The sequence below is a fragment of the Amphibalanus amphitrite genome, unplaced genomic scaffold (assembly GCF_019059575.1).
Source record: "Amphibalanus amphitrite isolate SeventyFive unplaced genomic scaffold, NRLGWU_Aamphi_draft 000155F_arrow, whole genome shotgun sequence".
Classification (NCBI taxonomy): Eukaryota; Metazoa; Arthropoda; class Thecostraca; order Balanomorpha; family Balanidae; genus Amphibalanus; species Amphibalanus amphitrite.
The window spans coordinates 158-267,041 of record NW_024881650.1 but is presented as its reverse complement, the minus strand read 5'-3'; the positions used below and the strand labels follow the sequence as shown (position 1 = coordinate 267,041).

General features: G+C 50.5%; 12 protein-coding genes and 1 long non-coding RNA gene across 37 annotated transcripts; 6 read left to right on the top strand and 7 right to left on the bottom strand.

Annotated features, from left to right (window-relative positions):
- Positions 1-11,887: 11,887 nt before the first annotated feature.
- On the top strand, positions 11,888-13,994 carry LOC122383127 (soluble scavenger receptor cysteine-rich domain-containing protein SSC5D-like). Its single transcript, XM_043369274.1, has 3 exons — positions 11,888-11,988; positions 12,759-13,097; positions 13,476-13,994. The coding sequence occupies exons 1-3, from the start codon at positions 11,943-11,945 to the stop codon at positions 13,832-13,834; spliced, it is 744 nt and encodes a 247-aa protein (XP_043225209.1). The 5' UTR covers positions 11,888-11,942; the 3' UTR covers positions 13,835-13,994.
- A 14,262-nt stretch (positions 13,995-28,256) lies between these two features.
- On the bottom strand, positions 28,257-58,148 carry LOC122383121 (pachytene checkpoint protein 2 homolog). Its single transcript, XM_043369270.1, has 2 exons — positions 57,919-58,148; positions 28,257-30,699 (listed from the first exon to the last, which is right to left on the bottom strand). The coding sequence occupies exon 2, from the start codon at positions 30,696-30,698 to the stop codon at positions 29,295-29,297; it is 1,404 nt and encodes a 467-aa protein (XP_043225205.1). The 5' UTR covers position 30,699; positions 57,919-58,148; the 3' UTR covers positions 28,257-29,294.
- Positions 48,842-51,952, top strand: LOC122383122. Its single transcript, XR_006256783.1, has 3 exons — positions 48,842-48,982; positions 50,194-50,459; positions 50,892-51,952. It is a non-coding gene; the product is annotated as an uncharacterized LOC122383122 (long non-coding RNA).
- A 2,117-nt stretch (positions 58,149-60,265) lies between the features above and the next one.
- Positions 60,266-66,144, bottom strand: LOC122383120 (40S ribosomal protein S26-like). Its single transcript, XM_043369269.1, has 3 exons — positions 65,990-66,144; positions 63,400-63,577; positions 60,266-60,471 (listed from the first exon to the last, which is right to left on the bottom strand). The coding sequence occupies exons 1-3, from the start codon at positions 65,990-65,992 to the stop codon at positions 60,311-60,313; spliced, it is 342 nt and encodes a 113-aa protein (XP_043225204.1). The 5' UTR covers positions 65,993-66,144; the 3' UTR covers positions 60,266-60,310.
- A 9,191-nt stretch (positions 66,145-75,335) lies between these two features.
- LOC122383128 (transcription factor AP-1-like) lies at positions 75,336-77,124 on the top strand. The gene has a single exon (XM_043369275.1). It carries the CDS (start codon positions 75,532-75,534, stop codon positions 76,342-76,344), a length of 813 nt encoding a protein of 270 aa, XP_043225210.1. The 5' UTR covers positions 75,336-75,531; the 3' UTR covers positions 76,345-77,124.
- Positions 77,125-102,269: 25,145 nt separating this feature from the next.
- LOC122383129 lies at positions 102,270-108,727 on the bottom strand. Of its 5 annotated transcripts, none has more exons than XM_043369280.1 (5): positions 108,707-108,727; positions 106,205-106,463; positions 104,262-105,257; positions 103,770-103,995; positions 102,270-103,173 (listed from the first exon to the last, which is right to left on the bottom strand). In XM_043369280.1, the coding sequence occupies exons 3-5, from the start codon at positions 105,018-105,020 to the stop codon at positions 102,902-102,904; spliced, it is 1,257 nt and encodes a 418-aa protein (XP_043225215.1). In that variant the 5' UTR covers positions 105,021-105,257; positions 106,205-106,463; positions 108,707-108,727; the 3' UTR covers positions 102,270-102,901. The 5 variants fall into 5 exon arrangements, with proteins under 5 accessions (XP_043225215.1, XP_043225214.1, XP_043225212.1 ...); XM_043369279.1 differs by lacking the exon at positions 108,707-108,727 and adding an exon at positions 108,530-108,600; XM_043369277.1 differs by lacking the exon at positions 108,707-108,727 and adding an exon at positions 108,005-108,084.
- Positions 108,728-109,930: 1,203 nt separating this feature from the next.
- Positions 109,931-113,443, top strand: LOC122383100. The gene is made up of 2 exons (XM_043369218.1): positions 109,931-111,194; positions 111,709-113,443. Exons 1-2 carry the CDS (start codon positions 109,974-109,976, stop codon positions 112,870-112,872), a joined length of 2,385 nt encoding a protein of 794 aa, XP_043225153.1. The 5' UTR covers positions 109,931-109,973; the 3' UTR covers positions 112,873-113,443.
- Positions 113,444-132,388: 18,945 nt separating this feature from the next.
- LOC122383105 (peptidylprolyl isomerase domain and WD repeat-containing protein 1-like) lies at positions 132,389-209,266 on the bottom strand. 5 transcript variants are annotated; one of them, XM_043369238.1, is made up of 14 exons: positions 209,222-209,266; positions 203,833-204,110; positions 203,481-203,583; positions 203,057-203,253; positions 202,322-202,409; positions 201,761-201,866; positions 200,930-201,148; positions 177,825-177,943; positions 166,319-166,511; positions 164,961-165,100; positions 163,940-164,037; positions 163,465-163,653; positions 136,632-136,783; positions 132,389-133,487 (listed from the first exon to the last, which is right to left on the bottom strand). In XM_043369238.1, exons 1-14 carry the CDS (start codon positions 209,230-209,232, stop codon positions 133,344-133,346), a joined length of 2,037 nt encoding a protein of 678 aa, XP_043225173.1. In that variant the 5' UTR covers positions 209,233-209,266; the 3' UTR covers positions 132,389-133,343. The 5 variants fall into 5 exon arrangements, with proteins under 5 accessions (XP_043225173.1, XP_043225177.1, XP_043225178.1 ...); XM_043369242.1 differs by having other exon boundaries at positions 208,980-209,230; XM_043369243.1 differs by lacking the exon at positions 209,222-209,266 and adding an exon at positions 209,153-209,211.
- A 4,381-nt stretch (positions 209,267-213,647) lies between these two features.
- LOC122383103 (eukaryotic translation initiation factor 4B-like) lies at positions 213,648-230,401 on the top strand. Of its 7 annotated transcripts, none has more exons than XM_043369222.1 (14): positions 213,648-213,727; positions 217,609-217,752; positions 223,466-223,635; positions 224,407-224,517; positions 224,876-225,149; positions 225,572-225,595; positions 226,430-226,516; positions 226,889-227,020; positions 227,535-227,627; positions 227,924-227,980; positions 228,293-228,305; positions 228,713-229,211; positions 229,611-229,669; positions 229,919-230,401. In XM_043369222.1, the coding sequence occupies exons 1-14, from the start codon at positions 213,718-213,720 to the stop codon at positions 230,019-230,021; spliced, it is 1,776 nt and encodes a 591-aa protein (XP_043225157.1). In that variant the 5' UTR covers positions 213,648-213,717; the 3' UTR covers positions 230,022-230,401. The 7 variants fall into 7 exon arrangements, with proteins under 7 accessions (XP_043225157.1, XP_043225156.1, XP_043225160.1 ...); XM_043369221.1 differs by having other exon boundaries at positions 229,608-229,669; XM_043369225.1 differs by lacking the exon at positions 227,535-227,627.
- A 143-nt stretch (positions 230,402-230,544) lies between these two features.
- Positions 230,545-233,047, bottom strand: LOC122383104 (uracil phosphoribosyltransferase homolog). 8 transcript variants are annotated; one of them, XM_043369234.1, is made up of 3 exons: positions 232,897-233,047; positions 232,029-232,154; positions 230,545-231,730 (listed from the first exon to the last, which is right to left on the bottom strand). In XM_043369234.1, the coding sequence occupies exon 3, from the start codon at positions 231,524-231,526 to the stop codon at positions 230,819-230,821; it is 708 nt and encodes a 235-aa protein (XP_043225169.1). In that variant the 5' UTR covers positions 231,527-231,730; positions 232,029-232,154; positions 232,897-233,047; the 3' UTR covers positions 230,545-230,818. The 8 variants fall into 8 exon arrangements, with proteins under 8 accessions (XP_043225169.1, XP_043225167.1, XP_043225166.1 ...); XM_043369232.1 differs by having other exon boundaries at positions 232,039-232,154; positions 232,897-233,044; XM_043369231.1 differs by lacking the exon at positions 232,897-233,047 and adding an exon at positions 232,743-232,784 and having other exon boundaries at positions 232,039-232,154.
- Positions 233,048-235,641: 2,594 nt separating this feature from the next.
- LOC122383102 (sulfite oxidase-like) lies at positions 235,642-245,397 on the bottom strand. Its single transcript, XM_043369220.1, has 10 exons — positions 245,382-245,397; positions 243,779-243,951; positions 241,582-241,916; positions 241,047-241,157; positions 240,426-240,585; positions 239,920-240,083; positions 238,549-238,706; positions 237,935-238,127; positions 237,291-237,491; positions 235,642-236,981 (listed from the first exon to the last, which is right to left on the bottom strand). Exons 1-10 carry the CDS (start codon positions 245,382-245,384, stop codon positions 236,677-236,679), a joined length of 1,803 nt encoding a protein of 600 aa, XP_043225155.1. The 5' UTR covers positions 245,385-245,397; the 3' UTR covers positions 235,642-236,676.
- Positions 245,398-245,792: 395 nt separating this feature from the next.
- On the top strand, positions 245,793-256,017 carry LOC122383119 (acetyl-coenzyme A synthetase, cytoplasmic-like). Of its 4 annotated transcripts, none has more exons than XM_043369266.1 (11): positions 245,793-245,836; positions 247,653-247,976; positions 248,820-249,015; positions 249,626-249,752; positions 250,073-250,215; positions 250,643-250,758; positions 251,352-251,544; positions 251,931-252,064; positions 252,972-253,443; positions 254,443-254,596; positions 254,996-256,017. In XM_043369266.1, exons 2-11 carry the CDS (start codon positions 247,654-247,656, stop codon positions 255,196-255,198), a joined length of 2,061 nt encoding a protein of 686 aa, XP_043225201.1. In that variant the 5' UTR covers positions 245,793-245,836; position 247,653; the 3' UTR covers positions 255,199-256,017. The 4 variants fall into 4 exon arrangements, with proteins under 4 accessions (XP_043225201.1, XP_043225202.1, XP_043225200.1 ...); XM_043369267.1 differs by having other exon boundaries at positions 245,826-245,955; XM_043369265.1 differs by having other exon boundaries at positions 245,829-245,867.
- A 126-nt stretch (positions 256,018-256,143) lies between these two features.
- LOC122383123 (sodium- and chloride-dependent glycine transporter 2-like) lies at positions 256,144-266,248 on the bottom strand (the record flags this gene model as incomplete). Its single annotated transcript, XM_043369272.1, has 8 exons — positions 256,144-257,187; positions 257,774-257,935; positions 258,397-258,594; positions 258,850-258,978; positions 259,276-259,617; positions 259,962-260,096; positions 261,185-261,329; positions 266,107-266,248. Coding segments are annotated over 8 exons (1,403 nt in total), but the record flags the coding sequence as incomplete, so codon positions are not given.
- Positions 266,249-266,884: the final 636 nt, after the last annotated feature.

The window sequence follows — 266,884 nt, the reverse complement described above, 5'->3', positions numbered from 1 at the left end:
ACTCTGCTCATGTACCTATCCCCGGTTATTTAAAAGAAGTTTTTGTGGGGGAAATATCACGGCTTTAGGTACTCGGTGGCCCTATTCACGACTTTCAAAGAATGCTCCGATAACTAAACACCGCACAGACCTACTGCATTAGTGAATCTGACAGAATGTCTGTGGAATTACATCCCCCCTCACCACACCCCTAAAAACTCATCCAGTGTCCAAAACCACTTTTATCGACTCGCCAAAAAAAAAAAAACACACACACACACACATACACACACAAAGCATGGGGCATGTCAGCTCTCAGTTCATTTATTATTGTCTTTACCATGGTTCAATTGCATTGCGCGATTTAAAGCACGTGAGTGCCTATATAGTATATATGTAGAAAATAATATCTACAGCAAAACATCCAAAATTACAAAGGCTACAATGCTTAAAAAGTAGGTTCATCAAGGAAGCCCATTTTTACTTGCGTTGTGTTCCCAACCATGCGATTCCAACGCGGGCTATTCGCAACGTCTGTCAAGGCACGTTAACAACTGACAAGCCGCCACCGCTGCCACTTATTCATAGATGGTTGATATCGCAGCTTGGGCGTCAGCAGCGCGGCCCACAACGCGTCGGCGCCAGCGCACGCAGCTGTTGGCACTCGGCAGCCGGTGTTGCGACTTAACGGCCGGCCGGCCCCATGAAGGAGAAGCTCTTGGTGAAGCTTTGTGATCGCCTCATAGCCGCCTTGGATGTCATCTTTCTTGGCAGATCCATCCGTTCAGATGGTACGGTGCAGTCTGGATAAAGGACGAAGTCCAACGCCGCTAACCCCGCGACCGCCACCCCACAATGTGGCCGCAGACCGAACGGGCGTGAGGGCCGTAAGGGCCACCCCGCCATCCGGTAGGTGGCTGAGCAGCCGGGCGCAGCGGCGCCTGGGCGGCGGCCGCGCTGAGATGAAGTCCCAAACCGCCATGTCGCCATCACCGCCATCACCATTGCTGCAGCTGTTCCCAACCGCCTCAATCGCCGCCGTTTTGCCAGCAGTCGCGCCGCGGAATGGCAGAAGCTCCAGAGTAGCCTCCAGCGCCCCTCTCCGCACGTGTGCAGGTGCACTGCGGCCGCCGGGTCCGACGTCCAGGCAGAACATGATATGTCCATGCTGCTCCGACGGTGGGCTGGTCTTGTTTGGGCGTTCCTCCACTGTGACGTCGGTCACGCCTGCCCCGGCCAGGGCGCAGAGGCCGACGTGTCACCATCCGGTTGCAGTCCTCAGTCGGGTCGCAACGTGTACCTCTTCCGCAGCGTGGAGCGCGCTCCCGCTGGGCAGCGATACAGCCAAAAGTAGCATAGCATGCGGGCGGCCAGCGCTGCGCCGGACAGCGGACCCATGCCGGGGGTATGCCGGTCTCGGCCATTAGCGGGGTCGTCGGGGCCGAGGCTGTACATACAGCTGGTGACCGCGTGAGCCGCCAATCGAAGCTCACGGCTTATAAGCTCGACGCGGGCATCACACGCCGTCCCGATGGGAGCTCCACGACGCCGCCGCGAACTCCAGCGCGGCTCGCAGCGCGAAGACCGGTACGGACGGCCGGGGCAAACGGCGTGCGGGAGTCGCAGGCGACGTTCTGCGGACAGAAAGGGTTGGGCATAAGCTGGTCGGCAGGACACTCTTGAGCCGAGCCTTTGATGTAATTACAGATGATCCAGAAGCATGCACAAAAATTCATGACACACTATTCTCATTTATGTATTTGCTACATATGATATGATATACCAGCTCATGATCAGTGACGCATTCTGGGCAATATGTTCTAAAGTGAAGTAACTGAAGTTACAGCTTAAAAGCTTTAAAAAACAGCTTAAAAAAACACACACACATTCGATAGCTTATGAGAATAACATGCCTTGTGTGCTTAATGCAGGAAAATATTTTTTTCACTTTTTTAGAAACAGCAAAAGAGTTGTCAACAAGCCATGTCAACTATCTAAGCAATTTTTATGGAAACTGCTCTAGCTAGCTTAAAGTTCCGCAATGTTTCCGGAGCACCGTACCCAAACTCAGTTCATGTTACAAGAAAAAACAGTAATAATGCCTCCTAATTTTGAATGAAATATAGGTATGAGTAATTTGATTTGGAAAGCAACAAATTTCCGCACATCATTTTAGCAAAATTACTATTTTCTTCAGCCATCAGGTTACACAAAACTATAGTAAACTTTATGATCTAGTTTACAAAAAACCAAAGCCCCGATTTTAACAAATGTAGATAAAATTTAAACAATTTTAAAAAATGTATCGTGGAGAAAATGAAAAGTGTAGATTTGTAAAGCCGGGATATTTCAATTTCACGGATTAGGCACTGAAAGAAATATCTTCACCTTTCTTTGAGCCACCAGCCTTCACCCAAGTTTTACACGAATGTAGTGAAGCAGACAATGTGGCAACTCAAAATTGTGATGGTTTGAGATAATTATGACGGTAAAAGAAAAAGCAACACAAGGTTCCTTACCGTCGTTTTTTCACATGGGTTCAGATGAGGCTTCAACTGTTGCCGACCTGAGGAGCTATAGGGACTTGAGCTTTCCAAAACTCAATTTCTAAGGGCACTGAGCAGTGTTTGGCTTTCACACGAATGCGATAGTAAGTTATATGAAGTTGACAAAGCAAGCAAAGCAAAGCATGATGCCCCGCGCGTCCGCCCGCGACCACGCCCCGCGTCCGACTCCCGACCGCCGCGTGACCCGAGGCGCCCGGCGGTCACGTGACCTACCGGCCGGGACTGCAAACGGCCTTCACCACCATTCTTGTATGACGTCATATCCTACTGAGGTGCTGATTGGTCGGAATTAGATACCTGAAGGTAATTATCTGCCGTAGTTATTTTTGTTTCATTGTTTTGCGTGTTTTCTTATATGAAATGTAATTAAAAAATTTGTCATATTTTAATCACCATTAAAACATAACTGAATAGGTATAAAAGAGAACTCGATATATACTTTCCTTGTTTTTAAGAATTCCGGAATTAGATACCCGAGGGAGCAAAGAGGGAGCAAGTTGCCACGCTGATTTAATACCTCATAGTCGAAAGGTGGGCTACTAGAACCAAAAATTGCTGTGTTTGTAAATAAATAAGTGATTTGAGGGCAAAAAATGCCCAGATTTAAACTTCTAAAATTATTTTGAACATAAAATATTTCAGTTTGAGGGATGTTAAGGCCTCTAAGGGTAGGTACTTTTTAGGTATTAAATAAGTTCCTCTGCAAAAGTTCCGTCGTGAAAACGGCCAACAAGAATTTTTTCGTCGTAATCTTGTCTTTGTGTTTATCATAACTTTATCATAATTTCATCTTCAATGACCTCAGCGATGACCTAATCGAAAAATGACCTCTACGATTCTGAAGCATCCTATAGCTATCCGTTGCTTTTCTCGTCTTTTAGCCGTCTTAAATTATGATCGGGTATGGCCGATACGCCCCCCTTTCCCCCATGGCTGATTGCACGAGTTAGAGAGCTATCGAACCCACTTTCAGCGCACTATGGCTTTTATAGCTTTTCATGTCCTCGAGTGTCGAAATAGGCGAAACTTTTCCTTCGATGAACATGATGACGTGTTTGAGTTTTATTCACGATCGATGGCAACACAAGTCAAATTCCTAATGATGAAGTGATGACGTGTGCTTTGGTCTGAACTGCAATATGACTGAAGCAATTTCTCCATGATTTTCGACGCTCTTTAGAAAGCCGCCTAGGCCGCCGCACTTGTCGCTACGTGACCCTGGAGTCAGGTTAGAAGGGGATATTCAAACACCCCTCAGGGGCGTAAAACTGGAAAGCCTGGGGCCCTGCTCTGCGGGGCGCGGTCGAGCTAGGCTAGAGCCAGTTTGGGATATTTACAAGCCCACGTAAAGCCCTCAAGAATCTGCATAGAGCACACGCCTTCCAAGACTTCGGGGTTTAGATATCGACAATCGACATGGTCTTTTCAGGCCTGCATGGTGGCTATCAGAGGTCGGTGGGCCCCTCAAAAGCCGGCGCAGGAGCCTCAGGTGTCAGTTTGGAGGCATCATGGACCGGTGTGGGGTCCTCATAAATACCTAGGCGTCAAACCCCTAGACGTCGGGGTGGGGCCGGGCGGTGAGGCAGGCACAGGCCTGAGGAGAAGATTTTCAGATGTCGGCTTGGCAGGGCCCTGCATGGCTTTCTCAGAGGCTGACATATCGTACTGCGGGACCATCCATCATAAGCGGCAGAACGGGGAGGGCACCGGGGCACCATGCCCCCCTTTGATTTTGGCATTTTAACATTAGCCCTATGGGCGTTGCATGGAAAGAATGGGACCAAAAGTCGGCAGTGCCCCCCCCCCTTAATTGAAGGTGTTCCGCCGCTTCTGACCTCCATGAGCCTCAAAAACCTCTATAGGCCCCCTCACGCTTGGGGTAGGCTTCCTGAAGCATAAAATCTCTGAGTCTTGAGATGGGCCCATTAGACATGAACTGGGCCATCAATATACATGTGGTGAGTTGACCTATATCAAACAAGATATCGGCTCAATCAGGATTGGGGTAGGCCCTCTCAGACCCAGACCAGGCACGGAGTACGGAGCCTCCCACACATAGGATGATCCTTTCATTCCTGGGATGTCTTCTCAGGCCTGAACTGGGCCCTCTCAGACCTGAAATGGGCCCTTCTCAGGCCTGAAGTAGACTCTCAGGCCTCAAATAGGTCCTCTAGGGCCTGAAATGGGCCCTCTCAGGCCTGACATTAGCCCTCTCAGACCTGAAATGGGCCCTCTCAGACCTCAAATGGGCCCCTCTCAGGCCTCAGCTAGGTCCTCTAGGGCCTGAAATGGGCCATCTCAGGCCTGGCATTAGCCCTCTCAGACCTGAAATTGGCCCTCTCAGACCTGAAATGGCCCCCTCAGCCTGGAAATGGTCCCTATCATGTCGACAAAGGGCCCCTTCATACCGTAACTGGGCCCTCTCAGGTCTGAAATGGTGCCTCTTATGCCTGAAATGGGCCCCTCTCAGCCCTCAAACGGGCCCTCTCTGGCCTCAAACGGGCCCTCTCTAGCCTCAAACAGGCCCTCTGGGGCATGAAATATGGGCCCTCTCAAGCTTGAAATGGGCCCCCTCAGGCCTCAACTAGGTCCTCTAGGGCCTAAAATGGGCCCTCTCAGGCCTGACATTAGCCCTCTCAGACCTGAAATGGGCCCCTCTCAGGCCTCAAATAGGTCCTCTAGGGCCTGAAATGGTCCCCTCAGCCCGGAAATGTCGAAAAGGGACCCCTCACACCATAACTGGGCCCTCTCAGGTCTGAAATGGTGCCTGAAATGGGCCCCTCTCAGCCCTCAAACGGGCCCTCTCTGGCCTCAAACGGGCCCTCTCTAGCCCCAAACAGGCCCTCTAGGGCATGAAATGGGCCCTCTCAAGCTTAAAATGGACCCCCTCAGGCCTAAAGTGGGCCCTATCAGGCCTCAAACATGCCCTCTAGGGCCTGAAATGGACCCCTTCAGGCCTGAAATGGGCCCTCACAGGCATCAAATGGGCCCTCTCAGGCCTGAAATGGGGCCCTCTCAGGCCTCAAACAGGCCCTCTAAGGCCTGAAATGGGCCCTCACAGACCTGAAATGGGCCCTCTCAGGCCTGAAATGGCCCTCTCATGCCATGGAACGGGCCCTCCTAGGCCTTGGATTAGTTCAAACGGGCCTTGGATGTACCCTCTTAAATCATAAAATGGGACTATAAATCCTACAGGGGGGGGGGGCTATCAGGCCTGAAAACTGTTTTTCAGTCCTATGACGGACCTTAACATTATGATAAAAAAATGTCAGGCTGCATAACGTTACAGTTCGAATCGACGGTGGGCCCCTAGGATAAGAGACGGGGGTGAGATCTCACCCCTTTCACCCCCCCTGGCTGCGCCACTGCGGCGACAGGCCTGTGGTGTCCTTGCTAGGCCTGTGGTGTCCCTGGGCCTTGGCAGGTTTGTGGTGCCCCTGTTAGAACGCAGGTGCCCTTGACAGGTTTGTGGTGCCTCTGACAATCCTAAATTGCACACGACAGGCTTGTGGTGCCTTTGACAGGCCCATGGTGCCCTTGCGAGGCCGGTGGTTCCCCTGCGAAGCCGATAGTGCCCCTGGCAGGTCTGTGGTCCCCCTGGAAGACCTGTAGTGCTTTTGCTAGGCCGATGGTGCTCCTGACAGGCCTGTGGTGCCACTGACAGGCCCGTGGTGCCCCTGCTAGGCCTGTGGCATCCCTGGCGGGCCTGTGGTGCCCCTGTCGGCTGTCAGGCCTGTGGTGCTTCTGGCAGGCATGTGGTGACCCCAGGCCCTAAGTCATGACCCATGTGACCAGTGACCTCCACCCTGGGATTCACCACTGATTAGTACTGCGATGGCTTCTTGGGAATTATACATGTAGGATAAATGGAATTTATCAAACGACAATTAAGAAGAGACAAACACAAAGGTACTTGAGGATCAGCTTAAAGATAACCACACATACGGGCAGGGGTGTAATTTTCCTAAAATGATTGTGGGTGCCCAGCTGTAGGGGCGCCCGGCGCCAGGCCGTTTTGGGGCGCGATAGATATTCTTTATGTGGGAGCCTCTGACTAAGCAAATACACGCTTAAAAGTGGAAACTGACCGGAAGGACGTAAAAAAAGATGTAGAGAGGCGCCATCCAATAGGAGGGGCACCAAATGTGGAGGCACCAGACGGTTACGATTTACGAGGGCGCCGTGAGACGATGAAAAGGGCGCCATTCTCTTAGGAGGGCGCCGAGTGATTGAAAACGCTATGTGGTCCAGGGGCGCTAAGAGGCCAGAAGGGCGCCGTACAGTCAGTAGTGCTACGTTGGTGGGGACGTGGGGGCGCCAGATGGTTACGAGGGCGCCTTGAGATCATGAAAAGGGTGCCATTCTCGTAAAAGGGTGCCGAGTGATTGAAAACGCTATATCGACACCTTTTTTTAACCCCACATCTGCTCTCCCGTGAATTTCCGGGAGGCACGAAAGATCTCCTTTTAAAAGTGTCCAATCGTCTGATCCTGATCAAATATGTGTGTTCGTAGGCCTGTTCTGGTATTGCTTTATCTGCCAAGACAGACAAACTTGAGAAAAATCGAGTGATTGTACCTTTTTTGAAGGTCTCTAACCAACTTGTCTGAAATTCACCGGAGATGTGGGGTTTAAAAAAAGGTGTCGATATGTGGTTCAGGGGCGCTGAGAGGCCAGAAGGGCGCCGAACAGTCGAGGGATGCACGGTGAACAGAGACCTAAGAACGCGAGATGGTCAGGAGGGCGCCGTTAGACCATGAGAATGGCGCGGTGCTGTCAAAAGTGCGCCATTCTCCCAGAAGGGCGCCGAGCGATTGAAAACGCTATATTATCCATGAACGCGAAACGGTCAGGAGGACGCCGTTAGAGCATGCGAAGGGCACCGTGCTCTCGAAAGGACGCTTGCAGCCTTGTAAAAGACTTGTGGGTGCATTTTCATCATTGTGGGGGCATAATTCAGGATTGTGGGTGCATATGCCCCCACAAAGAGATATAAAATTACACCCCTGCATACGGGGGTGAACTGCCATTTTCGTTTAGTAAAAAAAAATAAAAATAAATAAAAATAAAATCATCGTGCCAGGGCTGTGACGAAAAATAAGTGGCCTAAATCCGATGAGAAAACAGGATTTGGGGGTACCCTAGGTTTGGCTCCCTGAGCCATGGTGCCCCCCCCCCCCCTTGTCTCAAATCGTTCCGCCGCCTATGCTCAGAGAAATGGGTGTGGGGCCATTACAGGCGGGTGTGCAGCTCCTAGAGCTGGCCCCCTATACGCCGGTTAAGACCCCCAGAGGCCGGCAAGTGGCCCTCAGAGGCTGGCTTGGGGCCCTTATGGAGATAATGTTGGTACTAGTGGGCCCATGAGGTGTTCTTACGAGCCCTGTGGGGCCCTTCTGAGTCCAAATATAGCCAACGTGGAACCTCAGCGTCCAATTGGCGCCGCAGGGCCCCTCAGGCCCGAATAACCCGATGGGCCCCTGAACCTGATGGGGGGGGGGGGGCACGCCACTGAGGAAAATCGTTAACCCATAAATATCGAAATGCGACCACCTGTCATTTTTTCAACGATTATTGTGATCGTCTGATTAACGCCAGAGCCTCGTAGCTATACCGTTGCCTCCCGCGCAATATCCCCCCCTGTGGACCGCAGGGGCTGCTGCACCGGTGCTAATCGCGATCATCGGTTTCTGTCACCTTATTACAGAGGTGCCGGGACTGCTGCCGAGCTGCCGGCAAATGTACGACTTTTTTCGGAAAGATGTTTATTGTAATGAGGTAGCCAAGTACTAGGACGAGCAGAATGATTTTGAAGAACGTTTAACCTTTGGGAAATATTAGTGGAAATCCCGGGATTATCAGTACCTTATGGTGATACCCAACCATGCCTTGTACGGTTGTGCCCCATGGCAAAGCTGCAATCTTTCACCCGGTGCAGGGGTTGAGCACCCCCAACCATTTTGAAAAATCGACACCCCTGATCAAAACGTATTGAAAACGCTGATCAATGGCTTTGAAACCTACATATTCGGAAAGAGCATTCTTTTCTGACCAATATCCACCCAAAATATTACCGAAAAGTCAATAAACTTTTGTGAAAATGACTCAAACATGCGACCGTGTTTTGATAACGTTACGCGTATTTTCCGACGAAATCGGATCGGTGGCTTCGGCAGGCAGGCCCAGGCAGGCCATTGAACCTTTGACAACAAACGGTAACGGAAGGCACCTCTCGCCAGGGGAATTCGCCAGTAAATAAAATAAATTTATTCTTGCAATAACTCAGCCGCTACCGGGCCGATTGTGCTGAATTTTGGGACTGTCAACGGGCACATATCGAACGACACATTACCATATGTAGGATGCTAAATGCTAATGCACGTGCACACCTGGAAAGGAGCAGTTCCCTATCTCAAGAACGGCTTCTCTTAAACTTGGTACACACTACAGAACCCGTAAAATCAATTAAATACCATACAGTTATCGCGCAAACATGGCCATCTAGTTGTATTGTGAAAGTTAGGTATTCGCAAGATATTTTTGCCGAACCTATATGTGCATACTGTATAGGTATAAGCTTATATGTTAACGGCACAATCTAAAAGGAAAACACAAATACAAAATCGAATATCTCTCACCACCCGCCATTCCTTCCATCCTGTCTCCGCGCTGACGGATCGTGCTGACTCTGAGCGCTGACCCACTGGTCACTGGCGCGTGCCGCGGGCCGCTGACGGTCGCAGCGTGGCTGACCTTGTGTGGGAAGCGGGCGGCCAGGAACCACGCACTCGCACAGCTGCGCCGGAGGTCAGCGCCGCCGCTCGCGTCTGACCCCGCTCGGCCGCGGTAGCGTGACCCGATATCACGGCTATCGACCAGATCCACGGTAGATAATATGCAGGCGTGCAACGTGCATCTCCCGGGGTATACAGCATGGTCACTGGGATCCACAGCAGTCTGGCTGGGGTCCCATCGGCACATGGCGCTCCCACCAACCGGTTTTACAGGCAGCGCTTTATATGTCTGTTGTGATTTTAGTCATTGCAATATTCGTTCCATATTTAGGAATAGAATCATCTATCCGCAGTGAAGGTTGAGCGAATACAATACAGAGACAGCTGTTTAGGTATCGCGCAACGCAATGGTAATCAAAAGCCAAAAACAAAGTACCAAACACCTAAAGGTTACTATCAAAGTAACGTTGTACGACGATTTGGATGACAATTGACAAAGATGGGTAATGAATCAGTATCCTTATATACATACCTATTAGTGGTGTCAATCGGAACTTGAATCTTCGGAATTCCGATTTTGTCCAACGTCCAATTTGGAATTCGGTTGGACAATGACAGCAGGCTTTGGACAACTTTGGACAATCGCTTGCTACACCTCAACATTTTTTTTATATAAAGTAATGGTGTTTAACATTGATTGGCTATTAGAAAGCTCAGTTTTCGATATGATTAACACTTTTCAGCTGGTAATGGTACATTAAAAGCAAATTAAATAGCAGTGTTGAGTGTAAACTACTGCGTAGGCGTCGGACATCTTTGGACAAATGGCTGGCTTGGACTGTGGACATTTTTGGACGGACAATCGACGTAAGTATTGGACATTGGACGGACATTGGACATGCGTTTTCTGAAATTGACACCACTATTATATATGTAGAAGCCTGCAGGCTCATCGGTAGCAGTGACCCAGGGCTGCGGCCTGCACTCTCCGTGAAACCGGGTGCCAATACGCAAATGCCCGTAGATGCCTAATGCAGTAGGCAGCAGTGGCGGCACGGAACTTTCCACTCGCACGGCACTGCTCGGAGTTTGGACTTTACAGCTATCTTTACCGCCTAGGGACGGGAAATGTGACGCGACAGACGCAATTCATAGAATCATTGAATCAACGTCTGACAGCTATGGGAGCCATCACGGTCATATTAATATGATCCGAAACATTTAAGCTATTCAGCAATTACGTGAGAGCAATTGCTGTTTGCGCTCAGTGCAGAGCGGCACGTCGACAAACTACCTGCATGTGTGAAAGGCCAGGCTGTGAGAGCTGGCAGGAGACGAGTGTGAATGTTCTGAGACAGCAGACAGGGAAGGGACGATAAGATTCTGCACTGCCATACCCATATGCACCCGCACCTGTGCAGCATAGTTACTGACACCGCTTTTTACAATAGACTTAACCCTCGCACGACCAGGCCATTTCTCATAACACGAACGACCAGGGGGGGGGGGGTTGTTACGACCCCCCCCCTGGCGTTTCGAAACGGAAGGTCGTAGAGCTTAGCGGAAAAAACCAACGGATTGCTCTCAACGAGATCTCGCGATTGGTGGTATATTTTTTGGTCTTAGGTCAACATTTGACCTACTTTTGACCGGTCAAAGGTCAAATTTTCGGAAAAATAGACCTTTTTCCACTTTCCGCGGCGATTGCGGCAAAACGGTGGGAGATATCGACTTGAAACCTTCACTATCGTGTTCCTTGATCAATTCTCTATCGTTTGGTATGTATTTCGTTTCCCTAGCTCTAAAAATGGCGCGTTGGGAGCGCCGGAAGTCGGCAAGGTCACAGTCGGCGGCAGAAATTCGAAAAATCAAAATTTAATTTTTTTTTAAATCTGATTGTATTTTTGGATTTAGGAGGTCCATTTGCTCCCTATAGAAGCTAATATTACTGCATATTCCCATTGAGGTGACAAGAATTAGCAAAATAGTGGTTCGGGCGCTTTTCAAAAATAGTTCCGGACGCTGTTCCTCTTGTGACGTCATAGCTCCGTGACCTGACCTGACCCGGTCAATTTTCTTGCACCACACGATAGCCAATGCTTGCCCCAACATGCATGAGAAGTTTCATCATGATCCATCAAACAATGTGGGTATCACCGGCAGAAAAGCTAGGGATTCGGCGCACACGTTTGGTAACTGTCGGCCGGAGGCTGTACCTCTTATGGCGCCATAACTCCGTGACCTGACATGACCCGATCAATTTTTTTTTCGGCAAAAGATGCGCAAAGGTTGCCGCAGAGGGTATTGAAAATTTCAGCCCGCTACGACAAGCCGTTTAGCGTGCACTTCGAAAAAACCTCAGGGGGGGTTGATACAACCCCCCCCCCCTAGGCGTTCTAGGGTTAAGCTGATCCGTTCTTACTTCTAACCATGCAGTAATGTTGCGGTGGTAGTTTTGGTTACCTTCTCGTCCCATAACCCCTAGTAACAACGGGAGGGTGGCGTACCCCACTGGGTAGGGGGGGGGGGTTAGTCGGGCCCTGGGGGGCACAGGTGCAATGTTTCCCGCGGCGGGTCCTTATCAGCCGATAGGTACGACCCAGAGGTCTCTCTCCCGGCGCCGAACTGGGATACCGCCGGGACCAGTCGACGGGAACAGACAGCCATGGCGCCACTGACCGGAGCGGCCCTACTCTGCTGCCTGCTGATCGGTGAGGCACCGCCGTCTACCCCACCAGTCACCGCACCATCGGACAGTCACACAGGAACCCTCAGTCACCACAGCTTCTTCGCTACCATCTTCACCTCCTCGGTTGTTAGCTTCAGTCGCGTTCCGCCCACTGCGTCCATCAGCCTCGTCGCCTCCATTACCGGTGAAATCACATGTTTACCTACAACTCCCGCCTTCGTCCCAACAGCACAGCGTCAAGCATGATGGGCCCCAGTTGGAGATTCGTATTTATTATTATCATTAGTGTGGTGGCTGGGATTGGCTGTGCCGTGCCGGCCAGCTTGGCTAGATAGCCTGAGGCGCGGATGGCGTGACCTGGCGGCCGGCGGCCGCCGGCCACCAGGTCACGCCATCCGCGCCTCAGGCTATCTAGCCAAGCTGGCCGGCACGGCACAGCCAATCCCAGCCACCACACCTCCACCCCATGATTTGGGGTGGAGGGGTGGAGTCCCCATCCCACCTCCACCCTCCACCCCACTGTATTGTCGTGACGACAATACAGTGCCGCTTGGACCTCTCAGTATTTAACAATTAGTATTTTGATTTTTCATGCCATCGTATTTTAGTTGTTTGCTTTGGGTGATAACCGTCATATTTTGTTTATATCTCAAAGCTAGCTTATAGATACTAAAAACCTTGCATATATGTAATTTATAGGCGGTACTGAGCCCGAGCGCTTCCCTAAATATGACGCCGTGGCGCCGGCCGTTCCCTCAGCGGGCGGCTCGGCCTCGCCGGCCGCTCCCTCAGCGGGCGGGTCGGCCTCGCTGGCCGACTCAGTCGGCGAGAGCAAGTTCATCACGGAGCCACAGGACGCCGTGGTGGCGCCCGGCGGCCGCACCCAGCTCGACTGCGAGCTCATCGACGGCGACGTGTGCTCCTGGCGCATCGACGGCACTCACCTGGGCGTCGACCACTTCTACAACGTCGACCCGCCTCCGCAGGTGCACGCGCTGTTCCCGGACCACGAGCGGGTGTGCAGCATCGTCATCACCGACATCGACTGGCGCTACGACGGCTACTGGACGTGCTGGCCACTGGGCGAGTTCTCGCACTACAGCTCGCGTGCCGCGCGTATCACCGTCTCAGGTCAGACTCGAGGGCGGCAGGGTCGGAGCCGGAGCGCGAGACTTCGTGCAGGCGGAGCGCGGAGGCGCCGTGCAGGGGATCGCTTACGGCACGCAGTTGAGATCATAGTAAACTGGTGATTAGATGGTATTTCGAGGATACAAATATTGAGAAAAAACATTGACTGTCTAACCAGACGAGTGGTGCCTGAAGAACTGGCTATTAACCAGCTTGTTAGGAGTAAACATTATGCCATCTTTGGTTTAAGTACTTGCTTATCTTAGTTAATACTCTTTGTTGCGCCGTCGCCTAAAAAGGACGCCGCAACAATGTTCATCGTACAGAACAGTTTATCCTATCATTCTAAAACATGCATATTTACCTGGCCGTTGTTTCCAGGTACCCCGATAACAACGGAGCCGCCGACTGCGGAGCCGACGTCCCAGGCGCCTCCGGAGCCTTCCACCACTCCGCCGGCTCCCGAGACCAGCACCCCTTACCAGCCGACCACGACCCCCTACCAGCCCACCACGACCCCCTACCAGCCCACCACGACCCCCTACCAGCCCACCACCACTCCGTACCGCCCCTCGACGACCATCGGCCCGGACCCGGACTTTGTGTGCCCGACGCCTTTCGGCCTGTACCCCGACCCGCGCGACGACAGCTACTTCTACTTCTGCGAGGAGGGCCACCCCATCCACCTGCAGTGCGAGTACCCGCTCCACTGGGACGATGTGCAGAAAAAGTGCGCTTAGCCGGCGGCCGCTGCCGACCGGCTGTGCAGCGTTCAAGTGGAACGAGAGCCGATGGGGATACCAGGATATGCGGCAGAGCTGGCTCAACATTGGTAGTAGTGTGTCCAAACCATCTGATAATTGTGTTTGAAGCCGAAATAAACCTGAAAATATCACGGTCTTGGGTTGATTGTTTTTGTTGATTTATCTGACTCACACCACCAATGCAATAGGTACTTACACTCTACTCACATCCCTTCATTTCATAAATACATATAGCGCGTTTAAAATGCAAGCTTTGTGCTTACAACGGTAATAAACTTGCCGCCCTTGAATAAAACTTACCTATTTAACCCTCTCACTTGTAAAGGGTCGACCAGTCCACCTCGATTTTGCGCGAATAATTCGCGCAAAAAGCGGACGATCGCGACATTTTCAGTATCCTCGAGCAGATGAATTCTATGTATTATTGCTTCCAAATTAAGCTTGATCCCCACTTCGCTCCAGTACTGTAGTGAATACCCTACCGGAGACCGAGTTTTACCGAGATACCCGGCCCGGCGAGCCGTACACGGTAGACCAGAGGTTTAACATCCGGGGCCTTGTGACATCCGGGAGTTTGAAACGCGCGGGTAGGGATGCGGACGTGACCTGTGGTCGGTCAGCGTTCGGCGATTTCGGCCTCGGGCGCCTCTGACGTCAGAAGCATGACCCGGCACTCGGGCGCAGCGCCCGGCGAGAGACGGGCCGCAACCGTGGTGCAGCTGGACGCGCGATCAGAACGGAATTCAGCCAGGACCCGCATCGTAGGTCAAAGGTCAAGGGCACATATGGCCGGCGGGCGAGACCAGCGGCCGAAACATAAGTCGCTGTGAGGCGAGGGCAGTGATCTGACGCCGGCCCGGGCCTGCACGATGTCTGATAATGCGTTCTGCTCTACTGCGGGGTGCTTTGACTGCGCTGGTTTCAATATTGCGTGTAATAATCATAAGCACAGTATGATTTAAAACAATACTGTCAATATAATCTGAACATATATTTTAAATATTTTCAGATGATTATTAACCCGCGCCAAGCAGGTGCTCGGCGCCAACCACCTCCCCCCCTCCCACTAACTCGGCTCCTGCAGGCCACGCCCACGTATGCGACACGTGGTAAGCGGCATTCGAAAAAGCTCGAAAATCTAAAAAAAAACGACTGTTTGCTTGCTTCGTGCAATTGGAAAAAATAATGTCTGAGAAGGCATTCTCCTCGGCCAGCGACGTCTAGGACATAAATTGATTCCCTGCTTCAGAAAATGTGAAAAGGTTTAGCGTATAAGTCCGTGTAGCACTCAAGTTGCCAAGCGTGCCAAATATTTTCACACCCGTAACACGCCCATCCAGCGCTCCCCCCACCCGATCATCGGCCTGACCACTGCACTGTGGCGCTCTCATCATCCCTGATTGGATAGAATGTGACCCAGCTATGCGTCACGCTCACGTGCCCGCCATTATCACAGGTCATTCCCGTGTCCCTGTCCCAGGCGCGGACTGACAGGCACAAGGTCGACGCACTGCTTTAGTCTGACACGCGCCTCACCGGGACAGCTACCCTGGCGATACGGGAGGGGCTCGGGAGGGTATTCAATGCAGTACTAGAGCCAGACGCGAATCAAGCTTAATTTGGAAGCAATAGTACTATTGGTCTCAAGATAAGGGTCCAGGCGACCTGTAGGTTTGATGCGGTGAATACCCCCACCTTCGCCACACTTGCTCGGTGTTACGGAGCTCCGATCTCGCGACCGGTCACCTGTACTTGTGGACTGTGCCGCATGACATAGCAGTCGAGCGGGCCAGCGGTGGTAGAATGCTGTAATGCTGCCCCCACTGCAGGAACCTCCGCCGCCGCGTCCGCCCTCGCATCTCTCAACTACGACGAATCACCGGTCGCAGCTGGGGCCTGGAGGAGAGACAACTCCGGGCCGTCGCCAACGGCTACGTTAGGGGAGCCATCGAACACGCGGCGGCCGCCTGGATGCCGGCGGCCGCCAGGACTAACATAGAAGTTCTGGAACGCGAGATGCGTGCCGCGGCCCGAGTCATAACGGGCTGCATCGGGTCGGCCCCCATCCACGGAGTAATGGCCGAAGCCGGCGTGGCCCCGGTCGCGGCGCGCCGCACAGCACTGGCGGCGAGGATGCTGGCGAAGGCCATGGCACTGCCCGAGGAGGACCCGCTACACCGACTGGCCGTGGCGGACCCACCGCGGCGCCTCAAGACCGTCTGCGGATGGCGCCAGTTGGGTCGGGAGGTGTGGCGGACCCTTGGAGTGGAGCCACCGGTGGAGCCGTTGCTCCCCGTGCGCCCCCCGCCCTGGCAACCAACCGGCACGATCAGTTTTAACCTGGACATCGGAGCGGGGCTCCCAGCCGGAGCTGCCGCCTCCACGAAGAAGGAAGCCGCCCTACACCACCTGGCGTCCCTGACCCAATGTGCGACCTGGGTGTGGACCGACGGGTCGGCGACTGGAGGCGTTCTCTGTGGAGGGGCCGGCGCGCTGGTCGTCCACGCCGATGATGACCGCACTGAGCTGAAGAGGCCCGCAGGAGCGCTCTGTTCCAGCTTCAGGGCGGAGATGCTGGCCATCGCAATGACCCTGGAACATCTGGCGACACACCCTCGTGACGACACGCTGCCAATAATAATCTGTATTCTGTACCGACTCACAGTCTGCCCTGGCTGCACTGAGAGAGGGGCCTTCGGCCCAGAGGACGGTCCAGGGGGCGGAGATATGGAGCTGCCTGCTGGAAATCGCCACACCGGACCGCCACGTGACGCTGCAGTGGGTCCCATCGCATTGTGGGATCCCAGGCAACGAGGCGGCGGACGTGCTGGCGGGGGAGGCGGCGGCGCTGGATCAAGAAATCGCCTCCATCGACGTCAACACCGTCTACAAGGCTGCGGCCCGTCTAGCCAGGGACCAGGCGGCCAGGGACAGACCGTCATACCCAGACCCGACACGCAGAGCGGCGACCGGCTGGTACCGGGAGCTGATGGGTACGAGATACCCGCCCCCGGTCTCCGGCCTGGATCGGCGGACAGCCATCGATGTCCACCAGATCCGGACTGGCCACTGGAGTGGATCGACCCAGTTCCTGCACTCCATCGGCCGGAGCCCCTCAGCCGCCTGCGCCCAATGCCGGGACCTGCTATGCGACGCCGCCCGGTGCCCGCTGTGCGGCGAAGAGGCGGACACCCCCCGGCACATCCTGCTCACGTGCCCGGGCCTGATGGGTGTTCGCCTCAAAATCCCGGCCGTAGGGAACATCCTACCAACACCCGACGAGGTCTGGCGCAGTGACGTGGTGGCGGCCCTGGTGGCCGCCTTCAGGGCCCTCCAGAGCCGATGAGGCTACGCCGCGGGGCCACCCGCGGCCGGAGGGAAAATCAACAACAACAACAACAACAGCGGGCCAGCGGAGCTTAGGCGGAAACTAGCGCCGCGTTTGACAGAGAAGGACGCTCACCATTCCGGCGGGAGGACCGCTCGCCATTTTAACTCCATGTAGCGTCTCGCTGACAATGAAAGACACTACACGACGACAATATAAGGTTCGGCAAAAGTTATGTCCACTACCTATGACAACACTTTCGGTCTAGCCCCACATCTATGTAGAAGATACGGCGAATACTGGCATGTCCATCATCGGACATCCATCTGCTCTGGAGAAAGCTGAGTGGTGGTGTGTTTCCGGGACGCGTTGGCCAAATTTCCCCACACATCCCCCCACATTCACTGCTAGCCACAGCTTCCTGTCAACGGTACACACACAGATAGCGAGAACGGATGCCGGGGCGTCGGCTATTTCTGCAGCGTTCGGCCAAGTCACACCAACTTTTCTCACTTTCTTCGTGGCTTGGATTTTTTTTATTAAAACCAGTAAAACGCCTTTTGGGCGAAGGACGAGCGAGCGAGATAGTGAGCCCTGCACGTGCGGAAGGGCGAGAGGGTACTTCCAACGGACTTGTGCAAAGCACCCTTCTAACCGGTTGCTAGCGGTGTGCCAAATTTGAACGCAATCGGCCCAGCCGTTCCTGAGATCTGGAAGCGGCATTCTGCACGTGCGCACGTGCAAACGGGGTCCAAACTGACTTTTGCACGGCACCCTCCTAACCGGTCCCCAACCGTGTACCAAATTTGAGCGCAATCGGCCCAGCCGTTCTCGAGATCTGGAAGCGCCCCCTGCACGTGCGCACGTGCAGTAGCACCCTAACCGCAACACATGGGAATGCATTGCCTGGTGGGTGCCTGCCTGTATGCCAAGTTTCGGCGAAATCGCCCCAGTAATTATCGAGTTATTGAAATGGGAACAAATTTGACACCTCTTATTGTTGTATTTTGCACGTGCACTGGGGGTCACTCACATAGATCAAGAGTATCCGACCCTTGGTAGAAGGGATGCAGCTACCCTATAAAAATTACCGCAAGACAATCGCTCAAGCCGCTGCTGAGATATGGGCCTCTCAAAATCCCTACTTTTGCAAAACTGCTTGAACACCCTTGACTTTTCACGTGGCACGTGCCACGACGGTCACTGAGATGTATCAAAAGTAGTCAATTACGGGGAAGAAGGGATGGGGCTACCAAGCAAAAGAGACCGCAGGGCAATCGGTCCAGCGGTTGCTGAGATATAAGCCTCTCAATAGCGTTACAGGCCGGGCCGGGCCGGGCCGGGCCGCTCATACTGAGATTTTTCCCTTATATTGAAAAGACTTCGCTTCGCTCGCTGCGCTCGCTCGCTCGTAATAAGCGTTCATTTAAATTGCCTATTCTGTATTGATGACGTAATGTCTAACATGGTCAACCACATACAAGGGCACATTGAAGCCTGTAACCATAGGCCAGCTGCTCAGTGGCCGCTGTCTACCTGTCTTTTGCCTGCTGTCAGCATGTGGTCAAGAAAAACACCACAATCGTCCCAAGAACATCAGGCCTAACTATATCGCAGCAACGAATACACGCACAACACGCCGAGCCTCCGATAGCCGCTGGGTGACGCCACACAGGGCTGCTGCCATCTCCGCGGCCAAAGTTCCGCGATAGGCGACGATAGGAGTTGGGCCGGCCGGCAGCCGCGCCGACTCCGCGGCAGTCGGTATCGGTCGGCGGAGCACAGGTGCAGTGCGTGGGCGGGCGAGAGAGACGGTCACCAGCCGTCCGTTATCAGCTGTCCGTGCGGCGCCAGTGGTCAGTCTCCAGACGGCGACTAGCAGTCGTCAGTGGTCAGTCTCCAGACGGCGACTAACAGTCGCCAGCGGTCAGTCTCCAGTCGGCGACTAGCAGTCGTCAGAGGTCAGTCACCAGTCGGCGACTAGGAGTCGTCAGAGGTCAGTCACCAGTCGGTGACTAGCAGTCGTCAGTGGTCAGTCTCCAGTCGGTGACTAGCAGTCGTCAGTGGTCAGTCTCCAGTCGTCTCTCCACTGCATCGGCAGAACCGATCAGAAGAGCTCCGGAGGATTCCCAGACCGCGAAACTAGCCTGTGCCCGCGATAAGCAGTGGCCTGTGCTGTGTGCTGACGGTGTGCCTGAAACGCCCACTGGTTCGGACCACTAACTGGAGACAGACCTAGTGAGGAGGGCCGCGCGGGACGGGCACATCGCTACCTGGACACACCGGCTCCTCCACCAGCCCCCGGCACCAGTCGATCGAGGTCAGAGCGAGGTCGACCCCTCGCCCGCTGCACCATGGATTTCCTGGAGAGCAGCCTGGCGGCGCCGTCGGTGCCCAGCGACCCGGTGGCGCCGGTGCGGCTCAAGAGGAAGCGCGGCCCGGCGCCGGGGGACCGGCCGGAGCCGGCGCTCGGCCGGCCGCTGCTGGACGAGCAGCAGCAGCAGGAGGGGGAGGCCGGCCGCGCCGTCTCCCTGCTGGACAGGGTGCGGAGGTTCGCGGCGCTCTGCCTGTGGCCGGCGGACGACTCTGACCGGCTGCTGGTGCCCTCCGAGCCCAGCCCGAGCCTGCTGAGCCGGCTGGTCGGCACCCTGAGACGCGGCGCGCGCGCCTGCTGCGAGGCCGTCATCAACGGCTTCATCTGGTCCGCGCAGGCCCGGCCCTACTGAGAATGGTCCGCGAAGGCCCGGCACTACTGGGAATGGTCCGCGCAGATCCGGCCCTACTGAGACGGGTCGAAAGCACATGATCCGCCCAGCTCCAGCAATACTGACTGGGGACAGCCATCTATGGTCTGCCAAATCCAGTCAAGTTTTACTGAGGTCTTGACCACATACCATGCAAGTCAGGCCCTGCCGAACAAAGAACGTCCATAGCTCGCCCTGGCCGGGCCCATCTGAAACGAACAACTACGCCTGGCCCGCCTGAACCAAATACTCGTACCAGGCGACCACAATGGAACATGGCCTGCCCAGAAGAGCCCAGTCAGGGTGGACGATATATGCAGAAAATGAACGTGACACACGTGCAAACTCGAGAGAAAGATCTAACAATGCACTGGGTAGTGGGTACACGGGGAAGGGATAAGTGAAGTGTGTATATGTGGACACTGGAGAGCAATATGTCCATCAAGTTAGCGTCGTATTCGTATTCGTTTTCAGCGTCGAGTTCAAAACATCGCCAAACTATGCCAAACGATAGATCTTGACACGCTGATTCCAAAAATATCACTCATTTTTTCCTAGGTCAAATATTTTGACCTCTAGGGGCAAAAAACCTCTCTGGCTATAAACAACAATAAGGTACTTCTTTATTTACCGTCCGATCGGGCTGAAACTTACACAAAACATGTGCCGCCACACAAGGATGCGTCACAATCAACAAAATCGCCGATCGAGGTCAAAGGTCAAGGTCATATTTGCGAAAAACCGTTATTTTTCGACGGGGTACCAAATAAAAACTTTATTTACCGTCCGATCGGGCTGAAACTTACACAAAACATGTGCCGCCACACAAGGATGCGTCACAATCAACAAAATCGCCGATCGAGGTCAAAGGTCAAGGTCATATTTGCGAAAAACCGTTATTTTTCGACGGGGTACCAAATAAAAACTTTATTTACCGTCCGATCGGGCTGAAACTTACACAAAACATGTGCCGCCACACAAGGATGCGTCACAATCAACAAAATCGCCGATCGAGGTCAAAGATCAAGGTCATATTTGCGAAAAACCGTTATTTTTCGACGGGGTACCAAATAAAAACTTTATTTACCGTCCGATCGGGCTGAAACTTACACAAAACATGTGCCGCCACACAAGGATGCGTCACAATCAACAAAATCGCCGATCGAGGTCAAAGGTCAAGGTCATATTTGCGAAAAACCGTTATTTTTCGACGGGGTACCAAATAAAAACTTTATTTACCGTCCGATCGGGCTGAAACTTACACAAAACATGTGCCGCCACACAAGGATGCGTCACAATCAACAAAATCGCCGATCGAGGTCAAAGGTCAAGGTCATATTTGCGAAAAACCGTTATTTTTCGACGGGGTACCAAATAAAAACTTTATTTACCGTCCGATCGGGCTGAAACTTACACAAAACATGTGCCGCCACACAGGGATGCGTCACAATCAACAAAATCGCCGATCGAGGTCAAAGGTCAAGGTCATATTTGCGAAAAACCGTTATTTTTCGACGGGGTACCAACTAAAAACTTTATTTACCGTCCGATCGGGCTGAAACTTACACAAAACATGTGCCGCCACACAAGGATGCGTCACAATCAACAAAATCGCCGATCGAGGTCAAAGGTCAAGGTCATATTTGCGAAAAACCGTTATTTTTCGACGGGGTACCAAATAAAAACTTTATTTACCGTCCGATCGGGCTGAAACTTACACAAAACATGTGCCGCCACACAAGGATGCGTCACAATCAACAAAATCGCCGATCGAGGTCAAAGGTCAAGGTCATATTTGCGAAAAACCGTTATTTTTCGACGGGGTACCAAATAAAAACTTTATTTACCGTCCGATCGGGCTGAAACTTACACAAAACATGTGCCGCCACACAAGGATGCGTCACAATCAACAAAATCGCCGATCGAGGTCAAAGGTCAAGGTCATATTTGCGAAAAACCGTTATTTTTCGACGGGGTACCAAATAAAAACTTTATTTACCGTCCGATCGGGCTGAAACTTACACAAAACATGTGCCGCCACACAAGGATGCGTCACAATCAACAAAATCGCCGATCGAGGTCAAAGGTCAAGGTCATATTTGCGAAAAACCGTTATTTTTCGACGGGGTACCAAATAAAAACTTTATTTACCGTCCGATCGGGCTGAAACTTACACAAAACATGTGCCGCCACACAAGGATGCGTCACAATCAACAAAATCGCCGATCGAGGTCAAAGGTCAAGGTCATATTTGCGAAAAACCGTTATTTTTCGACGGGGTACCAAATAAAAACTTTATTTACCGTCCGATCGGGCTGAAACTTACACAAAACATGTGCCGCCACACAAGGATGCGTCACAATCAACAAAATTGCCGATCGAGGTCAAAGGTCAAGGTCATATTTGCGAAAAACCGTTATTTTTCGACGGGGTACCAAATAAAAACTTTATTTACCGTCCGATCGGGCTGAAACTTACACAAAACATGTGCCGCCACACAAGGATGCGTCACAATCAACAAAATCGCCGATCCAGGTCAAAGGTCAAGGTCATATTTGCGAAAAACCGTTATTTTTCGACGGGGTACCAAATAAAAACTTTATTTACCGTCCGATCGGGCTGAAACTTACACAAAACATGTGCCGCCACACAGGGATGCGTCACAAGCAACAAAATCGCCGATCGAGGTCAAAGGTCAAGGTCATATTTGCGAAAAACCGTTATTTTTCGACGGGGTACCAAATAAAAACTTTATTTACCGTCCGATCGGGCTGAAACTTACACAAAACATGTGCCGCCACACAAGGATGCGTCACAATCAACAAAATCGCCGATCGAGGTCAAAGGTCAAGGTCATATTTGCGAAAAACCGTTATTTTTCGACGGGGTACCAAATAAAAACTTTATTTACCGTCCGATCGGGCTGAAACTTACACAAAACATGTGCCGCCACACAAGGATGCGTCACAATCAACAAAATCGCCGATCCAGGTCAAAGGTCAAGGTCATATTTGCGAAAAACCGTTATTTTTCGACGGGGTACCAAATAAAAACTTTATTTACCGTCCGATCGGGCTGAAACTTACACAAAACATGTGCCGCCACACAAGGATGCGTCACAATCAACAAAATCGCCGATCGAGGTCAAAGGTCAAGGTCATATTTGCGAAAAACCGTTATTTTTCGACGGGGTACCAAATAAAAACTTTATTTACCGTCCGATCGGGCTGAAACTTACACAAAACATGTGCCGCCACACAAGGATGCGTCACAATCAACAAAATCGCCGATCGAGGTCAAAGGTCAAGGTCATATTTGCGAAAAACCGTTATTTTTCGACGGGGTACCAAATAAAAACTTTATTTACCGTCCGATCGGGCTGAAACTTACACAAAACATGTGCCGCCACACAAGGATGCGTCACAATCAACAAAATCGCCGATCGAGGTCAAAGGTCAAGGTCATATTTGCGAAAAACCGTTATTTTTCGACGGGGTACCAAATAAAAACTTTATTTACCGTCCGATCGGGCTGAAACTTACACAAAACATGTGCCGCCACACAAGGATGCGTCACAATCAACAAAATCGCCGATCGAGGTCAAAGGTCAAGGTCATATTTGCGAAAAACCGTTATTTTTCGACGGGGTACCAAATAAAAACTTTATTTACCGTCCGATCGGGCTGAAACTTACACAAAACATGTGCCGCCACACAAGGATGCGTCACAATCAACAAAATCGCCGATCGAGGTCAAAGGTCAAGGTCATATTTGCGAAAAACCGTTATTTTTCGACGGGGTACCAAATAAAAACTTTATTTACCGTCCGATCGGGCTGAAACTTACACAAAACATGTGCCGCCACACAAGGATGCGTCACAATCAACAAAATCGCCGATCGAGGTCAAAGGTCAAGGTCATATTTGCGAAAAACCGTTATTTTTCGACGGGGTACCAAATAAAAACTTTATTTACCGTCCGATCGGGCTGAAACTTACACAAAACATGTGCCGCCACACAAGGATGCGTCACAATCAACAAAATCGCCGATCGAGGTCAAAGGTCAAGGTCATATTTGCGAAAAACCGTTATTTTTCGACGGGGTACCAAATAAAAACTTTATTTACCGTCCGATCGGGCTGAAACTTACACAAAACATGTGCCGCCACACAAGGATGCGTCACAATCAACAAAATCGCCGATCGAGGTCAAAGGTCAAGGTCATATTTGCGAAAAACCGTTATTTTTCGACGGGGTACCAAATAAAAACTTTATTTACCGTCCGATCGGGCTGAAACTTACACAAAACATGTGCCGCCACACAAGGATGCGTCACAATCAACAAAATCGCCGAACGAGGTCAAAGGTCAAGGTCATATTTGCGAAAAACCGTTATTTTTCGACGGGGTACCAAATAAAAACTTTATTTACCGTCCGATCGGTTCCTTTGACCTTTGACCTCGATCAGCGATTTTGTTGATTGTGACGAATCCTTGTGTGGCGGCACATGTTTTGTGTAAGTTTCAGCCCGATCGGACGGTAAATAAAGTTTTTATTTGGTACCCCGTCGAAAAATAACGGTTTTTCGCAAATATGACCTTGACCTTTGACCTCGATCGGCGATTTTGTTGATTGTGACGCATCCTTGTGTGGCGGCACATGTTTTGTGTAAGTTTCAGCCCGATCGGACGGTAAATAAAGTTTTTATTTGGTACCCCGTCGAAAAATAACGGTTTTTCGCAAATATGACCTTGACCTTTGACCTCGATCGGCGATTTTGTTGATTGTGACGCATCCTTGTGTGGCGGCACATGTTTTGTGTAAGTTTCAGCCCGATCGGACGGTAAATAAAGTTTTTATTTGGTACCCCGTCGAAAAATAACGGTTTTTCGCAAATATGACCTTGACCTTTGACCTCGATCGGCGATTTTGTTGATTGTGACGCATCCTTGTGTGGCGGCACATGTTTTGTGTAAGTTTCAGCCCGATCGGACGGTAAATAAAGTTTTTATTTGGTACCCCGTCGAAAAATAACGGTTTTTCGCAAATATGACCTTGACCTTTGACCTCGATCGGCGATTTTGTTGATTGTGACGCATCCTTGTGTGGCGGCACATGTTTTGTGTAAGTTTCAGCCCGATCAGACGGTAAATAAAGTTTTTATTTGGTACCCCGTCGAAAAATAACGGTTTTTCGCAAATATGACCTTGACCTTTGACCTCGATCGGCGATTTTGTTGATTGTGACGCATCCTTGTGTGGCGGCACATGTTATGTGTAAGTTTCAGCCCGATCGGACGGTAAATAAAGTTTTTATTTGGTACCCCGTCGAAAAATAACGGTTTTTCGCAAATATGACCTTGACCTTTGACCTCGATCGGCGATTTTGTTGATTGTGACGCATCCTTGTGTGGCGGCACATGTTTTGTGTAAGTTTCAGCCCGATCGGACGGTAAATAAAGTTTTTATTTGGTACCCCGTCGAAAAATAACGGTTTTTCGCAAATATGACCTTGACCTTTGACCTCGATCGGCGATTTTGTTGATTGTGACGCATCCTTGTGTGGCGGCACATGTTTTGTGTAAGTTTCAGCCCGATCGGACGGTAAATAAAGTTTTTATTTGGTACCCCGTCGAAAAATAACGGTTTTTCGCAAATATGACCTTGACCTTTGACCTCGATCGGCGATTTTGTTGATTGTGACGCATCCTTGTGTGGCGGCACATGTTTTGTGTAAGTTTCAGCCCGATCGGACGGTAAATAAAGTTTTTATTTGGTACCCCGTCGAAAAATAACGGTTTTTCGCAAATATGACCTTGACCTTTGACCTCGATTGGCGATTTTGTTGATTGTGACGCATCCTTGTGTGGCGGCACATGTTTTGTGTAAGTTTCAGCCCGATCGGACGGTAAATAAAGTTTTTATTTGGTACCCCGTCGAAAAATAACGGTTTTTCGCAAATATGACCTTGACCTTTGACCTCGATTGGCGATTTTGTTGATTGTGACGCATCCTTGTGTGGCGGCACATGTTTTGTGTAAGTTTCAGCCCGATCGGACGGTAAATAAAGTTTTTATTTGGTACCCCGTTAAAAAATAACGGTTTTTCGCAAATATGACCTTGACCTTTGACCTCGATCGGCGATTTTGTTGATTGTGACGCATCCTTGTGTGGCGGCACATGTTTTGTGTAAGTTTCAGCCCGATCGGACGGTAAATAAAGTTTTTATTTGGTACCCCGTCGAAAAATAACGGTTTTTCGCAAATATGACCTTGACCTTTGACCTCGATCGGCGATTTTGTTGATTGTGACGCATCCTTGTGTGGCGGCACATGTTTTGTGTAAGTTTCAGCCCGATCGGACGGTAAATAAAGTTTTTATTTGGTACCCCGTCGAAAAATAACGGTTTTTCGCAAATATGACCTTGACCTTTGACCTCGATCGGCGATTTTGTTGATTGTGACGCATCCTTGTGTGGCGGCACATGTTTTGTGTAAGTTTCAGCCCGATCGGACGGTAAATAAAGTTTTATTTGGTACCCCGTCGAAAAATAACGGTTTTTCGCAAATATGACCTTGACCTTTGACCTCGATCGGCGATTTTGTTGATTGTGACGCATCCTTGTGTGGCGGCACATGTTTTGTGTAAGTTTCAGCCCGATCGGACGGTAAATAAAGTTTTTATTTGGTACCCCGTCGAAAAATAACGGTTTTTCGCAAATATGACCTTGACCTTTGACCTCGATCGGCGATTTTGTTGATTGTGACGCATCCTTGTGTGGCGGCACATGTTTTGTGTAAGTTTCAGCCCGATCGGACGGTAAATAAAGTTTTTATTTGGTACCCCGTCGAAAAATAACGGTTTTTCGCAAATATGACCTTGACCTTTGACCTCGATCGGCGATTTTGTTGATTGTGACGCATCCTTGTGTGGCGGCACATGTTTTGTGTAAGTTTCAGCCCGATCGGACGGTAAATAAAGTTTTTATTTGGTACCCCGTCGAAAAATAACGGTTTTTCGCAAATATGACCTTGACCTTTGAACTTGATCGGCGATTTTGTTGATTGTGACGCATCCTTGTGTGGCGGCACATGTTTTGTGTAAGTTTCAGCCCGATCGGACGGTAAATAAAGTTTTTATTTGGTACCCCGTCGAAAAATAACGGTTTTTCGCAAATATGACCTTGACCTTTGACCTCGATCGGCGATTTTGTTGATTGTGACGCATCCTTGTGTGGCGGCACATGTTTTGTGTAAGTTTCAGCCCGATCGGACGGTAAATAAAGAAGTACCTTATTGTTGTTTATAGCCAGAGAGGTTTTTTGCCCCTAGAGGTCAAAATATTTGACCTAGGAAAAAATGAGTGATATTTTTGGAATCAGCGTGTCAAGATCTATCGTTTGGCATAGTTTGGCGATGTTTTGAACTCGACGCTGAAAACGAATACGAATACGACGCTAACTTGATGGACATGAGAGCAATGGGGGTGTTGGTCAGCTTGCTGTCAGTCAATAATTAAATTGGAGTTTATTTATGTTATGGTTCGTACCTCATGTATCTCATAGGAAGCAGCGTTCCGTACGGCCGAACCAACGCATCAACACGACTATAATGTACAATGTTGTTATGTTGTGTGTATAAGATGCATAATTATGTGTGAAAAACTAGTAAACATCTACGATGCAGATCGTGTATTTAAAAGGCTGTAGATGTATATCCTATATCTAATGCAAATAACCCGCAGTCAAGTTCACACCACAGCAAATTCGTATGTCGCGATGCTTCAAAGAGTACCGGTCCAATGGTCGAGGTCGGTTCTTATCATACCTTCGTCACCCTGACACGATCATTATCAGACCAGTCTCATCGAACTTCCCGTGTTACTCATCTCTATATCTGTTCAAGAGCCCCGATATGGCCTGACGAGCGAGCCAATCGCCTTCAGCTGCGCCACACCTAACCGCCAGTGTGGGCATGATGAACGTATCTCTGACCTCAGCAAGGTCGGCCGGGGCCGGGCTTTGCTGACGAGACTGATTGACAACGGACCAGCGCAAACATTCAACCACTTCTTGATACGGAACACCTGCTATTGCCGAACACCTGCTATTGCCAAACACTTGCTACTGAGCACCGCCCAGCCAGAGGGTTCCGCTCGACAAAGTTGATGACGCTAGTACCCTGCACCTTGGTGAACAGCGATTCGGTCTTATGAAACATCTTCGCGACAGAATGGTGCAGATTAGATCCATCAAATCTTCACAAGTATAAATGAAAACACGCTGCAAACTGAGAATGTTATAATGTCTGTTCCCGGAACAAAAGAAATAACTGCAATAATGTATTGCTTCAACCAAACGAACAATCCATTCAATAGACCATCGCATCGGATCTTCAACGTTTCCGCATTCACAATTAAGTTAAGTACTAACTCGTTGCGGGTTTGGCCTACTACCACATGTACTAACGCCCCTTCATGACTTCACATTATGCAGAAATTTAACTCGAGTGCGCGTAGCTGTGCAGCGCACAGCAGAGTTTACAGATGGGCCACGATTGGCAGTGTTGGTATCAAAAATATTACCTCCTAATTTGCTCATGATACATCTAGTTTGGCCCCATACAAGAGATCAAATTTAGCGCCCATCACAAAGTCAGTTATGACGAGCTGACAACATCGCAGCAGGCGACTAATTTGTGAGGTATATGCATTATGCAGGCAAAAGCACTTGGTTAGGTAACAACTCTAGTTAAACCACATATGTATATCGCTAACACCCGTGAGTTGGCTAGGTTTTGAATGTGACTGGAGGCAACACATTCAGTCACCTGACACCACCGTTCACCGGCTGTTGGTTGGCGCGGAACGCATTGCCAAATACACATCAATGTCCACTGACATTCATCCCCCCCCCCCTGTCCGCATAGAGCCCCTAACAGAGTGCCGCACACCTCACCACGCCGAACCCTGTCCACTGACAACCCTCACCCCTCAGTCTGCATACAGCACCCAGCGCACTGCTGCACACCTCACCACACCAGTCACTGACATCCCTCTCCCGTCCGCATACAGCACCCAGTGCACTGCTGCACACCTCACCACACCAGTCACTGACATCCCTCTCCTGTCCGCATACAGCAGCGAGCGCACTGAGCTCTAGACACACTGCTACACAGCCCCCCCCCCCCCCGGTTCACACGCAGCACCAGCCACCAGGCATAGTGCTGGACATACCACTCACTGTCACCTACCTCTCTCGTCGGACGGTCGTTAGGCGTCCTCACAGAGTGTGGGCCCGCGCCCGCTGCAGCAGCGACCGTGGACGCCGCACACCCCGGCACGCCACTGAACACATTAGTGTCCGTTCAGCTGTTGCTGAGCTCAGTCCTGTCCTGGAACTGTTTGGTCACGGCCGCCTCCAGCGCCGACAGAAACTCGCACATGGTGGCCGACGGTGTGGTGATGAACAGCGCGTGCGCCAGGAACGGCAGCTTGCGCAGCGTGCGCCCGCTGAGGCCGCGGCTGGCCTGCGCGATCTGCCACAGGCGCAGGCTGCTCTGCGTGGCCGCGTTACCCACGTACTGCGTCAGCTCCAGGTTGTGCAGACTGAACAGCTTCTCGGCCGAGGAGATGATGCGCGTGCGGACCAGCTCCTCCACGCAGGAGCGGTAGATCTTGTAGATGGCCGCCGGCGAGGGCAGGTCGATGAACTGCTTGATGTCGGCGCGGTCGACGAAGGCCAGGTCGATGGCGCCCGTGATGTTGGACGTCGTCAGGATGAGCACGTTCGGGAAGCGTTTGATCTGGTCGATCTGTGTGAGCAGCGCGTTGACCACGCGGATGGCGTCGCTCGGCTCGGCGCTGGAGGAGGAGGCGCGGCGCGCCGCCGTCAAAGACTCCACCTCGTCAATCAGCACGCACACCAGCGCCTTCGGGTCGTCGATCAGCTCCTGGATCTTGGTGAACATCTTCTGCACCAGCTTCCCGCTCTCGGAGAACCACTTGGAGAACAGACTGTGACTGTTGATCTCGATCAGCTGACCGTACGCGTAGCGGTCCGACATTCGGATGGCCAGCTTCTGCGCCAGCGCCTTACACAGCGAGGTCTTGCCGGTGCCGGGCGGCCCGTGCAGCAGCACCACGCGGTTCCACGAGATCACGTTGCCGTTGACTCCCTTGTCGGAGAAGAGTAGCGTGGTGGACACGAAGTTGAGCAGCTGCTGTTTGATGTTGGTCTCGTAGATGAGCGAGTCCCAGAGTCCGTGGAAGTCTCGGCTGGGCAGGATCCACTGGGTGGCGGCCGGCATGTCTCCGGCCTCGTCCTCCACCTCCTCGACCTCCGGGCCGGACTCCTCCAGCCGGTGCGGGTGGCACACCAGCTGGCACTCGGACACCGTGTAGCAGCGGCTCTCCTGCGACCCTGTGCGGTCGAACACGGCCAACTCGGCCGCGCTGGCGCTCAGCTTCTCGCCCAGACTCATGTAGGTGGTACACGTGGTCACCGTGCGCAGCGACGTCAGAAACTCACGCGCGTGCTTGCAGATGCGCGCCCGGTCGGTGGCGCAGCCGAGCTTCAGCACAATCTCCACGTCCAGTATGGGCGGCGCCGGCGGCTGGGCGGGCGGGGGCGGGGGCGGGGCCGGGTGGGTGTCGGCGTCTCCGCCCGCGCGGCTGGGAGGCGCGTCCCCGGCCGGCCGAGCCCGCGGGCCCGCGGACGCGTCCCCGTTCATTTTACCGTTCACAGCAGGAGTGCTGTCCATGCAGTCCATTCTGGAAAACAAGGGCAAGGTAGACAGCTGTAGGCATTAAACTGTGCTTTGTTGGGTTTATAGAGACAAGAGGTGTATAGATCCGGGGGAAATCAAACAAACCAAGGGGACATAGAAAACAATGTTACCAAGACAAAGACACAATCAGTATAAAATTAAGCTAAAAATTTCATTAATTTACCAACTTCTTTCATTCGAGCAGCTTTTCTTAATTGAAGCGTTTTTAGCTAGTTGACTGAAGTGAACACTGAACAGTAATAGAACAATTCTAATCTAAAGGCATTTTTTCTCAATCATAATAATTAATACTAAGGAAAATACAAAAATGAACTCAACGCTAATGTCAACGATTCCAACAAAGCTTGAACCATTGACAAAACATAACGTCTTATGACGCCCTGATTAATATAATATTATATTATATTATATTAATTAGTATAAACCAGTATAACGCCTTTTGGGGCGACTAACGGAGCAAGCGAGAGGGTGAGCCTTGCACGTGCGAAATTTCGAGGCGGTACCTCCAACTGACTTGTGCACGGCACCCTACTAACCGGTCTCTAGCGATGTGCCAAATTTGAGCGCAATCGGCCCAGCCGTTCTCGAGATCTGGAAGCGACACCCTGCACGTGCGCACGTGCAAAATGGGTCCCAATCTGACTTGTGCACGGTACCCTACTAACTGGTCCCTAACCGTGTACCAAATTTGAGCGCCATCGGTCCAGCCGTTCTCGAGATCTGGAAACGACCCCTGCACGTGCGCACGTGCAGCAGCACCCCAACTCTGGCACATGGATATGCAGTGCCTAGTGGGTGCCTACCTACATGCCAACTTTCGGCACAATCGGTCAAGTAGTTACTGAGATATTGCAACAATTACAAAACGGACACCTCTTCGTTTTGCACGTGGCACGTGCAATGTGCATAAGGGGTCACCCACATGCATCGGGAATAGTCCAATACTTGGTAGAAGGAATGAAGCTACCCTACAAAAATTACCGCGTGTAAATCGGTCAAGTGGTTGCTGAGATATAGGCCTCGCAAAAGCGTCCGCTCATACTCAGAAATTTCCGTTAATCTAAGGAAAGACAACGCTCGCTTCGCTCGCTCCGTAATAAAATCTAATGTCAGCCCGCTATATGTATATAAGAAAACAATGACGTTACAGTTTCAATATTTGGCCGGTACCGTAGCTCAGTCGGTAGAGCGTTGGACTCCGGGTGGTGAGAGCACGTGTTCCCGGTTATAACAGTCCGGGTTCGAAGCGCGACGGGCGATTGACGTTTATGAGCCTCCTGACAGGTAGGTATGGTTGCGCCGGCTTGGTAGACTGGCAGGCCGTAGCCAGGCGAAGTTAGTGAGGGAACCAGCCCGGCCGTGCGCGGCTTTATACCTACATATGTACGTTAACCCGGTACGCATGGCTGCATGTACGCAATCTAAAAATGTGGCTAATTGCATCGATGGTCCCTGCAATACAAAAAAAAAAATTGCCAATGATCCCGGAAAATAATCCCTGATTATCCGCATGTCGAACGCTAGGCATGTAGCACATCTGGTAGCAAAATTCCAACTACTGCGGACTGCGGACTAGCGTGAAGGAAGATAGCGACGTATTCAGCGACGGATTCAGCGACGGATTTAGCGACGGATTCAGAATTCACTGAAAACTCGTTATCAGGTCAAGTAGGACACGCTGACACGCTGACTCGTTATCCGGTACCCCGTCGTTTGACCTCAAATTTGACCTTGAAGGTCAAAGGTCAAGGTCAAGGCCATGGTCACGGAGGCTGCCCATGGTGACGAGCTATCATGTATGAGCATTGAGCATTTTTGAACGTGTTGGGGCAATGACTGGGGATGTTATTGGGTACCCCGTCCTTTGACTTGGAGTTTGACCTCTAAGGTCAAACATTAGGGTCAAGCAGGGTTGGCAGGGGGTGGCAAAAACTGGTTTTTGCCAGTGGTTTTAACCGGTTTAAACCGGCTGGCAGAAACCCCGGTGGCAAAAACTGGCAAAAACTGGATAAAACTCAGGTGGGCCAAACCACAACTTTTCTAGTTAGGAATGGATCTGAAATGTACAAATGCATTTCTTGATGTTATAGAGATGCACCAAACATTCTGAAGTTTGCCTCATTACTTATCCCTGCTTAAAATGTCTATGCATGTCAGTAGGCATCCACCACAGAATGTATTTCCATGTAGGGGAGTGGGGCAAGGCTGCCACGGTAGGGTGCAGTGCGCATATCAGTGGCAGATACCCCTTCGCACTTCTGATTGTGCAGGACTCACTCTTGCACTGGCTCATTTGTCACCCCCAAAAGGCGCCTTATGGAAAGCCCATGAAAATGTTTTTGAGTTATAGAACACTTCAACGGTCAATGTCACTTCTGGTTGAAAGCATAAAGCTTTCACCGAATTCTCCTAAAAATGTTTCATCTTTAAATCCATGTCTAGGCATATCATTGTGCTGGTTTTTAGTTTTTGCCAGTTTTTGCCACTTTTTGCCGGTTAAAACCGGTTTAAACCGGCAAATGGCATAAACTAGTTTTTGCCGGCAAAAATGCCAACCCTGGGGTCAAGGTAAAAATAATAAAATTAAGCCCGAGCGGTCTTGCATTTACTGGAATGGTTGTTTGAGACGTGGCAGATCAACTTCTTCACATTTTGCCCTTCTTCTTCGTTGATAAATGATGCCTTTCTTTGTCCTTGTGTTTGACCTTGAAGGTCAAGGATTAGATCCAAGGTCAGGGTAGCGGAGGCTAGCCAACGAGGCTGGCCGTCGTTTAGGACCGTTTTTAGCCCGCACCTACCATAACTTCGGGACGTTATCCGATAGCCCGTCATTTGAACTCAAATTTGACATTGAAGGTCAAAGGTCAAGGTCATGGTCACGGAGGCTGCCCACGGTGACGAGCTATCACGTGTGACCACTTTCGGTCCTCTTGGGGCATTAATTCGGGACGTTATTGGGTAGGGGTACCCCGTCCTTTGACCTCAAATTTGACGTTGAAGATGAACTTAAATATGTGTTTTATGTCAATTTTTGGAATCAGCGTGTCCTGCTTGACCTGATAACGAGTTTTCAGCGAATTCTGAATCCGACGCTGAATCCGTCGCTGAATACGTCGCTATCTTCACGCACGTGGACTGCAGTGTTTTACATTTTGCACTACATGCAGAAGTGGTTTTATAGTTTGAGTTTATATCAATTCACTGACGCCACTGACCATTCAGTGTAAATAAATTAAATTGTGCTGCCATAAGTTATTATACGGCCTTGGCCAATGGCCATAATACGTTGTAAATAGTAAATCAATTAGCATGTTGATGTTTTGGGATGAATACCTAGGCCATGCATTAGGTACCTATTAAAGGGACCCTCCCACCTTCAAAAAAGTTAATGAATTGGCATGAAAGTGATGTCGCTCGGTTCAGAAAGAGCAAAAACGAATATCTACCAAATTTCATCGAAAAATATTCACCGGTTTTCAAGGCGTATTTGGAAATTCCGACCTCGACGAGCATCTGTGGTAGAAAACCACCCCTTTGGTAGGGGAAACTACTGCTGTCTGCTACCATTTGCACTACATGTGTCGCTATAGCTGCGACATCTATCTACTATTATAAATCTTAAAAAGTCCGCCGCCGTCGGGGTTACGCAGCCGGCGTTACTCCCAAAAACGGCTATTGCGGCGCCGTCGATTGACGCAGGAGGGTGAAATTTTCACGACTCGTGGGTCACGTAATTCAACAGGTCGTATTAAATTTTGGGCACGATGCGGCCAGGGGTGCACCCGTGGCGCGTGCTCATGTGCGCCATAGGGTTAGCATTAGAATCGCGACCGGCGCCGAGCAGAGGGCACGTGCTTTAGGCTCAGTTGTTCGCTTAAAAAACTGAGTGAAAAGCATCAGAGCCGGCAGGTCGTTGACCTTTGACAACGAAGGCCGACACAGGGCACCGCTCGCCAAGGGGATTCGCCAGTAAATACAATTAATTTGTTTTTGCACTATCTCAGCCGTTTCTGGGCCGATTTAGCTGAAACTTGGACTGTCGGTGGTAGTGTAGGGTAGGGTAGGGTAGGGTAGGGTAGGGTAGGGTAGGGTAGGGTAGGGTAGGGTAGTGTAAGGGTAGGGTAGGGTAGGGCAGGGTAAGGGTAGGGTAGGGTAGGGTAGGGTAGGGTAGGGTATGGTAGGGTATGATAGGGTAGGGTAGGGTAGTGTAGGGGTAGAGGTAGGGGTAGGGTAGGGTAGGGTAGGGGTAGGGGTAGGGTAGGGTAGGGTAGGGTATGGTAGGGTAGTGTAAGGGTAGGGTAGGGTAGTGTAAGGGTAGGGTAGGGTAGGGTAGGGTAGGGCAGTGTAGGGGTAGGGTAGGGTAGGGTAGGGTAGGGTAGGGTAGGTAAGGGTAATCTAGGGGTAGGGTTAGGGTGTAGAAGGTTAGGGTAGGGTAAGGGTAGGGTAGGGTAGGGTAGTGTAAGGGTATGGTAGGGTATGGTAGGGTAGGGTAGGGTAGGGTAGTGTAGGGGTAGGGTAGGGTAGGGGTAGGGTAGGGTAGGGTAGGGTTGAATTGAGTAAAATCCTAACTTACAAAGGACTCGAACAACTCGCATGCATCACCATCATACTTTACAGTTCAATTAAAAGCAGTTACCCAGTTCTACACAAAAAATACTAATAAAAATGCAAGTTTCTACACCCAAACTAATGCATCCGTTAATCATACATATAATAACATACAGTTATCGCGTAAACCTGTACCTCTAGTCTACTATTATAAATCTTAAAAAGTCCGCCGCCGTCGGGGTTACGCAGCCGGCGTTACTCCCAAAAACGGCTATTGCGGCGCCGTCGATTGACGCAGGAGGGTGAAATTTTCACGACTCGTGGGTCACGTAATTCAACAGGTCGTATTAAATTTTGGGCACGATGCGGCCAGGGGTGCACCCGTGGCGCGTGCTCATGTGCGCCATAGGGTTAGCATTAGAATCGCGACCGGCGCCGAGCAGAGGGCACGTGCTTTAGGCTCAGTTGTTCGCTTAAAAAACTGAGTGAAAAGCATCAGAGCCGGCAGGTCGTTGACCTTTGACAACGAAGGCCGACACAGGGCACCGCTCGCCAAGGGGATTCGCCAGTAAATACAATTAATTTGTTTTTGCACTATCTCAGCCGTTTCTGGGCCGATTTAGCTGAAACTTGGACTGTCGGTGGTAGTGTAGGGTAGGGTAGGGTAGGGTAGGGTAGGGTAGGGTAGGGTAGGGTAGGGTAGGGTAGTGTAAGGGTAGGGTAGGGTAGGGCAGGGTAAGGGTAGGGTAGGGTAGGGTAGGGTAGGGTAGGGTATGGTAGGGTATGATAGGGTAGGGTAGGGTAGTGTAGGGGTAGAGGTAGGGGTAGGGTAGGGTAGGGTAGGGGTAGGGGTAGGGTAGGGTAGGGTAGGGTATGGTAGGGTAGTGTAAGGGTAGGGTAGGGTAGTGTAAGGGTAGGGTAGGGTAGGGTAGGGTAGGGCAGTGTAGGGGTAGGGTAGGGTAGGGTAGGGTAGGGTAGGGTAGGTAAGGGTAATCTAGGGGTAGGGTTAGGGTGTAGAAGGTTAGGGTAGGGTAAGGGTAGGGTAGGGTAGGGTAGTGTAAGGGTATGGTAGGGTATGGTAGGGTAGGGTAGGGTAGGGTAGTGTAGGGGTAGGGTAGGGTAGGGGTAGGGTAGGGTAGGGTAGGGTTGAATTGAGTAAAATCCTAACTTACAAAGGACTCGAACAACTCGCATGCATCACCATCATACTTTACAGTTCAATTAAAAGCAGTTACCCAGTTCTACACAAAAAATACTAATAAAAATGCAAGTTTCTACACCCAAACTAATGCATCCGTTAATCATACATATAATAACATACAGTTATCGCGTAAACCTGTACCTCTAGTGCATATTAAATCGCGACGCGACGTGTGTGTGCGGTGGCCGGTGATTCTTGGGTGATTCTAATTGCGGGGGTTGCGACCAGGGCCCTGTTTCACCTGTGATAGCAGCACGCTGCTTTTACACGTGTCAAATTGGGTTTCCATGGAAACATCACCTGTTTAACTCACCTGTTGGGTTTCCTCAGCCTTGCTCTTAGGAGAGGAGTGAGAAGGAGGGAAACCCAAGTCGTTCAGAGACGCGCCAATTCCAAAGAATATAGTTGGACACAAGCTGGGGCCAGTGGGTGGGCCTTGAGTCAGGGAACTGGTGTTGTGCGTCTGCGTGTGAATTGTTGTGGAAACTCGACAAGTCGACAAACTCGACTCGTAGTTGGTGCTAATGCTTCACAAAGAAAGAAAGAAAGAGAGAGAAACGGCTGTGAAGTGTAATGCAAATGCTGTCTCATCCGCAAACCAAATGGGTGAATGACATGTGAAGGAAGGCCAGGCATGGTGGGAATGCAGGAATCAGGAGGCAAGTGGTGAATGACCGATTGGAGCTCCATGGCGCATCTGACCCTGACCTTGCTTGTTAAGAACAGGGCGCATACCATGGGGGGGGGGGATCCAATGGTTTGACATTATACCGATCGTAATCTGTCATATAACGTAGCAACATTAGACTGAGTAATCGTAAAGTTTCGCGCCCAACACCTCTGCGAGTCCTCCTTTGAATTTCTGCAGGGAGGTTTCTTGCACTAGCCACCCCGGGAGGCTATTCCATTCTTTGACGACTCTGTGTGTGAAGTATCTGGACCTCGCGTCAACATGCGCGCGGATGACCTTGATCTTGTGTCTGTGACCACGTGTTCTTCCATTTACTTCCAGACTCCACAAATCCTCCGGCGAGATGTGACAGTGTCCATGAAATATTTTCCAGCACTTCAAAATATCAGCACGAAGAAGGCGACCCTGCACAGAAAAAAGATCAAGTGTTTTGAGCCTGTCACCATAGCACGTATCTTTGAGGCCCAGAATGTTACGCGTCCATAGTCTCTGGATTTTCTCTAACTTCTTGAGATCTTGAACATATCCACTGTTCCACACAGATGAAGCGTACTCAATAATGGGCCGTATGAGTGTCTTCCAAATGAACATCATGAAGTCAGGTGATCGGCAGCGAGTAGATCTAAGAAAGTTATGGACAACGCCCCCAGCCTTTCTCGCAGCAAGGGCACAGTGCTCGTGGAATTTTAAACTGTCATCCACGGCGACGCCCAGATCAATGTAGGCCGAAACGTGCGGTATTTCGGTGCCATTCAATGTGTATGAAATGATGGACTGGGCGTGATATCGGCGCCGAAAATGAAGCACAGCGTACTTTCGTAGGTTAAGCGCCAGCCCCCACGATGTGGCTGTGTCGTACAGTAGGTCGATGTCCCTCTGGAGATCTTCCGCTGTAGACAGAGGGGCTTCTCTGTCCATCTTCATATACACTTTCAAACATCCGCGAATATCTTGTAGCTACTCGTCAAAGTTGAGGCGATGTTATTTATGTACAATAGGAACAAAATCGGTCCTAGAACGGAGCCCTGTGGTACAGGGACCCGCAGTTGCTACTGTACACATATATTACCAATTTAGAATTGCGCTATTATTTGCTAAGTGCTGGCCATTGGAAAAAGGAAATGTAGCGCAAAGTATGGAGGAATAACACATGTTTACTCCTAGCACGTATGTTTTGTATAATTCCTCTTACCGCAACAGATATTCTTCCAAAACTACAATCGTGCTATTTTTCCGCGCCGGTTGCCTCCCCAGAGCCCGTCCTTGGTATCGCCTATAGCTTCCGTTCCCGCTACGTGAATGAAAGTCACGTGACTACTACGGGTTTGCGCTCAGTACTAACACACCTAGCCCGAGGGCCGGTCCGTAGCGGGGAGGGGTAGAACGCCTGAGCTCCAGCGCAGTGGAGGTGGTGGTGGCCCGTATCATAAAGAGGCAACCGTAAGCAGAACTACAATTGCTGCAGTATAAGATTATGATCAAGTTTTCTTTAAATGTATTGATTGACAAGAAAGTGCAACGTTTATCCGATATAATAAAACGGTGTGCAAGGCCTTGGAAGAACTACAAAACATATTCAGCAACGTATAAATTTCTGATACAGGCCATGACCTTTCACCTTGCCTCCGGGGAGGACCGCTCAGGAAGCCACATACCGAACAAATCGAGGCCTCGCAGCGCGGCGGCAGAGGAGGTGGATAAACCATCGCCAGATCTTTCGATTACTTATGTTTCCAGAAGAAGGGGGGGTGGAGGGGGGGGGGCTATTTTCAACCCACTCAACCCACAAAATGCAACACAATGGTGGCCGTCACGAGATGTAGCGAAGAGTGCCTCAGCCACACCGGTTTTGAGTAAACTTTAAGCATTCGAATTCAGGCCAGTGATCCTGAAGGATTATTTTATTTTTGTCGTGCATAAGCTGGGATGACGTGGTCCAAGTTATTTGCGAAGAAACGGTTTTAGTTTCAGAACATTTATGAGGCTAGTCGCGCCAAATAGTATACGTTTGTTGTAAAATGTCAAATAGAATATGTTGACGTGCTATCCAGATGATGGAATTTATTTGACACAAGAAGTCAAAAAGTGGCATCGTTAGTCATCCTGCATACCTATAAATCGATTCGTCACCTTGGTTCGAGCTCAATAGTTTTTTCGCGGATAATCTGTTTCGTTTTCTTTTATTTGGGGGGGGGACAGTTTATGAGCCAGTAACCACCCTCCCCAGCCCCCCAAACAACCATTGTTGACAAATACTGTGATGGCCTAAAAAATGCCGTCAATTGTGTAACGTAGGGAAGAATGAGGTAAGTTGAGCCGCTTGTTTTTCGTAAGCTACAGGCTAACTTACTGATCATTTTTCTGCGTTTACGAGTTGGACGGACAGAGTGGTCATTGCGCATGTAATGGTGGCCAGAAATGTTCCATACCGCTTATTTTTGTACTGAAAGGCTACGTCAAAAATCATCTTGCACGTTGCTCATCTTACCCCATGGGCGGGGTAAGTTGAGACACGTCGTGGGGAAAGTTGAGCATGGATGGAAAAAGCGAACCTCTTCTTTTCCCGGGCGCGGCGAAGACTGGGCTCTTTTATTTACTCAATGGCATACATACTTATGGCAAAGTTTTTTCCTCCATCAAAAAGTGACTGTTTTAAGCCTTCCAATAACTCGTCAAGTTTTCTATCACGAAAGAAATCATTTTATCCTTCAGATAATCTGCAAATCACTTACAACTTGAGTAATCAACAAAGAAAACAATTTCCTACCATTTTTATTCAGCAGATACAAGCGCAGCTCAGTTTGGTTTTCGACAGCGGAGACAACAATGGCTTATCCGGCTCATCTTCCCCCAGGTGAAAATGGCTCATCTTGCCCCACCCTTGGCCATTTTCGATTAATGACACCCGCTAAGGAAAATAACCATGCACCGCAGATAACAACCATCTCATTTTAAAGGCAAAACATGTCTTAGTTATCAGGGGCGATACCACATGTTACCGGGTGCTGAGCGTGAGAACGTTGCCGTCTCACGTGAAAGACTGCAGCATCGTAAGCGAACGGCACATGGAAGCTCAAGTCAATCAGCGCCATAGGAGCTGAGAAACATGGGGTGGCTAAACTTGCCCCTTGGCTCATCTATACCTCACTCTCCCCTATTTGGGGCTCGCAACCTTGATTCGTTAAAGTTATTTGTCTATTCATTATAAAAGCTGTCAAATTTGCCGTATCATTAAACTTTTATTGAGTTTGTATTTCACACTTATCTAAAATGAACAATTTTGTCACTGGCTTCTTTTATGAATGGAATTGGATGGTTGCATGAATGAACGAATGAATAGCTCCATTTGAGCATCAGCTGAAATCAATCCTAAAATTTAATCTACCAGTCTGCAACGAAAAGGTTTAAAAACCAGTGCAAGTTAGGTGCAGTTTCTAATCTATGCCGTTTTTTATTCAGTGTCTCATAGTTCCTTAATCTTGAGCCGCTTCTCTCACGATTCATTTTATGTGTTGCTTACATTGTTCAAGAAGTTATATTATTCGAGCTCGTTGGTCTTAAAAACTGCTATCAAAGTAAATTAAAGTGTTTCGGGCTTCGGCACTTAAAAAGCAATCGATATTTAACCCTCACCTATTTAGGCATTTCTTTTCAGCGTCTTACATGTAGCGGAGGGGCGTAGAAACCCTCAGCCATTCGGCCCTTGATAAAAAGAGCCAGAGCTTCGCTGAAAAATAAAAAGAGCGTGCTGCTCGTGACGAGAGAAATCCGATGATATGAGGATCCTGATCATCGCTGACGAGAAAAAGCCAATTATTTTTATGTCCTGGTCAATGCTGAGATCCTAGGTCACTGGTTGACCTCCCAGATCAGGTTAATAACCCAAAAGCACGGAAAATTGGGTCCTGCTAGAATTTCTACAAGTGAAGTTTGCTGAGACTTGGCTTGCTTCTGACTCCGAATTTGCACTTGCTTTGATCAAAGATGATGTATCAAAGCATTTGGGGTAGGACGGGTCACGCCAGATCACCCGTTAGGCGTTCTGCCGGCTATATAGAATGTTAACCAGCACTTACAGCCTTGCAACATATTGCATAGGCACTATAACTGATACCTAAGTATGCCTAGTTTTCAAATGCTAAAATGGGTGCTAAATTTCAAACCAACACTTCCTAAAAACCACAGTAAAAAGGTGTAAATTTAAGGAAGTTAACCGAGATCATTTCAAGTAAATGACCTTAACCTGAGTTTCACGTGACCTTGGCACCCACAACAATTAATGAGACAAACATTAGATGGTATATTTCACATTTTGTCACGTTGCTAATCACGAAACGACTATGGAAACACACAGAAGATGTGCGCTGACTTTCAATTGCTATTCTGGCCTGACATGATCTTGAGAAAAATAATCACAGGTTAAAAGTAATTTGGTTCAGGGATTTAAAATTATCGGACAAGATGCAAAAATGATAAGGGCTATTCAATTTTCCGGGAAGTTGTAAAATTGATTAACTCCAGGGCACCAAAGAATCGTCGCAATCCTTCGCTTTGCCGCGATTTATTGGTGAAAAACAGGGGCGCGGTCTACTTACATCTACTTATATGTGTGGTGAGGGCTAATATTCATTTTATCTGTGTTGATGAATGTGCAACAATTTCTATATGAACTGAGACCAGTCCATATGAGTATGTTTTTCTCACGGACAATGACAATATAAAAACAATGCGAATAAAACCAAACGTTTCGGACAACAACGTGCCTTCGTCAGTGGAGAAAAATGAGTGTATAGGTTTAACATCGGTGAGAACTAAATGCGGCACCGTCTCGGTCTGGCCAGCCGGGTTGCCGATAAAATACACAAATGTTTATAAGCTTCCATGATGTGCTTAAAAAACTGCTGAAAACATATCTTTAAAAAATAAAGATAACTACTTCATCGATGTTATCGAAAGAAAACATCTATGCCTAATTACTCATTTCTTGCCACTGACGGAGGCACTTTTTTGTGCGAAACGTCTGGTTTTATTCGTATTGTTATATTGTTATTGTATTGTCATTCCCTGTGAGAAAAAAGGATAACTCTTCAGTTAGTAACCATAACAGCGAAACGGCTTATTGTAACACAATTCACTGTGTATACGAAACCTATAAGTCCCTAAAATAATTTTATTTACAACTTTTAAAAAGATACAGCTTATACAGCTTGGGCATACAATATTTTCTGCATTAAGATAATATTAATTTATCTCCACAGAACATGGTAAATTAGTGCTGCTGAAGTTCGCTTTCGAAGCGTCTCCTCCAGACATTCCACAGCTCTCGTGCCATTTTGGATCACGGAACAAGGCTGGGCGCAGGACAGGTCAGGTCGTCTGCGAGCTTGGACGGACCACGTGACCACCTCCTCCACTCCCCCTCACTCCCGTCCCCTTCCCCAGCAGGGCGTCCGATCTAACCGCGCCCCAGGCAGTCGGCTCGGTCCGACCCTCCCCATGGTCGAGCCACGGCCCGGTGCCGTCTGAGTTTGTGCCGGGTGCAAAACTGGAGCAGTAACTAGCGCCGGAACTAGTAGTCAGCACGACCATCGTCAGATGGCAGGAGTAAATGGAATAAGCGGTTCCAGGTTTCAGAAGGAATGGGGCAGGAAAAAGCGCTGAAAACAATGTTTTGCTGATATAGCCATAAAAAGTTCACTGAATTAGGAGAGCAGCACATCAGTTTAAAGCCCTTCAGATGGTGGTTTTAATAAGCACACAATCATTTCCCAATTCGCCTCCAACGGTGTCACAGGCAAAGAATACGCTGAAATACTAGTGTGTACAGAAGCAACTGCAGGTCCCTGTACACCACTCAGCACCTCTGTTGGCTTGCTTGTCGTGTCTTTAACCAGCACTTGCATTTCTCTTCCCACCAAGAAATCATACAGCCAGTCAAGAAGCCTTCCCTGCACACCAATCTGTCTTAGCTTCTCGAGGAGGATGGCATGACAAACCACGTCGAATGCTTTCGAGAAATCGAACATGATGAGGTCGACAGGATGGCCACAGTCAAGCGCGCTAGTGATTTCATCATAAGTGAGAATCAGCTGGTCCTCCGTGGAGCGACCTGGACGGAAACCAAACTGTTCCTCAGAGAGAATCGCATTTTCGCAGAAGTAATCATAAAGTCCACGGAAGATCAATCTCTCAAGACTCTTACAAGCAACTGAAGTCAGTGCAACCGGCCTGTAGTTCTGAGGGTCGTGACGGGAACCTTTCTTAAAGATAGGCACAATCAGTGATGACTTCCAGGCTCGAGGAAGCTTCCCCTCTAGAAGGGACCGACGGAAGATAATATACAAGGGACTGGTGAGGGTATTGGCACAAGACCTCAACAGTCTTGGGTGCAGCCCGTCCAGTCCCATGGCTGAGTTTGGATCTAGACCGGTGAGCAGTGTGCGTACGTCAGAGGGGCCGAACTCGATCTCGCTAAGTGCGGCCTCGCAACGCTGATGAGGAGCCGGCTCCTCCGGCACCGCAGCAGTGTGAATGTCAGCAAAAGCACGAAGAAGACAGTCTGCCATTTCCCCCGGATCATCAGAAATGGTGTTTGGGTCCATGCGTAGTGGACCCACGGAGGAGCGGAATTGCTTTTTATGTCTCATGTAAGAGTGAAGAAGTTTCGGATTTGCTTTGGATCTTGCTATCAGTGACCTTTCGTACTCTATCTGGGACCTATGAGCGTAGGATCGTATGTTATTGTTGGTCTCGAGAAATGTTTTCAGTGCCAAGCACGTCTCAGGCGACTTTCTGCCAAGCATGGATCTGGTATCCTTGTAAGCTTGCCATGCTTCCCTACGCAGGCGCTTCAAAGACGATGGAGGGTTTGACTTCCAGGGGGGTTTCATTGGTCTAGTGTCGTGCATCCTTCTTGGAACGTGTCGGTCTATGAGTGGGTTCAAGATGGACAGCAATTTTGTGAATGCTTCGTGCGAGGAAAGCTGTGAGAATTCTGTTCCCCAGTCAATGCCCTCCAGCTCCGCATTGATCAGTGATCACTCCATAGTGGCCACGATGCCACAGCACTCTGCAGTGGCCCTTCAAGGCTGCCTCTCTGTCTACATCAAAGACATAATCACAGTGGATGCTACAATGATCACAGCCTGGTGGAGGCGCGTGGACTTGAACCGCTCCTAACCTATCCACCTCAGAAGTTAACAACAGATCGAGTATGTTGCCTGATCTTGGAAAGGTGCTCTCAAATATCCATTGTGTGAGACCTATTGTGTTAAATGTGTCAATAAACATTCTCTCGACTGCTGAATGTGTGGTTTCAGTATGTGTTGGGGACCATGTGATGGAAGGCAGGTTGAAATCCCCAAGTATGACAACCTCCTTGTCTGCACAACTGTGGAGAATAAAGTCTGCCAGAATCTGATTCTGAGCGTGAGAGTTAGAAGGGGGCCTGTACACCACATATACATAGATATCACAATCTGCTAGTCTCAGCAAAAGACAGTTGTCTTGGGAGGAATCTACCTGGTCAACCTTGAAAGATTCTCGGACATACATGCACACTCCATGCTTAGGCGTGCTTCCTGAGTCATTACGGAAAAGCAAATAACCAGGGATAGCTATAGTGGCATCCGATACTAGTGGTGTAAGATGGGTTTCAGTTATCAGTAAAAGATCGGTCTGAAATGGATCAATAAGAAAGTCTGGCAGTAGTCCGACCTTACTGCTTAAAGGTAGTGTGCCAGCTTTCTTGGGCCGTATGGAGTTAATGGCCCAGATAAGGAGAACCGGATTTTTAGAACTTATCCATACCTTCAAAACTCATGGAAACGTCTTAAATTCTTCAAATTTTGAGTACCCCAGTGCGAAATTCGCCCCGACGGGTTGTCGGTCGTACCCCAACCACATTTCACACCACTATGAACAATAAATGCACACACTGAAATCGCTATTACCGATATGTTCATCCAATCAAGTTTCGATAAACCCGTTCATCATCATCTCCATCGGTTTCGAACACGCCTGTTAGGTGGCTTCTGGGCCCTGTTTCACCGGTGATAGCAGCAAGCTGCTATCACGTTTCGCGAGCTGACGTCATGTCGTGACGCCATACTGTTGTCGTAATGGGTAGTTCCGGCGCACGATTGCCGCGACCTTGGCGGCGGCATTAAGTGACGTATGAGCCTAAAAGTAAGAGTTTACGCAGTCATGATAGTATATATATTTTTGATATATATATTTTTTCAATATGATGTATTTAAAAGAAGTTGGGTTTAGGAAAAATTTGGACATTAACTTCGAACATTTAGCTGATGACGTAAAACAATATTGCGGCAATCGTGCGCCAGAATTGCCCCTTACGTCAGCAGTATGACGTCATCACATTACGTCAGCTCGCGCAATTTGAGAGCAGCGTGCTGCTATCACCGGTGAAACAGGGCCCAGATGCTCGTCGAGGTCGGAATTTCCAAATACGCGTGGTGCGTCGGGCCGCGCGCTCTGACTTCGGCCAAGAAAAATGCGTCAGCTGATCATTGTCATTTCTGCCACTTGCGTGTGGTGAAATGGGGTCATAACTTATAAGACGGCTTTTTCATATCAATTATTTTACATAAAATCATATTTCAAACCATAAATAATGTTCGACAGCCAAATAAAAGAAACAATACCAATACGGGCTTACAGTTTAAGGCTCGACATTGTGTTGTCTACGATTAGACAGCTGATAACTCATTCCCGTACGTCGTATGGTCGTAACACTATAATGACCTTTGCTTATTGTCACAAGTGCGCCGCATTCGCGATTGTTGCCCGACGCCTGTTTGCAGGTGAGCCCACTACAGTTGTTTTACATATCTAAAAACCGAAAAACTTTTAGGCGAAAAAGGCACTATTCCAGGCCCATTTTTGATTTTTTTTGCGATATTAGGTAAAAACAGAAGCTTCTTATCCTAGGAAAAATAAAATGGGAAATCTTTCAAAGGTGGCACACTACCTTTAAGCCATTCACATTGCAACATGCTATTTGTACTGTATATGTCCGCCGAGCTTCACCTTTCCAAATCAGTTTCCCTCGCGTTCTGGAAGGGGGAACCTTTGCCCATCAACACGGTTCCCCGGGTCGGCGCCCGGCGCTGCACAAGCTGCATGCGAGGGGTCGGCCGTGGCTGGAACAGGTGATCAACAGGCCCATTGCTCCAACACTACCACAAGTGTGACGTCAGCTCGCGCAATTTGATAGCAGCGTGGTAGCAGCGTCCCGTGAAACACCGCCCTGGATAAATGGTGGTTTCTGAGCCTGGCCGCAAACTTGGCTATCTCAACTCAAAACTAATGTTAAGGTGGGAGGGTCCCTTTAAAGGGACCCTCCCACCTTCAAAAAAGTTAAAGGGACCCTCCCACCTTCAAAAAAGTTAATGAATTGGCACGAAAGTGATGTCGCTCGGTTCAGAAAGAGCGAAAACGAATATCTACCAAATTTCATCGAAAAATATTCACCGGTTTTCAAGATATTAGACTTTTACTTTTGTTTACTTTTTGGGATCTCCGCTGTTCCTAGCGACTTTATTTGAAAGTGCGGCATTTGTTGCGCGCAAAGCAGCATATACCACCGCGTGCTACCAAACGTTTTAGTAAAAGATTTAAAAATCGTTAGATCACTGCTGACGTCACAAATTCTAAGGGGGCATACCAATGCACTAGCCCCTTAGAATCCGAAAACTGCAAGTTTGAAATTCCATATCTCCGAATTAAAGCATTTGTCGATGTTGTGAGTGCCCAAACCGGTATTTGCAGGCCATGGCCACCAATTTGGCTATCTCAACTCAAAACTAATGTTAAGGTGGGAGTGTCCCTTTAATGAATTGGCACGAAAGTGATGTCGCTCGGTTCAGAAAGAGCGAAAACGAATATCTACCAAATTTCATCGAAAAATATTCACCGGTTTTCAAGATATTAGACTTTTACTTTTGTTTACTTTTTGGGATCTCCGCTGTTCCTAGCGACTTTATTTGAAAGTGCGGCATTTGTTGCGCGCAATGCAGCATATACCACCGCGTGCTACCAAACGTTTTAGTATAAGATTTAAAAATCGTTAGATCTCCGCTGACGTCACAAATTCTAAGGGGGCATACCAATGCACTAACCCCTTAGAATCCGAAAACTCCAAGTTTGAAATTCCATATCTCCGAATTAAAGCATTTGTCGATGATGTGAGTGCCCAAACCGGTATTTGCAGGCCATGGCCACCAATTTGGCTATCTCAACTCAAAACTAATGTTAAGGTGGGAGTGTCCCTTTAAAAGTGTTCTGGAGGTGTTAGGTAGATTAGTTAAAAAGTTGTGGTTACAGTTTTTTTCTCTTTCGTTGATAGAGTCTCTCTTTAAGTTTGTAAACAAATTGTGTTTTCATTACCATTAGCACCTATATCTATATATGGCCTTGAAACTGATTTTGTAACAGCACATCAGGGAAAGCGACACCAAGTCAATTTTTGATCATGCAAAATACTTAGTCCCTTACAAGAAATATAATGCCTTTTACATGTGGTTTTGAACTGAAATAGCAGTTTTGTTGCTTGAGCTGAAATAAGCACAAGTCAGGGTATTAGCAGAGCAGACGTCACACGAAGGTTTTCCAACCAAAGAGAGGCGCCATACCCGGTGGTGCTTCTTTCTAGGAAAACCTAAACAAACCTAACCTAACCTGACCTAACCTACAACCTACAACCTACAAACCTACAACCTAAGAAATTCGTGTAAATATATCAAGAAATGAAGAGTCTTAGAGACTTTTCATAAATGGGTGGCAGCATGTGAGACCTGCTATAAGAATGCCAAAATGTTTCTGTTCAGAAGAATGTGAAGAATGCACACGTGGCAGAGGCCAATGGCCAGCCAATCAGCATGCAGTCTGAGTTGGTCGGGGATTTGGTATATGCATAATCATCTTCTGCTGCAAACATCACCTATCTGGCCTCTACCAAAGATGGAAAGTAGCAAAAATGGTTTTTCCAATATAAAAACATGTAAATATCATTTTTTAATATTATCTTTTCTGATCATTTTGAAGGAATTATGCCACTTTCAATATTGGGTTTTGAACTAGAATAGCAGTTTTGTAGCTTGACCTCAGAGCTGGGACTAGCACAATTCTGAAGCTTTTACACTCCAATGATCACCCTGGCAAAAGATGTATCAATTTTAGTTAAGAAATAATTCCCTCATGGAGGAATGCAGCGCCTAATGGGATATCAAAAAATGCCACCACCTCTGTCACAGGTCAATCGTCAGCCAATCAGCATGCAATTGGTTTTAAACTACCAAATACCAATGCATATGATTGGTCGATGCTTGGTAAGCTTCTGTGAAAACACTATTTAGCCTCTACAAATGATGAAAAATACTTCTTCATATGTAAAAATGTTTTAAAATCCTTTTATAATTATTAGGTATTTTCTCTTCTGATCATTTTCAGCATAAAAGTAATATAACTGTAGCAATAAACAACTTTGGGGATAGTTTTGTAACCCCTTTAAATAAATACCTACTAATTGTGCGGTTTATGTGCTTATATTCCAGCTTTTTAGTACTTTCTTGACTAAACCATCTTCAAAGGTCCCTATAGAACAGGCATAGAGCTTTTATTGTAACCATGGCATTATATTTCAAGTAACTGTTGTTTTTGGTTTACAGAGTACTGAAGAGTTCCGAAGCAAGAAATGGCAAGACATAGAGATAATTCCGCGTGGTGTGGAGCCATCAACTGCTCCAATTCCAAGCTTCGAAACCCAGAACTGTCATTTCATCGTATCCCAAGTGATGGTGTCAGGTAAGAAATAACATTGTTTTCAATACCTACTAGTCTTTGTAGTGTATGAGTGTGCTACCAATTCCCTTATTTTTAGTGCAATGAATGATCTGCATTGTTTAGGCCCGGGATGCGGAGTCGGAGTCGGTCGGAGTAAACAAGTGTGACCGGGAGTCGAGTCGGGGTCGGTTTCGGAAACCGGAGCCGGAGACGGAGTCGGATTCACCGAAAATCAATCGACTCCGCAGCCCTGCTAGGTGGTCGGAGTCGGAGTTGGAGTCAGTCGGAGTCGACAGTCTTGCCCGGAGTCGGAGCCGGAGTTAGTTTTTGAAAGCAAGAGTCATAGTCCGAGCTGTCGAAAATCCATCGACTACACAGTCTTGGTTTAGGTTCAACATGTATTATGATGCAGGCCTTCACTACTAAATTGGTTATCCTAAAGCTTGTAACTAGCTTACTTTTTAAGCTGTAGTCTGAACTGGTATATCAGAAACCCTCTTGCAACACTGTCTACCAGCTGGACTTAGCATAGTTCCACAGCCCCCACTATGGGGTCAGTAAAAAAAAAAAACGGTCAAATGTTTTCAGATTATAATGTAGAACCCCGCAGATTATGAGTATTGGTAAGAAAATATTACCAAGAAAATTTTAGCCTCGTAGCATGACATCTTCAGAGCACCGTACGTTATCCGCATCGGTGTCAGGCGTTGCAGTCCCCAATGGTGGAGCGCGGCTGCAGGCGGTGCCTAACACCAGGTGGCGTGAGACCTGTCCTCCGTCCACTGTTCGAGCTAATAGACGGTGTTTTATGGTGATGAACAACGCATTTTGCTGTCTTCTACACCTTAAAGTTTGCGCCCCTACCATCTAGCCTCAAACACATCCTCCAACCTGACAGCGATACAGTAAACAGTAACACTGCCGATTGTTTTTATTTGTCAACATCGGCAGTGTTCACTGTACCGCTGTCAAGTTGGAGGATTGGTTGGAGGTTAGACGCAAAAACTTTCAGATGTAAGAGAAAGCGAAAATGCGCCGTTTATCACCATAAAACACCGTCTATTAGCTCGAACAGTGGACGGAGGACAGGTCTCACGTCGCCTGGTGTTAGGCACCGCCCATAGCCACGCTCCACCATTGGGGACTGCGACGCCTGACACCTTCGATAAGTTTGTCACCTTCGATAACTTCCTGTCAGTACCTATATCACGCATGTTATGATTTGCTTCCAGATGCTGGAAATGGGTGCAAAGCAGTAGAAGGACTGATCTCTTGGACAAGTCAGTTGAGTTTCTATACATGAACATCAAGTTCTGCTCTCTACACTTTGAGCCATCACAGTACCACCGAAACAGCAAGCGTCTCCGAAGAGATGCAGTTCCAACTCTTTTTGACTTTCCAAATGCGCCCAAGCAAGTTACTCCAAAAAGACCTCTGAGTGCCAAACCAGAGACAAACACAAATCTGAGAACAGACAAAAACACAACAAAACCAGAGGGTGAGTAGTTTTAGGGTAAAGGACTAAAAGTATTATTGGCATCAATGACTCATGCGTATTTTGTGCAGGCTTTTAAATATAGCAATTTAATCTTCTGTTCATTTTGACTGGGTCACAATTATCCGGTCTTGCTGAAAGGATTTCTGATCGATTTTAAATTATTTGTGGTCTACGGGAAATTTTATGAATGATATGTCGGATGTTAACATTTTTCTTGTGTTCAATACTTCCTGGGTATGTTGCAGCATAACACACAAGGCTTTCTTTATTTGCCCAGTTTTTTGGTGTAAGAATAGATACCTAATTGAATCCCCCTGAATCCTGACATAATATCCCATTCGAACATTTTACCATTAAACTTGAATGTAAATATCCCTCATCCATGCAATGTAAAAATGATAAATTCATATAAGTTATGTATCTTTTTCACAGAAGCTCCTGGCCGTAGCTGGAGTGACTTTGAGGACATGGTTGTAAATGAAGATCCCGATAGCCCAGAGAGTGGTGACGAAAATCGGCCGCCGATCCCAGCTGTACGGGCAACCAGCGGCTCCAACCACTACAGGTGTGCAGTGAGACGCTTGAAGAAGCAAAATCGACAGCTGAGAAGGGCCCTCAGAGCTGCCCGAAAGGTAACATCAGCGCAGTCCGTGTTGGAAAAGGCAAGTTTGTATCTCAACCCAAGGCAGCTGGCATTTTTCAAAATGCAGTTGGACCTGTCCTCATGTGCAGTGCGTGACAGACGATTCACGGATGAGCAGATCATAGAGTGTCGGGCACTGTACGACCAGGGGCCCCGGGCCTATCGTTATCTAAGAAAGCAGTTTGTGTTGCCAAGCCCTAGGAGTCTGACGAAGCATTGAATCCATTTGCTGCCCGGCCCGATGTCATTCAGATTAGGCCATTTTTCGGAAGCAGACGACTGCTGTATGGGGGTGCAGATGACCATGTGAGGCTAGGCTCAGTATCTTTCGATAAAATGCAGCTCCGTCGCAAACTGGCGTACGAACACGGAGACGACGCCATCAAAGGCATAAAGGCCGCTGGGGGCAGTGCCAGGAAACCAGAGAGAAACGTGTAGAGTGCGATCGGGAAATGCTTTACCTACGCACCTGAAGACTGCGTGTAGACTTGGACATTGGCAGCCTCATGGAGCCTTGGAGCCACGACCCGGCGACCGTCCCGCACCTAACCCTCGCCGATGGCCGGCCGCGTGCGTGGCTCGCTAAGTTTCTGGTGCTAACCCGGCCAGCGGCTAGGAGGCGACCGTGTGTGATTCACACAACGATACGATGCACGGCTGGACAACAGCTTGATGTGTGGGAAAATGGAAAGGTGTTTTGCAATAAAATGAGTCAAGTGTTTTGTCAGGTGTTTTAACCAAATGTGTTATGAAATGAATTTGTGAGTGGAGTGGTGTCGATGCTTTGTGTGCTTGTTCACACATTCGCCCCAGCTGTTACCGGATATCAATATTACAGAGCTGTGAATATTACAGTTTGTTCCCCACCTCCACTTTTACCGACGCTTTCCAGATAGGTTTGAACTTTACAGCGAATTTCGTATTGTAGGTGAAGTTATGCCAGCCGTGCTCCAACCAGCTACGAACCAGTCTCCGTTCCGAGGGCCCAATGCCGGTCTGCAAGTGTTTGCAAGACTGCAGCCTGCAAGACGCTATCCTCTGCAATCACCACGTAAGCCTCCGTGGGCCATGCCGTGATCTGATGGCCCTCCAACGGCCATAGGCTCTAATGCCGGTCTCCAGCGGACCGCGTTGGCTCGGCTCCTTAGATACCTCACACTTTTAACTCTGGAGTCTGGGGACGCCGGTATTAATGTGCCAGTGAACGATGACATTGGTAGTGATTCGCATCGATGGACCGATATACCAGCGCCGTTTAAATGCAAAGACTGACGTTTCAGTGAGTAAACATAAGAAAGTGGAGCCTTTAGAACATTACAACACAGGCTGTGGGTTGGTATGTTGTAGGTTGGGTATTGTTCACAACAGGTCTGACTGCATTCATATGTGCCACAACTCATGCTATGAATATGCCACAGCAGAAATTGTAGGTTGTAGGTTTGTAGGGATCATCTATGCGATTTGTCATTTCATGTTGTCATTTTCATTTATATTGTCACCGCTTTATCAATCTGTTACCTGTTGTCAATTGCGCGTCAAGTTTGTTTGTTATTTGTAAACCGGCCTGCCGCTGGCCTCAACCCTCCTAGTAACCGCTGTGCCATACGCTATAGAACGTGTCGTGCAAAGGTCACGGCGGCACCCCTGAGGCGGCCGCTGCCCGTACGTTTAGGAGCCCATTGTCGTGACGTCATGACTGTGAACAAAGGTCGCGGTAGGGGCTCTCCCGGCAGCCGGACGGTGACTCATACGTTAAGCTTGTCTCTCGCCGCGCCTGCGGGCATATTGGTAGTACTAGGGACGGCCAGCATGTGACCGCGGTTTTCGGCGACATTGTCAATTCGTTTCTCGACTCTGCTGTTCGCTACAAGACAAATACACATAGAAAACGGCTCGGGCATTTGGAGAAGAGCGGCTACTCTGAGGCGAAGGAAGAACACGGAGATTCACACAAACGACCTGACTAGGTTGCACCGGCCACAGTCGACCGAGGTGGGCTTCTGCGCCCTTAAAGACGCCTCTGACTGGCCATTGCGCTGACACCCTGATCGGACCACGGTCATTGATCGGACCCTGCCACTGGTTCGTGCTCAGGCTGCCTTAGCGGGTAGACCTGCTCGACCAGACGCCCACTGGTGGGCGAGTGCTCGGTTCCGACTTTCACCGCCGGTCCAACAGCGTTCTGCTGGTTCCCGCCGATCCGGTTACGACACCGCAAGTGCCGTACCGACTCGGGCGTCCCAGGTGGGCGTAACGGTTACCACACCAGTTCGCGACCCCCAGGCTCTGTCAGCCGTCGTACGGCTCTCGGACGGACACTCTAATAGATCAGCCACAGATCAATAGGTTGTCACAGACCGTCCGTCCAGCCACGCGCTACCCACAGCGCAGTACGACATTGGTGACCCCGACGTGATTTCCGTTGTTCAACCTTAGCCTCTCGTCATGCCGGCGGACAGCGCACAGTCCGGCGCCGCAGCTCAAGACCCAGCCAACGTTCCAGCTTCAGCCTCCGAGTCAACTCATCGGCCCATGGCTAGCTTCCGGCTACCACCATACTCTCCGGAAGAGCCCGACCTGTGGCTACTGCAGGTGCAGTGCGCTTTCGACGTCAGCGGGGTCGACTCCGACGAGCTGAGGTTTAAGCTCCTCGTCGCAAACCTCCCCGCCAACATCGCCGTCCAGGTCAAGGACGTCATCCGGTCATCTCGGTCCTTTGACGTGCTGTGTGCGGCGCTCCAAGCCCGCCTGGCACAGTCACGCGCCGACCGACTACAAGCCCTGCTCGGCCGCCAACAGCTCGGCGATCAGAAGCCGACGGCGCTGTTGCGTTCAATGCGCAACGAGCTAGCCGCAGCCGGGGACGCCCCGGTTGATACGGAGCTCTTCCGTACCCTCTTTCAACAACGGCTACCGCAGCCCGTCCGTGCTGCCCTCGCCCTCCTGCCAGCCGACAGCACGCTTGACGCACTGGCAGAAGCGGCCGACCGGTATCTGGAAGCTAGCGGACCGGACCCACGGCTATCAGCGATCGCGGCACAGCCGTACACACAGCCGGCACCGCCCATCCCTGCTGCAGTGACAGCCCCAGCGCCAGCTGCAACCCCTGCGCTGGACACCGTCATCGCCTCCCTGGTCGCTAAGATGGAGCGCCTGGAGGCCAGCAACCGACGACTCGAGGACGCCGTGCGGCGCGACCGCAGCCGTTCCCGGCCGCGCCAAGCGTCTCGCCAGTCACGCCGCCCGTCACCGGCTCGTCCTTCAACGCCGCCGCACGACGACACGCTGTGTTGGTACCACCAGCGATTCGGCGCCCAAGCGCGCCGATGCAAGTTGCCGTGCTCCTGGATCGCCTCGGAAAACTGAGGCGCCCCGTGCTGATGGCGCAAAGCACGGGCGCCCCTCCTGCCGCGCCACTCCTCTTCGTGAGGGACACGGAGACGGACCGGCAATTTCTAGTCGACACCGGGGCGCAGGTCAGCGTGCTGCCTCGCCGCTGCCTGCCCAACGGGTCTACGCTGACCCCTGCTCCTGTCGGCCAGCAGCTCGTCGCGGCAAACGGCTCACCGATCGCGGTGCACGGCACCTGCCTGCTGGACGTCTCCTTGAGTCAGCAGCACCGCCTGAAACATCGATTCTTCGTCACTGACGTCACCACACCCATCTTGGGCACCGACTTCCTGGCCGCACATCACCTCGTCGTGGACGTTGCCAACCAGCGTCTCCTGCGGGACGGCACCGTCTGCGCCAGCGCCGAGCGGTCAAGGCTGTGCTCCATCGGAGTGCGTCTCGTCCGGGAGCAGGCTGCTGCTCGCTTCGCAGCTGTCCTCGCCCGGTACCCGGATGTGACCTCACCAAAACCTGGACCAACACCGGTGAAGCACAACGTGACGCACCACATCGTCACCAAGGGTCCACCGGTGTACCAGCGGCCACGACGCCTCCCGCTGGAGCGCCTTCAAATCGCACGTGCCGAGTTCAACAAGATGCTCCAGCAAGGCACCATTCGACCGTCCAGCAGCAGCAACAGCGGCAACAGCAGCAGCAGCAGCAGCAACAGCAGCAACAGCAGCAGCAACAGCAGCAGCAGCAGCAGCAGAGGCAACAGCAGCAATACCGGCTCCTCACTGCGGCTTCCCGGCGAGTTCTTCATGAGCAGCCAAGCCTCAGCAGCATCACCGGCCGGTTTCGTACAGGACCTGAAGCGCGCCATGTCTCAGGTGCGGCCGACACTCCCACGTCCGGTCCAGCGCGCCACGTACGTCCCGACGGCACTCCAGACGGCGACACACGTCTTCGTGCGCAGGGACTGTCACCGCTACCCGCTGGACGCTCCATACGACGGACCGTTCCCGGTTACCGAAAGGACCACCAAAACCATCACCATCGACCGTCGACAGAAAAAGGAGGTCATCAGCATCGACCGGTGTAAGGCCGCCTTCCTGGAGACGCCAGACGAATCCGGTCATCGACAGTCTGACCTGCCGACTGTGCGGCCGCACGGTACTCAGTCCAGCGGCCCGCCGGCCGCGCCACCGCTCAGCAATGAGCCCAGCGGCCAGGAGCTTCTGATCTACGGTGACGCACCAACTCGCCCTGCAGCCGTCGCTCGGGCTGACGCTGCACCATTGCAGCCTCGGCCGATACTACGAACGACCCGCTCCGGCCGCGTCATACGACCTCCGGTAAGATATCGCCATGTCACTTTTGTCCGCGACATGTCTGGCGAGGGGGTACTGTAGGGATCATCTATGCGATTTGTCATTTCATGTTGTCATTTTCATTTATATTGTCACCGCTTTATCAATCTGTTACCTGTTGTCAATTGCGCGTCAAGTTTGTTTGTTATTTGTAAACCGGCCTGCCGCTGGCCTCAACCCTCCTAGTAACCGCTGTGCCATACGCTATAGAACGTGTCGTGCAAAGGTCACGGCGGCACCCCTGAGGCGGCCGCTGCCCGTACGTTTAGGAGCCCATTGTCGTGACGTCATGACTGTGAACAAAGGTCGCGGTAGGGGCTCTCCCGGCAGCCGGACGGTGACTCATACGTTAAGCTTGTCTCTCGCCGCGCCTGCGGGCATATTGGTAGTACTAGGGACGGCCAGCATGTGACCGCGGTTTTCGGCGACATTGTCAATTCGTTTCTCGACTCTGCTGTTCGCTACAAGACAAATACACATAGAAAACGGCTCGGGCATTTGGAGAAGAGCGGCTACTCTGAGGCGAAGGAAGAACACGGAGATTCACACAAACGACCTGACTAGGTTGCACCGGCCACAGTCGACCGAGGTGGGCTTCTGCGCCCTTAAAGACGCCTCTGACTGGCCATTGCGCTGACACCCTGATCGGACCACGGTCATTGATCGGACCCTGCCACTGGTTCGTGCTCAGGCTGCCTTAGCGGGTAGACCTGCTCGACCAGACGCCCACTGGTGGGCGAGTGCTCGGTTCCGACTTTCACCGCCGGTCCAACAGCGTTCTGCTGGTTCCCGCCGATCCGGTTACGACACCGCAAGTGCCGTACCGACTCGGGCGTCCCAGGTGGGCGTAACGGTTACCACACCAGTTCGCGACCCCCAGGCTCTGTCAGCCGTCGTACGGCTCTCGGACGGACACTCTAATAGATCAGCCACAGATCAATAGGTTGTCACAGACCGTCCGTCCAGCCACGCGCTACCCACAGCGCAGTACGACAGGTTAAAGTTCGGTAGGTTGTAGATTAGTAGGAAAGTAGGTAACATTAGGTCAGGCATAGACCTCTGTACACCAGCACACCAGGTGTACAGAGGTCTATGGGTCAGGTTAGATTATGTGGTACATGTGTAGATGAAGTATGGTTAGTTAGTTGATGGCTTGTAGGCTTTAGGTTGGTAGGTTCAAGGCTGTAGGTTTGTAGGTTGTAGGTTGGAAGGTTCTAGGTTGTAGCTCAGTAGGTAAGGTTAGGTCTGAGGTCAGGTTAGATTATGTTTTTTATCTTCACTGTGCTTCATCTACACATTTACTGAACAGGTAGTGAATATGTTTGGTTCATATATTTGCACCATATTTAAGTACTTATCATGTGTGGTTTTAAGATGTCAAATAATCGAAGACTATGAAAAATTTGTGCTTGAAAAGTGAACAAGACTTTTTGAGAACATTTACTGTGAGTTGGTAGGTTGGTATTTTTTAATTAAATTAAGTCCAAACCTTTTGATAGGAAGGATTCACAGGGACAGAGCCACCGCTAAGCAAAGCTTGTTGCGGTGACCCTGCCCTCTACCCTCCAATTGCACAATTCCAGTTCTATGGCAGAATTTAGAGTCCAAAGGTTTACATGCGCACACAGCCACCCACGGATGGTCCCCTCACTGACTTTGCCTGGCTACAGCCTGCCACCAACCGTAACCATACCGGTCAGGAGGCCCATAAATGTCACACGCCAGTCGCATTTCAAACCCGGACTGCTATAACCGTGGACCGTGCATGCTCTCACCAGTCTGCTGAGCTATGGGACAGGCAATTTTGTAGGTTGGTAGGCTAGTATGTAAGGTTAGGTCAGGTTAGATTTTATCTTCACTCCAACTCAACACTTTTACCCAAATTTCTCCTCCAGTAGATTAAATAGGTACCTAAAAGTCACATGTTTCATTTGAAGCTTAGGATTAACTTAGCGCCACTCTCACTCTATATTTTAATCCACCTTTAACGTCTTCTTTTCAATGTCATTTCATCCTATCGAAGGTTCCAGAAGCAAGACAGTAGGTACCTAGTAACACAAACTGATGCCTACTGAAGTATAGGTAACAGTTCAGGGAAAGTGAAGCATGTGCTTACCCTTGAGCCGCTCTAGTAAACCAGTTTTCTATATAGGTATATAGGGCCTTGCCAGTTTTCTTCCACCGTACAGCCAGTCCAGCTATTGAAGCTGCTTACCGAGAAGCATAAACTCTATCACGGTACCCACAAAATGCTTCACTTTGCTTACAAAGTTTAGAAATAATAACATAAAAACTCAGCGTTTTCAAAAATGTCGCGTTTTAGCGCCCTGCGTCACTAATTATCTGAGGGCTGTTCACGGACGCTGTGTGCGGTCGGACCGCACACAGCCTCCAAGCTCCGCCCACTGCGTCCCTACGTCAGCCTTGCGTCACCGCACACAGCGACCGCTGTGGCCGGTCGGGACTGGCCACAGCGGACCGTCCACCGCACGCAGCCGTGACGTCAGAGCCGCCTACCCATCCCCTACCCCCACGCCTGCTGGACGTACCGCACACACCGCACGCAGCAGTGTGCGGTGCCCGTGAACACCCCTCTGCTTTTCATCATTATGATCACAAAGAAGACCTGTCTCGTAGTTGCCATGACAACTGGACCATTTCATTGACTTTTCTGTTATTTTTCAAACAATTCTGCATTATTTTTTACTTCTGACATATAACTTTTATACGGAAAATATCAAGAAAGCAATAGAACTCAGTAAATTACTTATTATGTATCTTACGTAATGTTTCGAATGCGTAAACACGCTAGCGAACAGTCATTTTTTTTCGCAGAGATATGCAACCCCTAAATAATAATTGCCAACAAACTCATCGATTGAACATTGCCACAGCTGGCTATAGCATTCATTGTCAGCTTCGGCTTTTGAAAATGCTTATTCTTGGATTCATCATTAGGCTAAAAAGAAAGATTCATGACGGACCTAAATCATCCGCGAGCGAGATACCGTCAGGTCTATTAGCGAAGTAATGAGCAATCTCATCTGCGTATTTGGAAATTTCGACCTCGACGAGCGTCTGAAGTAGAAAACAACTACTTTGGTAGGGAAACTACTGCTGTCTGCTACCATTGAGTAGTAATCTTGCTACCATTTTCACTGCATGTGTCGCTACACTTTGCGACATCTAGGCCGCCTCCGCGCACCAACCGTCCGGCGCGGGATATCCGCCCCTAGGCCCTCCCGGAGGCTTTTCATAAAAAGCGAAAATCCTGCGGTGCGTAGCATTGCTGACATTGGTGTGACATCACTTAACTCTTTTTGCACTAAGTCATCAGAGCAATTGTAGATGATTGAGCTATTTGGAAGACTCAGGATGTGGTAAGCTTATAGGTACCTACAATTGGCATACATCAAAGTTGTTATATCGATGGCTGAGGTCAGGCCATTTTTCCCCTCCTCATTACCTTAAAGTCAATGGTCATAAGTCAATGGCTTGGCGCCATTGCCATGAGTCAATGGCGGAACAATCAACTGTTATTTTTGCACTGAAATGTAACACCTGTAAGGCCATATGACATCATCAAACAAAGCTCGCCAAACTTTTTTGCAATTTGCTTATAACTGCGTGAGCAGCACTGCGCCCCGCCAATGTGTAGCGGCGCGGTGGCGCAAACGTAAATAACTAATAAGTGCGCAAATGTGACGCGTGTGTCTTGAGTATAATATTGTGCCCACCTCATTCGTTTCACCTGACTCGGCAGCCATTAAAAGCCATTTTCGGATGGATCGGCTTGCCACGATAAGTACAATACAATACAACTCCTCACGGAAAAAAGGCACAGCCTCGCGAATGGTCTCATGTGTTCAGCGCTGAGCTCGTCAACACCCATCGAATGATATACCTACATGACATTGAGGTCAAGCTTTGACCCTGACCTGTACAGGTCATAACAAAATATTTCGGTGCGCATTGACCAATGGATCACAATTGTACTATTGGTTTTCTCCTAGCTTGATCACTACACAAGTTGTTCACGAAAAAAAGCTAGACTTCTAGTGCCACTATTTATATGTGACGTCATTTCTTTACCTGACCTGAAAATGACCCCTGTAATCGCTAGCTTGCTCCGTTTTCGAGATCTAAGAGGGGGATCTAAGGATCTAAGGCGAGATCTTAGGGCGAGGGCGAAGGTGGCGATCATCCCCCACCCCCGCATATGCCGGGTCCCAGTCATATTTGAAAGAAAGAGTCTGCGGCCTTGCAGATGCTGAGTTTCGCTTTGAGAGAATGACGCGCATCCAACTGTAGACCGGTAAAATTCACTACAGTGTACAGGAATCTCGTATCAGCGGCTGTGTTCCGCGTGCAGTCGTCGATGCCTTCCCTTCCCGCGTCTCGCGGCAGGCCCTGCTCTGCGGCTGCCTCCGTTCTCCGCCGTCCGACACAGCACACAGACAGACTGACGTGTCCCGGTGTATTACATGTCCGTCACAGTCAGCGTCCGTCTACTTCTTGTTGGGCTGGGGCTTGTTGTCCTGGCGCTGGAAGCGCGGCGGCGGCGTGCGGTCCTTGCGGTCGCGCCGCGACCGGTTCCGCACCACCTTGGAGTGGATGGCGCACGAGACGCAGTAGTGCAGCTTGGCGTACAGCTTCGGCAGCACGTACGCTGAAACGGACAGACGAACGTCACCGAGGGAGCCCATGAACAAGATATCCAAACGTACAGTACCTGTTAGTTTGTATGCCTATATGGCCGACAGATTAAGAAACAGACAGACAGACTAGACAGACAAACAGATACACATGACAGACAGATAAGATATACACGCATAATACATACATGCATACATAGTACACACAGGAAGACCCAGCGTCAAAAATCATATTTTGGCTTAGATGTCTGGGTGGTGGGGGAGGGATAATCCTCCCTGCAAAGAGCCCTCAAAGTGGAAAATCGCGATTCAGAAGGACACGAAAAAGAGTGGAAAACCGGGATCGTCAATTTGCATACACATGCTCGACGAGGTGGGGGCTGCTTCATAAGATAACTGAAGGAAATATCAAGGTAGTCAAAAGCCAGCCAGCAAACATACACGCTGGGGTTCCTTGTTGGTAAAATTGAGTGAAAAAAATTGCTTTAGAAAATTGGGGATGGGAGTGAAATCATTTTATCTGGATGCCACTTCTCACTCAAACTGGCAATTTTGGGGATAATGTCGAGACTCCATGCAATGCTGTTCACACATGGTGCTGGTAAAATATCGCTGAAAAAACTTCTTCCAATTTCTCTGGACGACAAATGATGCCTGACCTTCCTCTTAATAACTCATATGGCGACGGCTGCAACCCCACTACCGTACTGAGAACTGCTGGTGGCAACATGTGCGGGCTTGACGGGGCGACACGCGGAGGTCCAGCGGTGCCGCACGGCAGTGTCCCAAAATTGAGTTTTGTCTTGGGTGTCAGAGGGGAAAATTACCCACCAAAAAGAGGGGAGAGAGTGGAAAACTGCTGATTCGATTAGATCCAAAAAGAGTGAGGAACGCCATAAAGCATGCATTTTATGCTAGGGTGTAGAATGCTTGATGCTAAACCGGGCATCCACACAACTGCTCTTTCTATAGGTAAACAATCTAGGTTTTCTTGGTTGGGAGTGGAAAATTGTTCTTAAAAGTTGGTGATGAGAGTGAAAAATGAATTTCATTTGGATGTCGTTTCCCACCCAAATCAACAAATTTTGGGACATTGCCGCACGGAATCGCCCGGCGTGTGCTGTCCCTGCGTTCGCCTGAGCCCGACACCAGAGTACAGAGTCGCGCCCAAATATGGCAGGGTGTACAACAATGTTGTGCAACGTGTCACGGAATCCACCAATGTAATGGTATTTCAACGCTCGCCCGTAATGGTGTTCTGGCAGCCGCGAACGTATAGGGCCGTTCGGTCCCTGATCGAGCCAGGGCTTCGCGGACGTGTTGCCCGTGACGAGAGGAAGCCAATGATACCCAATTTTAAGGTCCTAAGTCATTGGTGCACCTTTCAGGTCAGGTCAATGACCCACAAACCGGGAAAATCGGGACCTGTTAGAATTCGTAAAGTGGTTATTGAAGTTTTTTCGGGGTGCTCATCACGAATTTTATGTTAGTGTTTACCATTGACGATGCCTTCATGCGTTTAGGCCAGGTCGGGTCAGGTCAACCAGCGGACGTCCTGCCGCCTTTCCGTAATGTCAACCAACACTCACAGCTTCGCAACATGTTACGAAGGCACCAAAACTATATACTTCGCAAACGTTGGTGCTAAATTCGAAATCAGCTCCAATAGTAACGATCCTAGAACATGCATTTGGCGGTTTCTTGCGCGAGACATTCGCAAAAAGGGGGGTCCATCCTTAATGAGCGATGATTAAATGATTGTATCGGTACATGGTAGATCATTTGCGGGGGACAGTTTAACCCTCGCAATTATGTATAGGGGGTAGACGAACACCCACCCGTTTTTCGCGAATAACTCGCTCAAAAAGCGGCTGGTTGCTATGTTCAGTACCCTTGAGTTCATTAGTTTTACACCTACCCTGAAAATGTCATGACCCTGTCGCAAATGATCTTCGATCAGCGACCTATTTCTCGAGACCATGTTTGGCCGAAATCGCGATTCGGCGCATGTCAGCTCATTGTCCGCACGTTTGCAGTTTTTTTGTGGTTTCAAAAGTTCAGACATTTCAGATGATGTTGATCCCATGCAATGGTGGGTGTTGAGGTCACGTGAGGGTCAGGTCAGGTCAATGACCTTTGATGACATCGGTTCATTTTTGGAGTTTTAAGTGTCCCGGCTTGTTTTTGGAGCTGATTTCGATTTCAGCAATCATTTGAACATTTGCCGTTTACAAGGTAGTTTTGGTGCCTTCGAACATGTTACGAAACTGTCAGTGGCGGTTGACACCTATTATGAATACCCGGCAGGGCGCCTACTGGTTGACCTGACCTGACCCGACCTGGCCTAGATGCATGAAAGCATCATCGGTGATAAAAATAACTTGAAATTCATTATCAGCATCCCACGAAACCCCCCATAACAACCTCACTTAACGATGTTTTAACAGGTCCCGATTTTCCCGATTTTGGGGTCATTGACCTGACCTGGAAGGTCAACTAATAACCTAGGACCTTAAAATTGGGTATCGTCGGCTTCCTCTCGTCACGGACAGCACGCTCGTTTTTACCGCGAAGCTCTAGCCCAATCAGGGGCAAAACGGCAAAGGAGGGTCCAACGGACCCCCCATACGTTCACGACTGACAAAAAAAAAACTACACGGGCGGGGGATAAGGTACCGAAACAAGCCACAATGAACATAATCAGGTAGCATCAGGTGGAGATGGTGGAAAAATGAATTACAACATGCAATAACAGCACATGATCACAAGTTATCGATTGAAGATAACATTTTGACTTTTGAGTGATTGCATAGAGCAAATAAGCTGGAAAATTATTAGAGAATCAGTTAGAAAAAAAATGAAACCAAAACTATAGCAGTGGAAACTGGAAAAGAATACGGACTGGACACCCGTAGTTAGTGCAGAGGTAATATGTTCCTTACTCTGGTAGACGCAGGCCTCGTTGATGTCACGGACAGCGGCGGCCTCCACGATGTTACGGACGACAAACTTTTTGATGGCCTTGTCCTTGGGACAGCAGCGGGCGCAGTTGGTGCACCGGATGGGGTTCACGTGGCCGCGGCCGTGCTTGTTGCGTCCTCCATTGCGGCGCTTGGTCGTCTGAAAAACAAAAACAAAGACATTCATTGCATGTGGATGCCACATCTCACATTTATTTCTGGATGCTTTGGTTTGAATACTCAGCAAAAAAAAAGAAGTTATTTTCAAAGCCTGAGCCTAAAGGGGCCCTGACACTTGCACGATTTTGTGGCACGCATTGGCACGAATCGAATCGTGCCCGTGCGCAAACTAGTCGTGAACTGACGTGAAGTGTGCGTTAACTCGTCGTGACTTCGTGCCATGTCGGGGCAAAAACTTTGAAATGTTCAAAGTTTTGGTCACGACAAAATTTCGCAACCGGATCGTGAACTATGCGCAAACTGTTCGTGAAATCGTCGTGAACTCGTCGGAATGGTGCGGGAAGTGCGTTAACTATGCGCAAACTATGCGAAAGGTATTCGTGAACTCGTCCTACCAGCCCGTGCCAATGTGTGGATCTCGGCTTGCTTCGCAGCGCGAAATTTGGGATTGTTTGGTGTTTTTCCCGAGTCGATTGGACGCCTAGATGGGAAGTAATGACCAAAAATGTATTTAACGGGTCATTTCAGGTCAAAGAAGTCAAACTAGGTCACACGGGCTCATGTTAGGTCACAGAGGTCAAATTAGGTCACACGGTGTCAGGTTAGGTCACAGAGGTCACCATGAGGTCACGATGGGTCACGCCAGGTCGCAGAGGTCAGCCAAGGTCACGATAGGTCAGTCCAGGTCAAACTGGTCACATTAGGCACGGTCAGGACATTTGTGTCACTGGAGGTCACGATGGGTCTTGCCAGGACACGGAGCTTATAGCCTTACATTAGTGAATGGGAGGTCCCATTTTTATATGGCATGCCCAAGTCGGCACAAATTGCGCAAACTTGTCGTGCCAATGCGTGAAGTTCGTAAACTATGCGCAAACTATGCGGAAAGTATGCGTGAACTCGTCGTACCAGTCCGTGCCAATGTGGACACTGATGGGCACGCATTCGTGAATTATTCGTGAAATCGTCGTGAACTGGTCGTGCACTAGTCGTGAACAGTGCGGGAGCCATCCCTATTCGTGCACGAAAATGGCACGGCTTGCCACGACAAAATCGTGACCAAAAGTCGTGCAAGTGTCAGGGCACCTTCACTCTTAAGGTGTCAACCTGCTCTTATATCAACCTTTCGAGGGGATCTAGAGTTACCAAGTAAGTTGATCAGTGTTCAGTTTTGAATAGTTGCAATGAGATGTCAAAACCTTAGTGCGTCTGCTCCAGTTGCAACCCCAACCTCCCTAACCTGATCTATCCTGTCTAAAAAAGTTCATTTCACCAATAAGAGCTTTTCCGTGCTCCAATCCAGCCCCCCTCTCATCACCACCATTCTCTCCTCTTCCTACCCCAAGGATTTAATTTTCTGGAGAAGCCTAAAGGATGCACAGGATCTGTACCCAGCACTGTCACTCCTTCCAAAAATCTGAATTTGGGTCGGATGACCTAGCTGTGCGCTGAGTTTGGGCTGCCACATTGCCTTGATGGGAGGAATTCAGCTTCTTGCAATCTATAATTTACAATAGCTTTTTCATGTGTAACAGTTATGAGAAAAAAATATCACCAATGTCCCAAATGTGTCAATTTCGGTGAGAAACAAATTTTGTTTTTAAAGAGCGAACCTTCTACAATCTTTTGGTATCCGGACACCAATCTCCAGAAATCTCCAGATTGCGTTCCAGCGACTCCCGGGCCCTGTTTCACCGCCCAATGCTGCGTGCACTGGAAGCTGAGGCACACCCCTGACGTCACTCAAATGACGTTGCATGCGATCTGTTGGCTTATGATGAATCGCGTTTGGAACAGAGGTCCTAAGGAACCAAGTACAGAGAACAGACATCTGAGTGTGAATGCTGCTAGCGTGCTGATGGTGCTGGCGCTGGGTGCTAGCGTTTTACGATGACGTCATAGCTCAGCGTCAGAGTGGAGTTTGTTGATATTGCCATGGAAACCCAACGCACCGACACGCGCAGCACTCTGCCGTGAAACACCGTCCAATAAGACTTCTGGTAGAGCCTCCAGTCAAGAATGTCTACTGGAGGTGCTAGAACAGGCCCCATATGTCAGCATTTTTTGCTGAAATTCTCACATTGACGAGTGACTGCCAAATTCTGCCGCTAAACAAATACTTTTCCAGCTTCACAAAATATTCAGCCATCCAAAGTCCATGTCACCATAGCTGTGACATTACAATGAAAGTGGAACAGGCCAGCAATTGTCATGAAATTCAACAAAAATTATAAAAAAAATGGTGCTCATATGCTCGACCTTTACTTTTCCGTCCACGCCGTAAAAACTTCGGTCGCAGACGATCTAGCACATGATTTAATAATTCTGTAACAACTGAATACCAGGTCTAAGCGGAATAAACCCCCAAAATGATAAATAATCGGTCACGTACCATGATTGCGACGCCTCCGGGTTGTAAGAGAAGTTCGGCGTTGCCTTTCACTCAAACAAAAATATATTTTGAGCCAAAGGAACCTGACCACTAAAAACCAAACTACGTTTCAAGTAACGTTTCAATAATGTTTGAGTTCAAATACAGCACTTATCACCTCCTTTGAAAATCCATTACCAGTGAATGTATAAAAATATAATAAACCAAAAAGGCGAGATCGCAAGTGAAAATCGTGCGCACCTTCTTTCTTTACATTAGCCGCGCTTCTATAAGGAATGTTCCAGGCTCCTAGCTCCGTCCCTGATGTTGGAAAAGATGCCAGTGGTGCTTTTAAAATTTACAAAATGATCGCATCTAACAATGCGAATAGCGCGGTATCGAAATTATCGCAGAACAAATGAGCTAGCGAGCCCCGTCAAAAGTGCAAAGTAGTCAGGCATATTGAGGGTCTAACCTTTACTGTGGTAGAGGGCGCCCTAAGCGAATAGCTTTATAGATGTCGCAGTGATTGTCGGAGTAGCTCACAGAATCAAATCTTTTTTTTTTTTTTGCTCGGTCGGCCAGTTCCCGAGCAGGGGCGGTTACTCCGGCAATTTTCGCCCGGGAGCAAGTGTTACGTTCAAGGGCTCCGCCACGGACTTTTTCGTTGGGGGGGGGGGGGGACGGTCTGATCTTCGCCCATCGCCCTAGTGTCTCCTTATCTTGAGACCAATAGTACAAGGTATAAGGTACGTACTTACTTACTCCCAATCAGCAGCAATGCATCACAATAAAGCCACGTCTACAACGTGAGCCATTTTTTACATATGAAATAGTATGGACATCTGAGAAACTCGGTGCCAGGGCATTTAGTGAATTTTATAATGCTTGTATCATCTAATAGATCGGTAAGCATCAAAGTCATTTTGAACTGCTTCAGCTTTTGGAGAACAATAAACTAGTCTTGTTTACTGATGCTACTCAGATCCAAAAGACAACCGAGCAGTGAATCAGTGTCATTTTTATGACAGATATTTGTTGAAGAAATGGCAAAAAACATGTTTGGCTACTAAATCATCCGAATGATAATTTGAATTGCGCTATTCAAACTTGCGCCAGCATTTTTGTTAATAAAAGCAAGGACACAATTGTGTTATAAATAAGGGCGTCAGCATCAGTATCAGTATCAACTATCAGTATTAGTGTACAATACAATACAAAATACAATACATCAGCATGGGGCGTCTTACCTATTGTAGGCTTTTTACACGATTTTCCCCCAAAACATAAGTTAATTTTACTTGATCTGGAGCCACATCAACATACCAATACCCTAATGCCACATAAATATTGCCTAAATGCAATGCCAATCAATGCAATGCCTATATACGGCCTTGATGCCAATTGCCATCTATCCTAAATGTCTCTACGGCGCCAACGGCGCCGGCACCAAGGTTATTCCTTTTCGTCCGAGCGCTACACGGGGTTGGGAAAAGTTTCGCATGGGGTGCCAATTGAAAGAAAATGTCACGTGACTGGCGTCCCAACCTTATCTATAAGAATCTTGCTCCTCTCAACCTAGGGTATCCCCAAATCCAGTTTTCTCATCGGTTTTAACCCGCGCACCGACGGGGGGGGGGGCGGATATCCGCCCCGCCCTGAGGTTTTTCGCAAATAGCGTGAAAACCGCGGTACGTAGCGCCGCGAAATTTGGTACGACTATTGTCTCACCAATTTTACACATGGTGTGCAAGTTTGAACCTCCTAACTTAGGGGCTGATGAACGAACAAATCGATCGCATCTTCAACATTTACAAGCTTAACCCGCGCCCTGATGGGGTCTGCCGAGCAACGCGGTCTGATGGGGGCCATTTTGCCCCCCCCCCTTCCTAAGATCTTGAGAACCACGCAACATAGCGACAAGCGGCAAACGGCGTTGGATAGCCCACGGGAAACTACCTTGTGACCCAATTTTATTGGCCTCGGTCTAACCGATGACGTCACAGGTCAGGTCAAAGGTCGAATTTTCACCGTTTTTACAGACATTTCAAGAAATGCGTTGTAAAATCGAGTAAAATGCATTTCATTACGGAGCGAGCGAAGCGAGCGTAGTCTTTCCTTAGATTAACGGAAATTTCTGAGTATGAGCGGCCGGCCGGCCGGCCGTGGTCACGCTTTTGCGAGGCTTATATCTCAGCAACCACTTGACCGATGTACACGCAGTAATTTTTGTAGGGTAGCTTCATTCCTTCTACCAAGTATTGGACTATTCCTGATGCATGTGGGTGACCCCTTATGCACGTGCCACGTGCAAAACGAAGCACTGGCGGTCGCAGCCGCTAGCAAAAGGGGGGGCCAAAGTCACACTCGCGGGACATAACATTTATCCGTCACCGGGGGGGGGGGGGTGATCGGCTAATTTTTTACGTCCACGAGGTGCCGCGCAGTTGGCATTACTTATGCTTCATCCATCTGATTCTTGCGTGAAATATTTAAGCTCAATTTAAGGCAAAATCACCAGTTCCATTTCCCGTCCCACGGTGCTTCCACCGGTCGGCCCACTGCGCCATGGCGACGGATCGGTGTAGCATAGGTATACTGGAAGGTCAGGCACGCGGATTCATGACCTTACCACTATAAAACAATTCGGAAAAGTACAGATACCTCTTGCTTTGAACAAGCATGTGAAACCCAGAGAGCATTTTCAGACTACATAGTCTTCCCCTATATGGGTAAATGTCATAGACATTTACCCATATACCTAGGTAACATACCTATAATAGTTGTGTAGCGGCGGGAGAGAGTAGGTACACCGACCTCTGGAGACCCCCCACAGGTTCCGAGCTTTCAAAATTGGCATCTGAGGGCCGCGCGCGACTCCTGCGGGGCTTCGCAACGGCTCTATTGAGGCTCACTCAACCTGCCTAGTCTTACTGCTAAAAAGACTGGCCCTGAGCCCTAAGGACTTCATCAGTCTCTGCCAGCCCCAGGACCCACACCGGCTCATGGGGTCCCGACGTCGAAATATGAGGGAATCTGCGCGAGACCATCAGGACGTAAAGTAATCTCGATCAGGACCAACGTAAGGCTGTGCCAGAGACTGCGTGAGCCCTCTGATCTTCAGAAACCCACCCATGTATGTTTTCACGTAGAGGCCAGTTTAGGGCCCTCAGAGACCAGTACAGGGCCTGCAAACTACAAAGGCCAGTAGTTTGAGACAATCAGTGACCGAGATGGGCTCTCAGAGGCTAATGTGGGTCATTACAGGCCAACATGGGCCCTCAGAGGTCAGCGTGGGGCCCTAAAAGACCGGCATGAGCCGTCGTTGGACCCCAGAGGCCAGCAGAGGGCCCTCAAAGGCCAAGATGGGCCCTCCTCAGAGGCCAATGCAGGCCCTTAGAGGCCGGCATCGGGTCTTCAGCAGCCAGTGCGGGGCCCTCATTGGCACCTAAAGGTTCGTCTTGGGACACCACAGACAGAAATAAGGCCACCAGAGACCGGTGTGAGGCCCTCAGACGCCGGTTGGGACCCCTGAGGCCGGTTAGGGGCCCTCATAGGCCAGATGTGGGGTCTCAGAGGTTGATGTAGGCTCTTAGCGGTCAATGTGGGCGCTTGACCGCCACTGAAGTTCCCTCAGAGGTCAGTGTAGGACGCTCAAAGACCGGTGTGGGAGCTATATTAATAGCTGGGCGTGGGTTTTTTGAGCCTCGTGACGATCGAATAATTGCCAGGGCCCCATACACCTATATGGGGGCCCATTGGTTGTTTGAGGGGGGGGGGGCAAATGATATGATGGCCCCCTTTATTGACCTTTGGGGGGGGGGCATGGCCCTGATGCCCCCCCCCCGCGACCGCCACTGTGTACACATTACACACATGCCTCTGAGATTACATACTAGCCCTGCAAACTCTATGCAGGCCCCGGAGTTCCCACGCTAATCCTTAAGAAACCAAGCCGGCATACGGCGTCACCACCTGGCTTCTGAGGTGCACAGCACCAACCCATGAGGTCTTACTTTAGTGTCTTAGAGCCAATCTCCTTTAGCAGGGCTCACCCACCACTCCCGAAGAGGGTCTCATTCCAGCCATTGCTGGGCCTAGGAGAGCCTCAAGTAAACCCACGCTGATATTCCATGATATAAGATCCGGCCATACTCGTGAACCGGTGCCAGCGACGTTGACCGCCAAATTGACAGAATGCGAAACTGAGCCCACTCATGAGTGAAATTTACGTCCTTTGATGGCGCAAGAAAGAAAATGAAACATACGAAAAGCTTTTCTAGGACTTTTGTTCGATCTGAAAGGTGGGGCCAAAAGATAGTATGGCCCCACCTTTCAGCACCAAAGGGGGGCCATGGCCCCCGTGCCCCCCCCCCCCCCCCTGGGACCGCCAGTGAAACGAAGAGGTGTCCGTTTTGTAATTGTTGCAATATCTCGGTAACTACTTGGCCGATTGCGCTGAAAGTTGGCATGTAGGTAGGCACCCACTAGGCACTGCATATCCATGTGCCAGAGTTGGTGCGCTGCTGCACGTGCGCACGTGCAGGGGTCGTTTCAAGATCTCGAGAACGGCTCGACCAATTACCCTCAAATTTGGTACACAGTTAGGGACCGGTTAGTAGGGTGCCGTGCACAAGTCAGTTGGGACCCATTTTGCACGTGCGCACGTGCAGGGTGCCGCTTCCAGATCTCGAGAACGGCTGGGCCGATTGTGCCCAAATTTGGCACATCACTAGAGACCGGTTAGTAGGGTACCATGCACAAGTCAGTTGGAGGTACCCCCTCGGAATTTCGCACGTGCAAGGCCCACCCTCTCGCTCGCTCCGTTAGTCGCCCCAAAAGGCGTTATACTGGTTGGAAATCATCGATGGGGAAATGTTCGTCAAACACATATTTTGCTATTTGAGGTCACTGATGCCAGGTCAGGTCACAGAGGTCAGATCACTGACGGAGGGTCACAAATTAAAAAAATCATGTGATGCATGTAGGAAAACGATAGCTTCTTCAAAATACATTAACCTTCCAGGCGGTGGGGGGGGGGGCATTTTTTTGCCCCCCCCCCTTTAGTTTTTTCAATATATCTCGAGAACCGCTGCGCCGATCGTCACCAAACTTTCAGTACCCTCCCGGGAGCAGCTAGCGTACATGGTGACCAAAAATTTTTCCAAAGGCTATGATAGGTTGGCCGCTAATGACGTCAGAGTGACGTCATTTTTGCCCTTTTCGACCTAAAAAAAGGTTTCGCGGGAAGAGCTGTCAGGCCTACAGCTTTAGAGATACAGAAAAATGTTTCAGACATAAAAGGTGAATTTAAAGGGCTACAAAACTGCTATTTCAGATTTTCTAATTTTTTGGATTTTGACCCCCAAAAATCAAAAAATAGATTTTTTGAATATAACAGCCAAAAATCCAAAAAGTTTTTTGAATTCCGAAAAAAACGGAATATATGTGATAGTCCCTACCTCAGTACCGCCTTCTATCTACATACCAAATTTGAGATCGATACCTCTTTTTTGGCCAAGTTATAGCGAAAAAAAACTGTTCAAAATTGATGACGTCAAATTTTCAAACTCATTTTTTGCAATTCTAGACCTCGTAGCGCAAAACAAAGACCACCATTAGACTCCCCGTGACGAGCTGCATCGAATCGATACCCATTTTATGCAAAAATATCAACTTTGAAATTTGACCTTTTTTGACCTGACCTTGACCTGACCTCCACCAGAAAATGGCCTAAACCGTACCTGATGGTCTTATAACCAACACCATTGAGTTGGAAATGAAAAACTGGCCATAAAACATGCATCGAACAACCTTAGTAAAGTTGGGTTCATGTGGTGACCCTCATGGTGACCTGACCTGTGACCTGACCTGGTATGACCAGTGACCTCTAATAGCAACAAATGTGCTAGACAACTGACGCCTTATCGCTGATTTTCGACAAAATGCGTTTTTACTCGGTGTTATAGCGCTTTCCCTAGAAGCCCCGTGAACGGTAAAACATTTTATCTTTGACCTGACCTGTGACGTCATCGGTGACCCGAGGTCAATGAAATTAGGTTTCCCTTGACAAATTTGACAGGGCTATCGAACGCCGTTTGAATTTTCCGGATCCGTCCAGTAGTTTCGGAGATACGGGGGAGGCAAAAAATGCCCCCCTCCCCCCCACCGCGCGGAAGGTGGCTGGTAGGACCACCGCCTGCCGGGTTAACCCGCGCCCCAGTGGCGGTCTCAGCCAACTTCGCCCTAGTGGGGGGGGGGGGGGCATATGTTACCACCCACCTCTAACTCAAAAACTAAGAGGGCTAGAAAGACGCGGTAAAAAGCAGTCGATAGCTCTCAATTTGCGTACGTTTGAAAGTATTTCGGTCATTTTTCATCTTGGAGCAATATTGGGGTCACTGGAGGTCATCAAAGGTCAAATTTTGCCAAATGTTATATTTTTCAGAAAACATGCATTTTATTTAGGTATCTCAGGAACTATGATAGCTAGAAAAACGCATGGAAGAGCAATCGATAGCTTATGAACTCTTCTTTCGATAAGGTTTTAATCAAAATTGACCTCAGGTCAACGATTTAGCCTCCAGAGGGCAAAAACTCCAAAAATAGCTGTTTTTACGAAAGGTGTTTTTTGACAATAACTTTTGACTACAAAAAGCCACGACATTTCTATTGCCAGAATCGTGTTCCTCTTGCCGAGACGCGTCGAATGAACTATAATTTGACCTTGAAAGGTCAACTTGAAAATTTGACCTCAGGTCAATGTCATGACCTGACCGGAAAAGGTCATGTTGCATATCAGTCGATGTGTCTCGGCAAGACAAACACAATGAGACCATACCCAGCGTTCTATCTGTTTCCAATCTCGAGTTATTGGCAAAAAACTGTTTGTAGCCTCAAATGACCTCGGATGACCTTTCTAGAGGCTATCAGCAAAAAAGACACCTTGGTCGTCACGGGCAGTCCAAATCATTGTGATAATGAAATATTTGGACTGTTTCTATGCGTACACACGGATCTAGAGGCATTTTCATTGTTCTCCATTGACTTATACCTAATGGTAATGTCACGCCACTGACCTGACCTTAGGTCACGGATATAAAAAATCCGAGATATACAAGTTGTAGGCGCTCATAACATCATGCAATCCACCAAGTTTAAAACCTTTCTGACAAACACTGCAGGCTGGGCATGATTGCGAACTTTTTTAGGCCTGGTCAGTTAACTTGACCTGGTGACCTGACCTGACATGACCTGGGGTCAAAAATTTCACACATTGTCCAAAATTGATGTACAAAAAGCTATGCCAAACGGCGCGGCGCTACGCGCCGCGGTTTTTTATTTATACGCAAAAAACGCGACAGGATGGTAACATATGCCCCCCCCCCCCACTGGGGCGAAGGTTAACCCGCGCGGGGCTGAGGTCTCCAGCCGAACGCGCGGGGCTGGGGGGAGGGGAGTAAATTTTACCCCCCCCCCCTGTTATCTCCCGAACTAATTGTCCGATTTGGAAAATTCAAACGCCAATCGAAAAATCTCATCACGAACAACTAAAAACATGTACTTGATTTAAAGTTTGAGGTCAAGGTCAAGGTCAGGTCAAGGGTACAAATTGCAAGTTTCTACAGTATCGGCCTTGCACCGTAGTTGCCGAAGAATGGAGTCATGGACTGAGACTGATTGCCCAAAACGTGTTCTTAGGCTACCAAGACAATATTCGTTGCATACAATATCATTCAGAGGTCAAGGTCAAGGTCAGGTCAGGTCAGGTCAGGTCACCAAAAACAAAATATAGAAAAGGACATGTGCGACACATGTTTTATGGGTCATTTTATTCATAGCATTCAATAGGCACACTCAATAGGTGATATGGACCACATCTGGATGAATTTTCAGGTCGAGGTCAGGTCAAGGTCAGGGCAAGTGAGGTCAAATTTTGAAGTTGGTTGTTAAGGCCTAAAAAGGTGTCTATCTGATGCAGTTTTTCACGGCGAATCGAATGGTGCTATTTTTGTTTCCGTACGAGGTCTAGAACTTCCATTTTTTTTTTCAAAAAATTTGTTTGACGTGACGTTATAAAATTTTGAATAACTTCCACATTTTTGAACCGATTCTTCTAAAAATTGGTATGTAGGTGCACATGGACCACTTCTCTGACATATATTCCGGTTTTTTAAGAAAAAAAAATTAGGCCAAAATCAAAAATTTTCAAAAAACCGAGATAGCCATTTGATCGACAAAGTAGAATCACTTTTTTGTTACGTCTTGATTCCCTCAAAAATGAAGATGTTAGCGGCGTTTGAAATTTTGCCGTTTTTGAGGCGAAAATGGCGAACATGACGTCACTAAAACGTAATTTTCTCAACAAATTTCCGAAGGATTTCGCTCAAATTTTCAGGGAACGTGTCAAATTGATGTAAAAAAAGGTACTGAATGTTTGGTGGCGCTGCGCGCCGCCGTTTTGATATATTGCAAAAATTCGCGAGGGGGTAAAATTATTATAATTTACCCCCCCCCCCCAGCCCCGCGCGGGTTCACTGCCCACCTCCGGCGTTGGGCGGCGTGGAGTGGTTCATACGGTGCAGGCGGTGCAGGTGTGATCGAGTATGAGGACTGACTGGTCCCGGAGATAAAAAGCTGAGAAATGTAGACACTGCCTGGACGGTTAGTAATGGTGCGTAGACATTGTTATTGTGTTTGTATAATGTGGGCCGGACTGCACTGTGGTCTGTGGTCCCATGAGGTCAGCGCTGCGGTTGTGCGGGGTGGTCTGTCCGCCACTGACCGCTATCTGCCGAGGGGCCACTTCCCGTCCCCCCCCCCCCGCCCAGTTCCGGTGGACTGGGGCTGACCGGATGCGCCTCCGTTTGCTTTCTTTCGGCGCACGATATACGCCGGCGGCGCGTCCGGTGGCGCCGATTCGCGGCACCCGGTACCCGGCGCCGGCCCCGGCCGTTCCACGAACCGCCACCGACGAAAGCGGCGCGTGGAGGTGCCGCTCCGTGACCCCGCACGGCCCACGGGGGGACGGATACGTCGGCTCTGTCCCGTCCACTCCTAACGGTGGCCAGACATATAATGTACCTACCGTGACTGATGCATATTGATGAAATCAGTGCTCAGGTTCAGAGGACACGCCGTATTTTCGCTGTCTTGTCGGTGCAGGAACATTGGACGTTCCCCAGGGTGCGGTCTTGCACCACCAAGGTACACTATGTGTGACGTCACATGCCCGTTAGCCAGCCGTTCGCGCGGTCGGTGACGTCACGGATCGCCTCACCGCCGACCAATGGCATCGCCGAACGATGACGAATCCGGCTATTTTTGGTCGGATTACATCACTTGTATAAAGCGCGCCAAGCGGCGGCCGGGTGAGTCAGAGGGGTATAGTGGCGCGCGGCGGACGGCGGTTGGAGCGCTCAGTGAACGTGGGAGGTGTGTATACCAGACACCGACGGAGCCAGCAGTCAGTCGCGCTCCGGACCGAGCCGAGGGAGGACGTGCGCAGCAGCAGCTACTTCTCAAACAACGCCACGATTGTGCTGCGGCCGGCTCGCCCTGCGATGGAAACCTCGCTGTATGGGGACCAGGACTACTCGGTCTACCACCCGCCCCAGATGGACGTGCAGCAGCTGAAGAAGCGCATGACGCTCGACCTGGCCGACGCGCGGCCCGGGAAGCGCCAGCGCACCGACCCGCTGCTCACCTCGCCCGACGTCAATATGCTGAAGCTGGCCTCGCCCGAGCTGGAGCGGTTCATCACGCAGCACGGCCTGGCCACCACGCCGACACCGGGTAACGCGGCGCTGAGCAGCGTGTTCACCAGCATCGCGCGCCCGCCCACCGAGGAGCAGGAGAACTACGCGCGCGGCTTCGTGGACGCGCTGCACCACCTGAAGCAGCAGGAGCAGCTGGACGCCGGGCAGTACGGCGCCGACGCCTCGCCCGTCTACACCACGCTGGAGTCGAGTCACGGGGCGGCGGCGGCGGCGGCGGTGAGCACGGCGCCGTGCTCGCTGCCCGGCCAGTACTACGGCCTGCCGGCCGGCGTGCAGATCAAGGAGGAGCCCCAGACGGTGCCGTCCGTGTCGTCGCACGCCTCCAGCAGCCCGCAGCCGCCCAGCCCCGTCGACATGGCCGAGCAGGAGCGCATCAAACTCGAGCGCAAGAGGCTGCGCAACCGGATAGCCGCCACCAAGTGCCGCAAGAGGAAGCTGGAGCGGATCGCGCGGCTCGAGGAGCGCGTGCGTCAGATCAAGAGTGAGAACAGCGAGCTGGCGGCGGTGGCCGGCCGGCTGCGCGAGCAGGTGATGGCGCTGAAGAAGGAGGTGCAGCAGCACACGCAGAACGGCTGCCAGATCCTGCAGCCGCACTGACGACGTCGCCGCCGCGGACGGAGAGGGCGCCGCCCGCCTCGCCTGTGATAGGCCGCGAGTGATTGCCGCGCTGTGATCGGCTCGTCCCGCGCCAGCCAGCCGTGCCTCCTCTAAGGACGACAGAGACCGCGAACCGCTAGTCATGTGTGCTGCGTGCCAGACCTGTGCCGCTGTGCGTGCGCCTGTGCGATCATCATTCCATGCTTGCGTGGCCGGCCGGCCTGCAGCGCCGGCCGTGCCTCTGTAACTGTCGCCGCCTCATCGAGAAGCTGTTGTCGTTGCCCGTTGGGGAGAGCACGTCCCAGTCCGAGCCGCTCGTCGGTGTCCGCCACACCGTGCCTGGCTGGCAACAGCGGCCGTCCGACCGACCGACGATGGTTCCTGGAACCCGCGAGTCGGCCGGCCGGCGGCCAACTTCGCCACGGGCCCGGGCCAGCGAGCGGGCGGCCGGCCGACTCTAGTCTTTGTTTTGTGACGACTGGACGGAGCTCGCGGGGATGTCACCAAAGCAGCGACTGGCCGCTGGATGATCGTACAACGCAATGATGCCTTAGCTATTGATCTAAGAGAGTGAATTTTGGTGCGTTCATGTTTGCTTGTTTACCGTCGTAGGTAAGTTAAAGTTTTATGATTTTGTCCGGCGTCACGTACGGGCGCTATCGTCGAGTGTTTTGTTTGAACCGTGATATTGATGTGCCCGAGTTTTGGGGGCGACATATGCTTCCACGGTTTTGTATGTCTTTTGATGAACATGTACGATATACAGAAAGTTATAAATGACGACGTTGTTTACTGGATTCTGATCGGGAGGAAGACGAATGAGAAACACGGCGACAAGAACAATATGATGGGCTGTTTTTGACATGCAGGAGAGGGAGAGATTGCATCAGCAAACCGTTCCGCCTATTCGGATTAGTGCTTTGCCGTCTGATCGAAGGCAGTAGGACATAAATAACAACTACACAACAATACACAATACACATACAATTGAAGACGTTATGCATCGTGAAAACTCGGCCCATGTTTGGGGTAGGTGTGACTTTTGACAGCATAGATGATTTTGAGACGAATGCTGCACGGTGCCCGGCGTGATATTGACGGGTGGGATGCCGGCAGCTCGGTCCTGTCAGCCGACAAGACTCGCCGAGTCGCACGATCCGATACAACATCGAAGGCAGGTCGCAGAGTGACCAGCGTCAGCTTAGCTACTTCAGGTGGTAGAGTACTAAATGCGGCTGCCATATGACATAGACTAACACTCAGCCATACATACATAGGTAGGTCAGGGTGTAATAAGTAAATATGGCTTGACTCCACAAGAAATCGTTCGGCTCGGAGCTTTCGAATTGTATTTAAAAAAAACTTCGTCGGCGAGTCTTAATCGGGGAGGGGGAGGGGGGGAGAATCGGTCGCAAAATTGAGGGCAGTTAATCGGTCAGAGCTCATACAGAGGTCATACGGAGGTCTATGGCTCAGCTTTATATTTTCACTCAATGTCTTTTCAGTCATTGGTATCCGTTATGATTTTCATTGCCCATAGCTGAAGCCCATAGCCTAGCGATAACCAATAGTAAGTGGCTATTTGCATACATTTTACATATTATTAAGCCCGGCAGCTGTTGCTCTGCTCTCCACGCTGCGGGCGAAGAAGGAGACCGTATAGCCGGATGTTATCGAAGGAGGGCCGGTCGGCCGATCCGCCCGGGCCGCCGCGCCGGCTGCAGCACCCTCCGGGAGACGGACGGACGGACGTCGCGCGATTGTCTGTGACGCAATGGTGTGTCTAGTTGCTCTGCTCGGAGCAGCCTGCACAGCCTGCAGGGCGCTGCGGCAGCCTCCCCGCCGTCACTCGGCGGGGAGGCCTATTCACGGGGGCGCAGAGCAAATAAACTCAGTGGCGCACTCTGCACGCATGATGACAACACTGGAATGAACACACCGACAACGCGCAGTGGTTAATGTATGCGGGTGTTCGTCAGACTACTGCAGGGCGGGAGCTGCTGAGGTCACCGTCTGCGTCTGGCTCAGAATGTGTGGAGTCTCTCTACCGTCTTCTGATTAGGTGTAATCAGAGATAATTGAAAACATGGCGATGATGGTGTATGCTGTCAACCACAACAATTTCTGAAGGCACGACAGCGTACCTACTGACTACTGGGAGTCTTCTGGCACTCCAGAGTCTTCTGTATATCCCTATAGATGATACCTGATAGCCCTTATTTTTAGTCATAGTTAAGGAAGTGCCTTACACTACATCGGTTTTCAGTCATCAACTAACCCGTCAACTAACCCGATCATAAATTCCCTTTGAACAGCACCAGACGTTCTGAAGGAGGATAAATCGACCCTTCAGTTCCCGCCACTCCCTAGCAATTGTCATCCAATGAAGAAAAACATTCAATTGACCCCTTCGCTCTAATAGGTTACCGATGGTAGAACTTGCAGGTCACTTTCAAAATCCTTGCCGTTTACTTTTTTAATCACATCGTTATCTCTTGATGCATCTTATTAATTTCATCACACCTATTTTTCAGAGACGATCACTGAATTCAAACCATTTCCCAAACCGTGTTCAGGTCCCAGAGCTTCAGGCCGGGACCCGGGTCTCGCCCTCGCGTCCAGCTCTCCCAGGGACCTGGACCCGGCACTGGCCCTCCGTCCCAGCCCCGGCACACTGCACTGTCCGCCCTCGGCCAGCGAGGCCCGCGACCCTGGCACGGTTTCTGCAGCTCGCCGCGCCGCAGCTCGCCCTGCCTTTGTGGGCACGCGTCACCGCTCCCCACCGGTACTGTGGGGGGGGGGGGGGGACAGGGGGGCGGCCAGTTCCGGCCCAAACTGGGGCGACTCCACTGACGACCAAACTTCGCCGCAGACAGCCAACCGACAACGCCGCGCGCTGTGACGCCCTCCGGGAAACCTTTTAAAGACACGCCTGCGAAAAGCTCAAACTACATCAGTCTATGGAAACCACTAAACCTCCTTCCGTTGAGCTTTTGCTCCTTGAATTAGGCGGTTTTACTTTTGTGTGTGAGTCTGAGTGTGAGTGGGAAGGATCGATCAGCCGTGACGATTTGTAAATATAGCTATGTAGCATGCTAAGTTTGTAATTGTACTTACATAACTCGTATCCTATAAAATAATACACAAACGGCGACTTCACCCCATTCGTTACCTGGCCCCTTCGGCCTTTGCTTTGTAAGTATTCCTAGGTAATATTCCCACCTTATTTCACAATTGCACTAGAAGCATTCGCAAATTTTGTCTTCTTTTAAATTTTGAAAGCTACATTTTCTTGACTGCGGATTTATTGCTATAGCAATAAATCCGCAGTCAAGAAAATTTTTTGTACGCTTCAAAAAACACCCCTTTTAGGTGTCATTATTTTTTTCAGTGTAAGCGATTCGCCATGAAATTATGAATTACCACATATTTTGAAACCGAGCTAGACAACACAATAGTTTCTAACTGCTGTGTAACCTAATTTGAGACTAGAAAACAATAAACTAAGCCCCTTGACCTTGCGTTTGATCACCGTATTCTATTTACATGACTGTAGCAGTGCCAAAGCAACAGGCGATTCCATTTAACCAGTTCTACACGCGGCAGACGAGCTGCTTTGTGAAAAAAATTACACTGTGGGTAGCGGACACAAATAATAGAACAAAGCGATTGACATGTTAATTGGCGAGAACAATGGCGCAAGGTCGTCCCCGCCAGGTGCCCAGAAATGAGGAAAGAAGAATCAGTGTTTTGTTCGCCTTTTGTTTGGTAGGTACCGGCCGGAAACCCGCGGCCAGTTCCAGATCAGGTGCTGACATTGCACGCCACTGATCAAAGTCGGCGAGCTCAGGTGGTTTAGTCACTACATAGGTGAAACTCGGCAGACGACACATCAGTCGGCCTCTAATGATGTTGTCCATGATGCCGTCATATTTTCGTCACAAGCTGCTGATCACTCAAAGAAGCCAAGTGGCGCTGTCCTTGCGATAATTATTAATTGCTTACGCTATCGCCAGACAGTAAGCCGGCCCCACTAAGCATGGGCTGCGCAGTGCGCACCGAATAACTGCATGCTTGGCAGCGCATATGCTTTTTCAGTGAGGACGGCCAAAGCCAAGGACATTTTCCAGAAGTCAACCTGAAGAGTTAAACATCAGTACCATACTAAGAGTGCACCACAAAAAGACATTTTACAAAACACCAGCATATACGTCTCTGAGTATAGCTAACTACCTAGGTATTTACGAGTCGTATGGGCTATTAGCCGTTTTCACGACGGGCTAGCCGGCGAATGCATCTAATTTGACCAAATCTGCACCTAATCTCTTTTACAGCAAATGTCTTCATTTTATGAACTTATTTCAGTGTTCTAATCGATGATACTCTCTGATAATATGACAAAGCAGGCATATAAACAATTATTGCAAACCTAACTGATGGCTACTAAGAGATACACTGAACCTAATTTGACCAAATCTGCACATAATAGCTGTTTTCACGACGGCCATCTGGTACACATTTGGTGCACATTTGGTGCAGATTAGGTGCAGATTTGGTCAAATTAGGTTCAGTGTGTCTCTTAGCAGCTATCAGCTAGGGCTGCACTAATTGCTTATATCCCTGCTTTGTCATATTATTAGAGAGTATCATCGATTAAAACACTACCTAAATTCATAAAATAAAGGTATTTGCTGTAAAAGAGATTAGGTGCAGATTTGGTCAAATTAGGTGCACTCGCCGGATGGCCCGTCGTAAAAACGGCTATTATCGAGCAGGGAAGGGTTCATGTTTTATATAAAAATAATTCACACAACAGTTTTTTCACATTCATCTTTCCTAGGCTGACGAAGGAAACATATGCACTGTTTCCGATATCTACCAACAAAAACTTCAAGTTGGTGTTAGCGATTTTATATCGAGCAGTATTCGTATCTCTTCCATCCAATGCAAGTTACGTAAAACACATTTGTGCAAAGGTTAAATTGCAATTCTTATATAACGCAAGGCACCTGTGGCTGTCGGGGTACAAAGGTTACATTATGCAGTTAACTGTAGCAGCCATTTGCCTCTGCCATCCAGAACCCTCTCGTAGCACTCACAGGTTTTTCTCTATCTGTTTGCCCTCCTCGGGATTGCTTGTCACATGTATATCAGTTTAAAGGGACCCTCCCACCTTAACATTAGTTTTAAGTTGAGATAGCCAAGTTTGCGGCCAGGCTCAGAAACCACCATTTATCCTGGTCGCAACCCCCGCAGCTTTATGGTGTTCAAGAAATTTCTTCCTTTTACTTGCAGGGTGGGACCAGCGTGGTCCCTATCTCTTAACCATTACGGGAATCTGATGACGTCATCAGGCTTTCGAACGTCCGTTAAATGTTTGACTAAAACGTTTTGTAGCACGCGGTGGAATATGCTGCTTTGCGCGCAACAAATGCCGCACTTTCAAATAAAGTCGCTAGGAACAGCGGAGATCCCAAAAAGTAAACAAAAGTAAAAGTCTAATATCTTGAAAACCGGTGAATATTTTTCGATGAAATTTGGTAGATATTCGTTTTTGCTCTTTCTGAACCGAGCGACATCACTTTCATGCCAATTCATTAACTTTTTTGAAGGTGGGAGGGTCCCTTTAAGCTTGTGGAACAATCACGCTGTTATCCTCGTCGCTCTTCTTGAAGCACGCATCCATTCACATTTGTAACTTACCCAAACAGATTTCAGTAGCAGAGTCTCTGGCCCTGCCGGGCCGGTGCAGAACGGCGCCCCGCAGCCCGCCCGTGCTGGCCAAAGGTCGCCCCCCGGACCCCCCCTTGCGCCAGTCGTGACGTCACCGACTGTCAAGGTCACAGCGGCGGTGCGGGACACACATACAAAGCGCACTGCGCGTCGGGCGCAGAACAGGCGAGCAACAGAACTAACCACCGCTGGTGATCGGCTGCCCAGGTGTGAATTGTGATCAACACGTGCGTGACCTTTTCGATTAAATGATCCTGATTTGTGTGAGAAACCTCACCTCCTCAGTCAACAAGGAACGAGATGGACTCAGTGCAACTCAGACATCAAATTATGCAGAAAAACGCTTCTGAATTGTTAACAATTCTAGTGACATGACATCACAGTGGAAGGGCTTTAGTTTTTTCCTTTTTACCGACACGGACGTGTATTTTTTAAATTGCATTGTTAGGCCATAAGGCCGTTAGGTTGAGGCCTTGAAAACCTTGGTGGCCCAAAGCAAAAGTCCTCAATTCGTTTTCGAGTCTTCGTTGCATTAGCACTATTACGCCCTGTGAATTCCCGGCGCCGAGGACAGGGGCGGTGTCGCCGACCGGCACTGTAGCGGGACCTCCCTGGCGTAGTAGGGTGGCGAAATATTGCCGGAGTCGGCGGTACAGCCCCCGGGCAGGCTCAACAGGCCACGGCCTGTCCCGACAGGCGCCGTCGGCGGAGGGGAGGGGGGGGGGAGCAACCGATCAGCGAGCTGGTTCAGAGCAGAAACGGGGACATTGCACTGAGGCTGGTTCACTGTTCAAGAGTAAAACAAGAGTAAACCAAGCTTGGGTGCCAGTGCTCCTATCTGGTGCTAAAAAAGCGATTGTCGATGGAGGTTGAGGAATATTTACAGTCCACACCACTGGTTTCCATGTCCCGGGACGGCAGAACTCGGCAGCTCGGGCTGAGGGGAGCGGGAGGGGGAGGGAGAGGGGGACTGCGCCGCCGCTGGCTGCTCGCCAGAGGGCACCAGAGGGCATCTGGAGGTGGGGCCGCCGCCGCAGGGGGGGGGGGGGGGCAGGCTGCGGCCCCGCAGCGCCCAGCTACGTATCCTCGCGCGGCGGTCGGCCGGGGAGCGAGTCCTGCAGGTTGCAGACTGTCCTCCGGCGCAGGGAAAGGAGAGGGGATTCCCCGTGTGTTGAACTCGAAACCTCATTGACACATGACCCACATGCTCGCATGCATGACATTCAGTGGGCCTCGAGAGGGTCAGGACTGCTGGATTCCTAACGTGATGAAGATGAACTAACAAGTTCATGAACTAGTTCACTGGTTTGCAAAATGCAAACACCTGAAGTTTGGGGAACTCCCGCAGAAACCTCAGCACGTAAACAAGTTGAAGGTGAATTTATTTTCCTTATCATTAGTGCTGCGAGGGCCCAGCATGCCGTGCCATGGACGCTGCTTATCGTTGTTGCCTTATAAATACATATGTCCCGAAGGGCGGTATGGCGAACTGCCAATTTAACCGGAAAGGCCCGACCACCGACCGTATATTCTTCACAATACAAATACGTCTGATACTGCATAGACGGTTATAACGTCTATGCAGTGTTAAAGGTAGACTGCCACCTTTTTTCCACAAAACGGTTTTCACTAGAGCTGAGCCACCTATGTCCCAGACTGAAGTCGGTTTTCCGAAATTCGAACCCGTTTGCGAGAAATCGGAGACCAAAGTTCAGTTTGATGCCATTTTTTTAGTCCAAGAAAACCGACATCTCTACTGTTTATCGATAACTTTGAAACATGAATTTTCTTATCTTTTGGTAAATATATGTCAAAACTTTGATTGTTTCGAGATCAGAGAAGAATTTTGGAGTGTCAAAATAAAAGTTAAACTTATATATTCAGTAGTTCATTTTTTTCCAAAAAGTGTGGGAAATGGGGTTTAACATGGGCCAGACCCCATTCCAAATGAGCCATGATTTTTAAATGTTTTACGAACTTAAATGCAAAATAAATTAAACATGGCCAATTTCTTATGAAATCATATATTAGTAAATCATGAAATACCTTACTTTTTCAAATAAAATGTAATAATCTTATGACCTTGAAGTCTAGTGATGTGTAAACATTGTCGCTAGACATTAACCGATTGATAATTGTATGATAATCGACAATTTTTTTTCGCGATTCACGTGATGATACTTTGTCAGGTGAATTCTAAAATTTTGTTTTGTCCAGGGAATAAATCATAGGCCGATCTGAGAAAATTTTTTGCTTTTGTGAAACGGGTTTAGGCTAACTTTTCGTTAGCCTAAACCCGATTTTCAATTTATTTTAATTTACCCTAACTTTTTGGATAGCATAAATTAAAACTAGTGTATTTTGATAGGAACAGCCCAGATCCGAGTTTATACTAACTTTGGAGCACGTTAGCCTAAACCAGATTTACCCTAACCCGGCCAATTAAACGATTCTGTTAGTTCATATTTTATCCACCAGAGTTTGCTTCATACTCAAAGGCCTTCCTCGTCCAGTAAAAGATCTGGCAGCGATGTGCCACGTCGATTTGGAAGCACGACTGAGCTACAATTTCGGCGCAGCTGTTTGCACGCCGGAATATCTTTGAGCGTTATTGTTGTTGCACGTGCAGTTTCAAGGATGGTGGTCGTTGTGTGTCTACAACAGGTAAGCTAAATATTGTTCTCCCTAATATATGATAGATCAGGTTAAGTAAACAGCCAGATGAACTCCACCGAACCATATTGTTGTCACTTGTCTCCTTGTTTTGTTTTGTTTTTCCACCTACCTTCTTGCAAAAACTGCCTGTAGCTAGCTTGTGCCTGCCATGACATGACTAGAGTCCATACCGGTATCCCTTTTTGCTTTATCTTGACGGCTATATAGTTGTGTGAAGATGGCGGATACTATAGGCTCATGTGTTGTTAATGGTTACATCACTTTTCATTTTGAAATGAAGGAGCAGGGCATTCTTACAATTGTAAAACTAACCATACTTTGTTGGAACTTGGAAGCTGTTCTGTTAGGATGTGCATCAGTTGGGTAAAGGACGAGACTCAAATCCAAATATTGATCGACCAATGAAAGGTTGAAGTGGGCAGGGCCATGACCATGTAACGAAAAAAATGGATGTGATTTTGTGCATCCTAGCTTTCAAATGAAAAAATAAGACATTAGCAAGTTGTAATTCACACAAGGCCTGTACTCACTCAGCGCACAATTAGCTGGCGGTCCTAATGAAGTAAGTTGTGACTCAAGGCCAACCGACGTTTGACGGCAATTGCTGATCGACAGAAACGTGCCAGAAAGTGAGTAATTAAGAGATGGTAAATAGTTATTATTTGTATTAATTTGTTTACAATATTGTTAATTATAGCAAAATTAATTATTATTCAATAGTTACTATTTTGTATTTATTGTTTTAGAAATAAATTTCTAAACTTTTTTCATAGTGCCGATCCATTTATGGAATGGCCAGCTGATTGTCTGCCAAAGCGGACGCCCAGAACCTGCAAAAAACATCGTCATTTTCGGGTGAATGTGCGTACTTTCGTCAAGTATTACTCGTTAACTATCATTCCTTTGGTAATGGAAGCTTTTTCTCTTCAGTGGGTGTACTCAATACCGCAAGTATTGTCCCGTTACACTGAATGCACCCCGTCATAGCGGGGACTGCATTTATGCCCATATATGGTTATAGGTACAAGATCCATTTATTGATCGATCAATGTTTTTATTTCTGCCTCATAGTTTCCCCAATTGGCATGCTTCTTGTAAAACACTGATTGGCAGTGCTGCTAGCAGGTGGCAAAGAAAAATGATGAAGCTAACCACACACAAAAAATACAGCCAAAATAATGACTGTTTTTTATGCAAAGCATGCTAAAAGACAATCAGGAAATTGATTTTTATTATGGAGGCAATCTGGTGTCAGAATCAAACTATTGATTCCACAAACATTAGTTTGTGTTTTATTTTTGATAGTATGGCTATTAACAAAATTGCATAGGCGTAGGAAAAGGAGGGCCAGGTGGGCAAGTGCCCACCTACTTTTTGAGGTGGGGGGCCGGGGGCTTCAGGGCCTCCTGTAAGGGATTTTCGCTGGAGGGGGGGGGGGGGGGGCAGAGGCTCAAGGAGCCAAACCTAGGGTTCCCTCAAATCCTGTTTTCTCATCGGATTTAGGCCACTTATTTTTAGTCATAGCCCTGACACGATTATCTTTTCTTAACTAAGAAAAATAAAAATAGTAGCCTATCTTATCCATGCTTTGATATTTATTTGTAACCCTTTCACATTGCCCGACCAGGTGGTTACAAAAATGAAATACAAAGGAAATACGAACCTCCCAATTTTAATGCTATCTTGCTCAAAATTTTGCGCTGAACCTGAATCCCCTGTCAGCATTTGGGGCCTGGGGGTAGGTCTGGTCAGGTAAGCTCAGGTCAACCAGTGTCCAGTAGCTAGCCTAGGTGTCATACCAGGTAGCCAAAGTAGGTGTCAATCACCACTGAAAGGGAGCTTCGTAACATTGGAAGCTTCGTAACATATTTTTTGGCACCAAAACCTCTCTTGAAAATGGATCCTAAATTCGACATCTGCAAAAAGGACACTAATACATGTTGAAACTTGAAAAGGTGAAGCAAGGTCATCTAAGCTCAGTAACCTTGACCACCTGACCCTAATGCGACCCTGACACCTACCATAAGGCATGGTATTACAATCATTCCACAAGTTTGCGCGTTTTTTTAAGACACAAATAGTCTGAACTCTGAAAACGCGTCGATAATGTGCGCTAACACGCAGAATCGCGATTCTGCCATGCCATGGTCTCTAGAAACACGCCATAGGTCAAGGGTCATGGGGTTCGGGGTCATATAATTGTCATGATGTGTGTAATTTTGATTAGCTCGTGAATGCGAAAAGTTTCGCCGCGATCGGCCACCTTTTACGAGTTTTTTTTTTACTGAGGGTCATGGGTGGGTCTATCCGACCTCCCAATAAGCGCGACGTTCAATTTCTCTCAAACACTCAGGGTATATTTTAACAAACTGACTGCGTCCCATTTGGGGACGCAGCCCCCTGCCTTTGGGACGTAGCCCTCGCGAAATTTGAACCACTGCGTCCCACACTGAAATGACAGGGTGTCAGCGGAAAAGTGCTAGCAAAAATAAGTAACATGCCTCGGTCTTTTACTGTGTAACAGATGTTGCTTTTCGATTGATTTGTGCCCTGATTTACTATGTACCTAAGCACAAACATACCCTCTCCATTCCTTGTGCCTTGCTCTATCCTGAAGTCGTACACCTTGTTATATCCTCCCCTACTATACCCCTAGGGTATGTGCCCTGCCCAGTGTCCTGTCCTTACGTCTTGTACCTTGCCCTGCCCTTCCTTCAGGCCCTGTGCCCCGCCCTGTCCTGCCCTCAAATCCGATACCTTATGTACTCTGCCTTGAAGTTGTATGCGCTGTCTTCCCATCTTTACGCCCGTGCCCTGTCCTACCCTAGTTTGAGGCCCTGTGCCCTTCTCTGCCCTCAAGCCTCGTACACTTGTCCTGCCATCAGACCCCGTGTCCTGCCTTGCCCTCAGGTGCTGTGCCCTGTCCTGCCATCAGGTCTTGTGCCTTCCCATGCCCTCATGCCCCGGCCCAGCGTCCTTCCTCAAGCCTGATGCCTTGCCCTGCCTCAGGCCCCATGTGCATGCCCTGCCCTCAGACCCTGTCGTATTCTGCCATTAAAGGGACTATCCCACCTTCTAAAATGTTGTTTAAACCAGTTAAATTGTGCCCGACTTTATAGATTGGATGACCAGGAACACGGTTCTGGCATTTATTTTTCATTAAACATCTTAGGCTTCCCATATTCCAAACACAAACTTTCAAATATGTGACGTCACAGCCCAAAATTACCTCCTTCCCCAGGCCACATTACTGTCATAAAGCTGATTCTTTTTACTCTGTAGGCACCACAACAAAGTTCAGACCAAGTTTTAAGCGATTTTTCAACGAACAAACCCATTTAAATCAGAATGACTAAACGAGGTGACGTCACACTAACGGTCGCTCCATGTTGAAGATAGGGCCTTGTACAAGGCCCATTTTCAAATGAAGGGAACGAATTTCTTCAACACCAAGAGGCCGCGGGGGTTGCAACCTAGATAGATAGTGGTTTCTGAACCTCGCCGCAAACTTGGCTATCTCAACTCAAATCCCATGTTTAAGGTGGGATAGTCCCTTTAAGCCTTGTGCATTGTCTTGCCCTCAGACCCCGCCCTCGCACTAAGCTGCTGTGCTCTACCCTGTCATCAGGCCTTGTGCTGTCCCATGCCATCAGCCCTGTGTCCTACTCTGCCCTCAAGCCTTGCACACTGCATTTCCCTAAGGTCTCGTGTCCCACTGCTCTCAGGCGCTGTGCCCTGCCCTGCTATCAGGCCTTGTGGTGTCCCCCGTCCTCAGGTCCCGTGCCGTTTCCCGTCCTCATGCCCTTACCTGTCCTCACAACCTGTGCTTTGTTCTGCCCTCATGCCCTGAGCCTTGTCTTGCCCTCAGGCCCTATACCCTGTCTTGTCATACATTCAGGCCTTGTGCCCTACCTGTGTCCTTATATCTTGCTCTGCCCTTAGGTACTGTTTCTTGCCCTGCTCTAAGATCCTGTGTGTGTGTGTGTTGCCCTGCCATCAGGTGTGGTGTTCATCAGGTGTTCTAAGGCCCTGAATCTTGCACTACTTTCCAGCCCTGTGTAATGACAGCCTCAGACCCGCGCCTTGCCTTGCCCTCGGACCCTGCAACCTACCCAGTCCTCACGTGCCTAATGTGTCTTATCTTAGCCTCATGGCCAGTGCCTGCCCTGTCCTTAAGGCTCAGACTCTGTGTCCTGCCCTTCCCCGAGGTCCTGTTTAGAGATGTCAAGGTCGAGCCCGCAGGCCCGGCGCGGCCACCGGGCCTAATACCATTACCAAAACGGATTTGCAATGGTCTTTTGATGTTACAAAATATGTGATAGAATGACTAATAGTAGATTGGCGATTCATAGGCGGCGTCAGAGCACCGAAGTTGGGAGGTGAAATCGACTTCCCTTTCTGCTTTCCTGGAACCGCCTATGATCCATCTCTTGTGATCACTTGTGAACCTCTAATACCCGAAAATAATGTTGATCCACCCACAGAATGAATACCTACAGTTATAGTGCACCAGCATAGTGATCTTCACCCAAATGACTCACTTCGTGAATAGGACCTCCCAATGGACCTTCCGATGCCCTGGAACCGCCCCTGATCAGGGTATCAACTTGAAAATTTCAAATGATGTGCCTAGTTTAGTTCTAAGAAAAGTCACAAAATTTCAGCATCCTATCTTTAGCCGTTTCGAAGATATTCTCGAAAAACCTGAGGGATGGATGAAAACAACAACTCCCCTGCCACTAAAAGTGCTAACTGCCTGCCCCCCCCCCCCCGCCCCAGTGACGCGATTTTAGCTCCACTGGGGGCCAGCGGCATCACTTGCAGGGGCCACGGCCCCCAAGTTAACATGCTAGAGGGGGCCCTGGGGGCCAACCATATGTTTTGCCGCCCCCCCCCATACACTTTTTACTTGGGACCCTCTCGTCTCGAGTTGAGAGGACGTTGTAACCTTCCAGAATAAACAAACTCAGTAAAAATAAGTTCCACGTATCTCCACGCACGGACTCCAAGGGACCCTTGTTGATCCAAGGAGGCCCTCTATCCATACTCGTCAGCGGAGGCCCCTGAGACTGATGGCCTGAGAGGCGCTAGTGAATCTGAGGAGGCCGGAGGCCCCAGTATCCAAACTGGTCTGGGAAGGCCCCTGACACTGGCGGTCTGAGAGGCCCGTCTATCCACACTAGTCAGAGGATGTCCCTGAGACTGGTGGTCTGGGAGGCCTCTCAATTTACATTAGTTAGAATAGGCCCCTGACACTGGCGGTCTGGGAGGCCCTTTACCCTCACTAGTCAGAGAAGGTCCCTCTATCCTCAATAGTCAGAAGAGGCCTCTGAGACTGATGGTCAGAGAGGTCCTAGTGAATCTGGGGAGGCCCCTCTCCACATTGTTCTAGGCAGGCCCCCGAGACTGATGGTCTGAGGGGCCCTTTTATTTATACTGACCACAGGAGCCCCCTAAGATTTTTGGTCTCAGAGGCTCTCCTGTTTATACTCACCAGAGGAGGCCCCTGGGATTGATAGTCTAACAGGCCCTTCTATTTATACTAGCCAGAGGAGGCACCTGAGACTGGTGGTTGGAGAGGTCCTTCTATTCGTAATAGGTAGAGGAGGTCCCTGAAATTCAGGGTATCAGAGCCCTTCCTATGCATACTAGCCAAGAGAAGACCCTGAAATTAATTATCTGAGAGGCTGATCTATTCATACTAGCCAGAGAAAGCCCCTGGGATTAACCCTCGCCCGCACATGCCATTTTCCCATCCTAGAACGCACATGGGGGGGGGTTGCCACCCCCCCCCCCGCGCCATTTCGTTCCTGTTGGAGATAGAGCTTTGCGGTAAAGACTAAGGTGGTGGACTGGTTGTTTTCCCGTCAATTTCATTGTCTTTTTCAGTTTGAAGGGCAGCAAAACCAAGCTAAAGGGCGGGTAATGGTGAATCATGATGTGGGACCTCTTATTATCTGCCTTGGTAAGAATTCGAGTCTGTTTGCGTTTCCCTGTCGCTATCTTGACAACTCTTCTCACCACTTGGCAAAGGGCGCCTTTTGCGATCGAGGCCGGACTGAGTCTGCCACCAAGTCCCAGTCTGTTACGCCTCAGGCAGATGTGCTACTGGCTGCTGCTGATGTCCAGCTGCTGACAGACCAGCTCCTGGCTCATGCCACCATGCCACCAACACTTAGCCTTACTACGAAACGAGAGACTGTACTCCCTTCTCTCCACTTCCTTGAACGAGAACTATCAAATGAAACCGTTGGCGACTCGACTCTTACTCAGAGCAAGAGTCATTTCGCAAGGTCAGGTCACTGCTGAGTTGAGAGCAGATACCAGAGATATGTCTCATGGAGCTGAGCTGGCGGCCGCCGCGCCGGTGCACGCGTACTTGCGCTCGTGACATCCGTGCTGGGGGCACTCGTATGTGAACCGTGGTGGCGTTGCCTCTGTGACCCGGGGGCTACCTGGCCGGCTCGAATACGCGGCGATGGCGGGCAGGGCGCCCGAGTTCGATGCGGTCGTTGAGTGCTTCGGTGGTTATACGCGGCGGTCAAATCAGTACTTTGTGGCACAAGATATCGGGAGTGATCAAGAAGCAAAGAAGCGGGCCGTGCTGCTTTGTGCGATCGGCGCAAAAACGTTCGGTCTGCTGGAAGATCTTATTGCTCCAGCCACTGTAAGTGAGAAAACATACGATCAGCTGGTCAGCGTTTTGCAAAGTCACTTCGAGCCGGATAAATCTGAAATAGTGGCCAGATTCCGGTTTCATTCGTGCTTCAGGAATGACGGTGAGACAGTTGCTAATTTTCTATCGCGGCTTCGTAAGCTGGCTAAAGACTGTTCGTTCGCACCTAATGTCCTTAATGAAATGCTGCGTGACCGTTTGGTCTGTGGCATACGGAACGAGTTGCTGCAACCTTGCTTCTCAGTGAGCCGGGGCTGACGCTCCAGTCGGCGGAGCAGCTGGCCCAGGCACACGAGTCGGCGGCAGCGAGTGCGGCTGAGCTCAGCGGCGGTGCTGAGCAGCGAGCAGATGGAGCCTTCGTTCATCGGCTGACTGGTGCCCGGGGTCCGCTGCGGCTGCGTAGCAGTTCTAGGGGTGCCGGTGCTGCCCGCGCTCCCGCCGGCTACAGGGACGGCGGTGGCGGCGCAGCGGACTCCAGAGCTGGTGGTCGGCTGCGCTCTCAGCATGACAGGACGACGCCCGGGCCAGCACGGCGGCGAGCTGTTTCAGGTGCCTGAGGTATCATCAGCCGGACACGTGCCCGTTCATCGATAAGGTGTGCTACAGCTGTGGCCTCAGGGGTCACGTCCGAGCTGCCTGCAGGAAGAACCAGCAGCACCTCCGCCATGTCTCGGCTGATGGCGACGCGTTACAAGGGTCGGACGCGCAGGAGGGTAGCAGAGAGGACGGCACTACGCAACCGAGGAGTTCTAGTCCCGGGAACGGTGAGGAGGTGTACAGCATTTTCACCTTCCGGACCGGCCTCGGTGTCAGGCGACCGCCGCTGATGGTGCCGGTAGCGCTCGACGGTCAGAAGGTCGAGATGGAGCTGGACACCGGGGCGACTCTGTCGGTCTGCTCTGACGCCGGGTTTCGGCAGCTCTGGCCCTGTGGAGGGCCGAAGCTGGAACCGTGTTCGGTGAAGCTGAAGACCTACAGCGGTGAGCAGCTGTCAGTCATGGGGCAGGCTGCAGTGAACGTTCAGTACGGCGGACAGGCTCAGCGACTACCTCTCATCGTAGTCGAAGGTGGCGGGCCCTGGCTGTTCGGCAGGAACTGGCTGGGACACATCAGGCTCGACTGGCCCTCCATCTGTTGAGTGACTGCGGAGACCCGTGTGCAGCCCATCCTGGACGAGTTCGCTGACGTCTTCAAGGAGGAGCTGGGCTGCTATCGAGGCGGGGAAGTCGGCATCGATGTAGACCCGGACGTCCAGCCTCGTTTCTTCAAGCCTCGCACCGTACCGCTGGCCTTCAGGGAAGCTGCGGACGCCGAGCTGGAGGACCAGATCCGTGGCGGGCTCTGGGAACAGGTACGGCACAGCAAATGGGTGGCTCCCTTGGTGGTTGTCCCCAAGGCTGGGGGTCAGTCAATACGGGTGTGTGGACTACCGCTTGACCGTCAACAGGGCTGCTAAGGCAGAGCAGTATCCCTTGCCGCGTGTGGAGGAACTGTACTCAAAACTGTCGGGATGTACCATATTTTCAAAGATCGACTTGAAAAACGCGTATAATTAGCTTCCGCTAGATGAAAAGGCCCGCGAGTATCTCACGGTAGACACCCCGAGGGGTCTTCTTCGACCCCTTCGGTTGACCTTCGCCTATTCGAGTGCAGTGTCGCTGTTCCAACTTCCAGCGGACGCTGGAAACTGTCCTGGCTGGTATCTCTGGTGTTCGGGTCTTCTTGGACGACATTGTAGTCGCGGGTGTCGATGCCGCTGCGCATGACGAGGCCCTCCGGCAGGTTCTTAGACGGCTGGAGGAAGTGGGTTTTAGGGTCAACAAGGCCAAGTGTAGCTTCGGCGTCAGCAGCGTGACCTATCTGGGGCTTAAGATAAGCAGCCGTGGTGTGGAGACCACCGACGAAAAAACGGCCACGATTGTCCGTGCCCCGGAACCGCGGGATGCTAAGGAACTGCGTAAGTGGCTAGTAATCAACTACTATGGGAAATTCCTTGAGAACCTGGCGAGTGTCTTGGCTCCGCTCTATCGTCTTCTAAAGGCAGATCAGCCCTGGCAGTGGGCTGAGGCAGAGAAGTCTGCTTTTCGGAAAGCCAAAGAGATGCTAGTTAGCCCTCCTGTACTAGCCCATTTTGATCCCGCCCTTCCGGTGGTTCTCGCCTGTGACGCGGGGCCGGTCGGCATTGGCTGTGTGTTGAGTCAGCGGACGTCACAGGGCGAGCGACCTGTGGCCTACTATTCGCGCACGTTGAATGACACCGAAACTAGATACTCACAGACTGATAAAGAGGCATTAGCTGTAGTGACCGGCGTTAAGAAATTTCACTATTACCTAGCGGGGCGAACTTTCACTATACAGTCAGATCATAAGCCTCTCATAGGCCTCATAGGAGAGCAGAAACCTTTGCCCGTGATGGCGTCACCTAGGATGGTCCGCTGGGCTCTGATGCTTGGGGCCTACTGAGTACCGGCAAGGATCTAAGCAAGGCCACTGTGACGCGCTTAGCAGGCTGCCTTCGTGCGAGGAGGCTTGTTCGAGCGTTCCAATTCCGGCTGAGACTGTCCATTTACTTGAGTTCATCGACTCATCCCCATTCCCCAGTGAATGTGTCCCAGATACAGCGGTAGACCGCTCTGGATCCCGTGTTGTCAGCGGAACATCGATATGTCAGAGATGGCTGGCCGGATGTCAATAGTGTTTCCCTCAGCCCTGATTTTCAGCCGTACAGGTCCCGTGTAGGTGAACTGAGTGTGCAGGATGGCTGTGTTTTGTGGGGGTCACGAGTGGTGGTCCCGCCGCAGGGACGGGGTGCCATGTTAAAGTTATTACATGAAGGTCATGCTGGCGAGTGTAGAACCAAAATGTTGGCTAAAATGTATGTTTGGTGGCCAAAAATCGATGACGACATTCGTGATATCGTGAAGTGTTGTGTGAAGTGTCAGGAACTGAAGGGCAGGGCCCCTGACGCTCCACTGCATCCTTGGCAGTGGCCGACTCGACCTGGCAGCGAGTCCATGTAGACTATTGCTCGGCTAACGGATAGATGTTTCTGGTGATAGTCGACGCCCACTCCAAATGGATGGACGTCTACCCAACTCGTTCCTCCGACTCACTGATCACGATTGAAAAATTACGAGCGTCGTTTGCGTGCTGGGGAGTGCCAACAGTGCTAGTGACCTACGCCCAGTGTTTTGTATCACAGCAATTCAAAACGTTTTGCAGTGTAAATGGGATCAGGCACTTAACGACACCCAGCCTATCACCCAAATCAAACGGCTTAGCCGAAAGAAGCGTGCAAAGCTTCAAAAACGGGCTGTACAAACAGATCTCGGGGTCCATTGAGACCAAGGTCTCTCGATTTCTGTTTAGGTACCGCACAACACCGCATACTACGACCTCATGCACGCCCGCCGAATTATTTCTGGGTCGTGTGCCACGCACTCATTTAGATGGTGTGCTACCAGATAGGCAGGAGCGTATACGGAGACAGCAGGAGGCTCAAAAGACGTACCGTGATCGAAATGCCCGTGAACGATGTCTGAACCCGGGTGACCCTGTGTATGTGCCTGCTGTCGATAGATTGCAGGGATTGGAGCGTTGTCGGTGGGCGCCCGGTCGTGTAGTGTTCGTAGAGGGAGTTAAGGTCACTGTGGAGCTAAATGACGGAAGGGTGATTGTGCGGCACGCCGACCAGGTTCGTGAGCGATATTCAGCTGTTCCGCATGTCGCTAACGATCCTCTCCGTTCCAGAGTGACACCGATACCTGCTCCTGATCCGGTCACGGAGAGCGCCGCTGCATCTGCACGGCATGCTCCCGTTCCCGGACAACTGGCCTCCACTCCCGACCGGCTGCCGGCTCCTGATCGAGCGCCTGCTCCTGGCCGGCCGCCTGTTCCGGCGCCGCTAGGGCTGACCGGAGCGGTGCCCGCGCCGGGTGTGACCACCGTCCCGCCGTCCGCACCCTCTCCCAGCGCGCCGCGGTACCGGCTGAGAGACCGGTCCACCCTGCGGCCCCCAGACCGATACGTGGCGAGCTATGAGTAGGCGTTTTGTTTCAGTTGTTATTTGTTCTGTGAGGTGCGTATTTATTTGCTTGTCCATGCTGTGCAAGTATTCGGGGTGGAGGAGTGTCATGGAGCTGAGCTGGCGGCCGCCGCGCCTGTGCACGCGTACTTGCGCTCGTGACATGCGCTCATGACACTCGTATGTGAACCGTGGTGGCGTCTCTGTGACCCGGGGGCTACCTGGCCGGCTCGAATACAGTTTGGACCGAGACACCGTCTGTGATAATATGCATTCATCCAATTTTCCAGCTTCCACATTAAACAAGAAACTGTGCGAGCAGATCTGGCGAAAAAAAATAGATGTCCGGATAGTTAATTTCGTTACACCCTGTATGTTCTAGTGCAAACTAATGCTATGATGCTAGGGGAGCGGCTGCAGGCTGGCGTAGCGCGTGCGGCCTTACGGTGGTTGGGTGAACGTGCCACCTTCTGCTGTGGGGTGGGTGGGGTGGGGGAGGTCCTCCTTGACCCCGTGCCGGCCCCGCCACCTGTGCTGCGCCATCTTTGGGCTGGCGACGGTGTGGAAGCGCGTACCTTCCGTCAGTTTTCCAGGCATCTGAAGTCTGAACTCGGCGCTGGCCCTGTCGTCGATGTCTGCGCGTGAGCCGTGACGGGTGCCACAGCCTGCTGGCACCGGCGGGTACGTGCCGTGTACATGTGGTGCGGACTGCGGGACCGACTTGAATCACTCGAAGCCAACGGAGACCAGCCATCCTCATTCGCTCAGATTTATGTGAACGACCCACGAGCCGAAATACTGATGCCGAGGACCACGCACGCATTGTGGCATCACATAGAGAACACCTATTACATCCGGGAACGACTCCGATCGGCAATTTTCAGGAAATTTACCGTCCACGGTGAATATTCCTGGGAATATGCTCTGAACGTATCAACCGAATTTGATGTTAGTGCCGGACCCGTGGACTCGGAACTGCGTCACTAATGCCTGTTCATAAATGTAGCGCGGCGTGAGCCATCCATGGACTGCGTGTTTCTTTTTTCCAACCAAAGGTAGGCACTATACCTGAAGATGCTTCTTTGTAACCAAACCAAGCAAAAACTAACAACCTAACCTAACCTAACTTGACTTAACCTACAGCCTACAAACCCACAACGCGCCAAAAATTTCAGCCGCCGGCGGGATTCGAACCTTCGGTCCTCTGAACACGGGGCGAGTGCGCTAACCAACCACTTCACCTCGCAGACAGCTGGCCGGATAAAGGTGTTGTAAGTCACTTGACAATGACGCACTGGGATATACTCCGTATAGCGCCTTCCTTTGATTGGAAAAAAGAATTACTTACGCCCGTGGACTAGCCTCTTCAACTCCGTAGCAGTGTCTCCCAACCTGCGGAAAGTTCAGCTGGTCGCATGATAACCGTGGCGAAGTTTTCTGGCTCTGTTTCAACGGCTCCTTCATATTCCCTTCATATCAGCATAAGCCAGATTTAGGCTAACTTGCAATTAAACGATCAAAAATGTTAGCTTAAGTTTCGTTAGGGTAAATTAAACGGTGTTTTATTTGGTTAGGCTAAGCCCGAAAAACGCGTATACATGAAGGTGGCAGTCTTCCTTTAACGTTTTTATAACGTCAACACAGGATGGTAAACAGTATGAGAGGTCAGGTGCATTGTATGTGTAAATTTAATTAAAAATACGTGGATGATGGAAAATGGAAAACCTAACGGCACTTCTACCACGCGGGCGTTTTCACCTAAATACGTATCTAGGGCCCAGCCGTTCTGTATTTTGCAGCAATCAGTCTGAAGTTCCGTGACTGCCAACAGCACCACACCAGAGCCTCTCCCCCGTGTCGATCGGAGTAGTTTATTTCAGGTTGAGTCCTTTGAAGTGCTGCAGAGCGCGACTTTGGGTCGGTCTGGCTGGCGCCGAGTTCACAGCGAGTTCGACCGCAGTCGGTCGGAGGGTACCTATAGGGAGAGAGAGAGAGAGAGAGAGAGAGAGAGAGAGAGAGAGAGAGAGAGAGAGAGAGAGAGAGAGAGAGAGAGAGAGAGAGAGAGAGAGAGAGAGACCATTTATTCAATAACAAACAGATGAATATAACAAATAAAGTATGCAATTGGCGCAAAAGTGCTACGCACTTAAATCATGGCGCCGCTTGCTAAACAAGAAGTACTTAACGTATTTAGCAACAATAATAATGATGAAACACAATGGAACAAGAAGAACGGAATAAAAATATTTATGTTGCAAAACATGTCAAAGTGATCGTCGATCGACCGGACCGCCCAAGCCCCGTAACGCTCCACGACCCCGGCGGCACTGCAAGGCTGCCCCGCACCGCGCCCACTCGTCCGACCACGGTAGTGGTGAGGATGGGACTGGGATGTTGTATTTTATAAGCGATGGGTATGGATGATGAAGGATTGGACAGCGGTGGCAACCACACGGCCCTCCTCACGACTCAGGTCTGTACCGTGGATAAGGATGTCGAGTTGTTTGGAGGGGGCGACTTTCTAACGGCTGTGCCGAGTTCACTGGTCGGCCTGTCTCCGCCCCTCCCCACTTGATGACCTGACCCCGGGAGAGGAGGGGCCGGCGGCTCCCAGCTCCCACCCGAGTCAGTTCGCCGAACCGCGCCACACTGCATCCAACACAAACAGCTGAGTCGAGGTGAGCCGTGCCGTGCCCCCGACTGCTCCCCTCTAACATCAGGTGCCGCTCACTGCTCAGCCTCTCCGGAGCTGACCCAGCTCGGGAGTGACCCTCTATGACCTGGCATCAGGTCATCGCTTGAGAGCTCCATATCCGCGACAATTTCAAACGCTGGGTTTGGTACATCATTTCCGTGTCATTCATCACCCCACCCCACCTCTGCCCTGCCCCGTCCCGTCCCGCCCGTCCTGCCGCGTCCGCCTGGCGCCGTCGGTCCATCCGTCGCGACCGATGGGGCGCGCCGACGCACCTGGCGCCGTCGGGATCGACTGCACCTGTCTGCCGCCGCCGAACACACCGCTAATCGGCGCTGGGACGCCGGCCGGGCGGAGCGACAGGGGATCGGGACAGCCCCGCCGGCGCCGGCACTAAACTGACCCTGGCGCCGCCCCGCCGCCCCCGCCGCCGCCCTATCAGCCAATACCACAGCCGACATGAACTGCTTTGACAGCGGCCAGTGTGAACACCGCCGGAGTTCCCAGTCCGGATTGTACACAATGCAATACAACTGCGTGGGCGTGTGACCTTCGCCCGTTGTCGTTGTCACCGTGTACAGTTGATTGGGGCGGCAGCTGTATGAACTATACCGCGCCAGTTTCTGAGCGAGGTCAGACGTGTTTGCTCAGGTTCGCTGCCACCGGCGGGGTATGGGGAGTGGGGTGGAGCTGGGGCAACGGAGCGAGCCCGCCTCGATTCGTAAAGCGGACCAACCAGCCGGGCACCATTTGCGGAGTCAATGAGGTCGCACGGTGCCGCCGCTGCGGTCCGCGGAGCGGGGGGCAGGCCGGATCGCGCCGGGCCGGGTCGCCTCAGTCGACAGCCCTGCCAGACAGGATGTTTGTAAAGGCAATCGAGTCTGCACGGCCACCGGTCCGCTGCCGCCGGCGGGGCACCGGCGGGTGAAGTCAGGGACGGTACAGAGCGCGGTGTTGTAGCCTCGCCACGGTCATTGTAAGTGCACCGCGACTCGGTGGTGTCGAAAGAGTCAGCGCTCGAGAATAACCTCAACAATAAGAAGAATAAAATTTGAATACTACAAGGATTTTAAGTGAAGTTAATGAAGAAGTAGATATTTAGTTTAAGTTGCCTTTTTGTTTTATTTAAATTGTGTTACTTTAGCCCTGAAACCGTCAAAATTACTTTTAAACGAAGACGAAAGCCAGCAGACGGAAACAAGAAGACGAAGACACGAAGACGAAGACAGAAATAAAGAAGAAGAAATCGCGACTCGAAATACAAAAAGAACGAATAGAATACGACGACGACCATCGGCGATAAATAGTTGCCATTTCTCTTTAAGTTGGGCTTCAAGATCGGATATTCTCATTTCAATTTTATTGTTTGGTAAATGTCTCAGCGTAATATACGTCCAAGTCTCTTTCGTAAAAGCCTTTGATTTGGTTTCTTATAGGGGCACTGTACACAAGTTTAAAAGTAATTTGGTAACGTAACGTAACGCAAGGTAACGTAACGTTAAAAGGTCACGTAAGGCAAAGCTGAAGTAAACCAAGCTCAAGGCAATGCCAATCGCAAGAATAACCAATGAAATGACAACAAAAGCTATAAAGGAAGAACTCGAGAAGAGGGGGCTGTCAAGAAAAGGAAGAAAGGCAGAATTACTGAAGAGATTGAATGATGCAATGTCAAACGAGGAAATAAGGAGCGGAAGCTCAGAAAGGTCGCTGACAACGTCCTTTGATTCAGTCGCGTCATCGAGCATTGTATCTCAAATCGCTTCAGAAGTCGCCAGAAAGGCTGAACTGAAAATAAAAATGACGGTTTTAGAAGAAAAGCAGCGGCTGCAAATTCAAGAACTAGAACTACAAATGAAACGTGCCAAATTGGATTTCGAGGAACAAATAGCCGTTTCTGAGGCACGAAGGGCTGCATTAGAAACGCAAGCGGAGCAGGGCTCTACTTCGGCACAAAGTCTTAGGCATTCAAAAGATAGGCAGCAAGATATGCAGCATGACGCCGACCGAGCATTGAAGGATGAGGGATTGTTGGCGATAAGTTCTCTTTTGACGCAGCAAAAACGGAGCCTTTTACCACAATCGAAATTACCCTTTTTTGATGGAAATCCATTGGAGTATAGAAGTTTCATTCGTGCATTCGAGAGTAGAATTGCCGATAGGACGAACGATTGCTCCGAACGACTTAACTTTCTCGATCAGTTTACACGAGGAAGGCCAAATGATATCGTACGCAGTTACATGAATATCGACCCAGTCAAAGGATACGAAGAAGCTAGAAGAGCAATGGAACGAAGGTATGGAAACGAACACAAAATTGCAACGGCGTACATGGACAAGATCCTTCAATGGCCTTGTATAAAGTCAGGCGACGCGAATGCTTTTGATGATTTTGCAGTGCTGCTAAGAAGCTGTTTAAACGCAACTGAAGACATAAGTACGTTAAGCGAAATTAATCACCCGAAAAATCTGCAACACATAGTCAGCAAATTCCCATTTCTCTTACAGGAGCGATGGCGACGTACGGTGTACCATCTCAATGAAGAAGGAAAACAATCAAATTTGTCATATTTAGTAAAATTTGTGGAACAAGAAGTCGACATGATGACCGATCCACTATTCGGAACGGAGGAAATGACCGTGTTTGCGAAATCGAAGCGAATGACACAAGCAAACGAACAAACGAAATCGAAAAATCGCACGTCTTTCTCGACGAAAGCCGACGACGAACGCCCTCAAAATTCCGATGTTGTGCACGAACTTCAAGTAAACATGCATTGCTTGTACTGCAAAGGTGCTCACAGTATCGAGGCTTGCGAATCACTTTTAAGATTGCGAATAGACCGCAGACTGCAAGTAGTACGAGAACACCGACTGTGTTTTGGCTGTTTGAAGACTGGACACGTCTCAAAACAATGCCGCAGTAGACTTCAGTGTCAACATTGCGAAAAGTATCACCCGACTTTATTGCACGCAAAAAACGAATCCTCCGCGGAGATCTTGAATAAGACAGAACAAACGTGTTGTAACGTCAAAGAAGAAAATGTTGGGCCTGTCATGTCAGTCTTGCCTGTAATATTAACGGGTTCAAATCGGAAATCCTGTAAGACGTATGCTTTTCTAGATAACGGCAGTTCTGCGACTTTCATCACAGCACGTATAGCGAACAAGCTTGGTTTGATTGGCGATGAAACAACTCTTACTTTAACCACTATTCAGCAAGGAAAAAGCACTATCCAAAGTCATATTGTCACAGGCATCCAAGTATCCGACGTTGAAGACCACAACAATGTATACTTACCCCCAACTTTTGTAATAAAAGAAATACCGCTTTCGAAAAGTGACGTACCTGATCACAGTTTAACTAAAAGCTGGCCCTATCTCAAGCACGTAACTGTCCCTGAGGTTGAGGTAGATCACGTCGGTCTGCTTATAGGCTGTGACTGTCCTCGTGCTATGGAGCCGTGGGAGGTGATTAGGAGTCAAGATGGCGGACCGTATGCCGTAAGCGTCATTTTTTTTCCCAGCCGGAGCAATACACAGGGCGGCTCTGATTGGCTACCCGCTCCGGCCCGTGACGTCAGACCGAGAAGACGTCGTCACGTCACACAGGGATGCCGGAGAGCGCTTTCGATTCCGGAGATTTCATATCAAATGCCGTTGAGTTGATTCCGCTGTGTAATGAAGATGCGCAATGCACGGTGACTATAAATACACGGTGGCGCAATGTGTATTCCAAGGCCATATAACCGTGTATTCTAACCGGCGTAATGGTGGGTGAACGGAAGCATATTCTTTGATTGAGATAAGTATGAAGCGTATTGTTTGATGCGTATTTAGGATGTTGTAACAGCGGAAACATTTCTCGCGAGATATTTGACTTTATACCTTCCATGCTTTTTTTAATCATATTTATTGCGAACTTGAAAGACGCAGCGGAGCATCCCTTTCGGACTCCAACGGTCTGCATCAAACACACGTTTGGAAAATAGATGCCCTGCGCTACTTCCCACCGGGGGGGGGGGGGGGGGGGACCGCGTCTCTTCTATACACCCAGACATGTTGGAGTAAATATTCCACTTTGAAGATAAGAGATTTGGAGTAAGAAAACAGCTTTGTAGTTCGTGGTTATAGCTTAATGAAGTTCAAAAACAATCACGCTGAAACATTTAACGAATATGGGTGTCGCACGCCAACAATTAGCTTTTGACCGCCGCGCCAGTCGGATCGCCTTCCTGACATTCATACGCTGTCTCAGCAGCACCAGAACCACTGGAACATGTATTTACACATGCAAGTACCGTCTGGCATCACTGCTCGCATTCCGCCAGACCGTTATCATCGACGCGTTTAAAGCTTTCACTGTCGATCCGCATTGAGGATTACATCCTAACTGCCATCCTGAACACATTAGGCACTATGGGTTCGACCCACAGACACGTTTCGAGCCACACACTCCGCCAGGTTGTGTGGGGCTCGCGCTGGGGGCACTTCCTGAGAACAGAGTGATTGCTTCCCGACCTTCGTTGGCACGGCGTAGGCACCGTGGTCGCCAGTGGCGGCGTCTTTTTTGGGTCTCCCGGTGGAAACACGCCGCTTGCCACCAACTGGGACCTTCCTGCGAGCCACTGCTGTCGGCTGGACGCCTATCATCACGGAGCTTTTAAAGGAGCTTGCAGGGACAGCGCTGCAACCAGTGCCAAACTGGTGCAAACTTGATGCCCGCGAATTGTCCGTTTTCATGCACTCGTAGCGGCTAATGAACGTGGTCGTGCCCAGTGCGGGGCCGTACATACAGCTCTGGTGCACGCATGAGGTCAGCTTGCCATGACTCACACAGAGCCTGGCACCGAGCGATCAGGTCAGCTGTCCCGTCGCCCAGGTTGGTGCCCGCCTTCTCCTCGCTCGCCGGGTCAGGTTGCTGATCACCAGATGCGTCACTTCGGCTCGTGCTTGGCTGGCTCGTGCTGCTCGGTTCCCGCGGATCTTGCCTCATTGAGGCCAAAAACCCGCCGGGTGCTGTAAGACCTGTCAACAGGAGGACCATGACTATGAAAACACACTACACGAGCGGTCCAAACACCACCACCGCGCAAGATAGTACAAATAGATCATTTGGGCCAGAACATGGCCTCGAGAACGAGGTTATATCTCCATTGCCCCGCTAGGGGGGCTAAGAAGTATGTGTCTGACGAACAATGTACCATCTATGGTTTTCAATAACTTACCAATTTACTCGATTTAACAACACATTTCTTGAAATGCATGTGAACGGTGAAAATCCGACCTTTGACCTGACCTGTGACGGCATCGGTTTGACCTAGGTCAATGAAATTTGGTCACAAGGTGGTTCCCGGGTGGGGCTATCGAACGCCGTTTGAATTTTGAAAATCGGCCGGTAAATTCCCGAGATCTTAGGGGGGCCGAAACGGCCCCCCCCCTACGGGTGGTAGGGTCCACCGGTAGCCCTACGGGGCGCGGGTTAAGACAAAATATGGAGAAAAGTCTAGGTACACTTTTGACGTGGACACCCTGGCGTCAAAAATCGCTTGTATTTAAATCCAGCGTATTTACCTTGCCTTTGATCATCGCAACTGATATTTCCGCGCTGATCTCAAACCTACCGGTGGCGATTTGGAAGTACAGGTGACGCTGTTTCTCGCTGAGGGTGGGCAGGAAGTTTAGTGCCGCATCAGCCATGGCAGGCTCCTTTTGCAGAACAGCTGCCTGGTGCTTGCACGGCGCTCCAGTGGCTCCCACACGACACGTGCACAGCTCCAGATCCGTGTCAACGGTGTACGAGACACCGGACTTGGTGAAGCTGGACACCTGGTACGTGGACGATCCCACCTGTAAGAGTGAAAAACGAGACGAATATGAGAAAATCGATGCCGTAATGTATATTTTCTAAGCATCCGTCATTGTTCCAAGGAAATTAACCGAATACTAGGCTGCAGCCCAACCACAGGAATCGTTTAGCATGTGGTTACAAAACCCCACCCAATAAATGAATGTGGTAGTTTTATTAAAAAAAAAAAACGACCAATAAAAAGCCAATACAATCAGTCCTAAAATAAAAGCATCTCATGCTTAACATTTGATAGACCATTAATTACCTGCTCCACAGACGCCTTGTCGATGCCATCTGCCGACGGGCAGAAGCGCTTGCGTGCCGAGGCCGGCGTTCTCCCGTTTGCAGCGTCCAGGATTTTGCGCGAATACTCATTTTCGAGTCGGATCATCACGATGTCGACCAGCTGGGTGGTGTTGTGGACCTTCAGCCGCCTCAGGATCTTGTCCTTGATCACGCGGAAGGCCGCCTCCGTCAGATTGTTGGTGTGGTTCCCTCTGACCATCAGGTCCGAGCGGAAACACATGGCCCACTCGTAACGACGGATCCAGCGCTCTTCCATGTACTTTTCAAAGTGTCCGAGCTTCTTCCTCCGTGTGAAGGCGAGCAGCTCCTTCCAAGTCCCAACGCTGGCTGAGGTCGTGCTCAGTGGTGGCTCAGAGGAGGGCACGGACACGTTGCAACGCCTCCTGTCGCTGGTCAGCGGCGACACCGCTCTGCTTCCCACACAGCCACCGCCAGGCAGCCTGGAGGTGATGTGAGATGAGCAGAGCAGTAGCCGACACTCGGGGAAAACATTCCTCAGTGCGGCTCTGAGGGCAGCGCAGTCGTCCGTCATGGCCACCACCGGGCCACGTGCTCCTCGACCTCCGAAGCTCTGCTCATCCATCAGGGTCAACAGCAGCTGGAGCCCTGCCGTTAGGACGCTGGTCGACTCTGATGACGTGACGATGGCCCCCACGGGGAGAGCGCCGACCGGGCTGTGAGTCAGGAGGAGAAAGAGGCGACTGTCGCTACGGTCCATGTTGCCGGACTGTTGCCGGAGTCGACGAACCACATTACTGCGGCTCGAGGCCACAGCTGCGAGACTCGGCGCATCAGCGGCGTGACGATAGCCACCACCACGTTGTGGTCGTCCACCTCCAGAGCAGCACGACCGCCCGATGTTCCGTCGTACTGCTCTCCGAGGCAGCGAAGGCCGTCCAGCATTTTCTCTCCGGACAGCTCGCCATAGACTTTCTTGAATTCTGTCCGGTACAACCTGTAATTAAAGGAATTGTGGTTAGACTGATGGTATGTGTTACCTGTTGATTGGGAATGGTCGGGTAGCTACTTATGAGCTACGAACAGTTTAGGCGACGGAGGCGGAAGTGACGGAACAAAATTTAACCGGTGTTCCGAAAACATTTAAGAAAAGGGGCATTCCACGATAGATCGACCTAAGCCGTACACTCTCATATTTTATTTTTTGCTTAACCCGCGCCGTGCTGGTGGCCTGAACTTTCCGCCGAGTGCTGGGGGGCCGTTTTCAAGCCCCCCCCCCCCCGTCTAACTCGGCTCCTGGGTCACGTAGCGACACGCAGTTAGCGGCAATCGAAAGAGCGTCAAAAATAAGGAAGAAAACACTTCAGTCATTTTTAAGGTCAGGTCACCATAGGTCACCAAAGGTAAAATGTTGGCTATTTCAACATTTTGGAAACTGTCAAGCATATCCTGCACCTGACCTAAGCATATCCTGCAGGTTTGAATCAAATCGACGAAGAACTCTACTTTCCATGAACAAAATAGTGCATTTTTAGTGGTTTTGACTATGTACCGGTTTTTGTGACCTTGTAACCTGACCTCAGGTCACTGGAATCTAAAACTCCTAGGTCAAGTGTCAATTAATAGATTCCCCAAGTTGTGTCTGAAATTTGGTAGCGCTACGTGCCATAGCGCCCACGCTATCAACGAATAACACTCATTCAGTTGCCGCTAAACTAGTCCAATTTTCCCCTGACCTTGTACCGGTTTTTGTGACCTGGTGACCTGACCTGAAAAGACTGGAACTTGAAATTTTCAGGATAGGTGCGGAAAGATTGCCCCAGAGGGTATGCCAATTACGTTTTTTGCGAAAAACCTTAGGGGGGGTTGCATCTTGGTTGGTTGCCCCCCCCCCTCGCCGGGCGAGGGTTAATAAAAATTACAACATAAATCCGCCATCCTTACCGGTGATAATAGCCAACATCAGGACAGTGGGCGCGGTCCGCTGCGACGCGGTAGAAATCGTCTCCGGCCTCCTCTTGCGGAGCTGAGATGAGCTCGTCTCGCGCCTGCTCAGCCGAGTAGCCCATCCGGAACAGCTCCAGAAGACGGTCCCTGGTCGCCGTCGATACATCCCTCTCCTTCGGTAGTCGTAGTCGTAGTCGTAGTTCGTAGTTCGTAGTCGCGGTAGTTCGCGGTAGTCGTAGTTCGTAGGAAGCAGCTCCTGACAAGCATAGGATTACGATAGGATGAGGTATGTGGTAGGAACGAGGGAGTAAAAAGCCGAAGAAAAGCCGTAAATAGCGTCGATTTGTTGAACGGGAGTGTGCCAGGGTCCATTTTTGGGAGGATCTCCACTGAGCGGCGATGGGCGGTGTTCAAGTCTTTCGTGCATATCTACAAAACGAATTGAGCTAGGTACATGCAATTGTCTGAGCATTACTTAAACGTATTTCATACTGATAGCATTTATATCCTGTCAAAATAGTGGTTCTATCTTGAACATCAGCGGCTCCACGGCTAATTTTCGGGAGGGCCCCAATGACCAGCAATGGGGCCTGGGTTTACGGGGATAGGATATCTCCAAAACGAATTGAGCTAGCCGCTTGAAACTTTCAGACTGTTTTTAACACTATAATAAGCATATCCTGTCCAAGGACAGGATTATTGGTGACATTGTACCAAAATTTTGAGGTCCTAGCTTGTGCAGGGACGTGTTCAAGGCTAGTTTATCGAGGGTATTTTTCGCCCAACATCGAATTTTCTTACATTTGCCGATGATAGTTCTCAGGTTCGCATCGATGATCAATGGCCCTGTTGCACTTGCATGACAGTAGGCTACATGGCACAAGCATGTACTATGCTGCATAGGCCGATATCTGCATAGGCAGGCCCAGGGAAGGAACATTGGGAGGTGTCATTCCCCGTTCCATTGTACCTGAATCCGCCTATGCTAAGCATAAATGGGCAACTACATGGTATTCCAATGATGTGAATACCTTACAGACGTTTAGTTATGCTCATAAAACGTCAACAAAATACTTCAAAAATATTTACCCCATTTTTACCTTGATTTTACCTACCTGAAACCGCCTATGACTTTTCAAATTTCACAAAACCCACAACATATATGAAGGACCCATGGCCATGTATACAGAAACATATCCTAAAGTTTGCATCTAAATCGAATGAGAAACATCAAAGCTATTGCAATTATAAGGGTTGGGTGAAAATGCAAAATTTTTAGAATTGCTTGCCCTCTGAGACCCTATTTTCCTTTTTTTTCCAACTCTTCCAACTTCCAACTTTTTCCAACTTTTCCCAACTCTTTTGCATGAAACTAAAAGTTTACGTTGAGAGGAATTGAATGGTGTTTGTCCCATCAACATCAGTCATTTAGTTCCCGAGATCTGACGGGGGGCTGAATCGGCCTCCTCCACCATTTGACGTCCTCCAGAAAGCCCACCAGTAATAGGGTTAAGCACAGGAAGTTTTCGCTTAAGCGGGTGCAATATGGGTCTTCTCCCCTAATCCAGTGGCGGATCCAGGGGGGGGGGGGGCAAAATGGGCATTTGCCCCCCCCCCCAAAAAATGGCATAATTTAACATTACGCCTATGGACGATGCATGGAAAAAATCGATAAATTGTTATGGTTTGCCCCCCAAAAAAACTCTGAGCTGGACCCACCTCTGCCCTAATCTCAAGGAAAGTGAATGGATAAAACAGACAAAAGGAGGTCAATTTATGTACCTAACTTTTACTTACCGTAAGATTGCAGAAAATAGTCGAGCTGTCCTTGCTGCATGGGCAGAGCTTAATATCAGCCATTTTCAGACATGTATCCTGAAAAATGAGGAAGTTCAACTGTAAAGTCAACTTCAACTGTGAAGTAAACGTTCAACCTTTGGGGTCAGGGTTGTAAACGACTGGAACATCCAACCGGCATCAATCATCACATCTCGCACAGTAAACGCCTTCAAAGCAAAGCTTGACGCTGACTGGACTCACCTTCACTACACAATTCACACAAATGACTCAGATTGAAGCAGAGTCACAGATTAGGAGCTCGATAAAGCAAGAGTCCTAAAGGCCAAGTGGCCTTCTAAATTCTCGTACATCGTAAGTAAGTATTTTCCATGCAAGGGAGAGAAATACCTATCAACTGAGCGCCGTGTCTGGAACACTACGCTTCTCAGATTGAGATTCCATGGAAAATAATATAAATCTGGTCATGAATCATGATGAATAGTGGACACAACTTAATACTTTTCATTATCCACTCACCTTGACCTGTGCCCCATGCATGGAAGACCGCTTGAATTTTGAAATGAAATTGAAATGGGCATCAACGAAGATAGAAAGTGGCAATCCCGGCGTAAGCACCTCTTTGCATAAAAAAATAACGTAACAAACATTGTATCTGGCCAGTTAGCGGTACCTATTTGAAATCAAGCGCTTCAAACTCACCCGAAAATGACCCGAAACGAAACGAACCCGAACGTGTTTTATATTGATATAATTGGTACCTTGCCCGAACCATGGCTAAGGCGAAAACAAAACAAAACAAAACGCACCATGGCGCAAAATCGGATGCAACTCCGTAGGATGCGAACGCTGTTGCTACCCCTGATGCATTGTGGGTCCTGACGTCACGGGCCGGAGAGGGTAGCCAATCAGAGCCGCCCTGTGTATTGCTCCGGCTGGGAAAAAAAATGACGCATGCCGTAAGAACAATCCTTGGCTGGACGATCGTAGGACCCAGAATTCCACTTACCAGTAAGAATAACCATTCAAAAATTGTACGACGAACCGACGCGAACAACGACAAGATCGAGAGAATGTTCATTGACATGTACAACACCGACTTCATAGAGAAAAACGACAGCGATTCTTTGTCACGCGAAGACAAATTGTGGGAAGAAAAGGTAAAAGAAAATATCGTACTCCGGAACGGTCACTACGAAATCGGGTTGCCCTTTAGGAATGCACCGATAGACTTGCCGAATAACAGAAAAATTGCCGAAAAACGAGCAGAGGCATTGAAGAAAAAATTTGACGCCAGTGCAGAAGTACACGCGCGTTACACCGCTTATATGAGACAGCTCTTAGACGATGGTCACGCGGAAGTAGTTCCTGTAGAAGACAAAGACACCTCTACGAGGCGACAATACAATGTCTGGTATTTACCACACCATGCCGTAACCCATCCCGCCAAGCCCGAAAAAAAACGAGGGTAGTTTTCGACTGCTCCGCTAAATACGCCGGTGTTTCGTTGAACGATAATTTGTTGCAGGGACCAGATCTTATTAATAGCCTTGTTGGCGTTCTTTTGCGCTTCCGTCAAGAACCAGTCGCCTTTATGGCAGATATAAAGGCTATGTATCACCAAGTACGCGTTCCAGAAGAGCAAAGAAACTATCTGAGATTCTTGTGGTGGCCCGATGGCAACACAGAGAAGCTACTCGAAGAGTATCGAATGAAAGTGCATTTGTTTGGGGCGATTTCGTCTCCCAGTTGCGCAAACTTTGCTTTGCGGAGAACAGCAGACGATTTCAGTGCCATGTTCGGTGGTCAAAAAACGCAGCGTACAATCGACAATAATTTCTACGTGGACGATTGTCTTAAATCCGTAGCAGATGTAGACGACGCCATTGAATCGATAAGAGATTTAAGAGACACCTGCAAAAGAGGAGGTTTTCACCTTACCAAGTTTGTCAGCAACGAAAGGGCAGTCATGGCATCAGTTCCAGAAGAAGATAGAGCCACGGATCATGAAACATTGCGAGTAACACAATCGACGTATGCAGAAGAGCGTGCTCTGGGAATTTTATGGAATACGGAAACGGACACGCTCAGCTTTAAGATAAAAACAAAAGAAAGACCGACAACACGACGAGGCATGCTCTCAACAGTGAGTTCCATTTATGATCCTCTGGGATTTGTTGCTCCGATTTTATTGAAGCCAAAGGCGTTGTTACAGCAGCTTTGTCGTTTGAATTTAGCATGGGACGACTTACCCTCAGATGACCTGCAGAGGAGCTGGTGTTGTTGGCTTTCTACATTACATAGTTTGCAAGAATTTAGTGTTCGGAGGTGTTATAAACCCGAAGGTTTCGGCCCCATCGTGACGAGTCAAGTTCATCATTTTTCCGACGCTAGTGAGACCGGTTACGGCGCGGTATCCTACTTAAGACTTCAAAACCAACAAGGGAAGATTCACTGTTCATTTATCATCGGAAAAGCTCGAGTTGCTCCAGTCAAAGCAGTTACCATACCGCGCCTGGAATTAGCTGCAGCCACCGTTGCCGCTCGTTTGAGCGCTGTAGTTAAGCGTGAGTTGGAAATTCCTGTAGACAGCGTGACATTTTGGACAGATAGTACTACTGTGCTTCGATATATCAACAACACAAGTAGCAGATTCAAGGCGTATGTAGCGAACAGAATAGGAACGATCCTCGATCTTTCTTCTCCTGGACAGTGGCATTACGTAGGGACACATTGCAATCCGGCCGACGAAGCATCGAGAGGGTGTTCCGTGTCTGCCTTTTTTAAGTCAAGATGGATACAAGGTCCGCAATTTTTGTGGGAAACAGAAGATAAGTGGCCAAAACAGCCAATAGCATCGCTGGAAGTCGAACTTGGTGACCCTGAAGTTAAGAAAAGCGCAAAAGTTGGAGTAATAGCGACCGAATCGAGCCCCACTGATCGTTTGCTAGGGAAATACTCCGACTGGCACCGGTTAAAACGCGCAGTGTCGTACATGTTAAGATTCAAAAACTTACTTAAGAACGCAGTTGCCGCTCGCCAGACAGAAAACTTCCAAAGAGAAGACGCGACAAAGTCATTACAGGTTGAAGATCTAGAAAACGCGGAAATGGCGATAATAACGTATGTACAAAGTCAGGCATTTTCCAAAGAACTCCATTTTATGAAAGAATATCGCTCCAGTTTAAAGGGACCCTCCCACCTTAACATTAGATTTGAGTTGAGATAGCCAAAATGGGGTCCCTGGCTCACAATTACCGGTTTCGGCACTCACAACATCGAGAAATGCCTTAAATCGGAAATATTGAATTTCAAAATTGCAGCATTTTGATTCAGAGGGGGTAATGCTTAGGAATACCCCTCTGAATGTGTGACGTTAGCGCAAATATCTAACGATTTTTAAATGTTTGACTAAAACGTTTTGTAGCACGCAGTGGTATATGCTGTTTGCGCGCAACATCTGCCGCAAACGCCGCACTTCTAAAATAAAGTCGCTAGAAACAGCGGAGATCCCAAAAAGTAGATCCAAAAACAACAGCGGAGATCCAAAAAGTAAACAAAAGTAAAAGTCTAATATCTTGAAAACCGGTGAATATTTTTCGGTGAAATTTGGTAAATATTCGTTTTTGCTCTTTCTGAACCGAGCGACATCACTTTCATACCAATTTATTAACTTTTTTGAAGGTGGGAGGGTCCCTTTAAAGAAGTATCAGCTTCCTCGCTCTAGCCCATTGTATCGTCTTAACCCGATTTTAATGAACGGGCTTCTTGTCATCGGAGGACGCTTGCACCAGGCTGACCAGCCGTTCGAGTCACGGCATCCAGCTATTATTCCGGCCAAATCTCACGTAACTGACATCATTATTGACCACGTTCACAAAAAGGAAGGACATCAGGGGCGCCAGCACGTACTGTCCTGCATCCGAGAGAAGTTCTGGATACTTCATGCGAACGCCAACGTACGCCGAGTTCTTAAAGACTGCACAAAGTGCCGTCGGCTACAAGGCAGACCATTGATGCAGCAAATGGCCGATCTGCCGCCTGATCGGGTTAGGCCCGATTTACCTTTCTCGTCGGTCGGCGTGGACTGTTTTGGCCCTTTTTATGTCAAACGGGGGCGAGGCAACGCAAAACGATACGGAGTCCTCTTTACTTGCCTCAGTATACGAGCTGTTCATATAGAGATTGCGCAGTCTCTCACGTCTGATTCATTCATTAACGCATTGAGAAGATTTATTTCTAGGAGAGGAAACGTGAAAGAAATTCGCTCAGACAACGGAACAAATTTTGTAGGAGCACAAAGAGAGTTACAAGAAGAGATCACCAACTGGAACCAACAGCAGATTGAAACCTTTTTACTGCAGCGGAACATAAAATGGACTTTCAATGCCCTTAGTGCCTCCCACCAGGGGGGCGTCTGGGAACGACAAATCCGCACAGTCAGAAAAATACTGAATTCTACGACATCTAGTCAAACGCTTGACGACGAGAGTCTAGCAACTCTCCTTTGTGAAGTGGAATACACCATCAACAGCCGACCATTGACCACCGTGTCTAGCGACCACAGAGACTTGAACCCGATCACACCAAACCAGCTCCTGCTGCTGCGCTCCGAACCGGTGATGCCTCCAGGTCATTTTAGCTCAACCGAAAATTACAGCAGACGAAGATGGAAACAAGTTCAACACCTCGCGTCAGAGTTTTGGAAGAGATGGAGAAAAGAGTATTTGCAAACACTTCAGCAGCGACGAAAATGGAACGATCGAAAACCGAATCTCCAGAGCGGAGATGTTGTCGTGATTGTCGAGAACGACACTCCGGAAACTTGTGGAAGCTGGGTCGCGTCACCAAAACCTTCCCTGACCTGAACGGACTAGTTAGAACTGTCGAACTGAAAACGCAAACGATGACAACGCGACGACCGGTAAACAAACTTGTTTTATTGGTACCAACCGAAGAAGCGATGGTCTCATACTGACTCGCGCGCGTGACTGGGGAGGGTGTAAGTGCACCGCGACTCGGTGGTGTCGAAAGAGTCAGCGCTCGAGAATAACCTCAACAATAAGAAGAATAAAATTTGAATACTACAAGGATTTTAAGTGAAGTTAATGAAGAAGTAGATATTTAGTTTAAGTTGCCTTTTTGTTTTATTTAAATTGTGTTACTTTAGCCCTGAAACCGTCAAAATTACTTTTAAACGAAGACGAAAGCCAGCAGACGGAAACAAGAAGACGAAGACACGAAGACGAAGACAGAAATAAAGAAGAAGAAATCGCGACTCGAAATACAAAAAGAACGAATAGAATACGACGACGACCATCGGCGATAAATAGTTGCCATTTCTCTTTAAGTTGGGCTTCAAGATCGGATATTCTCATTTCAATTTTATTGTTTGGTAAATGTCTCAGCGTAATATACGTCCAAGTCTCTTTCGTAAAAGCCTTTGATTTGGTTTCTTATAGGGGCACTGTACAGTCATGGTGCTGGGTTTGCAGTCTGTATAGAGATGATGCCTATGTGATGGAGATGATGGTTATGTATGACGACCGTTAGACGGCCTTATATATAATATATTCACTATGACTGGGCACTGGACCAGGCGCATCCAGTAATGATGTATCTTGTCTGCGTACCGGTATTTATCTGCCTGCCTGCCTGCCTGCCTGCCTGCCTGCCTGCCTGCCTGCCTGCCTGCCTGCCTGCCTGCCTGCCTGCCTGCCTGCCTGCCTGCCTGCCTGCCTGCCTGCCTGCCTGCCTGCCTGCCTGCCTGCCTGCCTGCCTGCCTGCCTGCCTGCCTGCCTGCCTGCCTGCCTGCCTGCCTGCCTGCCTGCCTGCCTGCCTGCCTGCCTGCCTGCCTGCCTGCCTGCCTGCCTGCCTGCCTGCCTGCCTGCCTGCCTGCCTGCCTGCCTGCCTGCCTGCCTGCCTGCCTGCCTGCCTGCCTGCCTGCCTGCCTGCCTGCCTGCCTGCCTGCCTGCCTGCCTGCCTGCCTGCCTGCCTGCCTGCCTGCCTGCCTGCCTGCCTGCCTGCCTGCCTGCCTGCCTGCCTGCCTGCCTGCCTGCCTGCCTGCCTGCCTGCCTGCCTGCCTGCCTGCCTGCCTGCCTGCCTGCCTGCCTGCCTGCCTGCCTGCCTGCCTGCCTGCCTGCCTGCCTGCCTGCCTGCCTGCCTGCCTGCCTGCCTGCCTGCCTGCCTGCCTGCCTGCCTGCCTGCCTGCCTGCCTGCCTGCCTGCCTGCCTGCCTGCCTGCCTGCCTGCCTGCCTGCCTGCCTGCCTGCCTGCCTGCCTGCCTGCCTGCCTGCCTGCCTGCCTGCCTGCCTGCCTGCCTGCCTGCCTGCCTGCCTGCCTGCCTGCCTGCCTGCCTGCCTGCCTGCCTGCCTGCCTGCCTGCCTGCCTGCCTGCCTGCCTGCCTGCCTGCCTGCCTGCCTGCCTGCCTGCCTGCCTGCCTGCCTGCCTGCCTGCCTGCCTGCCTGCCTGCCTGCCTGCCTGCCTGCCTGCCTGCCTGCCTGCCTGCCTGCCTGCCTGCCTGCCTGCCTGCCTGCCTGCCTGCCTGCCTGCCTGCCTGCCTGCCTGCCTGCCTGCCTGCCTGCCTGCCTGCCTGCCTGCCTGCCTGCCTGCCTGCCTGCCTGCCTGCCTGCCTGCCTGCCTGCCTGCCTGCCTGCCTGCCTGCCTGCCTGCCTGCCTGCCTGCCTGCCTGCCTGCCTGCCTGCCTGCCTGCCTGCCTGCCTGCCTGCCTGCCTGCCTGCCTGCCTGCCTGCCTGCCTGCCTGCCTGCCTGCCTGCCTGCCTGCCTGCCTGCCTGCCTGCCTGCCTGCCTGCCTGCCTGCCTGCCTGCCTGCCTGCCTGCCTGCCTGCCTGCCTGCCTGCCTGCCTGCCTGCCTGCCTGCCTGCCTGCCTGCCTGCCTGCCTGCCTGCCTGCCTGCCTGCCTGCCTGCCTGCCTGCCTGCCTGCCTGCCTGCCTGCCTGCCTGCCTGCCTGCCTGCCTGCCTGCCTGCCTGCCTGCCTGCCTGCCTGCCTGCCTGCCTGCCTGCCTGCCTGCCTGCCTGCCTGCCTGCCTGCCTGCCTGCCTGCCTGCCTGCCTGCCTGCCTGCCTGCCTGCCTGCCTGCCTGCCTGCCTGCCTGCCTGCCTGCCTGCCTGCCTGCCTGCCTGCCTGCCTGCCTGCCTGCCTGCCTGCCTGCCTGCCTGCCTGCCTGCCTGCCTGCCTGCCTGCCTGCCTGCCTGCCTGCCTGCCTGCCTGCCTGCCTGCCTGCCTGCCTGCCTGCCTGCCTGCCTGCCTGCCTGCCTGCCTGCCTGCCTGCCTGCCTGCCTGCCTGCCTGCCTGCCTGCCTGCCTGCCTGCCTGCCTGCCTGCCTGCCTGCCTGCCTGCCTGCCTGCCTGCCTGCCTGCCTGCCTGCCTGCCTGCCTGCCTGCCTGCCTGCCTGCCTGCCTGCCTGCTCTGCCTGTCTGCCTGTCTGCCTGCCTGCCTGCCTGCCTGCCTGCCTGTCTGCCTGTCTGCCTGTCTGCCTGTCTGCCTGTCTGCCTGTCTGCCTGTCTGCCTGTCTGCCTGTCTGCCTGTCTGCCTGTCTGCCTGTCTGCCTGTCTGCCTGTCTGCCTGTCTGCCTGTCTGCCTGTCTGCCTGTCTGCCTGTCTGCCTGTCTGCCTGTCTGCCTGTCTGCCTGTCTGCCTGTCTGCCTGTCTGCCTGTCTGCCTGTCTGCCTGTCTGCCTGTCTGCCTGTCTGCCTGTCTGCCTGTCTGCCTGTCTGCCTGTCTGCCTGTCTGCCTGTCTGCCTGTCTGCCTGTCTGCCTGTCTGCCTGTCTGCCTGTCTGCCTGTCTGCCTGTCTGCCTGTCTGCCTGTCTGCCTGTCTGCCTGTCTGCCTGTCTGCCTGTCTGCCTGTCTGCCTGTCTGCCTGTCTGCCTGTCTGCCTGTCTGCCTGTCTGCCTGTCTGCCTGTCTGCCTGTCTGCCTGTCTGCCTGTCTGCCTGTCTGCCTGTCTGCCTGTCTGCCTGTCTGCCTGTCTGCCTGTCTGCCTGTCTGCCTGTCTGCCTGTCTGCCTGTCTGCCTGTCTGCCTGTCTGCCTGTCTGCCTGTCTGCCTGTCTGCCTGTCTGCCTGTCTGCCTGTCTGCCTGTCTGCCTGTCTGCCTGTCTGCCTGTCTGCCTGTCTGCCTGTCTGCCTGTCTGCCTGTCTGCCTGTCTGCCTGTCTGCCTGTCTGCCTGTCTGCCTGTCTGCCTGTCTGCCTGTCTGCCTGTCTGCCTGTCTGCCTGTCTGCCTGTCTGCCTGTCTGCCTGTCTGCCTGTCTGCCTGTCTGCCTGTCTGCCTGTCTGCCTGTCTGCCTGTCTGCCTGTCTGCCTGTCTGCCTGTCTGCCTGTCTGCCTGTCTGCCTGTCTGCCTGTCTGCCTGTCTGCCTGTCTGCCTGTCTGCCTGTCTGCCTGTCTGCCTGTCTGCCTGTCTGCCTGTCTGCCTGTCTGCCTGTCTGCCTGTCTGCCTGTCTGCCTGTCTGCCTGTCTGCCTGTCTGCCTGTCTGCCTGTCTGCCTGTCTGCCTGTCTGCCTGTCTGCCTGTCTGCCTGTCTGCCTGTCTGCCTGTCTGCCTGTCTGCCTGTCTGCCTGTCTGCCTGTCTGCCTGTCTGCCTGTCTGCCTGTCTGCCTGTCTGCCTGTCTGCCTGTCTGCCTGTCTGCCTGTCTGCCTGTCTGCCTGTCTGCCTGTCTGCCTGTCTGCCTGTCTGCCTGTCTGCCTGTCTGCCTGTCTGCCTGTCTGCCTGTCTGCCTGTCTGCCTGTCTGCCTGTCTGCCTGTCTGCCTGTCTGCCTGTCTGCCTGTCTGCCTGTCTGCCTGTCTGCCTGTCTGCCTGTCTGCCTGTCTGCCTGTCTGCCTGTCTGCCTGTCTGCCTGTCTGCCTGTCTGCCTGTCTGCCTGTCTGCCTGTCTGCCTGTCTGCCTGTCTGCCTGTCTGCCTGTCTGCCTGTCTGCCTGTCTGCCTGTCTGCCTGTCTGCCTGTCTGTCGGTATATTTGCCCCTCTGCGGTCCCCCTTGCCTCCCCTGCCCTGGCACCAAACCCACCACAACTCCAAGACAAGAGCTGGCGACCAGCCATGGCTCAAATCACTGGCCTTCTCAGAAAACCATTGGCACGCTTTAACACGCTGAGTCGCTTCTTTTACATTCATTTTAAAAGTATATGCAGAGGTAGGTAGTGCTTTTGTCAAAGCCGCCTTTAACCCTATTCCTGGCGGGGGGGGGGGCCTCAGGAGCCCCCCCCCTGAGGTTTTTTGGTTATTTCTCCCAAACGCGTTGAGCTAGGAAGCTCAAATTTTCTGACTTTTCCTAAAAGGCTTCTACGCAACATGTCTGAAAATTTTGAGCTGATCTGACCTCAGGTCAGGTCACCAGAGGCGGTTTGGTGACCCTACCTCAGAAAAGTTTGCAATCACGCCAGAGCTAGAGTTTTTGACCGATCAATTTCTTCTCTTCAGGGTTTAGTTAGGGTACCAGTATGTGCAATTTGTATATCTCGGAATTTTGATATCGGTGACCTAAGGTCAGGTCAATTTCGCGACCTCCCCATTATAAGTCAATGGGGGAAAAATCAACTCCCTGTTTTTACCACTAAAACGGGTCGGAATGGCCCCATATACCATACATGACTTCATATACGATCAACCTTCACTACCTTGAGGTCTGTTTTGCTGTTGGGCAGCTTTGAGGTCATATGACGTCATCAAAGGTCACCAAAGGTTTTTGGCCAATAACTCCGTACAGGAACAAGATACAGACGCGTGGATGGTCTCATTGTGTTCAGCTCGTCAAGACGCATCGAATGATATACATGATGACCTCGAGGTCACGTGACCTGAGGTCAACCTTTGACCTTGACCTTTCGAGGTCAACATATATATCATTCGATGCGGATTGACGAGAGGATCACGATGATGCCCTTAGTTTGTTCCTATCTTGACTAATTCGAAAGTTATTCGAGAAAAACTCTCTCCATATCTAGCGCCGCCATTTTGACTTTTTCGACCCCTGTGACGTCATCTTTGACCTGACCTGAAAATGACCTGAGTAAAAATTGTAGATCTTGGCCGTGCGTATCCGATGCCGTTTACCGCTTGTCGCTATCTTGCTTCGTTCTCGAGATCTCAGGGGGGGGGGGCGAATCGGCCCCCCCCCCGCCAGTTTCTTGTCCCGGCGGAGCCCGCCAGGAATAGGGTTAAATTGGCATTTAATTCAAGCAAATATCAAAACATTGCTGATGGGCATTTAGAAGTCGGTAAGCACACGACGTGATAGGAGCAGCGGCAAAAGCTTACATAACTAGTTTCTTCCCAATGCTAGATCCATTCGAATGCCAACTGAGGTGCCTACATACACATTCAGACTTAATCCGATCTTAGGTTACTTAAACTGCACCTATGATAATCAAACCTTGGATTATTTTGATCCTCACATTTCTATATCAGTAGATCTGCTCCAGACAGCCGAGCAAGGTCATTATAAAACATTTAAACATTCATCTTACCTTATATAAGTGCCTAAATATGAGGTGCGAAGTGGGCCCTAGGACCCTAGCTGTCTCGCTTAGTGCCTATTTGACATTGCACATACCTACATTTCCGAGTGCGAATGTTGCGTGAGCTGGGTACAAAATGCATGCGTTGCAGCTGTGCTTGTTGCATGACAGGCAAATTACGACTACGTGCACGGCGTCCCATGCACCTGCAGACGGCACGGCCATGACAAGTTGACCTATAGTCAGTCGTGTGATGCAGCAGGACTCCTCTATACGGCGCGTCCCTGAATGCAGCTTCATATGCGCCCCCGGAGTGTATAATACATGCGGCGCCTGCACTGCCAGGTTCGACCGGTCCGACGACAAAACGGTCGCCACCTAACGGCTCGATTGTCACCGGTTTGAACGTCTGAACATGTCCACATGAAGGGACGGTGCTACCATCGGGTTTGGCACAGTCTTTTACGAATTAAAATATCAGTTAAGACTCACCTTTTTCCTTTCTACAGGTTTGACCGCCGCGCCGTTCAACAGTGATCGGATTAAATAGGATTTTAAAGAATTAAAATAAATATTGGACAACGGTTTCTTTTTTGTAATAGGTAGATAGGTAGGTAGGTATATTAATTTCGTAGAAAATAGATGAAACATCACCATCATTTCACACATGTGTAGACATACAGCAGGACACGGATGACCGCAAACGTATAAAGGTATGCTGCGTAATGGCATATGCCGAGACAGAATAGTCATTGTTCGACATTCATCTGGACGACGCAATGTGCATTGGTCAATGATAAATGATCATTGCACTGAGTCTTGGAATGATTGTTGATCATTTTGACCAATGACCAACTATCTACATGAACACGCAGGATGCATGTGAACAGGTTACAGCTCAGAGTGGTTTGATTTCGTTCCAATGAGGTAGAAAACGATTGTGGGAGTGTATTTTCACTTGCAGATGAACTGCTGAGTGCTCAGCAACGGGAGCTTTTTGTACATACACAGGACTAGTGCAGTGGGACGGCCTCCTACGTCACAGGACGGGCCAGCCCGGACCCACCCCCCGCACCTGAGAGCATCGCTCGGGAAAATCGGCGCCGTCCGCGAATTCGGCGCACCTGCGACGGACGCCGCGGCGCAGTGCAGGTATAGACGGAAGGCGCGCCGCTCGGAACCGGTTCTCAGACCCCACCGCCGCCGTGGGGCGCGGCAGAAGCATCGCGAACACCGCACCCTGCCCCGTAAAATTCGGCGCAGTGTGCCCGGCCGAATCGTCCTTTGAATCGCCATCCTCTCCATCTAGTTACCGTTAAGACCCGAATTCGGGGACTTCGGGCAATAACAGACCGTTGTTGAGTGACAAAGTTACCAACTGCTAATTAGTGATGTCAATCGGATACCAACTTTTTGGTATACCGATACCAAACCGATACCAACTTGGTATTTGGTACTTCAATCCTAATAAGTTTGGTATTTTGTTGGTTTCATGAACCCTCATTAATGTATAAGAAGCTAAGAAATTGGTAAAAAGTTGGTATTTCCCTCATGTTCTCAAGTTGGTTTGGCTTCGGTATTTCTCCACGGTTTTGGTTGGTATTTGGTTTGGTATCGGTATTTGGATTTTCTGTAACTGACATCACCACTGCTAATGCACCTTGCACGTCCATGGACCATTTGCTTTGCGCAGTCAACCATTTTTTCATAATCTCTAGACTCTCTGGAAGTGGATGGCTATGGACATATTGGAGACGAAAATTATGTTGTATTTTGTAACGCCAAGCAACTTTCTCAAAATGATTTACAACAGGATTCTTCTGGGAAGTGCTCAGATCAAAATTTTACTCTGTATTTTATGGAAACCAAATATGGCTTCATGATCGTAAACCAAATTTACCAATGGTCGACGTTCCCATCTAAAAACGTTTCAGATGGAAAATCCTAGCCAGATAAGCCCAACAGACAAACCCCACTTATTTTTATTCCGGATGACGGCTGTCGCGGCGCGGATGCACTTCCTCTCCAGTATCTCGGCCTCCTTGGCCAACATCGACAGAGAGCCGCGAATCCGGCGTCCCGCTCCTCCCACACAAAAACAGTACAAAACCTCCTCCGATCGGCCGCGGCCAAACCGGCGGCTCGCGCCCGATGTGGGTCGGGGCCCGGCGCGGCCGACGCCCCCTCTCCGGACCTTTTTACAGCTCAGCCCTCTCCCTCCCGGCGGCAGCCAATTCAGGCAATTTATTGCAATAATCATGGCCCTAAGCCGCCCCTATCATGGTCCGGGGGACAGAGCAAAGTAATCAATAGCATGAGCGGGGGCGGTGGCGGCAGAGCTCCCCCCGGCGGCCCCGGCGGCGCCGGACCGCCGCCACAGGCCATATATGGTCGAGCGGCCGCCGGCGAACAACTTCGCCACGCGGCGCCGGCCGCCCGCCGCCACCGGGGGAAGGGGGGGGGGGGCGGTCCGCCGCCGGGCCGGCAGAGGGGAGCCCTGCAGGGGAGCAGGACGACCCCTCGCGTGCCCCGCCGTATTGATCGCCAGGCCTTTTCATATGATAATCCAGGGCTCGCCAGGGAAGGAGGGCATTGATTAAATTGCGCCGTCCGTCCCCCGTTTGCGGCACTGAGCGGAGAGGGGCACGGCGCGTCACAAGGGCAGTCGCTGAGTGCGACCTGCCGCCGCCCGGCGACAAGTGCTATTGTTGCCGAGGCCTCTCACAGACAGGTGTTACTAAGGGAGCCGACTGCCGGAGCACCACCGGAAACAAAGGAATAGAGCAGGAGCATTGATGCCGAGACCATCCCTTGCTAAAGTCTCGTTAATTACACATCATCAGGTTCGAAAAGATAGTTTCCTTTCAAGCCATGGAAAGGTTGAAATGATCATTATATGTATAGGGAAATGAAATCACAAAATATAGGTAGATATTGTCCTTATCACTTGGAGAATGGCCAGAGGGTCATGAAAAATGACAATCATCTGCGTTTGTTTTCTGACTTTGAGTTTCGCTCGTATCGCTTTCCGGTTTATTTAACGAGAGATCAAAGCTGCTTTTCGGGTTCCTAAATGTCAGCTTTCCATCGGCACTGAAGGCGATCACCGATCAGCAGTAACCAATACCAGTCCCACTGGTGCACCCCCCCCCCCCCCCCGGTCGCCGTTTGGACAGGCCGCTGGCACGGGCTGGCACCGTGCCAGCGACTGTGTGTCGGTAGTCGGTACAGATGAACACATAGCGGCGCTGTGGTGTGGGCCAGTGCACACTGCACAGACAGGGGCACCGACCGTGCACTGAGCGCCGGAGGGAGGCTGGGATCCTGTGAGTGTATATGCTATATACAGTGGTGATCTGGGTGGATCGAAGTCTCCCGATGACTGTAGTGACCGAGACCGAATCCGACAGAAGCCGCTCATTTGCTGGACAGGAACACTGGAAGATGTTAGGCATGTGCTATAAACACAACAGTGAAAATGTGTCACTATTTTCTGTCTCACGAAGGTGCGTACCTATCGGAGGCAAGGCTCACCGGTTTGGCGGTTCCTTACTATGTATAACGTTAAAATCATACGGGCAAATATCAGCGCTTTATGCACTTATGTTCTGCGCACAGAGAACACTTTTTGTAAATAATTATATCCAGCTGCATTATTGCATGATAAAGCTACCACTCACTCCTATCCACAAGTTGCGTGACCTGGTCGGGCCGGGTCAGTCGTCTGCTGCTCGGTTCTCCAGTCGCACCCTCTCGCAACACCGCAGGGCCAGAGGGGTGTCGGTCCCAGGGCTGGCCCACCTCTCCGCGGCGGTAACCGGGTAATAAACACCGAGCTGGTTTATGTCTGGACTCGGCTGAAGGCCACGTGGACCGCCGCCGGAGCGGGGTCCTGAGGGCGCTGCAGAAAGGGGTCATGTCGCGAGCGCGGCACTCAGCACACACGGGAAGAACGGTGAAGTAGAATAAATGGCTCCAACAATATGGTGGATAACGGCATTGTTATTTGTCGTTACTGATAACAACAGCAATATGCATACCTATCCAGCAACGGTCGTCATTGGGAGCGAATGTCTTGATTTCGGATAAACATTAAACAGTGAATTTGGTAGCTCTTTTCATCTTCATGCAATTAATTCGGTCATTCAATATGATTAAGAGCAGTGGTCATGATTTGGTAAAAATCAGATGCTACTGTTTTCGTAGAGCCCTGGGACCGCTCCTCACAGGCCTGGCAGGCGCGCTCGCCTCCGGGCATGGCAGTGAGCCCACGGGTCGCGCCCGAGCGGTCCTGTTGTCAGCGGCCTGTCAGAGCCGGCGGTGCCGTGACGCCCCGGGTCACATCACCCGTCACACGGCCCCTGTGTGTGTGTGTGTGTGTGTGGGTGTGTGTGTGTGTGTGTGTGTCGCACACCAGCCCGCGCTCCGCTAGCGCACAGCCGTAGAGTGCGGTGACCCAGTTAGAGCGCAAAAAACGCCTCAGGCGCTGTCTCTCTGTGTCTGTGTGTCGGTGGGAGCGAGGGATCACATCCTGTCAATGGCCCAGACAGAACCAGGGCATTCCTCTGATCTGAGGTGACGGCGTAACGTGACCTTCTGTTGGCGCTAGAGGTGCCGAGGGATCTTGGCCGAACAAAGCGAGTTTGATTAGCAAGGAGGCAAAAATGATCAGTTTATACGACACCTACATGGAAATAATGCTGTGGATAAATTAGGTATTGGGTGATGAACAGGCCAACAAAAACGACATGTGTGATATTTATTCCAGTTGTAGGCATTATCGCCAGTGTGTAACACAAAAATAAAAGTGATTAAATGACCGGATGCGATGAATACTTTCAATGTCGGCCAACTGTGTGTTCACTACATTCAGATAAGTATACGCACAAATATAACGTTCAGATAAGTATACGCACACGTTATATTTAAAAACGTTATAATTTAAATTTTTAAATTAAAAATTTATAGTATAAAACGTTATAATTTAAATGCGTCTTTACACCCTCAACGTTTTTCATACTTTATAACGCCTATAGGATGCATGGTACGGACAGAATAGTAAAAATGCCAACATTTCTCTGCTTCCGGATATCGTTCGAAGTCAAACGAATACGTCCTCGCGAAGTCACCATGCTGATAATTGTCTGTGCAGTTTTATGGATGTTCGTTTAGGTAGGCCTATACTGACCTACCTTCAACACAAAATAATTTTACTTAACTTTGCAATAACTTGATTCTGCGACAAATTCATATTTCAATTACAGTTCTGTGTAATGAAAATAATGATGACAATCAATAAAAATATAGCAGGCAAGCGAATCCCTTCTTGCGCCAGTACGTATCTGAGGTGGTTTGGGGTGACAAGCGATGGCGACCAAGATAAACACACGCAGTCAAATACCGGGTCAAAAATAAACAAAGTAACTGACTATGTATCTTACGATGTAAAACAAGCGCATAATCGATCTGAAAGGAAAAACACAAAGAAAAAGCAATCTAGAAAAGCAGACGGTGGACGTACCATTATGTCGACCTGCGAACAACAGCAAGTGAAGGAGGGCACAGAGAGGAGGGTTCGAGCGAGGAAAGGAAAGAGACCGGAGAGCCGAGGGCGCAAAGTCTGTCCGGTAGCGGCCGGGTGCGGTGCCAAGACCCCCGTCAGCCAAACAGATGATGTATGGCTGCCCGCCGACCGAACCTAACCGTGTGATGCAACACAGGCCCCTACACACAGACACACAGACACAGGGGCACACGGGCCAACACCTGATGAAACGCAGCTGCACCCTGCCCGCGACGGACCCGAGGACAAAGAGCGGTACAGTTCACTCAGCGCCACACTGTGCTCAGTGCGAATGGTCACTGTGGACACTTTTCTGTGGTGTTCTGTGTTTCGATTCGAAATAAAGCAACAGACAGTTTTAGGTCAGTCGTAGTGCTGATGCACTGTGCACATAAAATGTCCCGGCCCAATGTTTATATGGTAGATATGAGTGAACGTAAACGGTGAGGCTCCGAGTGGAGTGTGAGCTCACTCCGAAGCTAGGGATTATATTGATAGTAACGTTATCTTGGGATGGGAATAGCTGGCTGTTTCGCATGCTTTTTTGTGTCAATGTAGCGAAAAGTGAAAACATGACCGCCGGACCGTCGTTGCATAAGTTCTTTGGACCCAACTAAACTGGAATTAACGAATCGTCAATAAGTTCATGCTTGAAGTTCGAAATGAACACCTGACACACAAGACGTACTGAATCTTTTACAGCCGCTGCCAGCGAAATCAAGGCGCGTATTGGTAGTCATGCTCCAGACTGCTTAGCATTTCCGCCGCTAGATGGCACCAGCAACAAACGCCTAGTGCGATGCTGTGCCGCAAGGCTTGACAACGCTGCCGCCTAGGAGCACGACTTACAAACAGCCCGAGATAACTCAGGTGCCTGCGACATGATATGTTTTCATTGACAAGATCTTAAAAGCAAAGAAACACACTTAAAATCATTCCGTTCTTATCAATGGACAATGTGATCTCGGCTGCATTGTTATAGATTGGTTAGCTACTTCTAACTGTGGCTGTGCAGTGTGCACCTTGGCTGGGTACTGAGAGGCTTCAGATCGACCCCTGGGAATTGGGATAGTCGTGGTTTTCCGGGTCGCGGGTGCATCTACTCTCACCCTCTCACTCATGACTCGCCTTCGGCAGTGCCCCGACCATCATCTGGTAGTCACGGGTGCAGAGAGACACCCGCCCACCCATCCCAGTCCGCCCCCGGCAGTCCCAGTGCTGGGTGCACAGGGAGCGTCTCCCTCCCGCGGCCACAGCACCCTGCAGACGACCGCCTTTCGCCGAACTGCGGCGCCACTGCGGCGAACAGATGACCGCACTGTGGTCGGACGAGTGCCGTGACGTAGCGTCACATGGCCCGGGGCCTCGTGCAGCCGAGTCACGGCTCTACACCCCGTGGGAGGGCGGGAGGAGGGAGACCCGCGTGGGCGCGACAGAAGCTCAGACGCTGCCGCCGCCGGCTGCCTGTGGAGGAGGGGAATCGGCCGCAGCAGGCGCACCTGCTCCCCCGGGGCAGCCCAGTCCTCGCAGCGGACCGGCCAGTGGGCTGCAGGTGTGTGGAGTGAGAGTGAATAGGGCAGCGACAGACAGCGGCCCACTGCCGGCGGCCGAGTTCAGCTATAATTCGGAAACCCATCTCAGCTGGCCTGCGGACTGTGGTGCCATTTTACAGATCCAGGCGATTACAGCGCGCCATTGGCACCAATCCCGGCAATTTCCTGTGAAAAGTAGTGTTTTTTTCACGGGAAGGGATACATAACTAATTTATCATGCATATCACCAAAGACGTCAAGCGTAGATAAAATGAAACAGCTAGCCCCGCAAAATAGAAATTTAGGGTAAAAGTTCCGAAACTTGACATCGTCATCGCTTCAGTTTGCCTCAGTTGTTCCCTTCTCTACCCTTCCCTTCTCTACCTACGTATTTCTGAGCGCGGGGAAGGGACAACCTACGAGTATAGCGACTGGTGAGGAACAGCTTTATCCGAGTGACGCCCGCGCCGGTGAGCTCCGTCCGTCTCGCCCCCCGCGGCGGGCGCCCGCCGACCGGACATGCCGGAGCGGCGCCGCGACCGGCCCGGCGCGCACCTCAGGGACGCAGCGCCGTCCGCAGCGCGGGGCCGGCGGCACCACCCGATCGAGCACCGCCCACGCACCGTCCGCCGAGCCTCCCAAGTAGAAAAATGGAGATCTGCGATACTTCGGCTCGGCTAAATATTGGGGCGTCCCAGAACAGGTTTGGAAGCTAAGCCTTTCGATGATCGCGTGTCGGGCTCGGAACGTAAATATGTTTGGCGCTGACGAGGGTCACCCACGCGTTCTGTACGGCCGGAAAGAATATGTGCACCAAATGACTGCTCGGGCCATCACGTGCTGAAGGGATAAATAATGACAGGATACAAAATGTAGGTACTGAACGACATCAGCAGAATTCACATTCTTTTAGCCTCAAGGATAGCCGAGGGGCTGACTGAGGAGGAATAATCAGTGCCATTAAATCCAAACTCATGCAGTTACCTCATCGCAAGCGGATTACCCACTTTTTACCAAACTATCAAGCACTGTGCCGTGACACTGACATAGTTAGGCTCAGTTCGTCCATCCAAACCACCGCGTATGTATCCGGTTCAGAGAGGCCCGGCCCCGTGAAAGTGCGCGCGGCGTGGGGCGACCGCAGCCGGATCCGGGCGGCGCTTCGGGGCCTGGTCCGGGGCGACCGGGCCGGCGCACGAGGCCGCCACGGCCCTGTGAGGCGTTTCAGCCACAGGCGAGGATAATTTGTGCTCTCTGGGTTTATTTTAAGCAGCTGTAGTGCCCGATTTGTTTGAGGTGTATCTGATCACCTCATTCTGATGAGGTGATCAGAATGCATGATTGCGAAACAGAAGGCTATAGAACAAATATGGAATGCGTCACATGTTCACTCGATATGCTATTCACAACTCTAGCACATATATTGCTGGACACCGCTCGACATTATCACCATTAGGTAATCAACTTTTAACTTCGCTGGCTTCGCAGAGTGAACCTCGCATGCACTGGCCGCCGCCATACGATGCATTGTTTAGCTGATTTTGTCTCATATTGTGACAAGTGACAATAAAACCGTTTTTTCAACAGAATTTAATTGTGACACGACGAGGTCGTCTCTCTTAAACGTCTAAGCCGTCTAACTCTTAAAAGGCCGTCCAAACTCTTAAACATCGAGGATGCAATCTATGGCACAATAACTGTCGTGCAATTATTGTCATTGCCATCGGTGACTTTTTGCACCGATTTCCCTGCACCTAACACCACACTAGTGATTTCCTAACACCTGCACCTCTTCATCCTGTCCGCCCTGGCATTTTCCGAGTACTTACTCCCCCGTTCCTCTCATAGGAAAAGGAATAGGTGCAGGCGAAACATCTGTGCAGGCTGTGAAGTATGTTTACCGACCACACAGCCAGGCTGGCGCCGCCTGCTCTTCTCTTTTGATCTTTGCAGGGTAGCCGGTGCGGGAACATGGAGTTACTGCTGAGAACATCAGACAGACATCCAACAGCCTAACCTCAAAGAGGTTTTATACCGACATTGCCACGGATAAGCGCTCAAGGTAAAAAACGTCAGAAATACCACGGGACTAGTAGAACTGCATGATACGCCACTGGAAACAGCTCGGAGGCCATAGGAGCGCCACTGCAGCGCCCAACTGCGTTCGTCCGGCCCGCTCGGGCCGACCGACCTTGCGGGGGCCACCTCTTCCCAATCCGTCGATGACATCAGGTAGGGTGCAGTGCAGTATGGCCCGTCGGGTTTTATGTCTTCCCGGTGGGCGGCCGGCGCACCCCGCGCTGATGGCTCTGCTCAGAGCCGCGCTGATGGCCCTGCTGAGGTCCGCGCTGATGGCCAGGTATGCTGTGGCGTGAACCTGCTCAGCGCTGGTGTATCGCACTGTGCAGCGTGCATACTGCACAGTGCAGCGACCCTTGCTAGCCGTTTGCACCAAATAAGTGGTTTGTAGTTAACCGAGTTAGAGCTCTGTGTTTGGTTGACTCATGGCTGCATCCTGGAGCAGCTTCACCGACAACGATGGACACCTCGCCTCTTCAACGGACGTCTCCTCGAGAATACAGGCAAAAGAACACATGTGTGACACATTTCCAATCTAAAATTTGAAATATTCTATCTGGCTGTGTCCGCCGAGCCGTTTGCTTGGCGGACAATTTGATCACCGGACTAGAGAATTGATAAATTCTAGTGGAGCACGGTATCTAAATCTATAAAGGAACAATGTAGACCTTTCTTATTGACAGGAACTCGTCAGCAGAGTCTCTTCGAACATGCTGACTGGGGGAGGGGTGTAAGCCTGCAGTGATGCTGCCCCTCCCCCAGGGAGGCTGAAAAGCATGCATGATTCCCCGGGCGGTCCCTCAGGGAGAGGATGGTGGATGGCGGAGGAGACGGGGCGGGGGCGGGGCGGGGGCGGGGCGGGGGCGGCTAAGACGCCACCCTGAGTCACCCCTGCCTGCGTGGGAGTGAGTGTAACCAGTCCAGCCGGCATCCGGACGGAGCCGCTGAGACAGAACGGAATCCCGACCGGATGCGGGGGCCGCAGATACAGGAAACCCGAGTGGCCGCATCGCGCACAGCAGACGCGGGTAAATAAACGGTGCATCACGGCCGGGGAGGGCGCCGGGAGCCGACCGCAGAGCTACCCGACCGGACCCGCGGGGCGACCCGATCGGGAGGGCCGCCCGCCGCCCACGGCACGGCCGTCTGGACGACATCAATCGAGTTGTGTATTTGTGAACAGCTTCTCTAAGAACCCCGTGAAAAGCGAGCCAAATGACAAGGATAGGGAATGCTGTATCTCTATAGCATTCTTGTGCCCTATAGCACGAGTTGCTTGTTTCAATACCTGTGATTGAATAATCCCTGCGGAGCAATGCTATTGGAAATAAACTGACAACATATTTGATTGCTAGAATAATCTAGATGATACTTCTGTCTGTAAAAACAACAGAAAAATAATACCCAACCCACGCAGTCAGGTCGATATAGCACGCGTAAAATTACCAAAGCCAGTAAGAGCACGCGTCGCAGAGATCTGGTGGAACACCTGTGCCATTACCACGAGTTCACGCAGTGATACAGACGGCAGGCCCGACTGCCGAAGCCAGCCCGTGATGGTCCGGGGCATGCTGCTTGGAGCGGATTAAAAATCTAGCTCAATCAGCGGAGAGGAGAACGTTATATTAGACTGGATATGCTTATGTGAGGTTGCTGTGAAAATGTGCGAAAGCTGTTAGCTGTGACGAATCCGAATAACCCATAAAAGAGTGTTTTCGAGTATGGGAGCTAAAAACGCATGGGAAAAACAGCACTAAGTGGGTCCTTGCGCAAGAGTTGTGGAAAGGCTTTGTTTGAGCGCCTACTAAGTAACGGTCGCCTGCAGCTTTCGATTGGTAAATTAAGCACAATGTCCATTATACCGAGCAGACATTATGTAATGGTCAGCATTCTTTCGCCTTGCACGATTCAGACACGGATTGTGCATTTATCTAGATACCAGTTCTGCCCATGTCGCTCTGACCTTTCGCTACCGCGGCGCAGTCCCGGTTCGCTCCAAACCCGCCTGTCCTGCCTCTTCCCAGTTCCCCGTGTGCCCGCGTCCCGAGCCAGCGAGTCTCAGGGGTCAGTGAGTACAGCCGTGAACTGATAGCCAGGGACTCTTCGCCTATACGTCACACGAGGAGAGCGTCCCATTCCGCCCCCGACGGTAAGAGGACGCACAACTTTCAGACATTACAGACAGTTAACTCTTTAAAATGTAGGATATCCACAATTTATTTCAAAATTCATATAAATTGGAAAATAGGTAATAGGAATTTATTTAGTAACTAGGGAGGTACACCTTGTCCCTAGTAGCCATGGAAAGCCTTAACCTTTAAATTTGAGAATATGCATATGTAAAGCAAAGACAAAATATGATGGGGAGCCTTAAAAGCTCAATCAAAATATGTGATATCACTAACTTCTACAGCGAAAACAGTTATCTTCCATTTACTCGAATATAGTCAAACCTTCGGGACACATAGCGTACTCATTACTACGGAGGCCGGAGCCAGCATTGGCTTCAGGCCCACAGGACAATTGACACTGAAGGGGAAGACAAATGGTTGCTTCGTCATCCTCAAATAAATTTGTATATATCCCGACGGTTGGCAGCCAAACCAGACCAGGATATAACGCACATATAGGTAACAATAACATTTATCTTCTGAATCACCCGAGTCGGACACGGGCCATCACTTTGGGGCGACCAAGGCCATCTGGTGAGTGACAACATCAACACGGTGCCGCCGCGGCGCTTCCATATCACACCGGCTGCCAGCGATGACCGGGCACATGAGGTCACCGTCCGCCCCCGCGCCGGCCGGCCCGGCAGCGGACCACCCAGGGCGGCCGGTTACCGGGGGGGGGGGGGGGTCAACGGGTGCAAAGGCGGTGCCTTAGATGTAGGTAAATCACAAGGACCGACCGACGAGTGGGGAAGGGGATGGGGTGGCGATGGGCAGGACGATGAAAAGAGGTGTAGACATGCGCGGGGGCCGCAGTGTTCAGTGGGAAGAAACAAACAATATTTTTTTCCTCTGTTTAAAATAAGATCAAAATGAGTTATTGATAAGCCGTGGTAATGTCTCGTAGGCCTGCTTTAGATCAACCTTCGGTCGGACGGTATAGGGGTGGGGATTCACGCAACAAGCTCTGCTTATCCGCGTCCATTCAAATACATGTATTCGAGGTAGATTTATGAAAAAGCTGGTGGCTACGACAACGCAGAAATCAAGAAAGTTCGACGACAGGAGAAGTGATCAAACACGAGACGTGGACGCAACGGATACGCCGTGCGTGTGAAATGATTCATGAAGATATGAAATGCAATCAGCCAGCAATGAGTGATGTACGCAGCGAGGCTTTTATCTTGAGCCAACGGCTACTGTCGGGCAACTACCTTTTTCGAAACTAATGCGCATATATATCTCTGAATACTCTGTTATTTTAGTGTTTCCTGTGCAAAAATGAGATCTGTACGGGCGTCATATTGAAAGTTGAAAGTGGAAACGCACGCCTACTCTCCAGCCACCTGTTTTCGCTCACTGTCCAGTGTCTGGAGTTTTCTTCCAAAGAGAGCCCAGACTCCTCAGACTGGTGAGTTTCCATTACCATCCCGCGCCGGCGGCCTCGGAGGGCCAACCGGTCCCGCCGCCGGCGGCGGAGGCAGCCATGCACGCTCCAATCTGGGCCGCCGCGCCACCGCAGCGCGACCTCGCTCCTTCCAAGAACGCCGCTGTGACGTCACACTTCGGCGAAATGACGTCACCGTTCGGCTGAGCGCCGCCGCGCGGTCGACGCGGAGAATGCGGCGGTGTAGTGCCGCGGGCGGCGGCTAAACCGCCGCGATATAAAATACCGCCGCCAATGTGGCGATAAGGCGGCGGGGTCGGGAAGGCGCTGGCGCGGCGGCGGGGTCAGGAAGGCGCTGGCGCGGCGGCGGAACCATGGCACCGCGGCGGCAAGGGGTGTAGTGCAGGTCGCTCAGCCCCGCGTCACTGCACTGCACTTTCACAGCTCACGACTGGAGGCCGACCACCGCGCCTTCAGAGCTCGGATATCCAGGGCTCTATAAGCCGATTATGCGTTGAGCAAATCACGTCACGCGGTCACACACACAGGAAATAGAGGGAACTTTGTATGAGCGTCGTAGTTTCTGCGGTAGAAGGACACAAAAATAGACGGTATTTCCTGGATTTGGCCGAGGAAGTGGGGCCACTCTGGTCACTGTACCCTGTGACGTTTAGTGATTCACATTACTTTTATGAGGATTTAAGTGGAACTTGTACCCAGCACCACGACAGGAAGGAAGGGATTTCAACGATCTACGTATCTACTCGACACCGTAGAAAGCGTACTAAGGTGGATACCGGAACGACTTCGATGGGAGCCCCACGCCTCTACGCTCACCGCCTCCACGCCTGTACGCGTACCGAGTAACGATTATTGAGCGCAGCGGGGTATGACTCGTGATAAGGGCCAAGGCGAATCTCGCTGGTCCAACTTACCCGGGCTTTCTGAGGTCAAACCGGTCGATCAAACAGCACCGGATCTGACATTGAACCTGGCGAGAAGCGATTGTCTCGGTGACAATCCAGGGACGGCATGTGGCACTGTATTTCGGATCTTCAACTCCGTCTCAGAATTCTCGAACTAATCGTTCGCTGTAGCTTTCTGAGGTGCAGTCCACGCACATATCGGTCTTACTTTCAAACGTGGCACATTAGCATCCTCTGCATGCAAAACAGGTTTACAAACACACGTTTGTATTGTCAGTCATCACAGCTCCCGTCTCGGGGTCACCGAGCACATGCCCCTACATCAACACTGGGTAGGACAGTCCCGTCCCGTGAAACAAGCGTCTTCCACAGTTGTGGCGTCGAAAGTCGGACTCGGTTCCCCTTGTTTGGGGACCAAACTCCGTCCGGTACTTCACAGTGTAACACCCACAGAGCCACTCCACACAGCGTATCAGCCGTGACCGATACGGCCCCGGCTGCGCATGACCGATAGCGGCGCCAACAGCCGCCGACACCGGGCCCCCTGTCCCCCTCCCGGCGCACATCACTCGCGGCCGTCCTCTATATATAACAACACCGCCTGACCCCGCGGCGGCCGCGGTGCTTCAGTCGCCATCAAACGGGCCGGCGCCGAGCTCCGCCCGCGTCAAAGGGTCACGCAATGTGTGACGCGAGCGGCCCGTGACGGCACAGGACGTGACGTGACGCCGGTGTGGTCATTGGGAGCGGATGAAGACAACGAGGTTACTTGGGTGAAACCAAAGCAAGACCCCATGAGAGGGGACACTGGCTTATGGACAGGGATATCCACAGGAACTTCAGATGATGAAAACCTGCTGCAGTACAGAAACAATCCCTGAAATACAACAGCAGCATCGGTTTTTGACGCTTTTGGTGTTTCCAGAATGTCCGGAATCATCAGCAATTGCCACTACAAACAGAACAAAACGGAAACAGTCCACTGACACCGATAAATGGCAGACCCCGCCGTCCTCGCCCCAGCCCGTTCCGGCCGCCATTTTGTTTGTACCCTGGGAGGGGAGCCCGTCTCAGGCTCCGCCCACCGGGCTGGCCGGACCGTGGGAACCCAGACGGGACACATCTGGTGACGAGGTCAGTTGCCAGCGGCGTGACATGATGAGATATGAGAGATGTGACGTGACGTGAGCGCGGCGTGACGCGTCTCACTTGACGGAGATGTTGATGATGGTGACGTCGTCGTACGGTTTGTCCGTCTTGGGATTGGTCTTGACGAGGCCGATGTTTTGGCACACCTCCATGCCGCGCGTGCAGCGTCCGAACACGGTGTGCTTGTTGTCGAGCCAGGGCTGCGGCGGGACGGCGCGGTCAGAGGAGGGACACCAATACTACCACCGACCCCAACACCATCCAATCGGACAGTCTCAGAGGCGCGAGACACAGCGGTTAGGCGACAACAGGTCATCGCCAAAACGGATTCCTACCAAGACAGTAAGTACACATGCAAAACCGGGTAAATGGGACACATTGTTCTAGCAGTTTCGGAGGTATACAAAGACACATAAAAAAGTGAACACCACCGCGTGCAGGTATTCAACAAAACAGAATACGTTTCATAGCATGAACAGTTTTACTGTTTGCCCGGTATATGTTCAGGTAAAGCATAGGTAATTACGGAGCGAGCGAAGCGAGCGGAGTCTTTCCTTAGATTAACGGAAATTTCTTAGTATGAGCGGCCGGCCGGCCGGCCGGCCGGCCGTGCGGACGCTTTTGCGAGGCTTATATCTCAGCAACCACTTGACCGATTTACACGCGGTAATTTTTGTAGGGTAGCTTCATTCCTTCTACCAAGTATTGGACTATTCCCGATGCATGTGGGTGACCCCTTATGCACGTGCCACGTGCAAAACGAAGAGGTGTCAGTTTTGTAATTGTTGCAATATCTCGGTAACTACTTGGCCAATTGCGCTGAAAGTTGGCATGTAGGTAGGCACCCACTAGGCACTGCATATCCATGTGCCAGAGTTGGGGTGCTGCTGCACGTGCGCACGTGCAGGGGTCGTTTTCAGATCTCGAGAACGGCTGGACCGATGGCGCTCAAATTTGGTACACGGTTAGGGACCAATTAGTAGGGTGCCGTGCACAAGTCAATTGGGACCCATTTTGCACGTGCGCACGTGCAGGGTGCCGCTTCCAGATCTCGAGAACGGCTGGGCCGATTGTGCTCAAATTTGGCACATTGCTGGAGACCGGTTAGTAAGGTGCCGTGCACAAGTCAGTTGGAGGTACCCCCTCGAAATTTCGCACGTGCAAGGCCCGCCCTCTCGCTCGCTCCGTTAGTCGCCTCAAAAGGCGTTATACTGGTTTAATAAGGGCATGTATGGTAGCGCATTTGAACAAAGCGATTCCAAACCAGTTGACAACAATACACTTCCACAAAAAGTTCAAAATGGTCCGACATTTATGTCGCGCTAATCCGTTTATTCATATGTCCTCAGTACCTAACCTCAAGCAAGGATTAATCGACGGAACTTAACTGTATGTAACCTTTATTATTGTTATCCTGTGATATAAATTTCGCCTCACAAAAAGTCAACGGAAGCGTTCAGAATTAAAGGGACCCTCCCACCTTCGAAAAAGTTTATGAATTGGCATGAAAGTGATGTCGCTCGGTTCAGAAAGAGCGAAAACGAATATCTACCAAATTTCACCGAAAAATATTCACCGGTTTTCAAGATATTAGACTTTTACTTTTGTTTACTTTTTTGGGATCCCCGCTGTTTCTAGCGACTTTATTTTAGAAGTGCGGCGTTTGCGGCAGATGTTGCGCGCAAATAGCATATACCACCGCGTGCTACAAAACGTTTTAGTCAAACATTAAAAAATCGTTAGATATTTGCGCTGACGTCACACATTCAGAGGGGTATTCCTAAGCATTAGCCCCTCTGAATCAAAATGCTGCAATTTTGAAATTCAATATTTCCGATTTAAGGCATTTCTCGATGTTGTGAGTGCCGAAACCGGTAATTGTGAGCCAGGGACCCCATTTTGGCTATCTCAACTCAAATCTAATGTTAAGGTGGGAGGGTCCCTTTAACGCCGGCTACTTTTGTAGCGAGGCTAGTTGATCGCTTCATTGCTTCGGTGTTACATGGCGATCTACTAAGCCTAAAACTAAAATATCATCAAAATCAACTTGATTATTGCGCCAACAAAGTACTTATATAGTTACTAAGTTGCTTTTGTGTGCTAATACAATAGCAAACCTCTAGCAACCTCTAGGAAAATTATTCCAATAGCCTTAACCGGGACTGCGGAGTCAATGGATTTTTGGTGACTCCGACTCCGACTCTGGCTTACAAAATGCCACTCCGACTCAGACTTCGGGCAGAACTATCGACTCCGACCGACTCCAATTCCGACTCCGACTCCGCAACCCCGGGCCCTTCAATTAATTAATTAATTAAACGGCATTAGTCGTTGCGGAGTCCTCAGTCCCAGCGAATTGGGTTTCTGTGAATGTGATAATCAGACACCATACTCCAGAGCATTTGAACAATAGATAGCTTATAAATACATCACGATTTATATAAGTGTATGCAATCGGCTGGCCTAACTTATCTAACTTACTTATCATATGTGCTGTGAAAAAGACAACTCATGAAGGGTTAATATAAATTCATGTAAACTACAGCGCTCATGGGACCAGCGGGGTGATTCCTATTTCCTAGCTGACTGTTTGCACTGTAGGCGTGATTTGACAGAATGTTGGGATGTGGCCGGCGGTAGTTAGCTACTACCGTCCACTCGTGTCCCGTCCTTGGCTGCACCGTCAGAAAACAGCACCGGACCACAAATATCCAGCTAAATACGCCTATGTGCAACATACTCCGTGTAAATCAGAACCGTTTCCCAAGCTATCAGGCGTTCAGCCGCGATTCGTTTGCTTTCTTTCTGCCTCCCTAAATGGCGGCCTCCTCCCACACGAATCACTGCCGTGTCGAAAGCTCGGCGCCCGGCCGCCCGCGGCCGGCCGGAAACGCGGCGCATACCGCCCGTTGGGGGCGGCGGCGGGGTCGGGGTCGGGGGCGGCGCTGCAGCCGGCGAAGGTGACCCCCCACACCGCCAATCTGCACTCGGGGAGGTCGAGCCGGAGTGCCGCGGCCGCGTCACCTTGGGAGGCCGGGGACGGGGAGTACCTGCCCAGTGGCGCGGTGAAGTCCTTCAGCCTGATATTTAGAGCAGCCGGTGGCAGGGACTTCCAGCGCCCGGCGAAATGTGGGCGAAGGACGAGTCCCGAGACTCTGGGGGGCTGGCGACGGGCGGCTGGGGATGTCCCGCGTCTTCAGAGACGCTTGACCCACATCGACCTAAACGATACATATCAATCTACGTATACGGGACGACCTACCGTCGGTATGAGTGTGATGAAGAACCGTTGGTATTGGGTCCAGCGTCCCCTGTATGCATAATATAATACACACGTCACCTACCGTCGGTATGAGTGTGATGAAGAACTGGGAGCCGTTGGTGTTGGGCCCGGCGTTGGCCATGCTCAGCGTGTACGGCCGGTCGTGTCGCAGGGAGGGGTGGAACTCGTCCTGAAACTCGCCGCCCCAGATGCTCTCGCCGCCCGTCCCCGTGCCTGAAACACAGCAGAAAGAACGGCATCAGTATATTGGGATGGTGGTTTAAAGCGAGCACGCCGGTAACTTTGCTGCTCATGTACGTCATAATGGACTGGCTTGGAGGAAGTGACATTCAACCCAGCCAACCATGGTTATCACTTGTCTGCAACTGGAGCTTCGTTAGTATATGGTCGCTTCAAAGCACTGTGAAATTGCCTGTTCGAGACTGAGGGCCAATACTCCGATATCAGGGATTTGTCGAATACAACAGATCCCAAACCTTTTAGTAGCTACATCATTCTCCAATTGTATAAACACGCCAACCAAATAGCAAATAAGCCAAAGGGGCGTAAGGAATCTGGCGACTGGCAGGAAGGCGGACTGCCGTCTCGAAGCGATACGCAACATAGGTAATAGATATATGTCTCTCACCGCTGTGTGATTCCTCCCAAAACATACCAGCTGCCCTTTATCCCACCTAATCTGCGCAGGACATTTTTTACTCAAGATAAACACAAGTTATCCCAGCACAAACATGGCGGTGGGAAGGAATGTGACACGCCGGCCATCACCCGGTTCGCCGCAGTGGGGGATGTCCCTCTGTCGGAGCCTGCAGTCTCGCCCCACTGGGGCCACAGTGGCGCGGGCCTCACGACCGCGTCCCATTGCGACATACGGGGCTGCCGATCGGCCCCGGAAGTGTCTGAGCAGGCACAGACACGTGCTGTGGGGTCCATCGGCCGTCCTGCAAGGTCACGCTCGCGGCCGAGGACATGATCGAGCCGGCAGGGGCACCGACGTCAGAAACGGTCCACAGTCGATATGTCCAGTGTCCACCATAGTAATGCAAGTCATGGACAATTCGGCCCAATTACGTCCAAAGTCAGCCACTGGGACACTGCGGCATAGATCCGCCGGCGAGTCATCTGATCAAGGCCTTCGTCATATTATAAATGTTCGGAAGGAATTAGAAAACCACGGCAAACTATAGTTCTCATTTGCTGAGAATTCGTCAACTAAAGCCAAGTTTCGAAAGCGTTGTATGGCTACGGCAGCCAGCAATGTCCTCCACGCTTGCATTTGTTCCTGACGGGAATCGTCTTCCTGTAGTCAAAGTGGTCGCATAGGGCCTTGAGTGGTCGCATTAGGCTAGATGTCGATGGAGGCGGGTTGTTGCCGGACTATGTCTGCAGGGCGCACGACCGATCATCAATTCTGCCGACTAACCAGCTGATCCCAGAATGTTCGATCCAGTAGTAGAAGTAACAGAAGATTGAAGGTCACTTCATGAAACCCAGCCGATCCGTTTCACATTTCCTATTTCATAATAAATCATCCGACCTGACTGATCAAACTCGGTTCAGACGCGGGAGTCAGTCTGTAGGAGAACGTTCACTCACACGCCGCGACATAAAATTAAAACCTGACCACAGTATTGGTCCCAAGTGTGCCCATCGTTCGGCATTTCGAAGCGCCAGAGACGAGTCTCTACCACTGACACAGACATCGAGTCTGTGTGTCCCGAACCATCCCGACCAGTCTGTCCCACAGAGTCTGTGTGTCCCGAACCATCCCGACCAGTCTGTCCCACAGACAGCGAGTCTGTGTGTCCCGAACCATCCAGACCAGTGTGTCCCACAGAGTCTGTGTGCCCCGGCACACCTGCCGAACCATCCAGACCAGTCTGTGACCCATTGTGACGGCGCAGCGCGCGCTGCTGCGTAGCGCGGCCTTTTTGCGCGTCCGACTGCGGCCCTGTGGCGGCGCGGCGGCACTGCCTGGCACCTGGCCGGGCCGGGCGGGGGCGGGGGCGGCTCACAAAGAGGCCGCCCCACTCCCCACCCCCACCCCGCCATGGTCCCGGAACACAGGCCGTTGTCAATCGGCCCGCAACCCGCAATCAGTTTCCCCCGTGATTGTGAACGGTTTCCTGCACAAAACTCTGCGGGGCTGGCTAATTTCGGAGTCCGTTAGCGGATAGACAGGTGTAATGCTATATTTGGTGTGCTACAAATTAGAGGTCTAGTAGAAAACCCGGGAGCCGAGGAAAGTCGTGACGACAGGAAGGTTATAACTAATTGGCGAACGTTAGCCTGATAGCCAATCCAGCTGACCTACACATGGGCAATAGAAAGTCCAGCCAGAAAGTCCTTAGCTCTTTTGCGTGACTGCGCAGATATTAGTTGAACATATTTCAACATCATTTCTTCAAGGTCTTTTGGAAACGTAAGTAAGCCTGACATCGCATGATTGGGACCTTCAGGCAATCAGCCCACAAGGAGTTAACCCTCGCCGGCCGAGGGGGGGGGGGGGGCGGGTGCCGCCCCCCCCCCATAGGGTTTTTTCCCGATAGCTCCGAACACGCTGGCGATAGCAAGCTGAAACTTGGCATACCTGACCTTTGATCCAAGCCGCATCTTTTGACACCAACCGCATTTTTGGGTCAGGTCAGGTCACTAACCTATGACGTCATAAGTGAACCTCTGCACGGTCTTCAGATGTCGCAACTTCGCAACGCCCTCACTGCCAGAGGAGATGTCACAGGGAAATGAAACTTGCAGGATCTAGTATCCATTATGAGTCCCACAACTTGTATATCTCGGATTTTTCCTAAAGGTCATATGAGGTCAGGTCATTTTCGTGACCTCACCATTATAAGTCAATGGGGAAAAATGAAAACTGCTATTCTGGCGCCGGGAACGATCTCCAACTATCTCAAGCACACAGAATCGTGATTTTATGCACTCCTTGCAAGGTTAGATGCGTCACTTTTGCAATGTTGACCTTGCGTGACGTCATTTATGACGTCATCAAGGTCATATTAGTTTTTCGTCAATAACTCTTGATCAAATTGAGCTAGCGAGTCGGAAAAGCCACCAATGGACTCAGGAAGACCTGCCGAATCGAATGATATGCGACATGACCTCTTTCGACCAACTTCGTGACCTGGGGGTGCTGACCTGACCTTGACCTGAGGTCAACACCCCAAGTTGACCTGACCCGGACAAAAAGTATATCATTCGACGCGCCTGAGCGAGACGAACACGATGCTGCCAAAATCGGCGCTCTGCGGCCGTTTTTTGCGAAGTTATTCACCAAAAACTGAACCGTACCTTGGGGCACTTGACCTGACCTCAGAGGTCACCGGTTGACCTAGGACCTTAAAATTGGGTACCAATCTCTGCGTCTCGTAACGGCGCACACGCTCGTTTTTTCCGCGACGCGCTAGCTCCACCAGGGGCGAAACGGCGAGGGGGGGGTCGTACCCGCCCCCCCCCCTCGGCCGGCGCGTATGTAGAAAACCAATAGGTCCGGCGAGGGTTAAACGATTATCCTGCAATTTCAGCTGTCAGTGGGGACCGCGAGACACGCAGGGGGCGGCGGCGGGTGGCGAAGGGGCGGTGTGCGGTCTGAGGTGGCGGTCAGGGGACGGGACGGGCTGTGGGGACGTGGTGGGGGTGGGGCCAGCTGGGGACTGGGGAAGGGATAGAGAGGAGGCGGGGGCGGGGGCGGGGCGAGTTCTGGGAGGAGGCGGAGCCGCGGAGTGACGGGGCCAGCAGGCGGGGGCGGGGCCCGGGGCACCCCAGGTGAGGTGGAATTTCCGCCAGTGCCGCCGTCGCTCGGAGTAGAGCGGCTTGGGGGGGGGGGGCAGCCGAGCTGACCGGGAAATTTCCTCCGCTGCACTGTGCCGGGCACGATCAGACGGCGAGCTGCCTTGCGCAACAGCAGCCCTGAGCAGCCCAGCAGCTCAGGGAGGGTCGGGCGCCGGAGGATCTCGGACCGATGCACTATGGTTGGAAACGGCCTCACGGATGGCCGGGGGTCAACGCGAAATAAATATTTTGCCCATAACTTGTTAATGCGTAGACCGACTGCGATGAAACTTTGCATAGGTATACCAGTGTCCTTCGTGCATCATACAGTAACTCAGAAATGACGAGGTCACGTCACGTCACGCGTGTGTGACGTCATCATTGCAAGTATGTTATAAGTCGCCTATGTCTTTCCTTATGTTATCGATATCGCGAGGCATTTTGAACATGTTTTGAATACTGCTTTTACTGAATGGATATTGTTGTTATGCTTTCTGGCGAGAAATATCAACGTAGTGACGCACAGTGTCTTACTATTGGTCATAAAGGGTCAAAAATTTGGAGAAAGAGTATTTATGATTTTTTTTTTTAGATTGGGCAAAAACGTAAGAAATGAAATGACGATCAAATGACAAAACATGCGTCAGATTAACCCGGCAGTTGCTGGGGTATTTCCCCATCCGCCGTTTGCCGGGGGGGGGGGGGCGTTCAACGCCCCCAGCCGATAACTCGCGAACAAATAGGCGCAGCGAAACGCACGAGGCGCGGCAAACGAAAGAAGAACACGACGAGACGATTCACATGAATACTTTAAAGTTGAATTTCGAGGTCACAGGTCGGGTCAAGGTCAGGTCAAATACTTGAAATCGGGCTTTCAGTAGCATGGACTTTAGAACCTCGCAATCGGTGCCTCGCGTTTCGCGTTTCGATTATATCGTCATCAGTTGGTCCTAAATAAATTCAGTCAACAGTTGGTCCTAAACAATCTGTCACAACTGTCACAACTGTCAAAACCCTTCATATAAGTGCTAAAAGAGTGTCAGATCAATGTAGGGGTCAGTCAAACATAGGCCACTGGCCAGGGTCAAAGTCAGGTCAATCAGGTAAGCACATAACCCCGAAAATTAAAACTGGTACCTATTCGCAGCCCATGCATGACACATGTTTTATGGGTACTTTTGGGCGTAGAACACGATGGTGACATTCATTTTATCATACGAGTACGTGGCTGGTTGAAAAAAGATCAATTTCAGAAATGCATGCATCATGGTCGTGAAGTAGTCACGAGAAATTGCCAACATTCAGTTCAAGATTTTGGAAAATGTAGAACGATGATCAAAAGCCATAGATAGCCATTTGATTTGCCATGGTATTGGCAGTGTAATGGCGTTTACAGCATGTCTGTATGTCTGCTCTGTCGGTGGATATCCATATCCATACTCCAGGATATCCATACACGTTTGCACGATATCCATACTCCAGGTGCAGGGGCGAGCAGTTACTTCTTACGAGGGGAGCGGAGTCGAAGTCAGAGTCGGAGTCAGAGTCGGAGTCGGAGTCAGAGTCGCCCAGAGTCGTGGCAACGAGCCAGGAGTCGGAGTCGGAGTCGGGGTCGGTCAGGAGCCCGCAGTGGAAGTCGGAGTCGGTCCGAATCGGAACAGCTCCATCACGACTCCGAAACACTGGCAGGGGTCCGGAGTCGGAGACAGAGTCGGCCGGAGTCATGGCAACGAGTCAGGAGTCGGAGTCGTAGTCGGAGTCGGATTTGGCGCCACCACGACTCCGCAACCCTGCTTCTTACCATCATTTATTAGGATAAGCGATTGGAAGACTGACGAGCCGACCTGGTGCTAACGAAGCGACGGGTAGGTACGCCTCGGGAGATGAAGCTTCACGGACGATTTTGCGCACAAGTGCGCAGTCTGCTTTTACGTTCCCCTTACGCAGAATTGAACAGAGATTCATTCTGCCAAAAAGCTCAATGGAGGTCGATGGAGAACTTTTTGTATGTCCAATGAAACATAAACGTAATTTTGCAAATATTGCTGTGGTGACACTGCAAACAGAATGCAATGCCGTTCCTGATTTTGAACATGCATGGGAAAAAGAGTCACTCCACTCGATAGCAAACATAACAAGTATTATTTTGATATATAATAATCCAGTTTTACAACGTCATGGAGGTACTCAACATGCTATCACCAGCGCGGTTGTTTAAACCTTTGACGGCGCACCAAAAAAGCCACTAGGGTAAGTGGCCCTTATCACGCACACCTAACAGGAAAACTACTCGTGTGGCCTACTGACGCCTATAATGTTGACAAGGTTGGTACCAGTAGTTGTCCTAAACATTTCTTTGTTTAGCCCGGCATTTGCTTTTCAGCGGTTTTCTATCATTTATGATATATAAGGCCAAACGTCGACCAACTCCCGGTGTGCGCTTATAGAGCATCAGTGCTGTTATTACGCACATGCACATGCTTCAAATGCGCACAGGAAGAGATGACAGGATGGGGATCAAAATCATCGAAATAAGTATGGACAAATCGCTTTATTTGAAAGTGCCCCAGACTCGGTCTCTCCGGCCGAGACCCTGGGTCCGGTCCTACCGCTCGAGACCCTGGGCCTAGTCCCACCGCCTGAGACCCCGGGCCCGGTCTTACCGCCCGACAGTCCGAGACCCCGGCCCCGGTCTCACACCTGAGGCTCCAGGCCCGATCTCACCACCCGAGACCCTGGGCTCTCCAGCCGAGTCCCCGGGCCCGATCTCGGTGGTCGAGCCCCGGGCCAGGGCGGTGTTTCACGGCCGATAGCAGCACACTGCCAGCGCATTTCGCGAGCTGATGTCACAGTTTGCAGCTGTGTTGGATATACGAGTTTGTTGGTCTCCGTGGAAACCCAATTTGACACGTGTGCAGGCAGCGCGCTGCTAGCGGCCGTGAAACACCGCCCTGGAGTCACCGTCCGAGCCCCCGGGCCTGGTTTTAAATCCCTTGGCTTTTTGTCAAAACGCAGGGGATCATCAATCTTCCAGAACTCTGTCAAATGTTAACGTATCACAGTTATGCGATTTAAACCGTTCCCTCTAAAAAGAAACGTTAAAAAATCCATCTGATGTATGTGCATTTATGCAGCATGGCACCTGTGCGTCATTGGAGAACCAGCTGCCCTAAACACGCACGCTTCACATTCAGCCCTTTCCTGTCTTCCTCGACGCATTCCAGGTAATACACGTATGATCAAAGAAAACACTGACTTATTGGCCACAAATTGATGCCTGATCATCTATCCGGTATATTTATGGTTCCGTGAAAAAATTAATGCACACCGATACACGCATTATTATATCAGGCACTTTTTCAGCGTTAAAAATCAGCACTTCCTTTACAAAACATGCTATCATTACTTACCTTTTGATGCAAGAGCGCTGAAACAACTGCCCGCCGCGGCACAAATGTTGCCAGAAATCGTTTTCGGTCGATTTATGCTTTCTACACTTCTGCTTGGGCAGCTATATTAAAAAGAGTCATTGGTGTGCGTGTTTAGGACGTGTGCGTGATAGGAGCCACTTACCCTATCAGAAACTCCCGATTCCACGTACGATAATGGAGACTAAATGCGCAACTAAATAATTTTGTCTGCCCAATTCAAAACATTTCATCAATTTCCAACAGAATGACACCCCAAATATACATATATTCCGAAATTGCCCACGGCCATCCGTGAGGCCGTTTCCAACCATAGTGCGATGGGGCTCCGATACTGAGATTCCAGGGCCACCGGCGACCGGCCGCGACGGAAATGAACATTGAATGTCCACACAGACACACAGTAGGTATGTGGGTAGAGCTCCAACGAGTCGCTCGCGTAAACTGAACTGCCAGCTGCGTCTACAAATAATGCAAAACTACTGTATGGCAGGTACATGTATGTGTGGCCACAAAACCGCACGGCCGTAGGTTCAGTTCAACATTGGTCACCACAGGATGAACACATTCATGGCACATATCGAAACACGTTTTTATGGCTGCCTTTTTAATGATGATCGCTGCTAAATGATAACGGTTTCGCTAGAAGGGCTCAGGGACGGAACTAGCCAGACGGGCCAAATGCCACGTCCCACGGACACCGAACTACCGGCTGCAGCGCCACTTCAAGTTCCAACCAAACCACAAACACGACTGGAGAGTTAACTGGTATACAGGCGCGGGTCTAATGCCACACAAAGGACAGACTGTAAGCCTTCAGCGACCGCAAGACAGCCAGACGTGCCTCACAATGCACAAAGAAGGAGCGGATTCTTTTGCAGATGCTGACCATCAGCATACCCAGCGACCTTGCATAAACATACGTGATCAAATGCTCAAAGTCCAGCCAAGGCCTTCTTTGAACAGAAACGTGGATGAGCAAAACATTCGTGTGGAAGGTGATATGAAACGACCTTTACGTCGCAACAGAAACGGTAAATGCAGCAACACTGTCGCACGAATTTCAGCAGAATAAAGGACAAAAGCACTAAAAATGGAACTTTTTATGCATTCAAAAACACAGCGAGGCCCTCTATAGCAAACTACAAAGAACGGCCCGGGTAGGACACAGAGCATCCTTCAGAGTTGACAAAGGCACCGATGAAAGCGCATCAGTTATACCAAATGGGCTTACGGTTCACTGTCACGGATGACTGCAGGCGAGTGAAATAATAACTCACGCCAGTGGGGGCACTGGCTGCTATTTCCTGTGGAGAAATAAAAATTGAAATGAGGACGCTCCATACTGCTGCACGCCAGCTTGACAGAAGCCATATACAATACATAAAACCAATAGTCACGATACCGTATGGTAATCCCGTTCAACTGCAGAAAAAAAAAAAAACGAAAAGTACACCTGCTTGGTAAATCCCAACCGCTATACGTCATAGCGCGAATTCAGCGGTTCTCGGCGTGGACTCGTTAGTTCGGAAATAACGTGCCTTCACCCGACATTGCGTTTTGCCGGGTGCGTGTACCAAGGGAGGGACAGTGAACACAGGGTGGTGGCGTGCGGTCGGGGCGGCGACCGCCACCTTGACCGCAGTGGGAGGAGGTGCTGTCCTGCAGCACACAGATCTGTCCGCCGACCGCCGCGACCTTCCAGGGGCCGGGAGAAACCGGCACCCGGCGGGGGCTTTACACCGGAGCGGCAACATTCCACGCTGTTATAACGGGTACTAGGGTGAAGTGCAATCGGCCAGGGAAAGTAATCTTCAACAAGTATACCCGAATTGAGGCGGCAATTTATTACCCGGATAACGAGCATATGAAAATACACAGAAGAAAAAACATTTGGGCATTCATGAGCATAGATTCATGAGCATAAACGGGGGGATATCGCGATTTTTAACTGCTCTTTCATGAGAGTGGAGAGTTCTGATGGACTACCGGAGCTCAAGTAGCAGAGCCACTTCGGCAACGGGACTTGTCCCTTCTTTCCCCGCTTGATTGGCATGACCTCCGTGACGGCACGCAATTTTAATTAACACCCATTCGTGCCAAAAAAGGAGTCACATAAAGATCACATTCGCAGTGTTTACAAGGATAAGACCGGCATACTTCACGGCAAAACAAATGCGCTGTTCACAATGCAGTGCGAACAAGGGGCGAACAAGGGCCGGGCGCGCCGCGGAAGGAAAACGCTCGATTTTCCGTGCCACTTCCGTACCGGCTGCCATCACAGGTGCTGCTAATCCCTTCTGAAGAGGTGGTCCCACCTGACACCTGAGCGCGTGACGTATCGCCTGCGTCACAGCCGCGTCAGGTGACGGGGGGGGGGGGGGCTGAGATGTCGCGGCGCGCCCGGAAGTGGTGGTCCTTCGGCGGGCCGCCGGGCGCTATCGCCGGTAAACAGACGTGTACTGAACACACAGCCTCATCAGTCGAGTGTCTGCCCCGGCGCATCACTGGAGCTGGCGGCACCTTCACGCTACCTCGCAGCAGGCAGACGGTTGATACGAGTGTCGAGCAGTCTTCTCTGGAGGTTAAACGCTGCCAAAACACTCGTGGACAGGATACCTTTCCGCCGGGTATCGGAAGCTCCGGACTCGGACCGGCGCGGTGCCTGTGTCGACACTCCCCTCCCCTCGCCCCCCAGGTGGCCGGCTGAGCGGGCGGGCTCGACCCCGTGTCGTCAGTGGCCCTGCCGCTCTCCGGCGGGGCGGGAGCCGCTCCGGATGTGCCCGTATCTCGGCGCGCCTCTCAGTGTGTACTCAGCTGTGGAGCACCGGTCTGCCGACACGCCGCGTTCCTCAATGGTGACACAGCGGCAAGGCCGGCACCGAGTCGCCGGGCGGGGGCGGGGGCGGGGGCGGCTGACTCAGCGGCCGGCAGACGCCGCTGGCGCCGCACCTGACCTGGGGTCCTGCCTGCACCACACCCCCGCCCGGGCCCCGCCGACGCGGCACCGTGCCACGCTAGGTCCCAGTAGTAAACCGCGCCGGCGGGGGCGGGGGCGGCGACAGGGCTGCGGGGGCGGTGCTGGCGGTGGCGGGGGCGGGGGCGGCGGCGGCGCCGACCAAGGCCAGTCTGCGGTGCCGGCAGCGCCGCCCAGGGCCCCAGACGACGGCACGTGCCGACAGGGCGCCGCCGGCGGTCGGCGGTCACCCGTCGCCGAGCCAGACGTCTGTGGTTCTGACGAGGACGCCGGTCTGTCGGCGCCGAGCCACCGCCGTCCTGTGTGGGGTCGGACCGGCGCCACCGACACACAACGGCCGGCGCCGCGCAGCTCGTCTCGTCACAGCTTATCGTGCAACACGCAGAAGGCAGGCGGACTCGAGTGGAGCCCACAGGTAGCAGGCCAGCTCAACCCACAGTGGTCCCGAGCTCAACTCACAAGGGACAGGCGAGCCCAATTCACAAGGGACAGGCGAGCTCAACTCTCAAAGGGCAGGCCAGCTTAACTCACAGAAGCACCGAACTCAACTCGTACGGCGGCATGGGCAGCGCAGCTCACAAGTGGCAGGGAAAAGACTAGGTTCAACGTTCCCACGACATCCCTCTTCGGGCAGGGGTGAGCACTGAGCGCGAAGATGCGCCGTTGAGGTTTTCCACGCCATATCACCCACTGGGAGCCCACTATCCCATACCACTCTACAGGGGTGCACGATGCAATGCCTAGCGCGGCGCTCGCCGGCCACCCACAGACGGCTGGAGTGGAACGGCACCCAGACCATGGTTCCGGCGCCACCCGTCATTGTTTACAGGATCCGCCGCTGGCGCTGGTACAGGGCGGTTACAGAGCTCAGCAGGCCCTAAGGAGGAGGACGGGGACCCAACCCTTTTTCAAAAAAAAAAAAAACCATCCCGAGCCATTATCAGTCCAAGGCTGATATTGGCTCCATTTGAAATTGCACCTTCCGGAAAATGATGCCTTTGCTGTCAAATTCAATCATATAACTAAGCTAGCATATAAAATACGGTGATGGATGCTCACCGTCTGTGCACATTTAGGTATGCATCACTATCTGTGCATAAAACTACAAATTCAGAAAGTACCCAGCACGCTGTGAAATAAGGAAATATGGGAGCGACCTCATTCGAAAGCAACTGACCACGTCTTTGAGACCAGCTTAGCGTATTTTTGACGAAGTGCTGACGTGTATGGAGAGTCTTTTACAATGTTTAACAAGAGAGTGGCCTTTTCCTACGGCACGTTTTTCCAATGAAGGTCATCAGCGACCCGTCTTCCTATTGCTCGCCTCTTTTTCAAACGAAGGCCACACTCGCCGTCCTTCACGTGAGCAGGCAATACAAAGCTTCATGTTTCGCCGAGTGAAAAAGCACCGACAGTTAGCTCTGGCGACTTTGATATGAGCAAGATAGAAGGTGCATTTTAGGTAGGTACTATCTACCGGGAGCCAAACGTGAATTCCAGTCACTAATCATTTCAATTAGCCATCTCACCAATCATTTCAATTAGACATCCAAGCAAGAACTCCGGACTTGCCCTGGCTGATGATGGTCACACCGTCTCCGTTCCCCATCCCCGGGCCACGCACAAAATGCACGGTCGTTTGTTGGCACCTCTCCGGCTCTATCGCGCGGCGCCGTTTGACACGTCCGTGAAGTTAGCGTCGTATTCCGCGACGGATTCAGCGTCGAGTCCGAATTTCAACTAAACCCAACCTATCCGATGCAGTTTGGGACGCTGATTCCGAATATCGTATTCATTTCAAATTTCAAGGTCATCTTCAAGGTCAAATCACGGATTGAAATTGAGACCCCGATTTTTCCTACACCGATCGTCCGATCCGATTTCTGAAGGTCGCATTCGAAAGCTAGGGTCAGAATCTCGAATTCCCTAATATATACCTTATTAAAAATATTTGACCTTCAAGGTCAAATCACGGATTGAAATTTTGAGTCCCCCTATTTTTTCTACAACGATCGTCCGATCCAATTTCTGATGGTCGCATTCGATAGCTAGGGTCAAAATCTCGAGTTCCCTAATATATACCTTATTAAAAATATTTGACCTTAAAGGTCAAATCACGGATTGAAATTTTGAGTCCCCCTATTTTTTCTACACCGATCGTCCGATCCAATTTCTGATGGTCGCAATCGATAGCTAGGGTCAGAAACTCGAGTTCCCTAATATATACCTTATTAAAAATATTTGACCTTAAAGGTCAAATCACGGATTGAATTTTTGAGTCCCCCAATTTTTTCAACACCGATCGTCCGATCCGATTTATGATGGTCGCGTTCTATAGCTAGGGTCAGAATCTCGAGTTCCCTAATATATACCTTATTAAAAATATTTGACCTTAAAGGTCAAATCACGGATTGAAATTTTGAGTCCCCCTATTTTTTCTACACTGATCGTCCGATCCAATTTCTGATGGTCGCAATCGATAGCTAGTGTCAGAAACTCGAGTTCCCTAATATATACCTTATTAAAAATATTTGACCTTAAAGGTCAAATCACGGATTGAATTTTTGAGTCCCCCAATTTTTTCAACACCGATCGTCCGATCCGATTTCTGATGGTCGCATTCTAAAGCTAGGGTCAGAATCTCGAGTTCCCTAATATATACCTTATTAAAAATATTTGACCTTAAAGGCCAAATCACGGATATTCAACCTTAAAGGTCAAATCACGGATTGAAATTTTGAGTCCCCCGATTTTTTCTACACCGATCGTCCGATCCCATTTCTGATGGTCGCATTCGATAGCTAGGGTCAAAATCTCGAGTTCCCTAATATATACCTTATTAAAAATATTTGACCTTAAAGGTCAAATCACGGATTGAAATTTTGAGTCCCCCTATTTTTTCTACACCGATCGTCCGATCCAATTTCTGATGGTCGCAATCGATAGCTAGGGTCGGAAACTCGAGTTCCCTAATATATACCTTATTAAAAATATTTGACCTTAAAGGTCAAATCACGGATTGAATTTTTGAGTCCCCCAATTTTTTCAACACCGATCGTCCGATCCGATTTCTGATGGTCGCATTCTATAGCTAGGGTCAGAATCTCGAGTTCCCTAATATATACCTTATTAAAAATATTTGACCTTAAAGGTCAAATCACGGATATTCAACCTTAAAGGTCAAATCACGGATTGAAATTTTGAGTCCCCCGATTTTTTCTACACCGATCGTCCGATCCAATTTCTGATGGTCGCATTCGATAGCTAGGGTCAAAATCTCGAGTTCCCTAATATATACCTTATTAAAAATATTTGACCTTAAAGGTCAAATCACGGATTGAAATTTTGAGTCCCCCTATTTTTTCTACACCGATCGTCCGATCCAATTTCTGATGGTCGCAATCGATAGCTAGGGTCAGAATCTCGAGTTCCCTAATATATACCTTATTAAAAATATTTGACCTTAAAGGTCAAATCACGGATTGAAATTTTGAGTCCCCCTATTTTTTCTACACCGATCGTCCGATCCAATTTCTGATGGTCGCAATCGATAGCTAGGCTCAGAAACTCGAGTTCCCTAATATATACCTTATTAAAAATATTTGACCTTAAAGGTCAAATCACGGATTGAATTTTTGAGTCCCCCAATTTTTTCAACACCGATCGTCCGATCCGATTTCTGATGGTCGCATTCTAAAGCTAGGGTCAGAATCTCGAGTTCCCTAATATATACCTTATTAAAAATATTTGACCTTAAAGGTCAAATCACGGATATTCAACCTTAAAGGTCAAATCACGGATTGAAATTTCGAGTCCCCCGATTTTTTCTACACCGATCGTCCGATCCAATTTCTGATGGTCGCATTCGATAGCTAGGGTCAAAATCTCGAGTTACCTAATATATACCTTATTAAAAATATTTGACCTTAAAGGTCAAATCACGGATTGAAATTTTGAGTCCCCCTATTTTTTCTACACCAATCGTCCGATTTAATTTCTGATGGTCGCAATCGATAGCTAGGGTCAGAAACTCGAGTTCCCTAATATATACCTTATTAAAAATATTTGACCTTAAAGGTCAAATCACGGATTGAATTTTTGAGTCCCCCAATTTTTTTCAACACCGATCGTCCGATCCGATTTCTGATGGTCGCATTCTATAGCTAGGGTCAGAATCTCGAGTTGCCTAATATATACCTTATTAAAAATATTTGACCTTAAAGGTCAAATCACGGAATGAAATTTTGAGTCCCCCTATTTTTTCTACACCGATCGTCCGATCCAATTTCTGATGGTCGCAATCGATAGCTAGGGTCAAAATCTCGAGTTCCCTAATATATACCTTATTAAAATATTTGACCTTAAAGGTCAAATCACGGATTGAAATTTTGAGTCCCTCTATTTTTTCTACACCGATCGTCCGATCCAATTTCTGATGGTCGCAATCGATAGCTAGGGTCAGAAACTCGAGTTCCCTAATATATACCTTATTAAAAATATTTGACCTTAAAGGTCAAATCACGGATTGAATTTTTGAATCCCCCAATTTTTTCAACACCGATCGTCCGATCCGATTTCTGATGGTCGCATTCTATAGCTAGGGTCAGAATCTCGAGTTCCCTTATATATACCTTATTAAAAATATTTGATCTTAAAGGTCAAATCACGGATTGAAATTTTGAGTCCCCCTATTTTTTCTACACCGATCGTTCGATCTAATTTCTGATGGTCGCAATCGATAGCTAGGGTCAGAAACTCGAGTTCCCTAATATAAACCTTATTAAAAATATTTGACCTTAAAGGTCAAATCACGGATTGAATTTTTAGTCCCCCAATTTTTTCAACACCGATCGTCCGATCCGATTTCTGATGGTCGCATTCTAAAGCTAGGGTCAGAATCTCGAGTTCCCTAATATATACCTTATTAAAAATATTTGACCTTAAAGGTCAAATCACGGATATTCAACCTTAAAGGTCAAATCACGGATTGAAATTTTGAGTCCCCCTATTTTTTCTACACCGATCGTCCGATCCAATTTCTGATGGTCGCATTCGATAGCTAGGGTCAAAATCTCGAGTTCCCTAATATATACCTTATTAAAAATATTTGACCTTAAAGGTCAAATCACGGATTGAAATTTTGAGTCCCCCTATTTTTTCTACACCGATCGTCCGATCCAATTTCTGATGGTCGCAATCGATAGCTAGGGTCAGAAACTCGAGTTCCCTAATATATACCTTATTAAAAATATTTGACCTTAAAAGTCAAATCACGGATTGAACTTTTGAGTCCCCCAATTTTTTCAACACCGATCGTCCGATCACATTTCTGATGGTCGCATTCTATAGCTAGGGTCAGAATCTCGAGTTCCCTAATATATACCTTATTAAAAATATTTGACCTTAAATGTCAAATCACGGATATTCAACCTTAAAGGTCAAATCACGGATTGAAATATTGAGTCCCCCGATTTTTTCTACACCGATCGTCCGATCCAATTTCTGATGGTCGCATTCCATAGCTAGGGTCAAAATCTCGAGTTCCCTAATATATACCTTATTAAAAATATTTGACCTTAAAGGTCAAATCACGGATTGAAATTTTGAGTCCCCCTATTTTTTCTACACCGATCGTCCGATCCAATTTCTGATGGTCGCAATCGATAGCTAGGGTCAGAATCTCGAGTTCCCTAATATATACCTTATTAAAAATATTTGACCTTAAAGGTCAAATCACGGATTGAAATTTTGAGTCCCCCTATTTTTTCTACACCGATCGTCCGATCCAATTTCTGATGGTAGCATTCGATAGCTAGGGTCAAAATCTCGAGTTCCCTAATATATACCTTATTAAAAATATTTGACCTTAAAGGTCAAATCACGGATTGAAATTTTGAGTCCCCATATTTTTTCTACACCGATCGTGCGATCCAATTTCTGATGGTCGCAATCGATAGCTAGGGTCAGAAACTCGAGTTCCCTAATATATACCTTATTAAAAATATTTGACCTTAAAGGTCAAATCACGGATTGAATTTTTGAGTCCCCCAATTTTTTCAACACCGATCGTCCGATCCGATTTCTGATGGTCGCATTCGATAGCTAGGGTCAGAATCTCGAGTTCCCTAATATATACCTTATTAAAAATATTTGACCTATTTGACCTTAAAGGTCAAATCACGGATATTCAACCTTAAAGGTCAAATCACGGATTGAAATTTTGAGTCCCCCGATTTTTTCTACACCGATCGTCCGATCCAATTTATGATGGTCGCATTCGATAGCTAGGGTCAAAATCTCGAGTTCCCTAATATATACCTTATTAAAAATATTTGACCTTAAAGGTCAAATCACGGATTGAAATTTTGAGTCCCCCTATTTTTTCTACACCGATCGTCTGATCCAATTTCTGATGGTCGCAATCGATAGCTAGGGTCAGAAACTCGAGTTCCCTAATATATACCTTATTAAAAATATTTGACCTTAAAGGTCAAATCACGGATTGAATTTTTGAGTCCCCAATTTTTTCAACACCGATCGTCCGATCCGATTTCTGATGGTCGCATTCTATAGCTAGGGTCAAAATCTCGAGTTCCCTAATATATACCTTATTAAAAATATTTGACCTTAAAGGTCAAATCACGGATTGAAATTTTGAGTCCCCCTATTTTTTCTACACCGATCGTCCGATCCAATTTCTGATGGTCGCAATCGATAGCTAGGGTCAGAAACTCGAGTTCCCTAATATATACCTTATTAAAAATATTTGACCTTAAAGGTCAAATCATGGATTGAATTTTTGAGTCCCCCAACTTTTTCATCGCTATCGATAGCTATCGATAGCTATCGATTGCGACCATCAGAAATCGGATCGGACGATCGGTGTTGAAAAAATTGGGGGACTCAAAAATTCAATCCGTGATTTGACCTTTAAGGTCAAATATTTTTAATAAGGTATATATTAGGGAACTCGAGTTTCTGACCCTAGCTATCGATTGCGACCATCAGAAATTGGATCGGACGATCGGTGTAGAAAAAATAGGGGGACTCAAAATTTCAATCCGTGATTTGACCTTTAAGGTCAAATATTTTTAATAAGGTATATATAAGGGAACTCGAGATTCTGACCCTAGCTATCGAATGCGACCATCAGAAATCGGATCGGACGATCGGTGTTGAAAAAATTGGGGGCAATCCGTGATTTGACCTTTAAGGTCAAATATTTTAATAAGGTATATATAAGGGAACTCGAGTTTCTGACCCTAGCTATCGATTGCGACCATCAGAAATTGGATCGGACGATCGGTGTAGAAAAAATAGGGGACTCAAAATTTCAATCCGTGATTTGACCTTTAAGGTGAAATATTTTTAATAAGGTATATATTAGGGAACTCGAGATTTTGACCCTAGCTATCGAATGCGACCATCAGAAATTGGATCGGACGATCGGTGTAGAAAAAATCGGGGACTCAAAATTTCAATCCGTGATTTGACCTTTAAGGTTGAATATCCGTGATTAACCTTTAAGGTCAAATATTTTTAATAAAGTATATATTAGGGAACTCGAGATTCTGACCCTAGCTTTAGAATGCGACCATCAGAAATCGGATCGGACGATCGGTGTTGAAAAATTGGGAGACTCAAAAATTCAATCCGTGATTTGACCTTTAAGGTCAAATATTTTTAATAAGGTATATATTAGGGAACTCGAGTTTCTGACCCTAGCTATCGATTGCGACCATCAGAAATTGGATCGGACGATCGGTGTAGAAAAAATAGGGGGACTCAAAATTTCAATCCGTGATTTGACCTTTAAGGTCAAATATTTTTAATAAGGTATATATTAGGGAACTCGAGATTCTGACCCTAGCTATCGATTGCGACCATCAGAAATTGGATCGGACGATCGGTGTAGAAAAAATAGGGGGACTCAAAATTTCAATCCGTGATTTGACCTTTAAGGTCAAATATTTTTAATAAGGTATATATTAGGGAACTCGAGATTTTGACCCTAGCTATGGAATGCGACCATCAGAAATTGGATCGGACGATCGGTGTAGAAAAAATCGGGGGACTCAAAATTTCAATCCGTGATTTGACCTTTAAGGTTGAATATCCGTGATTTGACATTTAAGGTCAAATATTTTTAATAAGGTATATATTAGGGAACTCGAGATTCTGACCCTAGCTATAGAATGCGACCATCAGAAATGTGATCGGACGATCGGTGTTGAAAAAATTGGGGGACTCAAAAGTTCAATCCGTGATTTGACCTTTAAGGTCAAATATTTTTAATAAGGTATATATTAGGGAACTCGAGTTTCTGACCCTAGCTATCGATTGCGACCATCAGAAATTGGATCGGACGATCGGTGTAGAAAAAATAGGGGGACTCAAAATTTCAATCCGTGATTTGACCTTTAAGGTCAAATATTTTTAATAAGGTATATATTAGGGAACTCGAGATTTTGACCCTAGCTATCGAATGCGACCATCAGAAATTGGATCGGACGATCGGTGTAGAAAAAATAGGGGGACTCAAAATTTCAATCCGTGATTTGACCTTTAAGGTTGAATATCCGTGATTTGACCTTTAAGGTCAAATATTTTTAATAAGGTATATATTAGGGAACTCGAGATTCTGACCCTAGCTTTAGAATGCGACCATCAGAAATCGGATCGGACGATCGGTGTTGAAAAAATTGGGGGACTAAAAATTCAATCCGTGATTTGACCTTTAAGGTCAAATATTTTTAATAAGGTTTATATTAGGGAACTCGAGTTTCTGACCCTAGCTATCGATTGCGACCATCAGAAATTGGATCGAACGATCGGTGTAGAAAAAATAGGGGGACTCAAAATTTCAATCCGTGATTTGACCTTTAAGATCAAATATTTTTAATAAGGTATATATAAGGGAACTCGAGATTCTGACCCTAGCTATAGAATGCGACCATCAGAAATCGGATCGGACGATCGGTGTTGAAAAAATTGGGGGATTCAAAAATTCAATCCGTGATTTGACCTTTAAGGTCAAATATTTTTAATAAGGTATATATTAGGGAACTCGAGTTTCTGACCCTAGCTATCGATTGCGACCATCAGAAATTGGATCGGACGATCGGTGTAGAAAAAATAGAGGGACTCAAAATTTCAATCCGTGATTTGACCTTTAAGGTCAAATATTTTTAATAAGGTATATATTAGGGAACTCGAGATTTTGACCCTAGCTATCGATTGCGACCATCAGAAATTGGATCGGACGATCGGTGTAGAAAAAATAGGGGGACTCAAAATTTCATTCCGTGATTTGACCTTTAAGGTCAAATATTTTTAATAAGGTATATATTAGGCAACTCGAGATTCTGACCCTAGCTATAGAATGCGACCATCAGAAATCGGATCGGACGATCGGTGTTGAAAAAATTGGGGGACTCAAAAATTCAATCCGTGATTTGACCTTTAAGGTCAAATATTTTTAATAAGGTATATATTAGGGAACTCGAGTTTCTGACCCTAGCTATCGATTGCGACCATCAGAAATTAAATCGGACGATTGGTGTAGAAAAAATAGGGGGACTCAAAATTTCAATCCGTGATTTGACCTTTAAGGTCAAATATTTTTAATAAGGTATATATTAGGGAACTCGAGTTTCTGACCCTAGCTATCGATTGCGACCATCAGAAATTGGATCGGACGATCGGTGTAGAAAAAATAGGGGGACTCAAAATTTCAATCCGTGATTTGACCTTTAAGGTCAAATATTTTTAATAAGGTATATATAAGGGAACTCGAGATTCTGACCCTAGCTATCGAATGCGACCATCAGAAATCGGATCGGACGATCGGTGTTGAAAAAATTGGGGGCAATCCGTGATTTGACCTTTAAGGTCAAATATTTTAATAAGGTATATATAAGGGAACTCGAGTTTCTGACCCTAGCTATCGATTGCGACCATCAGAAATTGGATCGGACGATCGGTGTAGAAAAAATAGGGGACTGAAAATTTCAATCCGTGATTTGACCTTTAAGGTGAAATATTTTTAATAAGGTATATATTAGGGAACTCGAGATTTTGACCCTAGCTATCGAATGCGACCATCAGAAATTGGATCGGACGATCGGTGTAGAAAAAATCGGGGACTCAAAATTTCAATCCGTGATTTGACCTTTAAGGTTGAATATCCGTGATTAACCTTTAAGGTCAAATATTTTTAATAAAGTATATATTAGGGAACTCGAGATTCTGACCCTAGCTTTAGAATGCGACCATCAGAAATCGGATCGGACGATCGGTGTTGAAAAATTGGGAGACTCAAAAATTCAATCCGTGATTTGACCTTTAAGGTCAAATATTTTTAATAAGGTATATATTAGGGAACTCGAGTTTCTGACCCTAGCTATCGATTGCGACCATCAGAAATTGGATCGGACGATCGGTGTAGAAAAAATAGGGGGACTCAAAATTTCAATCCGTGATTTGACCTTTAAGGTCAAATATTTTTAATAAGGTATATATTAGGGAACTCGAGATTCTGACCCTAGCTATCGATTGCGACCATCAGAAATTGGATCGGACGATCGGTGTAGAAAAAATAGGGGGACTCAAAATTTCAATCCGTGATTTGACCTTTAAGGTCAAATATTTTTAATAAGGTATATATTAGGGAACTCGAGATTTTGACCCTAGCTATGGAATGCGACCATCAGAAATTGGATCGGACGATCGGTGTAGAAAAAATCGGGGGACTCAAAATTTCAATCCGTGATTTGACCTTTAAGGTTGAATATCCGTGATTTGACATTTAAGGTCAAATATTTTTAATAAGGTATATATTAGGGAACTCGAGATTCTGACCCTAGCTATAGAATGCGACCATCAGAAATGTGATCGGACGATCGGTGTTGAAAAAATTGGGGGACTCAAAAGTTCAATCCGTGATTTGACCTTTAAGGTCAAATATTTTTAATAAGGTATATATTAGGGAACTCGAGTTTCTGACCCTAGCTATCGATTGCGACCATCAGAAATTGGATCGGACGATCGGTGTAGAAAAAATAGGGGGACTCAAAATTTCAATCCGTGATTTGACCTTTAAGGTCAAATATTTTTAATAAGGTATATATTAGGGAACTCGAGATTTTGACCCTAGCTATCGAATGCGACCATCAGAAATTGGATCGAACGATCGGTGTAGAAAAAATAGGGGGACTCAAAATTTCAATCCGTGATTTGACCTTTAAGGTTGAATATCCGTGATTTGACCTTTAAGGTCAAATATTTTTAATAAGGTATATATTAGGGAACTCGAGATTCTGACCCTAGCTTTAGAATGCGACCATCAGAAATCGGATCGGACGATCGGTGTTGAAAAAATTGGGGGACTAAAAATTCAATCCGTGATTTGACCTTTAAGGTCAAATATTTTTAATAAGGTTTATATTAGGGAACTCGAGTTTCTGACCCTAGCTATCGATTGCGACCATCAGAAATTGGATCGAACGATCGGTGTAGAAAAAATAGGGGGACTCAAAATTTCAATCCGTGATTTGACCTTTAAGATCAAATATTTTTAATAAGGTATATATAAGGGAACTCGAGATTCTGACCCTAGCTATAGAATGCGACCATCAGAAATCGGATCGGACGATCGGTGTTGAAAAAATTGGGGGATTCAAAAATTCAATCCGTGATTTGACCTTTAAGGTCAAATATTTTTAATAAGGTATATATTAGGGAACTCGAGTTTCTGACCCTAGCTATCGATTGCGACCATCAGAAATTGGATCGGACGATCGGTGTAGAAAAAATAGAGGGACTCAAAATTTCAATCCGTGATTTGACCTTTAAGGTCAAATATTTTTAATAAGGTATATATTAGGGAACTCGAGATTTTGACCCTAGCTATCGATTGCGACCATCAGAAATTGGATCGGACGATCGGTGTAGAAAAAATAGGGGGACTCAAAATTTCATTCCGTGATTTGACCTTTAAGGTCAAATATTTTTAACATAGGCGCGGGAGCCGGGGGGGCAGTGGGGGCAGCTTGCCCCCCCAACTCTGGGGCCGTGGGGGCGGTGCCCCCACAGCTTTGAGACGGAATACCACACTTTTTTGCAAATGTTTTCTTTTTTGTTGAAAAAGCCGAGGGGTGAAAAAATAAGTGGCCTAAAACCGGTGAGAAAACTAGATTTGGGGGTACCCTAGGTTGATCTCTATTATGGTGTGCCCCCCCCAGTCGGAAAGTAGTTCCCGCGCCCCTGATTTTTAATAAGGTATATATTAGGCAACTCGAGATTCTGACCCTAGCTATAGAATGCGACCATCAGAAATCGGATCGGACGATCGGTGTTGAAAAAATTGGGGGACTCAAAAATTCAATCCGTGATTTGACCTTTAAGGTCAAATATTTTTAATAAGGTATATATTAGGGAACTCGAGTTTCTGACCCTAGCTATCGATTGCGACCATCAGAAATTAAATCGGACGATTGGTGTAGAAAAAATAGGGGGACTCAAAATTTCAATCCGTGATTTGACCTTTAAGGTCAAATATTTTTAATAAGGTATATATTAGGTAACTCGAGATTTTGACCCTAGCTATCGAATGCGACCATCAGAAATTGGATCGGACGATCGGTGTAGAAAAAATCGGGGGACTCGAAATTTCAATCCGTGATTTGACCTTTAAGGTTGAATATCCGTGATTTGACCTTTAAGGTCAAATATTTTTAATAAGGTATATATTAGGGAACTCGAGATTCTGACCCTAGCTTTAGAATGCGACCATCAGAAATCGGATCGGACGATCGGTGTTGAAAAAATTGGGGGACTCAAAAATTCAATCCGTGATTTGACCTTTAAGGTCAAATATTTTTAATAAGGTATATATTAGGGAACTCGAGTTTCTGAGCCTAGCTATCGATTGCGACCATCAGAAATTGGATCGGACGATCGGTGTAGAAAAAATAGGGGGACTCAAAATTTCAATCCGTGATTTGACCCTTAAGGTCAAATATTTTTAATAAGGTATATATTAGGGAACTCGAGATTCTGACCCTAGCTATCGATTGCGACCATCAGAAATTGGATCGGACGATCGGTGTAGAAAAAATAGGGGGACTCAAAATTTCAATCCGTGATTTGACCTTTAAGGTCAAATATTTTTAATAAGGTATATATTAGGGAACTCGAGATTTTGACCCTAGCTATCGAATGCGACCATCAGAAATTGGATCGGACGATCGGTGTAGAAAAAATCGGGGGACTCAAAATTTCAATCCGTGATTTGACCTTTAAGGTTGAATATCCGTGATTTGACCTTTAAGGTCAAATATTTTTAATAAGGTATATATTAGGGAACTCGAGATTCTGACCCTAGCTATAGAATGCGACCATCAGAAATCGGATCGGACGATCGGTGTTGAAAAAATTGGGGGACTCAAAAATTCAATCCGTGATTTGACCTTTAAGGTCAAATATTTTTAATAAGGTATATATTAGGGAACTCGAGTTTCCGACCCTAGCTATCGATTGCGACCATCAGAAATTGGATCGGACGATCGGTGTAGAAAAAATAGGGGGACTCAAAATTTCAATCCGTGATTTGACCTTTAAGGTCAAATATTTTTAATAAGGTATATATTAGGGAACTCGAGATTTTGACCCTAGCTATCGAATGCGACCATCAGAAATGGGATCGGACGATCGGTGTAGAAAAAATCGGGGGACTCAAAATTTCAATCCGTGATTTGACCTTTAAGGTTGAATATCCGTGATTTGGCCTTTAAGGTCAAATATTTTTAATAAGGTATATATTAGGGAACTCGAGATTCTGACCCTAGCTTTAGAATGCGACCATCAGAAATCGGATCGGACGATCGGTGTTGAAAAAATTGGGGGACTCAAAAATTCAATCCGTGATTTGACCTTTAAGGTCAAATATTTTTAATAAGGTATATATTAGGGAACTCGAGTTTCTGACACTAGCTATCGATTGCGACCATCAGAAATTGGATCGGACGATCAGTGTAGAAAAAATAGGGGGACTCAAAATTTCAATCCGTGATTTGACCTTTAAGGTCAAATATTTTTAATAAGGTATATATTAGGGAACTCGAGATTCTGACCCTAGCTATAGAATGCGACCATCATAAATCGGATCGGACGATCGGTGTTGAAAAAATTGGGGGACTCAAAAATTCAATCCGTGATTTGACCTTTAAGGTCAAATATTTTTAATAAGGTATATATTAGGGAACTCGAGTTTCTGACCCTAGCTATCGATTGCGACCATCAGAAATTGGATCGGACGATCGGTGTAGAAAAAATAGGGGGACTCAAAATTTCAATCCGTGATTTGACCTTTAAGGTCAAATATTTTTAATAAGGTATATATTAGGGAACTCGAGATTTTGACCCTAGCTATCGAATGCGACCATCAGAAATTGGATCGGACGATCGTTGTAGAAAAAATAGGGGGACTCAAAATTTCAATCCGTGATTTGACCTTGAAGGTCAAATATTTTTAATAAGGTATATATTAGGGAATTCGAGATTCTGACCCTAGCTTTCGAATGCGACCTTCAGAAATCGGATCGGACGATCGGTGTAGGAAAAATCGGGGTCTCAATTTCAATCCGTGATTTGACCTTGAAGATGACCTTGAAATTTGAAATGAATACGATATTCGGAATCAGCGTCCCAAACTGCATCGGATAGGTTGGGTTTAGTTGAAATTCGGACTCGACGCTGAATCCGTCGCGGAATACGACGCTAACTTCACGGACGTCCGTTTGACGCGTTGCGTCACACCGTGTCAATCACTACCGGTCGGCGTCAAATCCCTCCTCACTGCCCGGCCGGGTGTCACGGTCAGACACGGCCACCGGCACACCGTCCACACCGGCCGGGGGACGGCAAATCGCCGTGACACTCGCATCATTGCGTGTCGCACACGTCACGGATGATGTGGGCCAATTATACACGTCATCGATGATGATATAAGAGGCGACATACCCGACTGACCGAAATAACAATGGACGGCAGCTCTGCACCGCATGTAAAAAGCTCTAATAGGATTTGAGTATTTTATCGCAATCGCAGTGAGGTTCCTGCCATGCCAACGTCAGTGCTACGTAATGGTCGTCCCAAAATAGCCGGCTGTGTGTCGTCAGTGCCCTCAGACCATCGCTGTGCTGCACCGCGTCTGAGCCGATACGGCCCACCTCAGCTATCTGATCTATAGATGGGGCGATACGGCCGCGCGCCGGCCCGTGTTTCCTTGTACGGCTATCGGAGTCTGTTCGACGACCGTCGCGCGGCGATTGATGACGTCACGGACAATCGGCCGCGAAAGGCGCGATAAAAATGCGGGGTTCACATAGAAGTCGGGACCACAACAGTTTGACCGATCACGAAACACATACCTACAGTTGACCACTATCACAGTGGGCCAGCACTCTTCAGAGAACGCCTAGTTAGACTGCAGGGTTTTACAGATTGCTGCATTTTTTTAGGTTTGTTCTTCAGCCACCTCACATGGGACCGTTGATATAAATGGTTGTAAAACAGATTTCCGTGTACTTATGGCAAAAAAGACTCAACAGCAGAACAGTGTGCACCGTCAACCAGCCTCAGAGTCCACTTCCTCGCCGGAACAGCCACCAATACTGAAACTCGACTGAAATAAGTGGAGATTGATTACTGGAGCTAAGCCGCGGCAGTTGCATGTGGCGGACCCCTCAGAATCAGCCGCGCACAAGCAAAAGCACACTACACAATCGCATGACCCAACGTCCCATAGCTCATGGTAGGCCAAGGCTTAGCTTAAAACTAGTTACATGCAAGGCTAACAGCTCAAAGTTTTTATTTTCTTTCATCTATGACGTCAGCACCGGCGTGGCGGACCCTTTGACGTCACACCAGGAAAGAGAACTGGTCCGAAGAGGTAAGCTGTTTGGCGCCGAACAGGCATTCACAGTCGGAGCTTCATCAGATAGCGACGAAATCGCCGGCTAATCTGGGCCGTCCAAAGTCGTCACGCTAGTTCTATTCTGGAACCGTGTATGTCCCTTCATCTGCCTTACACCGATGTTTGTGGCTCGTCCCATCTGGTCAGGTCCGGACCCGAGTCCGCCACATTTCGGGCGGCGATTCGCCGAACCGGCCGAACCGTTGCGTCTCGCCTGGCTAGCAGTCCGTCCTAATCAAGATTGTCACTCGAACGGCCGCCGAACGGAGCGATTTTTCGGACGCCGACCAACGGTGCCTTGCAGATTTGACGGACGGAAAAGTTTATGATGTACCGGCCCGGTCAGCCACCTCGTAAACTCGCATTCAAGGCCGACTAGCTGCTGCAGAGCGCAAGAGGCGACGGACAGGTCTTTATCTACCGTCTCCAGCAGTCAATGGATGGCATTACAGTCCCTGAATTGCGAATCCGCATATAATATTCGCCATCGACCGTTGTACCTACATCTCCAACCAGCATGTACAGAGGTCCATGGGTCCACCCTCAACACACAACTTTCACTTCCTTTTAAAATCGTCTCCCAAAGGGATATTCCGTCGACGATCTTCGCAAAACGAAAGAAAGACAACCAGACAAGTAAACAAGCACATGGAACCGTGACCACCCCGCCGTATGTGGTCTCCCATCCCCTTCCGCTGGGGGAGGATACCTACTCAGTACTCACCGAGCGGGTCACCCGTCTGAATCATGAACGCCTTGATGACGCGATGGAAGATGTGGCCGTTGTAGTAGCCGTTCCGGGCGTGCACGCAGAAGTTCTCCACCGTCTTGGGACACTCGTTGGGGAACAGCTTCAGGTGGATGTCGCCCAAAGACGTGTGGATCACCGCGTTCTCGTACAGCTTCGACGAGGCTGCGGCAGAGGTAGGGACCAGTTGTTAGCGTAGTAGAGTGCATAGATGGGATGTGCGATTCACACAACGTTAGTATTCTCAAAATAGTAGCATATTAAAAGCAAGAAAAGTCATCATGATACACTACCTCAACGTCTCTACGGCCTCTACAATCCACACACTCTACAAATGACTACTCTGTGTAATCGAAACGAAGCCTAGGCGAACCCGTAAATTATTTCTAAAAACACCACATATCACCGAAACCAGCTGGTGAGCGCTGGTCAGACCCGGCCCTCGACTGACCGGAGCTCTCTGTGGCGGCGATCATGTCTTCCTTGGTGGGCTTCTCGTTCAGGACGTCACGGTCCACATCCACACCGCGGGTCTCGGCCGGCTCCCGGCTGGTGGGTATCAGACAGAGGTGGTCAGGTGGGGTCAGGACAGCTCCACACCTCGCGTCTCGGCCGGCTCCCGGCTGGTGGGTAATAGGGGGGGGGGGGGGGGGGTCAGGACAGCTCCACCCCGCGGGTCTCGGCCGGCTCCCGGCTGGTGGGTAACAGGGGGGGGGGAGGTTAGGTGGGGTCGTCCACTCCTAGTGTCTCGGCCGGCTCTCGACTGGTGGGAGAGCGGGATGGGTGGTTATAGCGTGAGGAGACGGTATATGTAGACATGACACATTATATGGTCTGGGTAAGCAAAGGTTTGAGAAGGTATGGTTAAATAGCTGGAGATGCACATCCCGTAACAGCGTAACAAAACTATAAAATCAGATATCCTTCAAGATAAGTAAAAGATCACAAGTGAAACATGAAGTAAACATATAACCGAAGCGTTAGATGGCATATGCCTCGCACATCAATCCACATGTTTTATACGTGAGATTGTCCTAACGAAAATATAGTGCCAAAGCGGGAAGCTAGATTTCAGGTCAAACACCTTTGAATAGAAAATACTGCTTCCTCTGAAACCGCAGCCGTTATGATCCATCTTCCGACGGTAAAGTAAACCACGCGCACATCCCGGCCAGACAGCGGTGACTGATAATATGATCCCCGCAGACGCGGCGCCAGTGAAGCCAGTAGGTTAGATCACCACCCCAAGAAACTGTGAAAACACGCGCGGCGCCAACACTAACAGGTCGGCCGGGGCGCGGCGGCGCGCCCCGGCACCGGGCCAGCTTTGTTGTTCCGCTCGGAGTATCGTCTCCTCCGAGCCCCGACCGGGCCCGGGGGCGGCGGACGGGACGGGACGAGCCCCGACCGGGCCCCGGGGGCGGCGGACGGGAGGGACGAGCCCCGGCGAGCCCCGCGGGACGGGCACCCACCGCGAGAACAGGTAGAAGCGGTTCTTCTTGAAGCCGGTGCAGAAGAGGGTGGGGTCCGGCGCGGTGGCCTCCAGCGTCGGGTTATCGGACGCCTCCATCTCCATGGTCACTGACGACTGGACCAGCTTCTTCGGCTTTCCCTGCGGCAGGCGGAGCGCCACGTCACGGGACAGTCAGACGGGACGGCGGCGGCCGCTCCGCGGGACCCTGCTAGGGATCATGGCAATGATAAAATCGCTTTAGAAATGTAATTCAATTTTCGAAATTATTGCAGTTTTACACAAGGTGGCAAAAAATATAACGGCCCTGACGTCCGAAAATACCTCAGTCAGCTTGTCCAGGATTAGATCATTAGACATCTGCTGAATACGCACATTGGTATCCTACTCTGAGTTAGGTAGCGCGCACAGCGAAGAGATAAGATAGTCGAAGTCAGATATAGCTGAGCTGCAAGCACCAGTCACCACTCACCAGTCAGTTACTGGCAGCAGCAACAATGCGAACCACGGACGAATGGCATCGGCTCACGACTGATATGATAATTCACTGCCATTCAGCATGTGTGCCCACAACCTCCTATACTAGCCGCAGTTGCCATGCAAGCCAATGTCATTCGTTCGTTACCAGTACCTCGAGTGTAAATATTACTCGCCTTTCACCGACATTTTACAAGTTCATCCATATGCAGCCGACAACTGCAAACGGCACGCGAAAGTGTTCAGTTCGCCGAAGTGAGTTCGTTCAGAGCTGCAACTCGCAGTGGACACACTCCCTTTCACGCCGCGCCAATCACAAAAAAGACACCAAGGTGAATAATGTGCTTGTTTACCGGAGAAATCGGCAGACATTAGAGCTGTAAAACACTCTGATGGTCCAATAAATCATACACTATCGTGCTGGCAATAACGGAGCTATCGCCATTCAAAACAAAGAAGAAGGAAGGAAACTCATCCCGACGGATCAAAATGTCTAATTGAAGAAAGCTGGCAGGAGCTTGTGTTTCGATTGGAATCCAGCATCACCATCCGTCATACAGAAAAGTGTTCAGAAGTGGAACTAGAGGCACGACAAAAATGTGACCACATCTGTGCCCTACCGATGAGCTGCCACGTAAAATGGCCCACAACTATGCCGGGTTGGTTCGAGAAATACGAGGCATCCAAGAGCATCCGATATCGGGTATTTTGAGAACAGCGAAAAGTAACTTACAATAACGACTTCACTGCACAGGGAGACGTGAGAATGTTCGATAACTAATTCACTTGAGCTGAAGACGTATTTTATTTACCAGTGGCTCAAGACACACAGCCTATGCATCACCGACCCCGATTAATCAGCTGGAGACTCGTGACACGCACCTGGAAGAGCGCCAGCTGCAGGAAGCGCACGTTCTCCGGCTTCCCGATGAGCTTCACCAGCCGGTTGGTGTGCAGGTTGATGAGCTTGACGCCCAGCATGGTGGCGTACATCAGGAAGTGGCCACTCTCGTCAAACAGCACGGTGCTCAGGTTCAGCGCCGACGACTTTTCCAGCTCCCGCTCTACAGCCATACTGTGACAGACACACGACGGCACGTTGTGAAAATCGGATATATGGGCCTCGTTTCATAAAAGGAATTACTTACGGAGTTCCGTCAATTATGCCAGATTTGGCGTATTTGATGCCAATTCGGTTTCATAAAGCCGGAGACCGGAGTAATTCACGTCATCGAAAGTACGGAGCTTCATTTACGGCAAATGCTCGATTCCGGACCAATTGATGCCATTTGGGTTTCATAAAACGACGTAATTAACGCCAAATATTTTATCAAGCTCTTGATATCAGTGGTGTAAACTACGCACAAAAATGTTGCGTGATTTTGAATTAATGTGAAGATTTGAAGCTAGTTTTTGATATATTTCATAACGTTGAGCCCGGTGAGGAAGAAAGAACAGCCAAAAAGAGAAAAAGAAACTGCAAATCTTCTGTACCAGTCGCTTTTTGTGGCCACTATCGGAATTTTGTTTATTCGCCGCGCCGCGCCACTTTCGTAGTTAGGCACTTCTGCTTCTGCTGGCTTTCTGCTGTTTTTAATATATTGTTTTAATAAAGGATGGTCATCAATATAAATTTTGTTTTTTCATAAATAATTTCTAAGATCTAAATTTAACATAATTGTTTTATAATTTCTCGTAAAAAAATAAGTGTTGACATGAAATTGTAATTTGTAGGACGCTTGATAAATTACGGTAACTACGCAAATGTGCTTAGTTACCAGTGGCGGTCGCAGGGGGGGGGGGGCCATCAGGGCCATGGCCCCCCCCAAAGCCAAATCAGGGGGGGCCATCATATCATTTGGCCCCCCCCCCAAACAACCGATGGGCCCCCATGGCCGTATGGGGCCCTGGCCCGTATTCGATTGTCACGAGGCTCGAGAAACCCACGCCAGCTATTAGCAGCTCCCATACCAGTCTTTGAGGGTCCTACACTGACCTCTGAGGGCCCTTCAGTGGCGGTCAAGCGTCCACATTGACCGCTGAGGACCCACATTGACCTCTGAGGGCCCTCCACTGGCCTTTGAGGGCCCCTAAACCGGCCTCAAGGGCCCAGCCGGCGTCTGAGAGCCTCACACCGGCCTCTGGTGGCCTCATTTCTGTCTCTCGAGTCCCAAGACTAGACTTTAAGTGTCTCTGAGGGCCCCGCACTGGATTCTGAAGACCCGATGCCGGCCTCTAAGAGCCCGCATCGGCCTCTGGGGGCCCATCTTGGCCTTTGAGGGCCCTCTGCTGGTCTCTGGTGTCCAACGCCGGCCCATGCCGTCCTTTTAGGGCCCCATACTGACCTCTGAGGGCCCCATGCTGGCTGGCCTGTAAGGACCCACATTAGCCTCTGAGAGCCCCCGCACTGGATTCTGGAGACCCGATGCCGGCCTCTAAGAGCCCGCATCGGCCTCTGGGGGCCCATCTTGGCCTTTGAGGGCCCTCCGCCGCTGGTCTCTGGTGTCCAACGCCGGCCCATGCCGGCCTTTTAGGGCCCCATACTGACCTCTGAGGGCCCCATGCTGGCCTGTAAGGACCCACATTAGCCTCTGAGGACCCCCGCACTGGATTCTGAAGACCCAATGCCGGCCGCTCAGGGCCCGCATCAGCGTCTGAGGGCCCATCTTGGCCTTTGAGGGCCCTCCGCTGGCCTCTGGGATTCAACGCCGGCCCATGCCGGTCTTTTAGGGCCCCACACTGACCTCTGAGGGCCCCATGCTGGTCTGTAAGGACACACATTAGCCTTTGTGGACCCCGCACTGTATTCTGAAGACCCGATGCCGGCATCTAAGGGCCCGCATCATCCTCTGAGGGCCCATCTTGGCTTTTGAGGGCCCTCTGCTGGCCTCTGGGGTCCAACACCGGCCAATGCCAGTCTTTTAGGGTCCCATTCTGACCTTTGAGGGCCCCATGCTGGCCTGTAAGGGCTCACATTAGCCTTTGAGGCCCCCTGGATTCATAAGACCCGATGCCGGCCTCTAAGGGTCAGCATCGGCTTATGAGGGCCCATGTTGGACTTTGAGGGCCTTCTGTTGGCCTCTGGGGTCCAACGCCGGCCCATGCCGGTCTTTTAGGGCCCCACACTGACCTCTGAGGGCCCGTGCTGGCCTGTAAGGACCCACCTTAGTCTCTGAGGGCCCGCACGGGCTTCTGAAGACCCGATGCCGGCCGCTCAGGGCCCGCATTGGCGTCTGAGGGCCCATCTTGGCCTTTGAGGACCCTCCACTGGCCTCTGGGGCCCAACACCGGCCCATGCCGGTCTTTTAGGGTCCTATTCTGACCTTTGAGGGCCCCATGCTGGCCTGTAAGGGCTCACATTAGCCTCTGAGGGCCCCCCACACTGGATTCTGAAGACCCGATGCCGGCCTCTAAGGGCCCGCATCGGTCTCTGAGGGCCCATCTTGGCCTTTGACGGCCCTCTACTGGCCTCTGGGGTCCAACGCCGGCCCATGTCGGTCTTTTAGAGCCCCACGGTAACCTCTGAGGGCTCCATGCTGGCCTGTAAGGACCCACATTAGCCTTTGAGTGCCCAATTCGGTCTCTGATGGTCTCAAACTGCCCTTTGCAGGCCCTGTACCCACACCGGCCTTTGATGGCCCTATTATGTTCTCTGGGGGGGGGGGGGGCTCAAGCCTTACCTTTGGGCGTCACGCACTTGCCTCTGAAGGCCCACATCAGCCTTTGGGGCCCTACCTGGGGCCTTTGAGGCCCTTCGCTGACCCTTGGGTCCAACGCCGGCCTCTGGGGGGTCTGACACCGTACTCTAAGGGCCCCATTGCAGCCTCTAGGCGATAGGTATTGCCGAAGCGCTATCGATGGGCCCATAAGTGTAGGAACCATGGGTGCAGTGGGCGCAGTTGCACCAACAATAATTCTGCAGTGGGTGCAGACAATGCATTCTGCATCCACAGTAATCTGGAACAACACCCCCTTTTCTCAGCAACACTACTTTCCATGCAGCACGACAAATTTAGGATATTTGGCCCACTATCCATCTTCCGAAGTATTGGCTACTGTAATGGCCTTCAAAACTTACATTTGTGCTCAAGTAAAAACAAAAAAAAAGATGAAACGGAACACATGTGATTGAACAGTGAACAGATACCGATGACCCACTGTCAAAAGTTTTAGCACGATGATCTTAGAAAATGGCAAAGTTAGCCGCGCCGCCTTTACTTTTGCGGTAGTCCATTCACAGTTGCGTGAATTATTGACAATATCAATGTTTCAAAATGCACTTATCGGTACCTTTTCGACATGGTACACCCTCAAAGCTCGCATTTCGCAATGAGCCTCCTCTCGGGTGCCGCTCACTACCCCCCCCCCCCCGCTTCACCGGCCATGGCCTGGATTTCTGCACCCGTGCACTACGTCCGTGGGCCCCTTTAAGCTAGCACCGGGCCCCCCGGGTCAGCGCAGGGGCCCCTTTGACAAGTTGGCCCCCCCAAACTCCAAGTCTGCGACCGCCCCTGTTAGTTACGGAGGTGTAAACAATTCCAGTTGTGGCTTTGTGAAACGGCTTTATTTGCGCTCCGTAGTTTGAAAGGGTGTGAATTACGGAAAGGTGTAAGTTACGGCAGAGCTTTATGAAACGAGGCCCAGGGCCTCGTTTCATAAAACTCGGCCGTAACTTACACCTTTCCGTGATTCACACCCCTTCAAACTACGGAGCGCAAATGAAGCGGTTTCACAAAGCCACAACTGGAATTGTTTACACCTCCGTAACTAAGCACATTTGCGTAGTTACCGTAATTTACCAAGCGTCCTACAAATTACAACTTCATGTCAACACTTACTTTTTTTACGAGAAATTATAAAACAATTATGTTTAATTTAAATCTTAAAAATTATTTATGAAAAAACAACATTGATATTGATAACCATCTACTATTTATAAATCCTAAAAAGTCCGCCGCCGGTTACTCCCAAAAAGGCTTATTGCGGCGCCGTCGATTCATGCAGGAGGGTGAAATTTTCACGACTCGTGGGTCACGTCATTCAACAGGTCGTATTAAATTTTGGGCACGATGCGGCCGGGGGTGCGCCCGTGGCGCGTGCTCACGTGGTGTGCCATAGGGTTTACACTAGAATCGGCAACAGGCTATTGCTCGGGAACGGTAAGGGCTACGGGGGTGAAATTTTCGCTGTAAGTCGGACGCGTGCACTCATTTGTCGTATTAAATTTTCGAGGGGGTGGGTTCAGCGGTGTGCACGTGGTGGGGCCGCGACCGGCGCCGAGCAGAAGGCACGTGCTTTAGGCTCAGTTGTTCGCTTAAAAAACTGAGTGAAAAGCATCAGAGCCGGGAGGTCGTTGACCTTTGACAACGAAGGCCGACACAAGGCACCGCTCGCCAAGGGGATTCGCCAGTAAATACAATTAATTTGTTCTTGCAATATCTCAGCCGTTTCTGGGCCGATTTAGCTGAAACTTGGTAGTGTAGGGTATGGTAGGGTAGGGTAGGGTAGGGTAGGGGATTGTAGGGTAGGGTAGGGTAGGGTAGGGGATTGTAGGGTAGGGTAGGGTAGGGTAGGGTAGGGTAGAGTAGGGTAGGGTAGTGTAGGGGTAGTGTAGGGTAGGGTAGGGTAGTGTAAGGTTAGGGTAGGGTAGGGTAGGGTAGGGTAGGGGATTGTAGGGTAGGGTAGGGGATTGTAGGGTAGCGTAGGTAGGGTAGGGTAGAGTAGGGTAGAGTAGGGTAGTGTGGGGGTAGGGTAGGGTAGTGTAGGGGTAGTGTAGGGTAGTGTAGGGGTAGGGAAGGGTAGGGTAGGGTAGGGTAGGGTAGGGTAGGGTGCGTATTTACAAATTGCAACCGAGCTCCGCCGTGGGGTAAGGTGGGCAGGGGTTTTCGCACTACGGCTGCGGTTGAACTACCGTCTGTGGTAGAAACTTCAGGACGATGGCGCGTTTCATACGAAATCTGGCGCAATGTTTGTTAGCTTCTGTACTTGTACTTGCTTGTACTGTTATTTGCTGTGAATTCTTGAAGTGGGGGTGTTTCAATAACAATTTGTGGATTATTTGAGTTTCTTTATATAAACATAATACTGATATGATCAATTACTTAGTTTGGGAATTGATACACATTTTGTAGAGATTTGTCTGGCAAATGGTGTAACAAACCTCAAGCCTATCATGATCTGAAGCTGTTATAACAAATCAAAATTGCTTCAATGTTACCTTGTACCTTGTTGGAAAGACTGGAGCATGGTTCAAGATGATGCATAAAAATTCAAGATTTGTGCGAAAGCTTGTGACTGAAGAACGAAAACAGTTTGATATGATTGTGATGGCGACAATCAAACGTGGAAATGGACGACAAAAGTAGAGTTTCAACGGTATATGTCAAGTTTAGGTCCTAATTACAACTGTGGCGCTTTTGATACAAATATGAAACAGCAAAAATTTTAGGTTTTAGGTTAGGTTAGGTTGTAGGTTTGTAGGTTTTAGGTTGTAGGTAGGTAGGTTTGTAGGTTAGGTTAGGTTAGGGTAGGTTTGTAGGTTGTAGGTTGGTAGGTTATAGGTAAGTAGGTAAGGTTAGGTCAGGTTTGATTATGTTTTTTTCTTTTATTTGCGAGACACATGAGTATCATTTTTGGATTCAGGATGTCAAATAATGTAAAAATATGAAAAATTTATCAATGAAATCTTCTTAGGACTTAAACTTGACATTTACCGTTTCAACACTCCAGCATGTGAGAATAACTTCAGAAATTCATAGTTCTTGTACATAGTATTGCATTCTTCTTATGTACAGTTATAGGTTTTGTTAGGGTATTTCAAATTCATTGTGTCAGTTGAGACATAGATGGATTGCTGATTTTTTTTTTTTAGAATCATTGTATGGTAGCTAGGTACTTGTTCGGTAAAAAGGTAGGTATGTGATGAATGCCATGAGAAGGTTTTTATGATTTAATATATGGTCGTTGTTGTACCTACAAAAATGCAAGCTTACTAGCAACTAGTTTCTGAATCAAATCGAAAGTATTTGCCATGAATGTAAATATGTACCTGCAAAGTATGTCAATAAATTTGTGTGATGTTGACCAGAGAGTTTTATCATCTGGGCATTTATGTCGCTTCCTACATTAGTTGTTAAGCATAGTAATTACGGATGAACTTTGTGCCAATATCTTCAATGCACATTGCACAATGTATGTAGCATGTCTACAACCCTCACTGATCCTGCTATAGCTATAGGCATTTGGCACCAGCTTGACCAAGGGCATGAACTTCACAGTTGCACAACCTTTTGTTTTGTCATGTACCACCAGTCATTTTTTTTGTGCACCAGTCACTTTTTTGTGCACATAGCAGTGCACACAACAATGTGCAGAGGACCTACACAAAAACAACATGATTAGTGTGCACAATGCACAGCATTGTACCCTGATTATTTGAATATTTTGACCACTCAACAGTCAACAGTCAGGAGATAATTGTTTAATATCACATTTATTATAGGTCACTTGTCAAACAATAGCATGATGACACACATTTTGACAAGCAATCATGGTAGTATTCCAATAAGTTGGACAGTCACCTCCCTGGGCGTCATTTTTCCGGGAAGGTACCTCTGCAGTGTTGTGGTAGGCTAGGTTGAATTGGGTTAAGTTAGGCGAAGTAAGGTGGTTAGGACCAGGTCAGACCGTAAGGCCTGGTCAGGTTGATTTTAATCTTTCATTCTAATTTGACATAGATACCTATTCCCTATGTTTTTGCTCCAGCCTGAATTTCATTAGGTAATGAGTTAATTTTGCTTTGTTTTTATCTGTCTTGTTTTGTGTTTTGTCCCTTATATTTTGCCCCATAGGCAAGGGTGGAGCTTTTCCAGGAAAGGTGGTGGAGCATGATTGGAGGCGCTCAACCAGACGGCATAGGAGGGCACGATTTCTGAACGCGCACTGATGCCTGATACTGATTCAAGCCACGCTGTCTTCATGCGGGGCGGCGCGCTACTTAAAAGTCCCTAAAAGAACGGGAAGTGATGCCGATAGAACCTTCAATCATTCTGGGCTAACGCTTATGACTTGGAAAAAGTCGCGATCCCAATTCAATCGAAAACCTGTGGGCTCTTGTTCAGCAGGAGGTTATGAAGAGCCACCCGCCATAAGCACTGCTCAACCGCAGGCACAGGTTTAGACGGCGTTGGTCCGCATCAAAGCAAGTGTGCTGGAGGATTCATTGGCTGAAATGCTCCAGAACATTCACCACTGTGTTTTTATGAAAGGTGGCTACAAGCCCAGTTAAAAGAAAAAGTACCAGATTGTTTTGCTTTTTAATTACAGCGGGAAGAAAGGTGTCCGGATAATTTCGTTACACCCCCTGTAATGTTCAAATAGTTGCTAAATTCGAAATCAGCTCCAAAAACTAGCCTAGAAACATGTAAAACTCGAAAAAGGAACCGAGGTCATCAAAGGTCATTGAGCTGACCTGACCTTCAGGTGACCTTGACACCCACCCTAATGCATGGGACCAGCATCATATCACATGTTTCAACGCTTGAAACCACGTGAAGACTGCAACCGCGCGGCTAATGCGATCCGGCATACGCCGAATCGCGATTCGGGCCAAACATGGTCTCGAGAAATAGGTCACAGGTCAAAGGTCATTTAGGTCAGGGTCATGAAATTTTCAGGGTAGGTGTAAAATTGATAAAATCGGGGGCATTGAAATTTTCGTCGCGATCGGACGGTTTTTACACGAGTTACTCACGAAAAACCGATAAAGCGCACCCAAAAAGGCAGAAATATGCACATGCGATATCCTATACTGCGAAAAAAGTGCATCATTTTTTAACGTCGCCGACAAATTGTAATTACCCTAAGCTCAGGCAGATGTATGGTAGAAAATCCCCCAAGTGAAATACACTACGGCGGAAATAAAATACCCTACGGCGGAGCTCGGTTGCAATTTGTAAATACGCGGGTAGGGTAGGGTAGAGTAGGGGATTGTAAGGTAGGGTAGGGTAGGGTAGGGTAGGGGATTGTAGGGTAGGGTAGGGTAGGGTAGTGTAGGTTAGGGTAGGGTAGGGTAGGTAGTGCAGGGGTAGGGTAGGGTAGTTTAGGGTAGGTTAGGGTAGGGTAGGGTAGGGTATGGTAGGGTAGTGTAGGGGTAGGGTAGGGTAGGGTAATGTAGGGTAGGTTAGGGTAGGGTAGTGTAGGGGTAGGGTAGGGTAGGTTAGGGTAGGGGTAGGGTAGGGTAGGGGTAGGGTAGGGTAGGGTAGGGTAGGGTAGGGTAGGGGTAGGGTTAAGTTAAAAAAAGGGCCTAACCAACAAAACACTTGAACACCCCGCACCTATCACCAACCCTTACAGTTTAATTAAAAACGGCTACCCAAATCTATCCAAATAATACATCTAAAAATACAAGTCAATCACCCAAACCAATGCACCCGTAACATAACATAAATCAAAACATACAGTTATCGCGTAAACCTGTACCTCTAGTCTTTTATTAAATCAATATATTGAAAACAGCAGAAAGCCAGCTAAGCAGAAGTGCCTAACAACGAAAGTGGCGCGGCGCGGCGAATAAACAAAATTCCGATAGTGGCCACAAAAAGCGACTGGTACAGAAGATTTGCAGATTCTTTTTCTCATTTTGGCTGTTCTTTCTTCCTCACTGGGCTCAATATTATAAAATATATTAAAAATTAGCTTCGAATCTTCACATTAATTCAAATTCACGCAACATTTTTGTGCGTAGTTTACTCCACTGATATCAAGAACTTGATAAAATATTTGGCGTTAATTACGTCGTTTCATGAAACCCAACTGGCATCAATTGGTCCGGAATCGAGCATTTGCCGTAAATGAAGCTCCGTAATTTCGATGGCGTGAATTACTCCGGTCTCCGGCTTTATGAAACCGAATTGGCATCAAATACGCCAAATCTGGCATAATTAACGCAACGCCGTAAGTAATTCCTTTTATGAAACGAGGCCCTGGTGACAAACGGATAAACTTAGTGAAAAGGCATCGATATATGCAGACCAGGGCCTCGTTTCATAAAAGGAATTACTTACGGCGTTCCGTCAATTATGCCAGATTTGGCGTATTTGATGCCAATTCGGTTTCATAAAGCCGGAGACCGGAGTAATTCACGCCATCGAAATTACGGAGCTTCATTTACGGCAAATGCTCCATTCCGGACCAATTGATGCCATTTGGGTTTCATAAAACGACGTAATTAACGCCAAATATTTTATCAAGCTCTTGATATCAGTGGTGTAATTTACGCACAAAAATGTTGCGTGAATTTGAATTGATGTGAAGATTCGAAGCTATTTTTTGATATATTTTATAATGTTGAGCCCGGTGAGGAAGAAAGAACAGCCAAAATGAGAAAAAGAAACTGCAAATCTTCTGTACCAGTCGCTTTTTGTGGCCACTATCGGAATTTTGTTTATTCGCCGCGCCGCGCCACTTTCGTAGTTAGGCACTTCTGCTTAGCTGGCTTCCTGCTGTTTTCAATATATTGATTTAATAAAGGATGGTCATCAATATCAATTTTGTTTTTTCATAAATAATTTTTAAGATTTAAATTCAACATAATTGTTTTATAATTTATCGTAAAAAATAAGTGTTGACATGAAATTGTAATTTGTAGGACACTTGATAAACTACGGTAACTACGCAAATGTGCTTAGTTACGGAGGTGTAAACAATTCCAGTTTTGGCTTTGTGAAACGGCTTAATTTACGCTCCGTAGTTTGAGAGGGTGTGAAATACGGAAAGGTGTAAGTTACGGCAGAGTTTTATGAAACGAGGCCCAGGGCCTCGTTTCATAAAGCTCTGCCGTAACTTACACCTTTCCGTAATTCACACCCTTTCAAACTACGGAGCGCAAATAAAGCCGTTTCACAAAGTCACAACTGGAAATGTTTACACCTCCGTAACTAAGCACATTTGCGTAGTTGCCGTAATTTATCAAGCGTCCTACAAATTACAATTTCATGTCAACACTTATTTTTTCCGAGAAATTATAAAACAATTACGTTGAATTTAAATCTTAAAAATTATTTATGAAAAAACAAAATTGATATTGATTACCATCCTTTATTAAAACAACATATTAAAAACAGCAGAAAGCCAGCTAAGCAGAAGTGCCTAGCTACGAAAGTGGCGCGGCGCGGCGAATAAACAAAATTCCCGATAGTGGCCACAAAAAGTGACTGGTACAGAAGATTTGCAGTTTCTTTTTCTCATTTTGGCTGTTCTTTCTTCCTCACCGGGCTCAACATTATAAAATATATTAAAAATTAGCTTCGAATCTTCACATTAATTCAAAATCACGCAACATTTTTGTGCGTAGTTTACACCACTGATATCAAGAGCTTGATAAAATATTTGGCGTTAATTACGTCGTTTTATGAAACCCAAATGGCATCAATTGGTCCGGAATCGAGCATTTGCCGTAAATGAAGCTCCGTAATTTCGATGACGTGAATTACTCCGGTCTCCAGTTTTATGAAACCGAATTGGCATCAAATACGCCAAATCTGGCATAATTGACGGAACGCCGTAAGTAATTCCTTTTATGAAACGAGGCCCAGCACCGACAATTGGTAAGAATCACCGACAGACAAAAATACAAATATCTGACAACAAAAGCTGATACCAGAAAACAAATACCGACACCCGCTGGTTAACACGGACACACAGCAGCAAACACCAATATTAGGCAGGGGGACATTCAAACCCGATTACAACATAGTCCTCAGTGAAAAAGTTATTATGTGTCAGGCATTTAGCATGGCATAAAAACGAAACGAAATAAATGTGCAAATCTTTAACGTTGAGAGTGAACAAAGGACATTTAGCAGCAACCCCAGTCCCCTCCGTTCCACCCATACATAATCAATACCTCATGCCCCGCGGAGCATGCCAAACCCAGTCTCGCCCGGCCTCAGTTGAAACTGATGGCCACACAAACCAGGCCAACTATTCAGAAAGCAGCTGCGCCGTGATGCACAAATCAGCCAAACTATGACGGATGACACCGAAAAATGGACTCACTCAATTCATCGCTTAACCTAAAGGCAAACAACGATCGAAAATGGCTGGCAAGACAGGCTCAAAGAACGGTCGCAGCCGGCAACCCCAATATTAAACATTGTCGTCAAACGAACGCCACAAGTAAAGCGAAAAGTAAGAACGGAAAACTTTAATAACACAATGTTTATCTCCATCCACCACTTGCGGCTGATTCTTAACCAGATACGATAATTTATGTACCGATACCAATGCTTTGCAAGTACCACGTGTGCCGTACCACCGTCAGTGTTCCATCTCCCCCACCCCCATGAGCGCAGCCTCGTCACAGCCTGTGGCGCGCCGCGCGGCTCACCGTTTGCCGAACTCCATGCTGGGCACCTGCTGCTTGGCCTGCTGGAGCTCCGTGTAGTGCGCGATCGACTCGTCCAGCACGCGGGTCAGCTTACCCGTCAGGAAGCGGAACACGCGTATCTGACGGAGCGGGCGGACAGGGCTCCGGTGAAAACACGGCAGAGTGACGGGCTTTGAGTCGACATCGAGTTCATAAGTCCAGTCTAAAATGTACTGAACGGACCCGAGTGAGTACACTGTAACAGTCGAATGAAGTACAAAACGCTGAGCCAGGGCCCAGGATATAAGAACAACTTTCAAACGAAAAGTTTGCTGCGCTACATTCCAATAGCCAATCAACTTTCATGACAGTCCAATTAATCAACACGATCATGCGGCGCTCCAACAGGAAGTCAATTTATGGAATGCCAGTTGCCCCCACTCGCATACCACAGCGAATGCATTAAACAGTGCTGTCGGTCAAACGCACCGCATTATGTAACATTACGGAAACACCACCGACGCCATTCATCCATTACACAAAAGGAGCGCTTGCCCTGTGCATTTGAAAACGCTGCCGGTATTTTATTGAGCCTGAATGTCACGACTCCGGCGCAGGGCGATGTTCGCTGCCGCTGGACAAACACGTGGTTCCCCGTTCCGGTGATCGATTGGCCGGCCACACGGTCCGAGCGGCGGGCGCAGTTTCTGGGAACCGGGCCGATACAGGGGCCCGACTCCCAACAGTGGCAATGTCCCGGAAGCATAGGTGGGCACGATCCGTTCCTCCGTTCCTCCGTTCCGGAACGCCGTTACAATTTTTAGGAACGGAGGAACGGACTCGTTACATTTTAAAAAGGGTAACGGACCAAGTAACTTCCGTTACATTGGTTGTTCGTTCCTCCGTTACAAGTTAACAGTTTAGTCCGTTCCTTCGTTCCTCCGTTACTTTTCGTTGTTCGAACCGCGGGTTGATCTTTCAGCTAACCCACAGACATTAATGCAGCAGCGGAATAGTGGATTATTGAGCAGCCCTGACTTGAAGACGGAAGAAGGCCTCAGTGTACACTACAGTGTACTGGCCTTCCGCAATGAGCCGGCGTTGCAGTATGTGTTCGCAAAGTTCAACACGGGCGTCCCTTCAAGCGCCTCAGTAGAGCGCATGTTCTCAATGGGATACGTGCAAAAAGGGCTATACCCTCTCAGAAAGTGGCAGCGGAACATCTTCAATTAAGGGAGAGGGGGCCGGGGCACTGCCGACTTTTTGTCCCATTCTTTCCATGCAACGCACATAGGGCTAATGTTAAAATGCCAAAATCAAAGGGGGCACGGTGCGCCGGTCAGTGGCGGATCTACGTTGGGGCAAAATGGGCAATTGCCCCCCTAAACGGAAAACCTCTGGGCAAACATATCTTTTTGCCCCCCCCCCCTAAAAAAACTACAACTTGAATACTAAAAATATGGTGTTTGAAAAGAAAATGTGAAATAAATGGAGGACTAGAAGGTTGTCATATTCGTGATATTAAGTTGTGAGCTGATAAAAAGTCCTTCGTCCCATGAATGTCAGTCCATCATCCATCAGCAGTGCTACTACTGCTACTGCTACCAAAAAAAAAAAAAAAAAAATAACGCGATTTATTGAAACCTTGAACCAAGTAAACAAACCGTCAACAGCAGACCGCCAGACGCCAGTGGGGTCAGGGGTCACCACACTGGTGAGCGGTTGGACAGTGGTGGGTTTGCATGGGTATATAAGAAGTGTTTGCATAATTACGGAGCGAGCGAAGCGAGCGTAGTCTTTCCTTAGATTAACGGAAATTTCTGAGTATGAGCGGCCGGCCGGCCTGCCGGCCGGCCGGCCGTGGTCACGCTTTTGCGAGGCTTATATCTCAGCAACCACTTGACCGATTTACACGCGGTAATTTTTGTAGGGTAGCTTCATTCCTTCTACCAAGTATTGGACTATTCCTGATGCATGTGGGTGACCCCTTATGCACGTGCCACGTGCAAAACGAAGAGGTGTCCGTTTTGTAATTGTTGCAATATCTCGGTAACTACTTGGCCGATTGCGCTGAAAGTTGGCATGTAGTTAGGCACCCACTAGGCACTGCATATCCATGTGCCAGAGTTGGGGCGCTGCTGCACGTGCGCACGTGCAGGGGTCGTTTCCAGATCTCGAGAACGGCTCGACCAATTACCCTCAAATTTGGTACACAGTTAGGGACCGGTTAGTAGGGTGCCGTGCACAAGTCAGTTGGGACCCATTTTGCACGTGCGCACGTGCAGGGTGCCGCTTCCAGATCTCGAGAACGGGTGGGCCGATTGTGCCCAAATTTGGCACATCGCTAGAGACCGGTTAGTAGGGTGCCATGCAGAAGTCAGTTGGAGGTACCCCCTCGCAATTTCGCATGTGCAAGGCCCACCCTCTCGCTCGCTCCGTTAGTCGCCCCAAAAGGCGTTATACTGGTATTTTATTGCTAGATAGCATGGGTGTAGGAGCTGAAAAAACAAGTGTAGTGATGGGTAAACAATGTGGCAGTCAGACGCTGTGAAATGTGAAGTAAAGCTGCGCTGGTGGTAGCTGTAACATGGCAGGCGAGATAGAACTGGTTGAGTGAACGATATGGTTGAGCTACTGCCGCTGTGTCACTCAGTGCTCGGGGTTACATGAGCAGAGTCAGTGTGGCCAAATTGGTGATGTTGCGGGGAAAGTCACCCCCAATGAAAAGTATAATGACATCCTCAGACAGTGGCGGCGGAAGGTAATTTTGGATGGGGGTGCAAAGTTTTCTCAAGGGGCCCCTCGGGAAGTTTTGGGCCCCCCTTCTTTTTTGGGGTGATTATTATTGATTTATGAAAAACGAAGATTTTGGAAAACTATCCCCATACACACAAGTTATGTAAAAGGTTTGAAATTGCAGTGTACATACCTAGTGTTTAGGAGCCCCTTGGAAACCGAACACATAAATACTCCTCCAGAGACCTACATGACTCCTCTGAGTGAATGAGCCCTCCGATCAGGGTCGGTCCCTTGAAAGCTGCTGAAAGGTTTCAGAAGGCAGTATAGGCTCGAAAGTCTTTTGAGGGCTCTCAGAAACCAGCATCGGACCCCCACCAAAAAAAAAAAAAACTATAAAGCCGGGATGGAGGCCACAGGAGACGATGTTTAGCCTAAAGATCCGGTATGGAGGACTGAATAGAGGAAAGGGGTCTCAGTGGGGTCTTCAGGGACAAGCGTTTGAGCCCCAGAAGTATGTGTGGGGTCTTAGAGGCAGGTAGACCCCTGGGGTATGCACGGGGTCCCAGGAGCTCGCGTGTGAGCCCAGATATTCGGCTGGCAGCTACTAGAACCAGCATGGGGATTCTTAGAAGCCGCTTAGACCCACATTTCATGGGTCATGAGTCCCAAGAGTCGATGTAGGGGCCATAAAAGCCGGTGTAGGGCCCATGGTCCCATAAGTTCCAACATTGAGCCTCTCAGAGGCCGGCGACGGGACACCGAGAGCAGATAAAGTGCCTCAACAAGCCGACATGGGGCCTGAGAATCAGTGTCGAATTTCAGGAGCCTACGTGAGCTCTCGGAGACCTTCGTATTTCGTAAGGTCCACAAAGGTCGTTGGGTCCTCTGAATCTGAACTCTGCGAGGCCCTCACAGGCCAGCATGTCTCCTGGCACCTGCCTGCGTTGAGTTGAGACCCTCCGAGGCCGTCGTAGGGTTTTTCAGATGCCAGCGTTGGTCCTTGAAGCCTTCGTTAGGCCCTAGAAGCCGTCAAAAGGGCCCTCAGAGGTCAGCATGGCGGCATGGCCCCTGGAGCCTGACTGCGTCGAGGCCCTCAGAGGCCATCGTGGGGCCCTCATACGCCAGCGTGGGCCTTTGGAGCTTGCGTTGGGTCTTAGAGACCATCGTGAGGGCCCAGAGGGGTCGTCGTCAGGGCCCTCAGCCCCTCAGGGACCGTCCTGGGGTTCTCAGAAGTTGTGAGGGCCTTTAGAAGCCTTCGAGAGGATCATCAGAGGTCGTCATGAGGGTCCTTGGCCATAGTGAGGGTCTTCATGGGCCCTCAGATACCTTTGCAGGGCTCTCAGCGGCCTTGGTAAGACCGCTAGAGGCTATCGTTAGGGCCCTCAATAGACCGTTGCAGGGCCCTCAAATGCCAGCATAGCCCCTGCCTGCAGCCTGGTTGGGTGGGGGCCCTCAGAGGCCATCGCTGGGCCGTCTGAAGCCAAATGGGCCCTCAGACTTGAGTTAGGTCTATGTCCGTCACGAGGGCCCTCATAGACCGTCGTAGAGGCCCTCAGAGGCCAGCGGGCCCCTGGAATCCTGTGGGACCCTCAGCGGTCGTCATGAGGGCCCTTAGTGGTCGTTATAGGGCCCCAGAGGACAGAGGTCGCGAGAGCCCTCAGAGATCATCGTAAGGGCCCTCAGAGGCTGTCATAGGGGCCCTCAGAGGCCAGCATGACCCCTGAGTCTCATAAGGGCCCCGGAGTCTCTGTGGGACCCTCAGCGGTCGTCATGAGGGCCCTTAGTGGCCGTTGTAGGACCCCAGGGCACAGAGGTAGTCGTGGGAGCCCTCAGAGATCGTCATAAAAGGGCCCTCTGAGGCCGTCGTTGGGGCCCTCATATGCCGCATGGAGCACCAAACGCGGCTCGGGACACTTCTAGCCGGTGTGGGGGCCCCAAAGACTAGCATGGGACACTCCTGACCATAATTGGACATCCCGGATGATTCCACATCAGTGTTCGGTTCCCGATCACTGGTTTTCAGGAGAAAATGTATTGGATGGTGCGACGGGCCCCTTGTACGGATTTTGGGGGTGCAAAAAGATATGTTTGCACCCCCATGTTTTTCGATGGGGGTGCAGCTGCACCCCCTGCACCCCCTATTCCGCCGCCACTGTCCTCAGAAATTTTAGAATTACATCATCACGACGTTTTTGTCGTGAAAGCATACCTACGTCGATACCACGTACCTAGTGTAGGAATAAAGACAGAAAATGTTCCGATGTACGATTCGCACCGTCATACTCGTACTGTCGCGCTTGCAATGTCGTTTTTTTACATCTTTATTGACAATATTTGTTTTTTTTTTTGTTTTTTACTTTCCACCAGAACTTGACGTCATGTATAGTTTTTTTCCCACATTACCTGTAAAAACTGCACCTTAAAGGGATTATCAGGGTTTAAAAATTGAAAGGAATCGGCATAAATTTCCGATCAATGAACTCCCCAGACTCTGCCGATTCTAAATATATGCATGAAATATAAATCGGTACCAAAATTTGCGAGATATAGCCGTTTCAAAATTGACAAAATTGTACTTACTCACGCAAAACAAGTACTTGGGCGGCCAAGTTGGCCCATCACTAAAATGTAAACAAAGAGCAGCCTTGGGAAATTTCGCCAAGGCCGCCGCACCGCACTGTCGATTTCCACAAGACGGGCCTTGTCTGTTTTGTTTTTGTCTGTTGTTTTTAGGGCCTTGCAACAAGATTTCAGTGCTTGGCATTGAATTTGGATATGAACAAATTGAAGATTTGCTTTTCAATAAGACAGCAAGAGTTATCAACATTGCCAAAGTTATTATTTTGATTTGGGTGTGATTTGAATAGCTTGAGCTTGTTTGCTGATCATCAAATCTTGATTAATATCATTTAAATGTCAACAATTTTCAAGGGTAAATTTGAGTGTTTTATTTCAATAATTTGAAATGTAAGTGCATCAGGCACAAGAGCTAAGTTTCAATCTGATTATTTTGTCAAGAGTGGTCAATCTAATGTAACGTCTTGCGAGAAAGCTTACCTAAGTGACTGAAGAAAGCGCTACCTACAGTTTTTCAAGATCTATGTTGATCTGTTTTTTTCAAACAACAGGTTGTACAACATGATGTTGTGACATGACCTCTGTGTCCTGTACGTCTCCCCTGCTGCTGCAGCAGAGCCCCGGCTTCAACTATAGTTTGTTATGGGTGGGCTCTCCGTGAACGTCTTGGTGCGTTTCTACATATTGCTGCTGTGAAAGGACTGTAGGTACATGAAAAAATATGTAACCTGTATGTTTTTTATTGCCCTGGTACCTACTTAATGTATATTTTTGTTGTTTATGAGTGATAAATGAATATATTTTGAGGAAAATTGAGGCATTTCAGTTTTAGTTTGTGGAACAGAACAGAAGAAGCTGCTGAGTGCGGATCATGCTTCAATTGAGAGAATCATCCTCAGTTATCTACATATAGGCATGCTTTGTAAGCTCCTTGCATTTTGCCAGCTTCTACTTGCTAGTCAAAGTTGTAAGAAGGGTTAGGGAGAACAATTGGTACACATGCCACCATGTGCAATCACCAAACGAATGAACGTGAGGGCCAAGTCCTTCACACAGCATGGATGCTTATAGGTACTGCACTAATGTATAATGTTCATTATGTTCATATTAGCAACTCACCCAGGCGGCCTGCCTTGTGGTATTTCTGAGTTTAAGATTTTGTAAGACTCACACTAATCATAAGGTAAATTATATTGATATGTATGGATGAACAATGTGCAAAGGGGTCGCACGTGCCTGCTCAGTGCTCAGCCATGGATGCACGTGCCTTCTCAACAATGGGCGTGCTTGCAGACATCTCCATGGACGAACAATGTGCAAAGGGGGGGGGGGGGGCGTGCCTCCGCGGCCGCCTGTTGGCTCAGCCGCTGCTGCTGCTTGGCGCCGCTGCTGAGCGCTGCCGGAGACGCCGCTCGCTGCCGGAGCTGCCGGAACAGTCACCGGAGCTGCCGCCCGCTGCCGGAGCTGCGGGAGCCGGGCCCGCCGCTCATCTGTCAGGACCGCCGACGGCAGCACGCCCGTCTGTCAGGGTCTGTCAGTGCCGGCAGTGGACGCGCGCGGGTGCGGGCCGGGTACGGACGCGCGCGGGTGCGCGCCAGGTACGGGTGCGCGCCGGCTATGGACGCGCGCGCGCTTGCGTGCCGACGATGGGCGCGCGCGCGTGTATGCCGACCATGGCTGCCGCCCGCTGCCGGAGCTGCGGGAGCCGGGCCCGCCGCTCATCTGTCAGGACCGCCGACGGCAGCACGCCCGTCTGTCAGGGTCTGTCAGTGCCGGCAGTGGACGCGCGCGGGTGCGGGCCGGGTACGGACGCGCGCGGGTGCGCGCCGGTACGTGCCGGGTACGAACTCGCTTGGGTGCGCCCCGGCTGTGGACGCGCGCGGGTGCGCGCCGGGTACGGACGCGGCGTGCTCGCCGGGTAAGGACGCGGCGCGCGCTTGCGTGCCGACGATGGGCGCGCGCGCGTGCATGCCGGCCATGGCCGCGCGCGTGCGCCCCAGCCATGGACGCGCGCTAATGCGCGCCGGCGATGGGCACGCACGTGCCTGCTCGGCAATGGATGAGCGACGAGCGTGCCTTCTCGGAAATGAGTATACATGCAGACATTTCATGGATAAACGCTTTCAATATGTTCAATGTGTTGAGACGGATCTGAGTAAACTGGAGAGAAACTAGGATAGTTTTAGTCCTGCTCAACTAGTTCTGCCAATAAGTACAAACACCACCTTGCTGCCAACTGCTTACCAAATACCGCATCTGTTGTACCCTTGCATGATGCATATGTACATACAGAAAAAAAATACAGTCTGTTGAAATCTGAAAACATACACTGCTGAGCACTGTGGATGAATCTGTATGAACCCTGTGGCTCAGCGAAACCTTCTGGCCCAGGTTATAATTGACAGTGAATTAGGAATCAATCCTTGCGAAGAGAAAATAGATCATTGTGCTTTAGATGAGCATAATGAAGAAGCGTTCCTGAAGTTGAGTTAGTGGCTTTCCATCATCCATGCCAGATGGCCAAAACACACCATTTCAATACTGTCCCAAAAATATATTTCAAAACACTTATTGCATGGCTATACACACCAGCTTACTCAGTCACCACACTCAAACCAAGGCCATATAAGGGTAGTAGTATAGCAGGTGTCACACTTGTTTTTTTGCAACCATGAACGAACGAAGAGAGGCGCTGTAGGCTAGGTTTGGTTTGGTAAGTGTAGTGTATTGCACCACCCACGCGATATATACAGTCCGGTTTAAAGGAAGAACTCAAAACGCGCACGGCACAGACCGTCACCATCCGTGACCACCGTCGCCAACCGACTGCCCCGCCGGCCGGCCTACGGACACGTCACTCGCCCTCAGCGCCACCCCCACAACCTGCAGTTAACAGAACTGCCGCTAGGTGACACTGGCACACTCGTACGGTACGGAACGAAAGAGGGACACCAGTCCGTAACAGAACACCACATTCTTCCCCCCTGGAAAAAGTTAGAGTCTATTTGGCGCACGTCTCGTACGCTGGGACCTCCTCACCGGCTGCGTCCCGGAGTTCACTCTCGCGCCCGGCTGGAGAGCAGGTTCGACCGCCACCAGCCCGGCACCGCTCGCTGCCTCGCGCGGCGACAGCAGTACGCCAGCGTCTTGTTGCTCTGCCTGCCGCTCCGTCGCCGGAGGTGGTGACGCCTCCCGCTCCCGATCGTCCTCTGCGTCTTCCGGTGACACAGCCACGCCGTCCTCCGCGGGAGCCCGGCTGGCCTCGGTGTGCCGCCGGTCGACCCCCAGTGACACAGCCTGTCCGTCCTCCAGTGGCACGCCATCCTCCGCGTGCCGCCAGTCGTCGGCCTCCAGCCGCTCCCCGCGGCGAGGCACAGACGTCGGAGACACCGCACTCCGCTGACCAGCCCCCGGCTGGCCGCTCTGATCCACGTGCAGCTCAGCCTGAGACTGCTGCGGCGCCCGAGCTGTCGTCAGCCGCTCTGCGTGGATCCGGGAGCCGTCATCTAGCCTGTAGCTGACTGGTCCCAGGCGAGACTCCACCCGTCTCGGCTCGGAGTACCGTGGCCGTCCCTTCTTGGGACGCGGCACCAGCCGGCACCGGACCCAGTCGCCGACCTGGAACCGTGGTGTCTCAGCTGCACGCCGCTCGTCAGCGTACCTCTTCTGCTTCTTCTGCCTCTTCTGCACTCTGTCTCGCAGCTCACGATCTTGCGGTTCTTCTGTGGGAAGAGCCGCCGCGTGCAGACGTGTCCTCAGCTTCCGTCCGTGCAGAAGCTCGGCTGGACTCAGCCCCGTCGTGGCGTGAGGCGTGCTCCTGTACGTCTGCAGAAACTTCTGCAGATAACACGCTCGATCTTCGCCGCTCCGGTCCGCCGCCTGGAGAGCACTTTTCACTGTGCGATTCGCACGCTCCACCGCACCTGACCCGGCAGGGTGGTACGGCGTGACCCGGATGTGGCGCGTGCCGACACTCCTCAGGTAGTCTGCGAACGCTGCTGAGGTGAAGTGTGTCCCGTTGTCGGACACCAGCTCCTTCGGGTAACCTTCTCGAGATGCTAGCGTCTCCAGAAACTGCACCACCGCCTCCGTGCTGGGTTCTGTGCAGAAGCCGACTTCTATCCATTTGGAAAAGTAGTCTACCAGCACTACCGCGTATCGGTGCTGGCGGCGCGCTTCCATTGGGCCGATAAAATCCACGCCCACCTTCTCCCATGCCGCTCCTGGCAGCGGCACCGGGTGTAGTGGCGCACTGCGGGTCCGAGCCGACTTGTCCACGTCAGCACACACGTCGCAGTTTCTCACCGCCTCTTCTATGTCCGTGTCCATCTTGGGCCACCAGTAGATGTCACGAGCCCGCTGCTTACTTCGGACGATCCCTTGATGTCCTTCGTGAGCCAGGGACACCATCCTCGTCCGCAGCGCCGCCGGCACGATCACCCGCTGACCGCGGACGACCAGGTCTCCCACTAGGCTGAGCTCCTCTCGGCAGTTGTAGAAGGGCTGCAGCTCTGCCGGGCAGTCCCGGCGCCGTCGCGGCCACCGCCGTGGGATCTGCTGCACCAGCTGGCACAGCACTGGGTCAGTCTGTGTCGCCTCCAGCAGCTCGTCCCGCCGCACTGCTCCGAGCTGGGCAGTCACTGCCGCCACCGCCACGACATCATCATCCAGTTCGCCTTCCTCTGCGCCTGGCAGTCGTGAGAGGCCATCAGCTGGGTTGTCACCTCCTCTGACATGCTCCACGGTGAAGTCGTATGCCATGAGACGTGACGCCCACCGTGCCACCCGTAGGCCGGCTCGGCCCACCCCCGGTGACGTCATCAGCGTTTGGAGAGCCGCGTGATCGACTCGTAGGCAAAACGGCCTACCCCAGAGATACTTCCGCCACTTTTCCACGGCCCACACACATGCCAGGGCCTCTCTCTCCGTGACATTGTATCTTCTTTGAGCTGGGGTGAGACTGCATGACGCAAAACTCACCACTCTCTCTCCCTCAGGGTGAGTTTGGGAGAGCACGGCCCCCAATCCCACGTCACTGGCGTCTGTGGTGACTCGGGTCGGCAGCGTTGGGTCGTACATGGCCAGCGCTCTGCTGCCCAGGATCCGCTGCCGGACGTCGTCCATCACCGCCTGAAGTTCGCCAGTCCACTGGAAGGGTGGCGCCCCCTTCCTCAGCAGGCACCGCAGTGGTTCCACCAGCGTACTGTACGCCGGCACGAATCGGCTGTAGAAGCCGAACAGGCCAAGCATGGCCTGCAGGTCTTTCAGGCTAGCAGGTGCTCGCAGTTCTCGGAGAGCCTTGATGCGGTCTGGGTTCACTGCCACCCCCTGCTTGGAGATGATGAACCCCAGAAACTCCACTTGCTCTCTCCTCAGCTTGCACTTCTCGATGTTGAGCGTGATCTGGTGCTCCCTGAACCTCTTCAGCACAGCCGTCAGTCGCCTCTCGTGCTGGTTGGAGGTCGCAGCGTAGATGATGACGTCATCTAGGTACACCTGCACTCCTTCCAGACCACGTAGGATGGCTTCCATCACCTTCTGGAACGCCTGTGGCAGACTCTTCAGCCCATAGGGACACCTCCTGTACCTCATCAGTCCCTGATGGGTGATGAACGTCGTCAGCGACCTTGAATCCGGATGTAGATCCAGCTGATGGTATGCTGACTTCATGTCAAGGCTGCTGAAGATGGTTGCACCCTGAAGCTGCTCCAACATGTCCTGCATGTCGGGGAGTGGATGTCCGCTGGCTTCCACCGCCTTGTTGACCTCTCGAAGATCCACACACAGCCTCAGTTTCCCGTTCCGCCGTCTGGACACCACTATGGGAGAGATCCATGGGGATGCGTCGACTGGTTCGATGACTCCAGCCTGTTGCAACTTCAACAGATGATCCCGCACCTCTTCCCTCACGGCGTACGGTAGAGGTCTCAGCCGCTGCTGTACTGGGTTGACCTCCGTCTTCAGTCTCACCCTGTGCACGAACCCAGTGAGACTCGGCAGCTTCTCTGGCATCTGCTCCTCCTCGATAGCACACACAGTCGCCCCGTGAATCACGGACAACTTCAGCTTCTCCTGCAGATCCCTGCCCAGCAGGGGCACGCCAGCGTCTACCACATACAGTGAAACTTGGGAGCTGTTGCCGTTCTCTGCCTGCACTGTCACCTGCACCACCCCCTGAACCAGCAGCGATGACCCTCCGTAGGCCTCCAGGCGCACTGCAGTGGGCAGGAGGGGCAGATGGTGGAACTGCTTCCTGTAGACGGACAACGGCAGGATGCTCACGGCCGAGCCAGTGTCAGCCAGCATCCGCAGTGGCTGCTGGTCCACCCGCAGCTCGGTCCACAGGTTCTTCCGGTCGTCATCCGTCACGGCCAGCACTTCAACGGTCCTTACTGGCTTCCTCTTGGTCTGCTTCGTCTTCTTAGGTGGTTCCTTGCAGAATCTGGCGTAGTGGCCCTTCTGCTGGCAGTTGTGGCACCTTCTCCAACGAGCTGGACAGCAGGGATCAGCAGTCCGGTGGGGACCGCCACAGTTGCAGCACGGCGAGACCCCCTTCCTGGGAGCAGTAGTCACTGCAGCTATCTCCAGCTGAGCCGGGGAAGAGGTTGATGCACGGGTAGCTCCACCTCCACCCACCAGCCGCTGTCGCTCAGCAGCCACCTCCAGCTCCTCAGCCACCTCGAGGATGCGCAACACAGTCAGAGCTGGCTCCCGACACAGCCGCTCCCTCAACCTGTCGTCCCTGCAGCCCTCGATGAACTGCTCACAGGTCAGCTGCTCCTGGAGATCGCCGAAGGCGCACCTGGAACTCAGGTCCTGCAGCTCAGTGAGGTACACCGCTGGAGACCTGTCCAGCTGGTAACACCGCCGGAACAGCATTCTCTCGGAATGAGTCGCTCGTGTCTCCGGAAACAGCCGCTGAAACACTGCAGAGATCGCAGCCACCGGGTCGACTGCTGCAGCCGGTTGTCCTTCCTCCTTGACGCCATCTTCCTCCTGCGCCGGAATCGCCACCTCCTGCGCTCCCGGTGCCACGCCCTGCGCCGGTTTCGCCGCCGCGAAATAGAGACGCCGCGCCTCCTGTCCCACACAGTGTAATAGGAGGGCCTCTCGTCGCTGCACAGTCCACTCGTCCCAACCACTCGCCACGGCGAAAATCCTGAACTCGCCAAGCCACTGGGACCAGGGCGTGGTCGGCCGTCCTGGCGCCACTAGAAATGGCGCTGGCGCACGCAAACAGTCCATCGCGGCGATCACTGTTATCACTTAGCGCAGAAGGATCTCAGTTCCTCGTCGCCACTGTAGTGTATTGCACCACCCACGCGATATATACAGTCCGGTTTAAAGGAAGAACTCAAAACGCGCACGGCACAGACCGTCACCATCCGTGACCACCGTCGCCAACCGACTGCCCCGCCGGCCGGCCTACGGACACGTCACTCGCCCTCAGCGCCACCCCCACAACCTGCAGTTAACAGAACTGCCGCTAGGTGACACTGGCACACTCGTACGGTACGGAACGAAAGAGGGACACCAGTCCGTAACAGAACACCACAGTAAGGTTTGGTGAGAAAGCATCTCTGGGTATAGCGCATCTCCTTGGTTGCAAAAAGAAGTGTGACGCCTGCTTTATGACTACCCATATAAGTAGACTCAAACACAGTCTACTGATACAAACGTCACTGGTCTCAAGTCTGCGCTCAATGCACCAGATGTACACTACTCACAATACGTCAGGACTCAACGTCAGCCACCAATTTTCTACATCAAAATTCACATCAGGTTTTCAAAGTAACAATGTATGTGCCACTTCTGTACTTTGTGCTACAAACACAGAATAAATGATATCAGTCAGCAATGCATTGCTCATTGTCAGCCAAAGTCTGCAAAGTCAGTCCGCAGGCTTTGCAAGTAAGTGCAAAGTCTGCGGAGATCAGTTGCTTTACACACCACCAATATCATGCTGCAATGTGCTCAAAACATGCCTATACACCAACAACAAAGCACAACCATGAAGCACCACTGATAACACTTAACCTCAAAGCACACAACATGATAATTTATTTATTTTGAGTACCTACCTACAGAAACAGAATGTCTCAAGGCCACTCGTGCTCACTCCGAAATCTGCCAGTCGCTCAGCCTTGAACATTGACATTTATTTCATCTCATCTGAAATCTATTTTCTTCACTTGATCAAAGTTGATCTGCGTCATACATCTTACAACGGATGTCTCGAATTATTGGTAACGTTCAGCACTTAGCATTAAAAATGATAGGTAACTTTGATTCAACACTAGTTCCATCCAAGCTTCTTCATTGCTTGAGCTATATCACTTTCAAGTTTAATTACTTGAACTAAGACATTCTTGAATTACACTCGGGATGAGCTTAGTTTGAACGCACACAACACAATTTTTTAATTTGAATTATTTTGATAACCCACAGGATATCTAGAATGAGAAGCTGAGAAGAATGAGAAGAAGGTTGTGTTCGTTGTGTTACGGACCTATGCTATATTTCCCTATTTTGTCTTGGGAAAATATAATGGAGCATGTAATCCATTATATTTTCCCTAGATCCATTATATTTTCCCTAGATCCATTATATTTTCCCTAGAAATATTTAGAAAAGTCTCCGCTAGTGTAAACCCTATGGGCGTTTAGAGATGGACCACCAAGTACTCGCAAGTTTACGCGGCTGGCAGCCGCGAAAACTTTGGAGGCCTACCATTGGAAAATTAGGCAATTTTGAGACGAATGACTTTGGATTGGGGCTTCAGTCACCTTCTTCTACACGTTTCACTGAGTAAGTCCGAAATTTTGGAAAAAACCCTGATAATACCTTTAAATGAGGCTGAAGACGAGTTTTTTGAAAATAGTGACATCCTCGTACGACTTTTTTTATACATCCTCCCCCTAACGCTAAACCAATTTGGTCACACTGAGCAGAGTTAATACGCATTACCGGCATCTGCGATGCCGGGCTCCGCATCGCGGGACCGCAGGTTGTTTGAGCAAGCACCTTTGTAAACGCAGCAAAAACGCCCGCCACCAAACGAGAGGATGAGCCTTGCACGTGCAGACCGCAGTCGGTGTGCTACGGACTGACGTGCACGGCACCCTATTCGTCGGTCTATAGCGGTGTGCCAAATTTGAGTGCAATCGACCCGGCCGTTTTCGAGATCTGGAAGCGACACCCTGCACGTGCGCACGTGCAGCCTAGGCCCCAATTGACTTGTGCACGGCACTCTATTCGCCGGTTTCTAGCGGTGTACCAAATTGGAGCTCAATCGGCCCCGTCAATTTCAAGATCTGGAAGCGACCCCTACACGTGCGCTGGTGCAGCTGCACCCCAACCGTGGCACATGAAAATACATACTAACTGACTTGTGCACGGCACCCTACTAACCAGTCTCTAGCGGTATGCCAAATTTCAGCACAGTCGACCCAGCCGTTCTTGAGATCTGGAAGCGTCAGCCTGCACGTGCGCACGTGCAAACTGGGTCCCATCTGACTTGTGCACGGCACCCTACTCGCCGAGCCCTAACGGTGTGCCAAGTTTGATCACAATCGGCCCAGCCGTTCTCGAGATCTGGAAGCGTCACCCTGCCCGTGCGCACGTGCAGCGGCACCCCAACCGTGACACATGGAAATGCATTGCGCGGCAGGTGCCTACAACCATGCCAAGTATCAGCGCAATCGGCAAACTAACTACAGTGTTATTAGACTTGTTACCGAACTGACACCTCTTCGTTTTGCACGTGGCACGTGCATTAAGGGTCACCCATACGCACCGAGAGTAGCACACTACGTTTGGGAAAGGAAGAAACTATCCCACACAAAAGACTGCGAGTGAATCGGTCCAGTGGTTGCAGAGATATAAGGTTTGTAAAGGCGCCCCCACGGCGGCCGACTGCTAATATTTAGCAATAATCAGTGTCGCATCCGCACACGGGAGGTATCCCCGTCACCTGTTCGTATATTCTAATGTGGCTGGGTTCAAGTCACAGTCGAGCCCTGATTTTTTACAACTTTTCTTAAAAACGGCACATCGTGCAGTGACGTTCTATACATTGTTGGAAAGAGCATCGAAAGTTGTATATCTTATTAACTTTTCACTTTGGTATATCTGCGACGTAAAACGTTATTAAGCAACAAAGACGCTCCCATTGACTTTCCATGTTAAAATTTTAATTTTCAAATGAATTTTATAAGAAAAAATGAGTTTTGCCAGCTTAACGAAGCATAACGGCATGTACTATGCTCTTTCCTCTACAAGATATAGGAGTTTGGGCGAAATCTATCTCTAAAATTTTGTACAAAGATCAAATGAAAATGTCTCTGCAAAGCCTCGACATCGCCGTCCATTGACTTAACATGGGACACAGCAAAATTTTAACTTTGACCTCGTGCAAAGACACGTTCCGAGATTCTGAGGGGTTTACAGCGCACACTGGCGTGTACCCAAACGTGTTTGCCATAAAATGCTGGGAAGAAAACCACCTCCTTCTTGGCTCGTTTTCCCGCCATTCGCGATCGCGCAAAAAGTGTCCAAAACCCCGTTGACTTAACATGGGGAAAATGGAATCGCACGTGCCACGCGCAAAAGACTTCTTAGCGAGTAGCGACCGGTGCCATCAGGTAGATCGCCTGCGGGAGCCCATACCCTGAACTTTTTACGAAGATTGAGCGATTCGTTTAGGCTGCGACCAAGTTGCCCCAATTCGCGGCCATCTCGATTCGCTGCCAGACTTGCAAAACATAGCCCGGAGAACGACCGCTCCGGTTGTTTTTCAATAGAAAAACACAATTCTAACGAATAGTGTTTGTCTTTTCAAACAACCTGCGGTTACGGAGTGGGTGTGCTAAAATCTGACGTGCACGGCACCCTATTCGCCCGTCTAGAGCGGTGTGCAAAATTTGGGTGCAATCGGCCCGGCCGTTTTCGAGATCTTGAAGCGGCACCCTGCACGTGCGCACGTGCAAGCTGGGTCCCAACTGACTTGTGCACGGCACTCTATTCGCCGGTCTCTAGCGGTGTACCAAATTTAATCGCATTTGGCCCAGCCGTTTCCAAGATCTGGAAACGACCCCTGCACGTGCGCACGTGCAGTTGTACCCCAACCGTGGCACATGAAAATACATACTTACTGACTTGTGCACGGCACCCTACTAACCAGTCTCTAGTGGTATGCCAAATTTGAGCACAGTCGGTCCAGCCGTTCTTGAGATATGGAAGCGTCAGCCTGCACGTGCGCACGTGCAAACTAGGCCCCATCTGACTCGTGCACGGCACCCTACTCGCCGATCCCTAACGGTGTGCCAAGTTTGATCACAATCGGCCCAGCCGTTCTCGAGATCTGGAAGCGTCACCCTGCCCGTGCGCACGTGCAGCGGCACCCCAACCGTGACACATGGAAATGCATTGCACGGCGGGTGCCTACATCCATGCCAAGTATCAGTGCAATCGGCAAACTAACTACAGAGTTATTAGACTTGTTACCGAACTGACACCTCTTCGTTTTGCACGTGGCACGTGCATTAGGGGTCACCCATACGTATCGAGGGTAGCACACTACGTGTGAGAAAGGAAGAAGCTATCCCACACAAAAGACCGCAAGTGAATCGGTCAAGCGGTTGTGGAGATATAAGCTTTGCAAAGGCGCCCCCAGGGCGGCCGACTGCCAATAATTAGCAATAATCAGCGTCGCGTCCGCACATGGGAGGTGTCCCCTTCACCTGTTCGTAACCGCAGGTTGTTTGAAAAGACAAGCGGTTGTGGAGATATAAGCTTTGCAAAGGCGCCCCCAGGGCGGCCGACTGCCAATAATTAGCAATAATCAGCGTCGCGTCCGCACATGGGAGGTGTCCCCTTCACCTGTTCGTAACCGCAGGTTGTTTGAAAAGACAAACACTATTCGTTAGAATTGTGTTTTTCTATTGAAAAACAACCGGAGCGGTCGTTCTCCGGGCTATGTTTTGCAAGTCTGGCCGCGAATTGGGGCAACTTGAGCGGGGCCTAGACGAAATGTACAATCTTCGTAAAAAGTTCAGTGTATGGGCTCCCGGAGGCGATCTACCTTATGGCACCGGTCGCTACTCGCTAAGAAGTCTTTTGCGCGTGGCACGTGCGATTCCATTTTCCCCATGTTAAGTCAATGGGGTTTTGGACACTTTTTGCGCGATCGCCAATAGCGGGAAAACGAGCCAAGAAGGAGGTGGTTTTCTTCCCAGCATTTTATGGCAAACACGTTCCGGTACACGCCCGTGTGCGCCGTATACCCGCCAGAATCTCGTGGCACGTGGCACGTGCGATTCCATTTTCCCCATGTTAAGTCAACGGGGTTTTGGACACTTTTTGCGCGATCGCCAATGGCGGGAAAACGAGCCAAGGAAGGGGTGGTTTTCTTCCCAGCATTTTATGGCAAACACGTTTGGGTACACGCCAGTGTGCGCTGTATACCCCTCAGAATCTCGGAACACCTCTATGCACAAGGTCAAAGTTGGAATTTTGCTGTGTCCCATGTTAAGTCAATGGACGGCGATGCCGAGACTTTGCAGAGACATTTTCATTCGTTCATTGTACAAAATTTTAGAGATAGAATTTGCCCAAACTCTTATAGCTTGTACTGGAAAGAGCGTAGTACATGCTGGTATGCTTCGTTAAGCTGGCAGAAATCGTTTTTTCTAATAAAGTTCGTTGGAAAATGAAAATTTTTAACATGGAAAGTCAATGGGAGCGTCTTTATTCCTCTATAACTTTTATCTTTAGTAAGACATATAGGTGAAAAGTTAATATAATATACAACTTCTGATGCTCTTTCCACTGGTGCATAGAACGTCACTGCACGATGTGCCGTTTTTAAGAGAAGCTGTAAAAAATCAGGGCTCGACTGTGACTTGAACCCAACCACATTAGAGTATACCAGCATCTGCGATGCTGGGCTCCGCATCGCGGGACCGCAGGTTGTTTGAGCAAGCACCTCTGTAACGCCGCAAAAACGACCGCCGTCAAACGAGAGGATGAGCCTTGCACGTGCAGACCGGAGTGGGTGTGCTACGAACTGACGTGCACGGCACCCTATTCGCCCGTCTAGAGCGGTGTGCAAAATTTGGGTGCAATCGGCCCGGCCGTTTTCGAGATCTTGAAGCGGCACCCTGCACGTGCGCACGTGCAAGCTGGGTCCCAACTGACTTGTGCACGGCACTCTATTCGCCGGTCTCTAGCGGTGTACCAAATTTAATCGCATTCGGCCCAGCCGTTTCCAAGATCTGGAAACGACCCCTACACGTGCGCACGTGCAGTTGTACCCCAACCGTGGCACATGAAAATACATACTTACTGACTTGTGCACGGCACCCTACTAACCAGTCTCTAGTGGTATGCCAAATTTGAGCACAGTCGGTCCAGCCGTTCTTGAGATATGGAAGCGTCAGCCTGCACGTGCGCACGTGCAAACTGGGCCCCATCTGACTTGTGCACGGCACCCTACTCGCCGATCCCTAACGGTGTGCCAAGTTTGATCACAATCGGCCCAGCCGTTCTCGAGATCTGGAAGCGTCACCCTGCCCGTGCGCACGTGCAGCGGCACCCCAACCGTGACACATGGAAATGCATTGCACGGCGGGTGCCTACATCCATGCCAAGTATCAGTGCAATCGGCAAACTAACTACAGAGTTATTAGACTTGTTACCGAACTGACACCTCTTCGTTTTGCACGTGGCACGTGCATTAGGGGTCACCCATACGTATCGAGGGTAGCACACTACGTGTGAGAAAGGAAGAAGCTATCCCACACAAAAGACCGCAAGTGAATCGGTCAAGCGGTTGTGGAGATATAAGCTTTGCAATGGCGCCCCCAGGGCGGCCGACTGCCAATAATTAGCAATAATCAGCGTCGCGTCCGCACATGGGAGGTGTCCCCTTCACCTGTTCGTATACTCTAATGTAATTCTAACGAATAGTGTTTGTCTAATGTGGTTGGGTTCAAGTCACAGTCGAGCCCTGATTTTTTACAGCTTCTCTTAAAAACGGCACATCGTGCAGTGACGTTCTATGCACCAGTGGAAAGAGCATCAGAAGTTGTATATTATATTAACTTTTCACCTATATGTCTTACTAAAGATAAAAGTTATAGAGGAATAAAGACGCTCCCATTGACTTTCCATGTTAAAAATTTTCATTTTCCAACGAACTTTATTAGAAAAAACGATTTCTGCCAGCTTAACGAAGCATACCAGCATGTACTACGCTCTTTCCTTTACAAGCTATAAGAGTTTGGGCAAATTCTATCTCTAAAATTTTGTACAATGAACGAATGAAAATGTCTCTGCAAAGTCTCGGCATCGCCGTCCATTGACTTAACATGGGACATAGCAAAATTCCAACTTTGATCTCGTGCAAAGACACGTTCCGAGATTCTGAGGGGTATACAGCGCACACTGGCGTGTACCCAAACGTGTTTGCCATAAAATGCTGGGAAGAAAACCACCTCTTCCTTGGCTCGTTTTCCCGCCATTGGCGATCGCGCAAAAAGTGTCCAAAACCCCGTTCACTTAACATGGGGAAAATGGAATCGCACGTGCCACGTGCCACGAGATTCTGGCGGGTATACAGCGCACACGGGCGTGTACCCAAACGTGTTTGCCATAAAATGCTGGGAAGAAAACCACCTCCTTCTTGGCTCGTTTCCCCGCTATTAGCGATCGCGCAAAAAGTGTCCAAAACCCCGTTCACTTAACATGGGGAAAATGGAATCGCACGTGCCACGCGCAAAAGACTTCTTAGCGAGTAGCGACCGGTGCCATCAGGTAGATCGCCTCCGGGAGCCCATACCCTGAACTTTTTACGAAGATTGAGCGATTCGTCTAGGCCCCGCTCAAGTTGCCCCAATTCGCGGCCAGACTTGCAAAACATAGCCCGGACAACGACCGCTCCGGTTGTTTTTCAATAGAAAAACACAATTCTAACGAATAGTGTTTGTCTTTTCAAACAACCTGCGGTTACAAACGGACTACAATGGTGAGCGAATAGGAAAATCCGTTCCTGATACGCATTTACTTGCTCATGTAACCCCGGTAAGTGATGGCCAGAAAGAAGGGTGTACTGCGTGCCTTTGAGAACAAGTGCGAGATAGGTTTCTGAGAGGAATAACGTAAAGAAGATTACCAATCGCGGCTTTTTCATGAGCCATACCGTTATCTAACGGGGACAAACCCAGAAAGGCTCAGTCAGAGCTTTTGGTTTGCGAGGTGTTGGAGAAGCTCAGTATGTTGTGGGAACTTAACGCTGTTCAGTGTGATTCCGTTGGCTGTTGCGCTGTGGTCCTATGTAGTCTGTAGAAGCATCGTCTATCTCCTCTCGAAAGTAACACTTATTGTATAATTTTGCTAGCTCGCGAAGTTTAGTCCCAAAGTTAAGGAATGTTCATTGTAATTGCATCAATAAATGCAGGGGCCGTATTCACGTCGATCATTTTCGTAAGAATTTTCCTAAGTTTGACCCACTTCTTAAGTAAATTTTTTTAATCACGTGAACTCCGTCGATAAAAACTTACGAAGTGTCGACGTGAATACCAAATTATACTTACGAAAGAAAATCGACTTACGAAGTGGACGTGAATACGGCCCCAGGACCGAAAACAAATGCGCTGTTCTTCGTCTATTTCTTGTTGGGATTCTTAATCGACTGATCTCATTTTCTATTACCGGAAACAACTGTTAATACGTTTAACTACATGGCAACCCTGACTGCGTATAGTATCGCAGGTACGCTGATGTGGCCTTTGGTCGTGGGCATTTACACATGAACCTGCTGCTGCGACCCTTATCGGTCTCCGGATACAGAAGCCCTTGAGAACCGGCGCGGGCGGACCTTTCGGACGAAGTCTTGCCGAGGTGATGCGGGAGGTAGAGGACGGACCGTCCATAGCGCCGGTGAGCTATTCTCTAACTATCTCCCGGAGTCAGGGTGGCTGCAATTTTTTTTTGCGCTGCCCTGGCTTGGCCGGACTGACAAAAATGTAAAAAAATAAAAAAAAATCCCGAAATCCGAGGAGAAAAATAGGGGTAGCTCGTTTTTTTTTTTGTTCCTAAGACTGGACGTTTGAAATTCTCGCCGACTTGCCTGGCGGCGCAATGTTTGCCCCCCCTAAACTCAAATCCTAGATCCGCCACTGGCGCCGGTGCCCCCCCCCCCCCCCCCCTGTTCCGCCGCCTATGCTCTCAGATGCCAACCTGGAATGTCGAGTGTTCGTGAAGGGCAACCAGCATCTGGCCGGGGACAAGTGATGCGCATCAGTACCACCAGACGCTCCAAGGTTTAGTGTGCAATCAGTGCCCACTGTCTTGGTAGATTTGGTGGGCATTCCGCTTTCTCGGTAGGTTTAGTTTGTGTCAGAATGGTCTCAAAAATGTGTGAAATGCCCAGCATTTTGACGTTTTTTGTTTTGCTGTAACGGAGTAACGGACTAAAAGAACTTCCGTTACATTATATGCAGAGGAACGGAGGAACGAGTAACGGAAGTCACGTTTTGAGGGAACGGAGGAACGAGTAACGAAGTTACAATTTTGGGGAACGATGCCCACCTATGCCCGGAAGGAAGCGATCGTGGCGGGCTCAGTCTACGAACCGAGCGGTCACAAAGAGCGGCACCGGCGATCGATTCTATCCGCCGGCCAGAGCTCTGTTCCACCGCCGGGTATAACATCGCCGGCAGTGGCGGCTCAACACCGACCTCCAGGAACCGTCCCGACGTACACAAACTCATCACACACAGAGCGGCACACACGCACACAAACAGAGGATAACACGGCGGGGACAACGGCCGAGGGCACTTCCCGGAAGGAGTTCGGGCGCCACTAGACAGTTCCCCGAACTGGCCGGTAGGACGGTGCAGCGACCCCGTCCACACACATCCACAGTCCACGGGCAGAGGTGGACAGGACAACAGTCCACACACAGAGGTGGACAGGACAGCGACCCTGTCCAATCACATCCACAGTCCACGGGCAGAGGTCGACAGGACAGCGACCCGCTCCACACACATCCACAGTCCACGCGCCGTGGTCGACAGGACAGCGACCCGGTCCACACACATCCACAGTCCATAGTCCACACAAAGTCACGGACAGGACAGCGACCCGGTCCAAACACACCCGCAGTCCACACACAGTGGTCGACAGGACAGCGACCCTGTCCACACACATCCACAGTCCACGCGCAGTGGTCGGACAGGACAGCGACCCTGTCCAGTGTCCACATACATCCACAGTCCACGCGCCGTGGTCGACAGGACAGCGACCCCGTCCACACACATCCTCAGTCTACACAGTGGTCGACAGAACAGCGACCGAGGAGGGTCGATTGGGTATCGTACGGCTCCCCACACGGCTGAGCAGTGCTGATCGCCGGGGCCCGTTACGGACCGTCGGAGATTGATAACGAATGGCGGGAGATGACCAGAAGGGAGGAAATCGTCCAGGAGACAGAAAACACCGGAGAAGGCTGCACGAGGGATTCTAGCGAGAGGGAGACGTGATTGAGTCTGCAATGACAAATTGTCTTTGCCTCTATGTGTTTGGCCTTTTCATTTTTTATGTCATTTTCTGTTATCCTCCCAAAACGTTATTAGAGGAACTATAAGACGAACATTATATTCTACAATTGTAGAATTATACAATGTAGAATTTTATAGAAAAGTCTAGCGTCGCCCTCAAATGCTCTCATTCTTGTCCGTATTTCTGTTCAATGAGTATTGAGATGATTAATTTCGGTAACCAGGCAGGCACACCAAATACATTCTCACCTTTCGATCGGCGGCGATTGTGGCGAACAGTCGTCCGTCCGGTGAAAAGCTCAGCGCGCGCGGCACCGTCTTGCGGCGCGCGAACTCAAACAGGTCCGTGTCCAGCTTGGACTCGAAGCGCACATTGCGCGGGTACTGGTAGTCGTGCTTGGGCCCCGTCCAGTACTCGATCATGCCGGCCTCGTCCGCCGAGACGGCAGCGTGGAACGGCACGTTGTACTGCGATGGAAGGGGGGGGGGGGCGGGAGGAAGAGCTTGTCACTGCAGGTGTCGATGGACGAAGAGCGATCACATAATATTAGCCTTACTTTAATTACGGTGGGTATAAAGCATTTTATCGATTACAAATTATGAGCTCAAGCGGAATATTGGCGTGAAGTGTTTAAATGAATCGACCGAAATGCAGGAAAACGGCTTAAGCAATTAGCCGTGCAGCCCAACATGGAGCCGGTGCAATATGAGTTAGCGCGCTCTGTGCGCATACTGTCAACCCTACGACAACACCTACGACACCTACGACAGAATCAACCATATGTCAACACCTACGGCTACGACAGATTCTGTTCACATCTCGGGATGTTCGCGCTCAAGGCAATAAGCAGCCGGAATAATGACTGTTTGGTCTGCTAGTTGGTATGTTTCCTCCAGCATCACGGTCTGCCTAAAACAGCGACGTGCTTAAGACGGTCACTGCTATGGCATTGCCGCTCTCATATTCCTTGGGGAGGGTTGGACGTGGGTGAGATATAGACATCATAGACCCCGGTGCGGTCAGAGTGGCTACTCTGTGGTACCGGCTAAGGCCGACAGACAGCGGATGGAGCGTCGTACCTGGATCAGCACCACCGGCTTGGTGTGCAGCTTGGCGAAGGTGTGCAGCGGCTCACTGCCCGCCCGGCCGTCGTACACGTGGATCTGCGGCGAGTCCGCCTCCGAGCTGCCGACAGCGACATCTAGTGAGGGGAGCGACACCGGGGCCGCCGCACAAGGCCGAGGAATAAACACACGAAGATATGTATAGCCACTTCTACAAACTTCCTAACCGATACTACCGCAGTATTGAGGGGTGTCGGCTGGATCAGAGGGTAGTGCCAGCTGTGTTTGATCAGCTGCTGTCGGTCTAAGAGTGGAGCCTACCTACTACGTATGCGCCGTAAGACGTGTGATCTAAAAGGGGCAGGTAACTGGTACGTTAAGGTCTACTTGAGGATGAATTGCGCAGTCACGGATAAAGATCCTGAGAGTAGGCAGATCTCCGTAAATAACAGTTCACGGCCTATCGCAGCCAGACCATTCTCGAGAAGATTCTGGTGACTTTGTGGCAATGTTTTTTTTTTTCGGCGGGAGATCTAGTGCTCTACTGGGGACACCTCACAGTGCTGCGGTACCTACATGGCGAGGGCGGCGAGCGCGTCACCGGCGGCGTGCACCCACTGGCAGCAGCGTGGCACGTACGGCAGCTTCATCATGTTGATCATGTCTGGCGGAGAGGCGGGCCGGCGGCGTTACAGGCGGGCCGGGGCAGCAGCGGTACAGGACGGGTCACACGCGGGCCGGGGCAGCAGCGGCACACGGTACAGGGTGGATCACACACGGGGGCCAGGGCAGCAGCCCGGTACAGGGCGGGTCACACGGGGGCCGAGGCAGCAGCGGTACATGGTACAGGGCGGTGTCACACGCGGGCCGGGGCAGCTGTAGCGGTATACGGTACATGGGCGGGTCACACGCGGGCCGGGGCAGCAGCGGTACAGGGCGGGTCACACGCGGGCCGGGGCAGCAGCGGTACACGGTACATGGGCGGGTCACACGCGGGCCGGGGCAGCAGCGGTACAGGGCGGGTCACAGGCGGGCCGGGGCAGCAGCCCGGTACAGGGCGGGTCACACGCGGGCCGGGGCAGCAGCGGTACATGGTACAGGGCGGGTCACACGCGGACCGGGGCGGCGGCACAGGGCGGAACCAGACACACCAAGCGGCCTACGGTACACCCAGGGACCAGTCCCAGCAGCGAGAAGCAACGTTGTAATTCTCCACTGTCCACAACAGTACGCTTTCACAGGCATTGCGTTCAATCACTTTGAAAATGACATTTAATGAGATGCTAGCGACCGCCGGCTAATTGATCTCACCGAAGTTGATGACGTCGAATATTTTGACGCTCTTGTCGGCCGAGATGGTGCAGAGGAGAGCACCGGTGCCGCTGGCGGCCATGTCCTGCACGGCGCCCAGGTGAGCGCGGAAGTGCTTCACGAACTCGATACCCACCTCCTCCTTACGCCAGAACTTGACGTGGCCGTCACTGCTAGCCGTGACGATGAAGTCCGTCCTACGTCAGAGCAGAACAGGTCAGTACACTGGCCGGGCTCTGGACAGAAGAGCTAATTGTTCTCCAACTCCATACTCCAGTAAGTAATACTAAACAACTGACTTATAAATGGATACAGTTTAGTTAATCATTCCCAGCAATGAGGAGACAGAGCAGTGAATGCAAAATCAACAAAAAATGACCAGTTTAACAACCAGCCAGCGCTGGGTGGTGATTGTCTGACTCACTTGGTGCAGACCAGGTGGGTGACCACATCACGGTGCATGAAGCTCTTCTCGTAGCAGTCTGTGGATGGGAGGTTCTCCAGGTACACCTCTTCAAACTCCAACACTGAAAACAAGGCACAATGCATAACAACCAGTGCAATGAATATTGCCCAACATTAACACCATGATCACATATGAGAAGAGTTTACAAGAATCAAGGGTTGGAAGAACCAAGCTTTCAATTCATTGAAATGTATTAGGTATGTTTGAAAAATTAAAAGCTTCAGAACTGGAGCACATTAGGAACTATAGATCTGGTCATTCTGGCATGTGAAATTGTTCTTTGTTGCCATAGAGTCCTAAGAAGACAGACCTTTTTGTTTTTTGACAGGTGCTGCCTCTGAAGGCATGGGCCCGATCCATCCATCATCGTCCTCCCCAGCATCTGCCTCTGCCTCATCATGGCTTCTCTTGGGGGCCTCAGACTTCCTCGAATCTTCTGTTTGGCCCTTTTCTTCACTACCACTCTCCTTGGGAGTTAATGCACTGCTGTCACCATCACCGTGCTGCTGTGGTCTGCGTTTCTGCTTCTCCTCATCTGATTCTCCACCACTGCTATTTGACTTTGAATCAGAATCTGACATCTCTGGACTGAAACGTTGAGACACATGTAGGTTCAAGGAAGTAAAGGTTTTAATCACTGGAATGCTGATGCATGTTCAAACAACTGAGAGCCCTCGAGCTGGAGAGAATTTGGAAGTTTTTAAATCAATTAATTTCAGTTTTTTGCTTGCTCATGCTGATGCTATGAATTATCAGTTACCAGTCAGTGGCGTATCCAAGGGGGGATCCTGGGGGTCCTAGGATCCCCCCTGGAGCCTAGAAAAAAGTTTTTTTTTTATAACACGGAAAAAAATTGAAATGACTTCAAGGGCCCTTTTGACCACTTCCCATTTTATTCGCTAAAAGAAAAAGTATTGTAGAACTCTTTTAGGGACCCTTTGAGGATTATTAGAGGACACATTTAGGCCAATGATGGACCTTGTGAAGTATACAGAGGGCCCTCTCAGGTACACAGAGGGCCCTTTCAGGCACACAGAGGGCCCTCTCAGGCACACAGGGGCCCTCTCAGGCACACAAAGGCCCTCTGAGACACACAAAGGCCCTCTGAGACACACAAAGGGCCCTCTCAGGCACACAGACGGTCCTCTGAGAATCACAGAGGGCCCTTCCAGGCACACAGAGGGCCCTCTCAGGCACACAGAGGGCCCTCTCAGGCACACAGAGGGCCCTCTCAGGCACACAGAGGGCCCTCTCAGGCACACAGAGGGCCCTCTCACGCTCACAGAGGGCCCTCTCAGGCACACATAGGGCCCTCTCAGGCACACAGAGGGCCCTCTCAGGCACACAGAGGGCCCTCTCAGGTACATAGAGGTCCCTCTCAGGCACACAGAGGGCCCTCTCAGGCTCACAGAGGGCCCTCTCAGGCACACAGAGGGCCCTCTCAGGCACACAGAGGGTCCTCTCAGGCACACAGAGGGCCCTCTAGGGCTCACAGAGGGCCCTCTCAGGCACACATAGGGCCTTCTCAGGCACACAGAGGGCCCTCTCAGGCAAACAGAGGGCCCTCTCAGGTACACAGAGGGCCCTTTCAGGCACATAGAGGGCGCTCTCAGGTACACAGAGGGTCCTCTTAGACACACAGAGGGCCCTCTCAGGCAAACAGAGGGCTCTCTCAGGTACACAGAGGGCCCTTTCAGGCACACAGAGGGCCCTCTCAGGCTCACAGAGGGCCATCTCAGGCACACATAGGGCCCTCTCAGGCACACAGAGGGCCCTCTCAGGTACACAGAGGGCCCTTTCAGGCACACAGAGGGCCCTCTCAGGCTCACAGAGGGCCCTCTCAGGCACACATAGGGCCTCTCAGGCACACAGAGTGCCCTCTCAGGCACACATAGGGCTCTCTCAGGCACACAGAGGGTTCTCTGAGACACACAGAGGGTCCTTTCAGGCAAACAGAGGGCCGTCTCAGGTACACAGAGAGCCCTCTCAGGCACACATAGGGCCCTCTCAGGCACACAGAGGGCCCTCGCAGGCAAACAGAGGGCCCTCGCAGGCAAACAGAGGGCCCTCGCAGGCAAACAGAGGGCCCTCTCAGGTACACAGAGGGCCCTCGCAGGCAAACAGAGGACCCTTTCAGGCACACAGAGGGCCCTCTCAAACACACAGAGGGCCCTCTCAGGTACTCAGGGGGCCTCCCAGGCACACAAAGGGCCCTCTAAGACCAGCAGAGGGCCCCTTAAGACGAACAGAAGGCCCTCTGAGGTACGAGGGTCAATGTCAGGCCACAAGGTACCCTAAGAGGCCACCAGACGGCCCTCTTAAATCAAAGATGGTCCCTGGAGGTCACCAAAGGGCCCTCTGAGGTGAACATAGGGCCCTCTGAGATCGAAGAGATCAAAGAGATCAAAGAGGGCCCTCTAAGGCGAATGGAGGACCTTCAAGGGCGACAAAGTGCCCTCTGAGGCCACTGGAGGGCCTTCTGAGGTGATATGAGGCTATGTCAGACCACCATGAGCCCTATGAGGTCATCAGGCCCTCTGAGATCAAAGAGGGTCCTTGGAAGTCATCGGAGGACCCCTTAAGGCTCATTGAGGCGAACAAAGGCCAGAGGGCCCCCTTAGACACCACAAAGAAGTAAAAAAGATCCCTCTGAGGTCAAAGACAGCTCTCTGAGATGTAATAGGGCCATTTGAGGCCTCCGAGGGCCCTCAGATGCCACAGAGAGGCGCCCTCTGATGCCAAAATAGGGTCCTCTGAAGTCTAAATCCACCAGAGGGCCCTCTGAGGCGAACAGAGGGCCCTAACATCCACCTCAAAGAGGGCCCTCTGAAAATCAACTGGCCCTCGGAGTCAGTGTCCCAAAATCGTATTTTGGCTTGGGTGTCAGAGGGGGGAAAGGTCACCCAAAAGAGGGATAAGAGTGGACAATTGTCAGTCACAGGGCAGTCGGAGCCCTCTGAGAAGGCCACTTGAGCCTTACAACAGAGGGCCCTCTGAGGTGATAAGAAGGCTATGTCAGGCCACTATGGGCTCTATGAGGTCATCAGGCACTCTGAGGAAAAAGCTGGCCCTCTGAGGCGAACAGAGGGCCCTTGGACAATCAGAGAACTTTTTAGGTCAACTAGGGGCCTTATGAGGCCAGCAAAGGGACCCTTTGGGACACAAACAGGGCCTCTCAGGCACCCGGAGGGACCTCTTTTCTAAGGCAAACAGGGGGTCACCTTAGATGATATGAGGGCTATTTTAGGCCACTAGGGGCCTCATGTATTAGACCAACATACGGTCATTTGAAGTAAAAGAGAACCTTTTGAGGTAAAAAGGGCCCCTGGAGAGAAAACAGTGGGATCTTTCAGGTACCCAGAAGGTCCATGGAGGCCACTAGAGGACCCTTTAAGGCCAGTGATGGTCTTCAGAGGCCATCAGAGGGTCCCTCTGAGGGTAACAGAGGGTCCTTAAGACGACCAGAGGCCCTCCGTGAAAATGCGGGCGTCACAAGGCCCGGTTTGCATCAAAGGTCAGGTAGCTATGCCCAGTTTTGGCTCTCTGTTGCCTGCCGACGTGTTCCGAGCTGTCGCAAAAAAAAACGATGTGGTGGCACCCACGCCCCCCCCCCCCCCCCCCGGCCGGCCAGGGTCCTTCTAACCAGGGATTCGGAGGCGTGGAAATTTCAGACGGCTCCTGCTCCGGCTCCGGAGAAAAAAAAATCGGTTTCGGCTCCGGCTCCGGCTCCGGCTTCGACTCCAGTACTCAGTTCATCCTTTATACAAATACATACGGGTGTAAAAGAAAAGATGAAGGATTGGTTGACGTTGCTTCTGTATTTGCATAACAAGGCTATTTTGAATACCACATATTTTACTGCCTAGTGCCTTGTAGGTACTGTGAAACCGAACTAGGTCAATAATGTTTTCCTCTTAAAAAAGCAAAAAAAAAAAAACAGCCGGAGTCGCCGCCTTTTTTGCCGCTCCGGCTCCGGCTCCGGGCTATATTGTTTCACGGCTCCGGCTCCGGCTCCAGGCAAAATATGCCGGCACCGGCGGCTCCTCCGGCTCCAGCTTCGGCTCCGCACCCCTGCATCTATAACTCGGCTTCTGAGCCACGTACCAACACGCCTAAGGCAGTGTTCCAAGGGACGCAAGCAAACAATAATGACGAAATTACGCCTGTCACTTTTTAGATCAGTTCAAAATTCAGTTCACATAGGTCATCCAAGGTTAAATTTCGTCAATTTTCAGGTCCAATTTCGACAATTTTCAACAAACCACCGCATGATTCGGAAATGAATAGAGCTACAGTACCGGGGAAAAGCGTAGTTAATAGCTCTTTTAACACCCCTTTCGCCGTTTCCATCCTCAGGACATTCAAATCCTTCTCCTCCATGCCGCAACCCCTGATCCGGACTGGACCTGGGCGGGCAACTTTATTCCATGCGGGCGGCTCCCATTGGAGCGCACTGCAGCTCCTAAGGAAGCACACTCGTAACCGGGTGCAGTGAGCACTTGGGAGGCTGGTCGGCCTGTCCTGTTGGACAGGCTCAGCCCCAGTGAGTCACCAAGGTGCCCGCCCAGACCAATGTCTCCCTCAATTCCTATCATCCCTCCGGCCCTGAAATGGTCTCGTTAGACCGAAAGCCGAAGGGCCTGGATCCAACCCAACAAAACAAACAAAGCTCTTTTAACGCTCTTTCTGTAAACTGTGCTCAGATTTGACCTAAGCCTGTTAATTCTACACTTTTTTATATAGGAACATTTTCATGTTTCAACAGCTCTGTAGGCCTGATAGCTCTTCCTGCGAAACCTTTTTTGGGTCGAAAATGGCAGAACATGACGTCATTCTGACGTATTTGCGGCCAACCTATCATAGCCTCTGGAAAAAGGTCACAATGTGTAAAATGGATGCCCGGAGAGGTCCTAAAAGTTTGGTTGCGATATCTGCAGTCATTTAGGAGATAGCTACGGAAGAGGACAGGGGACCGTTTCGCCCCCCCCCCCTACGGGGCGCGGGCTAATGCCCTTTCACCTCAGGCTTCAAGGGCCCTTTTGCCACTTAAGGGCCCTTTCAACCCAGTCAGTCAAGGGCCCTTTTGACTTCGGATCCCCCCTGAGAGAAATCCTAGATACGCCGCTGTTACCAGTAAGGCGCACCTAAAATCAATGCCTGTGCAGTAGATAGGTACTTGGAAGTTGGAACTATAAACTGTGCTTTCACATCCATTGATGAGCCACACCACACTTATATGGCATTCAGGCGCAAGCCTAGGCAAATATTTGAACAATGCAACACAAGTTTAAATTGAGTTAACAATAGTGTTAGAGTTCAAACTTCAAGTAGTTTTTAATTAAGATGCCAGGCAAGCAACAACTTAAAGTGACGTTTAAACACTAAAAATAATCTTCAATCAAGTTTTACTTCAAGATCCATGACAAAGAAGCATAATTTGTAACATGGAACACCCACCGTAGCTTTCTACTAGAGCCTTGTGGCAAAATAAGGTGCCTTGGTTTATATAAACTTCAAAGAAAAAGATGGAGTGAGAGATCCTGACTAGCTCCAATTATCAAAACCCGCTTAATTTCTTTCAAAACTGTCAATGCTTGGTACAGCAGTTACCAAGAAAAGAAAAATGGTACCAGTAGCCCTTAACTCTTCTGAACTATCTGTTTATTTTGATTGCACTATATGACCAATATATGACTGACCTTCCTGACATTGCAATTTTTGTTTTAGTAGCCTCCAGTCGCTTCTTATTGCGCTAGGAAAGTAACAAGCACGCCAATTACACAGCCATTTAAAACACTGCTATAAGTGAAATAGGGACACTTCTTCGCTTTATTCACTAGCTCATTTGAATTAATTGAAACTATTGGAGTTTTATCTATAGATTATTGGAAAATTATTGTTTTATAAAAATCTCAAGCATTATTTAATTTCATCTGAAGGGCTTTGCTGAAAAAACGTTTTAAATTCGTGCAGCAAATGGTAGCTCATTCACAAGCCTTGAATAGGCCAAATGAAGCTTAGTTTTTTAAAAACAAAAGTTTAAATGTCCTGAAATCATTCCACTGGTGACTCAAAATGTTTTGGAATGCAAACAACCCATAAATAATTCTTTTGATTTCTGCTGAACCAAACATGAGTTCAGTTATTTGAGTACGTCTGTCAAACTAGCAGCGAGCAGCGAGCAGCGAGTCCAGCAGCGAGAAACGGGCCATCCTGATTTAGCTGAAAATTGGCTCACAGAGCCTTCTCAGTACGCTGATTCCGAAAATCATGGTCTCTAGGGTGGAAATATTGACCGTTCTCGAGATAGAACCCTCTAAAGTTCTTACCACCCATGACCGGGCCATCCCGATTTGGCTGAAAATTGGCTCATAGAGCCTTCTCAGCACGCTGATTCCGAAAATCATGGTCTCTAGGGTGGAAATATTGACCGTTCTCGAGATAGAACCCTCTAAAGTTCTTACCACCCATGACCGGGCCATCCCGATTTGGCTGAAAATTGGCTCACAGAGCCTTCTCAGCACGCTGATTCCGAAAATTATGGTCTCTAGGGTGGAAATATTGACCGTTCTCGAGATAGAACCCTCTAAAGTTCTTACCACCCATGACCGGGCCATCCCGATTTGGCTGAAAATTGGCTCACAGAGCCTTCTCAGCACGCTGATTCCGAAAATCATGGTCTCTAGGGTGGAAATATTGACCGTTCTCGAGATAGAACCCTCTAAAGTTCTTACCACCCATGACCGGGCCATCCCGATTTGGCTGAAAATTGGCTCACAGAGCCTTCTCAGCACGCTGATTCCGAAAATCATGGTCTCTAGGGTGGAAATATTGACCGTTCTCGAGATAGAACCCTCTAAAGTTCTTACCACCCATGACCGGGCCATCCCGATTTTGCTTAAAATTGGCTCACAGAGCCTTCTCAGCACGCTGATTCCGAAAATCATGGTCTCTAGGTTGGAAATATTGACCGTTCTCGAGATAGAACCCTCTAAAGTTCTTACCACCCATGACCGGGCCATCCCGATTTGGCTGAAAATTGGCTCATAGAGCCTTCTCAGCACGCTGATTCCGAAAATCATGGTCTCTAGGGTGGAAATATTGACCGTTCTCGAGATAGAACCCTCTAAAGTTCTTACCACCCATGACCGGGCCATCCCGATTTGGCTGAAAATTGGCTCACAGAGCCTTCTCAGCACGCTGATTCCGAAAATTATGGTCTCTAGGGTGGAAATATTGACCGTTCTCGAGATAGAACCCTCTAAAGTTCTTACCACCCATGACCGGGCCATCCCGATTTGGCTGAAAATTGGCTCACAGAGCCTTCTCAGCACGCTGATTCCGAAAATTATGGTCTCTAGGGTGGAAATATTGACCGTTCTCGAGATAGAACCCTCTAAAGTTCTTACCACCCATGACCGGGCCATCCCGATTTGGCTGAAAATTGGCTCACAGAGCCTTCTCAGCACGCTGATTCCGAAAATCATGGTCTCTAGGGTGGAAATATTGACCGTTCTCGAGATAGAACCCTCTAAAGTTCTTACCACCCATGACCGGGCCATCCCGATTTGGCTGAAAATTGGCTCACAGAGCCTTCTCAGCACGCTGATTCCGAAAATCATGGTCTCTAGGGTGGAAATATTGACCGTTCTCGAGATAGAACCCTCTAAAGTTCTTACCACCCATGACCGGGCCATCCCGATTTTGCTTAAAATTGGCTCACAGAGCCTTCTCAGCACGCTGATTCCGAAAATCATGGTCTCTAGGGTGGAAATATTGACCGTTCTCGAGATAGAACCCTCTAAAGTTCTTACCACCCATGACCGGGCCATCCCGATTTGGCTGAAAATTGGCTCAGAGAGCCTTCTCAGCACGCTGACTCCGAAAATCATGGTCTCTAGGGTGGAAATATTGACCGTTCTCGAGATAGAACCCTCTAAAGTTCTTACCACCCAAGACCGGGCCATCCCGATTTGGCTGAAAATTGGCTCACAGAGCCTTCTCAGCACGCTGATTCCGAAAATCATGGTCTGAAGTTGCTATATGTTAGCGTCACCTGGTGGGCAGTTTTAGAAGATTGAACAAAATGCGGTTCTAATATGTTGTAGGTACATTAATTGTGCGTTGAATGACACCAGAAACTTGATGATCGGTTCAGTGGTTTAAAGTCCAGAACCTTCGAAAGACACCAATGTTTCGTGTACCAACCCTTAAGTGTTTCTGACCTAAGAGTCAATGTAGAGGGGTACTCAGCTGCTTCTCCTGCCTAAACTAAAGATGGATGATGGATGGTGGATGGTGGATGGATGGATTGACGCCTAAACTGGCCCGGTCATGGATGGTAAGAACTTTAGAGGGTTCTATCTCGAGAACGGTCAATATTTCCACCCTAGAGACCATGATTTTCGGAATCAGCGTGCTGAGAAGGCTCTGTGAGCCAATTTTAAGCAAAATCGGGATGGCCCGGTCATGGGTGGTAAGAACTTTAGAGGGTTCTATCTCGAGAACGGTCAAGATTTCCACCCTAGAGACCATGATTTTCGGAATCAGCGTGCTGAGAAGGCTCTGTGAGCAAATTTTAAGGAAAATCGGGATGGCCCGGTCATGGGTGGTAAGAACTTTAGAGGGTTCTATCTCGAGAACGGTCAATATTTCCACCCTAGAGACCATGATTTTCGGAATCAGCGTGCTGAGAAGGCTCTGTGAGCCAAATTTCAGCTAAATCGGGATGGCCCGTTTCTCGCTGCTGGACTCGCTGCGAGGGTTCTGTCTCGAGAACGGTCAATATTTCCATCCTAGAGACCATGATTTTCGGAATCAGCGTGCTGAGAAGGCTGTGTGAGCCAATTTTCAGCCAAATCGGGATGGTCCGGTCATGGGTGGTAAGAACTTTAGATGGTTCTATCTCGAGAACGGTCAATATTTCCACCCTAGAGACCATGATTCTCGGAATCAGCGTGCTGAGAAGGCTCTGTGAGCCAAATTTCAGCTAAATCGGGATGGCCCGTTTCTCGCTGCTGGACTCGCTGCGAGGGTTCTATCTCGAGAACGGTCAATATTTCCACCCTAGAGACCATGATTTTCGGATTCAGCGTGCTGAGAAGGCTCTGTGAGCCAATTTTCAGCCAAATCGGGATGGCCCGGTCTTGGGTGGTAAGAACTTTAGAGGGTTCTATCTCGAGAACGGTCAATATTTCCACCCTAGGGACCATGATTTTCGGAATCAGCGTGCTGAGAAGGCTCTGTGAGTCAAATTTCAGCTAAATCGGGATGGCCCGTTTCTCGCTGCTGGACTCGCTGCGAGGGTTCTATCTCGAGAACGGTCAATATTTCCACCCTAGAGACCATGATTTTCGGAATCAGCGTGCTGAGAAGGCTCTGTGAGCCAAATTTCAGCTAAATCGGGATGGCCCGTTTCTCGCTGCTGGACTCGCTGCGAGGGTTCTATCTCGAGAACGGTCAATATTTCCACCCTACAGACCATGATTTTCGGAATCAGCGTGCTGAGAACGCTCTGTGAGCCAATTTTAAGCAAAATCGGGATGGCCCGGTCATGGGTGGTAAGAACTTTAGAGGGTTCTATCTCGAGAACGGTCAATATTTCCACCCTAGAGACCATGATTTTCGGAATCAGCGTCCTGAGAAGGCTCTGTGAGCCAAATTTCAGCTAAATCGGGATGGCCCGTTTCTCGCTGCTGGACTCTCTGCGAGGGTTCTATCTCGAGAACGGTCAATATTTCCACCCTAGAGACCATGATTTTCGGAATCAGCGTGCTGAGAAGGCTGTGTGAGCCAATTTTCAGCCAAATCGGGATGGCCCGGTCTTGGGTGGTAAGAACTTTAGAGGGTTCTATCTCGAGAACGGTCAATATTTCCACCCTAGAGACCATGATTTTCGGAGTCAGCGTGCTGAGAAGGCTCTGTGAGCCAATTTTCAGCCAAATCGGGATGGCCCGGTCATGGGTGGTAAGAACTTTAGAGGGTTCTATCTCGAGAACGGTCAATATTTCCACCCTAGAGACCATGATTTTCGGAATCAGCGTGCTGAGAAGGCTCTGTGAGCCAATTTTCAGCTAAATCGGGATGGCCCGTTTCTCGCTGCTGGACTCGCTGCTCGCTGCTCGCTGCTAGTTTGACAGACGTTATTTGAGTGCAGTATTTTAGAGTAATCCAGTCTCTCCCTTTTGCCGCAAACATGGCGTCAGGTGGGTGAATGGGCTAAAATTGAAGATTTTCGCCCTGTTTTGTTGAAGCTAGGAGTGTTTCTTCGTTATTGAACTGTGCTTTACCCTTCGCTTTCTTCTTCTAGCATGCTGGAGTTTGTTCTGCCTTTTATTTGTCACTGGTTTATGTGGTGATCCCGTAGCTCCTGGTGCGCCGTAATTGACTCACCATGTGTCGTAATTTGGTTGCGTAATAAGACATTGGCGATTTTTCATTTCTGCATGCCTTTTTTACCCAGACCTAGCCTATAACATCAATTGCATCTTATTATTATTGACCTTAGCTTATGTCACGTGCAGCACTAAATTTGAATCATTAGGCTGTGTAGGTAGGTAGGCATGTAATGTGCATCCGAATTCCTAGGCCACAGGACTGAGCCTCCTTTGTGACTTTGTGACAGCCAAGGCCGCTTATACTGTGGTACGTGAGAGCCCTTACCCCTTGGATGATTGGGATTGAGGTCAAGGTGTGGACAGTGGACACGGCCATAGGCACTGGAACTGGGGGAGGGGCAACGGGGGCAGCGCAGCCTGCCCCCACAACTCTGGGGCTCATTATTGTGTTGTTGCCCCAGCGCTGTCTTGCGACAACGCCTCACCCTCAGGCCAAGGTGGTCGGATTCATGGGCGAATAGCTGACAGTTGGCGAGTTGGGCCCGGCTGGTCGGACACCTTGGTTGGTGTTTGAGGCGGGATTGACTTACCAAACGCTCTGTAGCCTGTCCCATATTCGCTGTTCAAGCAACCGATAACATGTCAGTCATGTCCATGACGTAAGATAAACAGATATTTAGGTATATAAATGACATTTGAGTTTCGCCACCGATGCCTCCCACTGTTATCCCTCGCCCCATTGGGGGGGGGGCCATTTTGGCCCCCCCCCTGTGGTTTTTCCTGAATAGCAAGAAAACGGCGGCGCACAGCGCCGCCAAATTTTCAGTACCTTCCCGGGCATCAATTTGACACCTTCACACCAAATTTCAAGTCTTAGGTCACCTTAGGTCAGGAGTTATTGGGGTCAAACTGAGGTCATGTTCGAGCAAAAATGAGCAAAAAACATGCAATCTTGAAACGCTCACCAAATCTACAGTTATCAAGCAATCTCAAAGTTCTTTATATGGTCTAGTAGACAAAAAGCGGCGCTACAAAACTGCTATCTCGGATTTTCAAAATTTTTGGTTTTTGACCAAAAAAAATTCAAAAATTGATTTTTTTAGAAAAACTTTGAAAAAATCCAAAAATTTTCCGAATTTCGAAAAAACCGGAATATATGTGATAGTCCCAGCGCTCTTCTATATACATACCAAATTTCAGATCGATATCTCGTTTTTTGGCCAGTTATAGCGAAAAAACTTCAAAAATGATGACGTCAAATTTTTTAACTCAATTTTTAGCAATTCTAGACCACGTACGGCAAAACAAAGACCACCATTGAACTCCCCGTGACGAGCTGCATCGATTCGATACCCATTTTATGCAAAAATATTAACTGTGAAATTTGACCTAATTTGACCTGACCTTGACCTGACCTTGACCTGACCTTGACCAAAACGTGATCTAAGCTGGCCCCAAAGGCTGCCTGACCCATATAATCGCATTTTTCATGTAAAATGGACCATAAAACATGTATCACACGACACTTTCATATTGTGACCCCCCCTTGACCTGACCTCTGTGACCTGACCTGGTATCAGTGACCTCAAATAGCAAAATATGTGTTTGAAGAACATTTCCCCATCGATGATTTTCAATGAAATGCATTTTACTCGATTTTACAACGCATTTCTTGAAGTGCCTGTAAACGGTGAAAATTGGACCTTTGACCTGACCTGTGACGTCATCGGTTTGACCTAGGTCAATAAAAATGGGTCACAAGGTAGTTCCCCGTTGGGGCTATCCAACGCCGTTTACCGCTTGTCGCTATGTTGCGTGGTTCTCGAGATCTTAGGGGGGGGGGGCAAAATGCCCCCCCCCCCCCCAACCGGGCGCGTTGCTCGGCAGAGCCCAACGGGGCGCGGGTTATGTTCAAACTCGGGTATAGTTGTCCTTCTCCATAAAGCAGCGTATCTGTTTTTATCTTTGACGAAATGTTGTGAGGAATGCCGAAATAAGCATGGGGATGCTTTCACGAACGACGATGGAATATTACTGAATGACGAAGCATTTATCTAAATCGTCAAAGGTTTTGCTGGAACTCAATGTTATGTGAATTATGCGAATGTCGAATAGCGAATGTTATACCAATTGACGAGCTGTGAAGTGGGATCAGCGTTCCATTTTGCCCACATGCTGAAGGTTTTGCCGGAATGCCTCTGACTGTCGCCACCTATACGCAGATCAGACGAATGGGTTTTGCCGATTGGCCGTCGAACAACGCAAAAAGGTGTATGAAAACCCGGCAGGACGCCTACTGGTTGACCTGACCTGACCCGACCTGACCTGACCCGACCCGACCTGGCCTGGCCTAAATGCACGAGGACACCATCTGTGATCAAAACTAACATGATTTCGTCATCAGCGCCCCGAGAACCTGTTAACAGCCTCACTTCACGAAGTTCTGACAGTTCCCGAATTTCCCGAATTTTGGGTCATTGGACTGACCTGGAAGGTCAATCAATGACCTAGGACCTTAAAATTTGGTATCATCGGCTTCCTCCCGTCACGGGCAACACGCTCATTTTTTTTCGGCGTCGCTCTAGCTTGATCGGGGGCCAAACAGAAGGGGGGGGGGGAGGGATGTTCCGACGGACCCCTTTCCCCTATACGTTCGCGGCTGTCAAAATACCAATTCGGGCGGGGGTTAATACAGCACTGCGTATTGACTCGCGCCGGGCCGGTGCTCCGCGACTTCCGCGCCGGGCCCGGGGGTGGGGGTGGGGGGTGGGGAGGTGTCTGATCAACCCGTCTAACTCGGCTCCTTGGCCACGTAGCGACACGCGGTAAGCGGCATTCGAAAGAGCGTCAAAAATAATGACGAAACACCGGTCATTTTTTGGATCAGGTCAGAGGTCAGGTCACCAGAGGTCATCAAAGGTCAGATTTAGTCCATTTAAACAATTTTGGAAACTGCCAACGGCTAACTCGGGAACCAATAGAGCTACGGTGCCGCGGAAAAGCGCATTCGATAGCCCTTTTACAAGCCTTTCTGAGTATACAAAAATGCCCCCCCCCCCCCCGCCCTCACCGCGTGGAAAGTGGCCGGAAGGCCCACCACCTGCCGGGTTAAAATGGGATATCATCGGCTTCCTCTTGTGACGGGCAACACGCTCGATTTTTTTTTTTTGCGCGAAGCTCTATCTTGATCAGGGGCCGAACGGCTGAAGAAGGAGGGGGAGGGGTCCAACGGACTCCTTCCCTTCCTGTACGCTAGCGGCTGGCAAAACGCCAATATTGGCGATGGCTGATAATCATGCTTTACTGTTCTTCATATACAGCCCTCGTCTCACCGAGTGGTAAGCATTTTTTTTCAACAAATCCGAGACATCGGATTCTTCAGTCGATCGAAACTCATAACAAAGAGACGCGCGATGCTATACTATTTCGATTGAATATCATTTAACAAGTTATACGTCTAGTGTGACAGCAAAAAGACAAAAGTTTTTTTTTTTAGTTTGGGGGCAGGTGCAAACTTTTGCATATTGCTGCCATGCTGGGTGGAAATTGTATATGCGTATGGGCCCAATATAGGGGCGGAGTCCCGCGCGTCGGCGTTCTGCTTTGAGAGTGACCGATAACATAGTCTAAGAGTTATTCTCAGTTTTGTCGAAAAAGGAACGTCAGTGAGCGAAAGGCTGTGCGATGTTTTGTAATTGGTTATGTAATGTACAAAGGTGCTAGTTCACTCGCCATTCTGTTTGTTGCAGCTCCGTCTGGAAAGAAGAAGGGGAGGAAGAAGGGAGTGCCCATCGATCTCAATGTCTTTCTCAGTAACACCAAGGGAACACCAGATGGCAAGGCCATCACCATCACCAAGACCGGCAACAGCTGGGCCGACCAGATGGACTTCGGTATGGCTGCCATGTGCCGCTACTGCCTCACTCAAGAGTCAAACTTGATTTACGCTTCACATCACACCATTTTCGATCAATCTTTTTATGAATTTAATCATGATGGTTGACTCTCTTCAGATCAGTGAACCACTCAACAATCGTGTTAAATTAACGTTTTACGGTGCTTATATATATAGCTGTCTTACGCTGCATCATGTTTCAAAATTTGAAATATTTCATTTGTCAAGAAAGTCACAATATTGCCTTAACCGAAAGGACCAAACGTTTCTTAACCCGCGCGGGGCTGGGGTCTCCAGCCGAACGCGCGGGGCTGGGGGGGGGGGGGTAAATTTTACCCCCCCCTGTTATCTCCCGAACTAATGGTCCGATTTGGAAAATTCAAACGCCAATCGAAAGCTCTCATCACGAACTACTAAAAACATGTACTTAATTTAAAGTTTGAGGTCAAGGTCAAGGTCAGGTCAAGGGTACAAATTGCAAGTTTCTACAGTATCGGCCTTGCACCGTAGTTGCCGAAGAATGGAGTCATGGACTGAGACTGATCGCCCAAAACGTGTTCTTAGGCTACCAAGACAATATTAGTTGCATACAATATCATTCAGAGGTCAAGGTCAAGGTCAGGTCAGGTCAGGTCACCAAAAAACAAAATATAGAAAAGGGCATGTGCGACACATGTTTTATGGGTCATTTTACTCATAGAATTCAATAGGCACACTCAATAAGTGATATGGACCACCTCTGGATGAATTTCAGGTCGAGGTCAGGTCAAGGTCAGGTCAAGTGAGGTCAAATTTTGAAGTTGGTTGTTAAGGCCGAAAAAGGTGTCTATCTGATGCAGTTTTTCACGGCGAATCGAATGGTGCTATTTTTGTTTCCGTACGAGGTCTAGAACTTCCAAAAAAGTCATTTTTTCAAAAAATTTGTGTGTCGTGACGTCATAAAATTTTGAATAACTCCCACATTTTTGAACCGATTCTTCTAAAATTTGGTATGTAGGTGCACATAGGCCACTTCTCTGACATATATTCCGGTTTTTTCGATAGACTCAAATTTTTGGATTTTATAATGATTTTCCCAAAAAAATCAGTTTGTTGAAAAAATTTAGGCCAAAATCCAAAATTTTCAAAAAACCGAGATAGCCATTTGATAGACAAAGTAAAATTACGTATAACCTTTTTTTGTTACGTCTTGATTCCTTTAAAAATGAAGATGTTAGCGGCGTTTGAACTTTTGCCGTTTTTGAGGCGAAAATGGCGAACATGACGTCACTAAAACGTCAATTTCTCAAAATTTTTCCGACGGATTTCGCTCAAATTTTCAGGGAAGGTGTCAAATTGATGTAAGAAAAGGTACTGAAAGTTTGGCGGCGCTGCGCGCCGCCGTTTTTGAGATATCGCAAAAATTCGCGAGGGTGGGGGGTAAAATTTACCCCCCCAGCCCCGCGCGGGTTAAATGTCAAGCTAACAAAGCCACAATGCTTCTCTTTTTTTTTCTTCAAATGCACTCCTTATAAGTGCTTGCTATTGATCAACAATTCCGACATAACCCTATAATCGCCCACCATTTCTGTCGCGGAGCTCACTGACCGTGTGTGTGGTGTGATTTGTGGCGCGGAGCTCACTGACCGTGTGTGTGGTGTGATTTCTGGCGCGGAGCTCCCTGACTGTGTGTGTGGTGTGTGATTTCTGGCGCGGAGCTCCCTGACTGTGTGTGTGGTGTGATTTCTGGCGCGGCGCTCACTGACTGTGTGTGTGGTGTGATTTCTGACGCGGCGCTCCCTGACCGTGTGTGTGGTGTGTGATTTCTGGCGCGGAGCTCACTGACTGTGTGTGTGGTGTGTGATTTCTGTCGCGGAGCTCCCTGACTGTGTGTGTGGTGTGATTTCTGACGCGGCGCTCCCTGACTGTGTGTGTGGTGTGCAGACATGTGCTTGGATCCGGAAAAATGGATCTGAGATCCGATCCCATGGATCCCGATCCGAGATCCATTCAGATCATAGATCCAACCCCTCAATTTTGTCGAGAGATCTACTGGGATCATAGATCTGACCCTTCAATTTTGTCGCTAGATCCACTCGGATCACAGATCTGGCTCCCCAATTTTGTCGTGAGATCCATTGGGATCATAGCTCATAGGTGCTCAAAATGTTAACAACTTTCTTTCATAAGAAGTTATGAATACCAAAGTATGGTTAGAAACAAACAATCTTATACAAAGGACATATTAGTAAAGGCATCCAGTTACATTATACAGAATACAAAATAAAGGAGGCTCATGACGGTCACAACTTGAGAGAATTGAGTGACATGAAGATTGTTCACAGTTCACATACCTACCAACAGAAAAGTTTGCATTAACAATTAACATAGAGGTAAGTCAAAGTAATGACTAATAAACAATACATAACTAGGTACCTACCACATCACAATTCATGTTAGAATCTACATAATGATATTGATAAGACAATCTGGCATTAGACAACCATGAGGCTTTCCAGTTTCCACTTTCCAGCTACCACAATTGATTGATAAACAATAAAAGATGATACTGACACATGTGGCTTGGTTAGGTAAAGGTATTTCAATCTATTGAAAGAAATATTTGATAAAATAAACTGAGATATAAACAAAAGTATAAAAATATTCAACAGCCTGCGGAAGCGATGGGAAGCGAAATATCAATTGTAATGGCCTTGGATATTTACCGTAAAATGATTATTCAGTATCTAAATAGAACTCGTGACGTCATTTCAAATAACAAATGAGCTAGGCGTTCTACCTTCGAGTATAATGAAAATAAATAAAAAATCAAACTGGAAATTCAAAAGTCTGGAGTTTTTTTTTTAAGAATGTTCATTTTTTCTGTCTCACATAATTACGGAGCGAGCGAAGCGAGCGTAGTCTTTCCTTAGATTAACGGAAATTTCTGAGTATGAGCGGCCGGCCGGCCGGCCGGCCGGCCGTGGTCACGCTTTTGCGAGGCTTATATCTCAGCAACCACTTGACCGATTTACACGCGGTAATTTTTGTAGGGTAGCTTCATTCCTTCTACCAAGTATTGGACTATTCCCGATGCATGTGGGTGGCCCCTTATGCGCGTGCCACGTGCAAAACGAAGAGGTGTCAGTTTTGTAATTGTTGCAATATCTGGGTAACTACTTGGCCGATTGCGCTGAAAGTTGGCATGTAGGTAGGCACCCACTAGGCACTGCATATACATGTGCCAGAGTTGGGATGCTGCTGCACGTGCGCACGTGCAGGGGTCGTTTCCAGATCTCGGGAACGGCTGGACCGATTGCACTCAAATTTGGTACACGGTTAGGGACCGGTTAGTAGGGTGCCGTGCAAAAGTCAGTTGGGACCCATTTTGCACGTGCGCACGTGCAGGGTGCCGCTTCCAGATCTCGAGAACGGCTGGGCCGATTGTGCCCAAATTTGGCACATCGCTAGAGACCAGTTAGTAGGGTGCCGTGCACAAGTCAGTTGGAGGTACCCCTCGCAATTTCGCACGTGCAAGGCCCACCCTCTCGCTCGCTCCGTTAGTCGCCCCAAAAGGCGTTATACTGGTTACGGAGCGAGCGAAGCGAGCGTAGTCTTTCCTTAGATTAACGGAAATTTCTGAGTATGAGCGGCCGGCCGGCCGGCCGGCCGGCCGGCCGTGGTCACACTTTTGCGAGGCTTATATCTCAGCAACCACTTGACCGATTTACATGCGGTAATTTTTGTAGGGTAGCTTCATTCCTTCTACCAAGTATTGCACTATTCCCGATGCATGTGGGTGACCCCTTATGCACGTGCCACGTGCAAAACCAAGAGGTGTCACTTTTGTAATTGTTGCAATATCTCGGTAACTACTTGGCCGATTGCGCTGAAAGTTGGCATGTAGGTAGGCACCCACTATGCAATGCATATCCATGTGCCAGAGTTCAGGTGCTGCTGCACGTGCGCACGTGCAGGGGTCGATTTCAGATCTCGAGAACGGCTGGACCGATGGCGCTCAAATTTGGTACATGGTTAGGGACCGGTTAGTAGGGTGCCGTGCAAAAGTCAGTTGGGACCCATTTTGCACGTGCGCACGTGCAGGGTGCCGCTTCCAGATCTCGAGAACGGCTGGGCCGATTGTGCTCAAATTTGGCACATCGCTAGAGACCGGCTAGTAGGGTGCCGTGCACAACTCAGTTGGAGGTACCCCCTCGTAATTTCGCACGTGCAAGGCTCACCCTCTCGCTCGCTCCGTTAGTCGCCCCAAAAGGCGTTATACTGGTTTTACGATACGATTGTTTGTGAATATCATCTTTGTAGCGTTGAATTTAATGACGTAAACGTAAGCTGAAACGGTATTATATGGCCCAGAGCGGTGTGCGCCTTCCATCTTTGTTTTATTCATTTTCAAAAGAATAACAATATCTTACGTCATTAGTTTAAAGGGCTTATTACGGGGAATCTTTTGGAATCATTACGGTTTTGGTCAATTTAAGATTTTTCATTGGTCAAACGATAATGACGTAATAAAACCATATTACCAAAACGTGAGCTGTGAATTTCGTTTGTCTTTTTTTGGGGGGGCTCTCTCATAACAAGCATGGCACACCACACGTGGCACGTTGCCAAAATTAGGTAATCTGAAGAAGTTGATGCCATTTTTGAACTTGTAATTTTATTAGGAAAGTATTAGAGGTTGGTTGCTATCCTTACTAAATCGAAATTGTGTTGCACATACTAATAGCTCATACGAACATTCTGGATTGGGATTTCATACCTGGCAGAAGTGGATTGCTGCATGTTTTTAACAAAACTGACCTATTTGGCTTCCAGGTTTGATTCCCTAACATCTGTCCATAGGCGGCAGAACAGGGGGGGGGGGGTGGCACCAGGGTACAGTGCCCCCCATAGATTTTGGCATTTTAACATTAGCCTTACTGGTGTTGCATGGAAAGAATGGGACCAAAATGAAAATCTGCAGTGCCCTGCTGCCACTGCATCTGTCTGTACTGCTTGTTCATTGAATTAAAGTGGCTGTAGCTTGTTGATAAGATTGTCATCAGTGCTGTCATGAAAAAGTTACAATTGGTCACAAAAAGTAGCAATATGCATGTTCTTGGTTTATTTTAAATGTAGTACAAATGTTGTTTATTTAAATTCAAATTTAATGATGATACCTAATGATTACAAGTGGTCTTAACCAATAACCATGTCCACAAGTGATAATTCTCAATTGTATTGCACTGCAAGGTGTACACTTATGTAGGATAAGGGTTTCATTGGCTACATGTTGTCGTGAGATCCATACAGATCATAGGTCCTCCACAAATTTTTGCCCGCTGGATCCACAGAGATCATAGATCCGACCCCTAAATTTTGTCGAGAGATCCATTCGGATCATAGATCCAATCCCTGAATTTTGTCGAGAGATCCACCCGGATCATAGATCCAACCCCTCTATTTTGTCGAGAGATCCACTGAGATCATAGATCCAGCTCTCGGATCCAAGCACATGTCTGGTGGTGTGATTTCTGGCGCGGAGCTCACTGACTGTGTGTGTGGTGTGTGATTTCTGACGCGGAGCTCCCTGACTGTGTGTGTGGTGTGATTTCTGACGCGGAGCTCCCTGACTGTGTGTGTGGTGTGATTTCTGACGCGGAGCTCCCTGACTGTGTGTGTGGTGTGATTTCTGACGCGGCGCTCGCTGACATTGTGTGTGGTGTGTGCAGAGGCCGAGGAGAAGACGGTGGTGCTGCCGACGGCGCCCTCCAGCGTGCGCTGCGGTCTGAACGTGGACCTCGACCGGGTGCCCATGACGGGGCCGTTCAAGCTGTTCATCGCCAACGTGTCCTACGACGCCAACGAGGAGATGGTGGCCAGCATGTTCCAGGGTCTGGACGTACGTAACGGGTGGGAGGGCGTACTCTGCCCTCCGCGGGTGGCTGGTGCGCGGCACTAGCGGTCTAAAGATGAGGGTTACAGTACTCAGTGGTTTCATTGGGTGCGACCTGAATTGAATGCCCCCAGTTGTCAGCTGTCATTCTCGGACGTAGTGCACCCACTCGTGTGGGGTGGGATAGGGAGGGAGGTGGAGGGTATTCTCGGCATATTCTAAACTACTGGTCGATAAAACACTTATCATCGATACCTCTCGTGGCACATCCGGTGCCGGCTTGCTCATTTAATCTGGATACTTCTCGTTGAATTGCTGAGTCTCGTTTATTGTAGTTTCCCCTGATTTTGCCCATTTGACCCCAATAGTTATAAATAGGTGGCGTGCGTATGTCGCTGTCCGGTCCAACGCGAAACTCTGACCCCTCCATCCGTCCCAGCACGACTCTCTGAACTCGGGCTCTGCCCGTGTCTCTGACCCCTCTCCCGGTCCTCGGCTCTCTGACTCCTCTTCCCCCATGTCTGTCGGCTCTCTGACCCCTCTCCCCGTTCCGGCGCGGATCTGACCCTCTCTCTCCGTCCCCGCGCGGCTCTCTGACCCCTCTCCCCGTCTCCGGCTCGCTGACCCCTCTCCCCCGTCCCCGCGCGGTCCTCTGACCCTCTCCCCGTCCCTGCACGGTCCTCTGACCCCTCTCCTCGTCCCCGCGCGGCTCTCTGACCCCCTCTCCCCCCGTCCCTGCGCGGTCCTCTGACCCCCTTCCCGTCTCCATGTCTTCAGGTGCGGAACGTCAGTCTGCCGTGCGACGACAGCGGCCGATTCCGAGGGTTCGGCTACGTCGAGTTCGGCAACCGTGACGATCTGATCGAGGCGCTGCACATGGACGACCTGGTGGGTGCCGCCGGAGTGGGGTGGGAAACGGGCGGGCTGTGGGATCTTTCAGCGTAGAGGAGATTTATAATTTATTGTTCTTAATGCTGGAGCAGGGCCTCGTGAAATACTGAAGTATACTACCAAGGATGGTTTTGAAGAGCGGGCGTGGTTCAGTTATCAAATTACAAGACATTTGTGGATTTGGCGTTGACGAAGAACGGTTGTCTTAATTGTTGGGGTCTTCTGATGGGTATTCTGTTGGGTCTTGTTCGAACTTCCAGCTTTGTATTTTCGAGACTTTTATTAGCATTCTAAACACGAGAGCTGTCCATTCCGAGCGACTGACGTCCCTGTGCGCCCGCTGTGCCGCTGGCAGGAGGTGGCTGGCAGGAAGCTGCGTATCGACCTGAAGACGCCCAGCGAGCGAGACCAGCAGCAGCAGTCGCGCGGCTACTCGTCGTTCGGCCGCGACGAGGACCGCGACCGCGCCGAGGACGACGGCGACTGGCGAGCGGGACCGCGCGCAGCGCCGGCGCGCACCAACAGTGACTGGCGCTCGGGTCCGCCCGGCGGCGGCGACCGGCCCGACCGCAGCGGCGGCGACAGCGACTGGCGCGGAGGACCGCGCGGCGGCGGCGGCGGCGGCTCCGGTCAGTGCGGCGGACAGACGCGGCACGGGAGTGGCGGGGGGGGGGGGGGTGAACGCCGGTCTATTAGAATGCGATGGACGCCTGGCTGAGGTGGGATAGGAAGGGGGTGGATAGTGGGAAAAAGAACAAGCCATACAAGCCGTACTTCAAGACAGCACATAGATGGCGGAAAACGCTGAAAGTGCGGTTAGCCTTTTTCAGTTAGTTGCTTTTCCCATCCGACCGGCTATGCCTGATAATGGCTGGCACGTTCGAACAGTCTACACATTCGGCCATTCATGTTGACTAACACCGCGCATACTCCCTGTCCCTGGCCCTCGCCTGCTGGGCCGTCAGTCTGATGAGCGCTTACTCCTATGTATGAAAGCACGCTTTGCGCCGAGTAGTCCCAACTAACCCGTGTTTCTCTGTTCTTTCCGCAGACTTCGGTGGTGGTTACGGTCGTGGTAAGTACGGGGCTCTCTGCAAAGGGAGAGGGTGAGGGGAGGGGCAGTGGCTCCGCCCCGAGACCGTCGTACGGCCCGGGCCGGACTTTGACCCGGCTCTGGTCGGGAGACTGAGCATTGGACTGTTTTTGTAGTGCGGCGAGCGACGCCCGGCTTGCGTCAAGATGCGTGCGCCGTGCAGTCATCATTATATTTGCTCTTCATCCAAACTAGCTGCCTTAGTATCAATGTTAACGCATCTGGATACTGTACAGTGCATTATGCATTCCTTTTCTTGCTCTGATAAAGTACTCGTGTTTTGATGGAAATGCAGGATACAGTTTTGCGGTCTGGAACCCTGACCACGGATACGTGCTATGGCTGTAATGGAAATTCATGTTTCGTAGTGCAGCTGCTGCAACAATCGTCTGGAGAGAGTCGACTAGGAAGCTGGTCCAGTTTTGACATTTTCTCATGCTTTCACGACGTACACATGCAAGTGTATGGCTGTAGTTATGTCTGAGCGCTGTGGGACACGCCATTTATCGCACATCTTGGCGCGTCCCACGCTGTTCACCATCAGCCTACCATTGTGTGAAGGCTGTGGGCTGTCACTTGCGTGCCGTGTTCGCCCGCCCTCACCCCTGCTGGCTGTGTGTGAAGGCTGTGGGCTGGCCACCCGCGTGCCGTGTTCGCCCGCCCTCTAACCCCTGCTGGCCGTGGGTGGATCTGTAAACTGCTGCCCTCGTGCCGCGCTCGCCCGCCCTCTCACCCCTGCTCGCCGTGGGCGAAGCTGTAAACTGCCACCCTTGCGCCGTGTTCGTCCGCCCTCTCACCCCCGCTCGGCGTCCCCAGACCGTGAGCGTGAGCCGACGATGGCCAGCAAGCCGGGCAGCAAGTACGAGGCGGTGCCGTCCTTCAACGACTACCGGGGCGGCGGAGGTGAGTCGGGCGCTGCCGTGTCAGAGCCAATGGGCGATAACCGTCGCTGGGTGGCTGAGCAGGCTGAGTAGGCCACGTAGATGATTTGTAAGCTGCGTAGAGATTCTACTCGGGATTCTTTGTAATCGAAAAGGATACCTAGTTTTGGTCAGGTTTGAGGACTGATCGCAAAGGCTATTATAGCATATTTGAAGCGTTTCTTCCTGTATTCTTGGTAGGATCTCTGTTATATCTCGATGGTTGCGATACAACATTTTCGGCCGATAACTTTGGATCATGCTTAGAGTGCGTTGCATTTTTGCATTATGCATTGTGCTTAGAGTAAAGTATTTCCGAGCAAAATTAGCCAATCCTCTTCCATTCCCTGTCCAGGCGGCTACGGCTCGGACCGAAGAAGCGACGACCGGTATGGCGGCCGTGACGACCGGTTCGGGGGTCGTGACGATCGGTACGGCGGTCGTGACGATCGGTACGGCGGTCGTGACGACCGGTATGGTGATAGAGGTATGTGTATAAGCAGATGTGACGTGCTCTATACATGTTATCACTGGTGTAAGGGGCCTTTGGTGCCGGCTATCGGTGATTGGCTCTGCCGTCGAGTTTCCCAGGAATACATTATCCTTGTGTTGGGTAGGCGCAAAGTCCCCTACAGTTATAGAAAATACTTTTAAATCTCATCGAGTTGCTTGCAAATGGTGGCTATACTTTTTTGGAGACCGCATCATTTTGTGATCGACATAATTGTCCTAGTTAGCGTACCTATTCTCTTTCACGAGTCACTGTGCCATTTTCGGCTACCTTGTGTCGCTATCGGCAGCACGACATACCCTCCTTGTCAGCAGTAGTTGATTGTGTCCACATTTCAGTTCTTCCCTCAACGGAGATTCGCTCGATTCATGGCGAATCATTGTGAGCGCTCGTGCGGCCGACAGCGCGCCGGGTGTAAGTGCGCGCCGACCTCTGAGGCTGCCCGGTGTGTCTCGCCACTGACTGGTGCTTAACGTAATCTGTTGCGCAGGTCGCGGCTATGGCGGTGGTGGTTATGGGTATGACAGGCGCGGCGACGTGCGGGGGTATGACTCCCGGTACGACCGTGGGTATGGCGACAGAGGTATGCACGGGTGGTCCGAACAGCCACAGGCGGTCTGTGGCCGCCGCTGTGTACTGATAGAGCAGCGGCCGGCCTGTGGCGTCTCTGTCACATCAGACGGCCCCGGCGGCTGTGTTACAGTTCGTCAGTGAGTGGGTGCTCAGTAGTCAGCGCCGTTCAACTGTTTCTGACCGTGTCGGAGTTAGTGGCCGCTGCAGCCGCGGCTGGCCTGCACTTGTGATCGTCTGTCGTGTGTCTGACCTCCCGCCTGTGTTCTGTGTCTGACCTGTGTCTATCTGTGTTCTGTGTCGCCTCAGACCGTGGCGGAGGCGGCGGCGGATTCGACAGGCGGGATGACCGGTACGGCGACAGAGGTGAGCACGGCAACCCGAGCAGTGCAGGTCGCACCGCGGGCACTTACTGGCTGGGTTATAACTAACTTCACTCTTATATTTCTGTCTTTGAGGTCACGCCTTTCTCTCGGTGCAATTTATATTACGTTCCGTTTGAAAACCGTACTGCCGAGGCTCCCGTAAACAAAGGAGCAAAAATCTGTTTTGTTTATTATCGTTGTCAGCGACTTAAATCCGTGTTCTTTCTTGTCAAATACAGATGTGGTCTGCAATATGTTGTGGATGTTGGGTTCCTGGGAGTCGTGACTGATTTCTGTTTTCTCTGCGTTTCAGGTCGTGACGACAGGTAAGTTCACCTTCCTCGCTGCATCTGGGAGAAAAGAATTTGTCGCCAGTACCTTACCTTTTTTCAGTTGATAATAAATTACATTTAATGCGTAGTAGGCCGTCAAACCGTCTTTTACAGACCCTCTACTTTGTGGTATGTAACAAATACTGTGCTTTCCTTTTTTGTTGGCCTTTCGTGTATCAGCGATTCATTCATTGAAAATTCGCTGAATATGAGACTATTTACTTCTCTAATTTATGTTGGCTTTTGTTTCGTATCGAGCTGTTTAAAATATTACCGGAGCTTAGAATATGCGGCGGGGGTGATTTTTGTTTATAAGAGGCCTTTCACAATGTCTAGTTGCAGTTGTCCGCCAAATCTTGCGCACTGCGTCAGGCTCTCTCGACAGTCCTGCCTGCTTTTAGGTACGGCGGATCGCGCTTCGGTTCACGGGACGGTCCCCGTTACGACTCACGAGATGGCCCGCGTTACGACTCACGGGACGGACCGCGAGACGGACCGCGTTACGACTCGAGGGATGGACCTCGAGACGGTCCGCGTTACGACTCGAGGGATGGACCACGTTACGACTCACGCGATGGTCCCCGGGACGGACCGCGCTACGACGACCGGCCGCCGGCCGAGTCGGACCGGCCGCCGGCCGAGCGGCCCAAGCTGAACCTGAAGCCGCGCTCGGTGCCCTCGGACGACATCGGCAAGCCGGCCGCCTCCAGCAGCATCTTCGGCGGCGCCAAGCCGGTGGACACGACGGCGCGCGAGCGGGAGGTCGAGGAGCGCCTCAAGGCGACACGCATCGACGACCGTCCGGCGCGGCCGACGGAGCCGGCCTCGGGCTCCCAGCGGCGCGCCGAGGCCTCGCGAGACATCCGGCTCAGCGAGCCGGCGCGCGGCAAGGACAGTCAGGTAACGTCACTGCGGCAGACAGACCAGTAATAGCCGGGTAACGCCGGCGCGCGGCAAGGACAGTCAGGTAACGTCACCGCGGCTGACAGACGGGTAACAGCCGGGTAACGCCGTCCGCGACAGGGGCAGCCGGGTAACGCCGTTTGCGGCAGGGGCAGCCGGGTAACGCCGTTTGCGGCAGACAGGCTCGGAGCTGGGGTGGATGGGCTGGAAGTACTGATTGTTTAGTAAATGACATTGGGTTTTGCATGAGTTTGTTCTGTAAAATTTCTGCTCGTGAATGGAAGCTTGTCGAGGCGACTGGCCCCCATGTAAGGGAGAGTATCTTGTGACCGACTATCCCGTACACGCGTGTCCCGTGCCCGTACAGTTGACGTGATCTGATCTTTGTTCCAGAAGCCGGCGGATAGTGCCGGCTCGAGGGAGACAAATGGAAAGGCGGCCGACGGCGCAGAAAAGTACGCACCGAATACAGTTACGACGTGCTTTTCGTTTACGAACATTATTCAGTGTGTTTTCATTCAAAGCTCATATGAGCAACTGTTTTGCGCAACCGCGCGTCTGTTTTTATTGAAGCCATATGGCGGTCCTGTGTTAGCTCAATTGTGCCTTGGGTACAGAACATATTATGTTATCCCGCTAGTCAGCCGTGCCCCGTTCCCCGTGTGATAATACCGCCCCACTCACTCAGCCCCTGTTCACCACAGGAAGGAGCGGGCGCCGCGGCCTCCCAAAACGTTGGAGGACAAGCCGGCCGTGTTCGTCGAGCAGAGCCGGTTCAGCGCACTGGCAGAGGACGAGGAGGCTTAGACGCGGCGGCACCGCATATAGCCGCCCCAGCAGAGCGCCACAGTACGCGCACGACACGACCGGCCGGCGGGCCGCAGCAGGCCGCCCAGCCCGACACGGAGCCGGACGGCGGCCCATTCCGGTCCCGGCGGCCACAGCCGGCCCCGGGCCACCCGGCGGCGGCGGCCCGAGCAGTCGCTCGCGGCGGCCGGGAAGACGACGCAACACTAGGGGACGAAGGAGGGAGCGGCGGGAGGACGACCGGGCCCGCCCAGTGCCGGCGGCGCGACAAACCGCCGGCAGACGGGCGCCGGGCCGCAATCATTATCCAAATTGGTAGTCGGATAAAGGGTACTTTTGTATTCTTATGTCATTTGGCAAATATATGTAACAACCGTGTGGCACTTGTGTTATTTGGAGGTGTTCGACAAATTCGCTCTTGAAACCCTTCGGGTGAAGACGGAAAGAACGAGTCGTTCCTAGGTGTGTGGGATGCCAGTGTCCAATGGTTAATGCTAAGCAGTGGAATATTCAAAACGCAAGCTACCATGCACACGTCGGTTTATTTCATAACAATTACCATCCACTGCATTGAAGCGGGCCGGTTGCTAGATTGGACCTTGAGCCAATACGAGGAGCCAATACAACCGGCATGGGAGTAAGCCGCCAACCGCGTATAAAACTAGGAAAGCCTTTGGGGTACCACACATTAGCCAGCGAGATAACTAAACAGGAGCAGCTGGGCGTCATTGCACGGGGTCGGTCCCGACACGCGGCTCGGACAGCGCCCGGCCGCCGCCGCCGCGCCGGTCCCTCCCTCAGTCTGTGCCGAAGTAGCGCTGGCCGAAGTGGTTGGGCGTCACCTCGTTCATCTCAGAGGTGAGGATGCGCAGGCGCGGGAACGAGCTGGTGACCAGCCGGGCCGCCACCGGTGTGCAGAACAGCGTCAGCAGAATCACGTTCTGCTCCTGGATGCCGTGCTCGCGCATCACGTGCAGCGCGCGTACGATCGTGTTGCCCGTGTTCATGATGGGGTACATGAGCAGCACCTTGCGCTCGGCCACGTCCTCGGGGAACTTGGCGTACACGACGCGCGCCTCGTGCGTGTCCAGGTCGGACGAGACCAGGATCTTTCCGATGCGGATGGAGCGGCAGCAGTCGCGCAGGCCCTGCTCCATGGCCTCGCCGCTGCGCACGATGCTGACGCCGCAGTTGCCGCGCTGGTAGCGCAGGCCCGGGTACTGGTGGCCGGTGGGCGTGGTGACGGTGGCCGGCGTGTACGGCAGCAGGTTCAGGCCCTCCTCCACCACCAGCCGGATCAGACGGTCCGCGTAAAACTTGAAGTCGCTGCGGGTGGTGTTCCGGTCGCGGATGATGGTCTGCAGCTCGCGCACGTGCTTCTTGGGCGGGATCACCGTCAGGTTGTCGCTGATGGGCGGCGCGGGCAGCGGCGGCGCCGGCGGCGGCGGCCGCGGCGGTGTGGCCGCCGCCGCCGGCTTACCGTCCTCGCCGTCCGTCCGCGTCATGTCGGCAGCGGCCGACACCTCGGCGGCCGGAGGCGGGCCGCTCAGTCGTGCTCCGTGCCGGCGGGGACGGCGGCGCCGTCCGCGTCCCGCTGCCGCTTCAGCAGCTTCTCGAGGTCGTGCTGCTTGCCGAGCAGGGCGAGGTTCTCCACCTTGCGCCGCTGCTGCCGCTCCACGTCCTTGATCACACCCTCGTGCAGACGCTCCCTGGTGGCACACCACACAGTTAAAGCAGCCAGTCAGGGAATCACACGAAATGAGACAGTGGTGCAAATATTATGCTGTAACCTGCAAGTCATCACTCTGAGGGGGCACAGTCATGTAAACAGCATCAGTTGACACAATAGGGAATTTAACTGAAGGCCTTATTGTCAGCCAGCTAGCACCTATACCGAACGATATAATCATAAGGAACACAGGACAGCACATTGCTCCCTTTACAGCCCTTTGCATGCCATTCAAAGCCGCACAATATGGTACATTGGCTTGCAAAAAGAAGACTTACTTATCATTACCTGTCAATATTCTGTTTGATATGGACGTATCCAATGATGCCAGCAGACACTCCACACGATGTGGCTAGAAATATTTTAGATGCCAAGGACATAGCATTCCATCATTTGTATTACTTCTGCAAGACAGACAGAAACCTGTGTCAATTCCTATAGCAAAATCAACATGTTCTACTAAGCCTCTAGGAAATTAAATGATACACCAGAATATTTAAAGTTAATGTGCTTTCAACATGAACAATGTTACTGCTTGAATACGTGGGTCAACTCATTGGTCAATGATCCTCGCAGTTAACGACTGATGACAAGACATTTTCACTGATATACCATAAAATAATTATTTTAATGAAGCTTAGTTCTGCAAAACCTTGATTGAGCTGATTATGACTCTAATACCAATACATGCAAAATTATCTTCAAAATCTCTAATCAAAACAAAAAATTGAAATGAGTAAATCAACTGAGATCCAGGACCAGATGACATGTTGATGTTATCCACAGTGTAAGACAGGAAAGCGCATCACCCCAAAGTCACGCAGCACGGGTTTGCGGTAGTCAAGGAGTCAAGGTGAGAGTCAGTGAGAGTGAGCATCTGATATATTAATGTCGTCGTCTATTGCTACTGCATAATACAGAAAGATGGAATCTTGGATGGAATGACGATCTAACCCTTTCCGGACTCGCCGTGCATCGAAAATGAACTGCACCTTGACCTTGCTGCACACAGAAAGGTACAAACAAGGCCCTAAATACAGGTACAAAGAAAGAAATGTATGATGTGCGCCATTACTGTAGCAGAAGACAGAATCAGCGTTAATTTACTGCCATCGTTTGAAATCAGTGGTTTATAAGAACACTTACCTTCTAACACGCTTATCCCTCCAAACCCAGTTGAGGTTATCGTTTGGTTATGGAGTTATTATGTTTATAGCTGCGTCACCATGCATATGCATCACGGTGACATGACCATTGTGAGCGACACTTGGTAAAACCACGGTGTATATAAATAGGTAAAACGAAGTTGGGCGCGAGACCAGAGCCTGGGGCTGAAGCCCACCTACGTAACCTATGATCATTTTGTGGGATGTCTCCTGGCTATTGAACTCTGCTCACCTGCAATCGCAGCTCACGGGTAGGCCGTCCGGTATATGAAAGGCACGTAAGCTTCTGAAGCTCTTTTTCTCTGTTGTTTACCACAGCGCCCTGGCACTCTAGGAATCTTGCTCTAGCCTACAAGTTGACACCTTTTTCCTAAACGGTACATACTCACGGAACAAACAAATATATTTTAGACCGTCGGCAGACAGCGGAGAACATCCATCATAAACGTAGATTCGCCAATGAAGTCAGTCTGACAATTATTGGAATATAACTTTGCAACATTTAGAATGCATCGCATATACATCCAACGCCGAATTCGAAATAGGTATAAGCGGAACAGGAGCAAACCCCCTACCCGCCTTTCACAGAGCACAACTCGCACCATGGGTAAGTGGAGTGACACAAGTAGCAGCAATGACACGAACGCAGCTGCGCCCCAGTCGGCACAGCTCGGCGACTGTAGGGCAGCAGGCAATACAGCACACATAACACAGCTTATATCCTCTGGTGACCTACACCCAACGCACCGCCCGCACTGCCCCGCGCCCAACGCCGACATTACGGCAAGCAAAGCAGGAGCGACAGTGAAAACCCGACCCAGCGCAACTCCACTCTGGCGTCACCATAAATATCAACACGTGTTCATAGCAAGTTCTCAGTTCTTGATGGCTCAGATTCTTGCAAAACTAGCTCCGGGTTAGACCCATTGATATGCGAGAGCTTCACACTCGCCATGTTCCCAAATCACAGCTCCGTTATTTTATATGCAAACGCGCTGAAATATATGTCATGACATGATCGCGAATCCCTATGACGTCCGCACTCACAATAGTAAAATAGCGATTTACCTTAATTATTAAAGGATGGTAATTTTCTCAGCACTAAAAACCGGTCATTTTGTGGTACTTTCGGCAAAACTAGGCATTTCCAGTTAATTTGAGGTATAACAGGGTCATTTAGCACCTAACCAGTTATAACACCTATTTAAGGGACTTTAGCACTGCTTTCAGTCTAATTCGCAGTACTTTTAGTTTGAATGGCACCTAATGGTAGTCATTTCGCACTATTTTTGGTAGATGTTTAGGCATCCCTACTAAATCTAGAATGATTTTAGTATATTATGGAGAAATAAACTACAATACTAGTCTGTACTAGCTACAGATTGTTTGTTGCCAGGTCGATTAGCGTCTGTTTCGGCGCATGCGTTTTGAGAGGACCGATAGGACGCAAGGCGCGCTTCTTGGACGGATTTGGCAAGGAATTTGGATAGATTGATTTACGTACGGCCTCAGCGTGTGCCGATCATCCTGCCTTTTCTTGTCCAAGAGTGAACTGAGCGAGGTTCTTAGCATGGAGTGATGACGATTTCCGCGAGGATGCCAGGTCGATTAGCGTCTGTTTCGGCGCATGCGTTTTGAGAGGGCCGATAGGACGCAAGGCGCGCTTCTTGGACGGATTTGGCAAGGAATTTGGATAGATTGATTTACGTACGGCCTCAGCGTGTGCCGATCATCCTGCCTTTTCTTGTCCAAGAGTGAACTGAGCCTACCGTCCGCCCAAGCGTACTGGTCCGCCGACCGCCAGTGCTGCTGTCTTTATTCTGTCAGGTTATCTAACGGCGCTATGGGCATGTAGGTACAGCATTGCAGTAGCAAATGCTTAATCTAAATGTGCGGTGGCATTTTCCCATGCTTAGTAGGAAGCGCTCGACGTCCCTTCCGTACGTGTCGTGGAAGGGACGTGTCTGACTGTTATTGACGCACATCAACTAGATGGATCTTGATTGTAGCATTTCGCAGCAGCGTTTCGTCGTTCAGCGGCGTAACGCCTAGCCAGCTCTCGTTTCGAGGGGGTGGTACTTTGCTGAGGAGCATGAGTGGTCACGCTGCATCGTGAGCCAGATGAAGCCGGAGGGCAGACCGTGTACCGTACATTTGCGTACATGATTTTGTCCCACGAACCTAAGCGATGCGCATTTTTGTCCACAAATTTACCTAATGTATACCCAGCATGCCTATTAGTCGTTAGGGGGCAGCACCGGGCGTGGTGTATTGCGTAGAGGGCAGGACCAAGGCCCTAAATACAGGCAGGACCTATGCCACGAAACTTGCTCCAATTCCGTTTTCATCGTGGAAGTAATACGCTGAATGGAGGATCATACTTTGATGTCCAACTTACGTACCTACAACATAAAAAAAATAAATACCTCAAGGCTCAAGAATACTGTGATCATAGCAGTAGCTCGTGCTCGGCAGTGAAATCATGAATAGTGCTCATATACCGGATTTAGTGCAAAATGAGCTACCACACACCCATTTATTATGCCAGATCTGGCATCGCCTCTATACTAACTAAAATAGTGCGGAATGACCGGATATACCTGTGTTTGACAGGAATTGCCTGCGAAAAGACGATAGTGCAAACTGAACTTATGATAGTGCAAAATAACTGAAATTTAGGTACTGAAAAAATTATCCCCCATTATTAAATCACCGCCCAACTGGGTGCTGGCAGTGCCACATTCTAGAGCGATATTCTACATGAACAATAATGGCAAGTGGTCGTTCTTAAAGGAAAAGGGCCACCTTTAACATGGGGATTGAAACTGAGATAGCCATCTTGTAGCCCGTGTCCGAAAACCTAATTGTCTACCTCCTTACGGCCGATTTCGGCCTCCATTCGTAGTTATCGGCAATTTTAAAAGAAAATACGCCAGGAATGCGTCCTTATCCCAGGAATGCGTTCTTATCCGACAATACAGCCACCCGCGGCGAGGCTTTGGTTTTTTACCAATCAGCTCCAACCAGCTCAGCTTTAACCAATCAGCTTATCTGACACAATCCGACGAGTCTGTCTTCTGAACGCTGATTGGCTTGAGTGTGACGTCATCGCTATGCCATCATACAGTAGGTGCCGTAGAGAGTATCAACATAGTACCAATATGTTAAATATTTGTAAATACTTTTTCGCGAATTGTGCACTTCTGGCACCAGTTTTAAAAAGAAAATGAAAAATAATAATGTCAAAATGAAAAACAACGATATTTTCATATTTCACGAAGGTGGCCCTTTTCCTTTAACAACTAAAGACGCTAACTTTGAGGTCCGTCTATATCGAGACTAGTCTGGCCCAGAGAGCCTTTTTAACACCATGTGAAACCTAACTGAGGGCTCAGTAGTGACTCCTTTCTGCATGTATCACCTTACACGCAATCAGCTAATTTCATGGCTTGTGAACAGAACTATTCAACTCAAGTCATGGTTGAAAGCGATATCGCATCAACTATCCCGGACGACAAAAGCCCTTACTCCCTAGCTGTTACTGCACGCGGGCCTATACACTGACCATCGGCTGCAGCGATCTGTCCTCTGATCTGTCCCGACGAACCCACTCCTTTACTTCACCCGCGGCCTCATTCCGTCGCGCCGCTCCAGTGCTCTCTCCTGCGCGTCTCCCGCGCTCTCTCCATCGCGTTCCGGCCCCGGCGCGGTCTCCACCCTCTTCAGGTGGAAGTCGACCCGGTGGTAGGCGTTGGGCGTCCTACACCCTCTTCAGGTGGACGTCGACCCGGTGGTAGGCGTTGCTGAGCACGCCGCGCAGGTTCCAGATGTTTTTGAACGTCTCCGGCTGGGTGTTGTAGCTGGCGTCGGTGGCTTTCACCCAGAGCTGGGCTGCTGTGGCGCCGGGCGGCACGGGCACCCGGCCCTGCCACAGACACCAGGACCAGCAGCGGCCGGCCGGCGCCGCCTCCTCCACCGTCAGCGCCATGTCGTGCCACGTGGCGCCGCCGTCGGCCGTCACGTCGACGCGCACGATCCGCTGGCCGCCGCCGCTCCACGCGTAGCCTGACGAGACGGGGGGGGGGGGGGGGTCAGCGCTGGGACGAGGACGAGGCATTCCACCAGAGTCCAAATAATTCAACCTTTTGTTCCGGCGTTTAGACGAATAATAAAATCGCCGGCGACAATAAAATAAGCACGCACGCTTAAACATTGGTTTGGTAAGGAGCCTTTGTTGCAGGTTACACATCCATTATATTCTCTCACAAAAGAAGCATGCTGCATACCATTTAATTCAACTGACTCACAAACACTCACATGCTATGCCTGCATCCCCACTCCCGGCAGTCTGCCGATATGTCAGCCCGGACTCACCCTTGACGTGCACGTGTCCGTCCTTGACCTTGACGGTGTGTCCGGGCGCTGGCCAGCAGATGGCCGAGTTGACGGGCAGCTCCTGGATGGCCGGCGACTTGCTGAAGTCGACCGTGTCCCAGTCGACGGACGGGTTGAAGCCCTTGTAGTCGCTGTGCTGCCAGTGCGAGTCGGACTCGGTGTCCGAGACCGTGATCCGACCTGCCGGAGGCGCGGCGGGTCGCGTCAGGTCAGGTCACACTGATCAACTTGGTCATAAATATCACCGGCAATAAGGGACACCTTTATAGTTGGGTGATTGGGTGACTGCAGTGTTAACTTCAATTCTCATTCGTTCTTCCCATTATTGAACAGCATCCCAGCCATTCATCCTCAAAGCATACTGAACGAGAACTGAAATGCATTTATAAGAGCTGCAGCGGGTTTCTTCATTCTAATCTCAAGATCGTTCTTCAATCTAGGCCATACTATCTCAGACGCTTGCAATGTGGCTCTCCCACCTGCCCACCATACAAATCCTATATGCGCGTTCCAAATACCCCTCCAGCCTCCGCACCGCGTGCTCCTCCCGAGTTCCACCGAGTGCCCCTCCCAGTTTCGCTCCACGTGTCCGTCCCTGCCACACACACACCACCGCCACGTACCGAGCCATTTGACGTTCCTGGCGCCGACCACGCCCGGCACGATGACCCTGACGGGCGCGCCGTGGTCCCGGCTCAGGGGCTGGCCGTTCATCTCGTAGGCCAGGATGACGTCGCGGCGCGGGTCGACGGCCGTCTCCAGCGGGATCGAGGCGCCGTACGGGGTGCTGGACGGGTCCGTATCCAGACCCTCAAACTGCAGAGACGGGGGGGGGGGGGTTAGTAAGGGGTGCTGGCCGGACGCGCATGGTGCTCAATAATTCTAAATGAAGCAGTTCAGTTCCTTCGAAGCGTTTGACATTGTTTTTTCTATCACAGACGATGACGATACAAATACAGCAAAATCCCTAACGGTCTGTCGTAATGCTGCTTGAGATCCAGTAAATCTTTGGGAAAATAATAAGTCAACAGGCTGTATCTCTACTCCAGTCAGTCTCACACGGAATCCCAGTGTTCTGTTCCTAATCCTGTTCCCATTTCTCAGTCCCGCTCCCCACACACACAGTCCCACTCTCCACTCAATCCCGCTCCCGATACAGCCCCGTTCTCCTACCCACACAGTCCCGCTCTCCGCTCACGTAGTGCCTCTCCCCACTGACAGTCCCGCTCCCACTCACGCAGACGTGTTTTCCGGGCCCGCTGTTGACGTCGTAGCCGGCCGCCTTCAGCACGTCGGTCAGCCGGGCGCCAGTCCACGTGGCGTTGCCGACGGCGGCGGCGCCCCAGAACAGACCCCGCACCGGCTTCACCTGGGTCATCTCGCTGCGACGGTTACCTGGCGGCCGGCGCGCCGAGTCGCGTCAGCTGGGAGAGCGGCTAACGTGATCCGTCCGCCGCCCGCCCGGCACAGCGCGCCGGGCCGCGTCAGCTGCCGACTGAGTCAAACGGTACTAATTGCCATCCTAGCTACCAGACACTTGTCACCAAGTTACCTAGCATACCTACATCATACTTCCCAGCAAATTTCCCAGACACTCGTCATTCTCGTCATCAAAGTTACCGGCTGATACTCGCTATCTGTGCTGACTATGCTGCTATGCTACCTGGTCTATGCTATATTTATGCCAGTTCCCAGACAAAATCACAAGACATATAAGATGACATATCATATGGCATATGAGACACATTCTCGCTGCACCGATCTACTGACACAATTACACGAAATATATAAACAAAAGAAATGCTTGCGTGCTGCAAAAAAAGCAGTTTATGCACAATAAATGTGCATTCTTCTGTTTGTAATGAGCATAACCTGTTCAGTGTTCATATATCGTTTATGCACAATAAATGTGCATTCTTCTGTTTGTAATGAGCATAACCTGCTCATAATATATCTTCCGTTAATGGCCTCTCCACGGAGAAAATGAAACTAAAACAGATCAATTTCGACGGCATCCGATATAGCAGCAGACCTTGGAAACAGGGGCCTGGCCAGTTAACATACACAAACGCCCGTTCTACAAACATACACCGGGCCGAGCCCACGCAGACTAGCCCGGGTGGCTGACTGGTCGAACAGGGCTGGCCTGCCCACGCTGACTGACCGGTCGCAGAGGGCGTCTGACCTGCGCACACGGGGCGGGGCTGACCGGGCTGCAGCGCGCTGAGCTGACCTGCGTACGCAATGCTGACAGGTCGGCAGAGGACTGACCGATCGGCTAACCGGCCGCAGAGGGGGTCTGACCTGCGCACACAGGGCTGACCGGCCGCAGAGGGGTCTGACCTGCGCACACGGGGCTGACCACTCGGCAGCGGGCTGACCTGCGTACACAGGGCTGACCGGGCTGCAGCGCGCTGAGCTGACCTGCGTACGCAGTGCTGACAGGTCGGCAGAGGACTGACCGATCGGCTGACCGGCCACTGCGGGACTGACCTGCACACACAGGGCTGACCGGCAGCGGTCTGACCTGCGCACACGGGGCTGACCGGCCACTGCGGGATGACCGGCCGGGCGGCCGCAAGGGGGGTGGGGGGAGGGGGAGACTGACCTGCGCACATGACGGTGGCGGTGACGGTGACGGCCGGAAAGTCCCTCTTCAGCTGCTCCAGGCTCAGGGTGAGGCCGCCCACTCCCACGCCGTCCACCTCCAACTCGTACTCGGACGGGTCAACGACCGGCACCGGCAGGTGGTTACGCACGTAAAACAGGTCACTGCCGGCGCACCGGGGACGGTCGGGGTCAATAGACAATAACAGGGGCCAGGGACAGAAGACAGACAGAAGGACAGAACAGAAGGGCCAGGACAGAAGCAGCCACCTGACTAGAGCCACTGGTCCTTATGTGTCCCATCCCAATATAAACATGCAAAGAAAAACATCAACATCAATCAGGTCCATGTCAACGAGAGCCATGAACTTGTTATGATTCGCTGACATTGACTGGGAACACCCATTGGCTGGTTTGTTAATTGGAGCTTTAGAGCGCGCCGAGGCTCGGAACACTGCTGAGCCGCACGGAACAACGAGTGCCCGCCGGCGTCGTCCGCGCTCGTACTTGGGCGTGAGGAAGTTGTCGGCGAGCAGCGCTGGCGGCGGCTCGGCGTTGAACGGCGTCTTGGAGCTGGGCTTGAGCGCCGGGTGGCGGCGCGGCTCGGCCGCCCACGGGTCGTCGGTGCCATCCCGGTGGCTGCCCACCTCGTCCTCACGAACGTTACCTGACGGCGACGGCTGATGTCAGCTGACGGCGACAGCTGACGTCAGCTGACGGCGACGGCTGACGTCTATCAGTGTCACCGTGGCAACTACCGTCAGCTGATGGTGCCAGACAGTCATTGCCGAATGCCGGCAACGCCTTATGTAAAGCTGGCACGTCAGCAATCACGATAATTCGACTCAATTGGCGACAGCTAAATGTTGTGGTATTATAAGAGAGATGCAAAGACTGGAAATTGATCAACATCGCGAAAACCCTCCACCGGCGTCATCCATAGTAACCGTTCTCTCACTGATACAGCACAGTTTAAATAAAACAATAGAAACTAAACTTCTAGCTTAACAGCTAAAAATAATGAATAGGTATTTAGCTTCAAAGGATCCCAGTGCTCTTTTGGGACGCTTTGGATTTCCGTTCCCGCTAAGGCCCGATTCCTTCAGCAGCAGGGGACGCGCCACTCACCGATCCGGTAGCGCTCGAGGAGTTTGAGCACATGCTCCTCCTTGTGGACGGCGTAGAGGTCCCAGAACGGGTCGGCAGAGCCGCCGGCGCCCATCATGATGGCCGCACCGCCTGCACCAGCGGAACAGCAGTCAATGGTAGTGCAGTCATACAGAGCCGCCGGAGCAGTGGTCAGGACTGGCCATACTCGGACCGGCTGGTCAGACGCACGACACTAGATAAAATGGATGAGACTTACGCGACGCACGGCGGCAGCACGTGAGCGACGGTTACGAACACAATGACTAATTAAACACTTAAACAGCAAACTGTTCCAGATACACACGGGTTGGTGGGTAGTTCAGTTACAAAATAATATTTCGCACTGTCGATATCAATAACAAGTTACCGGAGACGATGCACAATATTGGTGTTTGGCCCTATTTCGTTGTCACAGCTGCTATCCTGCTCGTATTTTTACAAGGACAGATCACGCTGAGTCAGTGAGTGCCCGGCGGGAAGGGAGAGGGGGCGTTAGGGTCAATCGGTGACGTACCAGGGTGCTGGCGCACAAAGTCGGTGACGTCATACACGCCCTCGTGGTAGGTCATCCAGACGCGCTCCTTGACGTCGGCGTGTCGCGACACCTCCTCCATGGAGAAGGTGGGCAGGTCGGCGCGCCGCTGGCCGTACTGGCCGCTGCTGGCGGCGCTGACCGCCGTCAGCCGGCCGCGCCGCTGCTGCGCCAGCCACAGTGCCGAGCCGGCCAGCGCGGCGCCGGCGGCCAGCGCGGCCAGCCGGGCGGCGCGCCGGCCGCGGCCGTCCTCCGGCTCCGGACTGCCGGGCCCGGAGCTCAGGTGGCGCACCAGGCAGGGCGCGCCGCGCGCGGCACTGGCGTCAGCAGGTCACAACACTGTCAGACGGGGATACTGGGAACCGGCCCAGCGCGGCCAGGGCTGACCAGTGTAGCCACAGCTGCTCCCGCGGACACACTCACTGATGGTGAACCAAAACACTCGGTGTGTTACTATTTCACAAAACAGCTGGCAAAACAGGCGGCATCACATGTGGTAGACAAGATCGCAAGGTTGACGTAAAAGAGTCGACATTTGTCGGCTTCATTCGTTGCCCGACCTTGTGGTTTTGTACGTTGAATCACTCCCTCACCAATTGGATGCCTTTGTAGAGTAATACAAACTACACCAGCAGTGAATCATGACTAGCAGTCAGATGGAAGTAGCACACGGTCGGTGCAAATTTTATAAAGTGGCGAATCGGTAGTAGGTGAACGTTTATCAGTGAACGTTTATCAGTGAACTGATAAGACAGAGCAATTTCAATTAAGTTCTAAGAGATTCATGAAAAGACCACGGTTTTTATGTTGTAACTCGACACTATATATTGTCCTAAAAGAACGGTATCTTTGAACTTATCATGGCTCATTATTCTACTTTCGTTTTACCTGTTTTATGTGTACGAATCGTTACGATGAAATAATATTAGAAGCGCCCAGGAATCAGGATTTGGACAAACAATTAGGTACACATTATTGAGGCGTTCCGAGACTGCACTGTAACCGCAGCATTGGCGGGCCATCTGCAGACATGAGCCCCTGCCCTTGGATACGAGAACACTAACACGAATCAAGAAACGTCGTCTTGAACGATGCGAGGGCTTACCCGAAAATAGCTTCTCCTTCTTCTAAAAACTCACCAGATTTCGATTTCTTACACACTGCTGTGAACTTGTGCAGTTTAAAATAAACCTTTCCTGATAAAGATGTTCAAGTTTCTTTTACCCTCGAAAAAGACGTAAATTTTCGTGAAATTCGAGCGACATGGGGAAGGCATGGAAGGCATTTGCCCCAAAGCTCCCTGGATCCGCCAGTGCTCGAGAAAATAAATGTGGGATTCCTACAGATCTTGATTTAGGATCCGATAGGATCATATATCCAGCTCCTCCATTTATGAGGGATCCATCTGGATGATACACCCTAACTTGTTTGCTTCGAGATCAACCAAGAGCATAGATCCAACACTTATCCCAAGCATATGTCTTGTCATCTGACCATTAAAAGGCCCGGGTAGACAGTGCCACGCCCACGACCCCAATGGCACAGTATTGGCGATAATCACACGGCACATATTCATGCAGGTAACATTCAAAACATTCATAACATTCAAAACACGCATTGATAAAACAAACCTATTCGGGTACACGTGAATTAAGATCGTGCATGTAAACATTGATCTAATGCCAGTATCAGCGACGAGCGCCACTTCACAGCTGATAATACGGTACCTATCGATAGCACTCAACGTCCCGACTCCCGAGCCCAGAATGCGGTAGGACGATTCGCTGACAATGATATGTGATCAATAGCGTCCGAGCCCCGGGGCGAGGACCGAGCTCGGCTAACTGCCGATCTGCAGCCGATCCAGCTTTCCGGGCTCGGACATGAGCCGTGCAGCCGGTATCCCTTCTGCTCAGCACCATGATTCAGCAGTTTTTGATAGCGTGCAGTCGGGAAGTGAGGGTCGAACGTTGCATCAGCGTTCGGACCGGCGTCGGTCGGGAAGATGACACAGCGCTTTTAGCAGACTTTCGAGATTATATGAAGGTCAAGGGACTGGTTCCAACCCGCTACTATTTTAGGACTACATGGCATATCAAGTAAGGACAGAACGGTTGCAGGTTTTTAGGTACCAAATATTCCGACCGGACGGTGGGTGCCGTCTGCCTGGGTCACTGACCTGGTTAGGTGGCGCACGGAGCCACCGATCGCCAGTAGAGAGGTCAGCATGGCTGAGCGGACCGACCGACTGAGAGTCACTGATCCGTGGGTCCGGGGGAGACCGATACCACCCGAGACTGAGACACACTGAGCGGCGGGTCGCGCGGAGACCGGTACCACCCGCAGCAGCACCTGCCGAGAGACCAGTCACACTGTCACCGACCGCCGCCGCGCCACACCGTCACTGAGTGACACTGTCACCGACCGTATCACCGACCGCCGCCGCGCCACACAGTCCGCGTCACACTGCCACCGACCGTGTCACCGACCGCCGCCGCGCCACACTGTCACCGACCGCCGCCACACAGTCCGCGTCACACTGTCACCGACCGCCGCCGCGTCACACTGTCATCGACCGCCGCCGCGTCACACTGCCACCGACCGCCGCCGCGCCACACAGTCCGCGTCACACTGTCACCGACCGCCGCCGCGCCACACAGTCCGCGTCACACTGTCACCGACCGCCGCCGCGCCACACAGTCCGCGTCACACTGCCACCGACCACCAGCGAAACCCACATACACACACAGCAGAGGGTCGCGTTTGGCGCCGCCTACCGACAGTCGGACCTGGCCTAGCGCCGCCCACCCGTCCCCATCACGGTCTGGCACGGAATGTCCCAACCGTTGTATGGGGGCCGCCCACTGGCCAGCACCTGTCCCAGTCGCAGTCAAGCGCCACCCCACCAGGCCAGCCGGGGCCCAATCACGATCTGGAGCTGCCCCCAGTCATCATCTAATGCAGCCTAGCCTGTCCAAATGGCAGTTTGGCGCCTCACCAAGTCCACTGCCAGCGCCCAGCAGTCATCGCCTCTGACACCCCAAACCAATTCAAATAAAAAACTGGTTTGATGCTCACTGGGCACACCTTGCGCATTACATCCCTCATGCAGATGAATGGTCAGATGCACGAGGAGCTCAACTAGAAAGTTTTTTTAGGGCCTCTAGACTATACAAATTCTGTACCTACTTTGCAAGTAGGTGCTTAAGTAAATAACCATAAGGCTGTTCACGGGCCTTGTGTGCGGTCGGACCGTACACAGCCTTCAAACTCCTTCCCGTACGTCAGCCTTCTGTCACTGCACACAGCGACCACTGTGGTCGGAGGGGTGTTCACGGGCACTGCAAACTGCTGAGTGTGGTGTGTGCGGTGTGTGCAGCAGGTGTGGGGGTATGGGGTGGATAGGCGGTTCTGACGTCAGCTGCGTGTGGCAGACAGTCCGCTGTGGCCGGTCCCAACCGGCCACAGCGGTAACTGAGTGCGGTAATGGAAGGATAACGTAGGGACACAGTGGGCGGAGCTTAGAGCCTGTATACGGTCCGATCGCACACAGGGCCCGTGAACAGCCCTCATGATGAAGCACCCAAGCACTGCGTGGCTGTTTCAGTTTGCTCTAAAAGTAAGTATCTACCAATTGTTAAAATATTTTAAATTGGTTGTCACAGCATGCAATTTTCTTGATACTTCAAAAGCATACTGGGTCGAAATGGTCAACCAGCGATTGATGAGAGAAGCATATCTCAATCTCAATCTATCAAATTGAATTCATATTTCATGCATACCATAAAACAGTTAGGTAAGTACAGTTCAAGCTGCTTAAGCAAGTTCAGCACATGCACATAACTTCCCAACCCCAACCGACAGGCAAACCTCGACCTCACCGGGAGCAGCGGGGAAATGAATGAAATGAAGCTTGGAAATTAGTAAACACACAAAATCGAGGTCACCATCAGAGCCTTAGTATTTTGCAGCTTCTTTTATATGTTTGTATTTTCAAACAGTTTAGTGTTTCAAACCGCTTCCAAAGTATTCCAATTAAACTTTAACTAAATAATAATAACATGAGGTATAAGAATATAAATCAATTTATCCTAAAAACTCAAAAACAGTTGGTATAGAAGAAGCTCCTTTTCCCGTTTTAGCTGTAAAATAGCGAAGTTTATTTTTAGTACATTTATGACGCTGCTGTTACATTTGTTTATTTCTCTTTTTGACGCGATTGTGGAGGGGCTTGGAGGTGTGTTACGGTGTTGCGTCGTTTTTTTTTCGTATGAATTTATCATTTCTGATGAGAAGGTTTTGTTTTTTCTTTCAACATTAGCCTACTCCATTTTCATTGATAAATGATGATTTATGGTAAAAGTTTATACAAGTAAAAGAAACTTCACCAAAAGACAGCTCAAGGCAGTAATCATATTCCAGACCGGTTTCGGTACGTTTTAGTACCATCATCAATGGGCATACATGTTATGTTAAACGTGCCGAAACCGGTCTGGAATATGATTACTGCCTTGAGCTGTCTTTTGGTGAAGTTTCTTTTACTTCTACGACCAAAACATGAACGACTTTTCGATCATATCAAGAGATCACACAGAAGATCTACGTTCAAAGAAGTTTATACAAGTTTCGTGCTAATTGCTAGTTTTCTCGGAAACATTTAATATTCCTCAAACACGTCAGTTTTAAGTTTTTGCCCTTTGGAGGCTATATCGTTCATTTACATGTCAAATTTCAGATTATTCATCAGAAAGAGCTTGAAAAAGGCTATCGAATGCCTTTTTCTGGGGTTCTTTTGGTTTATTAATTCCTGAATCATGTGCTGCTTTGCCAAAATATGGTAAAAAGAAAAGTTTGACCTTTACAATTTCTAGCAACCCGCCGCTGACCTGGTCCTTCAAATTAACTTCCACTTTCTTGATATTTTACTCCTCAGCAGTCAGCACCACTTACCATGTGCTGATAATGCTGTTGTGATCCAGGATCCAGAAGCCAGGCGAGATGGAGGCAGGAAGGAGGGGGGCACGCTCGGCACCACATATTTTGTCGAGGAGAGCAGAGGCGGCAGAGCTTCCCTGGGGCTTCATGCCAATAGGGTCTCTGAACAGTGGGGCCTAAGGCCTTTATGTGTTAACTATTTTTGAAAAGTTTCAGCCTTCAGGGGTCTCATTTAACCAAAAAGTTTCACCAGGGCAGATAAGGGGCCTTTTTTCTGTCTCTAGGCTTCAGATCATGGGCCTTCTCTGAGCAAGAAGCTGTTTCATACAGATTTGCTTCCTGCATGCTGACAAGGGCCTCTTAGGTTATAGCACCTAGGTTCAGGGACCTTCTGTAACCTCGAAGTTTCACCTGGGCAGATAAGGGAAGCTGTGTATTGATATCCTTTCTTTATGCTGACAAAAGTCTCTTGAAACTTACAGGTCTCAGTTGGCCTCTCTTGATTGGCACAGTACTTAGTACTTATGTACAGGGGACCCCCTCATTATACCTAACTATGCAGAAAGCTTCATTCTGCTTTAGTTTAGAGTTGGGATTTCAGGAATGGCAATGTCTATGGTGGCAAAGTCACCTCGATAAGAAGGGAGTATGGAGTATGGACCTATGTTTTTGAGCAAAATGGCCTCTGACATTACAGCTGGGGCAAAAGATATGTTTGCCCCTCCTGTTCCATGCCTGGAGGGCAGCTGCCACTCCTCCCCCTGGTGGTGCTGCCCCGGGGGGGGGGGGGGGGAGCGCCATACACCCCTTCATACACCCCCTCCCCCTGCACCAGCTTTGCAAGCCGGGTTAAGGTGACAGCCTGTTCTGAATTTGTTGTCTGGTTATGCTGGTTCTGGCTCTGCATTCCTGACCTGGACTCAATGCTTTAGCCAATTGCCATTCACAGCATTCCAGATACCCATGGTGATCTTTAATACAGTAAGCAGTTACTTGAAAAGCGCCACATGCATCATATGACAGGGTACTTAGGTGGCCTTCTGGCACCAGGCAGCCCAGATTGTTACCGTCTGTCTGTATCGGGTGCCCGCCCCAAACGACCCCATCTCTGTCTGCAGGATGGCTACCCACGTGGAGGGGCTGAAGGATGAGGTGTACCTGCCGCCAGAGGAGCTGGCCAGAGGTGCCCACTGCTCCTCCATGCAGCAGTACAACGACATGTACACACAGTCCATTGATGAGCCGGAGGCGTTCTGGGGCCAAATAGCCAAACAGTTCCACTGGAAGACGCCGCACTCTGGCAAATTTTACGACTACAACTTTGACGCGGCCAAAGGCAAGGTCTTCATTGAGTGGATGCGCGGAGCGACGACCAACGTCTGCTATAACGCGCTGGACCGCCACGTCGAGAACGGGGACGCCGACCGCGTGGCGTTCTACTGGTGAGTGGGGAGCGGGAGCGGGCCAACCGCGTGGCGTTCTACTGGTGAGTGGGGAGCGGGAGCGGGCCGACCGCGTGGCGTTCTACTGGTGAGTGGGGAGCGGGAGCGGGCCGACCGCGTGGCGTTCTACTGGTGAGTGGGGAGCGGGAGCGGGCCGACCGCGTGGCGTTCTACTGGTGAGTGGGGAGCGGGAGCGGGCCGACCGCGTGGCGTTCTACTGGTGAGTGGGGAGCGGGAGCGGGCCGACCGCGTGGCGTTCTACTGGTGAGTGGGGAGCGGGAGCGGGCCGACCGCGTGGCGTTCTACTGGTGAGTGGGGAGCGGGAGCGGGCCGACCGCGTGGCGTTCTACTGGTGAGTTGGGAGCGGGAGCGGGCCGACCGCGTGGCGTTCTACTGGTGAGTTGGGAGGCGTTGAGTGGGCCGACCGCGTGGCGTTCTACTGGTGAGTTGGGAGCGGGAGCGGGCTGCGCGAGAGGCCGAGTGAAAAGCACTCTGGCGGGCCGTGTAGCTGTTGGATGCGTTGGGAGTCACATATGTACTAGTGGGTTGCTGCAGTTGATGCTCGCTCAGATGACAGGATAGTTCGAGTCTGGCAGTTTCCGCCCCGTGCCCCGTGTCGTCCCGCCCTGTCCGGCTCCGCACTGTCCTACTGTCCGGCTCCACACTGTCCCCTGTCCGGCTCCACACTGTCCCCTGACCCGCCCCTGCCCGGCTCCACACTGTCCCCTGTCCGGCTCCGCACTGTCCCCTGTCCGGCTCCGCACTGTCCCCTGTCCGGCTCCACACTGTCCCCTGTCCGGCTCTGTACCGTCACTGACCCTCCCCCGCCCGCTCTGCGGCCAGGGAGGGTAACGAGCCGGCCGATGACGAGGTGGTTACCTACGGCCAGCTCCTGGAGCGCGTCCGCCGCTGCAGTAACGCCCTGCGCGCGCTCGGCGTGCGCCGCGGGGACCCAGTGGCCGTCTACCTGCCCATGATACCCGAGCTGGCCGTCACAGTGCTGGCCTGCGCGCGCATCGGCGCCGTGCACTCGGTCGTGGTGAGTGGGGGGGGGGGGGAGGTAAAGTGAGGTGAGGTGATGTTAGGTGAGGACGTGGGGGCGGGGGTGGCGTTGCTTTGTGTAGAGCTGAGAGGGTATGGTATGAGTTAAGTCTTAGAGAAGTTTTGATAAGCGATGAATGCATAACACATATGTTGCTAACAATTTGGTAAGTGTCCAAGTTAAGAATTCGTGAGTATGGCTATCTTCCAGTGGCTGGCGGTACTTGCAGCCTAAAGGTTTGGGAAGTGCTTCATCTGCCTTCAGCTCGGTGTTTTTTTTTTCCCTGAACGCGCTAGCTGATCGTTAGTCACTGACGGATCGGGGGGGGGGGGGGTATTTGGGTAAATGCCCGCTGCGGCGCCCGCAATCGACGGAAAGTTACCGTTTGTGGAGATTAAAAATAAAACAAAGGAATTTATATTATTATGGAAACTGAAAAGATTGTTTTAAATTTCGCAGCATTGCGTAGGGAATCAAAATCCGAGGAGTTTTTGGAATTTGACGAACTTTTTGTTGGGGCTATACCCCCCCCCCCTTCAGCGTCCAAGAGACCCTTTCTAGATGCGCCTGTGTCGTTAGAACATTGACTCGATGTCCTTGCCGTCAGTTTGGCGGTTTTTCGGCGGACGCGCTGGCCGACCGGATCCTGGACGCCAAGTGCGAGGTCATCGTCACCTCTGACGGCTTCTGGCGCGGCAACAAGCTGGTGCACCTGAAGGAGATCGCCGACCACGGTAAGTCCTGGCCACCGGCGCATTTGGAGTCGAGACGTTAGAACGTAGAATGCTGCTAGACTCTTTTAGAGGTTTACCCGAATTTCGGAACATTGTCTCATTGCATATTTATAGGCTGTACTTTTTATGTTGTAAATAGGCAATGTGTGGCTGGGCCGGCTGGTTGTGAAGTTACCATGTTCTGCTGTGTCCGGCAGTATAAGCGTTTTGTTTCCGACTGTGACCGGCTCTGAGTGCTGTGTGTCCGCTGTGACTGCTGGTGACCGTGTTGTGCCCGCTGTGACCGCTGGTGACCGTGTTGTGCCCGCTGTGTCCGGCAGCGGTCCAGGAGTGCGCCGAGAAGGACCACACGGTCCGGAAGGTGCTGGTGGTGCGGCACCTGCCGCGGCTCAAACAGCACACGGGCACCAACGGGGCCACCGACGGCGAGCAGCCCGCCAAGAAGATGGAGTACGACATCGAGGTGGGCACCGGACCTAACTTTGTCCCTGGCGATATCTGATCATGGTCTGCCGTACCTTCGCAGAGTGACTCACCAGTCTGTGCTGCAGACCTTGTCCGATAGTCTGTTTAGAGCAGTGTGGCTCGATCGGCTACCATCAGTGAGTGCTGTTCGTGCGGGGGTGATGGTCGGAGTGAGAGCTGGGCAGGGGCTCACAGGCGCGTTCTGCCGCTGAGACTGTGACCGGGTGCCGCCAGGCGGCCTGGACCGCCGGCCGGGACGTCTGTCCCCAGTACACCCCTGAGACTGTGCCCTGCACGTGCCGCTAGGCGGCCTGGAGCGCTTAGTACGCCCCTGTGACTGTGCCCTGCACGTGCCGCCAGGCGGCCTGGAGCGGTTAGTACACCCCCCCCCCCCCCCCACACCTCTGCCCTGCACGTGCCGCCAGGCGGCCTGGAGCGCCGACCGGGACGTCTGGTGGACAGACGCCATGAAGGAGGCGGCGCCCGACTGCGAGCCCGAGTGGATGGATGCAGAGGACCCGCTCTTCATGCTCTATACCAGGTGAGAGGCACAGTGGACCCGCTCTTCATGCTCTATACCAGGTGAGAGGCACAGTGGACCCGCTCTTCATGCTCTACACCAGGTGAGAGACACTGACAACCCGCTCTTTATGCTCTATACCAGGTGAGAGGCACGGACTCGCTGTTCATGCTCTATACCAGGTGAGAGACACAGTGGGCCCGCTATTCATGCTCTATACCAGGTGAGAGGCCCTTAAGACCCGGTATTTATGCTCTATACAGAGTGAGAGGCCCTGGCAACCCGCTCTTTATGCTCCGTATCAGGTGAGGGATGCCAAGGATCTGCTTTTCATGTCCTAAGCCAGGTGAAGAGGCTCAGAACCCGCTCAGTATACCACATATCGGGGTAATGTGTGGTAACTGCGAACCAAGCTCACCAACCGAATTGTCAGCCCATGCCTGGCTCACAAATTAAACTGTCACCTTATGCCAAATTCACCAACCGAGATGACAGCTAATGATATAGATGACATCACCTGTGTGACATACAAAGCAGTGTAAGGTGAATTAAACCGTGTGTGAGCCTGGTTGGCCATGTTTCTTACCATTACCGCTGTTTGTGTGGCTGTTCAGCGGCTCGACGGGTAAGCCGAAGGGCGTGCTGCACACGACGGCCGGCTACATGCTGTACGCGGCCACCACGTTCAAGTACTCGTTCGACTACCACCCGGAGGACGTATACTGGTGCACGGCAGACGTGGGCTGGATCACGGGACACTCGTACGTGGTGTACGGGCCGCTGCTCAACCGGGCCACCTCCGTCATGGTGAGTCGGGCAGCCAGGCAGGCGTGTGTGAGATAGCAGACGGACAAACTGGGATATGAGGGTGACATTGGGCTCAGCAGCAGCCAGATATGAAATGTCCAGATGCTGTGGCACATATAAATCTGCAGGTACGGGCTTAATGGGCAGTCTCTCTGCGCACTGCAGCGCATTAGAATATTCGGGCATAATGTGAGTTGGTTGTGCGTTTGCAGGTATGTGACCTGTGCGTTCGCGTGCGGATTGGTTACTGTACGCTAGTTATTTTTTTATCTGAATGCTCTACAGCTCTCTACAGCACGTTTCATGGTTTCTCTCCACAACCTTCCACTGATCGTCACCTTGAATTTTGTGTCCCCTGACGTCCGCCCTCCTCCGCTGTCCGCCAGTTTGAGGGCTCTCCGTTTTACCCAAACGGCGAGCGTCCGTGGCAGATAGTCGACAAGTACGCCGTCTCCAAGTTCTACACAGCGCCTACCGCCATCCGCGCACTGATGAGACTCGGAGACGAGCTGGTCACCAAGTGAGTAGACTCGGAGACGAGCTGGTCACCAAGTGAGTAGACTCAGTAGACTCGGAGACGAGCTGGTTACCAAGTGAGTAGACTCAGTAGACTCGGAGACGAGCTGGTTACCAAGTGAGTAGACTCGGAGACGAGCTGGTTACCAAGTGAGTAGACTCGGAGACGAACTGGTTACCAAGTGAGTAGACTCGGAGACGAACTGGTCACCAAGTGAGTAGACTCGGAGACGAACTGGTTACTAAGTGAGTAGACTCGGAGACGAACTGGTTACCAAGTGAGTAGTAGACTCGGAGACGAGCTGGTTACCAAGTGAGTAGACTTGGAGACGAGCTGGTTACCAAGTGAGTAGATTTGGCGACGAGCTGGTTACCAAGTGAGTAGACTCGGAGACGAGCTGGTTACCAAGTGAGTAGACTTGGAGATGAACTGGTTACCAAGTGAGTAGACTCGGAGATGAACTGGTTACCAAGTGAGTAGACTCGGAGACGAGCTGGTTACCAAGTGAGTAGACTCGGAGACGAGCTGGTTACCAAGTGAGTGGCTTCAACGACGAGCTGGTTACCAAGTGAGTAGACTCGGTGACCAACCGGCTACCAAGTGAGTGGCTCCGGCGCCACGAGTACGGCTGAATGGAGATATGCCTCCTGTGTTTTCTCCCTCTTGTTCTCGTTATCTTGTGTTTATACGAGTACACCTCATCCGTGTGTAGCTTTGTCTGATCTCTTATCTGCATCCTTATAGTGGTAAAGCACGCCCTTGGCCAACGATTGGGTTCGGTATACCCGCTAAAATCTACAGTATCAGCTGGCTGCCTCCGGACATTGTCGTCTGACCTCTCTTACTACGTTCGGTGCCCCGCACAGCCACTGTACTCTAACCCCCCCCCCCTCCCCTCGCCGCCCGCCAGGTACAGCCGTCGCTCGCTGAAGGTGCTGGCCACGGTGGGTGAGCCCATCAACCCGGAGGCATGGCTGTGGTACCACCGGGTGGTGGGCGACGCGCGCTGCGCCGTCGTCGACACGTTCTGGCAGACGGAGACGGGCGGCCACGTCATCACTCCGCTGCCCGGCGCCACGCCCACCAAGCCGGGATCGGCGTGCCGGCCGTTCTTCGGCGTGCAGCCGGCGCTGCTCGATGAACAGGGGGTGGAGATCCACGGCCCCGGCGAGGGATACCTGGTGTTCCGCCGGCCCTGGCCGGGCATCATGCGGACCGTGTTCGGCAACCACGAGCGCTTCGAGACCACCTACTTCAAGAAGTTCAACGGTTTCTACTGCACGGGCGACGGCGCGCGGCGAGATGAGGACGGCTACATCTGGGTGACGGGACGGATCGACGACATGCTGAACGTGTCTGGACACCTGCTCTCCACAGCCCAGGTGAGTGGCAAATTGTTTTTGTTTTGTTTTTTGGGTTAGGCCCTTTCGGTCCAATGAGACCATTTCAGAGCCGGGAGGATGATAGGATATAGGGGGAGACATTGCTCTGGGCAGGCACCCTAGTGAGTCGCCGGGGCTGAGCCCGTCCAGAGGACAGGCCACCCAGCCCCAAGGCACTCACTGCACCCGGCTACGGGGTGCGCTCCCTCGGGAGCAGCGGTGCCGCTCCAAGGGAGCAGCCCGCATGAGATAAAGTCGCCTGTCCAGCCCGGAGGGGGGTTGCGGCGTGGAGGAGAAGGATTTCAGTATCCTGAGGATAGAAGCACGGAACGGTGAGTGGCAAACATCCATTATTGTATATCGCGAGAGGTAGTTTTGGACCTTCCGTTACGTATGGGTGGAAACTGCACGGTTCTAATATCCGTCAGCTGTATATCCGTCTCCCCTCCCCTCCCCCCGATAAGACGGTTGCCGGGACTTCTGTGGTCGCTTTCCCGACGGGTTGCCTGTTGCGTGATTGAGATGTGCCGGTTCTGAGCGGATGTGTGACTGTACCGAGTCTCTGGTGCTGGCTCCGCCCTGACCCGGAGCTGTGTGTGTCCCCTCTGACCGAGTTGACCGAGTTCTGCGCTCAGATCGAGTGTGCTCCCTCTGACTGAGAGCCGCCCCCGTCCTGCGCTCAGATCGGGTGTGTTCCCTCTGACCGAGTTCTGCGCTCAGATCGGGTGTGTTCCCCCTGACTGAGAGCCGCTCTGTTCTGCGCTTAGATGGAGTGTGCTCCCGCTGACTGAGAGCCGCCTCCCGTTCTGCGCTCAGATCGAGTGGTTTCCTCTGACTGAGAGCCGCCCCCGTCCTGCGGCAGATCGAGTGTGTTCCCTCTGAGAGCCGCCCCGTTCTGCGTTCAGATCGGGTGTGCTCCCGCTGACTGAGAGCCGCCCCCGTCCTGCGGCAGATCCGGTGTGTTCCCTCTGACCGAGAGCCGCCCCGTTCTGCGCTCAGATCGAGTCGGCACTGATCGAGCACCCGGCCGTGGCTGAGGCGGCCGTGGTGGCCGTGCCGCACTCCATCAAGGGAGAGGCCGTTTACTGCTTCGTCACCAACAAGCAGGGCACCGAGTGGAGCGACCAGCTGAAGAAGGACCTCATCCTCAAAGGTGGGTGCCGCCTGCCGGGAGGGAGTGGAACGGGTGAGGGACGGGAGTGGGATGTGAGGGGCTGAATCCTGCGATTGAAACAAGTAACTAATTAAAGACAGTCTGAGAGATGAGTATTCAAGTGAGGAAGTTATTCATTATCGGTGTGAGCCGATGACCGCAGCAATCCAGATTCCAGGCACACGGAAACTCAGGAAATGAGAGCTGCCAATGATATGTCTTAATGGCTTTCAATGACGTGCAGGCGAGGTCACATTGCAATGCAAGCGTTTCACTTATTTTGCTGCTGGGAAATGCCCAGACGTAAATAACTAACGGCAACACCAGTCGCCTCAGCCGGTGGCGGGTCTCGGCGAGCAGTTGCTGACCCCTCTCCCCTCCCTCCCCACCCGACCACAGTACGCGAGCGGATCGGTGCGTTCGCGGCGCCCGACTACTTGCAGAGCGCGCCGGGCCTGCCCAAGACGCGCTCCGGTAAGATCATGCGGCGCGTGCTGCGGAAGATCGCCGTCGGAGACCGCCAGCTGGGCGATGTGAGTACGATGGCCGACTCGACCGTCATAGACACACTGTTTGAGCTGCGCAGCGTCCACCTCAAGTAGCGGCGGCGGTGTGGCGGGCGGGCCGCCCCCAGAGCTACTGCTGCGGCAGTGTGGAGGGCGGGTCGTCCCAGAGCCCCAGTAGCGCAGTCGGTAGCGGACGGCGGCGACGGTAGCGGGTGGTGCGGCGGCGCGGCTGCCGGTGGTGCCTCAGTGATGTGGTGCGCCGTCCCAGCGTCTCAGTAGCGGGCGGCGGCAGCGGTAGCGGGGTGGTGCGGCGGCGGCACAGCTGCCGGCGGCGCCAGGGAACCATAACCCGGTGATGGGGCTGATCAAAGCCGGCCCGGCGCTCTTTTCTAACGTACAAACGGTGTCCAGTATTGGTGTATCACCGACGGCGACCACGGCTCAAAACGCAGCAGGTGCCGAGGATCACGAGTGCAGTGTATTTTTTACGGCTCTTTTTGGACGAGCTGTGCGCCAGAGATGTATATCGGGTGTTTGTGAGACGAAAGAGCGGCTCATTTCGCGAGCGTCATTTGGATGTGCACACGCGTCGTGGAACAAACCTATGTTTTATACCATTGTGGTGGACAATTTTGTTTGACGGTCGATTTCGGCTGGCGTATGGATGAACAAAGAACATGTTTTTTTTTTGGGCGAGACTATTTTAGACTTGCTGCTGCAATACCTCCATGTTTTACTGAGCGTGGCTGGCGTGCCTGGGCGAGCCTTGGCTGGATCATGGCGTGCTTGGATTATGCGCGCGTGTGAGAGCTTTGCTGCCTGAGTTCAGACAGTATAGATAGGTTTGTGCAGAGTCGTTTTACTAGATTTAGTGGTCGACAGTGGTGGTAGGAATAAAGTGCTTTGAGATGATCAGACGACTTTCTTCAAGGGAAAATATTAAATGAAAATGAAGGTGCCCATAATTTGTGGCCTACTGCCTCGCAGTCAGATGAACCTGAACGGGCACAGAGCTACATAAGTACATGTAGCTAAATGACATTGACAAAATATGTGCATTTATTCGTCATGCTTTACCAATTATTCACATGCAGGTATACATACATCTGGTGTAAAACGAACGGACGGAGTTTCACAACATCGTACGTTCACGTACTGATTGGACGGATTCGTGGTCTTTGCTCGCGTTCATTGCTAAAGAACTATGTTGGTCTCAGCATGGGTTGAGCATTCGTCGTAAAAGGAGCTAGCATGCTCTTCATACACAGTGGTTAGTACGCTAAAATATCGTCCGGTGGTTCAATGTCATGTTCAAAGGAATGCTTAGCGTTCTCGATGGACGATGACTACAGCTGTCTTCTTTCTTTTCGAGAGGATACAAATGCTTATGATCAAGCCAGGAGTAGACGCGTTGGAAACATACGTGAACTACTTTATGTTATCATTCACAAGGCTTCAAAGTCATCAAAAGTTGCACTTCCACACACTGGTCCTGTACATTTTTTGCCCACATTTGCACGTCACTCAGAGGACGTTCCCCTGTCTCTTTCAGGCTTGTCCCATGGTCTCACTCACTCACGTCATGACTCGGGAAGGCCGCTCAAAGTGTCACCTCACCAGTCGCTGGTACCTGGGGCGGGTTACGGTGTGGTCCAGCGTCGGTGACCTCACGCTCTTGCCTCACTACCGTTCCAGCCGTTGAGTCGCGGGTCCCGACGGCTTGTGAGAGGGCCCGGAGCCACTGTCTTCAGCAGTGCTATCTGGTTCCGTCCGTCCCGCGGCCGTGTTACTGCGCAGACCATCGCTTGGACCATCACTTTTCCGCATATTCCCGTCGCAAAAACAATACACACAGCCACGACGGTACTCTGTCGCGCCTAGCGACCCTATATCTCTGCTGCTGCTGGTGTCCCCTAGTACGGGCGGCGGCTGGCACTATACCCGCTCCGTCTCCAGGCCCGAGTTATCGTGGCCGTGCAGGTGCGGCCGGCCGTGTACCTGGTGCTGGAGGGCCAGCAGCCGCCGGCGGGCGTCCCGGTCGCCGGGGCCCCAGCTGGGCAGTGGACGGAACGCCTGGCCCGGCTTCTGTGGACGGGGGACGGCAGGGTGTCAGACGAGACACTGGGGAGGACCACCGTCGGAAAATTTGGTAAATTACGTCAGTCAGGATACCTCGAGCTTCTGGCTGCTTGAGCCTGTCGTTCTTATTGCTTGAAAACTTGTACCATCTGAATCTGAATTTGAAGGTGAAACTGGCAAATACTTAAGCAGTACAGTCTGTCTTAAAAGTACCGCGCAAAGTGACGATGGATCCATCGAGGCTTACCGAGGAAGGGCCTGCTAAATTTGAGTCACCGAAGCAATTGACATCCTCGTCCATTCCCCACCTGGTCAATTGGTTTGGTGACTTTCAAATTATAGCAGGCCCTTCCTCGGTCAGGCTTGATGGATCCACCGTCACTTTGCGCGGTACTTTTAAGACAGACTGTACTCCAGCGTGCCATTATTGCCACTCGCACACACCTTTAACAATAAACTGCCGGCCAGCCGTCTTCCAACCTGTTCGGTATGCAGGTTGGAAGACCTGCATATAATACGGTATGCAGGTCCTCCAACCTGCATACCGTATTAGTTCCACCATTCCCTGTTCTCTCCCACCTCCGCCACTCACCCATTTGCAGAGGTAGTAGAGCACCGTGAGCAGCGCCCAGAGGGGGATCTGCACCAGCGAGATGCCGGCCAGGCCCCATCCCACGTATACGGCCCACTCGGGGTACTCGTAGTCGCCGTACTTGGGTGGCTCGTACTCGTACATCGAGTACGCAAAGATCGCCTGCCGGGCACGCACAGACACACGTTAGGTAACGGACGCCTGTGCAGAAACCGGAAACGTAAACAACCTTTGCCTCAGTCGGTGTCAGGTCGTATGTTGTTGATTGGGAACTTTGATCGAACCAGATACCTACTAGTTGCATGTCAGAAAAGTGTGATAGGCTTATCATAACTCTCCTATAGTAAAGAAAACATTAGCAACGGCAGGTGATGACGTCAGCCTGTGTGCTTCATTTTTTTTTTTTTTTCAGTGCTCAATACTTAGTGGAATGTCACGCACACGAAATATCAGCTGCATAATCACCAACATTTTCCAGAATGATTACAACAACTGGTATATTTTGACGGCAGATGCTGACCACTGGCTCTCTCAGTAGCACCAAGACACTCACTAGTCACCACCCAAACCGCTTGGGTTCTCACCCTCAATCAGCCCATAATCCTTATCCCCTGAGCACTCACCGCCAGCATGACGGGCGCCACGAAGGCCCAGCAGACCTTCCAGAAGAGGCTGGGCCGGAAGCCGACCATGAAGTGCACATTGTCGGCGAACCGGCGCACGCCGTACACCCACATGATACCGACCAGCTCGAACACGGCGATGACCATGACGCCCAGGCCGCCGAATGTGTCCATCAGGTGCAGCACGTACGGACCCGCCTGGGGGCGGAGTGAGACGGGGGGGGGGGGGGTCAGCCGTCTGGGGTCAGCCTAGGTGAGCTGGAGGTGAAGTTTCTTCTTTACGGGTGTGTGGAGATATCGGACGTATATACCCGCCCACATCTGATATCTCTAACCGCCCCCGCGGGTTACTGAAAAACTCGCTTCTTCGTCGCTGCTCGGTATTTTAGTAACTCGCTCGGAAAAATATCCTCATCTCCCACTCGGGGCCGTGAGTAATCCCATACATCTCACCTGGGAGACGCACGGCAGGCCCATCAGGAAACAGCTGCTGGAGGCGATCAGCGTAATCAGCGCCTTGCTCTTCCGCGTGGACGGGAACGCGTCGTAGATGGCTGTGGTTACCGTCTCCAGCAGAGCAAACTGTCAACACAGTCAGGTGGGGTCAGGTCAGGTGTCAGTCCTCGGATGACATATTATACATATGTATAATCATTATCGCTTAGTGGGCTGTAGACATCGTCAAAAGCCATGGAGTGGCTGCAATAGCGTGGCGTCTGAATTTATGCGTCTTATTACGTTTTTTTATTCTCCCTATATAATGTAAGAACGGCGAATATCTTCATCTCAGCGCCACCCTTCCTCTCTACAACCACAAGAAGATCTTCACCTCGGCGCCACCCCTCCTCTCTATCTCTCACACGGCCGACCCCGACTGACCTCCGAGTCCAGTCCGAGGGTGTAGAGCATCAGGAAGAAGAGGACGGACCAGAGCTGCCAGCCGGGCACGGCGCCGATGGCCTCCGGGAAGGCGATAAACGCCAGGCCCTGGCCGGACTTGACCACCTCGTCCACCCGGACGCCGGCCGACTGCGCCATCGAGCCCATGATGCTGAACACGGCCACAGAGGCGATGATGGACGTGATGAAGTCCAGCGATGAGATGAGCATGGCGTCGATGTGCACCTTGTTGTTGAACTTGTTGTACGAGCCGAACATGATGATGCCGCCCCAGGAGACGCTGAGAGAGAAGAACATCTGCTCGGCCGCCTTCTGCCACACCTGCCGACGGGAGAGGGAAGGGAGAGAGAGGGTCAGAGCGGGAGCGGAGGAAGGGGAGAATGCGAGAATGCGTGCAGTCTAGTCAGCTAATCGGAACCAGTGTCGTGGCAGTGAAGGAAACACGACACCCTGACAAACTAACTTATCAAAACAATGTCTACTCTTAGACCGGGACTGAGGACACTGTAGACACCAGCGACGGGCGCTCTTCCATAAAAACCTCGAGCACCCAGCTCACGGGAACTCAGTACCTACATGAAGCGCTGGACACACATCAAAACTATCGAAGACTATCACCAACTCGACGATGAATACGCCGGGCGGCCTGGGCACTCGGCACTCACGTTGATGTCCTTGAGTTTCTCCCAGTCGGGGATGAAGAAGAACTTGACGCCGTCAATGGCGCCGGGCAGCGTGCACCCGTAGGCCAGGATGGCGATCAGGAAGGCGTACGGCACCGTGGCAGTCACGTACACCACCTGAAACATCATAACAGCGTCACAGCGTCACAATGTGACATACGGCACCGTGGCCGTCACGTACACCACCTGAAACATCACATCGGCGTCACATTGTGACAGCGACACACTGTGACGTAAGGCACCGTGGCCGTCACGTACACCACCTGAAACGGCACACGTCACGTAGACGCTCACGTATCTGTCCCGTAACGCGTCACATTCGCGCTTTAGCCAGTGGCCGCTGGAGGATGTTGTGCCGTGTGTTATCTTTGATATCCGAGGGAGATCACAGGGTGTGTTATGGATCTAAAGACTCATGTTTTTCGCGCCTACCTCCAGGCAGCTGCAACCCAGGGAACGAACAGTTATACTATACTAAAAGCATTACTTTGTGAGGGCAGGTAAATGCCAAGTGCCTACTAAATAAATAATATTGCATTTTCACTCATCAGTAGATTATTCGCAGTGAAGAGACAACCGAAATATGTTTATTTATCTTTGACATACTCGGTTTAGTTTGTATCGCTACCGGCAGCCGCAAGCCACAACGTAAGTTGACAGATTGGTGTCGAGCCAAACAGTCGCTCCTGGCTCAGTCTTGGCCGGGTGGCCGTGTGAAATGGCACCTTAAGTATCACGTGCGAATCACGTGTTCTAGTGCACTGTCCGGCACGTCTAACGCTAGGGTTCCCACGATTTCAAAGCCATGAGACCGAGTAACTTATCAATTGCATTGCAGTGAGGGGTAGGCGCTCAGGTCAGCTCATGGGTACACCATTTTAGTGTTTTACTCGTACAAGGCAAAGTTTGCTCAGGCCACAGGCTAGTGACGACTTTGCACTGCAGAATCGTTTACAATACAACAATATTGCAATAGTATTGCCGATATCAAATCTACGCATTACACAAGCATGATAAACAAGTCAACGTAGCTGTCCTGCCGTATATTATTGTTTTTGTTTGTCGGACCAATGCCTACACGTCATCCCCCCCCCACCCCGCCCTTACTACCCAAGGGACATGTGAACAAGTATCGTAGGAGACACATATGCACGTTCGTCTGCTGAGAGACCACCCTGACTTCAGTACCCACTCCTGTTGCCTACCTTGCCGGAGCTCTTGACGCCTTTCATGAGGCAGAGGAAGACGATGATCCAGGAGAGTAGCAGACAGAGCGCCAGCTGCCAGTTAATGTCGCCGATGTCGCCCGGCGTGGCCAGACCGTCCGGCTTCAGACGCAGCACATAGTTCCTGCAGCCGGCCAGAGGGCAGGTTATATCATGTGATAGAGCTGGCAGGCGATGCAGTGGAAGACTCGAGTGTTATTCTATTTCGGTACAATTTGCTGTCAGCACTTGTCATTAGACCAAGCGCCGCAAAGACACAAAAGACAAAGGGCTTGACTAATCTGTGCATGTGTTATTATAAATTGTCTGATGATATCCCTCACTGAAAAAAAATTTTACTCAGGCCAGGCATTACTCAGTAATAACTCATGAAGAAACTCAGTGAATACGATAGTGGTGCTCACTTATTGGCTGGTCTAACTCACATCACCAGGGTGACTTCGTTATGCGTGAGTTCTGAGTGCTTAGTTTCGTGAATTCGAACTGAGTCGGAAATGAGTTTTGCTTGGGCAAATCTAGTTTCCTGCGCAATGCATGAGTTCTCGCGAATTCACGTGCAGTTGTGCGTGAGGTACCCCCGGCTTGAAGATGCGCGCATGCGCGGCAGGGTGAGTTTCCTGCGTGATGCGTGAGTTCGCGTGATGAGTATTATAGCCGTTGCGTTCGAAAACCGCGGCGCGCGCTTCAGTCCGTTGTGGCGCGGTGACTCGCGTAGTTCACGTTGAATTGTTGAGGCTATTGTGAAATTGTGCGGGAGAGTGCAGGAGCGGGGAAGGCGTGCAGCGAAGGATGGGACGGGTAAGTTATCTGTGAAGAGCTCGGTGATTGTCGATGAAGCTTTTATCAATCGCATGCGCCGCGGAGAACAGGGAGGTGAACGGATGGACCAGCAGACATTCCCCGCCGGCGTCAGGAGGTCGGTGCCAACCGTGAACGGCGGAGCAGATCGATCGAGAAACTGAGGGATACCTACCCGGCATAGTTCGAGAAAGAAGAGGTGAGTTATGTTATATTCAAATTTAACCCTTGCATGTGTGCGGCGTTTTCCAGCTTCTAATGTGTAGGGGGGGGGGGGGGGGGGTCGGTTGGACCCCCCTTGCCGTTTGGCCCCTGATCGAGCTAGAGCTTCGCGGATAAAACGAGCGTGTTGCCCGTGACGAGAGGAAGCCGATGATACCCAATTTTAAGGTCCTAGGTCATTGGTTGACCTTCCAGGTCAGGTCAATGACCCAAAGTCGGGAAAATCGGGACCTATTAGAAAGTCGTAAAATGTGGCTGCTAAGGGGTTTTTCGGGATACTGATCACGAATATCGTGTTAGTTTTGATCACAGATGATGTCTTTAAGCATTTAGACCAGGTCGGGTCAGGTCAGGTCAGGTCAATCAGTAGGCGTCGTGACGGGTATTCGTATTTCGTAGTACGTGTCAACCGCCTCTGACAGCTTCGTAACATGTTACGAAGGCACCAAAACTACTTCGTAAATGTTCAAATGGTTGTTAAATTCGAATTCAGCTCCAAAAACTAGCCTAGAAACATGTAAAACTCGAAAAAGTGAACCGAGGTCACCCGAGGTCACCAAAGGTCAATGACCTGACCTGACCTTCAGGTGACCTTGACACCCACCCTAATGCATGGGAGCAACATCAAATCACATGTTTGAACGTTTGAAACCACGAAAAGCTTGCAAACGCGCGGCTAATGCGAGCCGACGTACGCCGAATCGCGATTCCGGCCAAACATGGTCTCGGAAAAGAGGTCACAGGTCAAAGGTCATTTGGGTCAGGGTCATGAAAGTTTCAGGGTAGGTGTAAAATTGATCAATGCGATGGTGCTGAAAGTTTCGTCGCGATCAGCCGCTTTTTACGCGAGTTATTCGCGAAAAACCATGGGGAAAGGGGGTCCATCCGACCCCCCCCCCCCTACACATGCGAGGGTTAAAAAAAAACATGTTTGTGGGATAATGTTGTCCTTATCCTAAAAGGACGTTCATTTGACCCTTTTTACTTCTTTAAACAAGAACTCCGTCACGACCCGATGTTTTTTTTTTGGGGGGGGGGGGGGGGCGAAGGTTGTTTGAAGTCGATTCTTTCCATGCAGCATCCATAGGCACAATGTTAAAAATGTAAAATATTGGGGGACACGTCCCCCGTACCCTTCCCCCCCCCCCCCCGGTGGTGGAGCCCATGGTCTTAATTCCGCTCGCTGAACCGTTTAAGATTCTTTTGTCTCGTTTGTGCTTGTTATTTTTCCACTGTTATTATTTTTTCCGACTGTTTTTTTTTTTAATGCCTACACACATATTTTCGTACACTATTCGATTTCAGCGAGCATTTTTAACCTTTCTTACATATTAATTATTAGATACCGCGGCGAGACTTGGCGTGACATACTTATTTCCATTACTGTTAAGTATAACACATTTTATGTGATTGTTTCAAGCTGATTTTAATATTGGACGCCCATGGAAGTGTTTTGCGAGTCTAAAACCCGACTGTTAAGGTGACCATCCGACCTTGACCCGCGCTGTGCTGGGTGGCGTTTTACGCCCCCCACCCCGCCCCCTCAGGTTTTTCGCGAATATCTAAGAACGGCGGCGCGCAGCGCCACCATTTTCGGCACACCTGCTCATACATTTGTTTCTGCATATGAAGAAATTTTAGACCCAGGTCGTTCAAGGTCAGGTCACGTCAAATGACTTAACATCGGAAAAAATTTCAATGGTCGCTGACGATCGCACCGTTCGCAACGTGCCATGGAAACCGTTCGATATTTTTGTCATTTTCGCTCAGGGAATTCACCGCTCGATTTCACACCAGTTTGAGGTAAAATGTCAAAAAAATATCGAACGGATTTCATTGTATAGCGTTTTTGATACTGTCCCATCACCATGTCTCAAGTATCAACCTTACGGCATGTATAAAATATATTTGCTAGTGCAATAAAACACCTCATATGTGTTCAGCTTGACGGTTTGGATCGACTGATATGCAACATGACCTGGTCAGGTCAACCTAAGGTCAAGTTTTAAATATGGCCTTTCAAGGTCTAATTATAGTTCATTCGTCCCGACGAGAGGAACACTATGCTAACGGCAAAATAAATGTCGTGACTCTTGAGTGGAAAGTATTACAGAAAAACATTTTGGTAAAAACGGCTTTTTTAGAGTTCTTGCTCTCTGGAGGCTTAATTGTTGACCTGAGGTCAAATCTGAGATCAAACGCCAGCAAAAAAAAAGTCGAAAGGGCTTTTGACTGCATTTTTCCGCGGGCAGCTCTTTTGGTTCCGAGTTAAGCACCAGTTTTTCGAAAATATTGAAATAAGCAAAATTTGGCCTTTCCTGACCTCTGGTGACCTGGCACTTGACTTGACCTTAAAATTACCCAAGTATTTCCTTAAATATCTTTAATGCTTTTTCGAAAGCCGCTTACTGCGTGTCGCTACGTGGCCCAACCCCAACAGCCGAGTTAGAAGAGGGGACGTGAAGACGACCCCCTCCCCCAGTACATCACGGTAAACTCAGAGCACCAGCACGGCGCGGTTTAACATTAATTTTGAGCTGAAGTAACTTGATAACTTTTGATATTTCAATCACCTTGCATGCCCTATAACTTCTGTTTCTCTTACTGGCAAAAGAAAATCTGACTTTTTTATTGTGTTTTCAGGGAACGGCCCATTGAGCCTCCTCTGCATCTTGGCGGAGAAGGCGTCAGTGGTGGCGTACACGGGTGACGAAAATTTGGATCACCCCTATCATAACAAGTCCGAAGAAAACGAACGGTGCCGCCTCATCGTGGAGCGAACGGAAGTCTTATGGGGATCCATGGTTTGGAAGGGAGTCTTTTGCTGTGGGCGACGGCGCACTTTGTGCTCAGTCAACAAACGGCGCACAAAGTGCGAAACACGCTGTGGTTTGTGTGTATCCATGTGCTCCACACACCATTCAATGCTGAGCGCCAGCCACCTGTAGCCGCGAAGACTGAGGTCGAGAAGCTGGCAAAAGAGTGAAGCTGAGCTGACGTGGAGTCGATCCCCCCCCCCCCCCCGACGCAGTTTGGCGTGTGTCAGAATTGAAATACAGCGCAATGCGACCGTTTCTACAAACATGTATTTCTTGTAAGGGCTGGGGCGAATAGTGTAAGACTAGACGTTGGTCGGGCATGGTATAATACAGATATGTATGCTGGTTTTGGGCAATGATTCGTTATATATTGGCCAATCCCAATATATAGACTAGCTGCCTGGTAGTGGCTGTTGTATCAGCATCATGCATGCATATTGCATAATGCTGATGCGGCAGCTGTTATCATGGGCGGCGAGCCTATACATTGGCTTGAGCCAATATAAAACGAATCAGATCAGCCGTTTCAGGCGGCGCCTGAGTAACACCCGAGTATCGTATGAGTTATCGACGTGAGTATGTCCTGAGTACAGCCCTAGTTTTCACTGAATAACCGATGAGTTCCAACTGAGTTATGGCCGTACTACCACCTGAGTTATACATTAGTACCAGCTGAGTTACATGTGAGTTACTTCCTAGTTTTTCATGAGTAATGACTTACTAATACCTGAGTTTGGCCTGAGTTGTCTGAGTAGGACATGAGTTACGCATGAGTACTTACTGTGTTTTATCTGAGTTTTACCATCGGACAAAATGGCAACTCACTTTGTTACTCACATGCTACTCACTTGCAATGAGTTTTGCCCGAGTTTTACCTGCGTTCCGCCCTGAGTTTTACCTGAGTACGCGGATTTAGAGTGAGTTTTACCATTGGACAAAATGGCAACTCAGTCATTACTCAGAAAAGTGAGTAAAAAATTTTTCAGTGCTCTCATAAAACGCCTAGCCGGCTGATGTGAGCCGTATCAGCGTCACTCCCGGCCGGCGGCGGAGGGCACCCACTTGAAGTATTGCTCGGAGGCGAGCTCCGTCTTTGTGTGGCAGTCCACCTCGGGGACGAAGTCGGTGATGTTCTTTGAGAGCAGGTACTGGCACGCCGGGTACGAGGCGTTCCGCACAAAACACTTGTCGTCGGCGAACCACTCTGCGGGCAGACGTCGCGAGATCAGTCAGTCGATGGAAGTTTGGACAAAGTTCAGCCAACAGTGATCATTAAGGATCGGTTTTACTATTGCATATCGTTGCGTAATTTGTGTGGAATATGGATGTTGACATAGTGAATTGTAGCCACTGAATCCTAACAGTCACGTGAACAGTCACGTGCACACGTGAGCTGTGAGGAGACGGTAGGTGCCCGTGATTAGCGAGCGGTAGGGACCGGCTCGGACGGCTGGCGGGAGGGGAAGGCCGTTACTCGGGGGGGGGGGGAGAATCACCTTGAGGTAATCCGGTGGTGACGCGCTACAGACAGAGTTGTCGGAGCGGCACTGCAGCGCAGCCGACAGACGGCGGGGATGTAGTGGAAAGGGGACACGAAATGCATCCGAAAGTGCGAGTGAAGGAAGACCAAGACGTGAGCGTGTGAACGCGAGATGGATACAGCCTCGGCGGCACGGATACCCTGAAAATGAAAGACTGGAAGAAAAGGCAGAGAGAAAAAGAGACATCTAAAAAGTTGATAGCGTGAGTCAGAAAAAGGAGAGAGAGAGAGAGAGAGAGAGAGAGAGAGAGAGAGAGAGAGAGGGAGGGAGGGAGGGAGGGAGGGGGAGGAGAGAGAGAG

Bases quoted from the DNA above. Each gene is read 5' to 3' on its own strand.
- LOC122383127 (XM_043369274.1), top strand. From the start codon at position 11,943: ATGGCGCCACTGACCGGAGCGGCCCTACTCTGCTGCCTGCTGATCG. The intron at 11,989-12,758 runs GTGAGGCACCGC...CCGCTCCCTCAG, and splicing joins ACTCTGCTGCCTGCTGATCG to CGGGCGGGTCGGCCTCGCTG. The intron at 13,098-13,475 runs GTCAGACTCGAG...CGTTGTTTCCAG, and splicing joins CGCGCGTATCACCGTCTCAG to GTACCCCGATAACAACGGAG.
- LOC122383121 (XM_043369270.1), bottom strand. From the start codon at position 30,698: ATGGACTGCATGGACAGCACTCCTGCTGTGAACGGTAAAATGAACGGG.
- LOC122383120 (XM_043369269.1), bottom strand. The intron at 60,472-63,399 runs GTAAGGAACATA...TGTCCGTTTCAG, and splicing joins CGAGGCCTGCGTCTACCAGA to CGTACGTGCTGCCGAAGCTG.
- LOC122383128 (XM_043369275.1), top strand. From the start codon at position 75,532: ATGGAAACCTCGCTGTATGGGGACCAGGACTACTCGGTCTACCACCCG.
- LOC122383129 (XM_043369280.1), bottom strand. From the start codon at position 105,020: ATGGACCGTAGCGACAGTCGCCTCTTTCTCCTCCTGACTCACAGCCCG. The intron at 103,996-104,261 runs GTAATTAATGGT...TCACTCTTACAG, and splicing joins ACAAGGCGTCTGTGGAGCAG to GTGGGATCGTCCACGTACCA. The intron at 103,174-103,769 runs GTAGGTTTGAGA...TCCTGTTGACAG, and splicing joins GTACTTCCAAATCGCCACCG to GTCTTACAGCACCCGGCGGG.
- LOC122383100 (XM_043369218.1), top strand. From the start codon at position 109,974: ATGGCATCAGTTCCAGAAGAAGATAGAGCCACGGATCATGAAACATTG. The intron at 111,195-111,708 runs GGACCCTCCCAC...GTCCCTTTAAAG, and splicing joins AATATCGCTCCAGTTTAAAG to AAGTATCAGCTTCCTCGCTC.
- LOC122383105 (XM_043369238.1), bottom strand. The intron at 201,149-201,760 runs GTACGACGCTCC...CTTCCATCGCAG, and splicing joins AGCCGGTGGTGCTGATCCAG to TACAACGTGCCGTTCCACGC. The intron at 164,038-164,960 runs GTGGGTGCCCGT...GATACCCACCAG, and splicing joins CGCTTCTACCTGTTCTCGCG to CCGGGAGCCGGCCGAGACCC.
- LOC122383103 (XM_043369221.1), top strand. The intron at 223,636-224,406 runs GTACGTAACGGG...CCATGTCTTCAG, and splicing joins GCATGTTCCAGGGTCTGGAC to GTGCGGAACGTCAGTCTGCC. The intron at 227,628-227,923 runs GTATGCACGGGT...GTGTCGCCTCAG, and splicing joins CCGTGGGTATGGCGACAGAG to ACCGTGGCGGAGGCGGCGGC.
- LOC122383104 (XM_043369234.1), bottom strand. From the start codon at position 231,526: ATGACGCGGACGGACGGCGAGGACGGTAAGCCGGCGGCGGCGGCCACA.
- LOC122383102 (XM_043369220.1), bottom strand. The intron at 241,158-241,581 runs GTACGTCACCGA...CCGCTGGTGCAG, and splicing joins CTTTGTGCGCCAGCACCCTG to GCGGTGCGGCCATCATGATG. The intron at 240,084-240,425 runs GTACGAGCGCGG...GTGCGCCGGCAG, and splicing joins GACAACTTCCTCACGCCCAA to TGACCTGTTTTACGTGCGTA.
- LOC122383119 (XM_043369266.1), top strand. From the start codon at position 247,654: ATGGCTACCCACGTGGAGGGGCTGAAGGATGAGGTGTACCTGCCGCCA. The intron at 249,016-249,625 runs GTGAGTGGGGGG...CCTTGCCGTCAG, and splicing joins GCGCCGTGCACTCGGTCGTG to TTTGGCGGTTTTTCGGCGGA. The intron at 252,065-252,971 runs GTGAGTAGACTC...GCCGCCCGCCAG, and splicing joins GGAGACGAGCTGGTCACCAA to GTACAGCCGTCGCTCGCTGA.